At 35.3% G+C, this 250,531-nt stretch overlaps 25 protein-coding genes, 5 long non-coding RNA genes and 2 pseudogenes across 54 annotated transcripts; 17 read left to right on the top strand and 15 right to left on the bottom strand.

Moving 5' to 3' along the window:
- Positions 1–14,431: 14,431 nt before the first annotated feature.
- LOC110823434 (uncharacterized) lies at positions 14,432–17,398 on the top strand. Its single transcript, XM_022053812.2, has 2 exons — positions 14,432–16,183; positions 17,217–17,398. Exon 1 carries the CDS (start codon positions 15,289–15,291, stop codon positions 16,084–16,086), a length of 798 nt encoding a protein of 265 aa, XP_021909504.1. The 5' UTR covers positions 14,432–15,288; the 3' UTR covers positions 16,087–16,183; positions 17,217–17,398.
- Positions 17,399–18,302: 904 nt separating this feature from the next.
- On the bottom strand, positions 18,303–21,236 carry LOC110823558 (uncharacterized). 4 transcript variants are annotated; one of them, XR_015816309.1, is made up of 5 exons: positions 20,288–21,236; positions 19,928–20,005; positions 19,718–19,852; positions 19,448–19,494; positions 18,303–19,012 (listed from the first exon to the last, which is right to left on the bottom strand). XR_015816309.1 is itself a non-coding variant. In XM_022053958.2 (3 exons), exons 1-2 carry the CDS (start codon positions 20,879–20,881, stop codon positions 19,931–19,933), a joined length of 669 nt encoding a protein of 222 aa, XP_021909650.1. In that variant the 5' UTR covers positions 20,882–21,236; the 3' UTR covers positions 19,445–19,852; positions 19,928–19,930. The 4 variants fall into 4 exon arrangements, 1 of the variants encoding a protein (XP_021909650.1); XR_002541433.2 differs by lacking the exons at positions 18,303–19,012; positions 19,448–19,494 and adding an exon at positions 19,333–19,447; XR_002541432.2 differs by lacking the exon at positions 18,303–19,012 and having other exon boundaries at positions 19,445–19,494.
- Positions 21,237–22,955: 1,719 nt separating this feature from the next.
- BTS (zinc finger protein-like protein) lies at positions 22,956–32,194 on the bottom strand. Its single transcript, XM_088211113.1, has 14 exons — positions 31,687–32,194; positions 30,469–30,678; positions 29,448–29,642; positions 28,991–29,358; positions 28,081–28,309; positions 27,642–27,810; positions 26,325–27,545; positions 25,924–26,095; positions 25,630–25,851; positions 25,416–25,553; positions 24,477–24,711; positions 24,298–24,357; positions 24,023–24,094; positions 22,956–23,496 (listed from the first exon to the last, which is right to left on the bottom strand). The coding sequence occupies exons 1-14, from the start codon at positions 31,993–31,995 to the stop codon at positions 23,353–23,355; spliced, it is 3,744 nt and encodes a 1,247-aa protein (XP_088067239.1). The 5' UTR covers positions 31,996–32,194; the 3' UTR covers positions 22,956–23,352.
- A 12,901-nt stretch (positions 32,195–45,095) lies between these two features.
- On the top strand, positions 45,096–48,492 carry DELTA-ADR (delta-adaptin). The gene has a single exon (XM_022053541.2). The coding sequence runs from the start codon at positions 45,362–45,364 to the stop codon at positions 48,269–48,271; it is 2,910 nt and encodes a 969-aa protein (XP_021909233.1). The 5' UTR covers positions 45,096–45,361; the 3' UTR covers positions 48,272–48,492.
- Positions 48,493–49,904: 1,412 nt separating this feature from the next.
- LOC110823403 (glycosyltransferase BC10-like) lies at positions 49,905–51,903 on the top strand. Its single transcript, XM_022053778.2, has 2 exons — positions 49,905–50,646; positions 51,176–51,903. The coding sequence occupies exons 1-2, from the start codon at positions 50,095–50,097 to the stop codon at positions 51,806–51,808; spliced, it is 1,185 nt and encodes a 394-aa protein (XP_021909470.2). The 5' UTR covers positions 49,905–50,094; the 3' UTR covers positions 51,809–51,903.
- Positions 51,904–52,575: 672 nt separating this feature from the next.
- LOC110823429 (glycosyltransferase BC10-like) lies at positions 52,576–55,255 on the top strand. The gene is made up of 2 exons (XM_022053808.2): positions 52,576–53,283; positions 54,463–55,255. Exons 1-2 carry the CDS (start codon positions 52,744–52,746, stop codon positions 55,102–55,104), a joined length of 1,182 nt encoding a protein of 393 aa, XP_021909500.1. The 5' UTR covers positions 52,576–52,743; the 3' UTR covers positions 55,105–55,255.
- A 1,171-nt stretch (positions 55,256–56,426) lies between these two features.
- On the top strand, positions 56,427–60,406 carry SARD1 (Calmodulin binding protein-like protein). The gene is made up of 7 exons (XM_022053735.2): positions 56,427–56,592; positions 56,743–56,818; positions 57,384–57,927; positions 59,105–59,265; positions 59,371–59,568; positions 59,705–59,801; positions 60,015–60,406. The coding sequence occupies exons 1-7, from the start codon at positions 56,504–56,506 to the stop codon at positions 60,092–60,094; spliced, it is 1,245 nt and encodes a 414-aa protein (XP_021909427.1). The 5' UTR covers positions 56,427–56,503; the 3' UTR covers positions 60,095–60,406.
- A 7,353-nt stretch (positions 60,407–67,759) lies between these two features.
- LOC110823437 (uncharacterized) lies at positions 67,760–73,549 on the top strand. The gene is made up of 6 exons (XR_015816371.1): positions 67,760–68,170; positions 68,802–68,846; positions 69,036–69,430; positions 71,536–71,612; positions 71,899–72,023; positions 72,358–73,549. It is a non-coding gene; the product is annotated as an uncharacterized LOC110823437 (long non-coding RNA).
- On the bottom strand, positions 70,098–71,522 carry LOC148239742 (LEAF RUST 10 DISEASE-RESISTANCE LOCUS RECEPTOR-LIKE PROTEIN KINASE-like 1.2; annotated as a pseudogene).
- A 1,115-nt stretch (positions 73,550–74,664) lies between the features above and the next one.
- LOC110823435 (uncharacterized) lies at positions 74,665–75,766 on the top strand. The gene is made up of 3 exons (XR_015816372.1): positions 74,665–74,814; positions 74,909–75,159; positions 75,310–75,766. It is a non-coding gene; the product is annotated as an uncharacterized LOC110823435 (long non-coding RNA).
- Positions 75,767–77,181: 1,415 nt separating this feature from the next.
- LOC110823089 (ubiquitin-like protein 5 pseudogene) lies at positions 77,182–78,743 on the bottom strand (annotated as a pseudogene).
- A 615-nt stretch (positions 78,744–79,358) lies between these two features.
- LOC110823088 (LEAF RUST 10 DISEASE-RESISTANCE LOCUS RECEPTOR-LIKE PROTEIN KINASE-like 1.2) lies at positions 79,359–91,337 on the bottom strand. 6 transcript variants are annotated; one of them, XM_022053378.2, is made up of 5 exons: positions 86,915–87,177; positions 83,193–83,943; positions 80,986–81,021; positions 80,611–80,871; positions 79,359–80,488 (listed from the first exon to the last, which is right to left on the bottom strand). In XM_022053378.2, exons 1-5 carry the CDS (start codon positions 87,035–87,037, stop codon positions 79,560–79,562), a joined length of 2,100 nt encoding a protein of 699 aa, XP_021909070.1. In that variant the 5' UTR covers positions 87,038–87,177; the 3' UTR covers positions 79,359–79,559. The 6 variants fall into 6 exon arrangements, with proteins under 6 accessions (XP_021909070.1, XP_088066835.1, XP_021909074.1 ...); XM_088210709.1 differs by lacking the exon at positions 86,915–87,177 and adding an exon at positions 84,805–84,944; XM_022053382.1 differs by lacking the exons at positions 83,193–83,943; positions 86,915–87,177 and adding an exon at positions 90,543–91,337.
- A 3,759-nt stretch (positions 91,338–95,096) lies between these two features.
- Positions 95,097–100,175, top strand: LOC110823142 (uncharacterized). The gene is made up of 6 exons (XM_088210627.1): positions 95,097–95,949; positions 96,411–96,622; positions 97,439–97,730; positions 97,821–97,906; positions 97,984–98,075; positions 99,302–100,175. The coding sequence occupies exons 1-6, from the start codon at positions 95,620–95,622 to the stop codon at positions 99,547–99,549; spliced, it is 1,260 nt and encodes a 419-aa protein (XP_088066753.1). The 5' UTR covers positions 95,097–95,619; the 3' UTR covers positions 99,550–100,175.
- Positions 99,785–106,513, top strand: HIK (ATP binding microtubule motor family protein). Of its 8 annotated transcripts, none has more exons than XM_022053457.2 (15): positions 99,785–99,924; positions 101,917–102,315; positions 102,456–102,545; positions 102,630–102,730; positions 102,845–102,961; positions 103,063–103,144; positions 103,236–103,303; positions 103,387–103,446; positions 103,539–103,663; positions 103,797–103,995; positions 104,099–104,209; positions 104,301–104,393; positions 104,491–105,444; positions 105,552–105,874; positions 105,977–106,513. In XM_022053457.2, exons 2-15 carry the CDS (start codon positions 102,078–102,080, stop codon positions 106,302–106,304), a joined length of 2,889 nt encoding a protein of 962 aa, XP_021909149.1. In that variant the 5' UTR covers positions 99,785–99,924; positions 101,917–102,077; the 3' UTR covers positions 106,305–106,513. The 8 variants fall into 8 exon arrangements, with proteins under 8 accessions (XP_021909149.1, XP_021909153.1, XP_021909147.1 ...); XM_022053461.2 differs by having other exon boundaries at positions 99,796–99,924; positions 101,908–102,315; XM_022053455.2 differs by lacking the exon at positions 99,785–99,924 and adding an exon at positions 101,108–101,329.
- An 848-nt stretch (positions 106,514–107,361) lies between these two features.
- LOC110823340 (non-specific lipid-transfer protein 2-like) lies at positions 107,362–108,016 on the bottom strand. The gene has a single exon (XM_022053702.2). The coding sequence runs from the start codon at positions 107,932–107,934 to the stop codon at positions 107,656–107,658; it is 279 nt and encodes a 92-aa protein (XP_021909394.1). The 5' UTR covers positions 107,935–108,016; the 3' UTR covers positions 107,362–107,655.
- Positions 108,017–110,672: 2,656 nt separating this feature from the next.
- On the bottom strand, positions 110,673–114,181 carry CYP77A5P (cytochrome P450, family 77, subfamily A, polypeptide 5). 3 transcript variants are annotated; one of them, XM_022053944.2, is made up of 7 exons: positions 113,507–114,181; positions 112,719–112,829; positions 112,400–112,616; positions 111,894–112,227; positions 111,722–111,783; positions 111,516–111,588; positions 110,673–111,129 (listed from the first exon to the last, which is right to left on the bottom strand). In XM_022053944.2, coding segments are annotated over exons 1-7 (1,272 nt in total). In that variant the 5' UTR covers positions 113,981–114,181; the 3' UTR covers positions 110,673–111,128. The 3 variants fall into 3 exon arrangements, with proteins under 3 accessions (XP_021909636.1, XP_021909635.1, XP_021909634.1); XM_022053943.2 differs by lacking the exon at positions 110,673–111,129 and adding an exon at positions 111,192–111,403; XM_022053942.2 differs by lacking the exon at positions 110,673–111,129 and having other exon boundaries at positions 111,192–111,588.
- Positions 114,182–116,902: 2,721 nt separating this feature from the next.
- LOC110823451 (Reticulon family protein) lies at positions 116,903–118,747 on the bottom strand. Of its 2 annotated transcripts, none has more exons than XM_088211830.1 (5): positions 118,574–118,747; positions 117,752–117,932; positions 117,519–117,660; positions 117,377–117,446; positions 116,903–117,297 (listed from the first exon to the last, which is right to left on the bottom strand). In XM_088211830.1, exons 1-5 carry the CDS (start codon positions 118,683–118,685, stop codon positions 117,101–117,103), a joined length of 702 nt encoding a protein of 233 aa, XP_088067956.1. In that variant the 5' UTR covers positions 118,686–118,747; the 3' UTR covers positions 116,903–117,100. The 2 variants fall into 2 exon arrangements, with proteins under 2 accessions (XP_088067956.1, XP_021909526.1); XM_022053834.2 differs by having other exon boundaries at positions 116,903–117,270; positions 118,574–118,745.
- Positions 118,748–120,586: 1,839 nt separating this feature from the next.
- Positions 120,587–121,311, bottom strand: LOC110823516 (coiled-coil protein). Its single transcript, XM_022053911.2, has 2 exons — positions 121,100–121,311; positions 120,587–120,990 (listed from the first exon to the last, which is right to left on the bottom strand). Exons 1-2 carry the CDS (start codon positions 121,299–121,301, stop codon positions 120,749–120,751), a joined length of 444 nt encoding a protein of 147 aa, XP_021909603.1. The 5' UTR covers positions 121,302–121,311; the 3' UTR covers positions 120,587–120,748.
- A 365-nt stretch (positions 121,312–121,676) lies between these two features.
- On the top strand, positions 121,677–122,313 carry LOC110823515 (18.2 kDa class I heat shock protein). The gene has a single exon (XM_022053910.2). The coding sequence runs from the start codon at positions 121,685–121,687 to the stop codon at positions 122,147–122,149; it is 465 nt and encodes a 154-aa protein (XP_021909602.1). The 5' UTR covers positions 121,677–121,684; the 3' UTR covers positions 122,150–122,313.
- Positions 122,314–137,579: 15,266 nt separating this feature from the next.
- LOC110823521 (RING/U-box superfamily protein) lies at positions 137,580–141,080 on the top strand. Its single transcript, XM_022053916.2, has 5 exons — positions 137,580–138,330; positions 139,993–140,145; positions 140,378–140,476; positions 140,563–140,718; positions 140,835–141,080. Exons 1-5 carry the CDS (start codon positions 137,719–137,721, stop codon positions 140,967–140,969), a joined length of 1,155 nt encoding a protein of 384 aa, XP_021909608.1. The 5' UTR covers positions 137,580–137,718; the 3' UTR covers positions 140,970–141,080.
- A 998-nt stretch (positions 141,081–142,078) lies between these two features.
- Positions 142,079–146,932, bottom strand: LOC110823495 (alpha/beta hydrolase family protein). 2 transcript variants are annotated; one of them, XM_088211616.1, is made up of 9 exons: positions 146,425–146,932; positions 146,231–146,308; positions 145,526–145,825; positions 145,328–145,430; positions 143,737–143,832; positions 143,170–143,340; positions 142,764–142,934; positions 142,565–142,665; positions 142,079–142,437 (listed from the first exon to the last, which is right to left on the bottom strand). In XM_088211616.1, the coding sequence occupies exons 1-9, from the start codon at positions 146,698–146,700 to the stop codon at positions 142,378–142,380; spliced, it is 1,356 nt and encodes a 451-aa protein (XP_088067742.1). In that variant the 5' UTR covers positions 146,701–146,932; the 3' UTR covers positions 142,079–142,377. The 2 variants fall into 2 exon arrangements, with proteins under 2 accessions (XP_088067742.1, XP_088067741.1); XM_088211615.1 differs by having other exon boundaries at positions 143,737–143,841; positions 146,425–146,931.
- A 698-nt stretch (positions 146,933–147,630) lies between these two features.
- LOC110823333 (UDP-Glycosyltransferase superfamily protein) lies at positions 147,631–150,518 on the bottom strand. The gene is made up of 4 exons (XM_022053692.2): positions 149,272–150,518; positions 148,974–149,082; positions 148,218–148,353; positions 147,631–147,976 (listed from the first exon to the last, which is right to left on the bottom strand). The coding sequence occupies exons 1-4, from the start codon at positions 150,267–150,269 to the stop codon at positions 147,855–147,857; spliced, it is 1,365 nt and encodes a 454-aa protein (XP_021909384.1). The 5' UTR covers positions 150,270–150,518; the 3' UTR covers positions 147,631–147,854.
- On the top strand, positions 150,155–152,663 carry LOC148239741 (uncharacterized). Its single transcript, XR_015816233.1, has 2 exons — positions 150,155–150,295; positions 151,710–152,663. It is a non-coding gene; the product is annotated as an uncharacterized LOC148239741 (long non-coding RNA).
- Positions 151,266–153,963, bottom strand: LOC110823332 (Octicosapeptide/Phox/Bem1p family protein). Its single transcript, XM_022053691.2, has 2 exons — positions 152,811–153,963; positions 151,266–152,557 (listed from the first exon to the last, which is right to left on the bottom strand). The coding sequence occupies exons 1-2, from the start codon at positions 153,926–153,928 to the stop codon at positions 151,663–151,665; spliced, it is 2,013 nt and encodes a 670-aa protein (XP_021909383.1). The 5' UTR covers positions 153,929–153,963; the 3' UTR covers positions 151,266–151,662.
- Positions 153,964–156,118: 2,155 nt separating this feature from the next.
- On the top strand, positions 156,119–158,537 carry LOC110823401 (lipid phosphate phosphatase 2-like). Its single transcript, XM_022053774.2, has 8 exons — positions 156,119–156,457; positions 156,730–156,954; positions 157,053–157,140; positions 157,241–157,350; positions 157,455–157,548; positions 157,818–158,006; positions 158,093–158,152; positions 158,256–158,537. The coding sequence occupies exons 2-8, from the start codon at positions 156,739–156,741 to the stop codon at positions 158,405–158,407; spliced, it is 909 nt and encodes a 302-aa protein (XP_021909466.1). The 5' UTR covers positions 156,119–156,457; positions 156,730–156,738; the 3' UTR covers positions 158,408–158,537.
- A 1,214-nt stretch (positions 158,538–159,751) lies between these two features.
- LOC148239740 (uncharacterized) lies at positions 159,752–161,928 on the top strand. The gene is made up of 3 exons (XR_015816275.1): positions 159,752–159,896; positions 160,521–160,634; positions 161,303–161,928. It is a non-coding gene; the product is annotated as an uncharacterized LOC148239740 (long non-coding RNA).
- Positions 161,929–164,964: 3,036 nt separating this feature from the next.
- LOC148239739 (uncharacterized) lies at positions 164,965–168,463 on the top strand. The gene is made up of 2 exons (XR_015816378.1): positions 164,965–166,455; positions 166,663–168,463. It is a non-coding gene; the product is annotated as an uncharacterized LOC148239739 (long non-coding RNA).
- Positions 168,464–168,835: 372 nt separating this feature from the next.
- Positions 168,836–171,543, bottom strand: LOC110823298 (transmembrane protein, putative (Protein of unknown function, DUF599)). Of its 2 annotated transcripts, none has more exons than XM_022053663.2 (2): positions 171,290–171,543; positions 168,836–169,562 (listed from the first exon to the last, which is right to left on the bottom strand). In XM_022053663.2, exons 1-2 carry the CDS (start codon positions 171,449–171,451, stop codon positions 169,017–169,019), a joined length of 708 nt encoding a protein of 235 aa, XP_021909355.1. In that variant the 5' UTR covers positions 171,452–171,543; the 3' UTR covers positions 168,836–169,016. The 2 variants fall into 2 exon arrangements, with proteins under 2 accessions (XP_021909355.1, XP_088067671.1); XM_088211545.1 differs by having other exon boundaries at positions 171,294–171,428.
- A 6,184-nt stretch (positions 171,544–177,727) lies between these two features.
- On the bottom strand, positions 177,728–187,815 carry PAPS1 (poly(A) polymerase 1). Its single transcript, XM_022053438.2, has 13 exons — positions 187,639–187,815; positions 186,881–187,537; positions 186,720–186,797; positions 186,462–186,569; positions 185,910–185,972; positions 185,636–185,797; positions 182,180–182,293; positions 182,012–182,074; positions 181,589–181,918; positions 180,794–180,958; positions 179,689–180,663; positions 178,412–178,485; positions 177,728–178,112 (listed from the first exon to the last, which is right to left on the bottom strand). Exons 2-13 carry the CDS (start codon positions 186,983–186,985, stop codon positions 178,067–178,069), a joined length of 2,283 nt encoding a protein of 760 aa, XP_021909130.1. The 5' UTR covers positions 186,986–187,537; positions 187,639–187,815; the 3' UTR covers positions 177,728–178,066.
- Positions 187,816–199,284: 11,469 nt separating this feature from the next.
- LOC110823115 (2-oxoglutarate (2OG) and Fe(II)-dependent oxygenase superfamily protein) lies at positions 199,285–217,972 on the bottom strand. Its single transcript, XM_022053421.2, has 9 exons — positions 217,375–217,972; positions 215,077–215,124; positions 210,629–210,805; positions 210,343–210,493; positions 209,813–209,899; positions 201,774–201,898; positions 200,569–200,687; positions 200,280–200,391; positions 199,285–199,639 (listed from the first exon to the last, which is right to left on the bottom strand). Exons 1-9 carry the CDS (start codon positions 217,696–217,698, stop codon positions 199,604–199,606), a joined length of 1,179 nt encoding a protein of 392 aa, XP_021909113.2. The 5' UTR covers positions 217,699–217,972; the 3' UTR covers positions 199,285–199,603.
- Positions 217,973–229,861: 11,889 nt separating this feature from the next.
- LOC110823400 (Protein phosphatase 2C family protein) lies at positions 229,862–238,559 on the top strand. Of its 5 annotated transcripts, XM_088211270.1 has the most exons (11): positions 230,654–230,788; positions 230,879–230,969; positions 231,398–231,506; positions 232,797–232,833; positions 232,933–232,977; positions 234,343–234,395; positions 235,064–235,225; positions 236,412–236,495; positions 237,398–237,487; positions 237,575–237,622; positions 238,111–238,559. In XM_088211270.1, exons 2-11 carry the CDS (start codon positions 230,956–230,958, stop codon positions 238,219–238,221), a joined length of 753 nt encoding a protein of 250 aa, XP_088067396.1. In that variant the 5' UTR covers positions 230,654–230,788; positions 230,879–230,955; the 3' UTR covers positions 238,222–238,559. The 5 variants fall into 5 exon arrangements, 3 of the variants coding, with proteins under 3 accessions (XP_088067395.1, XP_088067394.1, XP_088067396.1); XR_015816281.1 differs by lacking the exon at positions 230,879–230,969 and having other exon boundaries at positions 229,862–230,788; positions 236,412–236,502; positions 238,114–238,206; XR_015816280.1 differs by lacking the exon at positions 230,879–230,969 and having other exon boundaries at positions 229,863–230,788; positions 236,412–236,502; positions 238,111–238,203.
- Positions 238,560–246,476: 7,917 nt separating this feature from the next.
- UMAMIT4 (nodulin MtN21 /EamA-like transporter family protein) lies at positions 246,477–249,571 on the top strand. Its single transcript, XM_022041868.2, has 7 exons — positions 246,477–247,421; positions 247,533–247,595; positions 247,980–248,096; positions 248,204–248,447; positions 248,548–248,706; positions 248,814–248,965; positions 249,061–249,571. The coding sequence occupies exons 1-7, from the start codon at positions 247,225–247,227 to the stop codon at positions 249,197–249,199; spliced, it is 1,071 nt and encodes a 356-aa protein (XP_021897560.1). The 5' UTR covers positions 246,477–247,224; the 3' UTR covers positions 249,200–249,571.
- The last annotated feature ends 960 nt before the right edge of the window (positions 249,572–250,531 follow it).

Here is a 250,531-nt window from a genome sequence, read left to right as displayed (position 1 = left end):
CCTTTAATTTTTTAATTCAACTGCTAAAAATAATAAACTCAGAAAAAAAAAGATAACGAAAATAATTAATGTACTTATATTATCACTGTTTTCTTTCTACAGTATTCGTATGTTTATTATTATTTATAAATAAAAATTACAAATTTTTTATAATTTATAAAAGATTGTATCCTTATCCTATTCCATTTAATATTTTATTATTTATAAATATAAATCATATCTCAATTATTATCTAGATGATGACAATTAAGCTTTCTTAATCAATGATAATGTCTTTTTTCTTTCTTTTTTAACTAGTGAAATGTTAAAATAATTATTGGGTTTGTACAGCACTTGTCATGTACTTCTGATTTTGTATTTGTCTCATAAGATATGATATATAAATTATTATAAATAGTAAGACAATACTTTTCAAATATAATTATCCCTGAAATATTGATTAATTTGTTTGTTTGTTTTTTTTTTTGGTTTGTTTGTTCAAAAACTTATTGTGAATTCAAATTCCGATAATTAAATATTTCTGAGATTAAAATCTCTTATTATGTCTCATCAAAACATATACCTTGTTACGTTTTAGGTAGAGTCAAAAGTCTACCATATAAAACAATCAGAAACATCACACATCCTCAACAAGAAGCAGAAACAGTAGAAGGAATCTGCAGTACTGGTCTGCAATACTGCTTCTTGAATTACATTATTCCTGTAACACCAGGACTTAGAAATTTGGTATGTGATAATTTAATATTAATAAAAATATATATTTAAAATAATTTATTTTTAATTTTTTATAAAATATTTATGAAAATTAAATTTTGAATGCATTTTAAAATATTTTCAAAAATTAAAATTACAATAAAAATAAAAGATGACTTATTTGAAAAGATATATAGAAAACTAAGGTAAAAATATAATTTTCAAAAGTCTGGCCACGTGGACATGTGTCCACGTGAGAGACAACGCGGATAATTTACGTGCCAGTGAATCCAACAGTTCATATCGCATCCCGTACGCACAGATGATGCAAATGCGTTTCCTCGAACAGACGACCCAAATTTAATGAAACAGAGTATTTAAACTTCTCTTCGTAGTGAACCAAAACTCTAGCCATCAGAAGGGTGATCGAAGAAGAATAAGAAGCGCGGCCGGAAAGTGAAACAGACACTGGAAAAGGAGACTAGCCATCATCACCGTCGCATTGGAGCCACCGCCAACGCCAAAAAGGTAAGATTTTTCTCCCTTCTGCTCGGAATTGAATTCCGAACCTCCTAAAGCCTATATCAGAGCCGAAAGGCCAACGGGTGAGCTGAAAAATGCGAGTGGAGCTCGACTGAGCTGCCACGGCCGAAATGCGAAACCTTCTTCGATGAACCCCTTCCCGTCTCCTGTTTCTCTCGATTTTTTTACCATTGTGTTCCTCGTCTCTTTCTGGTGTAGGCTAATCGAAGAAAAACCCTAACTGTAAAAGAGTAACGGTAGAGCTGCCGCATCGGGAGACCCCTATGTGAGTAGGGTCTCAGTTTTGTCCTTTTTTGGCTGAAGAGGCTCCCTAACCTTGTTTTTCGTAGGTTTCTATGCAAAATTGATCAAAATCGGCCAAAATTGACCGAAAACGGCTAGATCGAGAGGAACCTCCATCAAAGCATGGTGGCGTCGCCGTGCTGAAGTCCTAAACCAAACGGAAAAGTTTAAAAATACTTATTTTGACATTTTTGAGGTATTTTTAACTACATGACGCGTATTTTTTATTTCTACATGAAAAACCTAGGAAATTCGAGAATTGTCAGGAGGCACAGTAAAAAAAATAGTATTTCAAACACCGATCCGGGTTAAGAATTCTTCATCATTTTTCCGTTATGGTAAATTAAAGTTTAATAATTAATAACGGTGTATTTTGTAAAAATTAGAAAATTTTACAATTAATTACAGGTCACTAGTGGAGCCAGTAACTGGTCAATACAAAATTACCTATTTTGTCTATACTGTTTATCTATTGCTAGAATATATATGTTGGCTTGTTGCGTGTACTTTTATTTGGCCTCTCGTTATTGATTGCTTAACTGTTTCTTTCATTTGTTGATTGATTGATTGAAATAAATATCCTAATCACGTTTTCTTGATTTATGTATTATCTATTTGCATGACTTACTGTTGATTGGTAAAAATGAGATGTTGGCATGTGATTGGTGATTGATTAATAACGTGGAACATATAAAAGGTTATTAGGTACCTTGGAGAAGGGTGTACAGACCCGTGCATAGGTAAAACCCTACTGTAGACATTACCTTAATCGAACAGAGCTGAAAAGTCACATACCGGAAGGGGTTGGGAGGTATACTTTACCCTTATACCGGACGGGGTATTAAGGCAGTAATATATTTAGCACTCATTATCAGACGGAGTATAGAAACGGCCGGTTAATCGATAAATTAGATATTGAGTCTACGTATAGCCCCACAGAGGTACTGGTAAGCAAGTAAGAAGGTAAGTTTGTTGTTATTGCTCATTTAAATATGTAATCAAAATGTTATTCGATTTATTATTTTCATAGATTGGTTTTGGAAGCTTATAAGAGTAAATATGAAATAATATTTTTTAAGTTAAACGAATTTATTTAAAAATAAATAAGGGCTCCATTGGTTGTTTGACGATTTTTACTAACATTTGATTTTCCGTATCAGTATTAAGTGTGATATTCTTACTAGCTTAGTATAGTCCATCCCCCTTATTTAACTATTTCAAATCAAGAAAACAAATATCCATATCCCAAACAACAAAAAGGTTGTGAATAGAAGTTGTCTCCTGCATCCTATCAGAATTGCTCAGTGGAGGTTAATTCTATAGGAATTTTAGTTATGTTTTTTTTTTTATTTTGTTAGTTAAACTTTTTTAAATGGACATTTTCGTATCCTTATTAAACATCATAATTTTACCATATAAGAAATGAAAATCTTAAACTCTAAAATTGCTTCTGTTTATAATTACTTAATTTAATATTTCCATATTTAATAAATTTTGGGCCTCTACCATTCCCATCAATACATGTATATATACATATATATATATAAACTGTAGTTTATTTGAAAAAAAAGTAATAATATTTTTTTGGAATTTCTTTTATACTAGACCATATCACTAATGTTAGAAATTAAATCAAACTATGTAGAGATCTGGAACTTAAAGAGAAATAAATTCATAAATTAAATGCGGAAGCGATTAATAGAGTTAGAATTTACATTCCTTACACAATAATTTTGAATGTTTAATAGAGGTATGACAATGTCACTTCTAAAAGACAAACAAAAATTAAAAAAATAAAATGAAAAGCGAATAACTAAATATCTTAGGACAACCTTCAGTAGCACTTGAAGGGAGTCCGGATTATGAACCACTCACAACCCTCTTGCTGATTGGGATTTGGATCTCAATCCTCTTGATCTGAAATAGTTAATGAAAAGGCTCACTACACTAATCTAATAATAATATCACACTAATAACAGATACAAAAAACTAAAGATTTGTAAAAAAATCAAAAAAATAACTAATAAAGCCCTTACTTTATTTAAATACATTTAAAAATTAAAGATATTTGTTTATTACTTATCACAATGAGTTTTTCAAAGACAATCTATGAAGACTCATATCCATATCACTTTTCACTTTCATACATAAGAGAATGAGAAATAATAACTTTTCTTGCTTACCTGCTTACTGGCACCCCTAGGGATCCATAGGGATGTCTCTCATACTCGTGAATCCAATATCAAATTTTATAATTGACCGGCCGTTCCTATACCTCGTCTGGTAATGGGTACCAAACATTCTATCGCCTCGATATCTTGACTGGTATGAGGGTGAACCATATCTCCCAAACATTTCCGGTAAGAGACTTTTCATCCCCATTTAACTGAGGTAACATTTACGGTAGGATTTCCTATGTACTGGGTCCATCCGCCCTTTCCCTAGGTAATCAGCAAGTTTTTCACATATAGATTTTCATTAACAAACAACCAACAAACTCGTACCAATATCTCATATCACATTCATAGATCAATTAAACTACATTCATGCTGATGGTATATAACCAAAATAACTAAATAAGTTGATAAGACTATTGAACTATAAATTAAGAATATATGTTATATGAAAATCAAGCAAATAGGACAGTACAGAAAAATAAACAAGAAATCAGGATAATTATGAACTAACCGGTTCTATAACTTGTAATTATTTTTAGGGTCTTCTAATTTTTCATAAAAATATGAAATTATACATCGTTAAGCCTAAATTTACCATAACGGAAAATAGGGTGAGGGATCCTTATCCGAATCGATGTGTCAAGATGTCGAGCTATCTACTACACATCGTAACGGATACTGAGTTCTCTGAAATTTTTCTGTAGAATTCAAAATACTCGTCACATACCTAAAAATACCCCAAAAAATTCAAAATCGATGTCCAAAACTCATTCCGGCAAATTTTGGAGTTTTGGTACGGCGGCGGTTTATCTCGGCCTAGCCAGTTTTGGCCGTATCCCTGTAGAAAAATACGTTAGGGGCCTCAATTGGCTGGAAAATCATAAAAAAAAAACTGAACCTACTGACAGGGAGGACCTCCGGGTGCAGCGGCTCTACCGGTTCTCTTTGGTGACTGAGGTTTTTTCTTCAGCTACCCTACACAGAAAAGGACGGTGAACACAATAATCAAAAAATCACGTGAAACGAAAATCAGAAAAGGGCTCATCAGAGAAATTTTAGGGTTTTAGATACGGTGGCTCCGTCGGGCTTTGTTCGCAGTTTCTAGCTCATCTGTCATCTTTCTTGCTCCGATTTTGCCATAGAGATACTCATAATCGAATTCCGAGTGGGTAGAGAAAGTTTTTACCTTCTTTTGCGGTCAGCAGTGGCTCCGGTGCGGCGGCGGTTGGCGGTCGGCGGTCGACGGCCTTCTCAAGCATCTAGTTCTTCTTCTCCAGCGGGGGCTGGCGGATAGGATTCAGGTTCTTGTATGATGTGAAGTATTTATAACCATCTTAGGTTGATCTAGACCGTCCATCACGATTGAATTCGTTGCGCCTAAGGAGAAAAATAATCTGAACCATTCATTGCGATTTTTCTCGATCGTCCGATCGTGTCTAATGGGGGAAACGAATCTGGGTCGTCCACACGTACGGGATCGATCTTGGGTCGTTTAATCGCGAAGCACGCGGATCGCCAGTGTGGCCTCCTGCATAGTACTGACGTCAGCGCGTCTTATCATGCGACGCGCTCCAATTCATTGAAACTGCTGACTAAGCGGTCCTAAGTGGCCGAACTTTCTCTATCTGCACTTTGACCCCCTATTTCTAATTTTTATTTCAAAAACATTTGAGAACCCAAAACTTCACCATTTTTTTTCAAAACTGTTTTCGATCTCGTTCCTAATTCATTTTTTGTCAAAATTTTACTTAAATAAGAATAAAATAAATTAATCAATTATTTTAAATTAATAATTAAAGAATAAAAAATTTACCTCGGATCGTTTTTGGGGACTGGGTATTACAAACTATATCTAAAAATAATAAACAAACTTATACTGAATCAAAGAGAATAAACACGAAAGTATATTTGAATCCATAAGTAAAGAGATTTTCGCATCATGTGGTCAATCTTCCAAATCAACATGTGACTGTAAAGTACTAATTTTCATTGCTGACTGTATAACAGGAAATAAACAAAATATACGTGTGATTTGAAAAGCATAACCACCTTTTATATTGTCGACTTTTGTTATTTTTTATTTTCTCATCATAAAATAAGAAATTATAAATATGATATCTGTACATATTACAAGTCCATACTTAAACCCGATACATTAAGGTCCATAACCATTTAACCATAATTTATCACTTTTAGATGAACTCAATAAACTAATAGGTTGTTATACACACCAAATCTCATATTAAACTTATTTGTTGATAAAAAATACAATAACTGATTGTTAAATCCTATGATAAATGACCAAATTTTCAAGTTTTGTTTAATTAAATATTTTACTTTCTTAACTATGCAATTGAATACTAATATTTTAGATAGTAGTTAATTATGTAATAGTTTAAATTATTCAATCGATATGTAAATTTGACTAAATCCAATTATGTATTCCATATATTTTCAGTATAATATTGTAATGTCATTTATAATATTATTACGAGTATGTACTTGTCAATTAATTATTAAAATATATTTTAAAAAATAATTAAATCCTCTTAATTATCCATTAAGTTGTTTAGAAACAAAGAAATAATTTTTTTTTTATATAGTACAAGAATTAATTATCAAATTACAATATCTCCAATACAATACCCATATAGATATTGTAACACTCAATTATTTTTATTAGTTTTATTTTATTTTATTTTTATTATTTCTATAAAAAGGGTGAAAAAAATAATAGATGATTTAATTGAAAACAATTTTAAGGAAAAGGGGTGAAAATTTGAATTTTAGGGGTATTTTTTTAAAAAAATTAGAAAATGGGGGCCAAAACGTAATTTAAAAAAGTTACGCAATGTCAACTGCCCAGTCAGCAGACCCGACTAACCAGGAAGTGCCAGGTGACAGAGACGCTTACGCGGGAGGCCAACGGGGGAGAGCCACATCGGCGATCTGCGTGCGCGCGATCGAACGGCTGAGATCCATTCCCGCGCGCACGGATGACCCAGATAAAAAATGCGCACGGACGGTCCAGATTGCATCGCGCACGGACGATCCAGATTGAATCGCGATGAACGGTCCAGATTCACTCCCTATTTAATCGTGATCGGACGGTCCAGATTAAAAGCGATGGACGGCCCAGATCAAAAGCGGATGGGTATAAATAACCCCATCCGCACCCAAACCCTAGCCGTCAGAGCCCCTTGCCGGAGAAAAAGGCCCAGCCGTCGGGGAGCCGACCGCCGCCACCCGCCGCCGCACCAGAGCAATTTCTGATCGCAAAACGAGGTAAAAATTTTATTCTTTGCTCAGAATTTGATTTCAAACCCACCCATGGCAAAATCGGAGTAAAAGAACCGGCCAATTGGCCGAAAAATGCCACCGAAGCTCAGCGGCGCCGCCACGGGGTGTTTCGATTTCTGCCTCCAATGAGGCCCTTCCCGATTCCCGTTCGATGCGAAAAAATAGGAACCGATGCAAGTTTGGCTGAATTCGGTCGAAAACAGCCAATTGAGGCGGATCGCCACCGCGGGCGATGGTGCCGTCGCTAAAGCATGGCGGAGCCGCCGTGCCGGATTTTCAAAATTGGTCGACTAGGCCCTGGGACTGATTATGGGTTATTTGGGACATTTGTAGGTACCATAAATGCGTTTTAGTTCCTGAAGAAAAATTCAGGGAACCCAATGACCACCCATAGGTGCAGTAACCATTTAGTTTTTCGGTGTCAAATCAAGTAAGGACCCTTCATCCTATTTTCTATTATGAAATTGAAGTTTGAATAAATATTAATACTATATTTTATACAAATTAAATAGATATGCATAATTAATTAAGGTTACTAATGGAGCCCGAACCACACATTATATATATTCTATGGTTTTAAATGCATGTATTACTGTCTTACTTGACCACTGTGTGATTTTGGAATTTAAGATATGATTGTATTACCAGGTGCATATTTATTTTTTATGTGATTATGTTTAACTTGGTAACGGAGACTAAAGAAAAACATATAAGGTGACAGCCTCACTAGATATCCTGGGAGATGGTGGATGGACCGGGTTCATAGGGAACCCTACCGTGAACGTTGTCTCATACCGGACGGGGTATGGAGACTTGGTCATTTGGCGCTCATACCGGATGGGGTATGGGGACGGCTCGCTTCACCCCTCATACCAGACGGGGTATTGAGGTTTAATGTCTTGACGCTCATACCGTACGGGGTATGGGGACAGTCCTGGAATTAAGATTATTAAGGGGAATGGTTCACGTGTAGTGGGGACACCCCTATAGAACCCTATGGATACTAGTAGGCTGGTGAAAATGAAAAACGGTGATAATCAGTTATTGTTAATGAATACGGATTTATGATATATTTTATGTTACTAATTATGCATAAAATTGTGATATGCATGATATTACTGCTCCTGTAATTTGTTTCCATCAATTCCCCGATGGTAAGAAAAATGATAAATGGTTTTATTTTAAATAAATGTATTGGTTTAAATTTACTACTCCATTGGTTGTTTTGATTTTCTACTAACATTTGCTTCTGTGACGGTGATATAGTGTGATATCCTTATTGGGCTAGTGTAACTCATTCCAATTTAACTATTTCAGATCAGGAGGACCTGGTTCCCGATCCCGATCCAGAAGAAGACTGCGAGTAGATGTTAGATGCTTTATAGTTTCCTTAATTTTTCTCATTTTTCGTATTTTTTTTATAGAACTTATTCTGTGATGTTGTTTAGTACTTTTAAGTTATTGTGTAAGGGATGTTAACCTTAATCTTTTATTTTGCTTCCGCACTCAGATTATTATATGTATTTCTTTTTGAATTTCCGGGGCCGTTACAGTTGGTATCAGAGTCGCGTTCCTCGGACCCATCCCTTACACAATAATACTTAGAGAAACACCAAACCAATGAATCATTACTCAACCCTTTTTTGTGAAATACAAGTACAGAGATATGAGAAGAAGAAGACCCTCACTAAACCGAGCAGTCAGGGATGATTCGTTTCGGGAAGACGTTGACAATATATTTAATATGTTAGAGAGACTCATTGCTGCAAAGCAGGGTTGAGAAGAGAAGAGGGAGCTACCTGATCCTCTCCCGCTGCCACAGGTTGAGCCACCACTGCAGCGAGAGGATCTCGAGCCACCCCGATACGACCCTGCTCCTCCACAGTACCACCCGACACCACCGCAGTATAATACAGTGCCCCAGCCACAATATTGCCCGGCACTGCCACAGTATAATCTAGTGCCCCCACTGTATCAGCAAGTACCACCACAGGGCCCCCTAGTCTATCATCAGCCTGGCCTAGTCCCTCTTCCACGGGACCCATTTCCTCTCACGATTGACCCAGATTATCCCGCCCTAATAGCCCTAAAAAATGATGCAGAACAAGGGGTTAGCTCAAAATTCTGAGTCTCTGCCGATGGGTTACTTCGATTCCAGGACAGGGTGTGTTCTAGGAGACAGTGAGTTAAAGAGAGACATCATGACAGAGGCTCATAACTCAAAGTTTGCCATGCATCCCAGAAGTACTAAAAATTACCAAATTATGCGACTCCGATTTTGGTAGAATGGGATGAAAAGAGATATAGCTGACTTTGTGTCTAAGTGCTTGGTATGTCAGCAGATCAAGGCAGCGCATCAGCGCCCACGCAGGTTACTTCAGCCATTACCAATCCCAAAATAGAAGTGGGAACATATCACAATAGACTTCGTGACAGGGTTACCTAAGGCACGCTCGGGACATGACGCTATTTGGGTAATTATTGACCCGCTTACCAAGTCTTCCCACTTCTTAGCCATCAGGATGACCGATCCCTTGGACAAGTTGGCAAGAATGTATATCCATAAAATAGTCAGATTACATGGAGTCCCAGTGATAGTGGTATCCGACAGGGACCCCAGGTTCACTTCTCGATTTTGGAGTAGCTTTTAGCAAGCCATGGGAATGAAGTTGTCCCTCAGTACTGCCTTCCACCCTCAGACTGATGGACAGTCATAAAGGACAATCCGTACATTTGAGGATATGCTCCGAGCTTGTGTCCTTGACTTTGGGGACTATTGGGACGACCATCTAGCCCTGATAGAGTTTACCTATAACAACAGCTACCAAGCGAGTATTGGCATGGCTCCGTATGAGGTGTTATATGGGCGCCCATGCAGATCGTCGATTTGTTAGGAAGAAGTGGGCGATAAAAAATTGTTCGGCCCAGAGCTGGTAGAGGAGACTACATCCAAAATAGTTAAGATCAGGAAGAACATTCAGACGGCTCAGAGCAGGCAGAAGAGTTATGCGGACACCCGAAGGAGAGATTTAGCGTTTGAGAAAGGCGACCGGGTGTTCCTTAAGGTCACTCCTTTCAAGGGAATTAGTAGGTTCGGCAAGAGGGGGAAAATGAACTCCCGATTTATTGGACCATTTGAAGTCTTAAACAGGATTGGTACCGCCGCCTACAGACTAGCACTGCCTCCAAGACTTTCCAAGGTCCACAATGTATTTCATATGTCCATGCTACGCAAGTACAACCCGGACCCCTCTCATGTCTTGGCCCACAAACCTCTCCCACTCCATGAGGACTTATCCTACGAAGAAGTACCAATCGGCATTACGGATATAAAGAGTAGATTACTCTGCAACCGAAAAATATCCTTTGTAAAGGTCGTATGGTAGAACCACACACCAAGGGAGGCTACGTGAGAGCTAGAATAAGACTTTAGAACCCAGTACCCCCAGTTGTTCGATCGAGAGTAAGAGGCAAATTTGAGGTACCAAATTTCTTTTTAAGGGGGGAGAGTTGTAACACCTAATTATTTTTATTATATTTTATTTTTATTATTTCTATATAAATATAAATATGTATTGATTGAATTTTATTTATTTTAATTTAATTAAATGAAAATAATAGTAATAATAATAATAAAAAGGGTGAAAAAAATAATTGATGATTTAATTGAAAACAATTTTGAGGAAAAGGGGTGAAACTTTAGGTTCTGGGGGTATTTTTGAAAGAAAAATTAAAAAACAGGGGGGTCAAAAAGTAATTTTAAAAAATTACACCACGTCAGCTGGTCAGTAGCATTGACCAACCAGGATGTGCCAGGTGGCAGAGACGCTGACGCGAGAGGCTACATGGGTGATCCGCGTCCGCTCGATCGAACGGCTGAGATTTGTTCTCGTGCGCACGGACGACCCCGATAAAAAAAGCACACGGACGGCCTAAATTGCATTACGCAAGGACGGTTCAGATTGAATCGCGATGAATGGCCCAGATTCACTCTCTATTTAATCGCGATCGGACGGTTCAGATTAAAAATGATGGACGGCCTAGATCAAAAGCGAATGGGTATAAATAACCCCATTCACACCAAAACCATAACCTTAGCCGCCAGAGCCCCTCGTCGAAAAAGACAGCCCAGCCGCCGGGGAGCCGACCGCCGCCACCTGCCGCCGCACCAGAGTAATTTTCGACCGCCAAACGAGGTAAAAATTCTACCATTTACTCAGAATTTGATTTCAAACCCACCCATGGCCAAATCGAAGTGAAAGAACCGGCCAATTGGCCGAAAAACACCGTTGAAGCTCAGTGGCATCGCCGCGGGGTGTTTCCGATGAGACCCTTCTCGATTCCAGTTCGATATGATTTTTTCACCTTTTTTATCACCGTTTCCTCCTCTACAGGTTGACCGGAGCAAGACACGCAACCGCAACGTGAGCCGGAGGAGCCGCCATACCAGAGAGTCCCATCGCCGGTGAGTTTCGATTTTCTACGTTTTTTCGGCCCAGCGAGGGCCCTAAGTGTGTTTTCTCACAGGAACCGATGCAAGTTTGGCTGAATTCGGCCGAAAACTGCCGAAAACAGCTAACCCGAGGCGGATTGCTGCCGCAGGCGGCGACGACGTCGCCAGAGCACGGCGTAGCCGCCGTGCCAGATTTCTGAAATTGGTTGACTAGGCCCTGGGACTAATTTTGGGTTATTTGGGACATTTGTAAGTACCGTAAGTGCGTTTCAGTTCCCAAAGAAAAATTTAGGAAACCTAGGAACCGCCCATAGGTGCAGTAACCATTTAGCTTTTCGGTGTCAAATCAAGTAAGGGCCCCTCACTCTATTTTCTATCATGGAATTGAAGTTTGAATAAATGATAATACTATATTTTGTACAAATTAAATAGATATGCATAATTAATTAAGGTTGCTAATGGAGCCCGAACCAGACATAATTCTCTATCGATTCCTGCTTGATTTATTTTACAGTTTAAATGCATTATGGTATCTGCTTTATCTATTCTATAATTTTAAATGTATGTATTACTGTCTTACTTGACCACTGTATGATTTTAGAATTTAAGATATGATTGTATTACCAGGTGCATGTTTATTATTTATGTAATTATGTTTAACTTGGTAACGGAGACTAAGAAAAAACAGATAAGGTGACAGCCTCACTAGATATCATGAGAGATGGTGGACGGACCGGCTTCATAGGGAACCCTACTGTGAACGTTGTCTCATACCGGACGGGGTATGGAGACTTGGTCATTTAGCGCTCATACCGACCGGGGTATGAGGACGGCCCTGGAATTAAGATTGTTAAGGAAAATGGTTCACGTGTAGCGAGAACACCCCTATGGATCCCCATGGATACTAATAGGATAGTGAAAACGAAAAACGGTGATAATCAGTTATTGTTAATGAATACAGATTTATGATATATTTTATGTTACTGATTATGCATGAAATTGTGATCTGTATGATATTATTGCTTATGTAATTTGTTTCCATCAATTCTCCGATGGTAAGAAAAATGGTAAATGGTTTTATTTTAAATAAATGTATTGGTTTAAATCTACTACTCCGTTGGTTATTTTGATTTTCTACTAACATTTACTTCTGTGACGGTGATATAGTATGTTGTCTTTATTGGGCTAGTGTAGCTCATTCCTTATTTAACCATTTCAGATCAGGAAGACCTGGTTCTCGAGCCCGATCCACAAAAAAACTGTGAGTAGATGCTAGATGCTTTATAATTTCCTTAATTTTTCTCATTTCTCGTATTTATTTTAGAGAACTTATTCCGTGATATTGTTTAGTACTTTTAAGTTATTGTGTAAGAAATGTTAAGTTTAATTTTTTATTTCGTTTCCGTACTCAGATTATTATATGTATTTTTTTTTAAATTTTCGAAGTCGTTACAAATATAATATATATATATGTATAGTTTGTCATCATAAATATTTTAAGCGGAGATGGATAGCATGTCTTGAGAAGAAAAAAAAAACATGGAAGAAAACTAATGGAGCAAGTTGCCAATAGTTTTCCTCAACTAATCCCAATATTTTGTATGCAGCAATTAATTAATTGATTATCTTGTACACCCATTACCAAATATCTGTATGTATACACATCAGATTGCACAAGCATTTTTTTTTTATAAAAAAAAAAAAAGAATCACAAAGTCTTGCTACATTTATATGTATGTGTCACACACACATATATATATATATATATTATGAGAAGGGTGTGGATGTTATTTAAAGGGTGAGTTTTATCATTCAATTTTACTAATTTACAAGTAAAATTTACAAGTTTAATTTGTAAACTGTTAAAAATGAATAGATAGGTTGAATTTAATGTCATTGTTAGGTGGGTTGTTTATTTCAAATGATGCAACATTATGTACTTCAATCAATCATTGAATGCTTTCATCACAATGTTGGACTTTTGATAGTAATTTAATTTATTGTTTTATTTTATTTTAATCCAGTGATTATGATAATTAATCAAATCCAATGGGCCATTAAATATTTTGTTCAAAACTACTACATTGATATTCTACCAACACTATTTTTATTCATAAATTTTGATTGATTAGACTCTTCCAAAACTTTTTTAAGAAATAATATATATACTTGACTATGTCTAAAAAATAACTAAAGATATCATCAATTCATAAATATATATATATATATTCAACAATTATATACTTCATAGGAATATATGTTTGTGTCTATATGTAAAATCAAAACTGATTATTTGATATTTCTTTTATCCTGAAATTAATGTCCAAGACTAATTTATAAAAAATTTCAAGATTAAAATAATGTAATGAAAACTTATTCTTTTTAAGTATTTTAATTGGATATGCATGACAGGCCGAGCACTAATTATGGTTTCAATTTTATATCATACTTGATTTTTTATAGTTGTAATTTTTAAGTTTTATATATATTTTTTATTTAATTAAATATTGGTTTATACATATCTTCTCAATCTAAGCTTCTACAGATAATATATATATATATATATACATATAACTAGTACCTAAATCTAAATACATATTGAAGTGAACCAAAATTTGTGCTACTGAATTTTGTAGGTAGCCCGTGGTACCATCAAACATTTAATGGGCTTGTTTTCGTGTCTTTTACTCCTTCAAATTGGATTGATTTTATTTTTTATTTTTCCCAGTTACTTGTTTCTGTAAATATTAATTGTTAATTATTAATTAAATATTAATTATTAAATTAACATAAGATAACCCGAAAATTATAAAAATTACTCGGACTAATTCCTAGTCCTAAAAAAATATTATCTTATAAAGTATTTTTAAGATTATCACCCAAAAACAAAGACACTAATAGAATTTTCTATTTGTATAAAGGAGGAAGCCGACTTTACAGAAAGGGGAAATGAAAAGGTAAAACTGCTGCTTTGGTAGTTGAGATTGCTTTGCCAAAAAAAGTCAAAACGACCTTGGGTTGATATATAATATTCTCGAAGTTACGTAAAAATGTAAAACGATGTCGGATTGGCAGTGACATGCCAACTCTGTATATGACAATTTCCTGGCATGGCGAGTCTTCATTATTAAACCTCCCCACCACTTTCTCCTTTATTTGTCCGCCAGTTTCTCTATTACTCTGGTTTTTTCTCAACTTCTCTTCTTCACTTTTTCTCTTTCTACCCTTATTTTCTCTGATAAAATTACCTTTTTTCTCTTTAAAAAATATATATATATATATATAGAATTTCCTGAGAAAAAAAATTAGCAATCCAAAGTTTATTTGAATGCTTTTTGTTTCCCCTTTGCCTCTGAAACAAGGTAAGCCTTTAAGATTTCTGAACAGAGTAGCTCTGTTTTCTCTGTCTTCTTCTTTTTTCTTTTTTTATTTTATCACAAGACCGGACAACTTTGTCTCTGTATCATCTGCGGACCAAGAACATTCTTCCTTCTCATTATAATATACACACATATATATATATATGTATGTATGTATGTGGAGAGCTATAGATCTTCAAAAAAGCTGCTAATCTTTTTGTCGTCTACACTCGAAACCATATGCTTCTTATGCATCATTAGTACCCATCATATTTGACTTCCTGGTCCAATCCAACATTGTCAAAAACTTGAAATTCAAGCCTCTAATGTTCTTCAGATAAGATTTATTAGCCTGACATAATTGAATCTTTCTCCTATCTTTCTCTCTTTCCACTCCCAGCTTCTTCATGTGATCAGCTTCTACTTCTCCCCTGTTTTCTTCTTGTTTAATTTCTCAGGAAGATTTCTGTTGTGGGTGACAATGATGTGCTCAGAAATAGGTCCCCGGATCTCATTTTCTGGAGAACTCGGCAAAGAAGAGGAAGTTGGAATAGCCAGTGAGTCAATAAGGGATTCTTCGTTTATTGACTCGAGCTCTGAGTTTGAGTTCAGCATTTGTAGCAGCTTTGGACAAGAATCTTGTTCAGCAGACGAGCTTTTCGCTAATGGCATGATCCTCCCTATTCAATTTCATGAGTCGGTTCCAGTTTTTTCTGCAGTTAAACTCCGTAACCGTGACAGCCCACCTCTGGTTTCTCTTCCTCCTCTTCCTGCAACTCCTGACTCGGTGGAGAAATCAAGAAAACAGAGTAAAACAGAGACCATGGCTCTGAGTTCTGATAATTCGGAGGACAAGACTCAGACCCAGAGTCAGAGCAAATCATTTTGGAGTTTCAAGAGAAGTAGTAGTCTAAATTGTGATATCAAGAAGAGCTTGATTTGTTCTTTGCCAATTTTGTCTCGAAGCAATTCTACTGGTTCTGTTCCTCCAAATCCAAAAAGGACGACAATGTTAAAGGATGTTCAGAAACAGAGTTCAAACAGCAAGCAGACATTAACACCAAAGCCTCCTTCTTCTTCATCTTGCCGCAATGGTTATGGGGTACCACAAAAACCACCTCTGAGAAAAAATAATGGAGGAAGCTATAACAATGGAGTTCGAATCAGTCCAGTCCTAAATGTCCCACCTCCTTACATTTCTAAAGGGACTGCGAACCTGTTCGGGTTTGGTTCTTTGTTGCGCAACGGATCAAAAGATAAGAAGAACAAGAAGAAGTGATTCTTTCACTGAGTTTTAACGTGGAAGAGATGAAGATTCACCGGTGTTTTCTTAACTGGGTCGTGTTGATAGAAAGAATTTCACTGTTGAGATCAAGGTAAAACTGTATGTTTTCAAGAATATTTTTTTCTATATGAATTTATGAGAAGAAGAAGAAGAAGGAAGATAGAAAAAGAGGGTTGTTTGGATATTAATTCATGCATTAGCTAAAGGTGTCACTGGCTTAGGGGACACAGAAACAGGCTTCCTTTTTCCATGCCTTGTCTCATTTATTAGTTTCTATTTTATAAGATGGTTTTCTTTTTTTTTTCTTTTGGAATACATTTTTTATCTATTTAAAATAATTTTTCTTCTTAATTTGATTAAATTACATTTTGTTTTCTGCATATTCTGATACTAAAGTTCAATTAAATCAACCTACAAGTGAGAGCTGAAAGAAACTATAATTTAGATATGATAAAAAATTTGAAAGCAATTTTGGGATATTGTTGATAAGAAATTGTTAAAGTAAGAAACTTTTGAATTATGTGTTTCCTTTTTTTTTTTTTTGTTTTAAAGAAAAAAATGAGAGATATGTATGTATTGTTTAGGTGGGTTTATCATTTGGGTGATGAAGACAAAAAGGAAAAATTTCATGCCCTGGATTTTTGAGAAGACAAAATCTAATTTATTCATTTTCTGATATGTTGTTTGTATTAGGTTCAGCCGCCTAGGCTAGTCTAATGCTGCTGGGGGCCATTGCCTTAGCCTTTTCTATGTCCCCTCTGTATAGAATTTGACCCAAGTGACCTTGACCCTGGTGGAGAGTCCTATAACATATTTTAATAAGTTCTTTATATATATATATATATATATATATATAATTTTTATTGATTTTAATAGGTAACAAATTAAGAAAAAGGATTTTTTTTTAAAAGCAAAATTTTGACTAGACAATTTCCAAAATTGTTCCTTTAAGGATTAGCAAAGCAAGTATGTTGACGAAACATTGATTTCCCAACTTAATGCAATTCATATTTCTTAATCAATTTCCTAACTTTACTTTATACACCTTAGAAAAGGGTAATGCATATGATGGAAGAATTTCAAAAGAGATGTGCTTTTCATGGTGTACTTTCCTTAATTTGCAGGTCAAAAATTCCAAACTTCAACAGGGGAGGCAAGCATATATGCCTTCTTCTCTTAGCAGCATGGTTATAGCCCAGCCTGCCTTTTTGCTAATCAAAACATTACACTCTATATATATATTTCGACCATGTGAGATCTGGTTACTTGTTGAAAATGGAAAAGATGAGTAAATATATCTGATCAATGCGTTCTTCGTTTAATCAGTATTCTAGATGTTAAAAGATATATTTTGTTCGGCAAAACTCAAAATTTCAAATAAAACATATTGTTTTCTTATAAAATTTTGAAGGGGCTAATCAAATAGTTCCAATCAATAAAATACTTCTCTCCTCTCTCTCTTTCTCTCACAAAAGGCATAATGAAACAATATAATCCGGTATATAAGGCAGCCTTGCTACTCGTAGAGACAACCTGCTAAGATCTCATCCTATCTAAATCCTATGATCACCCTGCTCTTGCCATCCCTCCATCTTGCATATACCCCAGCTTACCAATGATCAGCAATTCCTGCCAATTCATTAGAGCATACTGAAATGATCATTGTGCTCACTGTTCTTATCACAAGCGATAGGAAAGTCCAAACAGACCGCAAGGAAGGAGGAACTTAAAGACAAATACTAAGGCTTTGTTTAGTTGTAGAAAGCTGTTTTAATGTTTTCTTTTTTGAATTTCTATATACGTTGGAAGTCAAAACAGGATTTGTAAAATAATTGAGAAGTTTGAAATAACTTTTTTTTTTTCATGTCATACTTTAACTATTATCTTTTCCATTTTTTTTTTCACTTTCAGAAACTGTACAAACTTGTATAAGTATATTCTAATCCAGAAAATGAAAAAAGTTAGAGAGAAGTTTTCTACAACTAAGAAGGACCTAAGCGCATGTATACAGTAAGTATGATGCCCGTATACATGTATCGCTATTCTTGGTTTCCTAGTTAAATAAATATTGATCGATATTCTGGTATCAGCTATGCACTTTTTGCTGTAAACGATTTCTTCACAACTCGGGTAACAACAAGGTCTGAATCATTTACTTTTCAAGACAAGTGCTTCACATTCTTGAATTTGGATTTTCTAACACAATCAAATTCCTTGAAGCATCATTTCCTCTCAGAATTAAGAGCGAATTAAATACTCTGTGCTCCCTGAGAAAGAGAAATTACCACAGAACATCATTCCCACATTACAGAGTCTTTATATAGTACCAAATCTGTGCTTCCCAGTAGCTGTTACCTTTGTAGAAGAACTATGAGGGTACTTGGTAGATGCTCTTTCTAAGCATTGCAGCATAAAATGCCAAAGACACAATGATCGCCAATCTAGTTCTATACAAGAACCAAGATGGCAGCTTATTCCTCGAGAAAGTTTAGTTGACCACTGAAAAACTGCATGCTAAAACCACTCTTTGAGAATTCTAATCAGGCCTATCTGTTTATATTCTTTTCTCAGGCCTCAGCTCCAATCCGAGCCGTAAAAGCATGCCAACAATACATGGCAAGTGCTGACTTGCCCCATATTTATCACTTAAAGCAATTTCCATAAAGACCTTTCCTTTATCCCATTTGATTCAGAACAATTACAACTCTTCATAAAATGGCATTATACTGGAAAATATAGATCAATGAGCAAATAATAGAGACAGCTTTCTAAATTTCTATTGGATTATGTAATTACTTTCAAATGAGTTATAAGAGAATTACCCTTAATCTCAACTAGTTCATTGCCTGACACACTTGGCTCAATTGACATAATGCTTTTGGGAACTCAAAATCCCACTACCATCCCCTTGGTGTGTCCTCTTATAATCGGCAAGTTCCCCATAAAGGAAAAAGAAATTAGTCAATAGGACAAGATAGGTTAGAGCTAAATCTCTCTATATTCATTCTCTTGCTATATAAAGCATCAAGAAGATGATATTACAATTTGAATCACACGACCCTGAGCCAATTCCAGTCATACATATAAAGCAGAGAAGCAAAAGCAAAATGGGGACTGCAGATTGATGGCATGGCTCATTGTCTCAACTGCTGTAAGTGAAAATGAACATTAACACAGATATAGTCTACGCTACAAATGCATCTTCTTTCCTAGATTTCAAAATCAGGGTGCTACCAGAAAGAAAAGAAAAAACTTTCTGCCCACAGTTCAACTAAGAAAAGCAAGCAGCACCAATGGAATTTATTCTCCAAATAAAAGATCCACTAGTTAAGTTTCAAAGGAGACATCCATATACCTGAAAAAGTCCATCTTATATACATTACAACAGCACTTGTGAAAGTCCTACAGATATATCAAGAAAGAACTGTGACTTTCACATAAATATTAAAATACATGAGCATTTTCATTTTCATTCCGTAAAACTGAAATTATCTTTGATGAATTTCAGAATACGCAATAAAATTCAAAATAAGTAATTAGAGGATTATTGAAAAACAAATATATCGAACTCAAAGTCAATTGAGACTCACAGAATTAGTAGGGAAGCAAGTGTTAAGGAAATTACATTTTCACTGCTTCTCCAACTTATATCACTTTGTCTGCGTGCTAATTACCATTCCTTAGACCACAATGTACAATCAGTCATCAGACAGATAGCTTTGAAGCATCAAAGATACCAGCTTTGGTCTCATCTTCTACCCTGCAGAATCCCCACTGTTTATAAAGCAACTAAGGTCCGAGTTAAGCAAGTACAGAAAAGGGAATTCAGTATTACCTTTCATGATTCAGGAAGATCGGAAACTTTATATAAATCTTCAGTAATTTCAGTCAGCCACAATCCCGGGAAAACTGACTGCAAATTTTCATGACAAGACAATCAAGCATCCACTTAACAAGTCAACCCAGATATGATTTATAAGGGAAGTCAAAACAAGAACAAAGAATGAATCATCATTTAACCAAATTAGGATCAGTGAAGAAACCGTCTCTCTCTCTTTTCCTAGTCTCATAGAAACCCCAGAAAAAAGAATTTAAAGAAAAGAAAAAAACAAACTTTCCTTTCCCCGCATTTTCTCAGCAGACCAAACGTGAGCAATAGCTAAAGAAAATGAAAACTAGAAGCGGTATATCTTACAATCACTTGCTTCTGCACAACCCTAGCCCTCTTCTTAGGTCTCCTGGGCGGCCTTTTTCCGGTCATCGCCAGAAAGTCCTCCACAATTTCCTCTCTCAAAAGCGAAACGGCAAACTTCACTCTCTCCTTCTTCTCTCCGTCATCTTTAGCAACTACAGTGGCGCAATCGTCTCTCCCGGGAGAATCAAGCTTAGTTTCCTCTCTCGGCTCATTACACGCAGCTCTTCTCGTCCTCAAATTCCACGGTCTGAGTGGGATACTTTCATCTCTTCCTTCTTCTTCTCCTCCAAGAAACGAGTCTTTCACTTTCTTCTCCTCGAACCTTAGATCAAAACGAAGCTTTTTCCTCTCACCCATTTCAATATCCTTGCTGGTTTCTTTCCAAGCATCGAAATTGGGACTCGATTTCGAGCTCTGTGTGGCGTCGAGATTGACGGGTTTGGATTGGAACCCATTAGGAAGCGAGCGATCAGGCGACGAAGAAGAAGAAGGTTGGAGATTGACGCACCTGAGGTGTCTCTGGTGACCCCATTTCAAGCACGGCAAAGTGAAGTTGTGAAGTCGTTTTGATCTATCGGGTGGCGCCATTGTCATCAATCAGCTCCCCTCTTTCTATCTCCACTACGCTTTTCAATTATAAACTCTATCTCTGAAAAACTTTCTGTCCACAAAGTTTCTCTGCTTCGCTTTCTGTGTTGTTATGTGAAGTCCTTGAAGAGAAGGTTGCTCTGTAATTCTCTGTTTGCAATGAATTCAAAAAAGACGGAATGGGTTTGAATTAGCGAGTTATTTCAGAGAATCAGAAGCAGAGAACAGAAACCGGGATTTTATTCTTGGGTATGAAATCGCCGGGAAATTGTATAAATGATTGAGGAGAGAGAGAGAGAGAGAGAGAGAGAGAGAGAGAGAGAGAGAGAGAGAGAGAGACGTTGGTCTAACGTTCATTAGGTGGACTTTTGGTAGGTCTTTCCCAACTTGTATAGGAGGCAATTACGGGTCGGGTTAGAGTCGGGTTGATCTGTGGTCGAAAATCATTGATCAATGCAACCGGGTAGGTTTTTGTGCGTGAATGGTAAAAATCTATTATCCGGGTTAACATGAGGGTCGGATTCATATTATTTTAGGGTAAACTACATTTTATATTCTATGTTTTTGCAATTTATACAAAATTTATTATTTTTTATCAAATAAAAAGTTAACAAAAAAATATATCTAGCATGTCTAAATTGAATAAGAAATAAGACGAAATATGACCCCAAAAAAAAAGATATAATATGCTAATTATTTTTTATTTATGATCAATTATCTATTTTTAAAATTTTTATTTGATAGAAAATATGTTTGAAATATTAATTATATATGTCATAAAATGACAAAAAATAGTATAATTTTTGTTGAGACAAAACTATTATAGAACTTTCTATAAATCTAGTTTGTAAGATATAATATTTTATTCAATTTTATAAAAAAAAAAAGTAAATTCTGTATTTATAAAAACAAATTATAAAAAGAAAAAATATACTTGGTCTTATATTAAAAGATTATAATTAAATATTTTTTTAAAACTATAAAGAAGTATATTCTTCTAATTGAATTTGAACTCTTAAAAACTCCCATATTAAAGAATTTGATTTTTATTATGTAATAAAAATTGAATCATCATTTACGTTTAAGACCTTTCAACTCTGAATGAATGTGAATAATCAAATCTACACCTTGTTTTTCGAAAATAAATATTTTCTTTTTCTTGGAAAAAAAAAATCAATTCACATAATAAAACAAACAATTATTGTTTCACTCAGAAAAAATATCTTAAAGGTATAATATCTAGTTAAATTCACTAAACATGTATTTTATGCTTGAAACAAATGAATCATCTTTACAAAGTTTATTTAAAATTCGAACTTAATATAATAAAAAATTATAATTTAAAAAAAAAAAGTAAAAATTGACATTAAAAAAATTTTAAATAAAATTATAATGAAGTTTCAGATTTCATTGCATTGTAATGGTCATTTAAAATTCTTATGAAACCCCAAATAAAATTTTAATTATATTCTGACTAAATTATTTAGAGTTTATAAAAATTATTTACAAGTGAAATGGATAAAATCAATATCCACATTAGACTTGCAAATTTTTAACAATATCATGTTAATCGCTTTGCCTTTTTTTTTTTTTTTAATCCAATTATTCAAAGGGAAATGTTCTTTAGGGAAAACTGAGTTGGTTCAAGAACACAGTTTCAGTTACAAAGTCAGATAGCTACATTTCATTTTAATGTGTTCTAACCGTTTCTAAATTCTTAATATGTTGTTTGGATTGCTTTTCTTCAAATTTTCAACAAGAATGATGAAATAAAATATAGATTGACAATGTTGATGATCCCCTCTTTACTTAGCTTTCCTTTAAAAAAAAATAAAAAGATAATATTTTTTGACCAATCCCCATCCACCGTGTATGTACATAATAATAGATTATGCGATCTTGTAATGCATTTTTTAGTACACGATAATCAAGTTTTTCTGACAAGGCATGTCAACTTATCCACCCAATTGATCTAGTTTTGACAAATGATCTACGCCGGCGAAATTAAAAAATTTGCCATCTACCCCTCACATACTTTTTCAAAATTCAAATTCACATATTGGTTAAAAACTCACACCCATAATAACTTGAGCTATACCATTCTATTATTCACCTTTCCACTAAGTAAACAGTATCAAAACATATAAATACAAAATGAATTTCCCGAATTTTCTACATACAACACACCGGAAAGAAACGCCTATACCAAAAAGTCCCAAGCAAACTTGGTCTCTTCCACTGTCTAGGAGTGCAAGGATTTGTACTCTGATATTAGAGGCTCCTACGTAATTCTCTATACTCTTCAAATGAATCTAAGCAAGGACAATCTGATCCTTTACCAGGCTTCTATACAAGTCGTATTGATTGTGAATCTATTGCAATCGTAAGTTAAAACCAAAAAAGAAAAAAGACCCTTTTGGCTATACAATTATTTACAAATGATAAGCAGTGTACATTTTGTGGGTGAAAGGAAACATTCATCGGTTTGATGTAGGGCAGTAGGGAGCTGTTGTGTCACTCTTGATTACCCGGGTGTTATAAGACCCACAGGATCCGCATTTGTGATATAACCAGTGGAAACGCGCAGTGCCTTTCTGTTCACAGTCATTGCAGAGTATTTCCTGGATAGTAAATGAATATGTTAAGAGGATAAATTCCATCTTTTGCTGTTGAAACTGACAAATAATTTGACTTTGATTTTGAAGTTGTCATCTAGGGCGGCTGATTAGTCTGTTTGGAAGTTAGAAGGGGAAAGAAAGGAAAAAGAAAAATGGATTGAAAGAAAAGATAGAAAACGACAATATCCCTAGTTCAAGTGTTAAAAACACAGAAAATAATAATAATAACAACAATAGATAAATAATAATATGAATATATGGAGGAACTGAAATACAAAATTAAGACTAGCCCTCCACTTCTCTTCTTCACTCAACAAACTCTAAACACGAAAAAACAAAAATACTTTTCTTCTTTTCTTTCCAATCCCTTCCCCCTTGCCTCTCCTGTCCAAACCAACCCACTATCTCACTGCTAAGTTGAAAAGGTGTGGCCAGGTTTGAGTAGATTCATGCTAAGCAGATAAACTCCTTTTTGTATTGATTTTTCAAATTCAAACAACAGAGCAGAGGGAAACAGAGAGAAGTATACCTGACATCGATCCCTATATTCCTCTGGAAGCTCCTCAGTAGCCAACAAAGCATCAAGCATACCGAAGTAAACCTGAATATGTTCACAAAATTTGAACTTCATTGATGATTTGAAGGTATGAGGCAAAACAATGCACAAGAAATCAATACCGACTTTAGACAAAACTATCTTCTTATATTGAATCTATGCAACAAATTAGACTAAATTATGCATAACAAAGAATGCCACCAGTCATATGAATAAAGGTAACTTAAATGAGGGAAAGGTTCACTTACTGCCATATCTCCTAATGACTTGCAACAAATTGGACAGGTGTAGTGACTGCAAGTGTATGCCTGGCAGACCATTACAAGGTGAAGTTAGATTTGAACACTGCCAAGATACCCATAGAAGAAAGAAAAATATTAAAAGAAAAAATAGATTCATATCAAAAGATTCAGATTAAAAAAGAGACCTGAAAACAAGCTGAGTGCATATAATGACCACAAGGTAGGGCTCTGACTGCAGCACTTGATGTGAACAAGAAATCGCAACATATGGGGCAGTTTGTTTCTAAACTTTTCTCAAGGCATTTGTGGTTCGCTAACTTCATCCCCAGGCAACAGTTGCATGTCATGCAGTGAAAATAATCGATGCCCAGGCCCTTTCCGACACGGCATAAATTGCAATATGGACAATGATAAATAGCTCTAATGTAATAAGAAAAGAATGTCATGTTCTAAAGTTAAGGTAAGCATATATAAATTTGAAAGGACAAGACAACAAAAAATACCAAACAGATTTGAACACCATGCTTTCGGAACCAACCAACTCATTTTAACTGAGTCGATTATGTCCCCCAGCTCTTTACTAAGGGGATAAAGATTCAAACCTATGAATTCAATCAAAATTTATGAAGCCCATTGGATCCAGCGAAGAAAAAAAAAAGCTTTTTTCAAATGAAAGTATATCAGTCTGCTTTCTTATTCGAGTTAACTAATCGTAACAAGAAGCTTTTGAAGTAAGGAAGAAAATCATTAATTATTTCATATACTATCAGGACAGTGAGCCAATTTCCAAGTAGCATCCCTTGCATTATGTTCTCATTCAGTATTTTCCTGTTAGAGGAAAAGGAGAATCTCCTTCCCCAGATTGATGAGTGATCTAGCTATATCTAAAGTTCAGCACTTAACAGTTTCCAGATACTGATATACCAGATTGCTCAACAAAATACTAAATAAAAAGAGAAAAGAGAGTCACCAATATGAACGTTCAAATAGAAAAATATAATCACACTGAAAGTATTCAGCAAAATATCTTTCTATTTTCTCTTCAAGAATAAGAAGATACTGAAGATTTATGTTTATCTAAATTTATTTTCAACTTCATGAACCTGCAATAGAAGCTCACATACCTTTCATCATCAAATAATTTGCAGATGCTGCAATAATACTTCGCCATTGAAAGTCCATTGCATGAAGACGTTGTGCAGATTGGCCCAACCGCCTGAATCTTATGGCAGGACATGCACATCATTTCTGATGTTGCTTTTCTACAACATTTTTTTTTAATTAAAAACAATAAGATAAAAGCAGCCTGATTCTGTAAGGAAATGATAAAAAAGTTACCTATCCATTGAGTGATCGCTCACTTTGTCATGGCAAAATCTACAAGTAAAAAGCAAGCCACAGCAAGCAGCACGGAGTTTGCAGTTTCTTTTGTAATGCTCACAACCAAATACTTGTTTTTCAGCATCCCGAAAGGATGGGAAACAACCCGTAGCATCTTCATCATTTGAAGTATCACAAACTACAGCTTGAGGTAACTTCTGTTGAGCAGCTATCCATCGACTAAGGCATTCCATTAATAATTAATTATTCAGTATTATTAGCTTGTATACATCAAGAATAAACAGAACTAACCTGGTCATCAGATTTTGCACAAGATACGCTTTCCTCCTTGGATCAAGAGTTGAGTCCCGATAAACCTTTCGAATCTCAGATTCAAGCTCATTTTCATTCATACGAAATATATCCTTCCACCCAGGCTTAAACTTCTGATCATTCTGGTCTAAGCTTTCTTGAAAATCATTACCTGGAGCAGAATGGAGTTGAAATGAGCTTTTTTTTTTCTTTTTTAAATCTCAACAGAATATGATAACTCTGTATGAAATAGGGCGCATCTTGGGATTAAAAAAACAAAAAAATATATAAACAAAAAATAAAAAACTTCTTTGCCCATAAGATGTTTGGATAAGGCACCTATCCAAGTACAAAGAACTGCAGGGCATTTGCAGTACGGAACAGAAAAATCAAGTACATACCTTGCCTGGAAATACCAGGTTCCGATGTTTCTGTCTCCAAAGATGATTCTGGCCCTTTCCAGCATTCGTTGAGCCACTCATTGAACATTGTATTTTTGGTTGCATGCTTCCATGCATCCATCATTTTGTTTTGCTCGTCCTGCGTAAGGGCAGAAGTTACCCATGGTAACATAGACTGGAGCACCTCAGCACCAGTAGTCCCAATTATACGACCCACTATCTTTTCTTGCTCCCCAACCGAAAAATGTTTGTCAAACAATGGCCACAATACATGTTCTTCTCTGAAAATATGATCATCTAAAGTGACCTTCATAGATTTGCACATCCCTTGAACCTTTGTTGCTAGCTCATTATACTTCCTCTTACAATCACCATGGAGTACACTAAAAAATTCAGTGCTACTTTCCATTAAATCCTCTGTCACACAGGTCTTTTTCAAGCCTTCATGAAGAACAGAGAGCTCCGAAAGAACATAAGAAATATCCTCAAATAATTTTTCTTCCTGCTTATGGTCCAGCATGTACGAATGACTGACATTATGAAGTGCCTCTTTTGATTCCAATGCAGGAAAAACAATATCATCCTCAGCATTGCTGTGTGCCTTGTAGAAGCCCCAGAGAAGACGAAATCTTCCAATAAATTGCCTAAGGAACATCTCATCACAATAGTTGAGCTTTCCAGATTCAACATCAAGATACTCCAAATCTTTACTTATGGCCTTATGGAACTTAAAAATCGTATCAATTGGTCGTCCTGCATACCCTACGTTAGAAAAGCTATTATCTGTTTCCCAGATAAAAAGATTGGAGTCAAGTGATGGAGCAGAGAAGCTGAAGGATGAGGATCGTAGAGATTTAGTAACTGACAGAGAATTAAATCTTATACTATTTTTGCCAACTCCCAAACCTGGAACACAGCAAGATCTATTATGGGCATTTGTGATTTCTAAGGAGTCAGAGACATCTGTCTCCTTGCATGCAACTGAGATGTCTTGCTTAACAGGGCTTTCCACTTCATTCCCCTGAACTGCTCTTGCGTTGTCTTTTCCATATGATGTAGAATAGCACGCACCACAAGACCGGACAAAATTTTCCTCAATATCAGTAAATTTCCTAACAGGACAGCAACCAATTGCACTTGAAGACAAGCATATACCCTGATTACGACCTTTGCAAGCCCAGCCACAAAAAAGTGTTACAAGTGCAGTATCCGTTTCTGGAGCTGCAAACACAAGACAGTAGAAAGTGTCAGCATAAACAACTGCTATTTTGATGAGAAAACATCATTTACGAACAACTAACTGTATATGGATAGAACCTGCTAATTGCATGTTTACAAGAAAATTGCTGGCTTCATCTTCACTCAAGGATCCCACAAACCAAGGCAAGATGCGTTCAATCAATCTCAAGGGCATCAAACACAAGCTTTGATAAAGAAGTTCCCGCTGTCTTCTGAGGCTAAAGTGCTTTCGAGCAAGTGGAAGAACCTAGATATGTAAGGACAGCTCTTATAATCAACAGGGATGTTCAGCAGCACAAGTGTTTACCAATGCACTGTTTATTAAACCGTAGATTCAAAGAAAGGGAAAAGGGGATTTTTGTTTCCACAATGCAAGAACATACAAAGATCTAGTTCAGTTTCCCTACATCACCAGACTCCTCAACTTCCCAACTCATTTTGATTGGACAATACTAATTCAGTTTTACCAAAAAAAAAAAATCCTGCCTGCATTACTCCAAACCAGCTACAAACTCACCTGTGTTTCCTCATTGTGGAAGTGCCTTTGTATAGTTTCCATTATTTGATCAGCATGTGAGCATAACTTTGAATAAAATTCAGCAGCTGAGGTGGAAACCGCTCCTGCTCTCTGTATACTTTCAATCAAACATCTAAACTCATTAAATTGACTTTCTTCTTCGGCATGCTCCTGGGAAAAGGAGAAGTCTCCATCTACAGCAGGGAAAATAACCCTATCCTCTGCAACACTGTAAAGAAGAAGATATGTGCCTCAGATGAACACCGAAATAAAAAATCTAAAGATCCTACTATTGATGGGTACAATTTCCAATATATATAACTGACAAGTTTTGGAGACAGCAATGTGGGAAAAGCAGAAAAATGGAGAGAAGCTTACTTCCAAAGGGAAAAGCATAATATAGGTAAAATTGGGTAGCTTCAAAGAAGTCTCAGACTATGCTCATTATTTACCTTCTTTTCATCCCTTTCATTTTTAAATATATGGGATCATCGTAGGTTCTAAAGCAAAGGGACTGATTCTCCTTAAAGCTCATATGGTGGAGACTCATTGATGCTTTTATTATTATATTCCATAATAAGCTTCAATTATTTAAACCCACAGGAAAGAGAAAATCAATATCTGAAGTGAATTCTATGGGAAAAACAAATTAAAAAGAGGCTCTAGGGGTTCCCCTCCCTTGTGCTTGAGTGGCTAAAGAACTCTCTTTAGTTGCCCTGTAAAAAGGTTTGAGAGCATACTATATCAAAAAAGATAATTAAGAAAAAAGTTGTAAGGTCAATCAGAATGTTAACATTTTAGCTTTTGATCTAAGAGAATCCTGGAGACTAAACTAAAAACAAATAAGCAAGTTCCAAGTCGAAGAATTAGCACCCAATGACTTCATGGTAAAAGAGTGAAAACCAGATACCTGTGAAAGATGCATACTTCAGCAAGAAATTGCAAGCGTTCATCAAAGACTGATAAATTAGAAAATTCTCCAGAAACCTGAATTTTTCTGGCTTCCTCAGCTATCTCATTCAGTTCTTTTCTAATAGCATTGTGCCAAAGCAATATTTCATCAATAGGATGTGCCCCAGCAGTATCATAAACACCAGAAGCTGGCTCTAAATGTTTCCTTTTCCTAGTCTTGGTTGGCTCACAAGCACACTGTAGCGTGTTTGTTTGTTGGGTTGATGTACTAGCAGTGGAATATAGACAATGCTGGACATGAGGATCATTTACATACTTTGCAACCATATAAGCACCTTTTTGCCTTTCCATCCAGGTAAAGATAACCTTCAATAACCAAGTGCAGCAATCAGCTATGCAAATTTAGCTTAATTAAAATACAATTCAAAGGAATGAATAATAATTAAAAACCTTGCCTGCAGAAGAAGCTTCTCATCTGGAACTACCTTGCTTAGGCACATCCGCATCTCCTCATACTCATCAGGTGAGATAGAGGATGAAAGCCATGGAAGAAACTCTTCCATCATATTCACAGGAATGCTGCACAAAAATCGCCAGACAAGATATGCCTGCTCTTCAAATGAAAACTTCTCAACAAGCAAGGGAAATACCTGACATAATCAATGAGAAATTAATTGAAACTCAAAGAAGCTTTCAATAAGGTCCACCATATAAGATAAGATATCTTCAACAATATGAAGAAGATAAACTCCCCAGAATCAATTTTCCCATGTTAAAAGCAAAATCATGAAAAGGTGTTATCGGATTGATTAGCTAAATAAGTATTTAAGTTTTGGTTAAATATCCGCTTCGCAGTATAACAGTTTGAAGGAAGAATTTACAAACCACATTCTGGGTCCACCATCAGCTAAAAACCATAACTAAATCACATTTGCAAGATCCATATATCAAAAGCAGTATATTGGCAGGAACAGATCACAGTAACCGCGATCTGTCACAAGAACTTTGGTGATGAAAGAGATGGTAAGGACATAAAAGGCTCAGGGATAAAATAGGTATAAGCTCCAATAAGGATTATAAGAGAGGAACAAGTGCACACAGATTGTTCGTACATCTGCATGTATCTTTGTAAGTTATTAACATAAGAGACCTCTATGTAGCATAGACATATATAGACATATATAGACATATAAACAACTTATTCAAAGCCATAAAGGACATAGCAATACCCAAAGGTATTACAAAAATGGAAAGGAAAAGATGAAAACCATGAAAATGAGTAATTTGATTCGAAACATAAATATATCAGAATCTGTTGAAAGCTATTTAAGTATTCCACTATCAGAAGGAAATTTACCTTCTGCTCCTTAAATATATTTCTTTCTCTGATATTTACAGCATGAACCAACAATAGAATAGAGTAATAGTTACACTAAGAACCATACAAGAATTCGAACAACCAGATAAAAAGCACACCTGTTCCTCTTCTTTCGCCATATGCTGGCTAACTGATGTCTGAAGGGCCCCCGTACAAGATACTAACTCTCTCGGAAAATTTTCATCACTTTGCACAAAAGAATTTAGCAACTCAAAAAGATTATCAAAAAGATTGCCTTCGCCCTCATGTTCAAGAGAGTATGTCCGTGCAACATTCTTAACACGTATGTCAAGAGCCGGAAAGATAACCTACATCAAAGGTTAAGAATTTTGGATAAAGTAAGCATGAAGAATATGGAAACAAATTCATAAAATAAAACTCTGATGCATCTTATAGATTCTACTTGCTTTGCGCAGAGTATGATCATGTGAAGTCTTGAGAAGAGCTTTAGAAGGCCACTTTTCTCAAACATGCTATGTAGCATACAACAAGAGATGCGAGAAGCAGCCAAAACACTAGTCCTTTTACTTGCTGAAGCCAATGTAGGAGGGAGTAGTCAGCATAACTTGTTCTCCCCAGTGTAACCATAATTCATACCGTTGAGAAACTAGCTTTCCAAGGGACTAAACAAACTCCACTTTTGACCATGCACCTTCCTAGGGATTCCAACACTTAAACTTGCGGGACACGCACAAAAATACACAATAATGAGCAAATTTTCAAGTAATCGATGTCTAATTCTAATATCAACAGCTCTGGGAAAAAAAGAAAATCCTTCTTATTCTTCTTCCATTTTATACATTTTAGCAGAAGGAGTTTGCATCAAAGGAGATGCTGACGCAAACAATGCAGATAAAACTGAAACAGTGAAATTCTACTTTCTCCGTGTAAAAATTTTAAACCTCTAACAACCTCGTGTTTTGAGAACAAAAATCTGTATTCCGGTACAACAACTACACATTACTCGTTCAAACAATAAGTGAAGTCAACGGAAACAAGAACCAAGCCGGAAAGGTAGTAATCGATGCATCAATACTTCATAGCCGTCGAAAATTTGCGAAAAAGAAAGAAAAGGAAGATGATATTCCTGAAGTACAAGCAACAGTCCAGTTGTAAAATAATAAATCCTCAAAAGCTTCCTGCATTTCTATCTCCATAACCAAAAACCAAACCATCTCTCTCAAAAAGAAATCCCAGAGTCACCGCACCGCAGTTAAAAGCAGAAAAAGGAACATGGAAACAGAAAATGGAAACTTAAAGTTAGAACGACTTTTAAACATCTCAACAGGCAGAAACGAGATTAAGTTTGTTTTTACCTCGTCTTCAGCATTTGAGTGCTGCTTATATATCGATCTCAAGAAACGGCACCGTTCGAGCATAGACCGTAAATCCGCCCCCTGGCCTGTGGCGAAAGCCATGGCTAACCGGTGTAGCGCCTCGAGCTCATTGCGGACGGCTTTGTGGAAGAACAAGAAAATCAAAATAGGAGACTTCTCCTCGGACTTCTCGAAGAAGCCTCCAAACGACTTCGCACAGGAAGAATTCACCGAATTCGTTAAAACCGCCACAGCTCCACCTCCCCCCGTCCCCTCTCCACCTTGCAGTTCCGGCAGCGGCGTTGCCATTTCCAGAGCTTTCTCTCTCTAAAACTGTCCAGACCTATCCAGAAATTCCTCCTCCTCCTCGAACTTTCTCTGTCGCGCTCCCAACTCTCTCTCTCTCTCTCTCTCTCTCTCTCTCTCTCTCTCTCTCTAAACTTTGTTATCTCCTTCCATGTACGGTAATTTGTTTTCTTGTTCAACGCAGGAGAAACTAGGAAGAGGCAGGCGCATCCGGTTTGGTATTTATTTATTAAATAAATAAAACAGTTATTTTCTAATTTAAGGTTATTATTTTAATATATGGGTTTTGGACTCGAGTGGGGTTTATGTATGCATGGTGGCGCCACGTGGGATGCTGATGTAAGCAGCGGGAGAATGTGAGTTGGCACGTGACAAGGTGACGTGGCACATGAGGATTATAGAAATGAAAAGCGTTATGTCTTGTTAGTGTGAGACCACTGGGGATCCGACAAGAGAGAGCGCGTGATTGGCAGAGTCTCTCTTTTGTATTTTAGTTTGCTAAAAGGAGGAAATGATGGATAAGGGTGTAAAAGCCTAAAAAAGCATGATGAAGTATTACTTTACCCAAATAAAAAAGAAAAAAGAATAATAAAATAAAAAGATATAGCATAGGAAAAAATAATAATAAATAAATAGTGGAGCCCGGTGTAGGATTGGCAAAAATAAAATTAAGAGAGAAAATTCATCAAATTGTAATCGTAAAAACCATAATTACATTAGATGCTTGATTCACAATTATAAAATAAGTTTGTAAGTTTCAATTAAAAAAATATTTCAAGAAAAAGAGCCTTACCCATTAAGTTAATTAAAAAAATATATAAGAAAGAAATCTAAATGTATGTATTCATAATACATAACTTGTGGGGAATAATTAATCCTAAGATTATAATATATGGTTTTCATAAACAATACAAATACGTAATCATAAAATTATTAATTAAACGTTCAAATTAATAAATGTCTTGCAAATATTAACTTCTTAAGATGATTTTCAAATTAAGGGAATAAGAAAATTTGAAAAAGAAAAATAATTAATTCAAGAATTGACGTAGAAAATGAAATGTGATAACGTTAAATTAAAGTAGGTGGGATTATACGAAGCACGGGAGACACGTGCGTGGTGTGTGCCGCGGATTAGTTAGCTGAAGACAAACCCATGCCTTCACGAGTCCATAATTGCAAGCCACATTCCCTTAATGACCAATACACAATAAAATTGGCGTTTAAATTAAAAATAAATAAATATTATTATTATAAAAAAAATTGATTAGGACTTCCTAATTTTATTTATTTATAGAGAACATATTATTTATTTATTTAGCTATAAATATTTAGGTCGATTAAAATATTAATTTATGTCTTTATTAAAGTATTTAACTTATTTTAGGTATGCCTTCTATTACGATACCATTTTCCCTTTCTATCTTTTAGCTCTCAGCTTTTTTATTTTTCTTAAAAAGAAAAAGTGCTAGAATAAAGTGTTTGACCATATAAAAGATTATGAAAGAAAATACCCATGGCTCAATAATTTTTTTTTTTGTGTGTGTATATACACACACACACACACACACATACATCCATTTTCTAAAAAATCATTTTTGATATTCTTAATGTTTATTTGAATTTATTAAACATGTTTGACTAAATTTTTTAACTTAATTGAATACTTTCACGCAAAAATGAATAAAATGTTAGGATTATGGTAAAAAATTTCACTAAATTTGTAATGTCTGAACTCAAAAATCAACCCATGATGAATTTTGTATTCATAAAATAATTATAAAAATAATTGTTTTATTTTAATTTAAAAAAATAAATAAATTATGAACGAAATTAAAAATAATCTTGAAGAAAATAGGTGAATTTTGAATGCGAAAAGTATTTTTAAAAGAAATTTAAAAATAGGGGTTAAATCGCAAGAAAGAAAAGTTCAGCCACGTGGGATAGTTCGGTCAGCAGCCTCAGCAAACCAGAGCACGCTACGTGGAACCCTCGCTGACATCAATAACACGTGGGAAGCCACGCGAGCGATCCGCGTGTCCGACGGTCCAGATCTCATCTCACGCGCGTGAACAGCCCAGACGTATTCCCTCTTTAGGCGTGATCGAACGATCAGATTCAATCCGATCATGCGGTCCAAATTTATTTTCCAAATAAGATAGATCCAACTAACAAGAGAGAGTCACATATCCCCAAACGGACGACTCAGATTGACATGGGATGGGTATTTAAACATTGCATCCTAGGGACCCTAACCCTAGCCACATCTGCCATCGCCGGAGAAGAAGAATCATACGCCATAGAAGGAGACCGACCACCGGCCGCCGCACAATTGGAGCTACTTTCGATCGCCAAAAAAAGGTAAAATTTTTCCATTTCCTCTCGAAATTCAATTCCGAGCCTCTCTATGGCTATATCAGAGCAAAAAAGGTGGAAGGTGAGCCAAAAATCGCGAACAGAGCCGTTGCAGCAAAAATCCTAAACCCTTTTAATGACCCCCCTTCCCGTTTCCCATTTCACACGATTTTTTAGTCATTATGCTCACCGTTTTTCTGTGCTGGTTAGCCGAAGAAGAAACTTCAGCCGCGAAGGAGAACCGGTGGAGCCGCTGCACCTGAAGACTCCCCCACCGGTAGGTTCGGTTTTTTTATTTTTCTAGCCAACCGAGACTTTCTAACATATTTTTTTAAAGGGATATGTGTAAAACTGGCCAAAACCGATAAAAATAGGGCAAAATCAGTCAAGCCAAAGCGAACAACCGCCGTGAGCGGTAGAGCCGACGCCAGACCGTCGTGCTAGAACCATAAAATTAACCAGAAAGGGGTTTTCTACATCGATTTTGGATTTTTGTGATATTTTTTGGTACGAAACAAGTATTTTGATTTTCACAAAAAAAAATTAAGAAACTTAGGACCCATTAGGAGGCGTAATGGATAGTATAGCGTTTCAAAATATCGATCCGGATAATGATCTATCACTCTATTCTGTTACTGTAAATTGAGACTTAAAAATTAATAATTCCGTGTTTTGTAAAAATTAGAAGAACTCTAATAATAATTACAGGTCACTAGTGAAGCTGAAACTAGTCATTATATGATTTTTCTAGTTTACTCTCTATTTTCTCATGTATGTTTACTATTGAATTATGTGTATTAAATTTCTAGTTTGAACTGTGTCCTCGGTTATCTGGTTTATTTGGTTCCCCCTGGACTGTTTATTTGTTTATTTGGTTACTTGGTTATCATAAATTGTATTGATTACTTAGATGCCTTTTAGGTTAATCTGTAAATACGTAATGAGGTATTGATATGTGATTAGTGGTTGTTGGGATGATAAAGATCTTTATATATAAAAACTTACTAGGTACCTTGGAAAATGGTGGACGGATCCGGTACATAAGGAACCCTATTGTGGGCATTATCTCAACCGAATTGGGCTGAGAAGTCCCATAACAGATTTTGGGAGATATAATTTATTCTAATACTGGACGAGGTATCGAAACGATAGTATGTTTGGCGCCCATCATCGGACGGGGTATGGGAGAGTTAATTGTCAATTCAAATACTGGGTTCACGAATAAGAAGATATCCCTATAAACCCCTCCAAGGATCCTATCTAGTAGGTTAAAAGAAAAAGTTACGAATCTTATGTATGAAATTAAAATGTCATTTGGTTACTTTTCTTCATGTGTTGATTTTTGAAAATCCGTAACAGCAAGTATGAAATAAATATTTTAATGTTAAATGTATTTACTTAAATCAATATCTCTATTGGTTGTTTTGAGATTTTTACTAATATTTGGTTTTCTGTATCAGTGATTAGTGTGATATCCTTTTGCACTAGTGTAGCACACCATTTTATTAACTATTTCATATCAAGAAGATCAAGATCCAGATCTCGATCAGTAAGAAGGTTATAAGTAGTTCACCTCCCGGACTCCCTTCAAGTGCTAGGGGAGGTTAACCCCCCTATGATATCTATTTATTTATTTTTTAATTATCGTTTATTTTTTTATGAACCAACGTAGAAGGGACATTCTCATAGTCCTATTAAGCATTCTAATTTATTGGATAAAGAATGTAAATCCTAACTTTATTGTTTGTTTCCGCATTCAGATAATAAATTATTTTCATTTGGTTCGGGCTTTTACAGTTGGTATCAAAGCTACGTTTCTCAGAACCATTCCTTACACAAAGACTTAAAAACACAAAATACAAGTTGTCACCAACCCTTCATTGTGAAATGCAGGTACAATGATATGAAGATAGGAAGGCTTCCACTAAATCGAGTAGTCTGGGATGGTTCACTTTGAGAGGATGTTGATCGACTATTTGAGATGCTAGAGAGACTCATCTTTGCCTAGCAGGCCCAAAAGGAAAGGAGGGAGCTATCTGACCCTCTCCCGTTGCCACAGTTTGAGCCACCCTTGTAACGGGAAGATTCGAAGCCACCACAGTACAATCCTACTCCTCCATTGTATCATTCGGCACCACCACAATACAATTTAGTGGCCCTACTATACAACTATGTGCCACCACAAGGCCACTCGGTCCCTCCCCACCACAATCTAGTCCCTCTTCCACAAGACTCAGTTCCACCCATGATGGACCAAATTACATTAAAAGGTATAAAAGACTAAACTCATCTACCTTTGCAGAGATATCCTTTTTTGAAAAGACCGAGTATTGGTTAGTTGAGACAAAGAATGCCTTCGTAACTTTTGAAGTAGTTTTTAAACATAAGGTTATACTTGCCATCTACATGCTCGTGGGAGAGGCAGGTCATTGGTGGCAGCTCAAGCAGGCCACCCTGCCCATTTTAGTCACTTGGAAATAGTTTCTGATGGTCTTCAACATATAGTACCTCCTAGAGCACCTTTGGCATTTGAAAGAAATAGAGTTTATACACTTAATTCAGGGTGATATGATTGTATCAAAGTATGCCTAAAAGTTTCTAAAGTTAGGTTAGTATTCCCCCAAGAGTATGATGGATGAAGGTAGAAAGATAATAAAGTTTCGAATGGGGCCTCCATCTTGAGATCAGACAACATATGTACCTATTTGAGCTCAGCACCTACTCAGCCGTTCTGGCCAAGGCACAGCTAGTAGAGATGAACCTTCGTATCTTCCCTCTAGCAGTGAAAAATCTCAGACCCTCGATTTCACACCGCAGACCAGCACCCACTATACCGATTCAGCAGAACAAAAGGCTTAGGTTAGTGACTCAGACTCTTCCTCAGGCTCCGGCAATAGGACGCGATAGGACTTGCCAGCACTGTGGTAAAGATCATGGGGACTGACTCTGCTATCATCTCAATAATTCCTACCGCATATGTGAGAGTGTCTAACACTACGTGAGAGAGTACCCGCGAAAGTCATAACCTATGGGGTCCAGATAGTTGAATAGTCATGAGAATAATTACCCCACTCATGACTTAAAACTTGTCATTATTATCCACGCCTTAAAGACCTAGCGCCACTATTTATATGGGGAGAATTTTGATATTTATATAGACTATAAGAGTTTTAAACATATATTTACTCAGAAGAATCTCAACATGTAATAGAGGCATTGAATAGAACTCATCAAGGACTACGATTGCAAGATTTTATATCACCCAGGTAAAGGTAATATGGTAGCTGACGTGCTCAGTAGAAAAAGTGCAGGTATGTTGACTCACTTAATGGTTTCTGAATGCAGTATAATAGGGGTTACACAATAGATACAGCTACAAGATTTAAAGATGGTTATATGTTTGGCCCACCTAACTATTCAACTCGAATTGATATAGAGAATAAAAGAAGTTCAATTAACCGATTTTGCCCTAACAGCTCTTAAGAAGGATGCAGAACATGGAGTAAATCTAGAATTTCGAGTCTTTACCGATGAGTTGCTCATATTTCAGGAAAGGGTGTGTGTTTTAGATGACAGTGAACTAAAAAAGAACATCACGACAGAGGCTCATACCTCAAGGTTCGTCATACATCCCCAAAAATACTAAGATGTATCAAAGTATACAACTCTGATTTTAGTGGAACAGAATAAAAAGAGAGATAGCCAATTTTGTCTCCAAGTATCTAGTATATCAATAGGATAAGACAGAACATCAATGCCCAAGCGGGCTACTTCAGCCATTACCGATCCCGGAATGAAAATGGAAACACATTACAATGAACTTCGTGATAGGGTTATCTAAGGCATGCTCAGGACATGATGTTATCTGAAAAATTGTCGATCGGCTCACCAAGTCATCTCACTTCTTTCATGTTAATATGATCGACCCATTGAACAAACTAGTAAGAATTTATATCTAAGAGATAGTCAAGCGGTGACAGTGGTATCCGACAGAGACTCCAAGTTCACTTCTCAATTTCGGTTTAGTTTTCAGCAAGCCATGGGAACAAAATTGTCATTCAGCACCACATTCTATCCTCAAACCGATGGACAATAAGAGAGAATCATTCGCACACTAGAGGATATGCTATGAGTTTGTGTTCTAGACTTCGGGGGCCATTAGGATGATCACCTACCCTTGATAGAGTTCACCTACAATAACAGCTATTAAGAAAGTATTGGCATGACCACGTATGAGATATTGTATGGCCAACCCTGTAGGTCACTGATAGGTTGGGAAGAGATTAGTAATAAAAAATTGTTTCATCTGGATCTTGTAGATGAGACTACAGCCAAGATAGTTAAGATCATAAAGAACGTCCAGATAGCTCAGAGCAGCAGAAGAGTTATGCGGATACCTAGAGGAGGTATTTGAAATTTGAGAAAGGTGATCAAGTATTTTTTAAGATTATCCATTTCAAGAGAATCAGCAGATTTAGCAAGAAGGAAAAATTAAATCCCTGGTTCATTGGCCGTTTGAAATTCTAGACAGGATTGGTACGTCCACCTACAGACTAGCACTACATCCAGAGCTATCCAGAGTCCATAATGTATTTCATGTATCTATGCTACGCAAGTACAACCCAGACCCCTCACACATCCTGTCTCACGAGCTCCTTTCACTCCAGGATGATCTATCCTATGAGGAGATACCAGTAGACATTGTAGATCAGAAGAATAGAGTACTTCGCAAAAGAAAAATTCATTTCATCAAGGTCTTATAACAGAATTATACTCAGGAAGATGCCATTTAGGAAATAGAATTAGACTTCAAAGCTCAGAACCCCCAACTGTTAGACTAAGTGAGAGGGTAATAAATTTGAGGGACCAATTTTTTTCTTAAAAGGGAGAGAGTTGTAATGTTCGGACCCAAAAATCGATCCAAGATGAAATTTATATTCGTAAAACAATTATAAAAATAATTAATTTATTTTATTTTATTTTAATTTTATTAAATTTTTTTAGAAAAAATAGATTAGGAAAAAATTGAAAATAATTATAGAAAAAAGATGTGAAATTTTGAATTCTGTGGTTGTTTTTGAAAAAAAAATTAAAAACAGGAGGTTAAATTGCAAAAAAAAAAAAGTTCAGCCACGTGGGACAGTCCGGTCAGCAGCCCTAGCAAACCAGAGCATGCCACGTGACAACCTCATTACATTCGACACCACGCGAGAAGCCACGCGAGTGATCCGCGTGCCCGGCAATCTGACGGCTCAGATCTCATCCCGCATGCGTGAACGACCCAGATGTGTTCCCTTTTTAGGTCTAAATAAACGGTCATATTCAATTCAATCGTGTGGTCCATATTCATTTTTTGAATAAGATAGATCCAATGAACGAAAGAGGGTCACATATCATTAAATGGACGACCCAGATCGACATGGGATGAGTATTTAAATATCGCGTCCCAAAAAACCCTAACTCTAGTCGCACCTGCCCTCACTGAAGAAGAAGAATCAGACGCCAGAGAATGAGACCGACCACCAGCCTCCATCGTATTGAAGCCACCACCTGACTGCTAAAAAAAGTAAAATTTTATCCTCCCCACTCGGAATTTAATTCTCAGCCTTCCTGTGGTCATATCAGAGCAAAAAAAGTGACGAGTGAGCCGAAAACAACGGATAAAGTTCGTTGGAGTCACCGCAGTCAAAACCTTAAACCATCTCCGATGGCCCCCTTTCTGTTTTCTGTTTCACACGATTATTTGACTATTGTGTTCATCGTTCCTTTTTGTGCAAGTTAGTCGAAGAAAAAACCCCAATCGCGAAGGAGAATTGGTAGAACCGCTGCACCTGGAGACTCTTCGTCGGTAGGTTCAGTTTTTTTATTTTTCTGGCTAGCTGAGACTTCCTAACATATTTTTGCAGGGATACGTGTAAAACTGGCCTAAATTGGTCAGGTCGAGGCGAACCGCCACCGTGGGCGATAGAGCCGGCACCGGAGCGTGACGACACCCTAAAATTGGTCAGAAATGGATTTTTAACACTAATTTTGGATTTTTAAGGTATTTTTAGGTACGTGACTAGTATTTTGATTTTTACATGAAAATTTTAGAAAATCTGGGGCTCGTTAGGAGGCGTAATGGGTTGCATAGCATTTTGAAACATCGATTTGGATGAGGGTCTCTCACCCTACTCTCTTTTATGATAAATTGAGGCTCAAAAATTAATAATTTTATGTTTTGTAAAAATTAGAAAAATTCTAATAATAATTACAGGTCATCAGTAGAAGTAGAACTGGTTAGTGTATAATTGTCCTAGTTTATTATTCATTTTCTCTTATATTGCTTAAAATATTTACTATTGAATTATGTGTATTAAATTGCTAATTTGAACTGTATCCTCGGTTATCTGGTTTATTTGGTTCCCTCTGCACTGTTTATTTATTTATTTGGTTATTTAGTTACCCGGTTATTATAAACTGTATTGATTGCTTAGATACCTTTTAGGTTAATCTATAAATACGTAATGAGGCATTGGTATGTGATTAATGATTGTTGGGATGATGAGGATCTTTATATGTGAAAACTTAGTAGGTATCTTAGAAAATGGTGGACGGACCTGGTACATAAAAAACTCTACTGTGGATATTACCTCAGTTGGACGGGGATGAGAAGTCTCATATTGAAAAGTTTTGGAAGATATAGTTCACCCTCATATCCGACGGAGTATTGAGGTGGTATGTTTGGCGCCCATCACCGAACGGGGTATGGAGACGGTCGGGTTAATTGTCAATTCAGATCTTGGGTTCACGAGTAAGGTGGTATCCCTATGGACCCCTAGTAAATAGGTTAAAAAGAAGAATTACGGATCTTATGTATGAAATTAAAAGTCATTTGATTACTTGTTTTCGTAGGTTGACTTTGAAAAATTCGTAATGATAAGTATAGAATAAACATTTTAATGTTAAATGTATTTACTTAAATGAAGGGTTTCATTGGTTATTTTGTAATTTTTATCAACATTCGATTTTTCATATCAGTAATTAGTGTGATATCTTTATTAGATTAATGTAGCTCATCATTTTATTAATTATTTCATATTAAGAAGACCAAAATTCAAATTCCAATCAGTAAGAAGGTTGTGAGTAGTTCACATCCCGGACTCTCTTGAAGTGCTAGTGGAGGTTAATTCCCTATGATATTTATTTATTTTTTAATTATCACTTGTCTTTTTTTTATGAACCAATGCAGATGGGACATTCTTAAATTTCTATTAGGCATTCCAATTTACTGTGTAAGGAATGTAAATCATAACTTTATTGTTCGTTTCCATATTTAGATAATAAATTATTTTCTTTTAGTTTGGATTTTTATAAAATTATATTGTAATTCTATTAAAAATTGACCAAGAATTATCATTCAAAATTTCTTAATTTATTGACTTCTTATAATTATTTTGGTGATTACAAATAACATTTAATTAGAAAATATTATTTCACCATAAAAAATAGAAACCAAAATTTTAGGACTGAGTCCTCCTATACGTAAGCTCAAGAGCATATTGCTTATCAAACATAATACTTTCATCTAAAATTGGTGTTTCTAATCCTACCTAAAATTATTTAAGAAAAACTAGTAACATGTTATATAAATTTTTGATGATATTATACGGTAATTAATTATTAAACACTACTAAATAATAATAATAGTAATAATAATTGGTGTACAAATGTGTCATAAACTAATTCCTATTACATATATATTACAAATAAATTATTTATCATTCATCATAAATTCACGAGTATTTAATCTAAAAATGTATAGATTATTATTTAATTAAAATTTATAATCTATTAAAAGTGTGTTATTAAAAATATGTTAAAATGTAGTTTTGGATGTAATTAGACTAAATTATTATATTATTTAAATTTATTAAAATTTACATTAATTTTTTATAATATTAAATTATAAATTTGACGATCCACACATTTCAATACAAATTTATAATAAGAAGATTTAATATAGAAAATAAGTTAGAGTTAAATACTTTTATTCACTCTCGTATATATAATTTATTTTATTGATAGTCTATCATTTAACAATTGAGAGAAGAATAAGAAAGAATTAACTTTAACTATAATTTTTTTACGTTATTATTAAAAATATGCTATACTATTTTAGTTAACTATTTGTATTTTATACATACTATGTAATTATTTTATATTCTAAATTTATATATTAAATATCAAAGTTTAGATCTAAGTAATTGAAATCTCGTTTGAAAATTAAAAAAATAATAATAATAATCGTGCTGAGTACCCGTGCATTTAGAAAATAACAGCATTAGATTAATCAGGAAGTCAAGCAGTGGAAAGATAAACAAAAGCAAAAAAAAAGGACAAGTGGAAGAGGAGTTTCTCAGTTTTGGGCAATGCACGTCAAAAATTGCCAAGCAGATAGAGAAAAGCAAAAGCCACTAACGTGCGCCGGGTAAAGTTGGTGACACATTTTCAAACGGTGTCGTTGAATGAATCCCAAATCAACTTTTTCCTTTTATATTTGAATGTGACTAAGCAATTTTTGGAGACCATCATCCATCATGTACCCGTATAATATCCCATCCCAATTTATTTAACAATCATAATGTGTCTAAGCCAAAATTCCAAGCGCTCAATTGCGTGTGGAACAAAAATTAATAGTTATATAGAATTTGTTTACAATCCACACAAAATATAAGTTTTAACAAGTCTAAAACTCATTCTAATTTTACATAGAAATTCAAAGCTTTTACAATAAATTTACAACTCATTGTGATCAATAATGAACAACGTTGAAAAAACAAAAAAACAAAAAAAGAAAGAAGGAGAAGATGGAGATGAGACATTTTGCCTTGTATGTTGTTGGACGTGACCTCTTTTGGAGCTGCCTTTGAAGGCATATTAATTATGTGAAAATGCGATTTAACACCACTTGTAAAAATGACACATACCCAATTTCAATTTCCAAATTCATTTATTACCCACCTAGCATATGCTTTAAAAGGGTTTTAAGATATTGATGTCACGTGCGCATCCCAAAATTTATGGTTGTAATGTTTTTTTACGAATAGAAATTATATTACATAAACATATATGTATATATATATTTAAAATATTTATCCTCATTGGCGTATGAGACAGAGCTCCTAATCTACCCTCCTCCATACTTACTTTCGTTACTTCATTTTCATGTTTTATGAGATAATTATAATTTTGAGTCATTTCCATTAAATTTATTTATTTATGAAGAGCATCCAAAAAAACAAAAAAGAGAAAAGTCGAAACCAATTTCATTACCAATTAAAGATGGTGACGTACTTACTACACGACAAAATTGACATATGATGATGGTGCTGACTCATTCGTTTGAGAAATGTTATCAGAATTTGGACTCACAAGGGAGGAGTATGGTAGAATATTTATTAATAATTAATAATTTATTTTATTTTATTTTAATTATCAATTATTAATTACCAGTCTCATCAGTAATTTTCATCATAAATGCCTGCGATAATGCTCTTTAAAAAGCCACCTAAAATTATATGATAACTTTTATATATATTTTACAAAAACATTAAAAATTAGAGTTAAATTCCCCCCACTTTTTTTTTTTTTTTTTTTTTTTTCAAGAATTCCAAAGCATAAAAACACTAATATTTAATTTCCTCTTATAAAAAAACAACTATTATTTAAATCGTGAGTTAAAACTTAGTGTAACCGTCAAAAATCATATAAAACTTCATTATATATTAAAGTCAGAAAAGACATTTAATCATGACATAACTTGAACAAACTTTGTTCTACAAATTATATACTTTATCTTTAAATTATAGAGAAACATGACTCAAATATGGTTTGATGTAAAATGAAGACTGTATGGATAGAGCGTGAGTGGTAGTTGGGTAGTTCTATTGTGGATTACAGCGGCAATAGAAGATCGTGTTCAGTTCAAAAAAATTTAATTGAGTAGCGATACAATTATCTGACATATTAAATTGTGGTAGTTTTTAATTATTAATTTTTGTAATAAATTTTTATTTTTTATTCGTATATATTATTAAATAAATTCATTTAAATTGTGTAAAATATTAATTTTGAATTTTAATTTTAATATAATTAATTGACCAAACTATTATATTAAAAATAATTGAGAGATATAAAAACGTTAATCTTTTATCAATTAAATGATAATTTTTAACACTTGGACTTGTTTTGGATTATTAAGGAGCAACGTAATACTTTTACGTCTAATAAAAGTTTATTTAAGGTTATTTAATCTTGAGATAATGTCAACTTAAAACACATTTTTAAGTGTCCGCAAGAACAGTAAACGACGGCGTATTTACCACAAACAGTACCAGCAGCGCAGACGGACTTTTACTTTTATTATTCGTAGTGTAGAATGAATCGACGAGGAGCAAGCGGAAGTAACTTAATTTACATACATGTACAGAGACATGTATAAGATTTACCACTTAAATCGATGTGGGATAAATAACTTAAAGCCCAACGTATTCATGAGTCCCAGGTTCAGGAACTTAGCAATCAGGATTAAGATACCAAGTTAAAATTGAATTATTGCTTTTTCTTACAATGTTCAGCTTATAAGCCACATAAAAGAAACTAATTAAACACAAGTGTTAGTAAAAGCCCACATAGGAAAATTGTAGGCCCGGTTAAGCCCATTCCTGACACAGTTGAACAAAAGTGCAGGCTTCTGCATTAAACAACAAATCATTACAGAAGAGACACGAGAAATGAGGACGATCAAAAATTCAATGAATCAGCTAAAAAAAAATTTAAAGCTTCCTGCTAAACTTCCTCGATTTGTTTCATAGCTGAGACCCCATCTTCTGTATTGAATACAAATCTCATACTTCATCATTCATGTCATCTTTTCTCGAATAGAAAGACCCAGAAACCCCAAGCTTCAATGGCAATTTAGCTATTGGATAGAACAGAATTTCATCGTCCGCTCCAACTTCATTTTCCTCTAATGGCGTCAACTTCGCTCATGGAAACCCTCTTCCAGCGCACCATCGAGGACCTCATCAAGGGGCTCCGCCTGCAACTCGTCGGCGAATCCATCTTCATTTCCAAAGCCCTCGACGAAATCCGGCGCGAGATCAAGTCCACCGACCTGCCCACCAAAGCTACTGCTCTCCAAAAGCTCTCCTACCTCAGTTCCCTCTACGGCGTGGATATGTCGTGGGCAGCCTTTCACGCAGTGGAAGTCGTCTCTTCCCCGCGGTTTTCCCACAAGAAGATCGGGTACCATGCCATCTCACAGTCATTCAACGAGCACACCCCTGTAATCCTCCTTATCACCAATCAGCTCCGCAAGGATTTGACGAGTACCAACGAATTTGAGGTGAGTCTTGCTCTCGAATGTTTGTCGATGATTGCAACCGATGATCTTGCTAGGGATTTAACGCCTGAGGTTTTTACCTTGTTAAGCAGTAGTAAGGTTTTAATTAGGAAGAAAGCAATTGCTGTGGTTCTGACGGTTTTTGGGAAATGCCCAGATGCCGTCAGGGTTTGTTTCAAGCGTCTAGTGGATAATTTAGAAAATTCTGATCCGCAGACTGTGTCTGCGACTGTTGGGGTGTTTTGTGAACTTACTACGAAAGAACCCAGATCGTATCTTCCATTAGCGCCGGAATTTTATAAGATTTTAGTTGATTCCAGGCACAATTGGGTTCTGATTAAGGTGCTTAAGATCTTTGCAAAGTTGGCTCCGTTAGAACCAAGGTTAGCCAAGCGAATTGTTGAGCCAATTTGTGAGCATATGAAAAGGACTGGAGCTAAGTCTTTGTTGTTTGAGTGCATTAGGACTGTAGTAAGTAGCTTGAGTGAATATGAATCGGCTGTGAAATCTACGGTGCCAAGGATTAGGGAGTTTTTGGTGGATGATGACCCAAATCTTAAGTATCTTGGATTACACGCATTGGCAATCGTTGCCCCAAAGCATTTGTCTGCCGTGTTGGAGAATAAGGAGGTTGTAATTAAGTCCTTGAGTGATGAAGATCCTAATATCAAACTTGAGTCTTTAAGGCTAGTGATGTCAATGGTTTCTGAAGACAATGTGGCTGAAATTGCCAGAGTTTTGATCAATTATGCACTTAAATCTGATCCCCAGTTTTGTAATGAGATTCTTGGTTCCATTTTATTGACGTGTTCTGGAAATTTATATGAGATTATTGTCGACTTTGATTGGTATGTCTCTCTTCTTGGGGAAATTTCAAGAATCCCTCATTGCCAGAAAGGTGAAGAAATTGAGAATCAGCTAATTGATATTGGTCTGCGGGTAAAGGATGTTAGACCACAGCTTGTTCATGTTGGTCGGAGTTTGCTTATTGATCCTGCATTGCTTGGTAATCCATTCTTTCATAGAACGTTATCTGCTGCAGCTTGGGTGTCTGGGGAGTATGTCGAGTTCTTGAGGGATCCATTGGAACTCATGGAAGCACTATTGCAACCCCGTACCAGTCTCCTGCCTCCATCAATAAGAGCTGTATACATCCAGTCCATTTTTAAAGTTTTGATATTTTGTTTGAATTGTTACTTCTCTCAAGGAAATGGTGCTGCTTCCTCTTCAAATCATGATGCTTTGGGTCCAGAAGTCTCAGAACTGACCTCTAGGGAATGCGGGGAAAGTTGTGATTTAGGCAAGTCCGAGTTGGATGAAACATTCAACCCAAGGGTTCTTGACCAATCACTTGGAGGTCTTTCTGCAGAAAAGAGTTGTTTCGTGCCCAATTCTCATGTCCAGACATCCACATCAGCTTCTCTAGGGAAGCACAATTTCACACATGAATCTATTGTTAACTTACTAGATCTAGTTGAATTGTGTTTGGATCCGTTATCTGGAAGCCATGATGTGGAAATACAGGAGAGAGCAAGGAATGTACTTGGTTTTATTTATCTGATAAAGCAAGAAATACTTAAGTTCCAAAATGAAGGAGCTATAGAAAGGGGAGATTTGGAAGCTTCCAGAAGAGCAATTGAACTGGTGCATGATGCCTTCTCTGAGGATCTTGGGCCTGTCTCAGTAAGTGCTCAGGGAAGAGTTCCTTTGCCAGATGGCTTAATCCTCAAGGAGGATCTTGGTGACCTGGAAACAATCTGTGCTGATATCCCTCTGCCTTCGTCTAATTCATTTTATTTTGGAAGTGCTAACAATGGGGAAGATGCTGGTATTTCTCTCTCTAACCTTGACATCAAAGAAGAGTTGGAACCTTCAAATGAGTCAACGTCTCTGCTAGCAGAACACCGTAAGCGACATGGGTTGTATTATCTACCCTCAGAGAAGGGAGGAATTGCTTCAAATGATTATCCTCCTGCAAATGACCCAAAATTATCTGAAGGTCTTAATGATGCAAATGATCTAGTTAAGCTTGCAGAGCAGTCATTTGTTCCAAAGAAGAGATCAAATCATGTGAAGCCTAGGCCTGTGGTAGTGAAATTGGATGAAGGAGACGGAATGCCCATGGTGTCTAAGAAGCCAGAGCTTAAGGATGATCTACTATCTGGTGCTGTGCGCGATGTTCTTTTAGGCAATGAAGATGAATCCACATCATCACGAAATAATCCATTTGGTAAGCCACCCAGCAAGAAAAAAGGGAAGGAAAAACAAAACATGGATAATCATTTGGAAGCTAAAGAAAATTTGGGTGATACAGATAAAGCTAATAATGCAAATTCTAGTTCAAGAAGAAGCAAACACCATAATCAGGGTAAAGAGAGAAGACATAAAAAGAAGAATGCTGAGGAAAGAGAAGAAAATGATTCAAAAGAGAAGCAGAAGAGTAGTCACCGCCCCAATAAGCACAAATGTCGACAAAAGGCAGAAAAGTCATTGGATGTTGTTCCACAATCACCAGTAGTTCCTGATCTCCTGTTGTAGCATTAAATATTTTGCATTGCGTTCGCAAGCATATGCTAGAGAGAACTTTGGCGATTTACATGGTTAGTTCCGTTAAAAGATTTTGTTAATCATCTTTATTCTGTGTTTGGGGTTTATGGTTCTTTTTAACTGTGAGGTTGGTGTTACTTACATGGTATATATATATATATATACTGAATGCAATTTTTGTGCAGCAAATTCCAATTGATGTATTTTGTTCCCGAGTTGTTCTTGTGTTCTTTTTCTCTTCCTTCAATTTCTTTTTCACAACATTCAATATCGTTGTGGTTTGTTTTTGCTATGGTTCTTTGATTCCTTGGTTTAACAATCGCGTTGCCAGAGGTTCTGCATGGGATGCGACTTGCTCTAGGGACATTCTACTTCTAGCTGTTGTAGCATGTAGAAAATTGTTTATCCAATAGAATGATGATGATTTGTTGTCACCAGTCAGTAAATAATAAATTGTTACTATCTACAACCATTTGATATTAAGTACATGTTTTATCTGATTTCCCTGTTATGTTGTGTTGTATGCCCTGACTTGTCTGCAAATCAATTTAAGCAATGCTATTTTTGTGCCAGCAATATATGCCAGAGATGATGTTGATCATATATTAAAACCTGCTAGCATTAATCCTATCCCATTGATCAGATAGCAAGTAGTCTTGATCCTAAATTATCTTCTGTTGGTTTGACTAATTTGAGATTCTGTCAACTACACATTGATGAAAATAAGACTGCGTTAATAAAGAAACAAAATAACAAAAAACCAAATGCATTTCATAAAAAGCTTTTGCTGATCTGATGGGCTCAATGTGGATTCGTTGTCAGGCCTTTTTTTCTGCATGTGGTTGCTTGTAATCAAGTTGCAGGAGGCATATTTCAAGAGCTTAGATTAATTGGAGATTGTTTTGTCAATCATTCATTCTTCCTCTTGCTCCTCTAGATTAGATTGTCCGGCAATGATCGTGGTCATCCTTTTGCATGTTGCTAGACACTTTTCTTGTTCGGTTAGGATTACGTTTCTAAGAATTATTTCCGCTATCTTGGATACTGGAGGGAAAAGTTCATGTAATCATTCTCCTGTGTTATGATTAGCATATACCTGCATGTTGAATCTCTGTATGGAGAAGGTGTATGTTTTCAGCTTGATTAGCATATACCTGCATGTTGAATCTCTGTATGGAAAAGGTGTATGTTTTCAGCTTGCTTTCTTTCCTCTGTTGAACTTGAAACCCACCACATGGAATGTGCAAGTCTTAAAGCACAGAGCAGGAATACCAGCTCAAGGAGGCAACCTCAAGCTATCTTCAAGTCAAAATGAGAAAATAATACAAGTGCATTGGAAGTATCATCACATAATTCCACAAGCATTTTTAAAGCTCATTACCTTCATGTTTCAGCTGCTTTCTAGTGAAGGAAACCAGAAACTGATTTTAATGTTGTTGCCTAACCCACTAAATCCGGCTAGTTGATTGACTTTTCATCTTGTAACACCATAATTTTGCTTATGAACCTAACTATATATCATAATAATGTTAATATAATAATATATAAAATTCATCAGCACTAAATTCTTGAATGGTACAGTCAAAGCAGACTAGTTAAGTTCTTATGAGAGTAAGAGATTCAATAATATACTAAACCATGTTCATATTTAGGCACTTGCTCTTGTTAAATCACGTAAACATTTCTCAAGAAAAACTCCACCCAGCTCTCATTTTCTCAAGTATATATGAGCACCATGAGCCAAAAGTAAATTCTCTCTCTCTCTCTCTCTCTCTCTCTCTCTACATATATATATATTTATATATATAATAGAGATGAAAATGGGAAATGAAAAGCAACAATCCTTTTCCCCATTTGCCAAGCACTTCAATTCTTACTCCCACTTAAGCTATGCCCTTCAATCTGTCTTCTTTGTTCTTGGTCTCTCCCTTGGGATCATAATAAGCACATGCTTGAGAAGCTTATTCTCTAACTTAGAACCCACCCTTTTCTCTCTTTTACCACCTTCACCACCGCCGCCATCGGTAGATCAGCCGCCAGCTCCGCTGTCACCACCGCAATCATCGCTGTCTAGCTCTCCGCCAGTGCCGGTTGAGGCGAGGGGAGATCAGCTGCACAACATGGAAGATGAAGAGTTGTTTTGGAGAGCATCAATGGTGCCGCAGATTGGAGAATTCCCATATAAGCGTGTCCCTAAAGTTGCTTTCATGTTCTTGACAAAAGGACCTATGCCTTTAGGACCCTTGTGGGAAATTTTCTTTAAGGGCCATCAAGGCCTTTACTCCATATATCTTCATCCCCATCCTTCATACAATCATTCAGTCCCTCAGGACTCTGTTTTCTACGGAAGAAGGGTTCCAACCAAGGTAACTCTTTTTTTTTTTTTTTGGGTTATTTTTTTACATGCTGTAAGACCTGGTTAATTTAATTCTATTAGTTCAATCTGCAGTTTCAGTTTGAGTTTTTAATGTTGGTTTTTAGTTTTTGGTATTAAAAAATTGGTTTAATCGATATTCTGAGGACTTGTATGAAATATTTTAGAATTTGTCAGGCAAATGAATAAAATTTTGTAAAATATATAACTTCTTTTCAACGTTCAAAAAAATTAAATCTTCTTTTTTTTTTAAAAAAAAATAAAAAATTCCCTTGCGTTCTTTCTCCTCCACCCCGAGAGACACTTCTCTTTCTCATTTCTCTTCACCTTTACGCTATTTTTTCCTTTTATTTTTCTATTTAAAACTAAGGAATTTTTAATTTTAAAAATTATTTTTCGGATCTATATTTCCATGGGTCTTATAATATTGTTTTGTTTATTCAATTTCCAAGTTCAATATTAGGACATAATTATTTGAATGATAATTGTTATAGTGTGATTAAAAATTTTTATAATTGCAGGAAGTGAAATGGGGAACATCCTCAATGATAGATGCAGAGCGACGACTTTTAGCCAATGCCCTTCTCGACTTATCTAACGAAAGATTCATTCTTCTTTCAGAAACTTGCATTCCCTTATTCAACTTCACAACCATCTACAACTACCTCATTAATACCGATCAAACTCACGTAGCTTCTTATGATGATCCAAGAAAAGTTGGTCGTGGTCGATATAACCTTTTGATGTCTCCGGAAATATCTCTATCCCAATGGCGAAAAGGGTCTCAGTGGTTCGAAGTAAATCGTCGAATCGCTATTAAAATTATATCAGACAACAAGTATTACCCTATTTTCACACAATTTTGTCGTCCTCCATGTTATATGGACGAGCACTACATTCCTACGCTTATGAATGTTTTTGGAGTAGTTGAGAATTCTAACAGGACGATCACTTGGGTTGATTGGTCAAAGAGCGGACCCCATCCGGAAAGATTTATCAGGCAGGATGTGTCGGAAGAGTTCTTGGATAGGATCAGGTTTGGGAGCAATTGCAGCTACAATGGCAATGTTACTGATATGTGTTTCTTGTTTGCTAGGAAATTCGTCGCAAATACTCTGCAGCCTTTGTTAAGGATTAGAGGTTTAGTAACATAAGAGATTAACTTAATTTTTGGTTTGATTAATTAGGAACCCATTTTAATTGTCCTCCAATATTAAACAAAATGGGTATAATTTCTTTAGCATACATACATACATACATGTATTGTTGTTACACGTATAAAATATCATATACATAGTAGTTAATTCTAAAAATTATATATTAATTAATTTAATCGATGAAATATTATTCACATAAAATTCTAAATAAGTTTATTATTTTAAATGTACATTTATATGATATCGTAGAGTAATTTAAATTGAAATAAACATATTCTGACTGTACGAAAAATATTAACATAAACCAATTGGGTCAATATTATTGTAACCAAAACTTCTAAGAAAAAAGGCAGATTTTGATTATATATTTTTTAAATTATATTTAAATTTCAATTTATTATTTGATATTATCATTATTTTCTATAATTTAAATAATTTTCTTATTAGTTATTTATTTATAATTTTTGAAACCAAAATTCCACATTAAATAGACTAGTAATCCAAGTTTTTTCAGTTGAATCCGCGGCCCATACAATTCAGCATATATATACATATACACAGCGTCACACAGATCCACTCTCTTTTCCTTTTTTGGGTAAACCACTTTCCTTTTCTAATAAATTCTGAAAATTTAAGTCTTTTAGACTCTGTAATATTACCATATGCATGCACGTTATATATATATAAAAAAAAAACACTAAAATGTGAATTAATGTAAAGTTGGTCTACCCTTTTATTACTCGTGTATATACATATATATATATATATATTAATTTTCTGGATGTTTCATTACCAAATAACCACAAAAGGAATTGAAACCCAAGTTTCCATTACTTCATCTCACCAGCACCCCAAAACTACCGCGTTTAATCCTCCGTCACTCTCAACCAACCCACCTTCATAATCCGCCGTAGCCGCCACCTTAAACAACCATGAAACAATACCCACAACCCTCACCAGTCAAGTTCATCACTTACCAAAGCTTCTTCCTCAACCTCTTAGTCAGCTTCCTCCTCGTCGGCTTCGGTCTCGCCGTTGGTGTTTCCCTCAGTCTTTATCTCAGGGATATCTCCTTGTATTTCCAATCCTATTCCGTTCTCCAACCCTCTCCTCCTCCGCCTCCGCCGCCGCCGATACCGATGCCTCCTCCGCCGGCCGTCGTGGAAAGGGGACGAGAAGGGTTGCGCGAATATCTGAAACCGCCGAAAGCAATGCATGACATGAACGACGAAGAGCTGTTGTGGAGAGCTTCCATGGCGCCGAGGAGAGATACGGCGTCGTATCCGTTCAAACGGACGCCGAAGGTAGCGTTCATGTTCTTGACAAGAGGGCCATTGCCGTTTGCTCCTCTGTGGGAAAAATTCTTTAAAGGTCATCAAGGGTTTTACTCCATTTACGTTCATTCCAGTCCTAATTTCACTGATGACACGCCTCCAGATTCGGTTTTCCATGGAAGAAGAATTCCTAGTAAGGTTAGTCTAAATTTTCATTTTATTTTTTGCATTAATTTTTTTTTTTCGTGTTCTTAGTCATATCAAATAACCACGTCCTTAAATTATACGAAAAAGTAAATTTATTTAGAAAAATTATCTTCCAGTTCAGTTCTTAGTGTTATGAATTTTTAAAATTATCATATTTTTGAAGTAATTTTGATGAACTAAAGAAATTAGGCGAAGGTAATTAATTTTTTTTTTCATCTAATTAGAAAATTTTTGGAAGAGTAATAAATGGAATGTTAAAAAATAATAATTAAGTAATTAATCAGTGAGAATTTAAGGTAAATAAAACGGAGGATTATGAAGTGGCATATTAATAAACGGTAGGTTTAGTAGCTTCTTAACAGCATGATTTAATTTAATTACGTTATGGTAGATTAGTGAGTAATACAGAGTTGCTCTTAACAACTAGTGCTGTTTCTTTCTTTCAATTTTCTTATGAGATATTCCTATGAAACAAATTTCCTAATATATACATGAGGTATTTTATATGCACATATGTTAAATATATATTTTTATATGTGTATAATTATTTTGCAATTAGTACATCAAACAAATATTTTGACCGGCCGAAGTTTGTAGATTGTGATATAAAGATATGGTTTCCTTTACGTAATGTGGTTATATATGTACATGGGTATTTAAAAATTATAATCGGGAGACGTACCCATTGATGTAAATGTAAATGTAAATGTAAATGTAAATTATAATCAATTAGATTTTGAAAAATAATATAAAAGTGATTACTTAAGAATTATGGATGTAATTAGTAATACTCTTATCATCCCATTTCAATTAATTACTTGTTATACAATTTAATTGTATATATATATATATATTTAGAACAAATAAAATTAGCCATGTATGTATTTAACTATATATATATATATATTTTATTACTTTTTAATGCATTGCTTTGATTCTACTCTTTTTCCAACTAATGCCTTTTTTTTGTTTCTGTCTCTGTTACCTTTTCACATTCTAAGTTCCATCTTTTCTGCATTCCTTTCTTCAGTTTCCGTCCAAAAAGAGATCCATTCATATATACTTATTTTTCCCTAAAATAATAAATAATTAACTTAAAATATATTATTTAATTTATAAATATTTTGAATAAAACAATAACAAGGTTAATAGTATTAAATATTTTTGCAGGAGGTTGAATGGGGAGGAACCAACATGATCGAAGCAGAACGTCGGCTACTCGCCAACGCCCTCCTCGACATTTCCAATCAGCGATTCGTCCTCCTCTCAGAATCCGGAATCCCACTTTTCAACTTCACCACCACCTACTCCTACCTCGTCAATTCCTCCAAATCCTTCGTCGAAGTCTACGATCAGCTCGGCCCCGTCGGCCGCGGCCGCTACTCCCGCCGCATGCGGCCCATAATCAACCTCCATCAATGGCGCAAAGGCTCCCAGTGGTTCGAAATGGACCGTTCCCTCGCCCTCCGCGTCGTCTCCGACACCACCTACTTCCCCCTCTTCCAACATTACTGCAGGGGCAACTGCTACTCCGACGAGCATTACTTACCCACTTTCGTTAGCATCAAATTCTGGGAAATGAACTCTAATAGGACCTTGATGTGGACTGACTGGTCTCGGGGAGGGCCTCACCCGACCCGATATCAGCGATGGAGGGTGACGACGGAGCTTTTGCAGAGGCTGAGAAATAGCGGCGGCGATTGCGAGTATAATGGTGGGAAGACGAATATTTGCTTCTTGTTCGCTAGGAAGTTTGACCCGAATAGTTTGAACAGGCTTTTGGTGTTTGCTCCCAGGGTCATGCACTTTTAGTTTTCTACACAAAAATCCTTTCGTCATCTGTGTGTGCATTATTACAGAGTTCGCTCTTTTTTCTTTTTTTTTTTTGAAAATTAATTTATATAATTATATAATATAATATATAGATGAGATGTTGTTTGTTAATAAAAATTTGAAGAACAATGATATTCGATTGTGTAAACTTGAATATATTTGACACGATGTAATTCTTTTTTACGTTTATTTTTTTTTTTCCTTTCTTATATATCTCACGTGGCATGGTACGATTGCAATTTTCTTTTATCTCATATAAGAGTAGAAAAAAAATGAACAAACGTTTTAGATATGATATATATATATATATATATATATATGTGTGTGTGTGTGTGTGTGTGAGTGCGTGTAAGTATAGGACATGATTTTTTTTGGGCTCTCACGGGCCTGAAAGTTAGTAAGAGGCTTTTTTCCTGAGTTGAATTGGACCCATTGAAAGTGGGCCTTTATATAAACATGGGCCGGCAATTTTAAGTAAAATAGGCCCACCAAGAGGACTAACTAATTTAAGAGGTTCAAAATATGAAAATTTTGTATAATCAGAAATATAATATTTGAAAATATAATGATTATTATGTATTTTTTTTAAAGAATTATCTCAGTTGAATTTTAATTTTAATAATTAAATTTTAATTATTTTGCAAAATTATTATTTTTATTAACTAAATTTAACAAGTTAACAGCAAATTATTACCATAATGACTTGATTGATTTATATATAAAAAATTTATTGTTATTAAAAATAGATTTTAATTATATTTTCCAATACCCAATTTGTAGACTTAAAAATGATTATTATTAATTATTATTATTTTATTTAAAAGAAAAAGATAAAAGAGTTTGGTAATGTGTGGAACACAAGCGGGGACCCACATCAAACAGAGCCTTCCCAGAAATGAACTACTTGACCTTACATTCTATTACACATTAACACCTAAAATGGTGAAAGCTTTATTATCCCAAATTTTGATTTTTGATTTTTTATTTTTTTTATTTTTATAAAATATAATTATGGTATAAAAATTACAATAGTTTAATATTTTTGTTAAAAGTAATTGTAAAAGACAAAAGAATTTTCTTTTAAAAATAATTTTATATAAATAGAAATAGAAATAGAAAATAGGGGGTTTGACTTTAAAGTAAGTTGACGTCAAAGTCATATCGCCCTCGCAGTCCCACTTCTCATCTACTGTTCCATATTTACGCGGCTGCTTCCTTTGCTATTCGAAGAAGCTTCTTCTTTAAAATATAAAAATTAAACTCTTGAAATTTCCCTTTATATACAAACCAGCCATCAACAAGCATATCTCTAACCCTAACATTCTCTTCCCACTACTGCTTTCATTTGCAATTTACTCGTTTCTGAACACAGAAAAAAATGGCTGCCAAACGGTTCCTTGAGCAACCGGATTCCGACCCGGATCAACCAAACGACAAACGGATCCGAACTAGACCCTCTTTTGCTTCGTATGTGTTCCTCATCATCATCTTACTTTCTTTATGCTTTTCCTTTATCTTCTTTTACATATCTAGAATAGATCCTTATGTGCGTCTTTATATATATATATATATATATTAGCTTAACCCTTTCCTTCTTTGATTTGTATTCTCATGCAGTGTGATTGGCGAAGTGGTTATGATAAAGTCCTTGCAGAACTTGTGCTCAGCCCTGGAGCCTCTGCTCAGAAGAGTGGTGAGTCATATATAGCACATCCTTGTTGATCGTCATCCTTCTCGATTACAGTTTTCTATACATAATACTTATATGTATGTGTATATATATAGATTCGTATATACTTCTTATGCTGCTTTAAACACATACACGTTCAACAACGGTGATCATCATAGTCCAAGTTGATTATAAATGCACCCTTTTCTTATCAGACCAAGTCTTTGTTATACTTATCAGGATCCTTCTTTAGTTATATGCATGTGCTTGTGTATATATATTATATATGATACATATATAAGCAAGTAGCTAGTTATGTCTTTATATTTTATGAGAAAACCTCCGCAAGTAGCTATATATATATGTATATCTATATGTGTAATACAAGTTTATATGCAAGTAGTTATATAAATTAATTCATAATCTCTAGCACTAAACATCAATCATCCATCCTGAGGTTAATAACAAATTGATACAAACCATATGTAAACTTTATCATATGAGCATGATAAAACTACGTATATACATAGCTGGTTAACAATGTAATAGAAAGATCATATTGATCATCTTATAAATTTCTTATTTACAGGTAACTGAAGAGATAGACCGTGGACTAAGACAGAAGTTCAGGTGTTTAACAAGATCACCTTCACTTCTTCTTGATGCTCCGGCGCCTGAACCTTCAACTCTGCAACTCATGTTCAGCAAGAAGCTTTCAGTACCAATCTTTACCGGCAGCAAAATCGTCGACCAGGACAACAATCCCCTTCAAATTATTCTCGTCGACAAGCGAGGAGACTACATGATTCCCACGGCTCCCATCAAGGTAGAGATCGTTGTTCTCGACGGCGACTTCCCTCCCGCCGACCGGGAAAACTGGACAACCCAAGAATTCAATAACAATATCGTGAAAGAGAGAACCGGCAAGCGTCCGTTACTCACCGGAGACCTGAACATCACCGTCAGAGACGGGATTGCGGCCGTCGGAGATATTGAGTTCACTGATAACTCCAGCTGGATTCGGAGCAGGAAGTTCAGGATTGGAGTCAAGGTTGCTCATGGCAGCTTTGAGGGTGTTCGGATTCGGGAAGGCATGACGGAACCATTCGTCGTCAAAGATCACCGTGGAGAATGTAAGTATTTTCAGTTGTTACTTGGTTTTCAAGTTATATATATATATATATTTTAATTTTCTTCCCACAAGATATATTATTATATTTTATAAAATATACTAACAAAATTAAGTTGATAGAAATGGGTTCATTTAAAAAAAAATTGTGTTGCATACTTAGAGTAATTGCCTATAATTTGATTAATTAATTACAAATTAGCATACATAAATATTATATACACATTCCTTACAAGTTCGTACAAACCATATGCTATACTTGTTGTGCTTGAATTTAGACTATACATTTTTATAATAACAATGTTATACTCATTGTATTTCGTGTTGGGTTGGGAGAAAAATCCCAATCATATACTTTTATTAAAAAAATATTTTCATCTTTCTTTTCCTCAAGTTTTGAATTTTTGGATTTCTTAATTATTAATAGAAATACCAAAATGATATATAGTTACTATATAATGCATTAAACATATGTTTTTTTTTTAAAAAATTTATTAGAGTCGTGAGAATTAAATTATAATTACTTGGTATTTTTGATAACAAAAGTTCAACATTTCAAGATGTGATGGTCCACTTTCTTAATAATTTATAAGAATATTATTTGTCTTTGAACTAATTCAATATTACTTTCCAGTCAAAATTCAAACTGATTCATACATTACACGGTAGGTGGCTAAAAATTTGTCTATATATGTTTAAAGAGTATGCTAGTTTTGCAACATGTATAAAATTTTTGTTAACATTATTTTTAAAACGTATAAATTAGCGTTCGTCGCACTAAAGAAAATTTTAATTATGTAGATAAATCAGATTAATTATATATATATATATATAGTATTTTTATTTTATTTTATTTTATTTTTAATTTAATTATTAATATGTAGCCCTCTAGTATCTATATCTAAAGTCTTTTGGGTCAACGATTTATAATTTTTTTGTTTGTGGCGCAAGCTTTTTTCAAGCTATTTTATATGAACATACAAAATATACGCACCACTCATTTTAATGGGTTTTTTTTTTTTCTTAAATCAAGTCAAACCTATGATTTGGTTGGTGGGTTGGGTTAGATTTTTTGATTAAATATATTACTAAAATTGTAATAATAAAATAAAAATGGAAATTTAATATATAAATAATTGATAATTAATTTTTTCTTCTGGGTTTATCTAAATAACGTCAAGTGTACAAGAAACATCACCCACCGATGTTGGAAGATGAAGTATGGCGGCTAGAAAAGATCGGAAAAGATGGAGCTTTCCACAAGAAGTTGGCTTCTGAAGGCGTTAACACAGTGCAGGACTTCCTCAAACTATCCGTCATTGATCCTGGAAAACTCAGAGCAGTATGTGCCCAACACTTTTAATTTATGCCTCTCGGGTTTAATTATTTCATATCCAATCATATCTTTAATTAATCTAAATTTGTAGTTACTAATTAAATTAAACAGATTTTGGGAGCCGGAATGTCAGATAAAATGTGGGAGGTGACGATAAAGCATGGGAGAGAATGTTTGATGGGTAACAAATGTTACATTCTTCGTGGTCACAATTACACCGTCATGCTAAATCCTATTTGTCAATTGATTTCTGCTGTCATTAATGGACAAACCTACAACGGCAGCCGAGATATGTCTTCTGTTACCAGGGTATGTTGATCATTGATTTAGGGATTAATTAATTAATTAATTAAACACGAAGATTTATCTTAATTATAATTAGCAACATGTTAATTAATTAATCTTTGAGTTTTTTTTTTTTTTTTTCTCTTTCTGGAACATGCAGTCTTATATTGAGAACTTGGTTAGACAAGCGTACGCTCAATGGTGGTCTTTGGAAGTTGTTGATGGTGTTTATAATGACATTCCTCTCCTCACACAAGGTACTTCCGAATGTTTTAACCTAATTTCGTGCACATCTTTACTTTAGAAATTAATTTAATAATTTATATTAAATTATAAACTCATTGCAATCATATTCATTACTTGGAGAGTAAAGAGTACATTATCAAAATATATATATATATATGTCAATTTATAGAAATATTTCTATTGGGAAATTACAATATATAACTATTGTTAATTAAAATATGAAGGTGACATGGTGGATCAATACCCAAATCATCACCATCATCATCAAAGTAATGGCAATTCAGATCATCACGGGAGCTACTGAGCAACAATGCCCAGATAGTAGGAAGCAACGATAGTGAGGATTGGGAGATGAGGTCAAGTAGTGGACATTTCAACACATCCCAAGTTGAAGTTGGAACACTTAGCTTCACCATCACTCGGTCATCATCAAATGCTGAATTAACATATCCAGGATCCTTCATCAATGTAATTTGATGTATTAGCTTTTTCATCTTCCCTTTATTTTCATGTGTGTTTGTACAAATGTATATTGTCGAAACTTAAAAAGAGTAAAATAAGAATAAATTCGAGGAGAAAAGAAAAAAAATAAATACTAATATGAATTTTGAGTCAACTAGTCATGTCTACAAATATTCAAACAATGTTTAGATTTAAGTCAAATAAATGAAAATGGTAGTCCATGAAGTTGACATATAAACAAGATTTATATTTAGTATTTTCAAAAAAATATATAAGAAAATCTTATATAAGCAATGAATAATGTCCAAGACTACTACACTAAAGGCCAAATCCTTCATCTTAGTAGAATTCATAAGCAGCATTTGCAAACAAGGCTTGGTAATGTTTTGTAGAGAAAACTTTATGTTGCTTCAACTGGTGTTGATCATGCATCACCTCACCTACTCAAATTGTCTTCCAAATCAAAAAGTAAAACAACGCAACATTTTAAGTTATCGGTTAGTCTCCTGGTCAATAAAAAATTAAAATTAAAACATGAAACACATAAAACATTATGGAGAACAAATTGCTCGTGATATTTCATAGTTCTAACATGGAAAAATTTAACTTTATCGCTATCTAGTAAGACAATAGTAGAGGTAATATCTATTATATTACTTTTTCGTACATATGGTATAGACACAATGTGATATGAGGTACACTAGTATCAATAATCCAATGAGTCATTACTTGTTTTTTCAATTCTATTGAATGATCATAAAGACAAAGAGACATATCAGAGCCAAAAACATTGTGGTCTTAATAGAAAGTAGAGGATGATTATACCAAGTATTTAGAGGACGATTGTATCAAGTGTTTCAAGGAATGGTTATAGAAGATTTGAATGAGAATATATTAAGATTTGATGAAGAACGATTTGAATGAGAATATATTAAGATCTAAACAGATCGAGAAGGGAAAAGATAAAAAATCATAGAGAAGATAAGCGATGGTTTTGAGGAAACTCTTATCGAATTTTTTTTTTCTTTATTTTTATTGATGACGAGTGAAAAAAAAAGTATTTATATAAATATATAAGAGTTGAACATGCACACCACGTATCACGTACTATTTAGCCTTAATCTTGTACAAACACATATATATGTCCACATACACACACACAAAAATTCCACATGCATACACATAGGTGCAAGATTCTTATAGGGCTCCACAACTTACATTATTTGCCACAAAAATGAGTATTAGGACCATGTTATTGGAGTTATTTGAGGTGGATATGAACATAAAATTTTCCTTCAACTGCATAGTGTCTCCGCCATCTGTGTCGTGTATTCCTTGTTTGAGGACGTTTAATGGCAGTTAAGTTAAAAATAAAGGACTTAAGAGAAATGTAAAATGGGAATTGTATTAATCCCAAATAACTGGACAATTCACAATCTTTCTGTTTTTTTTTTTTTGTGTATTTCTGAAGAAGAATACATCAACAAGATTTATAGGAAGAGAAAGGGGTGAGCTGGTCAGCCATAATTGATAGGTAGGGAATATGTCAGCATATTCTGGTATTCTGGTATGAAAATGGGTTGGAAGCATGCCAGTAAATTCAATCGAATACCAGAATTTGTTACAAGAGAAAATTATCCTGCACTTTGTAGAGACAGGGTCTATGGACTGATTGCGAATTGCGGGCTGCGGGTTGCTTTGCATTACAACTTCATTCCTTTTATCCCCCCTCAAACTTGGCAGTGCTAGTGGTCGGTGCACAATGCCAAGTTTGCGGCAAAAGAACAACAACTGTGTTTGAGTTAAAGCTTTGGTGAGGCAATCGACTAATTGATCGTATGAAGGAACATATCAGACATCGAGCTCTTTTTTTGTTACCTTGTCTCGGATGAAGTGGACATTAACTTCTATGTGTTTGGTCCATGAGTGAAAAATAGGGTTACTGGCAAGTGCATTGGCACTGACATTATCACACTAGGCAGTTGACGTTTGTGGTAGGGGAAAACAAATTTCCTTCAACAGGGACTCTAGCCAACTGATTTCACAAAATAAATTGGCCAATGATCGAAACTCTGATTCAACACTGGAGCGGAACACAACACTTCGCTTTTTCGAACTCCATGATACCAAAGTATCTCCAAGAAATACACAATACCCAGCTGTAGATTTACGGTCTTCCCTTGCGCAAGCCCAATCAGCGTCTGAGAAGCCTGTAATTGTTAACTTTTCATATGGTTTGATATGTAATCCCACTTCTGATGTTCCCTTTAAATATCATAGTATACGTTTGATGGCCTTTAGATGTTGATTGGTGGGTGCTTGTATGAATTGACTCAATTTATTTACAATGAAAGCAACGTCAGGTCTAGTGTGCGTAAGATAATGAAGGGCCCCTATAATTTGTCTGTGGGGAGTTGGATTCAGCAAGGGCTTGCCAAAGATTCCAAACAACAAATTTTTAGTTGTGGCATGAGTAGGACAGGGCTTTGTAAGGAACATGTTATGCCTTTTTAGTAGCTCAATGATATAGCTTGTCTGAGTTAGGTATATGCCATTTTCATTACGTGTAGCCTCAATGCCGAGGAAAAGATGCAAACTTCCTAGATCTTTGAGAGCAAATATATTGTGAAGTTAATTAATGAACTCCTGTATTTGATCATCTCGATTTTTTGTTATTATAATGTCATCAATATATATGAGAATGAAAATGAGGTACTCATAAGTAGAAGACTAGCAGTAGTTATTAGCCTGATTTAACATTATGTGCTAATTTGTGTAATTTTAGATTTTTGTGTTTTAGTTATTTAATATAAAACGAAACCTCTGAAAATCTTAATGCTCACTCTCGACATTGCCTTAACAGAGAAGGGGGAGGCGCCACCTTACCCGGAAGTGAATCGATCCACAAAAAAAGTCAAGATAAGGCTAGAGGAGAATCACTCTCTGATACCTGATGAGAAATTATTGATGGAGGAAGTGATGGTGGAAGGAGATATAGAAACGGAGGAGGTGTCACTTTGCCTAGAAGCGAGCCGCTCAAGGAGGAATGGTGCGACCCAACCTAGTGCTTACTGCCTTGCGTTTGAGGCAGGCGAATAGGTTCTAGATTGAACACTACAGAAGGAGCTTCGAAAACAGGGGCGGTGGTGCCCTGTTCTGGTATGAGCCCATCTGTGACCTAAAGTGCGATCCGACTGAGCGCGATGCAAGGTATGGTTGCTGAGGATGAACATATGCTAGAGGCAATGCTGACTGAAGGTGATTTGAAAATAAAGGTAGGTTTGCCTTGCTCTAGTGCGACCCGATCGAAAACTCATGCCGCATTCTGACCTGGTGCTGAAAAATCGTCCTCTGAGGATGAATATATGTTTGATGCTGTGATTGGGGATGGGGTCTATGGAACGAGCGAGGAGGTAATGAGCTTTAGTCACATGATTGTTGAGCAACTGCAAACCCAACATCCAGTGAAACATCTTTTGCCGTAGGGGACACTGAATGTGAAAATCTCCTTTAAAGATAAACTCATCAATAGTCATCAGGCTGCTAACAATCAGGATGAAATCGAGATCAGGAATGAGAATATTAAGTTCGATATTGAGAATGGAATGCTGAGAACTAATTTTTCTGATAAGATGCACAATCTCCTAGCACAAACTATGAAACTTTCAGTAATTATTCAATTACTTGAAATGCTGATTGGTTATAAAATATTTTGGACAAAACTTCATAGCCTGTGGAAGCCTAATGATCGACTACATCTAATTGACCTTGATAATGACTACTATATGGTTAAATTCTAGTTGACAGAGGACTACCTGCACGTTTTTATGGATGACCCTTGGGTTATATATAGCCACTACCTCACTGTGAAGTCCTGGTCCCCTAGTTTCTCTTTGGAAATTCAGATGTTATAAATGCCATGGCATGGGTGCGATTTCCTAGTCTCTCCATCCACTATTACCCTAAGAGCGTGCTTAGAGCTATCCTCAAGGTAATAGGAAAGGTGTTTCGTATTGACTATAATACAGAATCCACTGAACGAGGCAAGTTTACCCAATTGACGGTTGATATTGATATGACCAAATCACTCATCTCTAAATTCATGCTTGATGGGCGCCTACAGATGGGGGGAAGATGAGGGCTTACCAACCATATGCTTTGATTGTGGAGTATATGGGCACCTTAAAGATCAGTGCAAGAAGAATGCTGAGGTAGGAATTGATTCAGTCAAGAGTGGGAGCACAATTCCTAGTGAGTAGGATAAAGTAGTAGTGCTGGATGAGAATTACGGTCCCTATATGTAGGTCCAACGCTAGGGAAGGAAAACTCGAAAGAAAAGGCCCTAGTTTATTAGTCAAAGACGCAGATAGTCCAATAGAGAATAATAACGATAGATCGAGGTTTAGTATGATTGCGGATATAGAGGGAGTTTTAAAATGATCAAATTGGCTGGTGGTGAAAAATCCTAAACAGGTGAAGGTATCAAATTAAAGGCAACCCCTAAGGAATAAAGGAAAAATGCCGATGGTGGAAGGTAATGGTCTAAATACGATGGATGTCTTCCCTAAAATTAGAGACTCTGCCATGCCAGTCAATACTAAACCCACCAATAGACGTATGATCCCCATGAATAGTATGGTCGGAGAAACTAGCGAGACAAAGGGATGCATCAACCCACGTGGCGGAGGGAGAACTCTCAATGAGAAGATTGTAATAAGTCAGGGTACTATTACGCTAGAACCTTCAAAGAATACAGTTATAATAATTGAATGTAGGGCGGACCAAAACCACGAACACAATCGGGTCTCCTGCCCTTGCCCCATGTCACCAACGATCTCTTTGAGGAATCTCTTTAAGTCGGTAGCCAAGCCGCCAAATAGACTTAGTATCAGTAAATACATAAAAGTCAATAAAACCTTTAAAAAACAAGTCAATGCCAAAAAGAAGGAACGAAACACCTACAATCACTTCATCCGTTACCATCAACCCCCTTATGTCCAAACTCCAAGAGTTTGTCAATGAGGATGTAAGTCTTGTTTCGTGCATAGTTGATGTCCTTCAGAAGGAGCAAACATAGTTTTCTTTCTGAGCTTTAGCTCCTCTCCTCCCTTATTATTATTTTATACATTGTTCATTTTTTATGTGGAATTGTTAGGGTACAACAAAAACTGGTCTTTGTTGTGTTCTTAAGTCTTTTGTGAATATCCACAATCCCGTATTGATGGCTTTGTTGGAGCTTAGGACGACGAGCGAGAAAGCAGATAAAGTGATTAAAAACTTGAGATTCGACTATTATAATGGTTACTAAGCCCAACCTCCTATGGTTTCAGGTCCTCACCTCCAAGTACAAATGGTCTGCCTTGTCGTGGAGCTACAAGCCAATTGGACTGACCTTTCATCTTTGGGAAGATTGCTGGTTAGGAAATCTAGAATTGCTTAAATTTTTGGCTTTTGCATCTATTGAGGAGTAGGATCTCTATAAATGTGTTAGGGACTACGTGGTACTGTCTGGCCAATGGAATTGGGAGATCCTACACCAAGTATTGTCGATAGGTATGCTGCTCCAGATGACATCGGTGCCGATTCCTAAAGAAGATAATATTCTGGTTTCTTGCTATTGAGGTATGACAAGCTCTGGATGCTTCTCGGTTAGCTCGACTTACGTCCTCCTGGAGAGCGATTATTGGAGCATAAAGGATAGAAACTGGAGAGATGTTTGGCACTGGTTAGGTGTCTAGCAAATGCGTACTTTCTTTTAACTGGCTGTTAAGAGAAAGCTTTTGATGAATTAGGAGTGGTACCGACGTCACATGACCTCTATTGTGTAATGCAGTAGCTATGATAGTCTTGTTGAAGACGTGGATCATGTCCTCCGTGAGTGTAGTGTTGCCAAACTGCTGTGGTTGAAAATCAGGTCCGCTGAAGCCCAATAAAATTTTTTACGTGTTATTGTGCATGATTGGTTAGTGTTGAACCTAAAAAATAGTTGTTCCTGGTGCAAGACATTCCAAGATTGGAGAGTGACTTTTGACCTTACTTGTTGGAATTTGTGGAATCATAGAAATAATTTTTTTTCCAGAGAAGTGATAACAGTATCAAAGAGCTAGTTAATGAAGTTTCTCTCATGACTAATTATATTTTTATGCCTAATAATATGAATCTTTTTTTTTTCTAGGTATGACACAGATTTGAAGAAATTATTGTTTGGCATAAACCACCCATGGGTTGCCTGAAGATGAATATTGGTGATACTTATTGTGCTACAGCTAATCTCTCTTGCTGTGGTGGACTTATTAGAAACGAGGATGGTGTTTGCCTAAGAAACTTCAGTAGAAACATTGGTAGTTGTTCTATACTACAGGCCGAACTTTGGGGAGCTTCGATAGTCTTCAACTCGCTTGCAATACTAGGTTTCGTAACATCATTCTGGAAATGGATAGCTCTCTGGCTGTGTAGTTATTCACTAAAGAAGATTACGGTACTAATACACATGCCACCCTCGTTCATGTGATCAAACACTTGCTACTGTAGGATTGATAGGTCCGAATCCAGCATATCTATCACGAAGAGAATAAATATCCTGACTAGTTAGCGGATGATGGATTCTCTCTACAAATAGGTTTCCATCCACATGCTTAAGTACTGGATGATCTCCAATAACTTCTCACTGATGATATCATGGGAGTATCTTGACCCAAAATGTGCATGACGAATTCTTAATTTTTTTAACTTTTACTTTTTCTAATAATAAAAAAATATAAAAAAACTCTCTCTATATATTTATATATGTATTTATTAGTTATTACAATTCGAAATGGACATTTTGTGATGTAGAATATGTTTATCCGAAAGAGAATTGCTTGCTTGTGGGCCATGTAATGAATCAAACGGCAACGATGACAAATTTTAAAATTAAAATAATCATAAATTACAAATTTTATTTATCAAATTAAAAAATAAGATACTAATCATCTTATCAAACTCTAGAATTCACACTTAATTTCTCAGTTGCAAGTGCCGGTGGATTCTCCAAAAATATGTTATATTGATTCTGCACGTTTAAACTTTTATTATAAGAATTAATATTTATTTATTTTAGATTAAGAAATCCCATATTTAGGATTATTATTACACAAATAATGGCTATTAATTTAGTTAAATTGTAATAAAATATCTCTAAAAATATTTAAATTAAAATTAAAAAAAAATAAAGAAAGTATTTTATTATTAAGATAATCCAAATATATACACTTCAAATTTTTGTTTTAATTGTTCCATTTATGTGAGAGTCTGATTATAATTTTTTATTTGGAGTCAGTTTTTATATATTAGAAATTAAATTTAAAAAATGGAGTATTTTACATTGATGAAAATTAATTAAAATACTATTTCTTTTTATGGTCAAATAGAAGTTCATTATTAATTAATAAGTAAAGCTGATTAAATAATGAATCTAATTAATTATATAATTATCTTCTTCTTCTTCTTCTTCATCTTACATAAACACTCTGCTTCCCTCCTCATATTTCCGCCTCTACTCTCTCTCATTTTCTCTCAAATGGGAACCCCTCTCTCTCAATCATCCATTCTCCAATCTCTCATCTCTATAACCCTCTCTCCCTGCCACTCTCAAGAAAACGATCAGTTTTTGAACTGCACTCAACCTCTCGACTGCGGAACAAAACAGGGAAATGTCGCGTCCCCTTTATGGGGAAACACTACATCTTGGGATCACGCTAGCTCTGGTTTCCCTTCTGATATTACCAATCTCACTTTGTCCTACGGCTGCCACGAAGACGATTCGGATTCTTGGCCCTGTGAGTCCGAAGCTGGTGCAAAGAGTAGCCCTCCAAACATGGGATCCTTCTACATGGAAAGTACAGACCCAGTCCATGACAACCACATGAGTGTCCAGCCGGTACGTATTCTCATCATCTTCTTTCTTCCTTGGATTGATCTATTAGCAAAGTTGTCTCTGTTTTTTCTACTATCCATCTCGCCTCATATTTGCTAGAGAATTTCACGTTAAGACATATTGTTTCGTGAACACTATGGTGGTATGCTAATCCAGTGAACTTGGAATTCTTTATTTTTTTCTAAAATTGTTAAGCTGTCCTTTTTTTGATTAAGCCTGTCAGTAGATTCGGTTAAAACAACTATTTTTTCACACGCTTAATTGCTTTGTAGCAAGTGTTGGTGGATTCTCCAATGACATATTCTATTGATTCTCTACATCTAAGATTTTATCACAAGAATTTTAATTCATAAACCCCAAAGTATTTATTTATTTAGTTTGGATTGAGAAAAAATTTCACTTGTAACACGAACAATAGATCGTAATAAAATATTGATTTAATGACATTGGTGTGGAATATAAAATGAAATTAGTTTATTCACAGTTTCTTAGTATTCGGGCCGATACAATTGTGCAGTGAGTCAGTTTGGTTCCTGCATTAATTTTCATGCTTATGTTTGTGTTCTATTAGAATATTTCTTGTTTATGATTCTCATTGTGGCTTTTATGATTAAATACAATTTCTTTTTTCCAGTTAGCAGCGTGCAATTAAACATGAAGATCATTATATCGGTAATTGGTATGATTCTTAACACCAGTTTTACTGCTTTAGTTTACTTTGTTTTTTTTCTTCTTTTTGCCAATCAATCTATATATATATATAACATTGATTGTAGTTAGTATTTTTTATTTTGGAGGAGAGTTTCTTTTTCTTTTAATATGAATTTACTGTTGTAAAATATATTCATTTGTCGTTTTTATGTAACAGTTGGTTTATATGGAATCGGAGTAACATGGTTGGTTTATGTAGAATGGGAGTAACATGATTCACCCGTGTAACTTTGTTTTATAAAAGAAAGAATTCAACACTCACATTAGGCTGTGTGAAGCAGACAAAGAATGATGGATATGTGCAAGCTCCTTCCTTAAAGAGGTATTCATTTTCCGATGTAGAGAAAATGACATCCTCTTTCAATGATGAAAAAGGTCAAGGAGGCTATGGCACTGTTTACAAGGGTAAGCTTCTCGACAATCACCTTGTAGCAGTGAAACTTCTCAACACATCTGAAAGCAGTGAACAAGAACTTATTAATGAAGTTGTCAGCATTAGTACAATATCTCATTTTAATATTGTATTGCTACTTGTCTTCAGTAGCGATTCAGGTAAAAAAACTTTAATTTATGAGTTTATATCTAATAGATCGTTTGAAAATTTCATAAATAAAAGTACTAAACTGAAAATTAAGAGAAATTTGAGTTGTGATAAATTGTATAATATTGCTTTTGGTGTTGCTCGAGGACTTCAATGTTTGCATAATGGGTGCATTACGTAGAACCTATACTTGGATGTCAAGCCTGATACATTCTCCTTGACGAAAGATTTTTTTCAACGATTTCTAATTGTGGATTGACAAAATTTGACTTTATAAAAGAAAGTACTGTAGCGAATTTGGAAAGTACAGGGACAATTGGGTATATGGCACTGGAGCTATTTTGTAGGAATATTGGACCAGTTTCTTGCAAGTGTGATATATACAGCTATGGAATGATGATTTTGGAAATGATTGGAGGAAGAAAAAACACAGATATTAGGGAAAGTCATACAAGTGGAACATATTTTCCTCATTGCATCTACTAGCAAGTAACTAGTGGAGATGAATTTGTGTTATATGGTGTAAGACACATAGAGGAAGCTCAAATTATGAGGAAGATGACAATAGTAGGATTGTGGTGCATACAAGTCAACCCTTTAAATAGGCCTTACATAAATGAAATTATTGAGATGTTGGAAGGACACGCAAATGCTTTGCATATTCCACCACGGCCTTTCTATTCTTCTCCTGAACGACCACCATCACCAACAAATGATTCTATCATATGAGTTATGATCTCAACGTAGTTGTTAATTTCACATTTGACTGTCAAAAACTCAGCTCTTGTGACTTTTGTTTTCTTTGTCTCTATTTTTCTTTTGGTATTGGATAATCTCTTGAGTTTTACTTTTTTATTTATTTATCAAGATTAACTTCTACTTATCAACTACTTGGAATGTAAATTGATATTTTTAATTACCAATCTCTTGCTTCTCTCAAAAACCAAAAAGTTGGATGATATAAAACTTAGTTACTTGTATTAGATGTTGAAAATCTGCTAACCAAATTTAAAGTTCCAGATTTAGGAGAAAGTTGTAGAGGACCACTCTTCAACAACACAACATCAGCTGCTGGAATATCCAATTTACTCTGCTTTTCCTGCATTATATCCCTGATTCTGTGTGCGGATTAGAGATTCCAACACCTCCAGCATTGAAGGTCTCATGTCCTTTTCACTCTGGTAGGCACCGAAATGCCACCTCTTCTACAGCAGTTATCATTTCCCTGATCGTGGAGTCTGATTCAAATCCTAGTGATGAGTCTACAAGCTCGTGCAGCGCATGGTATTGGATCTTGTTGATTGCCAAGTTAGACAGGTTGATCTCATGCCGATGCCTGGTGATGTCAACAGCTGGCAAGGAGGATATTAGCTCAATCAAGACCACGCCATAGCTAAACACATCTCTCTGAGCTGGTAGCATTGGTGGTAATAGGGATCAACATACCCAGGTGTCCCTTGTGAAGGTGTGGAAACGTGAGTGACATCTGTTGGAAAGAGATGCGAAAGTCCAAAATCTGCAACTTTGACGGAAAAATTATTTTATAGGAGGATGTTGTTGGTTTTTACATCACGGTGGATGATTTCAGTGGCATGAAGATATGCCAATGCACTTGCAGTCTCAATTGCAATCTTCAGTCGGATAGGCCATGGAAGTGCACCAGGCTTAGCACGTTCACCATGAAGATGATGTTGATGCTGACTATTACAGTGGACTCCAGTAGTGATGGAAACAGCAGTGGTGAACCTGAAAAATGCTTAAAATTTACTAAGAAGCATCGTAGCCCGCATCATAAAGGAAATGAGGTTTCTTTTGGAATGAGTTGTTTGTCTGTAAGTGATGAAAACAGTACCGTATAAGAAAGCATTTCCAGTGATGCTGGAGGTTCTCCAGGTCAATTGTTGTTTGAGTTTCTTGAGCGTAATACCCCTTATAGCCGCGATCCTTTAGCTGACAAGCTAGTTATTGCCATCACATATTCTATTTTATTAAGTTTTCGGCTTGACTACTGTATTACTGCCTTATTCATCTGTTGCATGGTAAGGATATTGCGATCTCTATGGTACAACCGTTTATTTCTTACAAACATGCTTTTTCTTTCATGAAAATTTTGCAGAATACCAACTGGCCCAACATTAAAAGATTTGGATGCTTGCCTTCTAACTTATCATTGCCTTTCCACTCCTATGAAAGGTAACCCTGGCTTACGATTATTTTGATATATTGGGCCATTGGCTATGCATGAACACATCCAAAATGCTCAAATGCTTATTCGAATGCGATTTTGTCATGTGCCTCTTTTTATTTTACTTTTAAAATCATATACTCAACCTTGGCATGTAAGATGGACGATTACTTTGGACCTGTGCATGCTGCTAGAAAAAAAATATATTGAGAAATAACTAAATAGTAACAATAAGATAACAATTAAAAATAGATAATTAATTATTTTTTTGGGTTTATGTAAAATAATGTGAAGCTTACCAGAAACGACACCCACCGAGGTTGGAAGACCAAGTGTGGCGGCTAGGAAAGATGGAGGTTTCCACAAGAAGTTGGCTTGAAGGCATTAACACAGTGCACGATCCTGGAAAACTCAGAGCAGTATGTACCCAAAACTTAATTTATGCCTCTTGGATTTAATTATTTAATATGCAATTATATGGTTAATTAATTAAAATTATAGTAATTAATCAAATTAAATTGAATTGAACAGATTTTAGAGGCGAGAATGTCAGATAAAATGTGGGAAATGACAATAAAACATGCGAGAGAATGTTTAGATTTCTGTATTTAAGTTATTTAATATAAAAAATATGTCTAAATGTATATACCTATTAAATAAAATAAGAAACCATTCTTGTCGGCTACTTAAAACTTGAGTTGGATAAAGCAGCCAAATTAATATCCATCGCCCTCTCCCTGTGCCACTGTCAAGAAAACGAGCAGTTCTTGAACTGCAGTCAACCTTTCGAATGCGGAACAAGACAGGACAATGTCGGGTGTCCTTTCTGGGAAAACAACAAGCCAAAGTTCTGCGGGCTCGAGGGGTACGAGGTCAAGTGCCTGTTAAACCAGCGGACTGTCATGGATGCGGAGGATCAAAGGTTTTGAGTTCTTAACGTTGATCGTTCTCTTCAAGTATTAAGCATTTCAAGAATGGACCTCGCAGATGATGTTTGTAACCCAGAAATATTGCTCAACACTACTTCAGCTTTGAATCACACTCGCTTTCGTTTCCCTTCTGATATTCACAATCTCAGTTGTCCTACGGCTGCGATGAAGACCATCCGAATTCTCGGCTCTGTACGTCCGGAACTGGTGTAAGGAGAAGACATTTTTTATCTGTAACGAGCAATTCCCAGACGATTCACCTCCAAACATGGGATCCTGCAACCCGCAAATCATAGTCCCAGTCCCTTCCTCGGGCCTTAAAGATCTTTTTGAGAATAGAATTGGACTGCAAGAGGCAATTAGAAGAGGGTTTAATGTAGAATATGTTTATCCGAAAGAGACCTGCTCTGCTTGCGAGTGATCCAATGGATTCTGCGGCAGCAACGACGACCAAAACTTCGTCTGTTTCTGTCCCGGTGGACCTCAACCAGATAGGTGTCCAGGCGGTACGTACACTCACCATCTTCTTTCTAATTCTTCTTGGATTACTCCATGAGAAAAACTGTCTCCATTTCTTCTTTGCGAAAGAATTTCATGGTTAAGCTATGTTATACATAGTTCATAGTTGCAGAACCAGAAAGCTTAATACATATGACGTTTTGCTTCAAGTATCCAGAATCTGATGCACGCCATTCTCAGGATTTTGGTAGAAATCGAAGTTTAGACAATTCCCAATCAGGGCAGAACACATTAACATCCCAGATCAAATAATAGCGCAGATTTTAGGGGTTAGGAATTTTACTTCATACTCAGAAAACCTTACTACAAATCATTGCATGAATCGGAGTTTCCAGATTTTTGGAATCAGGAAATCGATGATTTCAGTAGTTACCAATTTCTCTTCGTCTTCTGTTGATATTTTAGCTTCGTTGATGGGTCAAGGTACATTTTATGATTAAGGCAATTTTGGAATATGAATGATTTATTATTTGCTTTATAATTGGATTTATCTAAAATGTGCCCGTCAAATCTGAAAATTAAAAAAATATAATATTCTGACTACCCGTAAAAAAATTTCTTTTTCTTTTATTTAAATTTCTTATAATAAAATATATTCATCTATTGTTTTAATGTAACAATTAGTTTATGTGAAATTAGAATAACATTGTTTACCTGTATAATTTTTTGTTATAAAAGAGAGAACTTATCAATCACATCATGTTGTGTGAAGCAAAACACAAATGATGAACATATGAAATATTTTATTAGAACTCATGGAGTTCTTTTCTTAAAAAAGTATCCATTTTCAGATGTAAAGAAAATGACATCTTTTTTCAAAGATAAATTAGGTCAAAGAGATTATGGTAGTGTTTATAAAGGTAAGCTACCAGACAGTCGCCTTGTAGCTGTGAAACTTCTCAAACACATCCGAAGGTAACAGACAAGAATTCATTAATGAAGTTGCCAGCATCAACAGAACATCTCATGTTAATATTGTATCACTACTTGGCTTCTGTTGCGATCGAGGTAAAAGAGCTCTAATTTATGAGTTTTTATCTAATGGATCTCTTGAGAAATTCATACATAATAATACTGAATTAAAAGTTATGAGAAATTTAGATTGTGATAAATTATACAAAATTGTTATTGGAATTGCTCGAGGACTCAGATACTTACATAACAGGTGCCTCACGAGGATTCTACACTTGGATATTAAGTCTCACAGTATTCTTCTTAACCAAGTTATATAATCGATAATATCATTTGCACAGAAATTCAATAACACAATGAATTTTTCTCGGGGGTTCAGGATCCTCCCCCCCCACATTGGTGACCAATGGAAAAAAAAAATATTGCATTTAGTTGTATAAATTAGAAAAATAATTAAAATTTAAAATTTTCTAATTTATTTTATCATTATTTGAACATTTTAAATTGGAACAAAATTATACAGAAACCATTTGTGGGCCTCGCTTTTGAATGGACCTTTGTTTGTGGGCTTTTATGGCCCAAAGTACACTGCAAATTTCTCTTTGTTAAACTAGAAGCATTATATGACTTCAATTCCTTAAACCCACAGTTTCATATTTTCCAAATCTCATCCTTCTCACCGCCTTAATTTCCTCGATAATGGAAATCCATCTCTCTCAATCATCAATTCTCCGATCTTTCATCTCCATCTTCCTCATCTCTATCACCCTCTCGTCGTGCCATGTCGAGTGCATGTTAAACCAGCGGACTGTCAAGGATGCGAAAGATCAAAGGTTTCGAGTTCTTAAAGGTATTATGTGTGTAAATTAGTATGTATTATATATGTAAATTTACATATACACGTCTATATACATATCGTTCTCTTCAAGCACTGGATCTTGCAGATGATATTATCGATTCGGATTGTTGGCCCTGTGAGTCCGAAACTGGTGCAAGGAGTAGTCATGTTTATTACGATAACGAGCAAATTCCCAGGCGATTCATCTCCAGAAATCGGATCCTGCTATCTGCAAGAGGCAATGCGCCGAAGGTTTTGTACTAAGGAATACGTTTATCCGAAAGAAAACTGCCCTGCTTGTGAGCCATGCAATGGATCCAGTGGTAGCGATGACAAACCAAAATTTCGTTCCCGGTGGTACGAACGCTCATCTTCTTTATTCTTCGTTGAATTTCTCTATTAGCAAAGATGTCTCTGTTTCTTCTGTTAAGGCAAGAAATTTCATGGTTAACACTCATCTCGCTTCATATTTGCTAGAGAATTTCACGTTAAGGCATTTTGTTTCAGGAACACTATGATGGTCTGCAAATCCAGTGAGCTGGGAATTCTTCATTTTTATAGAACTGTTGAAGTTATGATGAGCTGTGAGCTTATGAGTTACAGATAAATAATGATCAGAAAAGAGAGTACAGATGAAGAAGTAATAAACCCAAGAAAATAGTCAGTGCCCGAAACCTTCTAAAGAAAACTTTGTTAAACTACGTGTTGATCGAAAGCGAAAATAAGCTTCAAGGGAAGCTCTGTGATTGAACAAACCTAGAGAGAGAAGGTTGAAGAGAGAGAGGGCAGCAAAACATAGCAAGCTTATGTAGCTGCCTCTGTTTTACTGTTCTGCAGAGACATGTTTTTGCTGGAGAGAAGAAGTGTTTTTTTCTTTTTTATTTCAGCATATATATATAAGCAATACAAATTTAAACTGATTACATCAACCAACCGATCAAATCAAATCATCATAAAATCATGCATGCACATCGCATGAAATTTACGTATCCTACTGTGATTCAACTTCACGGTGGATTTCATTTTTTGAATTTAAACTTTAATAGAAAAAATCATTAATTTTAACACTACGTGTAAAAATTTTTTTCTTCAGCTACTAAATTATCAAGTTGTGCATGCACAGGGAATAGAACATGATGGGAAAATAGCTAGGTCCATTATGATGTTATTTGCGTTAAAACTATGTCTATCCATTAGATTTATGGATTCTTTTTTTAACGAAGAGCTTTATTGACGACACCAAAGACATCCATAAAGAAAAGAAGAATTAACTAATCGGATAAAGAATCACTAGCAAACATGAAGATCATTGTATACGTTAATCTGCATGCTCATGTTTGTTTTTTATTAATCTGTTTCTTGTTTACAGTTCTCAATTTGACATCCATGATTAAATATTATATATTTTAGCAGTTACCAGCAGGTGGTTGAACATGAAGATCATTATGTCTTTAATTGGTACGCTTCTCAACACAAGTTTACTAGCAAAACTCCCGCTGCCTTAGTTTACTTTGCCAAACAATCTATATATATGGATAGACTTGATTGTAGTTTTAATCTAAAAAGAGAGTTTTCTTTTCTATAACATATATCTATCTATTGCTTTTATATAACAGTTAGTTTCTGTGGACTCGGAATAACATAGTTCACCTGTATAATTTTGCCTTATAAAAGAAAGAACTATGTAGAGTGGAGCAAAAATGATGAATATGTAGAATGTCCCATCTGAATTTACAAAACTTTTTCCTTAAAAAAGTATCCCTTTTCGGATGTAAAGAAAATGACATCCTCTTTCGATGATAAATTAGGTTAAGGTAGCTATGGTTGTGCTTATAAAAGTAAGTTACCCAAGGATCACCTTGTGATGAACAAGAATTCATTGATGAAGTCATCAATATTAGTATGACATCTTATGTTAATATTATATCACTATTTAGTTTCCGCTGTGATCGAAATAAAAGAACTTTAATTTATGAGTTTATGCCCAACGAATCTCTTGAAAAATTCATATATAACAATATTGAACTGAAGACTTTGGAAAATTTAAATTGTGATAAATTATATAAGATTGCTCTTGGGATTGCTCGCAGACTAGAACACTTACATAATGAGTGCATTTCGAGGATTCTACACTTGGATATTAAGCCGGATAACATTTTCCTTTATCAAGATTTTGTTCCTAGGATTTCTAATTCCGGACTAGCAAAAGTTCACTCTAGAAGAGAAAATATTATATAAAGTTTGGAAGCTAGATGGACAATTGGATATATAGCACCAGAACTATTTTGTAGGAATTTTGGACCAATTTCTTGCATGATATATACAACTTTAGAATGATGGTCTTGGACATGGTTGCAGGAAGAAAAAACATAGGTGTCAGGGTAAGCTATACAAGTTAAATATATTTTCCTCACTAGATTTACAAGCATGTAGAGATTGGAAATGAGTTTGTGTTGTATGGTGTATCAAATAAACAAGAAGCAGAAATTATGAGGAAGATGAAAATAGTTAAGTTGTGGGTGCACACAAACCATCCGCAGAATTATGTCCTCACAGTAATTGAGATGTTATAACTTTTATAATTAAACCATCTGCGGATTTATGCACCACAACCCCACTATTATCATCTTCTCATAATTTCAGCTTCACGTTTATTTGATACACAACACAAACTCATTCCCAACCCCACATGCTTGTAAATCTAGTGAGAAATATATATTTTACTTGTATCACTTATCCCAACATTTATGTTTTTTCTTCCAAGAATGAGCAGTCATCATTCAATAGCTGTATAAATCATACATCCAAGAAATTGGTCCAAAATTCCAACAAAATAGTTCTACTGCCATATATTGTCCATCTAGCTTCCAAACTTTATATAATATTTTCTCTTCTAAATTAAAGTTTTGTCCGTCCGAAATCAGAAATCTTTAAAAAAAAAATATCTTGGCCAATGAGAATGTTGTCAAGTTTTATATCAAAGTGTAGAATCTTTGTAATGCACCCATTATATAAGTATTCGAGTCCTCAAGCAATCTTATATAATTATCACTAACTTAAATTTATCATAATCTTCAATTCATCGTTATTAGAGTTTTCAAGAGATTCATTGTCTCTTTTGGTTAATCGCAGCGAAACCAAGGAATGATACAATATTAACATGTAATGTAATGCTAATGCTAATGCTTGGTGACTTCGTTAATGAATTCTTGTCGGTAGCTTACCTTTATAAATACTACCATGGTCTCCTTGATCAAGTTTATCCTTGAAAGAGGATTTCATTTTCTTTACATCCGAAAATGGGTACCTTTAAGAAAAAAGCTCCATGAGTTCTAATGAAAATGGGTACCTTGAAAGAGGATTTCATTTTCTTTACATCCGAAAATCAGATACTAGCAAACAACCACAGTGATCAAGCCAAAGACAGATTGCAAAAATAATCGTTAGTAATTGATAAAAAAAAAAAAAAAAAAAAGAGGGGGAAAGAAACAAAAAGGACAAATGAACAACGACCGATCAGTGAACAAACTAACGCGTAACAAGAGGATTTAGTTGCAACAGAGCTCGAGGCCCATTTCATTGTTGATCTCATAATCCTTGAGGGTGATATGGTTTTCGTAAATGGTGTACCATTTCTGAAGCCGGATCTTTTCGGGTCGGGTTCCTGTCTGTGCAGCAACCAACTTCTTGAGGTCACCGACGATGTCGTCCTCGTTGCATTTCACTCGGACATTCTTCCCCAGTCTACGGTTCAATATCATCTCTATCATCTTTCCTTCTCCCTCTCGATTCTTGCTTCACGTCTTCAGTAGCCGATGATGTTTAGAATCGAACCCGACTCTAACCCTAACCCTAACCCTAACACTGAAATTCTGCTTCTTCTTTTTCTTCCTAGTTATCAGAGATTTATGGTTGGAGAGTTGACAGGGGAGATTCGAATCAGATAAAATAGTCTCAGAGATTTGATACTTGATTAAGGTAGAGAACGATAGTACCACTTTTGATCCGTGAGGTTGGTCATTCAAAAAAAAAAAAAAAATGTCATGCATGATAATTGATAATTAGCTCTTAATATAATTGATAAGTTTATTTCAATGTACATTTTAGAATTTAATTGCTCAATTAAAATACGAAATGTTCAAATTATTATAATATTAAGATTCTTATTTTTAATTTTGCAGCCTCATTGTGATCTCCATTGATGATGGACAAATCGATTTATCTGTCAATGGCCTTGAGTTTATTGTTGAGTTAAAAGCATATTTACCTAACAAGATTATAGAAACTCTGATGATTCCAAACCTGAGCTCTACATTTCTCTTCTTTCAGTCGGAGAAATTTAAATCAAAATTCTTGGGCATTAACAAATGAGTTTCATTATGTTTTTTTTCCTCATTTCATCGGCGGAGATGTGAGTCACCCAAAACCTATTTAATATATCGTGCTTCTAATGTTCAAACTGAAGTTTGTAACTTTTGTATTTACATCAACAATTTATTTAGATTAGTTAGCAAATAAAATATATATATATATATATATATATGAATTACCAAAAAGAAAAAACCTCCCTACCTCATTACAACTATTACATGTACACCCCAACGAGTATCAGTATCAAAATCTAGTGGATTAAAAACGAAAAAAAGAACCAAAAAAAAAAAAATGACAGCAATCAGCCATTTCTCTGATTATGGGATCTCTTTAATTACCAATTTCTTGCTTCTCTCAGAAAAGCAAAAAGCTGGGTGACATGAAGCTTAACTACTTGTATTAGATGTTGTAGACCTGCTAACCAAATTTACAGTTTCAGATTCAGGAGAAAGTTGCAGAGGACCACTCTTCAACAACACAACATCAGCTGCTGGAATATCCATTTCCTCTGCTTTTCCTGAATTATATCCCTGACTCTGTATGCGGATTAGAGATTCCAACACTTCCAGCATTGAAGGTCTCATGTCCTTTTCACTCTGTAGGCACTGAAACGCCACCTCTGCTACAGCAGTTATCATTTCTCTGATCGTCGAGTCTGATTCAAACCCGAGTGATGTGTCTACAAGCTCGTGCAGTGCATGATTTTGGATCTTATTGATTGCCAAGGTAGACAGGTTGATCTCTTGCCGATGCCTGGTGATGTCAACAGCTGGCAAGGAGGATATTAGTTCAATCAAGACCACGCCATAGCTAAACACATCACTCTTCTCAGTGAGCTGGTAGCATTGGTGGTATTCTGGATCAACATACCCAGGTGTCCCTTGTGGAGCTGTGGAAACATGAGTTACATCTGTTGGAAATAGACGCGAAAGTCCGAAATCTGCAACTTTGACGGAAAAATTATTGTCTAGGAGGATGTTGTTGGTTTTAACATCACGGTGGATGATGTCGGTGGCGTGAAGATATGTCAATGCACCTGCAGTCTCAATTGCAATCTTCAATCGGATAGGCCATGGAAGTGCACCAGGCTTAGCACGCTCACCATGAAGATGATCAGCAACTGTGCCATTAGGGACAAACTCATATACTAGCAGGAGTTCACGGCTGTGTCTTGAGGTGCAGCCAAAAAGAGACACTAGATGGTGGTGGCGTAAACGGGTTAAGATCTCAACTTCATTCATAAACTGCTCAACTCTTTTGTAGTTATTCTCATACAAGCGCTTGACAGCAACGGCACGCCCATCTTGAAGTTTCCCTGCAGACAATGAAGCGATGATCAATATTGTTGCAAAATCTAAGTAGTGAACTGTTTAGAAACATTGAATTTGAAAAAGTTAAACTACAGAAAAAAAATCATATTTGCTTTTTGGATTGTACCATAGTATACAGTTCCAAAGCCACCATCACCAAGTTCCTTGGCAGAGTCAAAGTAGCTAGTGGCTTCTTCAAGCTCAGCATATGTGAAGAGGTGAATTCCAAACAAGTTCCTTCCCTTCTCAACATCCACTGAAGAATCATCTGCTGAGATGCTCCGAGATAACAAGGTCGAACGAACAATCCTTAGTTTCTTCTTCCGGCGTTGATATAAGTAGCAGCCAGTGCATGCTAGTACCACACCTACGAAAGTTGCAATAACACCTGCCATATAGCAGACAAGAGTTAGGCGCGGTTCTTGTTTTGTTGACAACGGAGAAATGAATTGAAGCACAAATAAGCAAAAGGGAGAAGAGATGAGGTCAGGGATTTTATTACCTATAATAACTTTTGTCTTCATATTAACTCTATTCTCTGTAGCACATGCAAGGAGAGTTACAAAAAGTTAGATATGTGAAAGGTAGAAAAGATACAGAATATTTGATTTCATAAAGCAGAACTCGAAGAAATTTCCACCAAGAGATTTAGCTCATTAGCCATGTTAGATTTCAATAAAAACCATATGGTTATAGAAATAAAAACCATATGATTATAGAGAAAGTTCTCCAACATACATGTGTTTTACATTTAGTCACAAACAAATCTCAGTTATATTTGCAGAAGAATATGTTTTTTATGGTCATATAATGAACTAACACAAGACTAACACTGTTCAAAATACTGAAAAGAGATTGAATAATCCAGTTGGAAGAGAAAGAATTTCCTGTAGCCATAGGGTTACCATTACTGGTACAGAATTTGAGAGAATAGTTCCATCAGGGCAAAAGAACACAAACTCATTGTCATGAAACCCGCAGCCCCCCCCACTTCCCTCTCCCGACTGCTGCAACTATGTGTAGTATAATTCAAGAAGAAACCCATTTTCAAAATATCAGCACCCTCATTTCAGCTAAATCATCCACATTCTTACTCATGCATACAGCGGTATTAACCAGCCCCCCGAAGCTTCCTTCTGAAAACTAGCAAAAAGTGTAATATGTAGCATTGCTAGCACAACCCGATGGGTAAGTGAAGAATTCTGGAGTTCTGTCGTACAGTTTTATAAGAAGGAAAACTCAACATTAAGGGAGTTGAAAGCAAAAGGACTATGATCAAGGCTGATACTATGCAGAGGAGTCGGACATGAGTCCCCATAGGCTGCAGAGTTTGTCACAAGGTATGATTGTTTCTTGTAAAAGATGTGTTCAATGATGCAATCAGTATCAGAGATGGTGCGCACAGGGTGTTTGCCATTACAGGTTAATTCAAAATTGGGACACCTGCAAAAAGGTTCTCGTTCACCAGCTATCCAAAAAGGATAACTTATTTTATTGCCATCTCCACAGGACATAGGCTCACAGGCAGCATATTTTGCATGGAGACCCCTGGGTTGACAAAGATGGTGAAGAAGATGATAATGGTGGATACGCGAAAGGATGTTTTGAATGAAAACAAGGTTTTCTGATCCATTTTGGATAAAATAAAAATGAAGAGATGGTAGAAAAAATATTGGATTTGGAATGCCTCATTGGGTTGAAAATTCAAGCGCTTGGTGCGAGTTGGCTCCGAGTACTCTGGGTTTACGGGTTTTCTACCTATGATTCTTGAGTGTGACTTGAGTTTTCAAAACGAAGATAACACAGCAATCAGAGTTTAGTAGCAAAGCTGTCCAAGAGACAAACAAGTTCAGGCATGCAATAAATATCATGATTATTACATCTACCAAACCTGTAAAAAGGGGAAAAGGGAACAAATAATATACGTACATAAAATACATATGCCTACACGTATATATTTATGTACATATAATATAACAAACAAGATTAGGAAGGAGAAAATCTTGGATGCAAAAGGTTGAATGTGAGTGGGAGAAGACTAATGCACCGAATATCATGACTTAGATTTGTTTGGTTGAACTAAAGTGTGAAAATGAAAAAATAACACTTTAGTGCCTCTTTTGAAATCTTCTATATTTTTAAATTCTGAGTGGAGTTTTGGTTGGTCATCTTTGAATTCCAATTTTAATCTATAAACCGATGGTCCAAGAAGATTTATAAACCGACACGGTACTTATCAATTGAAAAAAAAATAATAATAATATCCTCTCAAAGTACTAGAAATTCCAATAACTCAAGTCAAAGTCAATGGACTTATTGAGTTCAATGAAGACGGCTTTCCATGTTGTTTCTGGGACCTGTATGATGACTTCAAGCACAAGAGGAATGACAAACAAAACGTCTAATGATCATTGTAGCTCCTATGAAATTGATCTGGAACTGCAATCTAACTCTGTATGCAGCACTATAGAATTATGCACCATTCTTGCAGGAGAGCTTTTATGGAGCCAACCATGAACACCAAGCTGCTTATAGCACTGGTTTGATATGTAAAAATTGGGGCAAGAGTTGAGTTAACGAGTGAATCTTTTATGTCAAAATCTTACTAAGGAACTCACTGACCGGAATCCTAAATTGATTAGCATGCACCAGTTGCTGCAAATGGAATAACTAGAAGAGCATAGAATTAAGACTCCAGGTCAAGCATACCATGTCTGTGGTGTTTCCAGCAGGCTATTTGGTAAGGTCTGTCAGGACAAAAACAGACAAATTCTTGCGGTGAAGTGAGGCTTGATCCACATTTGCCACCAGAAGTCTTACACTCATTGCAGAACTTATCATAGGCAAGATATTGAACTTCAAAACCTTGGTGTATAATCTCATTCACAGCTATACTTCGATTCCCATTAAGTTGATCCATCACGTTGGTTAAAACCGGAACTTTCACTTCTTTGCATTGCTTCAAAATTTCCATGTTACCCTCCGAAGACTCATCTTCAGCATAGAGACCATTGACTTCTTTCCCGTCGCTTATGCATCGAAATGTAGTACTAAGAGGGTACCTAACATTGCGGGTATTGCAGCTGTAAAACAGACTGATGTTGGTGTTGGCGCTGGTATAGATGAAGAGCCTGGTATCCAAGATGGGTGTCTCGGGACAAGTTTCTTCTTCCATATCTACTGGGGCAATAGTTATTCGAGAAGGACGTTGGTTTAGGTGGATTAAATGGAATCTTTGCTGATAAATTTGTAAAACAGGATGCTTATTTTCTACACAAGTGAGATTGTAACCTTCGAAACCACAGTACTGTGGTCGATCACCTCCCCAAAAAGGATAAGAAAGATTAGCAAAGATTCCACATTTGAATGAGCTACTGCATACTCTGAACTGCTCGTTGTCGGAGGAGGAAAACGCCGGGATTAAGAGTAAAACTAGAAAGGTTGAGATGAAGGACATTGACTGCAGAGGAAATAGGAAGAACAGATAAGCACACATTCGTGACAGTTCATCGAGAAAAAATTGCATCAGTTGTTAAGCTACAGGTTTGTTTAGTGATGTTATTATGGTACTCCAGGCTATATACTTTTCATGGAAAATTATCAAGACTACTTTTGATGAAGAAAGGTAAGCCGCTTAGAAATTTCTTCAGAGAGAGAGCGAAATCGAAATTGACCTTGACTTTGATGTGGGCATGGCGCACAAGATTAGGATCGATATTAATGAAGCAGAAAGCAGTGGCGGTGATGAGAAAATAAGACAAAGCAGCACGAAAGTTTGATTACATAAGCACCGCAAAGTTTCCTTTTAAATAGGGACCATTTGAGGTGCCAAGAAAACGTAAGCACGTCTCTTATATATATCTATATATCTATATATATACATATATAGGGTCATAAAAGCTAAACCACTAGAAAACAGCATCTTTTAGTGCCTGTAACCCAAATTATCTCAGGCACAGGGAAGATGAAACTTGTCAGTCAACAGTCAAATACGCGTTCTTTCAATCCTAAAACCTTCAAGCTTCGTTGATTTAGGAAATTAGTGATAAAGACCAAATTGTCTCTGTTGTTAGGCATCTTGATTCCACCTCCCAACAATTTTCAAAGACGTGAAATAAAATCTGGGGAAGCTTCAGAGCCAAGTTAAAGAAACTACTAACACCAGCTTAAACGCTGCCAAGAAGACCACATAGCTTTTAGCTATGGAGAAGAACATTCACGAGTTCAAAGGAACGCGTGGAAGATTTGAGGCAACTATTAACAAGAATTTCAAGAAGAATTTAATGAGAAAACTTAAAGAGGAAATTAAGGATGTGCATACCATGATTTGTACAAACTAGAGGACGAGGCTGATCACGGCAAAAGCAGGTGAATGCATCTGCATTAGTGATGTCTGATCCACATTTTCCTCTCGAAGCCTCGCAGTTGAAGCAGGAATCATTGGAAGCATCATATTTTACATCAAATCCTTCTTTTAAAGCAGAAAACAAACTCAACTTTCCACTCTCAAGTTCAACAAGAGACGTCTCTTTCACCTGAACTTGGACCTTCCTACACGCATGGAGGTTCACCCCATTGTTTCTCACAAACGAATCATTCATATAGAAAATTCCTATATCTCCAGGTTCATTGTTCTTGCAGGGACGAATGTTATTTTTTGGTACGGAGATACCGGGGGAACAATTATAAAACAGAGTGAGATTCACCACAGTCTGAGCAAGTTTTAGGAGACTGTTCCCAAAATCAAAAGCATAGGATATAGTTTCAGGACAAGAGTCCTGAAGAAACTCAGCTGGTGCCAGAGTCAAGATCTGATTAGAATGGTCTATTCTCATCACATGAAACTCTTGCTCCCAAATGGTCATCTTGGTGGCAAAACTGCCATGGCAGGTGAGCTCAAACTCTTTCCTCCCACAGAAATTGGGTCGTCTACCGCCCCAGAAAGGATACGAAACATTTGCCAAGAGTCCACAGTTGTAGAAAATACCACAGTCATGAAAGTGATTATCTTCATCACAGTAGGATGGTAGAAGGAAAGTTAATAGTAGGATGAAGATGGTGAAAATGGAGTTTATGGGGATTGGAAGATACAGATTGCCTGCAAGATTCATCTCTGCAACAGAGCCGGGAAGAGATGAGTTTGAGGTAGATTTCTGAGATGGGAAGTACCCAGTTGGATCAAACTGAAATAGATTGCTTTCTTGCTACTATGTAAAGAAGAAGAAGGAGGAGTCTACCAAAAGGACAAAAAGGAGTATGATGATGAGAAAGAGTGGTAAGTAAGTGGAAATGAAACGGCAGGTAATCATAGACAAATTGTATTGCTTTCACATTTGGTACATCACCATCATAACTGAAAGCCAGAATATATTTATTCATCTCAACCTACTTTATCTACTACACAATTTTAATTCTATAAATATACACTAGCCATCAACTTTTAACAAAAACATGGAATGATTTACACAATATGCGTATAAATATACATTAGCCATCAACTTTTAACATAAACATGAAATGACTTGCACAATATGCCATTAATTACTTTTTTTTACTTATTTACTCCATAATCTTCTAAGACCCTATTAATTTTTTTGCTTTGTTTTTCTTTTATTTAGAGGTTTATATCGTATATATATATATAGCATATATTAATTGTGGAGTTAAAGGAAAGTCATGTCCCCCTCCTGACACCCTTCTAGTTGCTCCACTCAAAGGAGAAATCAAGTCATAATAATAACTATATAATTTTTTTAATATTCAAATTTGATCAACACAATTTTAATATAAACAAATCATAAATCATTCATATCCAAAATTTTCCTCTCTATAAAAGTCCACTAACTTCTTTTCCATTTTAGAAAAAAAAAAAAAATGTCTGAGACTCGTTCAAATATAGACAAAAAGACTACCTTAACATACCAAACAAGCCCCTAGACTATACGTTGACCGGTCAACGAGAACGACTCTTTTTACCCCTCGGTGGTCAATGAAATTATCATCTTGATGAATAGGGTTAAACATCCATGGAAGACGAAGAGAAATTGGTAACTACTAAATCATCAATTTTCTGATCCCAAAAATCTGCAAACTCCAATTCATGCAGTGGTTTGTAATAGGGTTTTATGAGCACGAAGTAAAATTCCTAACCCCTAAAATCTGCGTTATTATTTACTCTGTGATGTTAATGTGTTTTGCCTGATTGGCAATTGCCTAAACTTCGATTTCTAACAAAATCCTGAGAATTGCGCGCATCAGATTCTGGATACTCGAAGCAAAACCCCATATGTACTAAGCTTTCTGGTTCTGCTACGATGAACTATGTATAATATAGCTTAATAAAGAAATTTTTAGCAAAGAAGAAACAGAGACAGTTTTTCTAATGGATCAATCCAAGGATTAATTAGAGAGATGATGATGAGTGTACGTACCGCCTGGGCACTTATCTGGTTGCGGTCCACCGGAACAGAAGCAGACAAATTTTTGATCGTCGTCGCTGCCGCAGAATCCACCGGATCGCTCACAAGCAGAGCAGTTCTCGTTCGGAGAAACATATTCTACATTAAACCCTCGGCTCATTGCCTCTCGCAATCCAATCGTACCCTCAAAAAGATCTCTAAGGTGCGAGGAAGGGATTGGGACAATGATTTGCAGGTTGCAGGATCCCATGTTTGGAGGTGAATCATCTGGGAATTGCTCGTTACTGTAATAAACATGTTTACTTCTAGCAGGTTCGGACTCACAGGGCAAAGAATTTGAACCGCCTTCATCGCAGCCGTAGAACAAACTGAGGTTACGAATATCAGAAGGGAAACGAAAGCGAGTGTGATTCAAAGCTGAAGTAGTGTTGAGCAATATTTCTGGGTTACAAACATCATCGGCGAGATCCATCCTTGAAATGCTTACTACTTGAAGAGAACGATCAACGTTAAGAACTCGAAAGCTTTGATCTTCAACATCCATGACAATCTGCTGGTTTAACAGGCACTGGACCTCGAACCCCTCCAGCCCGCAGAACATTGGCCTGTTGTTTCCCCAGAAAGGATACCCGACATTGCCCTGTCTTGTTCCGCATTCGAAAGGTTGACTGCAGTCTAAGAACTGCTCGTTTTCTTGACACTGGCATGGGGAGAGAGTGATGGAGATGAGGAAGATGGAGATGAGAGATTGGAGAATGGATGATTGAGAGAGATGGCTTTCCATTAAAGAGCAAATTAAGCCCCGAGAAGGGTGAGATTTGGGAAATATGAAGGTGTAGGTTGAGTATCAGCTTCATGAAAAGGAAGAAGATAAGACGTATAATGCTTCTTATTTTGACAATGACAAAATCAGCTGAGATTTCGGTGGCTGCAGACATTCATTTTTGACTTCAACGCTTTTGGTGAGTTTCACGAGCAAAGGTAGGCGAATAGACACGAACCCGAAATTACACCAAGTTGCATTTATACATAAAAGTTACAGAGGGTCTGCTCGCAATTTTCTTTTTAAAATTTCAACATGAATTTTCTGCTTTTAATACAAGCAGAAACCGAAATAACTTTGGTGGGAAGCAAATACAACACGCTTTCTTGCTGCTAAATCTCAAATATTTACAGGGAAAAAAAAAAAAAAGATTGGTGTAATTTTCTCTGTTTGAATTTCAAGATAAAACACCAATGGCTGACTATTTCAACATCTCTCTACAGCTGCAAATTAACCCAGCTCTTCCAATATTCTTTGTTTTGTAAATCTTCAGTAAAGTTGATGCAATTTACTTTTCCTGCACTTTGGACTTTTCTTTTTTTCTGCGTAAGCTGTAAACTCTCTCTCTAAATTTTATCAAATACACTATTAAAAACTTCTACCATAAATTTAGGTTGAAAATCATCCTGCTGTGTTTTTCTATATGGGGAGACATAGAAGAGAAATGGGTTTTGGAATTTTTATGCAGATAGGTAATAGTTTGGCTGCTAAGGCGGCTGCCTTATTCAACTCCAAGTCATTGATTAATCATGATATCCTTCTGAGACTTGTCAAGCGGCATGGAATTAATACAGTAATTCATGTATAGTTCTCACTATAAATTAATCTCACATACAAATCAACAAATAGGAATCTAATCTAATCCAATCCAATCCAAAGCTAAGAAAATTAAGATAACATAACTATGTATCGGTTTTAATAGCCAAAACTGATTATTTTCCAAATTCAAAAGAGTTCACGCGATGCGTAAGTCCTCGAAGACTTGTCCTAGCATAAATTTGGTTTCAATAAACAGAGTCTGAGAATGTTTATAATCAAGTTAAACTCACATTTCCCATATGAATCTATCTATACCATAAATTTTTGGATGACTGATAAAATAGAGAATAGAGAATTCCATTTATGTTTTCAGAGCTAATCAAATGGCACAACCATGCATGGAAAAGTATGTATGGAGGAGGAGAGGTCAAATTAAGAAGAACAGAAAAGGGAATATTGTGAAGATGATGAGAGTCATGAACGGAAGATGAAGAATATCAGGATAAACTTATATAGAAAGAAAGTTTACAAAGAGATTAATAAAATCTTTACTGTATAAATTGATTTATAAAATGTTTAAGCAGTAATAATAACATCTTACTTACGTAAATATCTCTCAAGTTAATTACTAAGAAATATTGTAGACACACAGAAAAGATTAGATATCATACCTACACTGTTGTTAATGGTGAATCCTTTGGTACCTACAGATTGATTTATTTTCTAGAAACCAATGCATATATATATATATATTATGAGGAAATCATCAACCCAAGCAGTATCATAATTTTTTAAGTTCCCTTTGACCTTGATACAGCACATATTGCATGTGGATCCAGAATGACAAGCTAAGTTTTTTTTTTAATCTCAAAAAAGATTTATTAGTTTTAGTAGCTGGTTGAATGGCTTCTTATTTAATTTAATGGGTTTTTCAGCCAAATGTTTTACTTTGAAGTTTGAAACTTCAAGAGAGTTGATTTGGGTGATAACTAATATATGTTAATATATATATATATATATATATATATATATATATTCATAGGGGTTTTTTATATTAAATAATTCAAACACAAAAATCTAAAATTATGCAGGAGAGGTTGATCAACACATAATGAAATATCGGGCTAATAACTACTGCTAGTCTTCCACTAATGAATTATTTATATAATTAGTATAATTTGAAATTTTTATTATTTAATTACTAAATTTATAAAATTATTTTGAAACATAATTTTTTTTTACTAATTTTGGTTATAAAATTAAATAATAATTTTTTTACTAACTTTGTAGTAAACTTAAAAATTAAAAAAAAAAATCAAAAGCAATTTTACTACTAAGATTTTGAAATAATTCTATAACTTCAATGACTAATTTATAATGAGAAAAAAAAAAAAAAAAGAAAGTGATATCCAACTGTATTACTTATAATTCATAATTTAAAACTAAAATAATAAGTTATTCAATAACATTTAGGACTTCATGCAATATGTGTGTGTATATATAATTACACCATTATTAACTACATGGAATTCTTTGGTCAATGCAATTCGCATATAGTTTATTTAGAAAATAAAATAAAATGTTACTTAATTAGGTGATGAATATGAACACTATCTTTATAAATTGTTAAATTTTCTCTTTTGTCAACTAAGGCATCTAAAGTTATCAAGTGGGCAATTGACTATGAACTTAAAAAATATCCTTTAAAAAATTGGAAATCATATATATATATATAGGATTGAGGGCCCATTAAAGAAATTAACAAGGAGACTTTTTCAATCTAATTTGGGCTTTAAAAGCCCACAAACAAGTCCATTAAAAAACATGAGGCCCATAATGAAGAAAAAGAAATTGGGCCTTCCAAATGGTTTATGTATAATTTTACAATTATAATAAATTAGAAATTTAAATTTTTAATTACTTTTATAATTTCTACTAGTAAATGCAATATTTTGTTTCCATTGGCCAGAAACTAACAATAATTTAATAATAATTAAAGCAAAAAAAAAAAAAGAAATTAAAGGAGATGATGAAGAAGAGAAAAATAATAAATACCACCTGTACACATCTGACTCTGAATGCTACCATCTCCGCAGAAACACAGAAACTTATTCACCGTCTGATTAAACCCACAAAACCCCTTCGTCGCCTCACAAGCACCGCACTCCTTCGCCGTTCTCCAATCAAGCTCGAACCCTCCATTCATGGCGATCTCAAACCCACCATTGCTGAGCTGTCCTTTCACCGACGCCGTCCTCTTCACCGTCACCACCACCTTCTCCTCGCAACCCTTAAACCCATCAATCTCCTCTCCTTCCTCGATTACATAAGACGACCGACTGCCACCAAAAGTCCCCAGGCAAGAAATAGGCGACACAGACGGCGGAGACGCCGTGCAGTTGAAGTAAAAGCTGATGTTTACGTCCACCTCGGAGAACTCCAATGGCAGAGTCCCGATACTTATGTTGTGGCGAGCCCTAGGGCATTGTTGGTTCACCACGTCGGTGTCTACGAGTGTGAGGGTGTTGTCGGCGTAGTTTATGTCTCTTACGAAGAAGTTGTCGTTGGGGAGTTTGAGGATTGGCTCGCCGGAGTCGGAGCAGTTGAGGCCAAAGGCCGGGTAGCCGCAGAAGTGGTCGGAAGTATCGGTTTGGTTGTCAAGGACCCAGAAAGGGTATCTGATTGCGAGCCCGTTGCCGCAGTCGTGAGAAGGGCATATAGAGGTTGATGATGAAGCAGAGGTCTGGCCATGGGAGTTTGTGAAGATCAGGGAGCTCAGAACAAGGAGGAAGGAGAAGAGCAAAGAAGATCGTGACATGGTGAAATAGTATTGCTTAAAATGAAAGGTGGTGACATTGGACAAGCCATGACTATACTTGTATATATATATATATATACATATTTATTCATCCATAAAGAATCAGTTTTGATGATTAAAGAATTCGCAAGTTTTCTTCGGGTCATCATATTTTTTTGACTTGAACACCTGTAGCTCGTTGCAAGTTACGCGCCTCCATCTCCATATATAAACACACACACACAGATACACACAACCCACATGTGTAATATATATATACATACACACATGATACAGCAATTTTGATAGTGCTTGTTTCCATGCAGTCCCAGTACGGGTGAATGTCATTTGGACTGGAAAAAAAAGTCTTGGTCTTTACGTGTGTGAATTTTTGTAGAGAAGCTACGTCATATATATATATATATATATATATAGACACACCTAATATTTTACATATAATACATAAATATAATATATGTGCGAACCAAGGACTTTGATAAACCACGTCCATTTGTACTTACTTTATTTATTTTGAAGTTATAAATTTAAGTTATTTATTTATTTTTAAGGCTTTGTACTTCAGAAATGTTATGCAGAAAAATGTTACTTAATCCCATTTGTGAATGAAGATTGAGAGACGCGTGACCACCACGTTCCTCTCATTATTCTAAGTACATTAAATTATCTGTTTTTGAACTTAATTTGAGAATAATTTAATTTCAATATACAAAAATTAATCCAGATTATAAATTAATCTTGTTTATTTATCCAATAATACATAATTAACTAATTTAAATTTCCACGTACCCATGCATGTTCTTTTGTTCTTACTTTTAAGAATCCACAGAAAGCCCAAGATGGCTACTGAAACCGCCTGAATTAGATATACCTAATTGTTGCAATATCAATTAATATAATATAATATAATATATACATATATTTTGACCCACCAAAAAAACACACACACAAATTATTCTAAAATTATACATGAAGCACAAGAAGGGGATGTTAATTAATTATATGTTACTAGTTATTAATTTTTTAAGAGACATAATAATTTATTCAAATGATGATTTCATTAATTACCCATTATTCTCCAATGTAATGATTAATTAAATACATTCTGCTGTCACAGATGGAGGGACCAAGTTAAGTTTAATGGATCAAGTCAGGCTCACTTATGGGCTACATTTTAATTATTTTTTTTAATTCTATATTATGTTTGTCATTAATTTCACTAATTTTTTCTAATTAATAAGTTTGATATAAATTTAAAAATAATTCAGGTTTGGACTTATATATTCCAAGTACCTAGTAGAGTTTAGCACAGTAATGTCCATCGATTTTTATTGACTAAGTCAAACATAATATATCATATCATATCATAAACATTTTATATATATAAACGTGACAACTCAACCACTTATAGGATGGCAAGTAATATACGTTTTTAAATATTTGATGTTATGGGTGGTAGTAAGTTGTTAATTAAAAAGAAATTAGAAAATTGCTTATTAATTTCTGTTAATTCAAGTAGTGACATGTAAGTATCATTTATATATATAATCTAGACTAATATGGTTTTAAAGACTCTAATCACTCAAATTAATCACATGATATTAAAATTTCAAAATTTTTAAATATATATTTATATATTGCGTATACAACAATTTGAACTCTCACCGTACACCCACAATTGATACGTAAACTCCTCTAATTTGTGTGTATATATATATATATATATTTTTTTAATTTTTAGTGATAAAAGTATTCTTTGGATGTATTAAATTAACTTTTTTTTTTTTCCAAAAATCTAAATAAATGTATTATACACCATATTAATTCAATTATTTACAATTTTAAATTTTAGTTGTTCTAATATTAGAAAAAAAAAATGTATATGTTACAGTTAGGGTATACTTTCATTGAATATATATATATATATCTTCTTTTTCTTGGTCTCTTATTCTTTATTCGAGCTTTGATGGGATCTGGTGGTTGTTTCCCATTTAATTTGGGTGATGTTTATTATGAAATGGACACCCATAAAAACACGTCCTTTTTCAACCAAAGAAGCGAAGTATATATACAGAATATATGTATAATATATGATTCTGCAAATAATTGTACCCAAAGTTTAACCTAATGGAATATATACATCAGTCCACACTCACTTATTTTGATAATACACTACTTATAAAGTATATTATGTGTATTGTTTATCGATTTATAATATTTAATTTAATAATATTAAAAATTTATTTATTAATATATTTTTAAAATTTTAATAATTAAAATCATCATAATTATTAGGTTGATAATCTTATATACACATTTAATTCATCAAATTATAAATAAAAAAAAATTAACACACTAATCATCTTATCGAACTCCATAATTATTTCGGTTGAGTTCCACTTATGGTGGTAGTAACTGTAATTTTTTTTAATGTGTGACAAGTGAAAAATGACATATTATTAGTCCCGTAATATATATATATAGTAATAAATCATAATTAATATATAATAAATAATAAATTATAACTTAATAATGACAAAATTTAATAAATCCATCTTCCTCTAGATTAGATAGAATAAGAAATAAGGTGTCTCAGTGACTTTATTTATTTATTTATTTATTTTTTAATTTGGTAGAGATACAATATTAATATTAACCAACACCTATAAGTGGTGCAAATTATCTTTCTAATACCGAACTAATTGACACTTAGTTAATTATGGGGGGCTTTAAGTTTTAATCTTTTCAATTCCATTATGTTTGTGGGGCCCCGTCAATGGATTAGATTAACTTAATCCATCCCATAAACGATATTATTATTATTATTATTATTATTATAATTTTGTTATATTATGATATTGTAACAACTAATCCAATTAAATAAAAATTTTGGTAAAATCAAATAATGCAAAAAGCGTGTGGGGATCTCTTCATTTACTAACGAATCCACAAATTCACTCTCAACAGATTTCGTCATGGAAACTAAATGCCAAACTAACCTAATTAACTCTGTCATCACTTACGTCACGCTTATTTGACAATTAAAACCCATACTATGGATTAATGGTGATATTAATTATTGAAAATAATTTTACCAAGAAGAGTGAAGTTTTTTGTTTAAAATGTGGCCTCCTAAACTACTTCTTTGCACGTGTCTTACCTACTCCTATAACTCGCACGTGTCTTCCTTCCTCTCAAAATCTCCATTCACCAAATTATTTTCTTCTCGTTTGTGTTAATTTTATATTATATTAGTATATGTTACAAAATATATTTCCCATTCACAACATATGTATAGTGTGTGTGTGTACATATATATAGTTGATATTTGATACTATAGGTGTTAGACATATATATATGTGTGTGTGTGTGTATATTTAAATATTTTAATATTTTAAAGGGATTATATTTATTTAAATAAGTAATTTACTTGACGTATTTTATTAATTAAACAAATTTAAAGAATTAAGTTGGTTCAATTTATCTAGAAACATTTTTTTCTTTTTTATTTAAATAGTGTGATATCATAATAACACAAAGTTATTTAAATTTTAATATTATGTTTAAATAAAGTACATTTACATAAATATATATAAATTTTATATATTAATTTAAGAAAATTCGCTATATTAAATTGTGTAAAGAAAATTATTTATCGATTAATTTTGGTTCAGGAAATTATTGATGAAATTTATTATGATAGCAAAATAGTAGTTTATTATTAATTAGTAAGTAATGTGGATTAAATAATGAATCTAATTAATTATATATATGTGCGTGTGTGTATATATATTATCTTCGTCTTCACCTTACACAAACACTCTGCCTCACTCTTCACGTTCCTCTCTTGGACGCAAATCTCATTTTCTTTTTACTTCTCAAAAATCACAGCTTCTTCCTTCGGTGAATTCACACGACATGTTTTATTTCTATCTGATCTAATTAGCTAATATTGTTTCCTCCATTTAGTTTAATTCTCTACAGAAGCAGAATTAGGTTTATCTTCCCTGTTTGGTTTCCGAGAAACTGCGAAAGAACGCCAAAGAATAAAAAACCTTCTTGTTACAATAAATATTATGTTTTCGTCAAATCGTTTATTTTTTCACTGATTGGATTGTTGTTAAAATCAAAGCCACATTTGGCTACACCGGTTTTCTTTATTCCTCCTCCTCCATTTGCCAATTTTTTTTTTTTTTTTTTTTTTTTTTAAAAGAGTCGGAGGACGAGAAACTTTTGGAGTTTCCTCGTATCTTCTTTCGTTTTCTTCCGATTTCTCTGCAACCAAACCGGGGAAGTCGGAAGTTAAGTGATTGTGAGAGAATGTTGGGGACAGCGTCGCAGTTCGGCCAAGTTCGTGGAGAAGATCGGTTTTATATTCCGGTAAAAGCAAGAAGAAACCAAAATCACAGACAACGGCAACAACAACAGAAACAAGAACAACAGCCGAACAAAACTAATAAGAGCGAAGATAAAGGGAACTCTCCATCATCAAAGATCAAGGTTTTTGGTACTGATAATAGGAACAATACTAAGGAAAATTCAAGTATAACGTCGGTGCCGGCTTCAGAACCACCTTTGCTTTCACATAGCAACCTTGACAGGTTCTTGGAATCCACCACACCTTCAGTTCCAGCTCAGTACTTGTCTAAGGTTGACTTCTGTTGTCTCTTTTAGTTGCTATCTTATGTTTGTTACTCTGGGGACGTGAAAAAAGAACAATAAGATTCAATATTTTCAATAAGGGTTTTGTCTATACCTTATGCTTGGTAGCCGAAGAAGTTTAGGACTGAACAGTTGTGAACTTTTCTCGACTAAGCATAACTCTACAGTTTCACATGGTGGAAGCTTGTTTTTCATGGAAATATTGATAAAATTTGGGGAAGTTATTTGTGAATTAATACACTGAACATAAGTTTGTTATATTTCATTGTTATTTGGGACTGATGACCCTGATACTTTTACTCATGTAAGTAACAACTGGCTGATGTTTTTCCTTCTGACAAAGGAGAACATAAGGCTTAAGAGTACTGATTTCTAAATTCAGGAATTGGCAATTTACTACCTACATAATTTGTTTTCTTAATAGCATTGAAATTTTTGTACTGGTCTAGACAACCATGAGGGGTTGGAGGACTTGTGATGTTGAATTTCAACCTTACTTCACGCTTGGTGATTTGTGGGAGTCTTTGACGGAATGGAGTGCTTATGGAGCAGGAGTTCCTTTGATACTTGAAGGGGGCGATTGTGTTGTTCAGTATTATGTTCCATACTTGTCAGGCATCCAGTTATATGGTGAATCTACACAAGCAACTGTGAAGTCAAGGTATTGGTTGTTGCCTAAGCCTTTGGTCTTTTTAAAAGAAGAATAAAGTTTACCTCGTTTCCTGTATGCGGTATTTGATTTATTCTCTAAATGATTTCTAGACTAGTTTATGTGTTAGGTGGAGGTAGAATGACTTTGAAATAATTTTTTTTTTTGTGTTGCATATTTGTTGATTTATACTCATAATTCTGGTGCAAATGACTGAAAGCGCTACATTGATGAATCTTTTGATGTTGCAGATAACACACAGTTTCTTTTGAACATGGTAATCTGCTTCACGTGCTGACATAAATATTTGTTTGTGTTAGTTTTGCTGCAGCCTTCTAGTAAACTTTGTACATCGAATTATTCTTGTCCACGAAAAAGTTGTTTATTTGTAACATGAAACATTGAGTAGATTTACCACCAAGGAATTATGTGCTTTGTTATGACTGTCCAAGGCAAATGTTGGATGTCTTTGATATGCATAACTAGACAGCCAAGTATCTTTTTTGTGACTTGTTAATCAAAAGATTGTTAAAATGATTCTGTTTTGAATTTTCAGCGCCACACTATGATATATTGTGGACTCTTATAGATCGGTTTTCTTGCACCTTTCTACTCTCACTCTAGTTTCTGCTCTTTTTTCTTGCACTATCACATATCTCTTTCTTTTGCTAACATTTCTTCTCACCTGTCAGACAAGTTCCAGCTCTGATTCTGCAATTTACATCTGGTTTCTTTTTGCTGTTTATTCTTCATATAGTAACTTTGTTATATCGTGTATGATATGATCTATTAGCACACAAAAAAAGTTTGACAATCTCATGTTGCTAGGCAAGCTGGGGAGGACAGTGATGTTGACTATTACAGAGACTCAAGTAGTGATGGAAACAGCGATTGTGAAACTGAAAAATGTTTAAAATTTTCTAAGAAGTATCGTAGCCGCCATCATAAAGGAAATGAGGTTTCTTGTGCAATGAGCTGCTTGTCTGTAAGTGATGAAAATAGTACAGTAGAAGAAAGCATTTCTAGTGATGATAGTGATGCTGGAGGTTCCCGAGGTCAATTGTTGTTTGAGTTTCTTGAGCGTAATACCCCTTATAGCCGCGAGCCTTTAGCTGACAAGGCTAGTTACTGTCACATATTCCACTCTGTGAAGTTTTTTATTTGACTGCTGCATTACCTGCCTTATTTATCTGCTGCATTTTCATGACAGATATCTGATCTTGCTTGTCGGTATCCTGGATTAAAGACATTAAGAAGTTGTGATCTACTGCCTGTCAGCTGGGTATCTGTTGCATGGTAAGGATATTGCAATCTTTATGGTCCAACTGTTTATATCATACAAACATATTTTTTATTTCATGAAAATTTTGCAGGTATCCTATATACAGAATACCAACTGGTCGAACATTAAAAGATTTGGATGCTTGCTTTCTAACTTATCATTGCCTTTCCAACCCCATGAAAGGTAATCATGACTTATGATTATTTCAGTAGATTAGGACACTGGCTATGCATAAATACATCCACAACACTCAAATGCATATTCAAATGCAATTTTGTCAATGTGGCCCTTTTTATTTTACTTTCAAAATCATATACTCAACCTTGGCATGTAAGATGGATAATCAATACTGGGTTTTTGCATGCTGCTTATTGACAGTCTCCTTGGTTTTACCTATTTTGAGGGCACTTATCCTTTCTAGCCTGTTCTCGAACAAAATCTTGGTTGTTATCATGGTTTCCTTAGCATCTAGATTCTAGAGTCATGAATTACTTATTGGGTTGGTATTTAGTTCTCACAAAAAAAAAAAAAAATCCAGAGGCTTTTATGCACTTAAGGTTTAGTTGTCAAAAAGATTTATATGCATGGTGTTTGCCTTAATTAGGGAGCCAGCACTTAATTTAGGGCATATTTCTATTTCTGTTTCATTTCCTCACAGTGTCTTTTACACACGCACATATACATATACGCTGAAATAAATTTGCATGACTTATTTAGATTTGAAACCTCTATTATAAATGCTGACATGCCATGTATACTTGAAGGAGTGTGCTTTGTGATTATGTATGGTGTACAGTTTCTTTTTGAAACATTTCTAAGAACAACTCTAAAAGAATAAAACAAGTACTAGAAGGATGCTTTAAGGAGGAAAAGAGGAGCTTGTTCTGGAAACAGTTGCCAAAATTTTATTAGTGAAATACTGATGAAACACATTTGAAACGTCAAATAAGCAATGAATTTTCCTAAGACAAAATATAAAGAAAAGGTCAAGTGGCACTTGGTTTGCAATATCATGTAAAGAGGAAGGTTCTTTCCTGGTAGAAACTTCTGCCTACTGTTTAGCTAGTTTGTGCTGATTCTTTACGGGCATTTTTATCTGTCTAAAATGTTTGTCATTGATTTCTTTCCTTTTCATGGAAGGATAGGATTCCCTCTCCTCTTTTTTCTCTATGATTTTTTTTTTCAAAGAAAATAAATTTTTAGTTAAAGTGGTAAACAGAACAATATGCATGATCATGGACTTTTATACTCGTCTAGAGTAATATATTTTTGGGTTCCTATAGAATTCAAGGTTTATAGGCAATCATTCTCCTACACGAAAATTCTTGATATTTTAGAATGATTTGTCTTCGTTTTTTTATGTATCAGGTTATATGGTTTATATGCTGAGATATAGTGAATTGGTGCAGGTACTGGAGGTAGCCAAGCTCCAATAGTAGTCTATCCCAGCGAGATGGATGGCGTCCCAAGATTTTCCTTACCTACTTTTGGAATGGCTTCTTATAAATTCAAAGGATTGCTGTGGACAGATAATAAGGCAAGTGAGTATGAACAGGCCAATTCCCTCATGCAGGCTGCAGACAGGTGGCTAAGACTGCTTAGAGTCGATCACCCAGATTTCCAGTTCTTTGCATCACATGGGACGTATCCCAGGTGAAATTCAGAGATGTACTACTGCCAAGAATGTGTCATTTCTTCACACCAAAAAATAATGCCGATAAGCAAAACGTCCTGGCCAAAAAAGTAATGCTCATAAGCAAAACATCCTGGCAAAATCCATGGTCGAACAAAAGTTAAATATCTTCATTAAGTTCTATGACAGCATGCTACTGAGAAGATATTATTTGTATTTCTGCAACTGATGAAAATAACCGCTGGGGGTGGGGGTGGGGGGACATTTCGGGTTTCAAATGACGAAGAAGATGGTAGAGAGCGAAGTTTACAACACAGAGGAAGCAACAGATGCAAAGATATATTCTAAATGAAGTGTGAGAAGGCAGCTAACAAATAGGAAGACGAAACAAAGCTGCTGGTAAGAATAACCATATTTTGCCTGTTAAGATAGAGAAGATACTAGGGATATATTTTCGTGATGCCATATAGAGAACATAATAGGAGTATATCCAGTTACCTCTCTAACTTCCTTTGCTGGAAGATAATAGGTATATCCATAGTTTTGTCAAGACTTGGATGTTGGAACTTGTTGATCTGTAAGTGCAACAAGGCTTGGCGAGGAACTTCCCTCTGATAGGGAGACTATAAAAAATGCATTGATTTTACTTATTTGGTGTTTCTAAATTAAATTATCTATATATATATATGTTTGTCTTTTTTTTTTTTTGGAAGAAAATATGTTCTTGTGTTGCATGCATATTATTAAATGTGTATTTGATGCAATATCATCAGTGGGAAAATTGATGCCTACTGAATCCGGTATTATCATTGCTTGGGGAGTGTAAGGCTGCAGTGCAGTGAAAGATGAATGTGACATTACTGTAAGCTGCAATATATCTGGCGGCTTTCTACCACAGCCTAAATGTTTTCGTGTTAACGAGTTTTGGAGCCTCATTAGCTTGATTTCGTTCGGACTGGGAATTGATTGATGCTTGGTGGAAAACTTGTCTGCTTTCTACTTGACCAAGTTCTACCATAATGGGAATGCCATCACATAGATCAGCTGCTGGTTGTATTTTACATGGGTCAAATGAATAAAGTGAATTTAGATTCGAAGCAAAACAATGATGTGAAATAATATTCTCCCAACCATAAGGAGAACACATAAATACAACAAAAATGTAGTCTTACATTTGGTTTCAAAAGTAAATAATGAAAGAGGACATTCCAAAGCTCCGAGCTGAGTTGGGATCTTGATGTGGTGTTTATAAATAACCCAAACTCCAAGGGTACCTTTTAAAATTCAAAAATTTAATGGGAAACTAATGGGATAAGCCAAAATTTTGAAGGAGGAAGGGACCCTTCGGCAAATTCGCTCTTTTCCTTTTTGTCTTGTCGGAAATAATTATTAATTGTGATTAATTAAATTAAAACCGTTAAAAGACTTGATACTCGGTCCCCCTTTTCCTCGGCGATTAAAACACTGGCGTCGAAACAATCGGCGATAAATCAATTAAAAAAAACAGACCCCTCGAGGAAAAGAGAAACTAGCCGTTGTGCTTCTCAAATTCAAAATCTCTCTCTTCACGTATAGGCCACAGCTTTTCATTTTCATCAAACCTCTCTCTCTCTCTCTCTCTCTCTCTCTCTCTCTTCTCTGTATACTTCACCTTCCACCACGCTCCCCTCTTTCTTCTCTCTCTCTCTCTCTCTCTCTCTCTCTGTAGAAATCTCTCTTGCTTTCCATTTCTTCTGCTTGGCTGTCAACGAGAGCTGGCTGGTTGTATCTGAGGAATTTCTTTCGCTTCGGCCTCCAGATTTCTGTGCGTATGTGATTTCACTTCCTTAAATTTCTGTTTTATGTTTCTCTTGTTAGTCTCAGGTGAGATGTTGATGCTTAAAATGATTAGTTAATGAAAGAAGTGGAACTTGCCTTCTTCGACGCTTGATTTGGTTACGTAGAACTCCGTGTAAAAAAAAAGAAATGGAAGCCTTTAAGTGATTTTCTGATCATTTGCAGTCTACTGGCAATAGTTATGCCTAATGATCATAAATCTTCGAATTATGTCGGCTTTTTGGTCTAATCAAGTCCAAAACTTGATGATATTATCCTCTGTGCTTTCTCTGTTTTTGGTAACTAAAGACGGAGAAATTTCCCCTTAAAAATTGGAAGAAATTAAACTCAGTACGATTTTATTTCCTTCTGTGAATCAATGAGATCATTTCGGATTAGTTTGATTTCCTCATTGTCATGGATGGAAACTTTTTTAGGTTTCCCCTTTTAGATTCAGTTTACGATCTCCAGTGAGTTCTTCTCAAATGCAGCATTCACTTATCGATCTCACGTACTTATCCATTTTCTCTTTCAGGTCTTTGTCCTCCATAACTGACCCCTTATTAGTTCTGACAGGTGCCTTATTGGATATCCAGAGCTGCCATAGATATATATTCAAGCCACTGTTGCACTTCAGAAATAGCAACTTCTTAGCCTCTTTTTGAAGAGGCCTCGGCCCTACTACTTGATCTTCTGAGTTCAATTACAGAGTGAGAAAGTAGATCTTGCTGGAAAAGATGACAGTCAGAACTCCTGGAACAACACCATCCAAGACTGATCGGATGCCAGTATCCACTCCTGGAGGGCCAAAAGCGAAGGAGGAGAAGATCGTGGTTACTGTACGGTTAAGGCCTCTAAACAAGAAGGAGCAGTCTGCTAAAGATCAAGTAGCATGGGAATGCGTTGATGATCATACAATTGTGTATAAACCACAACCTCAAGAACGTTTAACTCAGTCAGCCGCTTTTACATTTGGTAACTTCAGTGAATTTTCCTTTTCGCTTTTTTTTTTTTTTTTTTCTTTCCTTTTATTACAGTTTGACATGTTGAATTTTAAGGCTTTGTTGCACATTTCAGAAGCACCATTAAAATGTTGGGATTTTGTCTGCTTTCAGATAAAGTCTTTGGTCCTGGAAGTTTAACTGAAGCTGTATATGAGGAAGGAGTAAAGAAAGTTGCTTTGTCTGCCTTGATGGGCATAAATGGTACTTCAATATGATTTATATCTTTCTCATTTAGAAAGATTTTGTATCTCAATGAGCTGAATTTTCATATATCTCGGACTGCAGCCACGATATTTGCTTATGGACAAACTAGTAGTGGGAAGACGTACACGATGAGAGGAATAACTGAGAAAGCTGTTAATGACATTTACGAGCATATAATAAATGTAAGCTTGATAGATTTATTTCTGGTGTGGCTCGTTATTTGCTTACAAACTTGGAACAGAAATGGAATCTCGTAATTTGCTAAGATAATCTTTTGTTTCCTTGATAATTACCAGACTCCAGAGAGAGATTTCACAATCAAGATATCTGGACTAGAAATTTATAACGAGAATGTCAGGGACCTGTTAAATTCAGAATCTGGTCGTAGCCTCAAGCTTCTTGACGATCCAGAGGTATTTTCACTGTTTCCTAGTATTTTCAAATTTTAAGATATCTGATTATACGTGGCTCAACTAACTTCATTTAATGGATTTCTCTCAACTGATGCTTCCAGAAAGGTACTGTAGTTGAGAAGTTGGTGGAGGAAAAAGCAAACAATGATCAGCACTTAAGACATCTGATTAGTATTTGTGAAGGTAATTTGAAGCGCTCATTGGATTGAATTATGAATTTGCTTCTTTTCCTTCAAGTTAGGTGATAGAAAACTGATCCTTTGTTCTATTGTAGCCCAAAGGCAAGTTGGGGAAACTGCCCTAAATGATACCAGCTCGCGCTCACACCAAATAATAAGACTGGTGAGTGTCAAAGATCTTAATGCCTCAAGTAGATTTATTTATTGAAACATCCAACACTCAACTAATCTCTGGATGACTTGTAGACTATAGAAAGTACTCTCAGAGAAACTTCAGATTGCGTGAGATCTTTTGTTGCAAGCCTGGTAACAAACCGTGAAGTCTTGCCTTTTTATTTTTCCTTTCAACCTACTTGTATGAATCATAACTTTGACGTATGTTGGAAAATGAATTGCAGAACTTTGTAGATTTAGCTGGAAGTGAAAGAGCCTCACAGACTAATGCAGACGGTGCTAGGCTAAGGGAAGGATGCCATATAAACCTTAGTCTAATGACTCTGACTACCGTAATCAGAAAACTCAGGTGAGAATTTGTCAGAGAAGCCTAAAATTTCTCTTATTTCTCTTTGCAACCGTTTGACCATTCAACCTGACAGAACGGTGTTATTTAGAAAAACAATTCACTTGGCTATTTTGTCTTGTCGAACTCTTTGTAGTGTTGGAAAAAGGAGCGGTCATATACCTTATCGAGATTCAAAGCTTACTCGCATATTACAACACTCACTTGGTGGGAATGCACGTACTGCCATAATATGTACCTTAAGTCCAGCAACGAGCCATGTTGAACAATCACGGAATACTCTCCACTTTGCAACTCGGGCAAAGGAAGTCACAAATAATGCTCAAGTCAACATGGTACTGATTAATTCTTTTCTCCTTTCTTTTTTTGTTGGTACATTTTACTGCTATCTGAACATGAATTTGATTCCTGAGATCTTTACACCAAAAATTCTATTAGGTCGTTTCAGATAAGCAGCTAGTAAAGCACCTGCAGAAAGAAGTAGCCAGGCTAGAAGCAGAGCTGCGCACTCCTGATCCATCCAGGGAAAAAGATTTGAAAATTCAAGAGGTTCCTATTAGCATTAGAATTTTGAATTGGTTGTAAGCTAATATGAAAATTGAATGAATTAATGCATATGTTTTTCATTATCTTATTCTAGATGGAGATGGAAATTGAAGAACTGAGACGCCAAAGAGATCTTGCACAATCTCAGGTAGACGAGTTGCGCAGAAAACTTGAGGAGGACCAGCAGGTTTTCATCTCTCTCTCTCTCTCTCTCTTGTCCACTGCTTGTCCCTTTCTCGCCATTTTGATTTTCAACTTATTCTCTTAAGTTATATATGATTCAGAGCTCAAACCCATTTGAGTCTCCCCTCCAGTCAGTTAAGAAGTGTCTCTCTTATTCTGGAGTCTTGTCACCAAAAATCGATGGAAAGGAGGTAGTTCACAGTGATAGAACAAGAAAAACAATGTCAAGGCAGTCAATGAGGCAGTCATCAACTGCTCCTTTCATGCTTATGCATGAAATCCGCAAACTTGAACACCTTCAGGAGCAGCTTGGAGAAGAAGCAAATAGAGCTCTAGAAGTGCTGCAGAAAGAGGTGGCCTGCCATAGACTAGGTAACCAAGATGCAGCTGAGACAATAGCAAAGTTGCAGGCAGAAATAGGGGAAATGCGTACTGTAAGACCAGTGAAGAAAGAAGTCGAGGTTGGAAGTATGATAGCTCCAAACAAGAGTGTGAGTTCTAACCTCAAGGATGAGATAACAAGACTTCATTCACAGGGCAGCACTATTGCAGACCTAGAGGAGCAACTGGAAAATGTTCAAAAGTCTATAGACATGCTAGTAATGTCTCTTCCTAGCTGCAATACACAATCCAACGGTGAAGCAACCCCCGGGTCTAAGAATCAATCTAAGAGGAAAAAGTTACTTCCTTTAGCCTCAAGTAATGTTGTAAACCGACAAAATTTTATAAAATCTCCTTGTTCACCTCTTTCAACTTCCCGACAAGTTTTGGATTCAGATATTGAAAATAGAGCTCCAGAAGTCGATGATACTATCTCCAGAGAGATACCCGAATCTGACAAAGAGACTCCCACAATGAGTGAAGAAGGTGGCGATATCTCATCAAAGGAAGATACTCCAGTTTACCGGCGCCAAAGTTCAGTTAACATGAAGAAAATGCAGAAAATGTTCCAGAATGCAGCTGAAGAGAATGTGAGGAGCATAAGAGCATATGTAACAGAACTGAAAGAACGTGTTGCCAAACTACAATACCAGAAGCAGCTGCTTGTTTGCCAGGTATACAGGAATGATTTTATGCCTCCTATGTCATTGCCTTTCAATTTGGTATCCCGTTTCCTTTGAAAGTTTATATCTTGACTTTGTTACTTATCGTATGCCTCCAGGTGCTTGAGCTGGAAGCAAATGAAGCAGCTGGATACAATTTAGAGGATGATGAGAACACAATTGAGTCACAGGAACCTCAGGTGGCATGGCATATAACTTTTAAAGAGCAAAGGCAGCAAATAATTGAGTTATGGCATGTATGCCATGTCTCCATCATTCATAGGACGCAATTCTATTTGTTATTCAAGGGGGATCGAGCTGATCAAATCTACATGGAAGTGGAGCTCAGGCGTTTGACTTGGTTAGAACAGCATTTGGCTGAACTTGGTAATGCAAGCCCTGCTCGAGTAGGGGACGAGCCTGCTATCTCTCTAGCCTCAAGGTTCTCTTCTCTCTTTCTCATGGTTGATTTGGCACCGAAAGATTCCCTTGAGAAGGATTTATACAATTAAAAACATAAATTTATGCTTGTCTCTATGTGCAGCATCAGAGCATTGAGGCGTGAAAGGGAGTTCCTTGCAAAACGGGTTACCTCACGTTTGACTCCAGAGGAGAGAGATGCATTGTACATTAAATGGGATGTACCACTTGATGGAAAGCAGAGGAAACAACAGTTTGTAAACAAGCTTTGGATTGATCCTCATGATCCTAGACACATAGATGAGAGTGCTGCAATAGTGGCAAAGCTAGTTGGTTTCTGCGAAGGCGGAAATATCTCGAAGGAGATGTTTGAGCTCAATTTTGTGCTACCATCGGACAAGAGGCCCTGGATTATGGGCTGGAATCCAATTTCCAACCTTCTTCATTTGTGAGAACATACAATTTGATTGTAAGTACTTCCCATTCTGTACATGTAAATGAATTTTGGAGTTCTTTCTCCAATCTTCTGAAGTATTGGTTAGGGTGTGACTGTTTGAGCACACTTGGGAGGATGGTTTGGGTTGTTTGTTATCGTTCTTCTTTGTCCAATTTTTGTAATCTTCATGTTCAAATAAAGCATTATTGATTCATTCATTTTTCATTTGATTTAATCTTTTCGAGCAGAAGTTCTGGCCGGTGTGTACGCAATATCTTTGAACTACAGAAAGTTCCTGAAACCTCTTTACAAAGAGGAACAGTATTTGAATCTGAAAGAAACCAATTTACTGGGAGAAATTGTTGGGTAGTCCTATAGCATGACTGAATGACTTAAATTTTAGCGGACAGAGACTTGGTTTTGGAAAAGAAAGGAAGAAATACACAGTAATTTCCATAGTCTTTCACAGTTAAATCAGTCGGGTTGATCACTTTCACCTAAACAGATAATTCTTTGTTTGCTCGTTAATTTATCACACTGCGTGATCCGAGTCTGAAACCCAAGGCATATATATCTTTGTTCCTTACTCATTTCTGCAAGAAAATGATTGGTGATTCATGGTTCTATCATCATAATGAGTTTAGCTCTCTATGTTTCTTTTTCTTATTCTATGACTGACTAAAACTTCAGGTTCTTGGGATTTATAGTTATTCCTTTACATTCAGTTCAAACTGAGGGGCACCTGAAAGCTCTGGAATGCATCTGATTGAACTTTTCAATACTAGTCTATCCAAATACATGATTGATTGAATTCTTCCAGGTACCATCTTGATTTTTTTACCAGTGGTCTATTGTCCAGTGAAACTGATTTTGTTATTAACCGGAAGAAAAAATCATGTCGTCATTTGCAGCCATCTGTTCCTTTTGTCCATTCTTACTCTTAAGCTTCTTAAAGAAACTAGCAGCTACCCAGAACTCAATACTCCGAGAAGCTTTACAGAGAAAACGGATATGCACTTCACTTGCTGATTAACTGTTAAAAAGATTTAATGAAATAGCAAGTGGAGAAGGCATTATGCTAATATCCAACATTGATTTCCATTACAGTACTGAGCTTGCAACAATTAGAACATGATGAAAATCACACCAGAGAAGACCGGAACAGGAAAGACACTTCAGACCCATTACAGAAACTACCATAACATGGCATCAATCTCACACCAGACAGAGCTCTATATATATGTATAATATAAATTAACAACTATGTAATCTCCCACCCAACAGAGTATATGTAAGAAACACATGTAAATGTAGAGAAACAGACGTGAAAATAGCTTACATATATAAATATATAAGTGATTTAAGTCTTAGCAGGTGGGGAAGGGTGTGCCACAAGTTTTGGCAACTCGTTTGGCATTTGGTGTGTTAATGAATTTCCTGAGAGTTTGATTCTTCATGTACTGGCAAAGACAAGGCCTCTGTTCTCTGATCTTGGTGCAGCAGAGCTTGGTTGGTGGAGAAGAAGATGTGATTGCACTGACACAAGAGCTTAGCTGGGTGGGTGTGCAGGTGACCGCCATTGAAACCTCTGCTTCCGCCAGAAGAAGTACCAGAAGGGTGAAGACTGAAATGTGTTTTGCCTTCATTTGGTATTTACTTTAAGAAGATTTTTGCTTTCTTGGGTGTGAGAAAGAGAGGTAGTGGTGAGTTTCTGGTGGGATGCCTCACATTTCAATTTATAGAGTTGGAAAGCCAGAGATCAGTCAAATATTGATATTAGTATTAAGATCAAACTGATGTTTGTTAAATTTGATTATGTTTTTAATTAAAATACAAAAATCACATCAAGGAGAGATCCAAAGCAAATTAAAGCAAGAGTGAAAGGCAGCTTCATGTCATTAACCTCTAGTGTGGGTTAATTACTGATTGTTTATTGACTAATTTACCAAAGCAACTGTGAAAATTAACTTCTTCTTTTGGTCCCACACTCCTCTAAATCCATTAACTTTATATCTAAACATAAGTTAAGAAATTGCTTTAAAAATTAAATAAAAAGAATATATACATACGTTACACATTATAAAATTTAATATATAAGATAATAGATTATAAAATTTTATTAGATAAATTTTATCAACTAAAAATATAATTAATACTCTTTAAATTTTGTTTTTATATAATTTTTTTACAAAGTCTTACAAAAATATAATTAGTGCACTTTATTACATAAAGTAAAATTTGGTGTTATTTTTTATATAATGATAAAAAATTATTCTATAATTATATCATGTACTGAGAATTTAGTCACGATAATATATATAGTAGTAATATTATATTTATATATTTATAGAGTATGGAGGTCAAGTGTGATTGACCCTACATAGTACATATACTACCCATATAGGAAGCTACCTTTGATGCACACTCACACACTTGTCATCATACTATACACTAATTGGCTCAATCATTCTTAATTTCATATAATATTAATCGAAAATAGTACTTGTACCATATTATATGTATCTTTGTGTACATATATATATATATATATTCTAGCTTGTAATAGCCATTAGATCACGTCGGAATCTACTCATTATATTGTGTGTGTGTGTGTGTGTATATATAATTGGAGGAAAGTATAAGGGTTGTATTGGCAATGATTAGCATGATACGGCTGCGTGCATCCACCGAATTAAATTGTACAAGAGAGATCACATCAGATGTACTCCCACATCGATTAGCTTTTTTTGTTTTTGGTTTTCAAACTTGGCTACCAATCAAATCATCGACTGCCTTTCGGTGCTCTTTTCAGTTTTTATTTTCTCTATTTTTTTTAAGAAGAGAAAATAAAACTCGAAACCCACATGAGTTTTTCTAAATATGAACAACATATATAACACAAGCAAGATTTAGTTAGTTAATAATGGTAAAATTATGAAAGAATTTTTTAAAATTATAAGACCCAATTACAATATTTATATACTTAAAAACTTTATGTAGATTGTATATATATATATATATGGATAAACCTTATTATAATTGGAATGTGAGATCATTCAGGAGCATGCTTGTACATAAAAGAGGAATATAATGATTGGATTTCAATGGCTAATCGCTGTTTCCATCTTAATTATTGTTACTACTAATGTCTGATGTAACTACAATTATATTCACTCACCTTTTCACCAAGTGAAATATATACATAATTACTTGTATGTAGTTACATTAATTTAATGAGTTTTAGACATTTCAATTTTATTTCATTTATAAACTTGACAAAGAACCCTCAATGGGATCGAAGGGGTTTAAAGAGAGCACGAGTTGACTTTCATCACATACATGTACACACACACACATATATATATATATATATTATACCCATTATGCATATACAAAATTTTTGTTGATATAGACAGATTATACACATAGGTGGTGAAGGATGATATGAAAGGGTGAATTTAAAGTGGAAATTAGAGTGGTTGAAATGGATGATTATGGTGGTGGGGGCCTAAAATCAATCATTCCCCTCTCAACTTTCCATCTTCACGCTTACTTCTCTTCTGTAAATTTACTTCTTTAATTAATTATAACCATTCCATAGTGCTGCTATAATCATTGCTTTATTCCACTTAAAAAGTTTTCCCCTTCTATTTTTAAACTACAATTATTAATATATATATATATATATATTCAATTCTATAACCACAAAGATTAACAAGTAAAATTACTAAAAATATTTACTTTAAATTTAGATGGCTATCTTCATCTAAATCTCCATTTCATTTGATATTTTAGCTAAATTTTTTATTAAAAAAAAATGAATCAATTTTACTAAGTATAAAAACTATGTTGGATGTAAAATTAAATTAATATATAAAATTACATATTTGTAAACGGAAGATGGTGAGGATTATTAGGCATGCAAATGCAACAATTTACTTTTGCATAGTGTTGGAGGAGATGAGAGAATAAAGATCAGAAGCTCCCTTTTGATCATTTAGGAAATCTACTACTTTCCTATTTAGTATTTACTGTGATTCTATACAAGTCTGTAATGGCAAATAGAGTTAATGTCAAACCACTATTTCAACTCAAAACCCTCAGCTTTTTGAATCCATCATCTTATTTAGAACTTAAAATGCATTATTTCAATTCCACAGAGTAATTGTTCTTGTCATTATAATACAATTTTGCAGTTTTTCTCTTTTAATTGACTTTTTTTTTTATATATATAAAAGAATTCTTGGTTTATTGCAAATATCATTCTAATGCACTTCACCGTTCAGAATTGTGAATCTGTGATGGGAGTAAAATGATACACATATACATACTAATAATACGTGCATATATGTACGTATGCTACATGCATATTGCCAAAATGATATCAGCCATCAAAAAGATATTACAGGACAAAAACAATTGTCATCAAGGGTTCTTGCCAGAGTCGCTGCAGGATTCAGGATGAGAGGGTAAAGCTAGAAGAATGCGTGGCATATGCAGAGACATCATTAAAACAATTACATCAGATTTCACCACAACAAGGACATAGAACAAGTGATGATTCTATCTCTAGAAGCTAAGTTCAGATACCTAAAATTATACAGTTCTGACACTCATGGCCAAAACCGACTTTCAGTAAAGAGATTTTCCTAAAGCAACATACACTGCACTACTCTCTGTGAATTTCTTTAACCCGCACGCCGACACTCTTTATCCCTGCTTATATACTTGCCAGCGACCCCTAAAAATAAAAAAAAAATCTTCTGCTTCTATTGAAGTTTACAGTAAGCTCCTTGATCACACAGTTGGACAAGAGTAACAAGCATTTATTATGGTTGGCTCTGCAGGTGATAGATAAGATTGCTTGGATGTAGAAGAAGCATAAGAAGAACTTACCTTTGAATTTTGGATAAAAACTTGTCAAGAAGATAGATTAATTTATAACGCAGAAACCAAGGGCGAATATGGAGCCAGTTTCACAAATGTAAGATTCATGCAGAAAAAAAAAAAACGTCTTGAACGGGGTAAAAGAGGCAACTTAGTGGTAAGTGATCCTTTCATTTTGCCACTTCACCTTCTTTTTCAACGGTTTACCAAACATGCCTGGTGTTATTTCTGACCAGTAAGTAGCAATGAAGCAGCCTCTATTACAACAATGGTAAAGCAGAAGCACAACTAATATTAAACATATCTGAAAAGCAAAATTGACAGAGAGTCAAAGATTTACCATTCGGCACTATCCCAGTGTAAAAAACCACCATGACCTCTAGCATTTGTAAACTTGTAAACAGCACCAAACACTGCCCAGAAATTAACCACGAATTTTCAAATAGCCAAAATGTTGCAAAATTAAAACATAGGCATGCCAGGTTATTTTCTGAGTAAAAATCAAATTCCATGCGTTCTAAAGTTAAATATGTAGGCAGAAAGTACCTTCATAACCCTCAAGAACTGGATCTTCAGATAGAAGTAGCGGTGTGTCTAGGTCAATGTGTCTGCACAGTATCCTCCCAAATCAAAACTTGAACAATAAATATTCAAAGCAGAAACAAGTGTTTATTGTTTCTTTTTTTTTTTTAGTTCCCAAGAATGAACAAATACGTACTTGAAACACCCAAGGCCAGCAGCAAGATGACCAGCAAAGCCCATAGCTAATCTAGTTTCAACCATACCACCAATCATCAGATTTAGTTCTGATGCTCTAGCCACTTCAATAATTTCAAGGGCCCCAAGGACCCCAACTTTAGCAAGTTTAATGTTAACCACATCTGCAAGATCTGCTTCTACTATTTTCTTAAGGTCAGCTAAACTACGACAGCTTTCATCAGCAGCAACGGAGACGCCATATTTATTTTTTGCAACATGAGTAACATAACCAAGACCTTCCCAATCGTCTCTATGAACAGGTTGCTCAAAAAGAGCAGGAATAACACCCATTTCTGCATGAAACAAAGAACCTGAGCTTCAGGAATAAAGAACGCTAGATACTAATAAACATGCATAGACAATAGAGGGACATTCATGCACAAGCCAGAAGTTCAATGTTTTGCTCTCAGTTTACCTTGAAGATGCTACGCAGAATGAGAATTTACACAGAGTAGAATAATTTACCATGTAACTTTTCAAGAACTTCAACAGCCTCCCTTGGTTTGTAGCCTTCATTAGCATCCAAAACAAATGAACAATTAGGATGAGCTTCACGTATAGCCTGTAAAACTTCCATGTCTGCCTTCAAGTTCTTTCCCACCTTCAGCTTCAGAGTTGTGAATCCTTGTTTGCGATACTTTGAAGCCAACTCGGCAGCTTCAGCAGGGGAAACAATTGGAATCTGCATATTAAAAAGTCAGTGAATGCTATAGTTTTGTTGTATTGAACATAAAAGTATATATTCTTGGTAATGAGACAATCATCAATAAGATAGGAACTGAACTGTTATATCGGTGGTTATAGCATTTGAAACTCCGCCAAATAGTCTCCACAGAGGTATGCCAATACTATTGGCAGCTGCATCAATCAATGCCATCTCGACACCTGCCCTAACCTTCAAAAGAATCAGTATAATGAGAACTACAGAACCTCTCACTTTCAAAGGTTATAGATGTCAAAGCAAATACATAAGAAAGTTTAGGTTCAGTTTATATTAACTATGCACGGAACAAATAAATTCACATATCCATCAGAATGATGGAATTGCTGCATTTGTTTACCAAAGTTGTCCAAATAAAAATAAATACAATTCTGGGAGAAGTACAATTACATATTCAATTCCTATTTAGCATTTGCCTGTATTAACAACCATGAAAGCGAGTCCTATGATGCTACTTTGTGGAAACAATTTATAATTTACTTTGCCAATACTTCTAAAGGGAATGCATACAGAGAATCCCTTAAAGTATTTCATACGTTACACTTACTTATATTGTGCGAAGACATAATTATTGAAAGCTTCAGCCTAATTGGAGCCACTCATTTTAACACAGAATCTTTGCCTATGAATTAGTAAAGCAAATATCTTTCTGTTTGAAAGAACACAAGAAACTAGCATGAATCACTTAGACACATCCAATTTCTGAGAAAACCATGAAAAGATTGCTATTCCTTCCTTTAGTTACAGCTTACAAGAAAATTAAAAACAATGAAGATCACGGTAATATGTGAGTATGACCATGAACGCTACACATAAAAACAGAGAGCACTAGTGACAGTATGATTACTCACAGAAGCAACCTCATGGCCATGAAGAACTTCACCAACTTCCCCCAGAACAGCAGCGAGGGTCATCGGCGGACTACTTCTGAGCAACTGACAGACCTCTCTGGCTTTAGCCATGGCTATCAGCTGATCCTCAGCAGTTACAAAAGGCAAAATCGGAGCCTCACCCCACCCAACACACCCATTATCCAACTCTATCCTAATTGCCACATTCTCAACTCGGTCAAGCCTAGAAGAAGCAATAGTAAAAGGAGCAATAAGCGGCACATTCAGCGGCCTGCTCTGTGCTCTCCGAACATTTACAGTCAGAGTTTCCATAAGATTCTTGAAGCCAAAGGTCGCCTCCGTTTCCGCCACTGCCTTCGTTGCAAAGATCCTGCAAATGGGTTGCCAGGTTGGTTTTGAATAATATGAAGATCCTGGGTGTTTGGGGACTGACCCAAGAAAGGGACGGAGAGAGTCAATTGAGGGACAGGCCATCTGGGTATATGGGGAATTAGGGATTTTGGTGATTTTTGATTGGATTTTGAGGGAGATATGTGAAGAGCTTCCATTGTTTTTCTTTCTTCATTTTTTTGTTGCTGATTGGAGGAGAAGGAGAAGTAAAAGGGCGGTCGGGTTTTCAGTTTTTTAAAAGTCGGTGATCCTGACGTTCTGTTTTTGAGTTTTCTCATTGTCCTCTGGTAGCTCACGGGTATACATAAATATTATAAGAGCAGAAATTCAACAAGTTGTGTTTATAAAATATATTTATGGTTAAGATATGTTTAAACTAAATTAGATTTTTTATTTTCAGAATTATAATTTATCTACATTGATTGTATAACCCTTGGATTTTCAATCGTTTATCATGGTTACCGTTGGATTCTTTTTTTTTGTTGTTCATTACAAGTGAAGATACCATTTTTGCTTGTGATATAAGCTTACTAAGTTTAATTAAAAATTAATTTTCTCTAAACTAATAGCTCTAACAACTTTATGGTGGATTTCTCAAATGCAAAAAGAACTCACTCATCTGTACTCTAACTTTAATTAAGATACTGGTACGATTTTTTTTGTAAAGATTTCAAAAAAATTTATAATTTTTCTACCATATCTCAGTTTCAAAATTGTGAGAAAAAGTTAATGCTAATGCTTCTGCAATTTCTCACCTCCTATTTGAAGAAAGGTAGAGAGGTCATGGAATGCTTAGATACCTACTGCAAATGTTGGGTGGAAGAGCCACTGTTATCAGATCAGTCATTAATGCACTTTCTATTTGTTGGCCTAGTACCCGACTCTATTTTGTACTGCTCTTGTGGCTTAATTTTTCTTTAATGCAAAGTTTACTTCATCCGAACAAAAAAGAATGTATACACACACATGTATATCATTAAGTTTAAGATAAGAAAAAAAAACTATATACGTATTATCTATTGTAATAAATAATACATGTTTGAATATATCATTCCATTAAAGTCAAGACCATTCTACAAAATTGAAAGATTTATTAGAAAAAAAAAAAAAAAAAATTCATCCAAGAAGTCAACCTTACCCATCTTGGCTACTCTTTTTCTTTTGAGATTTATCTTTTATTTTCTAATGATAATTTTTTCTGACTTTACACTTGGAAGTTTTGTAAGATCATAAAAGTGGGTTTTAAGAGATACACACACACAGACATATAGAGAGAGATAAAGTAGTACTAGAGACATGTCAAAACAAATGCTCTCTCTTAAAAGCATTAAGAGAAGTAAGCAAGCAGTACGTACACACATATGTAGTCTAAAGGGAAACGAAACTACATTAATGGAAGTTAATTAGCTTCTTTTTTTTCTGGGTATTCTTGTGATATGTTATAATGAGGAAAATTAAGCTGTTGAACAAGAAGGAGAAGAATTAAAGTCATGCACCACAGGCTGCACCACAACCAGCAGCACATCCAGCACTATAGATTGTCGAATCATCAGCCGAACAAGTTTTCTCTTTCGAAACTCCATCCGCACATGACAAAATCGAACTAGCCATCATGCATAGACTCATCAAACCTAACCAGATCAAGAAGATCGTTAAGTAACTACGACCACCACCACCGTCGATCACACCAATATTTTCAGACCCATCAACGGCTAGAATTCCTCCCCATTGTCTCACCATCTACTCTCTTTTGGCTTCTCACCGCCTTGAGAAAATCTCCTCGTACTTACTTGGGAGGTGTTGGGTGAGAAGAGATGAGACCCATAAGAGGCCTTCTTATATAAATTTGCTCAAGAGGTCAAATTGGGGTGATATTATATTTCTATATTCTTGTTTAAAAAATTTGCACTAGAGTTGGCAGGCAAAAACATTAGAACTTTGACACGGAGGGGATAGTGGGTCAACTCATCCACCATAGCTAACACTAGAAATAGTAATTGGTATTTACATATACTCCCACTGTTTCTTGTCAGAGGAAAATTAAATAATGATTCAAAAAAATTCAATACATTCATTAACAAGTTTTCAATTGTAAATCGGTTTATTTAGATTCATTAAGAGATATTTAATTTCGGAGACTAATAGAAAAGTGACAAATTTTTCAATAATTAATGGGGAAAAAAAAAAAGAAAAAAAAAAGAACCGACATGACAATCAATTATAAGCTATTTTGGTCACAGTGCGCACATGTGATGAATGTGAGTGGTAAGCACTTACAAAACGCATTTAAACTTAAGTTAGTAATTACAACCCACTTTTTCATTTATTCCGAGACTTAATTACTTTAATTAATTAGTTAATTAATTAACTATCAAGCATGTTAAACTGGGGAATGTAGAAACTAGTCCGTAGTCATTCGTAAATTACCGAAAAGGGGATTATAAGGATTAATTAATGCAATTATTTGGTTAATTAGTGGAGGAGTAGAGTAGTCTATGGAAAAGTCTCAGCTTTATATATAAGCCCTTTTAAGGGTTCCATTTATTAATGCTTTGTGGAGGCCAATTAGGGATTGTTTTTGCTTATATCATTGAAAAACTCCAAAACAGGATTTGGATTTTACTTACACACACACACACACATATATATATATATACGTACATATTTATTGGGTGTTCTTCTTTCTGTGTGAATAATAATTGTACACATGTTTTGTGATTGTGGACTCATTTTGTTTGCTCCCATTAAGCATAAACATAAAGGAAGCTGCAGATATTAAATAATGAAATTCTGAATTGGAACACTAGTACCCCACTACTTCATTTTAATTAAATTGGGTATTTCTAGTAAAGTCATATATCTCCATTTTTAGTGGTTTCAAGTTTCATAATTTATCTGACTACCTCATTTTTTGTTGTAAAGCAAAACTACTTTTATTTGTTAAATAAGATAAAATATTGATATGTTTCGTGAATTATTTAAATCCTATATAGACACATGTTGAAATAACGAATAAAATATTTTATTTTATTGAAGCCATGAGTTTAAATTTTATTAAAAATATAAAATTTACTACTTTATAGATATATTATGAGTCAATAATATTCGATTCAATGTTAAAAATTAAATTCATTAACAGGGATGATGCGATTTAATTAATTTAACTGTAGAAATTATTTACCCCCCCCTGTGTAATTAAATTAATTACTCGTGTTTCTTTTCCTTTGCTGTTCCTCTTGGTATCTTGTCAAGAACATTTGAGTCAAGCCTCCTGTAAAATTTCTTCAGTTTCCTCATCATTTTTGCAGCAAGAATATCAACCTCATCCTCATATCGATCATATAGATACGGAATTAATAGCATCCCGACGAAACCTAATTGATTTTTTCCCCGGTAACCAACTTAATTAGCACAATTTAAAAACATTATCATGAAAATGTAGTATATATATATAGAAGAATATGGTAGCTAGATTCTTACTCAAGGCAAGTAGATTTACAAAGCTAAAATATGTTCCAATCACCGATAATATATAGAGAAACAGAATCATCTGAAAAAGAAAATTTCAGAAAGTTAAAATTCAAAAATTATAAAATAATTCTTAATTAAACGTAGTAATTACCAGAAAGAAGAGTGCTGGATCTTTTCCATTTGCAATGTCAAAGAACTTTGACAGGACCATATTGAATCTGATATGGAAGGTTGAAGCAGCTTCTCTGAAGGTAGATTCGTGAAGTAACAGTTCTGGTATCTTTGGTTTCTTCCTGATCAGATTTAATCAAGAATGTTATACGTCCGTTCATGAAATAGTTAAATGATTACATATACGTGCATGGGAATAATATATATATATACCATTGGAAGAATTCAGCAGCGTTGCACCAGATGAAGGCAATGAGCATTAAGGTGATGGAAAGATGACAGAGGAGGGTGACTAAATTGTATTCAGCAACCTCAAAAAGAAACCATATGGTTGTCACTCCTATTAATAATGTAGCTGATACCTTCTTGTCCTTCCATAACAATAAATCAGCAACTGCAAAAACTCAACACTTCTCAATTTTATTAGTCAATACAGCCACCAATATGTATTAATTCACCAACCAAATTTATACATACATATATATATATATAGATATAGAGAGAGAGAGAGGGAGAAGGGCCTTTTAGTTTTCATTTCTTTGTAATATTATATTAACTATGTAATATAAGTTGTTCACAAAATATTATTTAACTGAATAGTTGCTATGCTTGTTTTTTTGTTAGAAATCATAAATTCAAATTTCACTTGTAATTCTGTATATGTTTTTAGTTTGATATCATATTTATTGTGTTATTATTAGTATATAATGCAATAAAGTATGAATTTATTTAAAAAAACTCTCCTAATAAATAAATTTTCACTCACATTAGTTTATAATATTATTTTAACGTAATGAATTTCGTACACTACATATGACAGAATAACTCAATAAAACTCAAAATATAAAATATATGTGATGTCGACATATCAAGAGTATTAAAAACACAATATATAAATACCCAGTTAAGAATTAGATGGATGCAATTTGGGGTGATGTGAATTACAGCATAAACAGTAATGAAAATGTTTTATGTTTACCTGATTTAAGTCAAAGACAAGAACAAATGACATGTATTCATACAAAACGAAAATACCTTTTCCTCCTCCAAGAACAGAGCGGATAGGCCTTTGACGACCAAACAATCTACATGGTAAACCTCTCATCCTCTCATCATCAGAATCAGATGAAGATGTATGAATGCTCATGTTGATTTGTTGAATCCTAAATATGTTGATGATCAGTGATACTTATGATTAAATGAGCACCAAATCTCTATATATAATATATGTATATATGTATGAATTTGGAAGGGTGCTAAGCTTGGGGGAAAAGTAGAAACATAAACAAGAAAAGAATGGCTTGCTTTACATGGTGAACTCGGGAGAAAGGTAGAAACATATTAACAAGAAAGGAATGGCTTAGGCTTTTTCCAAGGTTGCTTTGCATGGTCACCACTACCAGAGGAGAAATAAAAATGAAGTACGTATTATGTTGTATATATTTTACGTATAATTTTCCTTTCTTCCAGATTTTATACTACCAGAATCAAAATAACTTTTTGAGTGGTGATGCATGTGTGTGTATATATTATACATATACTCATAGCTTTTTGGTCAATTCAAGTTGTTTCTTTTTCTTTTTAGTACTTAAATTTTCTTTAGTTATTTTCAGTCAAATTGTAAGTATATATAATCATACTTTAAAGTTCATGTAAGCGTATTTTGATATTTGATACAATAATCTAGTGTTGAAACCGATTTAGTACTTAAAAATTAGATTATTAAACTTTAGAAAATTGGATAAGAACCACTCTAATTATTGAAGTAGGAATTAAACCAAAATCGTTTAAAAGATAGAGATTGGATCGTCATACCCTCCACCTGTCTAAAAATACAATTTAGTATAAACAAACAAACAAGAAAAAGAAACTGAATAAAATAGTATATAACATGTATATTAATTTACTCTATATTTTTCAACTCTAAATTAAATATAAGAGAGAAGGAAGAGCTTTCAATCAACAACAAATCCCTGTTTTAAATTAAATATACAGTAGAAGAACTTCGATCACATATTTCTCACCGTTCAATCCAAACAAAATCAAACCCTCTCAGCAAATTATCAGAAATACTCTCTTAATTTCTGACCCAGAAAAATACTTTTTACAGACGAATAAACCTCTACCATAACATGGACAAAAATTCAAAACCCATTTGAGAAACTGGAGATGAATAATCAGGGCTGAAATTCAAACTCCAATACTACTCGAAACGCCGGAATTTGTATAGAATGTACGCCGCTTAGATGGCAGACTATCTGGTTCAATATCAGAAAAGGAAGAATAATCAGCAGCAAAAATTCTTTTCTCTGATCCACAACAACAATCCCAATTCTTCTTGGCACGAATCGTAGCCCTCCACGCGATCTTGCAAGGCATCTTGATGCAGCACCAGGCTACGGAGAGCGGGCAAGAAAGGCACAACAAACAAGCACTACAAGCAAATTCTGTAGCGGTGTTGTAGCATTTTGAATCTTTTACCTTTGAAGATGAACAAGAAAATGAAGTGATGTCAGCCATCGGGTCGGGTGATACCCTGAAGAAAGAACTTTCTCTGCAATTCAATTCAATTCAATTCTTTCGGCTTCTTTTTGTACCCTTGTTCTTTTTTCCACTTTTTATCACTTGGGGTACTCATGGGTCGAGTGCTTTTCCATGTCAGTCTCAGATTCTCATCAACTTGGCCTACTTTCCCAAATGTTACTAGATACGTCGTCGTTTCTTACTTGATTTTTCCACGTCGTCTACTCGAAACTTGATGCTTATCTTTTAGGCACCTAAAAACGATCAAACAGCCTGTATATAAAATGCCACCTGGATTAACCCCTTTTTTTTTTTTTTTTTTTTTTTTTTCCTTTTTTTGTGTCCCCTTTGAGAAACGTTTTTTCTTAATTTAGGTAATAATATTCTCGATAACAGTTTTTCTTTAAAAAAAAATAATAATATTTTTAAAAGAATTCCAAAATATTATCGATAACATGATTTGATATTTGACACTGTTAACGTAAATTATTTAAATTAATTTTCTTTAACGCGACTTAAGGAAAGTAAAACCAAAACATAATTTCACTCCGTTTTTTAAATACTAACGGAGTTAATATTATCGCACTATAACATTTTCTTCATAAGAAAATAATTACACATTTTCTTCTTTCCAATAAATAAACAAAAACCATACGAACAAAATAAGCTTTTAGCCTGAGATCTAAATTAATTGTCCTCTTCTTCGTCACTGAAACTATCAACATCTTCATCGCTCTGATCCCCGAACTCACGCGGATCCTCCATGAAATCAGTAACAGGTTTCTCCCGAAGCTCGTCCATCAGCTCGTTGTCGCTCTCCTCGTGCTTTCCTGATAGCTTCCTCTTCAAGATTGTCTCAAAAATGGATGAGATCGCCTCCTCATTTCCCTCCTCTGACTGCAAAAAGTTCTCGATTTGCTCTTTCAGCTCTGAAACCAAACAAATTCATGTATTAGACAATCCTTAATTTCAGTTTTTCAAACAAGCTGCAAATCAAGGAGCAAATAATTCGAGGAGTAAGGAACAATATTTGTTTACCTACTTTACTGGTGTCGTCAACTTCAACGGGGCTAGTCGTGTTCGAGGTTTGCGTGAACTTAGATCTGCTGAACCGATCAGACACAGAGGGGAAGAATATGAGTTTGGATTGAGACGATGCTACGAACGGTGGTACTAGGGAAGGAGAAGGGCTTGATTTGAGAGCGGGAGGAGAGAATAGGAAATTGAAAGTTCGCCTCATTGTAATTTTTAGGGTTTTACATAAAATGATCTTTGGGGTTTTAACGGATTGATTTTCTAATTAAAAAAAAAAAAACTATTTTATCGAAATTAATCTATTGGGTCAGAAGGCCCATTTACAAACTCGTACATTAATGGGCCAGGAAGCCCATACAAGGGAACCGCCTTGAGTTACCTGGAACGTTCTTCATCCTTCTAATTGGGTTAATCGTTAACTTGGCGCCATGGATACGGTTGAAGAAGCATCTGGAATTGGAATTTCTCTCTCTAGAATTCTCATCTCCGTCCTATAAATTCACGAACCCACCCTCTTTGTCACCATCGAATAATTTACTCGAGAAAAAATTAGCAGCAAAACAAACAAAAAGCAGAGATTTCTTAACCATGTCGATCATTCCAAGCATCTTTGGCAGCCGACGAAGCAACGTCTTCGACCCCTTCTCGCTCGACGTTTGGGATCCATTCAAGGATTTCCCCTTCTCTTCCTCGTCAATGTCGCGGGATAATTCTGCATTCGTTAACACACGGGTGGACTGGAAGGAGACCCCAGAGGCGCACGTCTTCAAGGCGGATCTCCCTGGGATGAAGAAAGAGGAGGTGAAAGTGGAGATAGAGGACGACAGGGTTTTGCAGATCAGCGGCGAGAGGCACGTGGAGAAGGAGGACAAGAATGATACTTGGCACCGCGTGGAGCGCAGCAGCGGGAAGTTTTCGAGGAGGTTCAGGCTGCCAGAGAACGTGAAGATGGACCAAGTGATGGCGTCGATGGAGAATGGGGTGCTGACCGTGACTGTGCCGAAAGCGGAGGTGAAGAAACCTGATGTTAAGGCCATTGAAATCTCTGGTTGAGAGCTTGGAAGCCATGGCTGTCAGAAATCCTTGGCGTTGTGTTATAGTATGTGAACTATTTGATAAAATGCCGATGTAATCTGACTGTATCTGAGTTTGTAATTGTAATGGATAATGTACATTCGACATTATAATAAAATAATAATATAAATAAAATAATTTTACTTGTTCTCGCCCTTAAAATAGAAAGCGACGTCGTATAGATTGAAATTTCTTTTTATTTGACGTTAAAAGGATTAAATTGGAATTAACGTAAATGTTATAATGAGTAATTAATAATAACAATAATTTAAGTTGAGACAGAAGCCTCGTGATAAGTGCTTTTGAAAGAAAATGGGAAATTGAAAGAAAGGGAATGGATGATGATGAGTAGAAGCAAAGCAAAAGAGAAGTCAACAAAAGTGGTTTATCAGCTTTTGCATAATAATAATAAAAGCACTTATCAGCTTATTTTTCTTCCTAATTTACACGCAACCCCATGAGAACTCGTGCTTTTCCATTCCCATAGATTATGAAAACATTAATCATGCTGCTTAACGAATAATTTTTTTATAAAAAAAAAACTAAACTAAACTTTGATTAAATTTATAATTTATATTTAATAAAATATTTAAAATATTAAATTTTTATTTTTATTCAGGATAAAATTTATCATCTGTTTTTTCTTCTATTGAAGAGAATTTAGAGGGGCCTCTGTTAAAGCTTCTTTCCAATTAGTATAATCGAACTTAATAAAATATTAATTAGGTTGATTAATCAGCATAATTTTGTAATTTAGCTCCAGTTATATGCGGTGTGTGCATATAATAATAACACTAAACACTTAATATAATTTTAAATCATTAATGATATTTCTATAAAAATTTGTGCAAGACGTGATTATTTAGTTTTTTTAATACCATGTGATCCCGAATTGTAGTGATTAAGTCGTGTTTGTGAAGGTGGTACGGGTCCTCAATTTGTATAATCTGATTTAAATTATATTATAAATTTTTTAAGTATGATTAATTAATTAATTTCTTCTTTATTATCCAATAATCTTATATTTATATAAATAGATATTTTTTAAAAAAATTTAATAAATTTTATTTTCTTATCATTAACAAAAAGTAGGACAAAGTATATATATATATATATATAATGTAATATCCTAAATTTATTTAATTTTAATGTAACTAAAATTATATATAAATATAAATTTTTTTATTTATTTCTCAATTTTTATTTAATATAAAAATAAAAAAAAATTAAAGAGATGATGAAATTGAAAACAATTTTTGGAAAAAATGGAGTAAAAAATTAGATTATGATAATATTTTTGAAAAAAAAAAATCAGAAATTGAGGTCAAAACGTAATTTTAAAAAATTATATTATGTAGTACGCTCAGTCAACAGTCCCGACGAACCGGAGCACGTCGCGTGGCAAGGGACGCTGACGCAGTGCCACGCAGGAGGCCACACTGGCGATCCACGTGCCTGCGATTGGACAGTCCGGATCCATTTTCCGCACGGACGGTCCGAATCTATTCCCTCCTCAGATACGATCGGACAATCACGATTAAACACGATGAACGGTCCAGATTTACTTCCTATTTAAACGCGATCGAACGGTGCAGATCAAACGCGATTAACGACTCAGATCAAATCACGACGGATATAAATAATCTTCTTCACACCAAACCCTAACCCTAGCCGCCAGACCCCCTCATCGGAGAAGAAGATCTAGTCGCCAAGAAGGGAGCCGACTGTCGCCCGCTGCCGCGTCGGAGCCACTTCCGATTGCCAAAAGAGGTAAAAAAATTTCTTTACTCGAAATTCTATTTTAAACACCTCAATGGCCAAATCCGAGCAAAATGACAAGCAGATTGATCAAAAACTGCGGGTAAAATCCAGCGCTGCCATCGCCAAAAAAAAAAATCGCATCCGATAAGGCCCTTCTTGATTCCTGTTTCGTGTAATTTTTCCACCATTGTAATCACCATTACTTTCTCTACAGGTTGACCGAAGCAAAACACTTAACCGTGAAGGTGAGCTGGTGGAGCCGCCGCACCGGAGAACCCCACTGCTGGTAAACTTCGATTTTTCAATTTTTTGGACCAACCAAGACTCCTTAACATATTTTCTTACAGAGATATGTATAAAACCGGCTGAAAACTACCAACCCGAGGCAAACAGCCGCCACGGGTGGCGGTGTCGTCGCCGGAGCACAGTGAAGCCGCCGAGCCAAAATTTTAGAATTGGCCAAAAAGGGTTTTAACACTAATTTTGGGTTTTTTAGAGTATTTCTAGGTACTCGAAACGTGTGTTAATCTTCGAAGAAAAATTCAGGGAACCAGAGGACCACCGGTAGGCGCAGTCAAAAGTTTAGCATTTCGAACATCAATTTGAGTAAGAATCCCTCACCTTATTCCCTGTTATAGAATTGAAGTTTAATTTTAAATAACATGGTATTTTATGAAACTGAGAAAATATTCATAATTAATTACAGGTTACTAATAGTGCTGAAACCAGTTAATTATACTGTTTGCTATGTTTAACTGATTGTCTGATCTTACAGTTTTCGAATGCATGATAATATATTGAAATTGGTATGATGATGCGATTGAATTTCTTTGATGCATGTATTGCTTGTTATATATGATTACAGATGAACTGGAAAACTAAAAATTAAAGATAAATAGAAAATTGTTTGATTAAGTAGATGGATGAACGACAGCCTTACTGAATATCTTGGGAGATGGTAGACGGACCGGGTATATAGGAAACTGTACCGTGAACGTTACCTCGTACCATACGAGGTATCGACAATTGGTAATTTGACGCTCATACCAGACGTGGTGTGGGGACGGCCTATTTTATTCTCATATCGGACGGGGTATTGAAGGATGGTATCTCTTGGCACTCATACCAGATGGGGTATGAGGATGGCTCGTTAATTGAAAATGCTAAAAAAGTGTTCACGCGTAGTAGAGATATCCTTATGGACCCCAATGGATACTAGTAAGTTGATAAAAGAGAAAATTGTTGTTCCGACTGATTGCATATGAAATTATGATATGTATTATGTTATTGACTCTATAGGTTATTTTTAGAAATCTCGCTATGATAAGTATGCGGTAAATGATTTTATTTATGACCAACGAATTTACTTAAATTAAGAGCTCCATTAGTTGTTTTATTATTTATACCAACTTTCATTTTTGTGTCGATGAGTAGCATGATATTCTTATTAGGCTAGTATAACTCATTCTTTTATTAACCATTTCAGATCAAGAATACCAGGATCCAGAGCTCGATCCACAAGAGAGTTGCGAGTAGGACGTTCAGTTTGTTTATTTTTTATTTATTTCTTTGGTTATTAGTTGTTCTTTTAAAAAGGTTATTTCCGTAAGCTCTGTTTTGTACTTTAAGTTATTGTGTAAGGGATGTAAATCCTAACTATTTATTTTGCTTCCGCGTTAAATTTATAATTTATCTCATTTAGAGTTTCTGGGGTCGTTACAGTTTGTATCAGAGTCTCGTTCCTCATAACCATTCATTACACAAAATTCTTAGAAAACACCAAAAATAATAAATTATCACTCAACCGTTCCTTGTGAAATGTAGGTACAGATAGATAATGAGAGAAGACCCTCACTAAACTGAACAACCCAGGAGGGTTCGCATAGAGAGGATGTTGACCGATTATTTAAAATGTTGGAGATACTCATTACTGCCAAGTAGGCCCGGGAGGAAAGGAGGGAGCTACCTGACCCTCCCCTGCTGCCACAGGTTGAGCCACCCCGGTACGACCCTTCTCCTTTACAGTACTACCCGGCACCACTACAGTATGATCTGGTCCCCTATCCACAGTACCACCTAGCACTACCACAATATAGCCCGGTGCAACAACCGCATCACTCGACACTACCACAGTACAATCCGATGCCTCCACTGTATCATCCAATACCACCACAGGGCCATCTAAGTCATTCTCAGCACAGTTCAGTCCCTCTTCCACGGGACTTAATTCCAACAATGATGGACCTATACTATATTGAGAGGTATAAAAGACTAAACTCATCTACTTTTGCAAGGGGATCCTCTTTTGAAAAGGCTGAATACTGGTTAGCTAACACAGATAAAGCATTCATGACTCTTGGTGTAATTCCCGAACAGAGAGTCATATTTACTACTTACATATTGGTAGGAGAGGCAGGCTGCTGGTGGCAACTCAAACAAGCCACCATGCCCGTTCCAGTTACTTGAGAACAATTCTTGATGGCTTTTCATGTAAAGTACCTTCCAGAGCATCCCCGACATCTGAAGAAAATGTAGTTTACACACCTGGTTCAGGATGATATGACTGTATTAGAATATGCTCAAGAGTTTCTAGAGTTGGGCCGATATTGCCCTGAGAGCATGATGGATGAAGGCAGGAAGGCAAGAAAGTTCGAGTGGGATCTTTGTCCTGAGATCAGATAACAGTTGTATGTGTTCGAGTTTAGTACTTATTCGGTTTTTCTTGCCAAGGCACAGTTAGTGGAGATGAACTTTCACATTTTCCTTATAGCAGTGGGGAACCTCAGGCCATCGGTTTCACACCGCAGACCAGCACCTACTGCACATGTTCAACAGAACAAGAGACTTGGGCTGATAATTAGACTCCCCATCAGATTCCAATAACAGGACGCGGTAGGACTTGCCAGCACTATGGCAAGGATCACAGGAATCGACCATACTACCGTCTCAACAACACTTGTCGCATATGTGGAAGCGCCCAGCATTATGCAAGGGAGTGCTCAAAAAACCAGAACTAGGCCAAACCTCCTATTCAGGGCAAAGCTTACAACCTCACTTATCAGGATATAGAAGTCAACCCAGACATGGTACAGGGTAGGTACATTATTTGTAACTATCTTGCACATGTTTTGATTGATACTGGTGCCTCAAATTCATTTGTTTTACATATTTTTGCATCAAAATTAAATGTATTACCTAAAAGACTTGATTCTGTGTTGTTTGTGTATACTCTGGGAAGTAGGATACTACTGGGAGAGGTTATATACAGAGCTTGTATCATTAATATACTAGATATGAAATTGAGTGTGGAACTAATAGAAATTGACACGGGAGACTTTGATGTAATTTTAGGAATAAACTGGCTATCATGCCACTGTAGATTGTTTTCATATGAAACTTGTATTCAACCCTCCTAATGAGGTGTCATTTACAAATTAATAAAATTCTTTAACATTTGTTCCCTCATAGTAAATTTTTCTATTATCAAGTACTTTAACCCGACTATTTTTTTTAAATAGGCAAACCCAAGAAAGAAATTTATATTTAAGAGATTTCGGTAGTTCGAGACTTTTCAAATGTGTTTTCGGATGAATTATCTAGACTACTAGTGGACAGAGAAGTCGAATTCACCATAAACTTTCAGCCAGACACCCAGCCTATTTCGGTTGCCCCTTACCGCATGAGTCGTGTTGAGATGGAGGAGCTGAGAAAACATATTAATGAATTGCAGGATAATGAATTCATCCGACATAGTGTGTCTTCTTAGTGTGCTGGAGTCACATTCGCAAGAAAGAGAGATGGGACATTGAGGTTATGTATTGACTACAGAAGTCTGAACATGGTCACAATCAAGAACAAGTACCCCTTTCCCAGAATCGATGACCTTATTGATCAATTACAGGGTGTCCAGGTCTTCTCCAAGATAGACCTGCATTCATATTACCATTAGGTAAAGATTAGGGCAGAAGACATTCCCAAAACAGCTTTTTAACCAGGTACGGATACTATGAGTTCCTGGTCATGCCATTTGAACTAACTAATGCACCAGACATCTTCATAGATTTGATGAACAGAATTTTCAGAAAATTTCTTGATCAGTTTGTCATTGTATTCATCAATGATATCTTGGTTTATTTAAAAAGTAGAGAGGAACATGTTCACCATCTGACTCACCTTCCTAGGGCACATCATATCAAATGATGGAGTGTCAGTGAACTCTAAAAAAGTTATGGCAGTGATCAGCTGAGAAAAATTGAACTCAGTCAAGAAAATTCGAAGCTTTCTAGAGATGGAAGGTTATTACTGCAGGTTTGTGAAAGTGTTTTCTAACCTAACTGCTCCTCTGATTCGACTCACAAAGAAAAATGTCAAGTTTGAGTGGAACGATGATTGTGAAAAGAGTTTTTCAAAACTAAAGAAAAAGTTGACTACTGCACCTGTGTTGGCCTTGCCGAGCGGATCGGGTGGATATACAGTTTATAATGATGCCTCCTACTTAGGGTTGAGTTGTGTTATGATGTAGTATGGGAAGGTCATAGCCTATGGGTTCAAACAGTTGAAGAGTCATGAGAAAAATTACCCCACCTATGAATTAGAACTTGTTGCAATTATCCACGCCTTTAAGACTTGGTGTCATTATTTGTATTGAGAGATCTTTCAGATCTATACCGACCATAAGAACTTGAAACACATATTCACTCAAAAGGATCTCAATATGCATCAGAGAAGATGGATAGAACTCCTCAAAGACTATGATTGCAACATCTTATATCACCCGGGTAAGAGCAACGTGGTAGCCGATGCACTCAGCAGAAAAAGTGTAGGTATATCAGCTCACTTGATAGTTTCAGAATGCAGGATAATAAGGCCCACTTAATTATTCAACTTGAGTTGATTTAGAGAATAAAGAAAGCTCAATCCGCTGATTTGACCCTAACAACCCTCAAGAAAGATGCAGAACAAGGAGTTAATTCAAAATTTCAAGTCTTTGCCGATGAGTTGCTTAGATTTCAGGATAGGGTGTATGTTCCAGCTGATATTGAGTTGAAAAGGAACATCATGATAGAGGCCCATAGCTCAAAGTTTGTCATGCATTCTGAAACCACTAAGATGTATCAAAGTATGCAACCCCAATTTTAGTGGAACGGGATGAAAAGAGATGCATCCGACTTTTTTTCCAAATGTTTGGTATGTCAGCAGGTCAAGGCAGAGCATCAACGCCCAGACGGGCTACTTCTGTCATTACCAATTCTGAAGTATAAGTGGGAACATATCACAATTAATTTCGTAATAGGATTGCCTAGGATATGCTCATGACATGATGTCATCTAGGTAATTGTTGACCGGCTTACCAAGTCTTTTCACTTCTTAGCCATCAGAATGACCGACCCATTGGACAAGTTAGCAAGAATATATATCCGAAAGATAATCAGATTACATGGAGTCTCACTGACAGTAGTGTCCGACAGGAACCTCAGGATCACTTATCGGTTCTGCTCTAGTTTTCAGCAGGCCATTAAAACGAAACTATCCCTTAATACTGCATTCCACTCTCAAACCGATGGATAATCAGAAAGGACAATCTGTACATTAGAGGATATGCTCCGAGCTTGTGTTCTTGACTTCGGGGGCTGTTGAGATGATCATTTACTCCTGATAGAGTTCGCTAACAATAACAGGTACAAAGGAAGTATTGGCATAACTCTGTACGAGACGTTGTATGGCCGCCCATGCAGATCGTCGATCTGTTGGGAAGAAGTGGGTGATAAAAGATTATTTGGTTCAGATCTTGTAGAGAAAACTACAGCTAAAATAGTTAAGATCAGGAAAAACATTCAGACAACTCAGAGCTGACATAAGAGTTATGCGGATACCTAGAGGAGGGATTTGGAATTTGAAAAATGTGATTAGGTATTCCTTAAGGTCACTCATTTCAAGGGAACAGTAGGTTTGGCAAGTGGAAAAAACTAAAGCTCCAATTTGTTGGCCAATTTGAAATCTTCGACAGAATTGGCACCGCCGCCTACAGATTGACACTGTCTCTAGAACTTTTAATGGTTCATAATGTGTTTTACGTGTCTATGCTATGCAAGTACACCTTAGACCCCTCTCACATCTTGGCCCACAAGCCTCTTTCGCTACAGGAGGATCTGTCCTACGAAGAAGTACCGATCGGTATTATTGACTAAAAGAGCAGAGTACTCTGCAACCAGAAAAATTTTTTTGTTAAGATTCTATGGCAGAATCATACACCGGGAGAGACTAATTGAGAGCTAGAATCAGACTTCAGAACTGAATATCCTTGATTGTTTGATTGAGTGAGAGAAAGACAAATTTGAGGAATCAAATTTCTTTTAAGGGGGGAGAGTTGTAATACCCTTAATTTATTTAATTTTAAAATTAATATATAAATATATATATTTTTATTTTTTAATTTTTATTTAATGTAAAAATGAAGAAAATTAAAGGGATGGTGAAATTGAAAATAATTTTGGAAAAAATTTGTGAAAATTTGGGTTCTAGGAATATGTTTGAAAGAAAAATCAGAAACTGGAGGTCAAAACATAATTTAGAAAAATTGTACCTCGTATGATGCCAAGTCAGCTGCCCCGATGAAGCGGAGCACACCGCGTGGCAAGGAACGCTGACGCAGTACCACACAGGAAGCCATGTTGGCGATCGATGTGACTGCGATCGGACGGTCCAGATTCGTTCCCGCACGCACGGACAGTCCGGATCTGTTCACTCCACATACATGATCGGACAGTCACAATTAAACTCAATGAACGGTCTAGATCTACTTTTTATTTAAACGTGATCGAACGATACAGATCAAATCGCGATGAACGACACAGATTCATTTCCTATTTAAATACGATCGGACGGTACAGATCAAACCCGATAGATAGTCCATATCAAAATTGGGACTTATATAAATAATATTATTTACACCAAACCCTAACCCTAGCCGTCAGACCCCCCGTTGGAGAAGAAGACCTAGTCACCGTGAAGGGAGCCGACCGCCGACCGCTGCCCGCCGATGCACCGAAGCCACTTCTGACTGTCAAAAGAGATAAAAAAAAAATTTACTCGAAATTCGATTTTAAATACCCTCATGACCAAGTTGGAGCAAAAGGATTGACAGATTGGTAGGAAACCGTGGGTAACGCCCGCCGCCGCCATCGCGAGAAAAAGTAAAAACTACCTCCGATAAGACCCTTCTCGATTCCCATTTCATGTAACTTTTCTACAATTGTAATCACCATTCCTTTTTCTATAGGTTGACCAAAGTAAAATACCCAACTGTGAAGGTGAACCAGCGGAACCGCCGCATTGGAGAACCTCACCGCTGGTAAGCTTCAATTTTTAATTTTTTTAAGCAAATCGATGCCCATTAACATGTTTTCTTGCATGTTTTCTTGCATGCATGGAGCCGCTGTGCCAGAATTCTGAAAATGGCCAACAAGGGTTTCTAACACTGATTTTAGATTTTTTGGGGGTATTTCTAGGTACTTGAAGCACGTGTTAATCCCGAAGGAAAATTCAGAAAATTTAGGAACCGCTAGTAGGCGCAGTCAAAAGTTTAGCATTTCGGACATCAATTTGAGTAAGAATCTGTCACCTTATTACCTGATGATTGGTAATTTGGCGTTCATAGCAGACGGAGTATTGAGGGATTGTATCTCTTGGTACTCATACCGGACAGGGTATGGGGACCGCCCGTTAATTGAAAATGCTAAAAAAAAATACATGCGTAGTGGGGACATCCTTATGTACCCCCATGAATAGTAGTATGCTAATAAAAGAGAAAATTGTTATTACGACTTATTGCATATGAAATTATGATGTGTTATATTATTGACTCTATAGGTTGGTTTTAGAAATCTCGCTACAGTAAGTATACGGTAAATAATTCTATTTATGACAAACGAATTTACTTAAATTAAGAGCTCAATTAGTTGTTTTTATTATTTTTACCAATCTTCATAAGAGAAGATGGATAGAACTCCTCAAAGACTATGATTGCAATATCTTATATCACCCGAGTAAGAGCAACGTGGTAGCCGATGCACTCAGCAGAAAAAGTACAAGTATATTAGCTCACTTGATGGTTTCAGAATGCAGGATAATAAGGGCTACATAATAGGTATGACTTCAGGATCTGAAGAGAGTCACATGTTTGACCCACTTAATTGTTCAACCAGAGTTGATTTAGAGAATAAAGAAAGCTCAATCCGCTGATTTGACCCTAACAACCCTCAAGAAAGATGCAGAACAGGGAGTTAATTCAAAATTTCGAGTCTTTGCCAATGAGTTGCTTAGATTTCAGGATAGGGTGTATGTTCCAGCTGATATTGAGTTGAAAAGGAACATCATGATAGAGGCCCAAAGCTCAAAGTTTGTCATGCATTCTGAAACTACTAAGATGTATCAATGTATGCAACCCCAATTTTAGTGGAACGGGATGAAAAAAGATGCGTCCGACTTTGTTTCCAAATGTTTGGTATGTCAGCAGGTCAAGGCAGAGTATCAACGCCTAGACGGGCTACTTCTGCCATTACCAATTCTGAAGTAGAAGTGGGAACATATCACAATTAATTTCGTAATAGGATTGCCTAGGATATGCTCATGACATGATGTCATCTAGGTAATTGTTGACCGGCTTACCAAGTCTTTTCAGTTCTTAGCCATCAAAATGACTGACCCATTGGACAAGTTAGCAAAAATATATATCCGGAAGATAATCAGATTACATGGAGTCTCACTGACAGTAGTATCTGACAGGAACCTCAAGATCACTTATCGGTTCTGCTCTAGTTTTCAGCAGGCCATGGGAACGAAACTATCCCTTAATACTGTATTCCACTCTCAAACCGATGGATAATCAGAAAGGACAATCTGCACATTAGAGGATATGCTCCAAGCTTGTGTTCTTGACTTCGAGGGCTGTTGAGATGATCATTTACTCTTGATAGAGTTCGCTAACAATAACAGGTACCAAGGAAGTATTGACATAACACTGTACGAGACCCAGATAAGCGATTTGGAATTTGAAAAAGGTGATTGGGTGTTCCTTAAAGTCACTCCTTTTAAGGGAACAGTAGGTTTGGCAAGTGAAAAAAACTAAATCTCCAATTTGTTGGCCAATTTGAAATCTTAGACAGAATTGGCACCGCCGCCTACAGACTGACACTGCCTCTAGAACTTTTAATGGTTCATAATGTGTTTCACGTGTCCATGCTAATCAAGTACACCTTAGACCCCTCTCACGTCTTGGCCCACAAGCCTCTTTCGCTCTAGGAGGATCTGTCCTACGAAGAAGTACCGATCGGTATTATTGACTAAAAGAGCAGAGTACTCTGCAACCAGAAAATTTTCTTTGTTAAGATCCTATGGCAGAATCATACACCGGGAGAGACCAATTGAGAGCTAGAATCAGACTTCAGAACTCAATATCCCTGACTGTTTGATTGAGTGAGAGAAAGATAAATTTGAGAAATCAAATTTCTTTTAAGGGGGGAGAGTTGTAATACCCTTAATTTATTTAATTTTAAAATTAATATATAAATATAATTTTTTTATTTTTTTATTTTTATTTAATGTAAAAATGAAGAAAATTAAAGGGAGGATGAAATTGAAAACAATTTTGGAAAAAATTGGTGAAAATTTGGGTTCTATGAGTATTTTTGAAAGAAAAATCAGAAACTGGAGGTCAAAACGCAATTTAGAAAAATTGTACCACGTAGGATGCCCAGTCAGCTGCCCCGACGAAGCAGAGCACACCGCGTGGCAAGGAACGCTGACGCAGTACCACACAAGAAGCCACGCTAACGATCCATGTGCCCACGATCGGACGGTCCAGATTCGTTCCTGGACGCATGGACGGTCCGAATCTGTTCACTTCATAGACGTGATCAGACGATCACAATTAAACTCAATGAACAGTCCAGATCTACTTTTTATTTAAACGCAATCGAATGATACAGATCAAATCGCGATGAACGGCACATATTCACTTCCTATTTAAACACGATCGGACGATCCAGATCAAACCCGATGGATGGTCCAGATCAAAATTGTGACTTATATAAATAATATTCTTTACACCAAACCCTAACCCTAGCCGTCAGACCCCCCGTCGGAGAAGAAGACCTAGTCACCGTGAAGGGAGCCGACCACTGACCGCTGCCCGCCGATGCACCGAAGCCATTTCTGACTATCAAAAGAGATAAAAAAAAAATTTTTACTCGAAATTCGATTTTAAATACCCTCATGACCAAATTGGAGCAAAAGGATTGACAGATTGGTAGGAAACCGTGTGCAACACCCGATGCCGCCATCGCGAGAAAAATCAAAAACTACCTCCGATAAGGCCCTTCTCGATTCCCATTTCATGTAACTTTTCTACAATTGTAATCACCATTCCTTTTTCTATAGGTTGACCAAAGCAAAATACCCAACTGCGAAGGTGAACCGGCGGAACCGCCGCACTGGATAACCCCACCGCCGGTAAGCTTCAATTTTCAATTTTTTTAAGCAAATCGATGCCCCTTAACATGTTTTCTTGCATAGATAGGTACAAAATTGGTCGAAAATGACCAAAAATTGCCAACCAGAGGCAAACCGCCGCCATGGCGGCGGTGCCGTTATCGGAGCATGGCGGAGCCGCTGTGCCAGAATTCTGAAAATGGCCAAAAAGGGTTTCTAACACTGATTTTAGATTTTTTGGGGGTATTTCTAGGTATTTGAAGCGCGTGTTAATCCCTGAAGGAAAATTCAAAAAATCCAGGGACCGCTAGTAGGCGTAGTCAAAAGTTTACCATTTCAGACATCAATTTGAGTAAGAATCTATCACCTTATTACCCGATGATTGGTAATTTGGCACTCATATCATACGGGATATTGGGACAACCCGTTTCACCCTCATACCGGATGAGGTATTGAGGGATTGTATCTCTTGGTGCTCATACCGGGCGGGGTATGGGGACTGCCCGTTAATTGAAAATACTAAAAAAAAAATTCATGCGTAGTGGGGATATCCCTATGTACCCCCATGAATACCAGTATGCTGATAAAAGAGAAAATTGTTGTTACGACTTATTGTATATGAAATTATGATGTGTTATATTGTTAACTCTATATGTTGTTTTTAGAAATCTCGTTAGGGTAAATATGCGGTAAATAATTTTATTTATGACAAACGAATTTACTTAAATTAAGAGCTCAATTAGTTGTTTTTATTATTTCTACTAACCTTCATTTTTGTGTCGGTAAGTAGTGTGATATTCTTACTGAACTAGTGTAGCTCATTATTTTATTAACCATTTCAGATCAAGAGGACCAGGATCTAGAGACCGATCCATAAGAGGATTGCGAGTATAACGTTCAATTTGTTTACTTTTTATTTATTTCTTTGATTATTAGTTATTTTTTTAGAATGGTTATTCCTGTAAATCCTATTTTATATGTTAAGTTACTGTGCAATTAATGTAAATCCTAATTATTTATTGCGCTTTCGTACTAAATTTATAATTTATTTTTTTTAAAGTTTATGGGGGTCATTACATAAGATGTTAACATTCAAAAGAAATATGTGAATATGTTAGAGTAAAATAATAATATAAAAAAAATATATATAAAATTACATAAACTAAATAATAAGTTATTGACATTTATATATACATCCGTCGTTATAATACAAATAATTTTTAAATAAAAATATATAATAAAATATAATATAGCTTAAATTCATATTTTTTTATAAATAAATAAACGTACTAATTATTAAATTAAATTATGATAAATAATATAATCTCAAATTAATTAAAAAAACAATGATCAAAATTTGTTTTTCATAGCAGCCTTAACTAATAATAGTTCATATTTTGTATGCATCTAATGATTAATGAATAAACCATTAATCAATAGAGTTATAGTTCTATAAGCATAAGATAATTTAATTAGATATTAAGTTATATATAATTTAATATATACATATTGTCACTACCTAAATATTTAAATATATAATTTCGTTATAATTACACATCATTAAGTTTCCAACATGAAATTATTTAATTAAATGCTGTCGCTTTCTAATTTTCAGTCTACATAATAGTTCTTAAAAAATAAAATCATGCTTCTTCTTTTTTTATTTTTTATTTATTTTTCCTTTATTAATTTAAAAAGTCTATATCTATACATAGATATGTATAGTTGGATTAGCCACAGAAAAAAATAATATTCTATTTGATAAATGTTAACCATACCTCAAATCTTTTAAATTAAATGTATTAAATTTTAGAAGAAAATAGATGTTTATGAGGCCTTACATACATGTTATAATTTTAGAAATTAATTATATAATATATATTAATTAAAAATTAAAAATTGTTTTTATATTTAAATAAATAAATAATGTATATTATTAAAATTTAAAATGTATGATTTACAATCAATTAAGAATTAAATTTTATTTTTATATATAAGAAATTAAATAGGTAATTATAATTTACTTGGAAAAGTAAAAAAAAAAAATTAAGTTGGGCAGTAAAAAAAAAAAAAGTGAGAAGGGCGGGATTATCAAAAGACTTTTTTGATTTTTGTCTTTTAATTTTTGTTCCTTCTGGATTTAGCCCAAACCCCAAGTCACTGATACATTATTTACTACAAAACTTAACTCACAAGCTTTCAAACAGTAAATTATTTGTTATTCAAAATTTACTGTAAATTCAGATAGTAATTATTATATCTGTGATAAGGACCGGAACCTCTTAATGATTTTGTCTTTCTTTTTGGCAAAATTTCAAGTTTGGTTTTATTGAGAAATTTTTCCCTTTTATTTATTTATTTATTTATTTTCAAAATAATTATTATTCCAATTAAAGCAAAAAGGATTAACTGATTTTTAAACTTAGCTTTCCTAATTTTCTTTTAATTTTATAAATTAATATATATATATATATATATAGAGAGACAAGAAAATGACCCAGCATCATGAGAAGCCAACATGGGGTACTTTTAACAGTTTCACTTTTCACATGACAGTGAGCTTATTATTTATTTTGATTTTTGTCTTTACATACAGAAATTTGATTAATTTGTTTGTAATCCCAATGTTCTGTTTGATTTTTGACCTTGTGATTTTCCACTGGGGCTGGGCCCCTTTTAATTGTCATCCACTCCAACCCCTCAAATCTGATTTTTCTTTTTCCTCCCCACCCCCCCTCCTCCTCTCCAAATAATAATAATAATTAATACTGTACAGATGCTGCTGAACATACAAGTTATTATAATATTAATTTTAATAAATATCTTGAGTTAAATAATAAATAAAAAAAAGAAATTGTAAAGAAGCTTTTTATTTGTATATTAAGCAAGCATCAGATTATTTAAGCTTGAAAAAAAAGGCAAAAGTAAAGAAAAGCAAAAGCTGGTATTCAACAGATTCCAGAGTCTGTGTTCAGTGTGTGCCTGTTTTGATTAGCCAATTCCCACAAATTCCAACTCCAACAACAAGACAAACCAGAGTCCCCACCCCCAACCAAACTCACACAAAATATTAAATTTTTATATCAATTAAAACTTACCCACAAAACGAATTTTGTTCTTCATAACTTATAATCAAATTTTCATTTCTCTCCCTCCACTACCCTGAATTTTCTCCCCGTCTTCTTCTTCTTCTTCTTCTCCTATTCTCTCTTCTGTTTTCAACTTGTTTATCATTTGTTTCTAAATTCAAGTTTTCAACCCCTTTCTTCTCAAATCTATCTTCTTTCTAGATAACGGCCATGCCAGTAGTTTTAGAGAGTTCATCCTCATCATCTCCCTCAACTATGTCAGAGCATATCAAAATGAGAAGACCCAAAAACCAAATCACTGCTGAACCAGATCCAAACCCACAAATCCCATCAATTATCCAATCCACTCGTACCAAATCCACCATATCCTCTCTCTTCCTCTCCACTTTCTCCTCCTACGAAACCACACCCACAACCTCTAACGCCAAGAAGAAGACCAACAATTTCACTCAGACCACGTTCAGGGGACTTGGGTGCGCCGCGGCTGCGTCGCAGCAGGTGTCTGTGCCTGCTGTGATTCGCACATCTGCGGATTGGGATTCGAAGAAGGTGAAGAAGAAGAAGAAGAAGCACCAGCAGCTGAAGAAGAATGGGAACAATCAGAGTACCATTAGCAATGGTACGATGAAGACTAGTGGGGAAAATAAGGGAATTGATGGTGGTTGTGTGGTGATACAAGATGTTTGGTGTGCTCCGGGGATTGGGTTCTCGACTGATGCGGTGGTTGACGGGTCGGTGGATTGCGTTGTGTCGGCACCAAGAAGGAATGTGTCTGGTAGAGGGAAGATTGACGGAGAGAAAATCAATAATAACCACAGAGAGGTAAGGATATTATATATATATATATATAATCTTATCTTGTTATATGCATTTTCCTTGTATAATCTAAATTGCCATCTTCGTATTTCCTTTGTGGTTGACTGGTTTTGAGCCTTTTGGTTTAATGGTATAAGCTTTGAAGAACTCATCCATGGCGGGTTCTTATATGATTGAGTTGAAACATGGGTTTTTAGCATTTTCGTTGATTGGTTTGATGTTGTCATTAAAATTGGGAAATCGATGCTTGTAATTTATATTCCTTTTCCCGAGAAAAAGGAATATAAATTCTTCATGGAAAATGGGAATTATTTGGCTTTGGGCGTTGGATGGTGGGGTTTGATCTTGGATTTAGCTGAAGCGTCTTCTAGATCTTAGTTACATTAATGGCCAACTTGGTTTGAAATTTATTCTTTCTTTCTTCTTTTGGTTATTTCATCTGATTATTGATGAATTTCCATAGTTTTCTTCTTATTTTCTTGAGCTTTCAGTTCATAAATTTTTGAATATCTGTTTGGTCTTTCCAGTTTCCTTTAAGAAAAAATTAATTGGGAATTTCCACCTTCCGGTTAATTCAGATTCAGATCTATCTACCCTAGTTATGAAAAGATGGAAAAAAGAAAATAATTCATGTCTGCTGGAGTGCTGGTAGGTATAATCGCATTCCAACAGTTCCAAGTTTTTTTTTTTTTTTTTTTCAATCAGTCGAAGAAAAAGTCGTTTTGGAAAAATAATATTAATCGCCGCTTCCCATTTATAATTTTAATAAAAATATATTTTTATGGGTGAAAAAAGAATATTAAATAAATTGTAAGCACCAGCCTCCGGATCTTCAAACGTTTTCAACGTTTCCTGATTAAAAAAAATGAATAGTTATTTTTTTAATAAATAAAATATATATTTACTACAAATATTTTATAATTTATATTATTATATATTATTTATTCCAAGTGAATATAAAAAAAGAAATATTTAAGTAAATTATTAGATAAAAGAATTAGAAACTCCTTATTTGAACTATATGCAATCTTTGTATTCTTGTTTTTGACCAGGCAGATGTATTGTCATAATGGGTAAATTGTCCTTAAAAAGATTCGTGTCTTCATTATATTCTCCAGTTTTATATAATCTATTTTCAAGCTTTATTGTTGTATTCATATATAAATAAGTCATGTATGTAGAGTAAATTGTACTTTGGACCCACCATTCTGGCTCTGAAAGGAATTTAATACTGAGTTTTGGCTACTATTTCAAGCGTTCTTGGTGACAAAGTTAAAGTTTTATCTCAAAGCAGGTCTAGTTCATTCAGGAATTGAACACAAAAAGATTTTTGTCTGTTTTCCTTTTTTTAAAAAATCTTCGGGGAAAATTGTCTAATGCCAGACCCCTCAAAATTGGGTGTTGCCCATCTACATGGATATCTTAATAAGGACTGTGTTTGATTTACAATAGGACTGAACTTCTCTTTTCTATATGAGAACGTATCTTTTTATGTGATTCTATTACGAGTTGTATGTGTAAAAATCAAGTACTGGTTTATATTCTCTTCTTTTTGTTTCCAGTATGAAGTTCTTTTCGTTTATCTCATCTACGTTGTCTTACTTTGCTTTGCAAATCTTGGATTTATGTTGGCTATGTTGTCTCATTTTCCTTCTCACATTCTGGCAGCAACCTTTCTTTCCGCGGAGAACAGTCACACCCGAAGCTTTCTCATTCCTGGATTCTGATTCCGTCTTTGTGTCTACACATTCTGAACCAGATGTATTTGGTGCTAGGTATAACCGCCATGTTCGACATCCTTCTCCTGATGGTCTCGCCGAGGTCTGTCCTTCGTTTAAATCTTGCCACCTTCTTTGATTGAATTTGACTGAAAATAGTAACGGTGGCTGTATCGGTGGTAATTTTAGAATTTTCCTTCCCATAAAATTATTTCTGAAGCCAACCTCTTTCAGTGGATATAGTTTCTCCTATGGGAGAGTAAGGATAACTTTTCAGATTATAACTCGAGTTTTAAATTCATTGTGCATCAATCGGCCATACTCGGTTGCTGCAGATAATGATGCTCCAAAATAGTCTACTTATGGGAGGAAGATTCGAATCACATGACAGGTTCCGTGACTGGAGACTTGATGTGGATAACATGACATACGAGGTGCATTGAAATATCACTTTTGTTTTAGTCTATCATTATATGTTCCTTGTTTTGTTTTTCATTTTTTTTTTTGGACTTTTAAACAGCAACTGCTCGAGCTTGGTGATCAAATTGGTCATGTGAGTACCGGATTGAAAGAAGACGATATAAGCCACTGCCTCCGGAAAACGAAGAACTCAATTCTTAACAGCCTGCAGACAAATTCGTGCGCACATATTGATAAGAAGTGCATAATCTGTCAAGTGAGTTATGAACAGCAGTTTCTTTCTCTCTCTAATTTTCCTTCAAGAGTTCTTATTTTACTATCCAGCTTTCTTTCACAAGAACCATTATTGGGCAATATTTTCGTGAATGATAGGAGGAATATGAAGCAGATGATGAGATGGGAAAGCTGAATTGTGGACACAGCTTTCACATTCAGTGTATAAAACAATGGCTTTCACAGAAGAACAGTTGCCCTGTCTGCAAGGCTGCTGCCATGGCTCGGCCCTAGTGCTGCCGGATTCTGGTTCAGCAAAAGATGGTTTTTGACCCAACTGGGTGTTTATCCCTCTACTGGGGTGTATAGATATGATTTTGAATACCATAAGCAAGAATTCGTTCATTGGTTTGAAGCCTTCAAATTCAGTATTTGGTTTTCACATGATGGGCTATTTTTGTAGTATGACAGAATCACGTTGAGTGAATTGATGATTCTGGAATTGGATGGAAAATCATGCCGTGTCTTGAGTTTTCTCCAAAATGATATTCTTATATTATTGGTCTTTTTTCTGCAAGTCACTTGAGTTTGCAGCATATGCTTTTCTCCTTGTTTGGTTTGTTAAACTCATGAGTAATCCACAAAGAATAAATATATCAACAGGCAAGTCCACCTCTCTCTGTCTCTCTCTTTTTTCTTTCTTTATACAGTATATACGTACGTATATTTTTCTGTAGACACACACACGCACACATATATCCATACATCAGGTTTATTTATATTAGCTTTCTGTGGTGGGTATTAAATAATTGGTAATTGAATTTCACCATCGATATATAATTTCAAGTAGTCTCGGCAACGAGCATGGAATGCAAAATTTTAGTTTCAGTAATTTGCTTACTCTGGTATACTTCTTATTTTGATTACTCTTGGTCGGAAAGTAATGTTTTGTAGTATAGATATGGATAGAATTATCTATATTAAAATATATTTTTTTTTTTACTATTTAATGCATTATTTGTCTTTAATTAATATATATATATATATATATATATATAAACTCAAATTTGTTAATAAGTTAATTATATGGTCATTAGTGATTAATAAAATAAAACTAACACTGCTAGAACTCTCAAAATTCATGATCACAATTTCACCCCCCCCAAAAGGAAAAGTTTTTTCTCCAAATTAATCCCAAAAAGATTTATAAGTTTTAGAATGGAAGACCCATTTGATTTAATATGGTGTTATGTTTAAATATATTTTTAATTAGACTTCAAACAATAAAGCAGATACTTATAATCAAAATTTAAAATGTATAATTTATAACGCTAATACCGTGCTTAGTAAGTTAATTTCTTTCACAATAACATTAAATCACGTGCTTGAATATACTTTTGCAATTACACAGCTAACATATTTATAATTTCACAATTATTTATCATATTAAAATTACATCATTATAAGCCACTAAGTTCAGAAGTATAATATTTACGTAGTACTTTGTCGTATAGTACTGTTTCTTTATAATAACAATTTTTATAAAGTATACATATAGTTTCTTTAAGTTATGTACGAAGTTATTTGTAAAGCCAGAATATCTCCTGTCTGATTTTCTTGATTCTCCCAAACTCCTCTCTTTGCAAAGAAGAAGAAGAAAGTGAAGCAGCACCTCATGCAAATGGAAAAGTTGATGTGAAAATCAAATTTGATCATGACAATTGAGGAACTCAACAATGCGGGGATATACTTCATTTACAGCCTGTAGCGAAAGAACAAAAGAAGAGGAAGAAGAAACTGTTACTTCACAGTCAAGTCAGTTTTGCAGGAATACGAGAACTGTAAATATATCATCATTATATATAATGAGATATAAGATTAGCTCTTACCAGTCGGCCTGCCACTAGATCATAGTGACCGTAATGTGGACCACCAGGTTCTCCAAGAACTTTGTAGGTGACAAGTCGTTCGGGAATAAGCTTCACAGTTTCTGCTCCAATCATATTGTCATGGAATAATGGAGTTAATTGACAAGTGTATTGAATTAATGGCGGTAGTCGATAAATAAATATGAAATTGTGCCTATACCATATACGGCTTCAGGCGGACAGATTAGATCTTTGTCTCCTGCAAGTGCTAGGATTGGCACATTGCTTTTGCCAATATGATCCTTGTAAAAGAAAGTTCCACTTCTGTCGCACAATCCGCCTTCCTGAAAAGCTGTTGTCAGCTGCAAGAGAAGCTTAGCGGGTACAGTGCCTGCAATTGTGGTTATATCTTCATTCATATACAGCAAAATACTAAATTTGAAGAAAATAGTAGTAGTAAAAACTCTAATATATGATTATCTGTAGCATCTTTTCTTTTCATCTTTTCTTTTAGGTTTTCTGTCGTTAGCAATTCATCACTAAAAATTTTCAGCGTTTGAGATAATACGGAAAATATGTATTCTCAATGTCTTAAGAGGAAAGGAAGAAGATTCTTGTCTACTTACAGAAGTTGTATAAAACAAGTTTTTCAAACAACTCTGGAGGCATCATATCCGGAGCAGAGATTTGAGGGGTTAACCAAGACAAGATATAGGGAGGATAAGACGCAAAGGGATGAGCTGCAGCAATCAATCCTCCAACGGGAATTATTGGAACATTTAAGGCCTGTGCTGGCTCTGCCTGTACACCATTTTGAATTAAAAATAAGTTTTGCATCATATTTTGTTTAACAATGATGCAACATGAAGGTGAAACATTGAAAATTATTTAGAATAATTAGGCTCCTTTTGGTAAATAAAAACAATTATCTAGTTTTGATTTCCTAAAACTATATATGTTTATGCATACAACTATGTGGTAATTTAAAATGAATACGATGTTCACGAAATGATTATGCAAATATAGTTTTGATACAGATAAAATAAAAACTTATTTTCGGTGATTTGTATAGAACGGTATCTACCCTCAAATGCATCAAGTACGTACAACACAATACATGACTTTATGCATAAACATATATAAATTTAGGTTTGCTTTCATTTACCAAATGGAGCCTTTGTTTCTTGTAACACTTGCCAGAGGTATGAGAAACTTGAGGGATGATCTAGAAGAAGAGTAGTCAAGTGTTGATGCCAGTGTGGTGACTGAAGCCAATCCAGAATCCCTACCTTCAAAGTCTTAAAAGATAAAAGATAGTTCTAGCACTCAGCCAAGTCATTGTTCAAAAATCTATATATCATTATCACCCATCATCCTGCAAGCCACCTGGCTCATGATTATAACACCATATAGAAGCAGGATCTTATTGTAATTTGATAAGAAGACTTCGAAATTTCACGAGTGATACCATTAACACATCTATTACAGCATAAATTCAGAGCTATATTTTTCTATGATCAGTTTCAACTATTTTGGACAAAATATATCAGCAAAATAAGTATAAAAAAGAATGAATGCATAAAATAAGATGACCTGAACAACCAAAAAAATGCATAAAAATAAAGTTATAAGAAAAGAGAAGATAGCCTGGGCATTTCAGACAAGAGGAGCTAAAAATATATTCTCCATCAGCACATCTCACTGACCTACCTTTCCATTTAAAATTCCTAAGTTAAATGAAGAAGTCCATGGGATTTATATGTGATGTTGAAAAGAAAGAACTTGAGCATAGAACTTACAGAAAAATTATTAGGAAGCAAGAGTACAATCAAATAAACAACTTAACTTTTGAATAATAATCATATAAATAATTTTCTTAGTCACTATGCTAAGCTATCATATTTATAAGCACACCAGAATATAATTAGAATGAAAATTTTGTCTATGTTGGAAATCTACTAAATAAAAAATAGCTAATAAATTAAATGTTATTATAGAATTAAACACTATCAGAAAATGAAGTTACATCTTCTTATTCCTTTTATTGGTTCTAGATCAATAACTTTAGCCTAGCTTCATCAAGCCAAACTAGGACTTTCTCTTACTAGCTTGGATGCAATTTAGCTGCTGAATCTGGTACTCAGATGTTTATATCTGGATTCTTTGAATTTGATAAGCAATTTGAGCATCCAAAACAATATTAACTTCGAGCTTTCTTTACTTGTATTACTGATAATGAGTAATGAACCACAAGTTTTTAGAAGTTCCTTATTTTTTGTCATAGTCTCGGTGAATATCATCAGCAAATATAGTAGCAAAAAGTTCAACGGGAAAATCTCTCCATAATTTTGTTACTACAACATCAAGACATATAATTGAACTGACCAGAAGCCTTCAATTAATATCTTCTTTTTTTCAAATCATACTTTGAAACCTCATGACTTACGGAATTGTTTGAGAGGAGAAGCAATCTAAGCTATTTAACAAGGTGATCATATCTCAGTCAACTTTAAGCAACTTAGAGGATATCGGATACCCTCATCCGTTAACCCCTTCCATTTTCAAACACCACAGCAGTGGTTTTTAGGAAGCACAAATCCATTTGCATATGTAAGCATGGTTAATTCAAATAAAACAGAACAGTAACAATAAGCAGGAAGACAGAACAACAGATGGTACATGTTTTGCTGAAATCAAACTCATGTTAAAACAAAAAATAACAACACAAAGAAGATAGCATGCCTCACAGGACAGGAGTAGGAACAGGATGGAATTGAAACTTACAACATTTTGATAACATTGCGTATAGCAAGATACCGCCCATGGAGTGACCAATTGCATGCAACTTGCCATCCTTTGGCTTGCTTTGAGTTCTTATGTATTCCATCTAAGATCAAACTCATTCAATAAGGTACAACACAGACAATGGTTTATAATGTGAAAAAAAAAATAGCCATATTATATCAAAGAATATCACCTTACCGTAGCAGGGACATCCTCCAGCAGATAGTGATCAAAGTCCCAATCGTACTTCACAATCCCATCAAGTTGCTTCTGGAAATCTTCTAGTGCTGCAGCCAGAAACTCTTGCCACTCAGAAAGAGGAGGCATAACTGATTGCTGATCTCCTTTAATGATGGTTGAATCTGTCTGTTTACTCAAAATATTGGTAGGCAGCTCAGTTTCTCCAAATTCCACCCCTTGTGCACTCAACCCAGCTCCTCGAAGTTCAACAATCCATGTATCAAATCCTTGGTTAGACATGAAGCGTGCAAATGAGGACTAGAAACATTAATAAAATTCATGGTCAATATTCTTAGAAGTAGCAATAGTTGCATACAACAAATTACAAAATGGAAAAGTTAAAAGTCAGATTTTTTTTTAAGAGAAAGAATTTAATACATAACTAAACAACAATTCAAACCCTAATCTTTACCAAATTTGGCTACCTAGATGAATTCATTTCTGCTGATCATGGGTAAAAATTTCCTAAACCCAAATATCTTTTCGTCATTTCAAATTCAATCAATAAGAGTTAGCATGAATAGCATATACTCTAAAAATCAATTTAAAAGATGACTAATTTAATTAACATATACAAAAAGGAGAGACAGGGAATAGAAAAGAAAAAACCAAGATGATAATTAGGATAGAATAAGCAAAGCAAAGCAATGGACAATCAATCACCTCAGGAGATAGATCATATCCAATAGCATTCGTGGCAACCCCAGACAATAGTAACAATGGATGATTCCTTACTGGCGCCTGTTAATCAGAAACAGAAGTAGATAAATCACACAAGAATACTCTACATATACGTATATGTATGTCTCTGAACATGCATATATATGTGCAATGTATGGATATGCATAGGTGAATACTTTAGAAGAAGGCAGGTAACGCCAGAGAGCGAGGCGCCAGTCAGAATTATGAACCGAAACGTAGTGAAGCTCATCGGCCGTACATATCTTCCTCCTCGAATTTCTAATTACTGCAACTCTGTTTCCCACCTTCCCATGCTTCGCCTCCGGCGATCCGAACCGTGCCCACGCCCGAAGGGAGGGAATTGGTCCGATCCGTTTGAGGAAACGTGACGCGGCATCGATTCTCGTCCCCGAGCAAATGTCCAATTGCGGAGTCGTCTTTGCCATTTCCATGACTTGCGAGTTTGCTTGGAAGGAGAGGGATTCGGACCTTCTCCGTTTTGAGGCATATAGTTGAGAGTGATTGTTTTGTTCTGTAAGCGGTACGTGGCATGCCTAAAATGTCGTTAAGCGAGAAATGTGTTAGAATTAAGAAGCCATTTACGTTTCTTCTTCTTCTTCTTCTCTGTAAATATCTCTGTCCATTTAATGGCGGAAGTGAAGTGAGCGAGTGAGTGGTGGTGAAGATTCTAATGGAGGATTAGACCAGACTTATATTAAACGTGCAAGATTTACTGTTCTTAATTTTAAAATTTTCTGAATTATGATTTTTATCTTTTACCAGCATTTTAGTTTTTCAATTATGTTAAATTGATATTTTTCTTTTCAAAAATAAAATATTCAAATATTTAAGTAACACAAATCTATAAACTGTATTAGTATATTTATATATTTGATTAATATATACCTTTTATTCTCTTAAATTAAGAAAAAACTATTATTATTTTAGTAAAAATAAATCTAAATTAAATAAACTAACTAAAATAAGTAAAATATTTATTTTTAAGTCAAATGTTATTTTGTTGTTTTATATTAATTTTCAATTTATTTAACTTCACTTAACTGTTTATTAAACACGCAAATAATAATTTGAAAAATATTTATTCATATAAAAAGTTAAAAACATATACTATTATTAAGATAAAATAATAAATTATTCAATAATCATTAACTCTGTCAATTGTATGAACATGCATTTTCCTGTCTCCACTGAAAAATTAGATTAAACCAAACTGTTCATCCAAATTACACTAAACCCAACGTCATTTGATCCAATCCCTGGTTTACATATTAAGGAATTGAAACAATGAATGGATTTCAGTTTGGTTTTAGCCTGAATCAAACTGAAATGAACATTTAAAAACAAACATGGATCTCACTCACTTGAACACCAAGAAAAGAATTATCAGTACAAATGAAGGAAGAGTAACAACAGCCTTTAGCTGTTTGAGGAATTTGCAGAAGAATTATCGGTACAAAATGAATGTATAGTACAGAAGAAGAAGAATCCCTTCGAGAAAAATATCATTTGTCATCGGCAAACCACATTTTATATACAAGAAGAAAATTTTTTGTAAGAGTCTTTTCTTAATTGATTGATGTTTCTCCTAAGAAGCTCTTAATAATACTTCAATCATGGAAATAATGTGATTTGCGATGGTGGCAGCAGCCTCACATTTTGCAGCTTTTAAAGCTCTCTCGCTCATCTCCGCCATCAAATTCTCATCCCCTGAAATATCAACAAGGTGATGCGAGTGGTACTACAATGCATTCGAAGTTCAAGTATGATTTACCAGTTATTTTTGGTTGGATGATTAGTACTGTTCTCCCATTATAAAAGATTAAGAGTTATAGATTTTCATGTATTTTTATTAGAAAGTTGTCAATTAAGAAATAAAATACGAATTTCAAAGAGTTGAAATATAATTTCGTAATCATTTGAAGAAAACAATAAAAAATTCCATATATACCTAAAATCTCCTCAATGGCACTATTGAGGGTGATTGAATCAAGTTCATCTTCAGTTATAAGCTTAGACCCTGCAACATCTGCCAGTAAAGAAGCATTTTTGAATTGATGCCCTTCTGCAACATTCGGGGATGGTATCTACAAACACAAAAACATAAATATTTTGTTGTCAAACACTCAATTATTCAATGGGACGATAAGAAGTTACAACTTCATCAGAAAAATGAAGGCATGGATTTACAAAGCCAAGTAGCATTTCTTGTACTCTAACACTGCATCAAACTTCATTAGGAAAAATCTATTGATTTTACACTCTACTCCCAAAAATAAAGAAAGAACAATGAAGGTACATGACAAAAAAACTGGATCAGTTCCATAACTAGCCTACGCGAAAGGAAACTCTTTCCCCATCAGATCTACGAAATCTCTGTAAAAGTTTCTACCATGGTTAACACTAGAATGAGTAGCAAATGCGTGAAGTCAGCTTTTAAGTAAGTTACTCTTAACAATCTATCAAGATCTTATACCTGGATAGTACAAATCAAACAATCCCCTCCCCGTCTTACATTTACCAAAATCCAGCTGAACTATCACCTTCTTGTTGAGATTGCTCTACTAAGTATATCAAATTGGTATTGCAAATTTATCAATTCAAGAAGTTGAATAATACCAGCAGCAAGTTAGCTTATCCTTCAATCAGAATATAGATATATACATAGATATATTAGCTGGTTTTTGGTTGATCAGCTTCAACCTACCAGAATAGAAGGTTTCCCAGCTGATAATATCTCATAGCAAGTTAATGCTCCGGCCCTGGAAACTATAAGGTCGGCAGCCGCATATGCCAAATCCATGTTGTGCAAGAACCTTCATAAAAACCCATGTCAGGATTTAAGAATATACCTACTCAAATTGCATAAGAATATACATATATATATATACAGTAAAAACTCTCAGTGCATAAGACTCCAATAATCAGAAAGTGACTTGTTTGAAGGCATTTATACAAACACATGGCGAAATTCGAGTTATCAACATGAACAAAAAGAGACTTACGGAGTCAAAAGCACACGTTTATGATTTCTAACAAGACTATCCATCTCATCAAACGAATGAACCCCAGTTTGCCAAATGATGAACCAGTTTTTGTGCTCTGCAAGCATCTGAGAGTAGAGATTGAGCAGAGCAATGTTGATTGCATTGGCACCCAATGAGCCACCAAGGACTAATATTACTCTGGCCTCTGAATCGCCGGCGAGCTTCCCTGACCTAGGGAAGAAATGGGTCCTCGCCACCGCCTTCGACACATACCCTTTCAGTGACTGCCTCACCGGGTTTCCCACCACCATGCACTTACTTTTTCTCGGGAAACAATCAACCGTTGAGTTGAACGCAACAAATATCACATCCGCGAACAAGGAGAGCACCCAGTTCGCTATACCCGGAACTGAGTTCTGTTCTTGAATCACGACCTTGATCCCTGACAATACAGCGGCTAAGCAGGCCGAGAAGGAAGCATACCCACCAGTACCCACCACGATGTGAGGCTTGAAATCGCGCAAGACTTGACAGCATTGTCTCGTGGCTTTGATCAAGTGGAAAGGGAGGAGGAGGTTAACCGGAGAGATGAAAGGGCGAGCTAATCGGACGGCGGGGATGGCGGTGAAATCGTAGCCGGCGGATGGGATCGCAGCGCTTTCCATGCTGTTGGGTAAACCGACGAAGAGGATTTTAGAGGTGGAGTTGCTGGATTTAAGCTCGTCGGCGACGGCCACCGCCGGGTAGATGTGGCCGCCGGTGCCACCTGCCGCGAAGATAACACGGATGCCATCAAGGCTGTCGTTTTGAATGGTTGCGGAGTTATCATTCGTCTGTTTTATGGATAGGCAGCAGGTGATCTTGGGTGCTCTGAAATGAAAAGCGGAAACCGGTTTCACCCTATAAATATACCCATATCTATAAGCAGAAAAGGGGAGTAGAGAGGAGGAAGAAGAGGGGTCGGATGGTAAATTCGTAGGGTTTGGAGGGAGAGAGAAGATAAAGGTGGCGGCCATTACAGCTGGAGGTGAGAGAACAGTAGGTAAGTGAAATTCATCTGTTGTGCCTTTTTTCAGCTCTAATTAGTATCAATGGCAGATTGAATTTGCTGTACGTCCATGATTACATCTGCTCATCTGCAGTGTTTATTTATGGGTTAAAAAACCTTGTTGAATATATTCAATTTATACTGTGAACGAAACTCGTGGGCGGCTCCTATGGAGTTTAATAATTTTTAAAGCATCCGACTTTTACACATTTCTACTGTACAATTTAAAAAAGAGCAATTTATTCGGCTGCTAAAGTTTAGTTTTCTCATCTGGAGCTTTTATATGTGAATTCATTGACAAAAACAGACTCAAGAACATTACTAAAGCTTCTACTTTTCACAATGGATTTCTACTGGTGACCCAGATTCAATTTTTGTTTTCTGTCTCTGTATGATTCAATTTTTGTTTTCTATCTCTGTATGTAACATATATATATAGGTATATATGGGTGCATACGAGAGAAAAAAACTTTGATTTTAGTTAGATCTGTAAGAGAGGACAACATGAAAGCTCTAAATTTTCTTGCTTGTTATTGATTGTTTGATAGTTTTTCTTGGTTTTCTATTTAACTTTTTTATCAGTAAAAAATTGAAGTCTTGAATTGTGTTAGATTTGGCAGATTTAGTTTAGGTAAGAACATTGAAAAATAGTTTATCACCAGTCTGCAAAACACCCACTCTGTTCATGTTACTGCGTATCAGGAATCCATGTGTTACTGCATTATTCACATGTGCTGGTGGATGAGAATAGTTAATGCTCTTTATATAAGTTTCTTTAATGCACCAAAAGTTATGAGATCAGTGATTTTAATAAAGTATTTGGAGATTAATACTGAAACACTAAAACATAGAGCTAATCAGTTGACTAGATCTGAACAGCTTCTTCTGATGTTGCATTTCGATAGCTTCCCTTTGATGAAAAAATGCAGATGGAACATCGGAGGACTTGGGTCTACTCTCTATATGACTGAACTATGATTTCTTTCCCGATCAAAATTTATAAAAAATCTATGACTACATAATAACTTCTTTAAGATAATGGTCCAGCTGCTCTCAATTTTCTTCAACTTTAGCATAGGGGAACAATTATCATGTATCAATCTAGTGTTCACTTTCATAAATGAGAATTTAATAGAAAGAAATGCTTGAACAGGACTAGTTAGTTATCCAAATTCTCATGGTTACATGTCATACCACTTTTTATTCTCACTGGCAAAAGAAAATAACAAGAAAGACAAGAGAACATTAAACAAGTCCATTATCTTGTACATATATATATATGGCAACATAAGATCTTCCTATATGCATGAATATCGGAGGATATGAAGAGCAATTTGTTTATTCAATTTGCTATTGTCACTTTATAATGGCTGTGAGCTTATTATCTGCTGTTTGATACCATCTACAGGCAGCTGTTTTGAAGCATTTGCTAATGCGGCCACAGCTGCAGCTGGTGTCATAGTCTGATATTGGGAAGGCAATGGAGCAACTTGGTGTTGATTGTAGTAAAGTTGGTCTTGTGCAGCACTGGGAAATTCATAACCGAAATTGGCACCAGAAGCGGCAGGAGCAACTGCAATGGACTGTGATGGGTGAAATCCCACATACTGTGAGTGAAATTGGCTGGAGGGGACTTGCACCATTTGAGGAGCTGTTGTCAAGGTTGTCTTATAAACACTTGAAGGTATTTCAGGTTTAGGGGTTGTAGCTGGTTTCGCCGGGTAAATTGGTGGAATGCCATCTCTGTAAGCTGCAGAGCTTGCAACTATGTTATGATTTGGAGGTGTTAGTGGCCGACTTGAACCCACAACAGAAGTCTCAGCAATGTTAGATTGGATTGCTGTGTATGTTTGGGCCTGGGCAACCGGCATGACATATACCGGGTAGTTCTGATCAGCCGGGTGATGATGAAACTGTTGCTGCTGTTGCACTGAGGGTGCATAGACTGGATAGTAAGATGCCATTGGCACTTGAGCTGAGGCAGGATCTAGAATGTAGTGCACGCTGGGATGTACAAACTGCTGTGGAGGTTGCTGCTGCTGCTGGTTTTGTTGTTGTGGATTGAGTTGTGGAGGCGGCAATATGTATCCAGAATCTTGAACTTGCTGAATCTGGATTGCAGAGTTTGGGACTGAATGCTCAGGGTTTATGTTAGTGGTTGCTCTGGCTGTTTCTCTCAGTGCAACATGATTAGCTTGTTGATCTTGATAGTAAACAGGCTTTGAGAAAGAATTTGTAGATGCAATACTACTGTCACTGCACAGTGAAATCATGCTCAACATATTATCATACCACATTGTACATTTCTATAGAACAATAAACAATATTTTCTGGGTTAATTCTAAATGGCTATTTTCAGTTATGATAGGATTTTGTTTGATTGAAGAACAACTGCAAATGGATCTCTTCCCTCCCTTTTGTTAACTGAATATTTCCATTTTCGGCGCTTGATGTAGATTTAAAGCAAAAGAAAATGAAGCTTAAAGAATCAAGCTGATTTGAAAAGTACCTGGCAACTGAATCAGGGGAAGGCAAATTATAACTGGTACAAGAAGCTTTTGGCTGCAATGGCAGAGGAGGTCTCCGGAACCCACCAGGCTCACCTTGATCTGATATTTCATCTGCGGACAATACCCTGTTAATTCCTGGATGGTTAATAGATGCATCAGCCATTGGAGGTGGAGCAGTAGATACAAGGCCATAACCATCTTCTTGCTTCTGCATATTGGCAGGGAAACTCAGTTGCGCAAACTGCTCCTCTATTCCGACCTTTTGCTCCTCAGCACGTACTCGAATAGGCGGTAAGTTCGACATGGAAGGCGACGAAGAAGAAGACCCAAAAGAGGAGCTTTTCTCCACCATAGGAGAGTCAGGCATAGTCTGCTGCACCTCTTCATTACGAATCTTAGCCTGTTGCTTGCTCTCTTCCTCTACTTGTGCTTCCAAATCACTGTCATCAAGATTCAGCAAGCAGTTCCGAGTAGCAGAATCAGAGTGTCCTCTAGGTAACAAACCAGTACCGTTAAGCGCATCAACAAACCAAGTCTCCGACTTGGCGTCGTCGAGCAGAGACCCCATGGTTGCTGCAGTTTCAAGTTTGCTAACGAAAAGAAATAACCGGATGCGGGAAGATGACAGAGAGGAAGTTGAACTTTCTGACAGGCGATCATACTCTTCCACCATATTTTCAAAATCCTCATCGGTCGTGATTGAAACAAGCGAGTCTAGATCCTCATTGGGAAGCTGGTACTTCAAGGTAAAAGGACGGCCGTTGAGGAGAGTTCGAGAGAGACGAGAACAAAAGGAGGAGAAGGAGGAATGTTGATCAATGACGACCAGTCTTGTCTCGCCACCAACGTAAACTAGCGATTTGTCGTGCGGACGAGGCATGATATGTCCTCCAAAGCTGCACATTAGACGGAGCTTGGCGCCGGGGACTGGTGGAAGTATCTCACGTTCAAGATGATGATCGTTTGAATCTCCTGGGCGGGAGCGAGGGGATGATTCCATGGAATCCGCATAGTTAATTTGGACAGCAGTGGCCGGTGTGGCAAGTGAGTTGGCCGTCATATTGGGGGAGATAGGAGGAGTGAGCCCGGAAAGGACATGGAGTGGCGGTGGATCCATTGGAATGGCAAAAGAAAGTTTTAAGTTTCTGCAACTTGAGTGTCCCCTCTTGTGTTGTACTTAAAAAGGGTCTTCTCCTACATATATATTATTGTGTAAAGTATAGTTTTTATGACATGGGTATGAGTATGTGTATCTTTCAAGAGGCATGGGTTTTGGTACATTCTTGAAACCCTCCTCCTATTACGTGACAAGTTAGTAGATGACAGGTAGTAAAATTGAAGTTGTGCAAAAGAAAAAAAGAGAGGTAAAAGATTTGGTGTAGCTTATTGGGAGGGCAAAGATGGTTGGGCACAAAAAAAGTGTTATTATATGACAAGTAGGCCATTTACTTAGCACTAATCACATGTATTTTCATGGGATATTGTGCACGGCTAACATTAAGCAGAAAATTCATGGTGGCTTTTTGAAGTTTGTGTTTTCTTCCTTCAGATACGAGGAGGCTGCAAAAGAAAAACGAAACCCAAGAGAGCAACTATTGGGGTATAAATTCCTTCTATTTAATTACACATACATTGGTCACACTTTTTATTTTCAGGCTGGGGTTGTCCCAGTGGATTGAACCAGGTGCCAATTGAGGCACATGAAATTCTTATAAAATTCACTTGGATTTCATTGAAGTTATAACTGACTACAAAAGACTGAGCTAAAAAATTGCTAATGAACTGAGTTGGATCTGGTCAGCGTTTCTTAGTAATTAGTTTTGTTTTCTGCTTTCTGCATTTTACCATCTACATTACTACTTTTTAAGGTAAAAACAATATTTTAATTATTAATAATATTAAAACTGATGTTAAATTTAACCGTACCTGATATTTTTTAATTCATCGCTATACAAATTTAACATAATACAAAAAAAAATTTAATATGAACGGATTTTCGTACAGATCTATTCAAAAAAAAAAAAAAAAAAAAAAACCTCCAACCCTAAAATTTCCCTTCTCTCTTAATAAAAAGAAAACTATGCATTAAGTCGGAGATCCAGCCTGACGGAGCAAGATGTGAAGGTTGCAGGCATGGCGCATGGTGTAATCAAAACTGATCAAAGGTGGTAATCCGATATCATGTATCATTTAACGTGATTTTACTTGTACAACAATAAATTAAAAATGTATTGTTAGATTTGATACGTGACATCAAACTTAATAATATTAATATTGGATTAAAAGGATCGATTAATTTAAAATTTTTAAAAATATATATGAATTAATTTGTTCAAATTTAATTTAAATAAAAAGTATTTGGTACATAGATCAAATCATTATTTTTGTCCAACTTCAGAGTTGTATATCAATTAATCATGATATGATATTAAAAGTTTAAACTTATGTCATCCCAAAATTAAAAAAGTTGTATACATCTTTTATATTTTTTTAATGTTCTCAAGTTCATTCTTGTATAGAAAAATTAAGATTTTACTCGATATATAAAAATTATTTTATTTTTAAATTCATATATATTTATAAATTAAAGTAATTAAGAGTTACATGTTTATCAAATACTCATAACACAAACAATTTACTAATAAAGCACATATAAATCTCTTTAAAATAAATTAAAAAAGTATTTTTTTATGACAAATACAGCCTGATTTCTTTGTGATGATGGTCTTGAAAATGTATTTTCTAATATTACACATTTCTTCATCAACTAATCTAACCCTTAATAGTGCATTGGAAGCCTTAATATCCAAGAAAATAGTAATACTTAATTATGATTAAAGCTTCGTTAAAAACTAACAAATAAATATAATTTGATTAAAATAATCACATTTTGAATTTATCTGATTATCCCAATTAAATGAAGCATCAAAATTCAAATTAATGGACAAATATATCCAAATTATATGACGTTCCTTAATAAAATTTGATTATTGAAATTAAGGGCTCATAAGCTAAATTTTAAATGACAATTAATCTTTGGATTGTTAGTTACTTGATGTTGAATATATCATCAAACATAATTTAAAAACAGCTAGTTAATTAAAACTGATTCTTACATCTTAAAATAAGAAAATTTACGTACGTGTTCTGTCGAACAAATTAACGTTATACATCCAACCTAAATAATGCAAAAACGTAGAAACAAGAACCCGATCCAAACTAAGTGGTAATGACGTTATATATAATATATATATACACGTATAACCGATTGTGAGATTCAAGAGAGAGCAACAGAAAATAAAATTATGTATAGCCAACCAATGGGTGCCCTAATAGTGCAATTGTTCTTGGCTTCAAATTTTATATATTTTTAGTTCTAAAATATATAATATATTTTTAGAAATTACAAAAGATATTAATGTTGAATTTTGAAATCCTCTCAACATTTTCTTGTAGTTTTTATTTCCCACAATTCATTTTTCTTTTCTTTTGAGAGCTAATTAATTAAATTAATTAGCTCTCGTTTCACCAACGTTTCCCCTCCCTGCAAATTCAAATTCTTCTTCAACCAACAATTAGGTTCTCCTCTCTATCTCTTGTACAATCGCCATTTCTGTGATTCATCGTACGGCATTTCACCTTTAAGGTACGATCACTTTTATTACATATGTATATATATGTTTATACGCATGACATTTTTATTTAGAGATGCGATTCTTGTAATTGAATTAGTTTATAATCGTTTATCAATTTCTCGAACAGGTTCTCTGCATTAAGAAACCCTAGATTTAGAAATAAAGACTTAATTGATTTTCTTGAATCATTCATAAACAATGTTGCTTATTGAATTTACGATCATATATATATATATATATTGAAGTTTTTAAGGTTATGGCTGATAAAACTAAATCTGTATAGTTGAAGGAAATGCCAGAAATTTTGTTGGGAGCTTACACGTTAAAATCTCATGGAACAAAGCTTGCAAGAATACACTTGCATGACTGGTTGATTCTTATACTTCTCATCGTGATAGAAATTATATTAAATGTTATCGAACCTTTTCATCGGTACATCGGACCACACATGTTGACGGATATTATGTTTCCGTTTCATGAAGATACAATTCCTTTCTGGGCTGTTCCGGTATGCATATAATTCTACTGTGCAACATCATATATGATCTACTCGTTAATTCTTCCAGTTAATCGGTACCATTTAACTTTGGTTCGACGAATTAACAGTTTCCCACGATAGTGTTGCCGATCATAGTCTTTGCCGTGTACTATTATCACCGGAAGGATGTATACGACCTGCACCATGCCATACTTGGTAAAATTTTGTATATTTTATGTTTGTAATAAAATTTTGTAAAGCTCTTATGGTTAATTCTTCTTGTCTAAATAAATTTCACAATATAATGCAAACCCAGGCCTTGCCTACGCTGTTCTTGTAACCGGAGTTATAACGGATTCAATCAAAGATGCTGTTGGCCGGCCTCGACCCAATTTTTTCTGGCGTTGCTTTCCTGATGGAAAGGCGGTATGTGCCTGTATCTATCTTATCTATATATGTACACAGAACAATTTACTTGGATTTATTTGTTGATAATTCACTTGGATTGGTCTTTTTCATTATTATTCCAGGTGTTTGATAATTTTGCCAGGGATGTTATTTGTCATGGGGATCCAAGAATCATAAAGGAAGGTTATAAAAGTTTCCCCAGTGGACATACTTCATGTAAGTCTCACTTGTATCTTCAAGAACAAGAATTTTTATTAAAAGTGGAATTAAACTTATGGATCCGAAATAATTTGATTGATAAAAGAACACAAATAGTTTCCCCAATAGTCCAAAGTGCATGTATCAAAACATGTTGCAAACAGTCAAAGCCTACATGCCCTAACCCGGGTTGGTTCAGGTTCGATTTAAAGACAAAAAAAGAGCCTATATCATTGTATTTTCTTATTAAAAAACACGACTTATTTCGATAGATTTTATGTGTGCAGGGTCATTTGCAGGTTTAACATACCTATCGTGGTACTTATCGGGGAAAATTAGAGTATTTGATCGTAGAGGTCATGTCGCAAAACTTTGTATCATGTTTTTTCCTGTTCTTACTGCTGCTCTCGTGGGTATTTCTCGTGTCGATGACTACTGGCATCACTGGACCGATGTCTTCGCCGGAGCTCTTATAGGTTAATTAGTTCTATCAATGCACTAATTAATGGTTCTGTTAAATTAATTAATACTGATTTGCAGTTATTAACTATTTAATAAACAGGATCAACAGTTGCAGCATTCTGTTACCTGCAATTTTTTCCTTACCCATACGACAATGATGGTTCGCCACATTACTTTCTCCTTCAGTGTCTTAAAATTTAATTAATTATATTAATTAACGGTCGTTAATTAAAATTAAAAATATTAATAAGAGATTACTGCAGGTTGGGCACCGCATGCATATATTCAAATGGTGATAGCGGAGAGGAGTGGGAGAGCAAATTCCTCCACGGTAAGGACTGAGCCACCAGCTACCAATCAAGCAGATGTTGAAGTTGGATCTTATGATAATAATAGCATGCGCAGTATAGATTAATTAATTAGGATTAAGTACTTGTAATAATATTCTGTAAATTTCTCTGGCTGCTAATATTGGAGAATTTAATTGAGAGACAGATATTTTATTTGTATCTAAATTAATTATAATAGTATTGGACTTTACTTTAGATTTGTATTTTTTTCACACACACACACACACAAAATACAGTTTTTAAAATAATTTTTAATATTTTAACAAAATTCTTAATTACATAATTAATTAAATTTTAATTTCAGTGGTGTTCTCAATTGTTCATTGAGCTGATCACGTTCTGCCCAAGCCCATGTTCAGGTTCTGAATTGGCCCAGATTGATTTTCTTTTTTAAAAAATGTATTATATAGATAAATGCATATTTATTAATAATTAAAATTGTATTCTTTCTTTAAAAAATTTGCAATTATTAATATATAAAAATAACTTTATATCTATACATATTTAATTAAAATTTAATTGGATAGGTTGGTAGGTAATATATAAATAAATCAAGTATAAACTAAGTTTCTTCGCTAATTAAGAATTATTAGATATGAACATATATATATATATATATGTTGCATTTAGGAATAATGCATGACTTGCTGTGGATTATTTATGTATTTTGAGAAATATATGTATACGTACATTCATATTTTATAAGAAACATGTGATTCAAAGTCAATGTTTGCTGGTATTGTCAATTGGGCAAAGAATCCTAAAATATTTTCAGCAAGCCTCTCATTCATATATATATATATACACACACACACATATATATATATATATATATATGAACAATTAGGGTGAAACCCATTGACCAACACATATTTATTTGGCTGATTATGGAGATTCGACCGATTTGTTCTGTTTATTTTCATTAGAAAAATGGACGTTGAGTTTGAACATTTCTTTGTTCTTATGAAAAACATTGAGTTGGAATGTTTGACTATTTTTAAATTGTATTCATGGTGGAATGTTGACTGGTTTTAATCGTTTACATCAACCTATTTTATTTTTTAAATTAAATAACTACGAGTATTTGAACATTGTGTATAGTTCCATTTTAAAAAAATTAGAGTATTTATCATATTTTGATAATTTAATAAATTGTTGTGAATGAAATGTTATGAGTTTTGATATATGTGTATATACATAAATATATATTATATACAGAGTGAAGAGAGGGATGGGTTTTCATATAATAAGATTGACGAAGACTCCTGGAAGCTGCCAAGGAAATTTAATGAAACAATTAAGATTAAACAATTATAATGGCAACAAGAATAAGAAAACAAAGTAAAATAGCGTGAAAACCCAGCGAGAGTTGACTATTAATTATAGGACCAACTGTATATATATATATACACACACACAGACATACACAAACATATACATACATTAATCAAATGGGTCTTTCACTATGTTCCTTTCGTTCTCTTCTTATTATCATCATTCTCATCCCTGCCGCCATCTTAACCTTGCACACATATGGGGTTTGTGCAGATTTAGGTACGTTTAACTTAATTCAATTTTCTTCTTCTTTTTTGATCTCTGGTATAATTATTGCTTCTTATGTATATATATATATATATGTATGTGTATATATATGTTTTAGATTTTGTTGTCTCACATGAGTCCAAGTTCAGATTTGATTGATCTGGTGAAGAATAAGATGATCATATTGACTATCATGAAATATTAGACAGCAAAAGTAAAAGTGGATTTTTTGAAAGAAAAATTTGACAAGAAACAATTTGCACAATTAATGATGTGATCACTAACTGGTCTTATTTGCATAATTTGGATCCTATGCTGTCCCCAAATGTCTTTTAGTTGGTTCCCACCTATGTAGATATATATTTCAGTGTATATATATATATATATATATATATATACACACACATAGAGTAATAACCCATTATTAAAAAGGTTCCAATTTTGACAAATTTACGTAAACTAAGTTGATATTATCCACGTAGAAATCGGCAATACATAGGAAAATGACAATATGCTCATACACCCAGATAATCAAATTATATTAAAAGCAATTGGTATTTGGAATAAATTGCTGGTAAATATATGTATATATATGTATGCATGTATGTATGTATGTATAATAATGGGGAATTGCAGGCGTGGAGCAAGGAAAAGTAGTGGTTTTGCGGCGACCAATGCTCAGCCCACCACCTCCTCCATCCACCAACCGGAAAAAGCATCATATCCCACCTGAGAGACCTCCTATTTTAAGTAGTCCTCCACCAACTCAAGATTAAACACCCATTTATTATATATCTTATATTATATGTCTTAATTCACGACTATATATATGTTCAAGTCACACGTACTTATATTTTCAAAATTCTAGCATAACTTACTTTAAATTTTATTATTTAAATTAAATTTATGTTAAATTGTTATGCATCTTAAACTTCAGTGGATTTTTTTTATTTATTTAATTCATATTTTATATTTGAATAATGAAAATTGAAAATTCATTCTTCCTTTTGGTCAACTCAAATGGAAAATCAAGCTTTAAAAATTAGTCATATTGTTAAATTACAAAAATGCCCCCATTGACCCGACTTCTAATAAAATGGGCCTTGGCCCACTAAACCTAGGCGTCGGATGTAGAGTAGCCTGTGAATCACATTTTCTTTAATTATTTTATTAATACTCTTAGAACATATTATTATCTTACTTAAATTATGTTAAAAAATAAATGAAGGATAAAGCTCAAATTCAAATAGTTAATTTTGTAATAATAATAATATGGTATTATTTAAATTAAATAATATTAATATTAAGAAGAAAATTAATGAACTTTAGAAAAGAAAAAAATTAAGTAGATATATTTATATGTGTGTTATGGTTAACGTATGATGATACAAAATGCATGCATGGTGAATTGGGTGCAGGCCTGAAGGAAGGAAAAGCAGCTATGCGCACACCAACTCGCAGCCCACCGCCTGCCCCATACATCAACCCGGGGAAGCGTCCCAATCCACCCAACGACTGAGGACCTCAATACTAAACGTTAATTTGGATTTATATTTTTACTATTTTTTTTTTAAAAAAAATAAATTTTATTGTTTATCTTAAATTTTTTATCGAAATATAAATCGATATAAATATTGTGAAATTCTTAATATATATATATATATATAAATAATTGGATAAATTAAATTAAGAGTATACTACTCGTACCCTCTTTTAAATTTTAATTAGTGCAATGAAAATACTATTTCTCACTTTTGAATAAAATAATATCCCAATTGAAAATGGGAAATTGTAAATATTATTCCTTTTTGGTTGGCTAAGTGGAAAATCAATTATTTTCAATGTTGCATATATAGGTGTGTGTGTATATATATATATAGATATGTATATTGGGTCATCAAGTTGACAATTCCAAACTTGAGCACGTAATTAGTTTGAAATAATCAAAAGGTGATGATTAATGTCTGAAAAGCAATCTGAATGAGCTAAGGGACATTAAGTAATTTTGGTGGCTTAATGTAAGTAGAATGAGAATATAAATTTTAATTCTAATATTTCCTAATTATGTGTGTGTGTGTGTGTGTATATATATATATATATATATATATATATAATATTTCCTAATTTTATGTGAGGAAGATTCGTCCAACAATGTATGATCATCAATGATGTCATGTTCACTAACTCCATCGTTTCAAGAATTTTGCCCCAATTATAAAGCTTCAATATTTGATGACTCTATGCCAGCAAATTGATAGAGATTGATTGGTTGACACGTTTTATGTCTTCCAATTAGGATGGCATATATATACACACACACACCCACCCACATATCTATATATATATATATATATATGTTAAAATAGTGTTTCTATCGTTATTATAGTATAACATTGACAATATGAAATATTATACATCAATCTCAACCTTAATTTTCATTTTCTAAAAAAATTAACTCATGTCAAATTTTAAAATTTAATTAAAAAATATTTTATTTCGTTATATTAATTTATATAAGTAATATTAATAAATGATAATTTAATCTAATAATAAAAAGAGGTTTAAATGATTGAGGCGTGAGCATAACGCAAAGAACAAGGCCAAGTGAAGAAGGTTCATGAAATATATACTTATAGTCTATAGATAAATATATTCTCCGTATAAATTAAAACAGTCCCGGCCTCATGACAGATATATATATATGTATATATACACATACATATATGTATGTATACATTTATATGTGTTTGATTTCTTTTCTCTTTTTCTCGACATATCCATTCCGCTCCACAACTCCAAAAAGGGTAAGGCACAAATTTCGAGAGTATATATTCATTCCCCAAAATGGCATGACTTTAGCATTGGACCCACCAAATTTTTTTTAATATAATATCTTATTCTATTTCATATTAATTAATTAATTAATGATATCTGATTAAAAAATTAATATTAAGACACATAATAATAAAAGATCAATTATAGAGATAGATTATGGGATAATAAAGATTAATTAAAAAGAGAGAAGTGAAAGATTTGCAAATGTATAATTATTGAAAGATATTGAAGTGGGTGGGAAGATAGAAGAAGGAATGGGGAAATGACACGTGTTGAAGTGTCTCATTCATGTTTCGGAACAAGTAGAAGTATAGAATTAGTATATGTATGTATATATTTGTATAAGCTTGCCAATTTGGGTGAGCTTTGGTGTTTAGTGCCTATACGGATAAGAAATGTGTGTTGGGGGAGGGAGATTATTATCTGACCTTTGTTCTTCCATTTTCTCTCCTCCCATGCTTCTTGGCAAGTTGCAAATATCCGATAATAGTCCTTCCCACCTTGCAACATAATGTGTATATAATATATATATATATATATCCCAATATTGGCTTTATTTTTCTTCTATTTTTTCTATTTATATATTTATTTAACTTTTCTTGTTTGGACTTTATTGTCATGAAGCAAAATATAATATAAAATATTCCCTTTACAACTTAGTGTATCAATGTCATATTATCATTATAATTTAGTTTTGAACACTATTAAAAATGTATTAAAAAAATAAACTTTTCTTAAAACTCAGTTTAGAAGAAAAAAATTACTTCATTTCTCAAATAACTCATCATAAAGACTGTTACTTCTCAAATGATTAAATTTTACTATGACGAGACTAATGTTCGGAGAAGAAAATGGGGAACATACTTGTTAAGATTTTGTGAAAAGTAGATCACACAATTCTGTGTTACTGTAAAAGACAACAATAGATCAGTGCAATGTGTCGTAACTTTGAATTCAATAACTTATTTTTTTTTATCAAATATGTAATTTGCATTTAATTTTTTGTCAAGTTCAAACCCAAACTATAACCATGGATGAGTCACAAAAACTTGAAAGGACCAAAAATGAAGCACCCATAAAGGAAAAAAAAAAGACATATAAAAAGTATAAGACTTGCAAGAAAATTGAAGGGGGAAAAAAAAGAAAGAAAGAGAGAAATGTTTTCATCCTTTACCAATTCCAACCAACCACATTCTCTAGACCTCAATCTCACCATTTGTTACCTCCGTTAAAACACGAGTTTTTCGTGATTGCAAATTGTTTTATCGAAATTCGTAAGCATACGGGTGTTTCAATTTAATATACTCTGGTATTTGTTATGTTTTGTTGCCGTGTTTGGGGTACTTTTATTGAATTGATCATCTTTGATCTATTATAATCATATAACTAAATTTTATATTTATAATACTTATATAATGATGTATAAGATCCTCTTTATTTTTAATTTTGCAAGAAGAAAATTTTAAGCTCCACTACCTAAAACCTAAAAAAGTCATTCACCTTCACTAAAATAAAAAAAAGACACTTAAAATAATTTTGTTTAATTAAGAGAATCCCTAATTTTACACGTTACGTTAATTTGATCTATAATCAATTAAAAGGTTTAAGATCTAAAATCAAAGAGTACTGTACATACATTGTCATCTTCTTTTTTTTTTTTAAAAAAAAAAGAAAGAAAGAAAAAAGAGAAGAAAAGAAAAGATATTCTTAAAATCAGTGAACTGATCAACTTCCACTCTGAGACTCTCACAGTGATTCTGACTGTGCACCCTAAAGCAATATGTACAGATATGTCCATCCACCTGCTTCTTCCATGTGGTAGGTCTTCTTATAACTGAATATATATATATATATATATACGTGCACATATACATATACGTGAAGGTGCCTGTTTAATTCGGTGGATGAACACTCCAAGCCTATATTTTTTTCACTAAATGATATAAAAAAATATTAATTAATTACCGTCATTGTTCAGTAAAACAGAAATATATATGCCGTAATAAATGAATATGGTTTGATTTAAAATATGTATTAAATATCATACTTAATCTCACATTTACACACTAATCACTCATTCAAATACTGATTAGTAGTGTCATATTTTAATCTAAATAAAGAGGTTATATTTACATACAAATAATCCAACTGGGTAAATAATTAAGACTAGTTTTTCCTGATATGAAATACAAACACACATGTATTTGTTGTAATCATGTCAAGTAGTATTGTAGCTGAAATATTCAACTGCATATTCATACATATCTTGGCTTATACTTGCAAATATTTTGTGTGAAATACTATTGCATCACAAAATTGTTGTGCGTTTCACGCGGGACTGATTAAAAGTCAAACATGATATGTATAAATCATAACAACTTAACTGCACGATCTTAATTCCCCTTCAAAAAATGCATGATCTAGATTTTATATACATATATATATATATATATAACATGCAAAGTGATATTGACTTGCGGAAAATATCTGATAAGATCAGAGAAATCCCAGTGCACATGGCATATCAGGAAAAAGCTGCTGCTTTGTTGATTCTTGGAGCCGAAATTTGTGTGATTATTAGTGATAGATATCACAGTACACTGCCATATCTGAACCATTCAACCAATAATTTTGTACCCCTCACAGCAAAATCCTTCTATTAATGTATATATACACACACACACACAGATATATATATGTAGACAAAGCATAAAAGAGGAATAAACTTCTCAATTAAATAAGTAATGGGACTAATATGGATTGGGAGATTCATGCATTTGTAATGTTATTTTGGCCACGTAGTTAGACTTTGAATGAATACATATATATGTGTAATGTGTGGTATGATGGGACACTGATAGAATGGCATCTTCAAAATTCCTTCAAGCAATATCCAATCAAATTAATATACCTTCCATTAACCATTTATATGTGCGTATACATAATACCAATATAGAGATAGAGAGAGAGATTCGCAGTAATCTAAGTACTGTTATACCGTATGCATGGAGTCCTAATTGCAGGGTACTAAGTAGGTTATATAGTCGTTAAGGAAGTAATAAAAGAATATATGTATATATTAATTAATAAATTAACAAAAAGATAAGGATAAACTAAATGTTAATCTCATGATGATAATCAAGAATGGCGGTTTACCAAGTAAAATATATACATATATATATATATAAAAGAAGTACAGATGGGACAGGGAGAGAGACAGAGAGCATAGTAGTACTACTCCTAAAGCAATGCCATAATAGGGTAATATACCCTACCAAGAAAGTGGGTACTGCCCTTTTCCTATAAATAGAGGTGTATGGGAGTCTCATATAGGTCATCCTCCCCTCAACCTAATTCTCTCTATTCATCTTTCAATCTCCCTCTTCCTATTTAATATTTTTTCCTTTTAAAGTAACTTTACTTTTGTAACATAATTATTATAATAATAAGAATAGTAGTCTTATGGGGTAGGGAATGGGGAGAAAGAGGAGGCACTGGTGATGTTGTTGACAGAAGATAGAGAGCACAGATGATGATATGCAATTCATTAATGGATCAGATCAACTCTCTGCATCTCACTCCTTTGTGCTCTCTATGCTTCTGTCATCATCTTCAGCCCCTCTAACTCTTGATCATTTACCCATCTCCACTTTCTCCATTTTTGAGTTTTTAAGGTTTTCGTTTTTAAAAATTTTGTTGCAGAAATATAGATATCTATCTTGTATAATTCTTGGAGGTATTTGTTTGATCTTTTCTTATATGTTTTCCTTAATCTTTTGCCTTTTAAGAAATTAAGAAATTTCAAGGCTTTCTAATGTTATATTGATTGAAACATATATATATATATATGTATATGGTTGTATAAATATATATGCATTTATGTGTGTGCGCGCGCGCGCGTGTGTATGTGACTGTGTGTGTGCGTGTGTATTATTGTTTGCAGGAAGTAGAGGAAGAAGCATGTAGATCAGAGGATCAAGGGCTTGGTTCTTCATGGGATGGTTTATATCTTAAGATGATAGGCAGGCTTTTTCCTCTGCAGAACCAAATTGAGGAGAAGATCTTAATTGCCTGGTGATGATGGAGTCTCTTCTAAATTTCAAATTTTACAACTATAAGTACTTTTACTTTCTTGATTATAACTATATCTCAGATGATATTTCTCAAGTTTGATAAGAAATTTAGAGTTACTAAATCTGCTCTACTCTTCTTGATCCTTGGTTACAAATACTTATATATATGTGTGTATATATATATATATAATTACTCTACAGGCATAGTGAGACATTTTACCATTAAAATGATTCTCGAAAGAAGATATTATATATCTAGCTAGCCAGTTGCTTTGTGGATAGAATGCAAAGAAGAAAAGGGCCATTTGGGGTATCCATTATTGCGGAAAAGAACTGAAATCTTTGCCCAAAGTAGGCCAATATGTATACTATTTCCTCAGAGGTTCTTTGTTATATATCTGTGTGTGTGGTTGGGTGGGTGGGTGGATATATACAGACTATTTATAATAGTCATGACCAGCTAATTCAACAGTGTAGAAGTTTTGAGTTGAGGCAATATGTATGTAAAGCACTATTAGTTCATACCCTCCATTTACAATGTCAATAGTTATATTATATATATAATCCAATTTGATAGATCATGATGTAGTAGTTGGAACAGAAGTTGGTCTGGATAAAATGTTTTATTGGGTGTTTTGAAGGAATCCCATATTGTTGTTTGTTTGCTCGTTGTTTTTCTTCCTTGTTTATATACTTTGGTTATTTGATTATATGTGTGTGTGTGTATATATACATAATGAGGGAAGATGATGAGATGAGTTTGGCATCCAAAGAGAGACCCCTGAGAATGTACAAAAACTAAAAATCAATTAGGAGATGAATGGGTCCATGGAGGTCAGACATTTCTTAGCGTTGTCAACCATTTGTGGAGCATGAAAAAGAAATCACTTCACTCTTAATTAGTTCTTCTTTTCGTCTCTGCTTTTTCTCATAGCCAAAATTTCTTAAATCTTTTCTTCCAAATCCACCAATGGTGGCTCGGACTTGACTCTTTTATTTCGTAAAAAATTGACTGATATACTAATTATTTAGTTAAGTAATTAATAAAAAAATTAATGCATTAACCTCATATTAAGGTTTAATTTAGTAAATAATTTATGTTATTATGAATGTGATAAGTTAATATGTATGTGTGTGTGTGTGTATATATATATATATATATATATGTTGTGGACCATTGGTGTAAATTGATATGGTGGTTTCAGAAGGAGGAGGACCACTGATCTGCTAAACCTAGCCACAAATTACAAGTCTGTGGTGTAGAGTGAGAGGTCGTTGTATGATTTTTGTATGGTTGCTTTTGGGATCTTTCAATTTCAATTTGTAGAAAGATAGCCGCCCTAATTCATCCATTATATGTCAAATCATTCCAGTTGATTGTACTTACAAAAATATCTTCAACTCTATCTCCTATATATACATAAAACTTATACGTTCAATTATAACCTTATTTTTTCCTAATTTGAGTAGGAATTTTTTGCAAGGTTAGAGAGAGGGGTTTGCAGGAAAGTATACGTACGTATAGATACATAGGAGTTGATGGGTGGGTAATAATTAGAAAACGTAAAAAATATGGTCTTCCCATTTTATATCACCTCTTGAAAGTCTTATCAACAATCATGAAAAGAAGATAACCCACAAGGCCGTGTAGTTTGGAGGACCCAGCTTTTTTAATACTACTGGAACTTTGAGTGGATTGAAATTGACTGTTGCTGAATATATGTTCTTCCAGATATATCTATACTTCAACATAAGTTTTTTTTTTTACTTGTATTTTATTATTATTTTAATAATAATTTTTCATTATATTAATAATTATGATAATATTGAATAATAAGTATGATGAGTAATTTACCTACGTTTTGTGGTGTTGAGAGTCCCATATTTTGTAGTTTGATTTTCTATTATTTTATATAATATAAAATACTTACCTGCTTATTAGACCAAGTCCAGCCTATTGGGCCTGATGGACCGGGCCCCTGGATTGGGTCCAACGAGGTTCAGCCCATTTGCAATGGTGCCCTATAATACAATTCCCTAATATACTCCCCTTAACTTCATGACTTTGTTCTTATTATAATAGCATTGCCATAAGCTCAAGCTTATAAAATTTATTTAGTTACAATCATGTGACCTAATGGCTAAAAGATTTGATCTTTACAATTAATACTATGGACTTCTTGAGCTTATGTAACATTATTCTCCTTGATATATACACGTATTTTTAAGGAATGGCAGACTCCGCATGGTCCTCTCTAAACGAGCGGAGATGAAGTTGCCGGGTGAAACTAGAAGTCGTATCCAAAAAGTAAAGAACAAATGACATTATGCAACAACAAACGAGCATAGGAATCGGTCCAAAGATCCAAAGGAACATAGGGAATGACACGTAGAAAGCTCTCAATCCAAGTGACCAAAAGTAACTTCCCCTATTCAAACTTCTCGCCACATACTCCATAGATTCTTTCTTACCTGCTGAGGAAGGCACAGTAGCTAAGAAACTGCAATGTGCATAGTATCTGATAGACTGCACGTTGCAGAGAAAGGCAACAAGGAAGCACAACAAGATGGTGAAGTACTTGATTGAATAAACAAGGGGACTTTTGTTGCCGTAAACAAGCTGAGAAGCCGTGTTTGTGGAGTCCGATGTGCTGCTAACAAAAACACTGATCAGCGAGCACAGAGTAATTGCTGTTGTTGCTAAAAGCGTAGATGCCATTATGTTATTACGGATTGTTTGAACTGCCAAAACCCCATTCTTCAGGGGATCCTGAAATCATTAAAATGTTGCTGCCAAAGTTAATGCAGACAATTACAACCGCTGATCATTCAAACTATGTAAGTGCTAATGCATATGAGATTTCTAGCTTCTCAAAAGGTTAAAACAAATGAGCTTAACTAAAACTATTAACTTTGATTAATACAAGGGGATTTTTACTTCTGGGCATAACATTTACACTTGGAAGAAATAAAAGACTTGTTTTCTTTAATAAGATAACAGCACATAATTGATAAATAGCAACTGAGGCAATAAAAGGCCAAATTTAAAGCAACTTTCATGACCCACTTAAGGCATGTCTTCCAGAGACAGGTCAAAAAGAGTTCAGAGCATCAATCAAGGGGGCATTTTGTGATGGAGTGCATACAAGCGCATGTTGTCCACTGATGAATGGATAGATATATAGATGAATACCAATGCATGTGCATAACGTGAGCAATCCAGTATCAGAAACATTCAAGATAATAAATTTTGTTCTCATAATAAAACTATTGTTAATGGTCTGACTGCCCAAACTCACTATGTTAAAATTCGAAGCGACCGCTATTTTGAAGTCAAACAAGAATCACGATAAGTGTTCCTTCCAATAATGTAAGGAAATCATGTTGAAGCTAAACAAGAATCAAGAAAAAAGTGTCATTCTAATAACGTAAGGAAATTATAGTGAAAAAAAAAAAAAGTTTTAATGGGAGACCAATGTAGAAGCATAAGATTCCCAAGATTTTTTTAAAAGCTGTGTGATGAACAGGAGATTTAAGAAACCAGGGCCACCATGTGCCTCCCTCCACCACCATTGCTTTTTACCATTAATCTAATTCAACTTAACATTTTCCTCCACTTAATAATCCTTGATTTAGAAAAGAAAAAAAAAAAAAGGAAAAAGAGATTAGTCAACTATTTCTTGCTAATTAACCAATATGCCAACAATGTCTCATTTGAAGTTTTCTCCATATCAAGTTAATTAACTAAGAAATCACAACCTTGGTATTCAAAACTAAACATGTGCTCAAAACATTAAAAAAAAATATATATCTTAGAAAAAGACATAATTGTCATTAATTTCGGGATTCAGCCACTTGTTCTTGGGGCTGGTTAAGTTGAATAAGTTTACTATAACTCAATCTTCTACAATCAAGACTGAAGATACAATTTGCAAGTTTATTTCTTTTCAGTAACTTCAGCGTTAAGATCTTCTCTTGCACTTAAGCAAACTCAACCCACAAATATCACAAAAGAACTGCCAAAAACAATTGAAACCATCTTTAAATAGAAGAAAATAAATCTCATGTTATGCCAATCTAAAAATATACATTAAATGGTGGTAGAGAATCTAAAATCACAATTAATCCGAAAATCCAGAAAAATTATACCGGTTATCTTCCCCTCTTTCCTTTCAATTAAATACAAAAACATCATCTTCTAAAATGAATATCAATCATCTTGGCAGATATGATCCTAACAACAACTCCAACTCCTACTAAAATTAGAACGCTAGCCTTCCAAGGGCTTCTTCATGTTATATGGAAATCCCAATCAATTAACCTCTAAATTCCTTATGAATTGTGTAAAAGCCATAATGACGATCAGCAAGAGCAATCGTCATTCAGATTTTTTTTAAAAAAAAAAAAATCGATACCGAAAATCAGATTCCAGATATAATTGGCATAATCCAAAACAAAAACAGAGAAGATGAGAGAGAGAAAAAAAAGGGGACTAACAGACATCATGGAGAAAATCCACTGACGGCGAGACTCCGCATTGAGGCCGATGACAGTTCTGGTGGGGTGACGGAGGATAGTGAAAAGAAGCCAAGCATGGTATAAAACCAGTACGAACAGACCCAGTGGAACCAGTATGTAATCCAAGCTCTCTTGCTCCATTTTAAGGAATTTTAACTCTGCGTCTAGACACGCAAACTTCGCGAGAGAGAAAAGCAGCAAACCCAGTCTCCTATATAAATAAATACGTAAAATAACACAGCTATTTTTTGACGAAAAAGGTGGCCGACGCCAGTTTTTTTCTTTTTTTATTTGAGAATTTATTTTTATTTTTATAATTCTTTGAATGGTATTATGAAATTATGAATTTGAGTGGGAGAAAATATTAAGTTAAAATATATGTTTGTGTGTTTATCAAAAAATTATACTAATGTATGACTAATTAATATTATATATTATGTAGTATCTAGAATTAATTTTAAAAATTTAAAATTAATATATAAAATATAATTTATAAATTTATAAATTTTTATTTAATGTAAAAATTAGAAAAAAAATAGGTGGGTGACGAAATTGAAAATAATTTTGAGAAAAATGGGTGAAAATTTAGGTTCTGATGGTGTTTTTGAAAGAACAATAAAAAATTAGGGGTCAAAACATAATTTAAAAAAAGTGTCACGTAGGACTGTTCAATCAGCAACCTCGACGAACCGGAGCGCGTCACGTGGCAAGGCACGATGATGTGGTGTCATGCGAGAGGCTGCGCTGGCAATCTGCGTGCCCGCGATCGGACGGTCCATATTTGTTCTCGCGCGCTTGGACGGTTCGGATTCGTTCCCTCTTTAAACGCGATTATACGGTCCAAATCAAATCACGATAAATGATCTAAATTCATTTTTTCTTTAAACGCGATTGGACAGTCGAGATCAAACACGATGAACGACTCAGATTAAAGGAACATGTATATAAATATTTCACTTCACACCGAACCCTAACCCTAGCCGTCAGCCCCTCGCTGGAGAAAAAGAACCAGTCGCCAGAGAAGGGAGTCAATCACCGCCCCTCGCCGCGCCAGAGCCACATCCGACCACCAAAAAAGGTAAAAAAAAATTTATTCGCTCGAAAATTGATTTTAAACACCCCCATGGCCAAATCGGAGCAAAAAGATCGGCGGACGAGCTAGAAACCGCTGGTAAAGCCTTGCAGCGCCGCCGCAAGAAAAATAAAAAATCACCTCCGATGAGCCCCTTCCCGATTCCAGTTTTGTACGATTTTTCTACCATTGCAATCACCATTCTATTTTCTACAGGTTGACCGAAGAAAAACGTTCAACTGCGAAGGTGAGCCGGCGGAGCCGCTACACCTAAAAATTTCATCGCTTGTGAGTTTTTGTTTTTTGACCTTTTTCGGCCAACCAAGACTCCTTAACGTGTTTTCTCACATGGATGAGTATAAAACCAGCCAAAAATGGTCAGTCTGAGGCAAATTACCGCTGTGAGCGACAGTGCCGTCACCGGAGCACGGCACAGTTGCCGTGCTGGAATTTTAAAATTTACCAAAAAAGGTTTTTAACACAGTTTTTGGATTTTTTGGGGTATTTTTAGGTACTTGAAGTGTGTTTTAACCTCCAAAGAAAAATTTAAAAAACTCAGAAACCACTAGTAGGCGTAGCTGAAAGTTTACTGTTTTGGATATCGATTCGAGTAAGAATCTCTTGCCTTATTCCCTGTTATAGAATTAAAATTTAATTATAAATAATACAGTATTTTGTGTAATTTAGAAAATTTCGATAATTAATTACAGGTTACTGATGGAGTCGGAATTGGTTATTTATTACTATTTATCATGTTTTAACTGATTGTTTGATTTTACAGTTTTAAATAAATAATAATACACTAGATTTGATAAGATAATTCAGTTATGTTTCTTTGATGCATGTATTGCTTATTTTGCATGATTTACAGTTAAATTATGAAACTAAAAATTAAATATAAACAGAAAATTGCTTGATTAAGTGAATGAATGAATAGTAGCCTTACTAGATATCTTGGGATATGGTAGACGGACTGGGTACATAGGAAACCCTAATGTGAACGTTGCATCATACCAAATAGGGTATCGAGAATTGGTATTTTGGCACTCATACCGGATGGGGTATGGGGACGGCCCATTTCACCCCCATACCGGCGGGGTATTGAGGGATGGTATGTTTGGTGCTCATACCGGACGGGGTATTGAGGGATGATATTTTTTGCACTCATACCGGACGAGGTATGGAGACGGCTGGTTAGTTGAAAATATTGAATAAGGGTTCACGCGTAATGAGGACATCTCTATGGACCCCCACGGATACTAGTAGGCAAATAAAAAGTAAAAGTTATTATTCTGACTAATTAAAAATGAGATTATGATATTGTTTGTGTTATTGCCTCTATAGATCAATTTTGAAAATCTCGCTACGGTAAATATGTAATAAATGATTTTATTTATGCTAAATAAATTTATTTAAATTAAGAGCTCTATTAGTTATTTTTATGATTTTTACCAACCTTCATTATTATACCGATGAGTAGATGATATTCTTACTAGACTAGTGTAACTTATTCTTTCATTAACCATTTCAAATCAAGAGGACCAAGATTCTGATTCTGATCCACAAGAGGATTGCGAATAGGATGCTCAATTGTTTACTTTCCATTTATTTCTTTAATTTTTCGTTTATTCTTTTAGAATGATCATTCTTGTAGCCCTATTGGGTATTCTGAATTATTGTGTAAGGAATGTAAAGTCTAACTTTATTATTTCGCTTCTGCATTTAATTTATAATTTATTTTCTTTTATGTTCTGAGCCGTTACAGTTGGTATCAGAATCGCGTTCTTCGAAACCATTCCTTACACAAAAAGCCTATGAAATATTAAAAAAATGAATTATCACTTAATATTCCTTGTGAAATGCAAGTACAGATAGATGATGAGAGGAAGACCCCCACTAAACCGAGCAGCCCGGGAGGGTTTGCTTTGAGAGGATGTTGACCAATTATTTGAAATGCTGGAGAGACTCATCGCTGCACAGCAAGCCTAGGAGGAAAGGATGGTGAAATTTTGGGTTTTGAATGTATTTTTGAAAAAAAAAATTGAAAAATTAAGAGTCAAAATGCAATTTAAGAAAAATGTGCCCAGTCAGCAGCGCCGACAAACAGTAGTGCGCCGCGTGACAAGGCACGCTGACGTTGTACCACGCGGAAGACCGCGCTGGTAATCTGCGTGCCTCGAACGATCCAAATTTGTTCCCACGCGCGTGGACGGTTCAGATTCGTTTCCTCTTTAACATGATCGTACGGTCCAGATCAAATTGCGATAAAAGGTTCAAATTCATTTTCTCTTTAAATGCGATCGAACAATCAAGATCAAATGCGATGGACGGTTCAGATTAAAGGGATACGAATATAAATACCTGACTTCACACCGAACTCTAACCCTAGTCGCCAGCCTCCCGCCAGAGAAGAAAAACCAATTGTTAGAGAATGGAGTCGACCGCCACCCGCCGCCGCGCTGGAGCCACTCCTACTGCCAAAAAAGGTAAAAATTTTCTCATTCGCTCGAAAATTTATTTTGAACACCCCTATGGCCAAATTGGAGAAAAAGAACCGGCGGATAAGTCAAAAATCGTAGGTAAAACCTAGCAGCAGCATCGCAGAAAAAACTAAAAATCGCCTCCGATGAGCCCTTTCTCTATTCCCATTTCGTGCGATTTTTTCACCATTGTAATCACCATTTTATTTTCTACAGGTTGATCGAAGAAAAACACCAAACTCCGAAGGTGAGCCAGTAAAGCCGCCGCACCAAAAAATTCTGTTGCCGGTGGGTTTTTGTTTTTCGATTTTTTTCGACCAACCGAGACTCATTAATGTGTTTTTTTGCATGAATGAATATAAAACCAGCCAAAAACTGCCAGTTCGAGGCAAATCGCCGCCACAAGCTACGATGTCGTCGCTGTTGCACGGCGGCACCGCTGCCGCTGGAATTACAAAATTGGCTATAAAAGATTTTTAACACCGATTTTAGATTTTTTTGGGGTATTTTTAAGTACTTGAAGTGTGTTTTAACCTCCGAAGAAAAATCTAAGAAACCCGGGGACCGCCAATAGGTATAGCTGAAAGCTTAGTGTTTCGGATATCGATTCGAGTAAAAATCTCTCACCTTATTTTCTGTTATGGAATTGAAGTTTAATTATAACTAATACGGTATTTTGTGTAATTTAGAAAACTTCGATAATTATTACAAGTTACTGATGGAGGCAGAACTAGTTGTTTATTACTGTGTGTCATGTTTTAACTAATTATTTGATCTTACAGTTTTAAATGAATAATAATACACTAGAATTGGTAAGATGATTCAATTGTATTTTTTTTTTATACATTTATTGCTTGTTTTGCGTGATTTATAATTAAATTGTGAAATTAGAAATTAAATGTAAAGGAAAAATTACTTGGTTAAGTGAATAGATGAATGGTAGCCTTACTGAATATCTTAAGAAACCCTACCGTGAATGTTGCCTAATACCGGAGGGGGTATCGAGGATTGGTATTTTGGCGCTCATACCAGACAAGGTATGGGGATGACTCGTTTCACCTTCATATCAGACGGAGTATTGAGGGATGGTATTTTTGGCGCTCATACCGGACGGAGTATTGAGGGATGATATTTTTTGTGTTCATACCGAACGAGGTATAGGAACGGCTGGTTAATTAAAAATGTTGAATAAAGGTTTACGTGTAGTGGGGACATCTCTATGAACCCCCATGGATACCAGTAGTCAAATAAAAAGAAAAAGTTATTATTCTGGCTAATTAAAAATGATATTATTATGTTGTTTGTGTTATTGCCTCTATAGAATAGTTTTTGAAATCTCGTTACGGTAAATATGTAATAAATGATTTTATTTATGAAAATAAAATTACTTAAATTAAGAGCTCCATTAGTTGTTTTTATAATTTTTACCAACTTTCATTTTCTGTACCGGTGAGTAACGTGATATTCTTACTAGATTAGTGTACCTCGCTCTTTCATTAACCATTTTAGATTAGAATAACCAAGATTCAGATCCCAATCCACAAGAGGGTTGCGAATAGGATGTCTAGTTGTTTACTTTCCATTTATTTCTTTAATTTTTCGTTTGTTATTTTAGAATGGTTATTCTCGTAACCCTATTGAGTATTCTGAATTATTGTGTAAGGAATGTAAATCTTAAATTTATTAATTCGTTTCTGCATTTAATTTATAATTTACTTCCTTTTATGTTCCGGACCGTTACATATTATATAAACGATAGTTGATTTTGAAGGGAGAATAGCATAATCATAAGTGCACAATTAAAATATTTTCATGAATTTAAGTGGTCCAATTGATATTATCATGACAACCTTAATTTAATTATTAAAAGTAGTTGATGATATCAGAAAGCAATATAATTAAATATTGCTAAACGTAGTTTTAGACTTTTAATTTTCATATGGTTATGTGTATGTGGACATGTAAATAAACAATTCCCTCGTGATAAAATATAACAATTTGAATTTTTTTTTTTTTTTAAAAAAGAAAAATTAGAATGAATTTCGTACGTAAATAAAACTGGGAATTAAATCCCAGAACCAGTGAATATAAACGACTAATTGAATAAATTGAATAAAATAAGTTTTTAAGTACTTACATTTTTAATTATGTTAATATCCATATTTTTCATACCTTAATATATAAAAGAAAATATCGTTACCATGCATTAAGACACAGCAATTGCATGGCACGTCAAATTCCATATTTTATTTTAATTAATTATTATTCTATTAAATGAGGATTAATTTATGAATTAATGTAACATCAGTCAAGTATTAAATCTACAAGTCTCAATTAGTCAACGTACAATATATATTTAAATCCTTGCATGTGAAAATTGGACCAAAAACAAAATCAAATAACTAGTGGCAAGTATTTATTTATGAAACCTTAGTTGTTACCAATTAAATTAAATTTATTTAGATGTTGCCAAAACAAGTTGTGTGTTGCGTGTTACATTGTTCGGTCTAAACCCACAGAAAATATTATTATTATTGTAAAGTTGTGTAAAATATATAACAATCTATCGTGTACTTTAAATAAATATTATATTTTTAAAAAAAAAATATATTAAATTGAATATTAATTTAATTAAAAAATATTTTTTTAATTAATAATTATAATTTTTTTAATAAATTAATATTTTAAATTTTAAATTTATTAAATTAAATATTATAAATCGACTACTGTCAACTCATAATGCACTTATAAATCAATAAATTCTATATACTATATACTTAAACAAAATTCAGCTTAAAAGTACAGAGTGCAAGATTAAGGAAAAGGAGAAATGATCTAAGCTTCTGATGACTACAGATGCCAAAATATCATAATATAAGCTTCTAACATTTTATAATAATTCATCCAAAAACTTTTACATAATTTACTAGAGAATATTAAAGATTACCATAGACTCGGTCACGCTTCTGATATATGATAGATTTTCTCAAAGAATATATTTTTCTCAAGCTAAACAGCTTTTCGGATTTCTCATCTCCATGCACATGGAATAAGGAAAACATGGCTTTGTTAAAGATTTATTAATATTACAAAAGAAGAAACAAACTCGACTTCTTCTTAATTTACATGTCAGATTGAACCCCACAAGACCCATCCATCCAACAGGAGCTTCAATCTGGTAGGCACACTCTAGAAAGGTCCCTCTTAAGAGCTTTTCCCGGTAGCCTTGCCTAAGGAAGTGAAATTCAATCTGCAGAATGAGAAAAAATGACAGTTTCCAAGTTATCATTACCACTACTGCTCCCAAGAAACACCAACAAATTATAATAACGAAATCTGGTTCATTTCCGTATGCTGTATAGAAAAAATGGCAGTGTGGAACGCAAGACAAATTTCTTGGGGGTCATACCCAAATGTATAGCACCTTTAGATGAATTCTCATTCTATTCCTAATCAATTCTCTAAGTAAAAAAAATTGTCTGGAAATGGAATGACAATTATACCAAACGAAGCCTTAATTTTTTTTCCAGTATATGAATCACTACTTACCGGATTAGTGGTTTCCGCTGTGGTATGGAGGCAGAAGGTATCCCAATCGGAAGTGGTGCTGCAAGTTCAGAAGGCTTCATGGAAGAAAACAAGAAAAACAAATAACTGTCAGACTTGCTCCACATAACCCCTAGGTGTACTGAAATATGTCTGTGCAAATCGACATGATCAAAACAGGATTGATATAAAATTGTCAGACAAGAAAATCAAGTGCACTACTACAGCAGCCAAGTTTCAATAAGTGGCACTACAGATTTTCGGAACTTAATTAATGACTCCAGAAGACACTCCTAGTGAAATTATTCTACTCCATCACAACCAAGCAAAAGCTGTTGCTTTTCTTCTCATGACATTCAAATATGCCTGATTGCAGACGATAACATTTCCACATGATGTCCAGAAGATGAAGTAAACACAATATGGTCCACTTAAGAAAATACTTTTCAGATCAGATGCATGGTTTCTGCAATTCGTATAGTACTAACCAAATTATCAAAGTTCTAAGTTCCTAGAGACAAAAACCATCAAATATAACAATTACTGAAAAATGAAAATAAAAGGCAAAAAACATGCAGGCTAAGCAATCTTTTGTTAACATTTAGGGGCAAGCAATTCAAATACCTCTAAGAAACAACAATTTCAATAAGAATAAAAATAAAGGATGCACCAGTTCAAAATTATCCATATATTTCTTAATTAATACAATACTACTTTACAAATATTCAATTACGTCTTGACTTGTGACAATTGATTGCAATTTACTTGTATCTAGATTGTTATAAAACCAAGCATTATTTTCTGATAGAAAAAAAAAACAAATGTCAAAGAATTTCAAACTTTATCTAAAAATTTTAATTTTTTCAGGTTACTAGAACGTCAGTTGCATTACTCAATTCAATAGTTTCATTATCCACTTCATTCAACATTTTTTGCTCTACTGGTTGAGGGAGGACAAAATTTACAACTAAGTTTGTTATTGTACAACTTCACCTAGAACTTGGTACATTCACCACAATAAATGTAATGCTTTTTGCCAAATCACACATAACATAATTCTTATTTTCCAAGTTGCATATAACTCATGATCACACTTCTGCTTTATATCAAACCATTATCAACACCAAAATCTATTTGATTACAGTAAAGGAGAACCTTTTTTTGCACCATAAGCCACTCAAATAACAGCCATCATTCTTTCTTAGTATCTTCAAACAGATGATAGTAAGAAATGCAACTGCTATAAAAAAATAACAAGTCCAAGGGATAGTAGAAAAGACCTCAAGCTCCTCTAGGACCCCATTAGAATATGAACCAGTTGAAGGACCAGCTTTATTACTAGAAGTTACTGGTGCTGCTACTGTAACATTGGCTGTTGAGGACTCCATGGGGCTGCCTTTTGTGCTTTCCACATCTTTGACTCGATCTCCGAAATCAAAATCATCTTCAAGCTCATCAAGTTCCTGTGGAGAAGCTTGATGTGCAACATATGGACCACACATCATCTTTTCTATTGCTAACTTCTCTGCCTCTTTAGAGCTTGATGTAACAACACTGTCAATGAAAGCTGCACTAGGTGGATTGCATCTTACTGATCCATCACCCTCACCGTTCCTAGAAGATACCTCTGTGTTCCTTATGCTTAATGTACCTATTGCGTTATTCTCTGGGTTTTCCATCCTTGATTCCCCCGACACATTTCCCTCCACTTGGTCACTCTTTACAGAACATGAACTCACTGTGCTGACAGGTGGACTACCCTCACGAACTTCCCCACTATGTACAGGTACAACAGGGATACCTTTAGCTTTGCTGTCTTGAGTTTCTATGTTATCATCCACCCGCTTTCTCTTCCTTCCATCATCTGCTCCATCTGAAACTAGTTTTCCTTCACATGATCTGTCTGAACCAGCATGACCAGAAACCTTAGATCCTGAACCCCGTCTGCTCTCTGATACTATTTTAACGGGACGTGAAGGCCGAACTCCACCTGGAAATACAAAAGCAGGTATGTTCCTGCGCTTTACATGGGTGACATAGATCTCCATTCCAGGCTTCCATAGCATGTAGATGTTGACAGACTGCTTAAACTCCTCAACAGTTAGCCTTATATCAAATTGCCCACCTTCATTTGCTGGACCTCCTTGCTTTCGTTGCAAGCCCATGAAGTAACAGCAATGGAAAGGTCGAGATTTGTCTTGAAAATCACCAGGGTGAGGGTGACATAGTAGCATATTATATGTATGCCTCTCAATCTACGTTTATGCAGAAACAGCCGCATCAAGGTCAAAATAGCTTAAAAATAGCAAAGAAAAGAAAGATAAGGAGGAAGTGGAAAGAAACAGAAAATGATAACAATCATATAGATTAATCCTGGTATTTCACCTTCAATGTAAGCTGACGGAGGCGAGACTCAACCCAGCCTTTCCACTTTCTTAAATCATCAGCATTTTCTGCAGAGATTTCAATCTGTAGATAATTTTTGTAAGCTTCAAAGAAAGGATAAGGCTCAAAGAGGGCATCCCATTCTGCCTTGTTTGCCTCCATAGACTACAAGAAAGTTTGAAACAACAAACAATTCAGAAATATAGATGCTAACACAAAGAAGTTTCATCAAAGAACTTGACACTCATCTAGTCTGTCCCTGTTGCCATTACAGAGAATTACACTCATAAGTTTCGGATAATTTGTTATTATAATATATTCATATTGTTCTATTTATTCTAGCTGTTGCCACTTTCATTATAAAAGATAAATGCCTGATTATCCTGGATACCAGGCTGAGAAAATTTTTTTAAAACTAAAGCCTCCAAAAGAAATATTAAACATAAGATGAGTTTTAAAAAAAAAAATTAGAAAAAAAAATAATGTGAGTTGTCTCTCTCTCTTGATAAAGTAAAAGAAAAGCTTACATCTAGGACGCGAATACACAAGTATAATACAGTTTCCCCTTTTTTGAAGAAGAAAAATTTTAGTACAAGTATTTTTTTCACTTGCAAAAGATAATACAAGTTCTGACATAGCCCAGAAAATACAAATTTGCAATTATGTGAAACAAATAAACTCTGATATCAATTGGCAAAAAAGATACTAATGAATTTTTTATCTCCTAATTATCTGCCTGATTACATTTGCAGAGCGGAAGAGTGCAATCTGCAACGAAGTACAGCTAGTACTTACCTCGCATAGTTCATGACCCCTCTGAAACTCATCAGTCATGATCCGCAAAGTACTTGCTGAAACATTGTAGCTAGAATTCATACATGGATAAGCAGGAGTAATTATAGGCATCAAATGGAATCTATCCTTCGGATTTCTTCTAGGATCCCAAACTTGAAGCCCAAGAGATCCCTCTTCAATCGCACAAAGCATGACAGGATTTGGCCAACGCCATTGATTATAAACTCTAAAGAATCGAGATACTAACATATTTGGCAGGGCATTAGGATATAACTGGCAAATGCGAGCAACAAGCAATGCCCAGTTTATACCACCAAGAAAACCGGCAACCTGCCATCACAAAGATGAGAAGGCTTTTACCGATTAGAAAGAAAATAAGTAGAAATAAAAGTGCAACCTTCCATACGTAAAAACTTTCCATACATTTGAATAAACACCACGACGCTTTGCCCAAAAGCGCATGCATCTCAAAGTAGTGCGGAAATTCTGCTCCCAAAAAAATAGATGCAGAGTCAGAACCAGGAATGTTGGAAAAGAAGAGTATTACAACAAATCCAGAAACATGCCTTATCTATATAGTAATGAACCAACCTGAATATTTGGGACCAAACGCAGAATCTGGTCAGTAACTCTGCAACCATTAAGACTTCTAACTGTCTGCTCATCTGCATTTTGTAAAATTGAGTCCTGAGAAATATCTAAATCCTGCACCAGTACCAAGATGTTAAAAAGAAAACAAATCAAAAGGGAAAAAAGGGAAGGTGTCAATGCACAAAAAAATAAGGAGCTGATTACAAATATGATATGCACATACTATAAATATATATATATAGCTTTTCAAAGAGTTTCATGATGGAAATATCTGTACATATTAAGCTTTGAAGCAAAGGGGGCCGTGGAAGGAAATCCGATTCTTCATATGTTTTCCCCCTTCCCCTGGGGTTTGAAGTTGAAGTTTCATTCTCTCTACCATAAATCCTTCTCAAAAGAAAGATTTCCTAGAGGAGATCATACCCAATTAAGCTTGCAGCATAATTGAGAAGAGAAGCATATCTTTTCTCACTAGACTGGAGTACTTGTGGATGCAATTTAAGTAGTCTCCTCAGTTTGGTATTTGAACCTGAAGTATATTGGATATCTATTCTTATTCTTTCATCACCTAGAAGTACACCAGGTGCTCTTGAAAGTATGTCCTCTCTCTAGTCAAATCCTCTATAGATTGATAGGTAAATATTTCAATAGGATAAATGGCAAATGCCTTTTTCCACCAGTTTGAAGACATAGGAACTCTTGCTGCCATAGTCATGCCTCAGCTTGATACTTTTGAGGATGTTAGAAAGGAGATTGCTTTCTCAGATACTGAAGAACCGGGTGCAGTTGGAAGCAGCAGGGGATTTGTTGTCAGTATGCACACTTTCTTCCTTTGGCACATTGCTAAACAACCACTTTCAACCTGCAGAGACTCCCAAAATCTATTGTCACTGAGGTGTCACTTTCAACAAGTGCTTTGCAAGGAACTCTTTCACCTATCCAAACTAAGCAAGTTTCTAGCTCTGCCTACCGCCTGCAATCAGATACGCAAACAGAGGTATCATCAAAATGTATATAAGATGTTTTTCTAGTGAAAATGAAGTCCATGGGTAAAATGGATACCTTGGTCTGAACATTGTTCTAACACCAGTTACCACTCTTCTTTAAGTACTACCCATTTGAGGTGGTTTATGGTTGTCCTACCCCAAACTATTATCCTATTGTCTTGGTATGCTAAAATCCAAGAGTGAACACAGACTCCATACTCGAGACCAAATTCTGAAGGACCTCTGTGATCGTGTCCTACAAGCACAGGCTAACATAAAATCTTTTTATGATGCTCATCATTGTGACATTCACTCCCAAGTGAGCAACAATGTGCTGTTGTGTCTCCACCCCTACCACCAATTTTTCTTGGCAAGAAGTCTGTGCCAAAAAATAGTTCCAAAGGTTTATGGACCCTTTCATATTTTGGAACGAATTGGCTCCATCACCTATCGCTTACCAATTCCTAAGATCTTTTCCTTCATCAAGTTTTCCATGTCTCTTGCATAAAAAAATTTCATGGAGATGAAGAGATGAAACCATCTATTTCACTCAAGGATAATTAACTCCACAGCCTAGGGATATTTTGAATTAGCAATTTCGTGAAGGACAGCGAGAACTACTTGTCCATTCCAAGGGCCAGAATAGTTGATGCTTCATGGGAGATCGCTGATGAAATCTTGGCCAAACTTCTCACAATGTTGCTTGCCGACAAGCTTCAATTCAACGAAAGAGAAATTTATATCGCATACATAGGAGGTCCTGCTACCCTTTTTACAATATGACTGGAAGAAGCAGCAAATGAAGGAGTCCGGCCAAAACGAGCCTATAGTTGGTAGGAAGCCGATTCCTTTAAGGAATCAGGAAGAGAGAAAATTTTTGAGGACTTTCCATTAAGTGCTTAGATATGGATTATGAAATTGGAATAAAACTGGGACTATAGTTCCTGGAGCTGACATAGGGATCTAAATCAAAGTTTCCTATAAATATCTATTATTACGAACAAGCTATCAAGCACTAATCCAAACTTTCTCTCTACAGGACAAACATCACCATAGGCTAGCAAGAACATAAACTGGGAAGCAAGCAGCCAGCTTGCTTCAGGAGCTCATGTTAGAAGGCCCTGTGACCAGATCCCAAGTCCAAGAACGTGATAGAGATCAACTTGGCTACTCCATTAAAGACCACCTTAAATCTAACATACCAATCAAAGCTAAACTGACCATGAACTAGTTATGGATTAATCTTTGGAACCATATAATTATCCTCCCTCAAGCATCATTTGTCAGCTTCATATAAAGATACTTTGATGCTCAAATAAAAGAGGGACGAACAACGACAAGGAAAACTCCAATACCAAATATATTATTCATTTCAAATATTAAAATGTTGAGGAAGTAACATGAGATATTGTTATATTACTTCCTGTACTATGTTGAGGAATTAAGCTGGAATTTATGCAGAAAAGGTTCCTTTTCTGTTTAGTCTCTGCACAGGTTTTTGGCGGACAGCAATGTTTCTACATCTGTCTTCCCCCATAAAATTATTTGGACCTCTCTTGCCCCACCCAGAATTTCTGTGTTTGCTTGGGAAGCAGCTATGGGTGCTATTCTTACTCTTGACAACCTCGTGAAAAGAGGTTTTGTTCTGGCTAACTGGTGCATTATGTGCAAACAGGATGCTGAATCATGTAACCATCTTCTCCTTTGGTGCCCTTTCACCTATGAGCTTGGGACTATGATTTACAAACTGTTTGGCATTTCCTGGGTTCTCTGGTTCTGTCAAAAGTGAGCTGCTCGCTTGGGAAGGCATCAAATTGAACAACAGATGGCTTAGAGTTATTCCCCTTACAATTCTCTGGATTATTTAGAAGGAAAGAAACTATGGGATTTTTGAAAGTAGATAAACTAATCTTACTTCTATCAAGGATAAGTGGCTGCATTTTTTTGGCTCCATTGTTCTTGGCCATAATTTTGTTTCTTTTGACGATCTTGATTCTATTGTAAATATTCTCACAGATCTGTAAATCTTTTTTTGTAAATGGATATGCCCCCTTGGCGTCTCTTTAATATTACTGCTTATTTTTATCTCAAAGAAAATTATTACTTCCTGTCCTCAACGAGAAAATGCTTGTCTTCATAAGGAATTACATGATTAAAGGAATAACAGTAACGCGAATCATAGTTTTTTAAAAAAATATTCTGGGCAGTGAAGCAATTTTGGATAGATGAGATGACATTTGGGAGCAATGACAATTAAACTGAAAATATTAAAAGAATCCCATCTCATCAGATACATCATCTTTCGAGGAACCATTAGACACATAAATGAGAACAACTTCTTATTATTTTCCCATAATTGCACTAAAAAATAGTAATGCACAAAACTGAATATAATAAACTGGGGAGAAGAGGATTATTCACATCAAAAGCACCCTGGACAACATACTGCCAAGAAAAATCAAGCACTTACTTCAGGAATAACCCAAAGCGAAAGTTTTGCATAAAGAAGATCAATAGAAACTCCATTCAATTTGAACTTCATCACTGGGACATGAGCATCGGGCACAGGATGCAATTCTGTAACTTCAGGCATCTCTGCTAGCATTTTATGTAGCTCGCCAAAGAAGTCCTCCTAGAGGTGGCAATATATTGAAGCATAATATGTTTATTGATCAACAACATTTAATTCAATAATAATAACACAATAATAGTAATAATAATGAGTAGGCAAGAGCTTATCGCACTTCTCTTGTTGCGTGCCTAGGTCCAACACAAAGCGTGTCTATATCCGCACCAGGGCCGTGGACCTGTTTTGCAAGCGAAAAAAAAAAAGAAAATTGAAACACGGAAGTCCGGCGCACATCATCTTATTTAACAGTGCAGTAAAAGAACTAAATCATGGGCATTGACAAGGCCAGTATTGCCAAATCAATTGTCTACCAAATGTAAAAGCACAATCCATAAAGAGGACATTATCTGCAGAGATTTGTCACAAGGTAAAATGATAAGGAGTCTTTCTAATAACAAGGTAAAATGACAAGCAAACATAAACTCCAGCTTTGTCAATCCATACTTCCTGAACAATGCATCTTCCACACGAAAGCAAACACCCATCACGAGATATCCTTGGAAGTTATGCATGATGGCCTATATGGCTTACCTCGCATAAATTTCACATCTATCACCAATGACTTCTACGAAGAGCAACTGATTTTTCTTCTATAATAATAATATGCAAGGGGTTGCAATATAGGGATGAGAGACTGAAAAGCTAGAAAGATAGTGTCACATCGTACCCCTAGACGATAAGAACCAAAAGTGAATATCTTAGCATTTGCTTCTTGCACCAGCTGCTCATTCAACCCTTTTGAACGGCTAATAGCTTTAACCCAAGTCTTCACCACCTGTATCAATCATGTAAAATAATATCTAATATTTCTGTTAGGAAACAAAGAATCATCATGTGATACAAATAACCCTAGAATCAACAATCTGGAACTTCATGTTCCTCTTACAAACTTGTTAAAAGTTAGAGCTGGGAAAGAAACTTCAACCTGGTCTAATCTCCCAAGCACTTCCTCCCTACTCACAGCCTCCTCCCTGCTCTCATACAGGCCCGCATTTTGCAAGAACTGAATACACCCACGTAGTCCGATTCAGTATAATTTCAGCTAAAACATTCAAAATTTAAACAATGTGAATAGTAACTAGTAACCTTCTCAAGCTCACGAGTCTTCGTCACATCAAACTCCGTTGGTCCACCCAACGAAATTGGTTCTGTAATGCCCAGTCGATGCCCATTATTTTGGCCACTAGCCATTGAGCTTATCGTTATAGTTTTTTTTTTTTTTTCTTTTCTTTTGTTTTCTTTTCTTTTTTCTTTTTTGGTTTGCTGTCAAACAAATAGATTAAGCATAAATTTTATCCATAATATTCTTGACATACTTCTCTCCTAATAAACATCAAATCATAAAAAAGTAAATAGAAGAGTAACGATGAAGCAATTGTTAATTGTACAGTAATGGGTGGATACAACCAATTGTGTTACCACCAAAGCTACGAAGATGATGAAACAAATTGGAAAAAAAAAAAGAGTAACCCTTGATCCAATTTCTCGATAACAAGACTACGGATAACAGAACAATTACAATACCAACAATTTGGACCTTTTCTGAAGAAAACCCTAACCCTAATCGAAGAACACAGATACAGAAATAGGGTAAAGCAACCAATCGATTAATTAATGAAAAACTTTATAAAAGCCTTCGCCTTTTAGCACAGCTGCTGCTGGTGATGCAGTTCGGATGGACGTTCTCCTGCCATAGCGATCGAAAGAGACTCGACTCTCTGGGGAGAAGAGAAATGAAAATCCCTAAGAAAAAAAAAAATTAAAAGCGAGAAAATTTATCAGGATATAAAGTTAATACACCGAGTGAGAAACGAAAGGGGAGAAAAGAAAAAACAAGAGATTACAAGAGATATGATGATTATTTAGCAAAACAGTGTTTCTCTGGATTTGTTGGTTTCGGTTTGTCTGGGCGTTTCTTTTGTTTTCTTTTTTGATTTTCTTTTCTTCCAAACAGGAGGTAATAGGCAAAAAGAGCGTTTGGCGGTGGTGGATATAAAGAAGACACGAAAAAAGGGGAAGAAGGAATTGGAGAATTTAAAAATAAAAAATAATAAAAATAAGCATGAAAAAAGGTAATTACTTATTTAGATTATGTGGGTAGTGGGTGTGGTTCATATTATACGTCTAATCCGTAATTTAATATAATAGTAAACATCCAGCACTTATGTGAATTTCTGTTTTGGGTAAATGCCAATCAATTCTTCCAACCTAACAATAAAATTATAAATTCAAATTGTATTAAAAATATAAACTTTATTATTATTTTAAAAATATATTATAAAATAATTAATTCATCAATTCTATAACTTAATCCATTAATGAGTTTATAAATTTATTATAAATAAATTGAATTTCATCTCGATAAACTATTATGATTTTAACAAAAAAAATATTTTGCCAAAGTTAAATTTCTTCAATTACATAATTGCAATAAATTAAAACTCAATCTAAGTTATAAAAAAAAAAATATGATAATTCAGTCTTTTATTATATTTAATCGATAATTTAATATATTTAATTTAGTTTAACCAACATTCTTAATTAATTAGACATTAAGCATCATTGACATTAAGTTTACGTAATATTCTGAATTATTAAAAAATTATCAAGTCAATGTGACACGTATATATCTCATTTTAATCTTACTTTAATTATCATGCAACACTAAAAGATAAAATTACATTTGCTTAGGGAAATGATAATGTGCATAACTTAGATATTTTATCAACATTTTTTTAGTAAGAGATTTTATAAATACATATTTTTTTGAAAATTTCATATGTGTTATCAAATTAGGAGAAGAAGTGAGCTTGACTCCAAGGTTGCTATTGAATCTTTGTCACTGAGCAATTGTACCATCATACATTTGTTTCTAATACATGTTTTCTCCTATATTTATAAAAGAACTAGTTGAAGCTCTTATTTATGAAAGAAAATTTTTTCTCTATAGTTTCAGGAATTTTCTTTGGCCATAGAGCTTATTCTCAAGTTGTTTATATACATTGTAAATATCTTTTGTCTCATATAAATTTTCATATCTTTCATCAAGTGTACCTTGGCTTATAGTTGAATGGAGCTTATTTAAAGTCTTCATTCCTAAAGTATCTTGCCTGCAACACATTATATAATAAAGAGAGGGGATTTGAAACTAACCTCCATGTAATGGTTCCGGAAATATTAAAATGAAATGAGTATTTAAATATATCGAATGCGGAAGCGAGATCAAAATTTCAGTTAACATCCCTTACACGAAAAACCAAACAAACGTACTTAAAATATAAAAGGTTAAACTAACTAAGAAAGAAAACTCGAAAATAAACTATGCGTATGACTACAGAGTCTCTAGGCATCCCCTTCGTCGTCCTCCTGCGGAACGGGCTCGGGAACCATGTCTTCCTGATCTGAAATGGTTAATTAAGGAGTGAGCTACACTAGCCCAGTAAGAACATCACGATATCTCACCGTCACGGAGATAAAGGTGGGTAGAAAACCACAAAAAGACCAATGGAGCATAATTTACAACAAAACCTTTTATCAATAATAAAACTTTTACCATCCACTTACCTTGGTGGAATTTATGAAAACAATATGAGAAAAACAATAACATTATCATAATCATTGAATAATCTAAGCTGTAAAACATAATACTTATCACGCCTCTTGTAATTCAATCATTGTACAACATATCTTTTTTTTTTCATTTACCAGCCTACTAGTATCCGTGGGGGTCCATAGGGGTTCCGCTACCCGTTAACCTTTAACATTCATAATCAGTTTCCAGGGCTGTCCCCATACCCCGTCCGGTATGGGCGCCAAAACCATGAACCTCAATACCCCGTCCGGTATGAGGGTGAAACGGGCCGTCCCCATACCCCGTCCGGTATGGGCGCCAAAACCATAAACCTCAATACCTCGTCCGGTATGAGGGTGAAACGGGCCGTCCCCATACCCCGTCCGGTATGGGCGCCAAAACCATAAGATCTCCATACCCCGTCCGGCATGTGAGACCACAATCCCGGTAGGGTTCCCTACGGACCCGGTCCGTCCACCATCTCCCAGGATATCTAGTCAGGCTGACCCCCATAATACAATTATCAGTCTACACAATCTTTCATTATCCTTTTCCTCAATCAGCATCATCAATTCACATTTAAACAAGCAAATCGTAATTCATACCAAACAGACAACATACAGTATCAGTTTTTCAGTCATTCAACCCATAATTAATAAAAACGTAGTACATGCACACAAATCTGTAAAATGAACACATCAAACCTCATTTTGCATTTAAAGCTGTAAACAGGCCAAATAACAGTAAATCATCAATCACACTAGACTCGGGCTCCATTAGCAACCTTAAGCAATTTCACACATGCGTTAATTCAAGAAATACCGTTATATCATTTTGAACTTTAATACCGTGATAGGAAATAGGGTGAGGGGTCCTTACTTGTTTTCGGGATCCGAATATGATTCACAGTGCGCCTGCAGGCTGTCCCTAATTTTCCCTGAATTTTTCCCGGGGAACTGAAACACACTAACAGTACCTGCACGTGTTCCAAAAAAATCCAAATTAGGCCCAGGGCCTCTTTCGGCCCAAATCGCAACTCCGGCACGGCGGCTCCGCCGTGCTCCGGCGACGGCGCCGCCGCTGGCGGCGGCGAGTCGCCTCGGGTTGACTGTTTTCGGCCGTTTTCGGCCGAATTCGGCCACTCTCGCATTGGTCCTTGTCAGAAAACAACCCTAGGGCCCTCGGGGGGCCAAAAAATCACGGAAAAACGGAGCTTACCGGCGGCGGCGCTCTCGGGTGCAGCGGCTCTCCGGCGAAGTTCGTGTTTTGATGATTCGGCTCCGGTCAACCTGTAGAGAAAAGAATGGTGATCACGGTGATATAAAAATTGCATCGAACGGAGGCCGGGAAGGGCCTCGTCGGAGGTAAAAACCGAGAGGGGGCGCGGCGGCGCCGCTGGGCTTCGGCCGCGTATTCCGGCCGTTTGGCCGGGATTTCGGCCTCGATTTGGCCATAGGAGGAATCAACGGAGAAAAACGAGTCGGGGGTATGAAATTTACCTCGATCGGCGGTCGGAAATTTCCCCGGTGCGGCGGCGAGTGGCGGCGGGTGGCGGCGGTCGACCTCTGGTTCGTCTTCTCCGGCGAGCGGCTGGCGGCTAGGGTTTTTGGTCTGGTGTGGAGGTTCTATTTATAACCCCTTGCCTTTTGATCACAGCCGTTCATTTCGTTTTAATCTGGGCCGTTCGTTTTTGATTGAATCTGGGCCGTCCGTGCGTTTGAATCTGGGCCGTCCGATCGCGTGATTGATCTGGGCCGTCGGATCGCACCCACGCGGATCGCCAACGTGGCTCCTTTCGGAGTGACGCGATCTTGCCACGTGGCAGGCCCTGGTTGGCCGGGACTGCTGACCGGGCCTGCTGACGTGGCACCCCTTTTTTTTTTTTTTTTTTCCTCCTCCTTTCCGGGTGCTACAACTCTCCCCCCCATAAAGAAATTTGGTCCCCAAATTTGCCTCATCACTCTTGATCAAACAGATGAGGATATTGGGCCCTAAATTCTGATTCCAGCTCCCAAGTCGCCTCCCTAGGCGTGTGGTTCTGCCACAAGACTTTTACAAATGATATTTTCCGGTTACGGAGTATTCTGCTTTCTCGGTCCGTGATACTGACCGGTACTTCTTCATAAGACAAGTCCTCTCGGAGTGAAAGCGGTTCATGAGCCACGACATGAGAAGGGTCCGGATTGTACTTGCGCAGCATAGATACATGAAACACATTGTGAACCCGGGAGAGCTCAGGGGGCAGTGCAAGTCTGTAGGCAGTGGTACCAATCTTGTTTAAGATTTCAAAGGGTCCAATGTATCTGGGGTTTAATTTTCCCCTTCTGCCGAACCTACTGATTCCCTTGAAAGGGGGTGACTTTAAGAAACACACGGTCACCTTTCTCAAAGGCCAGGTCTCTCCTCCGGGTATCAGCATAGCTCTTTTGCCTACTCTGAGCTGTCTGGATGTTCTTCTTGATCTTAACTATCTTGGACGTGGTTTCTTCCACTAAATCCGGGCCAAACAATCTTCTATCGCCCACTTCCTCCCAACAAATCGGTGACCTGCACGGACGCCCGTATAGCGCCTCGTATGGGGCCATGCCGATGCTTGCTTGGTAACTGTTATTGTAGGCAAACTCTATCAGGGGTAGATGGTCGTCCCAATGGCCTCCGGAGTCAAGGACACAAGCTCGGAGCATATCCTCCAGCGTACGGATTGTCCTCTCTGATTGTCCATCGGTTTGGGGGTGGAAGGCAGTACTGAGGGACAGCTTTGTTCCCATAGCTTGCTGGAAACTATTCCAAAACCGAGAAGTGAATCTGGGATCCCTGTCGGATACCACTGTTACTGGGACCCCATGCAGTCTGACTATTTCCCGGACATACATTCTTGCCAACTTGTCCAACGAATCAGTCATTCTGATGGCCAGGAAGTGGGAAGACTTAGTGAGTCGATCAACAATTACCCATATGGCATCGTGTCCCGATCGTGCCTTGGGTAGTCCCGATACGAAGTCCATGGTGATGTGTTCCCACTTCCATTCTGGAATCGGTAAAGGCTGAAGCAACCCCCCTGGGCGTTGATGTTCTGCTTTGACCTGCTGACATACCAAGCACTTAGATACAAAGTCGGCTATATCTCTCTTCATCCCATTCCACCAGAATCGGAGTCGCATAGTTTGGTACATTTTTGTACTTCCTGGATGCATGGCGAACCTTGAACTATGGGACTCTGTCATGATGTCTCTTTTTAATTCATTGTCGTCTGGGACACACATTCTGTCCTTGAAACGAATCAATCCGTCGGCAGAGATCTGAAATTCTGAGTTCACTCCCTGTTCTGCATCCTTCTTGCGGTTTACTAGGGCGGGGTCGATTGACTGGGCTTCCTTTATTCTTTGGATTAACTCGGGTTGGACTGCTAGGTGGCTCAAACATGTGGCCCTCTTCAGATCTTGCAGTCGAACCTGCTGCGTAGCCCCAATGGACCTGCATTCCGAAACCATCAGATGGGCTAGGGTGCCTGCACTCTTCCTACTGAGGGCATCGGCTACTACGTTGCCCTTACCTGGATGGTATAGGATGTCACAATCATAGTCCTTGAGGAGTTCCATCCACCTTCTCTGACGCATGTTGAGATCCTTCTGAGTGAAGATGTGCTTCAAACTCTTATGATCGGTGTAGATCTGAAAGGTCTCTCCATACAAATAATGGCGCCAGATTTTTAAGGCGTGTATGATTGCGGCAAGCTCCAAGTCATGGATTAGGAGGGTATACAGTTTATAGTGATGCCTCCTATCTGGGCCTGGCTCTGATACCAACTGTAACGGCCCCGGAAATATTAAAATGAAATGAGTATTTAAATATATCGAATGCGGAAGCGAGATCAAAATTTCAGTTAACATCCCTTACACGAAAAACCAAACAAACGTACTTAAAATATAAAAGGTTAAACTAACTAAGAAAGAAAACTCGAAAATAAACTATGCGTATGACTACAGAGTCTCTAGGCATCCCCTTCGTCGTCCTCCTGCGGAACGGGCTCGGGAACCATGTCTTCCTGATCTGAAATGGTTAATTAAGGAGTGAGCTACACTAGCCCAGTAAGAACATCACGATATCTCACCGTCACGGAGATAAAGGTGGGTAGAAAACCACAAAAAGACCAATGGAGCATAATTTACAACAAAACCTTTTATCAATAATAAAACTTTTACCATCCACTTACCTTAGTGGAATTTATGAAAACAATATGAGAAAAACAATAACATTATCATAATCATTGAATAATCTAAGCTGTAAAACATAACACTTATCACGCCTCTTGTAATTCAATCATTGTACAACATATCTTTTTTTTTTCATTTACCAGCCTACTAGTATCCGTGGGGGTCCATAGGGGTCCGCTACCCGTTAACCTTTAACATTCATAATCAGTTTCCAGGGCCGTCCCCATACCCCGTCCGGTATGGGCGCCAAAACCATGAACCTCAATACCCCGTCCGGTATGAGGGTGAAACGGGCCGTCCCCATACCCCGTCCGGTATGGGCGCCAAAACCATAAACCTCAATACCCCGTCCGGTATGAGGGTGAAACGGGCCGTCCCCATACCCCGTCCGGTATGGGCGCCAAAACCATAAGATCTCCATACCCCGTCCGGCATGTGAGACCACAATCCCGGTAGGGTTCCCTACGGACCCGGTCCGTCCACCATCTCCCAGGATATCTAGTCAGGCTGACCCCCATAATACAATTATCAGTCTACACAATCTTTCATTATCCTTTTCCTCAATCAGCATCATCAATTCACATTTAAACAAGCAAATCGTAATTCATACCAAACAGACAACATACAGTATCAGTTTTTCAGTCATTCAACCCATAATTAATAAAAACGTAGTACATGCACACAAATCTGTAAAATGAACACATCAAACCTCATTTTGCATTTAAAGCTGTAAACAGGCCAAATAACAGTAAATCATCAATCACACTAGACTCGGGCTCCATTAGCAACCTTAAGCAATTTCACACATGCGTTAATTCAAGAAATACCGTTTTATCATTTTGAACTTTAATACCGTGATAGGAAATAGGGTGAGGGGTCCTTACTTGTTTTCGGGATCCGAATACGATTCACAGTGCGCCTGCAGGCTGTCCCTAATTTTCCCTGAATTTTTCCCGGGGAACTGAAACACACTAACAGTACCTGCACGTGTTCCAAAAAAATCCAAATTAGGCCCAGGGCCTCTTTCGGCCCAAATCGCAACTCCGGCACGGCGGCTCCGCCGTGCTCCGGCGACGGCGCCGCCGCTGGCGGCGGCGAGTCGCCTCGGGTTGACTGTTTTCGGCCGTTTTCGGCCGAATTCGGCCACTCTCGCATTGGTCCTTGTCAGAAAACAACCCTAGGGCCCTCGGGGGGCCAAAAAATCACGGAAAAACGGAGCTTACCGGCGGCGGCGCTCTCGGGTGCAGCGGCTCTCCGGCGAGGTTCGTGTTTTGGTGATTCGGCTCCGGTCAACCTGTAGAGAAAAGAATGGTGATCACGGTGATATAAAAATTGCATCGAACGGAGGCCGGGAAGGGCCTCGTCGGAGGCAAAAACCGAGAGGGGGCGCGGCGGCGCCGCTGGGCTTCGGCCGCGTATTCCGGCCGTTTGGCCGGGATTTCGGCCTCGATTTGGCCATAGGAGGAATCAACGGAGAAAAGCGAGTCGGGGTATGAAATTTACCTCGATCGGCGGTCGGAAATTTCCCCGGTGCGGCGGCGAGTGGCGGCGGGTGGCGGCGGTCGACCTCTGGTTCGTCTTCTCCGGCGAGCGGCTGGCGGCTAGGGTTTTTGGTCTGGTGTGGAGGTTCTATTTATAACCCCTTGCCTTTTGATCACAGCCGTTCATTTCGTTTTAATCTGGGCCGTTCGTTTTTGATTGAATCTGGGCCGTCCGTGCGTTTGAATCTGGGCCGTCCGATCGCGTGATTGATCTGGGCCGTCGGATCGCACCCACGCGGATCGCCAACGTGGCTCCTTTCGGAGTGACGCGATCTTGCCACGTGGCAGGCCCTGGTTGGCCGGGACTGCTGACCGGGCCTGCTGACGTGGCACCCCTTTTTTTTTTTTTTTTTTTTTTTTCCTCCTCCTTTCCAGGTGCTACACTCCAAGCTTAAAATTCGAGCCCACCGCGCATTTTACTGTAGCACAATTTTGCCAGCCATAGGCAATGTGAGGCCTGATCATCTTCATTTTTCTCCCCCAAAACTTATATAAGTTTTCTTAGTTTAGTATATATCACCTTAAAGATGAAAAGTATACTTATCACATGGTCACAAATCACTTGTGTCACTACTTTCATTAAGGCCTTTTGTCATACTTATGATAATTTATAAGACCTTCAACTTTGTAATCATTTTGTTAATCTATCCACCAAGATATTAAATTATAAGGAAATAGATTTACCAAAAATTGTAGGAAGACCCAAATACAATTGTCATCGTATCCCACATCCTGAACTCCTACTAAGTTTAATAGTTGATGTCATCTTAAGAAATTCGGTTCTTTGGATAATTTTATTGTAGACTTCTGTAAATTTATTACTTGTCTAGAGATAGTTGTATAGGTGGAAAGTAGGTGTTGAATTTCTCATAGTTCTTCAGTGTTGCCCTCCTAAAAATAATATTATCATCCACAAAAAGGATATGAGAGAGTAGAGGTGTTGTTTTACGTATCTTGACCCCATATATGGGCCCTTCAGCTTCAATTATACTCAACTTTGTATAAAAACCCTTTGAACATAAGATAAATAGTTAAGGAGAAAGGGGATTTTCTTGACAAAGTCTCATCCTCCAGCAAATAAACCAAGAAGGTTTCTTATTTATTAGGATCTAATACGAAACTGTGGTAACACATTTCATAATAAGAGCGAAATATGTAAATAAAAGCTTAATGCTCAAGCATTCTCTCCAAAAAAATCTCAATCCACATGATCATAAGTCTTATTAATATTAAGTTTTAAAGCAAAGTGTTCATCCCTTCGTTCGATTAGGCTCTTAAAAAATGAAAAGATTCAAAAGTAAGATATGTATTGTTTGTGATATGCCACCCAGGAATTACAGCCAATTGTGTTTTGTTGGTAATATCATTCAAAAAGTTCTTAAGTATATTAGGATGCATTTTATGATTAATTTCTTAATAATATTTCATAGACTAATAAGCATGTAATCAAAAGGGAATTGTGAATTTTTAATTTTTAGGATCAAAATAATAAATATATGGTTCTTTTTTTTTCAACCCCATTATTAAACACCCCCAAACCAAAATGCACTACATCATGCTTTATAATATGCCTAAACTTTTGATATAAACTATGAGATATACCATTTGGTCATATCACCTTTGCGGGATGCATCTATTAAAAAGTAATAATAACTCTTATTCTGTATATGATGCAGAGAGTAATATAATCTAATATATATCCACACAATCCAACACTATGAAAATAAGAACCTTCACAACTGGCATGACTTTAAGGGCCACACAATCCAACATTATATCCATTGTATTCCTAGAGCTAAGCTGAAGACTGTTGAGATATGCCTTAGAAAACTTCACATATGCAGGGTCATTTATCCATTCCCATGTGGGTAATCTAAGCTTGCATATAGTATTCTTTCTTTTTCTCTCAGAGGCTCTATTATGAAAGAACTTTGTGTCTTTTTGTCCACAGGCTAACCAGTTAACTCTTGATCTATATGTCTGCAGTAATTCTTCTTTGTGGCATAATTCATCAAGCTCATTCTCTTGAGTTCATATTTAACTAATCACCTCTTCTGTGTTGCATCGTGATTGTGATTTACCTAGTTCAACTTTCTTTATTTTATATTATCCACCATATTTTTCTCCCACAGTTTCAGTTGCCCCGTACAATTTAGTAATTAGTCATTGTAGTTCCTCTCATATCTATGTCATACATTTGCCACCATAGTTTGACATTTTTTTTTGCTCAAATCTACATAAGATGTATTCTCCTTTGTTTTATTTCTTGTGTAAGTTTGAGGCATAGTCATAGTCATGCTTAACAAGATATCGAACACTATAATAGGGAAACAAATATTTTCATGATGGGGAAACCGTATACCTATTAAGGCATTCTTGAATATTTTTTTTCCCTTTGTGACCATTATTCTAAATGAACTGGTATCCAGTAAATCCAAGATCATATACATCATAATCCAATCAAAATTCTTGAAAAGAAACCATATGACCTAAAGAGAGCAAGATATTACTGAAGTCTCCACCAATCACCTATGATAATCATTAATATAATTCGATGCATGCAATAAGATCCAAGTACATGATTTTAGATGAGATTTCCATCACTCATAGATACCCATAAATTAATCAACAACTATTATCATGATTAGTGACAACAATATCAATATGATGGAGAGACAAAGATAAAACATTCACTGGCCAATTATTATTCTATAATAAGGCTAAGCCACCTGTTACAATCTACTATTTTCATTATAAAATACCATAAATACATTTTTGTGATTTATTTTTTGCTTCATTGCCTACATCTCATACTCATTTGTCTTTGTCTCAATCAAAAAAATATAGGAAGTTAGCAAGGATTCTAGGCTTGGGACCCTCTATTGATTTTGCTTAATGACTTTACTTCCCCTAATTTTCCCTGTAATGGTTTCTTCCCCCTTCACATCCATTGGAGTTGCCCATTGACACCCACTATCTGTTGTTGCATTTTTGTCATAAGTATTATTAGCCCATCCCGTCATGGTTGCTCTTCTAATCCCATATTTTATTCACGCCATACACAAGACATCTCAGTTCATCTAAATATTATGTCTTCCCTGCCTGCCGACATTCATCTTCCTTCTTCTCACCATAGAATCTCATGTTATGGCACAGTCTTCCACATATAAAACAAAAGGGAGATTGTTCATATTTGAAGGAGACCTACTCCTTTCAGCCATTGAAGAGTATAATCGTCCCTTAAGGTAAAAGTTGGTGTACATCAACCGAGACCCTAACCTTAAGGAAAGAGACCTTTCCTCCAAGAGTAGATCAACCACCACTAGTTCGCTCATCTTCGCACAACTCCATACAACCTCCTTATTTATGTACTTATGGGGCAAAAATTGTACACACGACTCTGTATTTCAATATGGAAACGTTGGACCTCATTAAGATGTTCTCCCCCTCCACTATTTCGAGCATAGTACTGCTTTTTCAAATTGTCAAATGGCACCCTGACAAATTCTCTATAGATACTTCTTTCTCTCAAACTAAAATAGGAACAAATTTTGTGACCAAATTCGTGCCTCCATTCAACCCCCAACTTCCACATACTCTTCATCATATCTAAAAGTATATCTCCACTATAGTTAACAAGTAATTGAATAAGTTAAAAAGAATTGGAAACAGCATACCAAATAATTATTGCCTAAAATATATAATTTACAGTTGTAGCTCTACAAAAGTGTGTCCATTTGAGTGTGAATAATTAAGCTAATGAAGTTTTCATTTAAATTTTTTTTTTCTTTAATGGAGAAAATTAAATGGAAAAAGGAAAAAAAAAAGCACTCTTTGACCCATAAAATTAACCCAAAACGAATCAAACACGTTAAATTTATCCTATAATTTCCTTTCCTATTGGTACTCTTCAATTTACTAGGGTTAAACGCAGAAATGTAAAGTTTCAAGTCAAAATGAATGAACAAATGATTAAAAAAAAATAGAAATAATTAAATTAATTGACTAAAAAACTGCAAAATTCTGAACTGCTAAAAAAATATACTATATTTGAATTTTCCAAACCATTAAGGTTAAAACTATAGTTTAAACTACACTATGAACTGGCTATGAATAAGAACAAAGATCCTGCCTTGAGAGATTGGCATCCTCTAGCATTTCAGCTGAAAAAATAAATAAATTTTATAGTCAATCATTGGAAAGGAGCGGGGATATTACAAAACTCAATTCAATTGGCTATTTAATGGCTTCTGAAATACAACCACTGAAATGGTTCAAGACCATGATCTAAAAATTTACAGAACTTTCCGAAATGTTTGCTACAATGGAAGCCATCCCATCTACTACTACTACTACACAAAGATTGTACATACACCCACCTTTCCTGTTAAGATGAAGCAGAAAAGTCAATACGCAATTGGCATCTGAATTATGATTACAGCTACATAATTTTACAGAGACATCTCGATTATAAATACTCGACTCAGGTTGCAGATTCACCATCCCTCCGAAGCAATTCCTGCAGAAAATCAACCCATCTAAAATCCAGTTTGAAATTTTGATAAAACATTAGTTAGAATCAAGAGAAATACTAAATATGAGAACGGAAGCTTCCCATAAAAGAGGAAGAGGAGGCACAGTAATGACAAGCAATCCTAAAAGCCTGGTTACATTACGTTCAATTCAAGCTTATTCTAGTCTTATTCAATTCCTATATCTTAATTATATAGTTTACAGAAGTTACTCATAGTTTATTAGTTGATGCAGAATTTAATAAACTCCATTCATATCTTCAAATCTACCATGATAAATTTGTACTCGTACTTCTAAAAAAAACTTATTTTGAATTGGACGTAAAATTGACTTGATATTAAAATATTATTTTCACTCAAGTTTCCTATTCTATTTGTATTACATTCCCATTATTATATTACATAATTAAAATTTAAATCCGAACTCAACCTGAGAGTCCTAGTAATTCGGCTTCACATAGCTCCCTACTTGAAGTATGCTGTTATCAGTCTCCTTCAGACTTTATACAAGCAGAAAAGAGTTTTGGTGCAATCATTCAACTCCCTATATCTTGACAATGCAAGGTATTTAGGTTGCCTATTACCATGTCAATGTGTGCATATACATGTAATAGTAAAGTCACATACCACTTTGGTGGCTGCAATTGACAACCGCTGCCTTTCTCTTTTTTCACGATGGCATTCTCCACACCAGCTGGAACAATCCTTCTGGTACTTCTTCATCTCTCTGAATACTGAACTGCGAGGGACAAGATGAATGGGATTTTAGACAAAAAAAAACAGATGGAATAAACAACATTTGTGGAAAAGCTAGAAAGTGGGAGGAACAGCTAATGAAATGCCACAAGGTTTCAATCTTACCAAGAGGTATTTGATAGAAGAAATTCATCAAGGATATACTAGCAAAATCTAATACCTTCTGCACCAAAGAAGTAGATTAATCCGGTGGCCAGAGGTTGTCGCTCTAGCACCATGTCGATGACGACCACGATGTAGCACAGCTCTTCCAGGAAAATGAGAATAATCAAAGACTTCCTGACATTACAAATAATGTTCCGTCAAAGTTTGGGTAATCATTTAAATGTCTTTCAAACAAGAAAGCTACCAACCTAATATGATTATTAGAACTACATAATTATTTTGACACTAGATATCCCAAAACACAAGAAAGCTACTAGCAAAATAAGATTACTAAAATTACATAACTCTTCTGACAATATTCCACAGTATTAGAATATTAATAATAATGTCATTTTGTTTGGATGCTCCAATCCCAAGTCCATTAAAGAGGGGGTAAGCACACGATAATCTAAATTACATCAAAGTTAAGAAGAAAATTAGTAATTTTTCTTTTAAAAAAATAAAGGAATTTAGTAAATAGTAGAAGACAAAATTTGTCATGACTTCATACAAGATTCTAGTTTACCCAAATTCTTTTTCAAAAAGTATACAACTGATCCTTATCGTGCTAAGTCAGCATAACTAAATTGTAATGGCATTTTTACCTAGCAACCAAAATGCAAACAAGAATTGGATATAAATTCCATAAAAATTGGAATGAGAATACACTACAAATTAGATAAGAATTTAAATTAAAAAATGTATAACTATAAATTAATTCCACATTCAATTCAACTATTTTTTTAATTCTTTCTTAACAGGTGAAAACACAAATATATCATTGTGAAATAGAAGATATTAGTAAGGTTAGTTAAATTATCTATTAAACATGTAAATTAGCACTAATATCTACATATTAAGTAACTAATAGCTAGAAATTAAATGAAAATTAAAAAGATTAAATGCAATCACAACATATGCAAAATATTTTTACTTTTAACTCGAGAATTGGGTGGTCAAACCAATCAATTGTGTGACAGCAATATACAATAAAGAGAAAGCAACTCTTTCACGTTGCAATTCCATGATTTTTTAAAAGAGATATGATTTACAACACCTTATATCTTAAGAGACAAGACAAAAGGCAAAGAAAAGAAAAAGCGTGCCTTAATGACAGCACCCATAGGTTTTATTTTGAAATATATTATCCACATATTTAATAGCAAGATCTGCTTTGCTACCATCAACTTCAATAAACTTCCACCTTAAAGACAAGCTTACCTCTGCATGGCTTCCCGTATTTACATGTTTATCACACCGTGTGCCACGAAAAAACAACTCTCCACCAGAAAATTGCTTACCCAAGCACACATTTAGTGTTACTTCTGAGTCATCAACATGAAAGCCTATAAGTGTGAAATTGCTTAAATTTAGAGTCCACTGGTTTTGATAGAAACAAGAAAAGGTAAATAAAGTAGCTCATCAGTGCTATTAAATAAGTGACTCATATTCGAACTTCTTTTACAAGGATGATTGACCAAGAAAAATAATTAGTGCTTATGCCTTTTCTTTTTCTTCTAACATACATATATATGCTATGAAACTAGTTATTTTTGTTGTTTCTTCTGAGAGTCATATTCACAAACTACTATCTTACTACAAAATAAAAGAATTGATGCAAGAACAAGAAGATTTTAAATTGGACATGCTTCAATAATTAGAGACATTTATGTAATCGTAATGTTTATGCATTCCTATGATTTAGGAATTATTAACTATAGACTTATTATTAGGATGAGTTTATTATTTCCTACTTAGTTTGGACATTATTCAGTTATTCTCTAGGTCATTGATGCAAACATCAGTGGCAAGATAACCCCTTTTGATAAGGTGTGCCAAAGAAGGAAAAAGAAATGATGTAATCTGCAGGTGTTGTTTTATATGACTGTTTTTATGTGGTTGTTTTGCCTTGTTGTAATTGTGGGTGTGTAATAGTGGAAAAAAAAACGATAATTGGCATTGTTTAAGAGTTATATTGTGTTAATGGGTGAAAATTAGGGAGAAAAATAGGGGGCAGTTGGCTGACTCTGGAAGTAACTGCCAGAATTAACTGCTCTTCCTTTGTTTGTAAAACCTATGGTTTTCTGCTTCACAACTTATGTTGGAAAAATTTTATTCAAGTTCTCAGTACTATCTTATTCAAGAGATTGTAGGATTCTCTCTTAACGAGTCCTTAAATATTAAAGACAGATAAAGGAAGGAAAACTAGAAAATACCAAGAAGATCCTACTGATTTTTATGGGCATAGGCCCATAACTCAATCTGTCAGCAAGGAACATAATAGTTATTCAATAAAGTAGCTATTTTCTATTTAGTGAAATTCTCACAGACAGATTTCTTATTTTGGTAGAATTTGGTGTCTATAAATAGAATACCTAATTAGATATTAGGTAACTTATTCATATGATTATTATTCAAATTTTCAATTATCGATTTAATTATTAAAATCCAAGATCTCTAGTCTTGGTATTCAATAAATTTTCTCTAAGTCTTATACTCAAGTTCTCTTTGTTCTACACAATAATTGATGTCAGAGCCAAAGTTCCATTCATCATGCTACCTTAATTTACTTAGCGGCTTCCTTTCTGAAAAACACCTCTGCTTTTGGTTTAAACACACTGTTCCTCCTGCAGGCACGCACCAACCTCTCTCTACCACCACTGTTTCCCCAAAGCTCTCTTGCTAAATAAATTCACTCATCTTCCCTCAGGTAACACCAAGAACGCTCTCAACATATTCTAAAGAGAATTTCCTCTCCTCTGGTCTCTCCTCCGGAAAAGCTAAAGAAAAAAACGAAAATAAAAAAGAAAATTAAACACAAAATTTGATTGGCACATTTGCCATCCATCAACGAGGGGTGGTCGATACCTCCCTCGCAATTGATAGAAGAGGCTACTAACCAGCCTACCCACTAAATGTTAGCGTCTCTCATTGCTAGAATCCTCCTCACAAACCAGAAATCCACTGGAACATTGCTGTAACTGATAGATCTCCCCTTCCCAACCTTGATGAGACACCAACACCAAATTCAGAACCAAGGTTTCTAGTTGAATCCCTCATTAGAAAATCAGCATGAAAGACCACCAGAAGCCAGCTCGTGACTCCCATACGTTCGAAATTCCAAAGCCTTCATTGACTAGAACAAAGCACTCCAACCCAGTCCGACTTGTCAGACTCAGCCAACTCCAGACCGGTTATTGTCATTTCTAGACTGGTTCTTAAGTTTTCTGGTTTACTCTTACACCTTTTGAGATTAGTTTTGTTGAATTTACATTTTACCACTCACATATTAGGCATTTTGATAATATGGATAATGAATTAACATTTATTCATGCATACCAAATCTATTTTATTAAAAATGTATGTTAATATTACAAACTGGTCATGAACACTGGAAAATGAGCAGGAAAGTGAGAAATCATGATGGGTGCACAAAGAAAACAGTGAAATAGGCTGCAGGGGATAAAGAAAAAACATGGATAGAACCGTCCGCAGGGAAGCAAAACCCAAAGGGTTTTTAAGTGTCGGTCGTGCATTAACTCCCACCCAAAATTAATTGACACATCTGCAAAGATCTGGAGGGACGTGTGTCACGATCATGGAGGAGGTATTTAAAACCCCAAAAACCAGGTTTTGCTGAACTGCTTCTTCTTCATTCGGTGACTGGACCAACTCTTCTTTCAACTGTTTCTTCTTCACGCAGCCAACTCTTCATCTTCTTCCTCCATTCGACGCAGCTGACCGGAAAAACTCCTCTGAGACGTCAGCACTCTTCACCTTTCCAACATCAACAGTGATGATTGATAGGGATTTTCATGTACCATTTTATGTATATAAATAAAGGATTGTAAAACAAAAAGAGCATGTAATTTTTAGAAATGAATCTCAAATAATCTATTTTCTCTTTATCTCTGTATGTTCTTCAGACACACACACACTCTCTCTCTCTTTTCTCGGCTATCTCTCAGCCACATCTCTCTCTAAACTATTACTCTCTCTCTCTTCTCAGTTATCTTCTTTCTATCTAACAGTCTATCTCTCTCTCTATCTAACAGTCTATCTCTCTCTCATAGTCTCTATCTCTCTCTACAATCTCAATCTCTCTATTTCTCTCTCTCTTTCTCTTTGTCTCTTCGTCTCTCAGTCCTCACCAATTTTCTCTCTCTCTATTAGTTTCTTCTTTCCAGATATCTCTCATCTCTTCCAAATTAATTTAGTTTTTATTGATTTCTGGTTCCAGTGAAGTACATACCAAGGTCAGGCTGTAACAACTTGGCATCAGAGCAGATTAATTTTGAAGGAACTCTTGCAAGTTTCGTGACTATAGTGAAAAATAAGAATGAAGTCACAGCATCAAATCCTCAAACGAAAGCCACTTTAGAGAAAAATATGCGCGAGAGATGGATCAAAAGCTCTCGAACATTAGGTACGAAATATATGAATCACAGCAGCAAACCAGAACCATTATGGACCAAAGACTGGCTATGCTCGACCAACAATTGGAAAGGCTCACTGCATTCTTGCAAGGCAGTGCATGGATTGGTGAAACAGCTGCTTGGGAAAGTCCATCTGCCTCTGTTTTAAATATTGATAGTGAAATTTTACCAAACCCTTGAACCAAATAAATAGGAGTTGGCAATTCAAACAAGAGGGGCAACTAAGCATGAAACCCTACCCTGAAAATTGAAATTCTTACCTTTGAAGGGAACAATCCTAGAATATGGCCTAGAAGATGCAACAAGAATTTTCATGTTTTCAACATTTTAGAAGATAGTACAGTGGAAACAATTTCAATATATTTGGAAGACAAGTCGGATATTTGGTTCCATAGGTTAGTAAATGACTAACATATTTGAATGGGAAACATTTGAGATAGAATTATGTAGAAGGTTAGGAAAATTAACTGAAGTAGATATTGTGGAGGAATTCAACAAATTGATCCAAGAAGATACCGTTCTCCAATATCAAGAAAATTTTGAAGAAATGAGGTTCTATAACTAATAGAAAACTCCAAACTTTTTGAAAGATATTTTATTTTCATCTTTACAAGTGATCTGAACAAGGAACTCAGAACGACAGTGAGGATGCAAAGGTCATGCACCCTGACTCAAGTAGTTGAGTTTGCCCTTTGACAAGAACAAGAAGTAGATGTCGTCAACCTTCATAATAAACCAAAATACTCTTTAACTATTTCCAACCCGCTCAAACTCAAAGTAAGTGTTCCCATCACTAAAAATATTTCCAAAATTCAAAATTTCCAAAAAGCAACACTCTTGAGGTGTCCAAATCATTCAGAAATGAAGAGGCTATAGATGCGGAAAAAATACTCTCCGGAGCATCAGTGCAAAGAAAAAATAGCCATGACAATGGAGACTTGTGAAGAAGAGGAAGGAGAATGTGAAGAGGATCAACCTCTGAAGGAAGAGCAATAGGAAAATGCAAATAAACTTAAAACATAGTAGAGAGTTCTTCTGTAGCATAGTAAAAAAAATTATATATAATAATAATATCATTTGACATTAAATGTTTGGAAGCTGAAGCTCAATCTTGGACAAGGTTGATGCTCAAGGAGAGTATATTGTTAAAACCTGGTTATAAGCATCGGAAAATAAGTAGAAAAGCAAGAAATCGCAAAAGGTGCACGAAGAAAACAGTGAAATCACCTGCAGAGAACAAACAAAACCGTGAGCAGAAAGAGGAAGATAGAATGGCCCATAAGAAAGCAAAACCCAAAGGGTTTTTCAAGTGTAAGTCGTGCATTAACTTTCCGCCCAAAATTAATTGATATGTGGCAGCATCCACAGAGATCTAGAGGGATGTGTGTCATGATCGTGGAAGCAATATTAAAACCCCAAAAACTGGGTCGCACTGAACCGCTTCTTCTCTATTCAGTGAACCGACTGACTCTTCTCTCAATCTTTTCTTCTTCACGCAGTCGACTCTTCATCTTCTTCCTCCATTCAATGCAGCCAACTGGAAAACTCCTTTGAAACATTGGCTCTCTTCACCTTTCTGGCATCACTGGCAACGATTGATATGGATTTCATGTCTATTTTGTGTATATACATAAGGGATTGTAAAATGAAAGAAACATGTAATTTCTGGAAATAATTCTCAAACAATCTATCTTCTTTTTATCTCTTTGTGTTCTTCAAACACTCTTTCTCTCTTCTCGGCTATCTTACCTCTCTCTAACAGTCTCTCTCTCTTTAACAATCTATCTCTCTAACAGTCTCTATCTCTCTCTACAATCTCAATCTTATTCTCTCTCTATTTCTCTCTCTTACTCTCTTTCTCTCAGTCACTTTCTCTCTCTCTTACTCTCTCCCTCTGTCTCTCACTAATTATCTCTCTCTCTATTATTTTCTTCTTTCCAGGTATCTCTCATTTGTTCCAAATTAATTTACTTTTTACTGATTTCCAGTTCTGGTTAAGTACATGTCAATGTTGGGTTCTAATAGTTAAGTCTTCCAATTAGATTGATGAAATGGAAAATGAATGTCGCTAGTAGTGTTATGGCATCATACAATAAAGGGCTTGAGCAATGATTATGGACATCAATTATATGCTTACTAACCCTTCTCATTTAATTAAAGACTTTTTCGTTTTCTAGACCAAACTTTGACCGAAAAGGACTCATTAGTAGTGAGACACCATACAGGATCGTTGTTGCTTTCGTCCAGGGACATGAGATATAAGGTGCTTGGCAATTTTTCATAACCATAGATCTCCCAGTTGTTGATAATTCTCAGTACAATAAAATGTCATCCTTCCCTATAACAGTCACTAATCATAAAGTCTTTTTGTTGTGCCATGACAAAAATATGAGGATATTGATCTCTAAGGGCTCCGTCTTCCAACCACGAGTCCTGTCACAATCTAACTTTGTCACCCTTTCCAACTTTCCACCTGATAGACACTTGGAACTTGTCCCGGCTGGTTCTAATTTTTTTCCACAAACCTTTCCCATGTGGTCTTGACAAAGCTCTTGTAAACCACCCTCTCCCATTTGTTCCGAATTCCGCTTTTATCATCCTTCTCCAAAGCACACCATCTTCTTTCATCAAACTCCGCAACAACTTACCCTGTAAGGCCACATGCATCTCAACCAAGGATCGTAACCCCAAACCTCCTTAGGATATTGGCTTCTTGATTATGTCTCATGCAACCAAATGGTGTCTTCTTCTTCCTTTCGAATCAGCCCATAAGAATCTACTTTGAATAGCTTCCAATTGTTTAGCCAGCTCACTGGGATAGTCAAGAGGGACATATAATAAATCAGTAAATTACCCAGTGTCTTTTTTATAAGTGCAAATCTCCCCCTTTTAGAATAAGAGCTCTCTTTCATCCTGCTAACTTCTACTCAAACCTAGCCACCACATGATCTCATATCCTCACATCTTCAAAATTGGCCTCCAATGGTAGTCCCAAATACTTAATCAACAATTTAACTGCCTTACAGCCCATGACCCTCGCCAAATTGTCAAAATCACTCTCATCCCCCAATCTAACCATCTCAGATTTGGTAAAATTGATGATGACTCCCTAAATCGCTTGGAAACCCATCTACAAACATAAGATTGAGCATAAACCTTTTATCTGGCTCACATAATAAAATAGTATCATCTGCAAAAAGTAGGTAGGGCACCTCCTCAGCATGTTTCCCCATTTCTGGCCTCTGAATAATTCTAACTTTGACTCTTATCAATATTTAATTCAGAACTTCCATGACCACAGTGAAAAGTACGGGAGATTAATGGATCAACCTATTTGAGGCCTCTAGAAGCCTTGAAGAAGGCTGACAGACCTCCATTGACCATTACCCACTTCGCGCCGTTTCAGTTTTTTAAAATAGTTCGGATCTAGGTCAAGACGGGTTGGTTAGTAATTTGTGTTGTACCAAGAAGGTCGATTCATTTGAAACCAACCCACCTCTATATAATATTTTAAATGATATTTTTTAAAATCTTTTTTTATTAAAAAATACAAAATTACGTCGAATTATTTGTATTTTAATTAAGTTATGTCCAATTATTGAATTTGTTGTTAACTTAATTAATTAGTTAATTAACTAATTATAATCTTAATTAAATCTATTTCAATTAATTCGCACATAACATGTAGACTAGGTTCAAATTCTTCGCAAAAACCAAGACAGGCCAAAAATTATGCCAAAAGTAATGAACTTGTCTGGGATTCAAGGTAAGTTCATGTTCTCATATGGTTGCGGATCGGATAAGGACTTCAAAGACCCGCCCCAAAACAGACACATTGTCATCTCTAATTGTGAAAGATGTTGTTATTTATATTATATGAAGTGAGCCACCTAATGATAGATCTCTCGACTTAGCTAGAAGCAATGATGTATTGAGATTGAAAACGATGACATTCCCATTGATTTCAAGAAGAAAGAGACCTCAAGAGAAAATACTGCCCCAAAATTTATTTGGCTCTTAACAACAATGAGAAGGTTGGTTACTCTTCAGTTTACTATGTCTGTGAAATCCATTATTTTGGAAGCCTTCCTTTTTTTTAAATAACAATTTCAAGTTTCATAAGCTTCGATTGTTAGAAGACAAGTCCCAATTTTGAGATTCTTTCTACTTCAAAATTTCAGAACTTGGGGTCAAGTTTTCACCAAGAAAGACAGAATGATGCAGAGCAAGAAGATATTAAATTGAACATATTTCAATGACGAAGATCTTTGTATAATATTTCAAAAAACAAAGATATTTATGTAAATGTAATATTTATTTATTATTAAGGTCCTTAGCTTATTTAGTAATTGCTAACTATAAACTTATTATTAATATGACTTTACTATTTCCTATTTAGGTAGGATGCTATTTAGTTATTTCTATTTTAGTCATTCAACTACTTAGCTATTTCCTATTAGTGGAATTCCTACAAAGATTTCTTATTTTGATTGTATTTTTGTACCTAAAAATTGAGTATCCTAATTTAGTTATTAGGTAGATTATTCATATGATCATTATGAAAACATTGAATTACTGATTTAATTATTGAGATCCAAGATCTCTAGACTTGATTCCTAAATAATTTTCTTTAAGTCTTACATTCAAATTCTCTTTGTCGTACATCAAGAATGTTTATGATTAATACTGGTATTGCATTCCTTGCTGAACTAAATTTAAAAGTCAGTTAAAGCATATCATATAAAAGATACTCAAAGCTGTAGCTTGATTATATAAATCTGCAGAAAATCAATCTTAAAACAAAGCAAGAAGGGAAACACCTACCCAAGTCAACATCCCTATCGGTTCCATATTCAACTACAAAACCATGGTGAGAGTCAAGAGTTGATCCACCAACTTCCGGAAAGAAAACTGTGCATGAAGAATAAAGCACTAGATTTAATTAAAAGTATATTTAATTTATTTTATAACAAGTAGACTTTTATGAAAAACTGTCAACATCAGCATGGTTGTGTTTGGGTAAAGTCTCATTCGATTCATAATCATTTTCAAGTTTTAGCTACTATTCACAATATGCATAAACTGAACATAATTTATGTTTAAGTTTCCACCATGTCATACTTAATTTCTTAGTAGTGACAATATATTCCTAACTCTGAAGCTAGGAATTGAATTATCAACATCAAGTAATTCAAGGTGAGGCTAGTAATAATTAAATGAACAAATTATATTCTAATTATATTTTCAAAACTATTATAAGAATTAGAAGTAGAATTGACTGGAAATGGAATAAGAAATGAACCAAACATAATATAGGAGCAAAAGCATATTCACTAGGAGCAATCATGAACAACCTTTTGATATAGGACGAATAAAGCCCTCCATAAGCTTGTCAAGCATGGTTTCTAGGCCAAAATCATCAAGAACAGCACCATACTTATTCATTGTGTTTGGCCTCATGATTCGGAATTTCTTTTCACTAACCCACTTCTCAAAGTTCTCAACCTAGGCAGTGTAAGAGAATAAATGCAATGAACAAATGAAAAGCTAGATAGTACTTATATATAAGAAACTTCTAAATGCTAGGCAATATACATATACGTAGATATGTGTGCGGAAAAGCAGAAAGATGGAAGTCACCTCAGTCAACAATAGTTCACAAAAGTGAGGGTGAAGCATTTCAAATATAAACACCCCTGGAGACGGTTCAGACATAATTCTTCTGAAGCTGTCCTCTGTACTATCATTTATTGCTCTGAGAAATTCAGGAACAAAAAAAGCTGCAGGGTGCAGATTATATAACTCCCTATGTAATGGCTGCCAAAAGAAAAGAAAAAAAAGAGAGAACAGAACACGTATAGTCAAATCTAAAGGCAGAAAACAAGAAGATATCCATTTGCACATAAATAAGCAGGGCATTCCGAAGCACGAACCATCATGTCATATATATCATGCACTGATATTTCATCGAGATAAATCTTTATAAGCACATGCAGCTGGGAAGGGAAGAGAATAACTGGAAACATCCAGGCATAAGAACACAACCTTATCAAAACAAGGCACTCCAAACGCCACAACTTACAGCACAATGATTCATGCAGTAGGGAAAAAGAAGCTCGTAGAGAAAACACATTCTCATGAGGAAGCTCCTCATTGTGTTTCAAGTCAATTCATTCAGTGGATGCCCAAGTCCTGGAAAAAAAGGTCCACCACCTTGTTATAGAGAAGTTCTATGACCATTTTCCTTTTTCCTCTGGTAAGTGTGTTGTTACAACCTAATATTCCCATATTAACCTTCTCAGAATATCTCAAATAGAAAACTCCATATGAATTTCTAAAACCTAAACCAAAGTGTTAATAGTATTTTGCCATTTGACAAAGCCTACCAGAGGAGGAAGAAAAAGAACTGAGGTTAAGGCTGTCAACTACTAAAAGTTTACTTTTGTTATGTTTTGTTTTATTATATTATGTAAATTAGTATTAGTTGCAAGGAATAAAGAGGCTAACTAGAAAAGTAATAACATAAAAGTTTTCTTCATCTTTCAAACTTTTTGAGATCCTTGGATTATCTCTTAATAGTAACACGATTCTAAAGGTCAATCACATCAAATTTTCTTGAATGGTATCAGGAGGATTGAGCAAATGAACATCCTGGGCGGGACCAAGACAGGATAACTTTTGCTGGCCAAAAGAAGTGTTGATGAATCGGCTGGAAGGATTATCCAAGGAACAGTTGGCGGATCATAGAAAAGGCAGAGGAGATGTAGTGAAGAAAAAGGTGGGATAGATGCAGACAACGGGTTGACACCCAAGAATGGAAACTTAACAAATCCAAAATGGAGAGAGACAAGAAAAGGGATTGTGGGTTACTAATTGTGACTAAATTTTGTTCCAGCTCATGGTTGTAAAAATTGTTTTGCCCGAGTAGAATATCAAATTTCACATTCCTAAACTAAACATATTGGCACAAAGATCTCGAAATCTTCATCCATTCAACTTCAGGTGCCTTCCTGCCAAATGGTACAGGTATCTGTTATTCAAGCTCCTAGTTTCAGAGATACTAAAAGAGCAAATTTGATTATCTTGCTCTTCTTACTGGAAGAGAGGTGACCACTGAAAAGTGCAGTCTATCTCTTAACAAGTTAAAGTTGAAAGTCTTTGTATTTCAGTTTTTATTTCAAAAACAAGTTAGAGTTGAAATGCTTGGCATTACAAAGAATTGATAACACCAGAGTGCTCCACAAGAAGGGGAAAAAGAAAATGATCAAAGTTTGTCAACAACTTCCCTTGCTTTTGGGTTTGCTTGACTTAATGTTGCTGCCACTTGCAGTTCTAAGTCTCTCTATTACACGGGATTTTCCATGCTTCCTGGAAGTGGGCAGCAATTGACATCACACGGTACAAGAGAATCTAAGTGGGGTTGACCAAGAGACTTATCTACCGCAGCACAACGGTGGATGTGGATAGAGAAGAAACACAGCATCTCTTGGCTCTGTTTTTAGTAATCTTTATGAACCCAAGTGTTTGCCTCCAACCAGTGGAGTTTGAGCTTATATTGCCTTTGCTACCTCGACGCTTCATTCCTAGTCTTACACCACAAACCTTCCCCATTCAAGAATCAGAGATAGTTAGATTAAAGTTCATACGTTTTTCTTTTTGATAAAAGAAGAAGAAATTATTGAGATGGTAGAGAAAAAGTGCATCTAAGAAGGAAGAGACATCCTCTCATCAAAGATAAAAAGAGAATAACAAAAAACCCCATAAAAGCTAGAAAGGAAAAGAAAATCCATACCCAACATACAGAAAAAAGAGCAGAAAAAGGAAACAGAAAAAAACATTCAGCAGAGAAGCTACATATCTTGTATCAAAATATCCCAGCAGTGATAGCAGTCAGTAACAGAAATGTCTGAAAAATGATCATGCACTTTAGCCCAAACAATGGCAGAAAAAATTGCCCCTCCCCACAATGCATAACATAAGGGATTCCTGTTATTAAAAATGATCGAATTACGCTCCAGCCAAATGCTCCAAAGGCCTGCAAAGACGATCCCATACCAAAGAGGTTTGGCTACCTTCCTCACCCCATCACCTTTAATAAACGTGCTCAAGAAGTAATCAACAGTTGGAGGCAGTACCCAAGAACCCCCAAACATCTTTAACACAACAGTCCACAACCTCAAAAGCCATAGTGCAATAAAGGAACAAATCTGCATGCATTTCCCTGCCTCTCTAACATATCACACACGTATTAGGAGAAAGGGCACGATTATGACGGCAGACTTGTAGTAAATTGTTCGTGTTAAACCTTTGATGAATTGCTCTCCAAGCAAATGGGTTTTACCTTATAAGGAACAGGAACTTTTCAAAATCCCTTAGCAACATTAATTGATGTTGAGCTGAGCATGAAGTTCAGACTTACTAGGAAGGTCTTTTTCCAGCTGAAGCTTCAAGAAAATAAGCTGGGCATATGGCCCACTACTACTGTAAGCTTACGCTGGAGGGAGGGCGTGATGCTATGTGCCATAGTATTGTGGCATTGACGAAGTCTACCAGTGGAGGATGAAGAAGACTTAAGGCTGGAGCTGTTAATAAATGTTTATTTTGCTATGTTTATTTCATTGATATTATGTCTATCTAGCATCAGTGTCAGTTAGGATAGAAAGTTTGGACAGACAGTTCACAGTGTTTGAACTTGTCTTGGTGTTCCTGATCTCAAGAGAAAAGTTAATATCCAGTCTGTATGTACGTCTGCAAGAAATAACGAGGCTAAGCAGAAAATAATTTTAGAAGAGTTTTCTTGAGTCTTTCAAACTCTTGGAGATCCTCAGATTCTCTCTTAATAAGCCATGCCAAATGATCTCATAACAAGATCCTAAAGTAGGGACCATAACACAGAGCCAGCAATTCTGCTTCATAAGCATATCATTCCACCAGGCCTTGAGACAGCACCATACTACTATGATGATTTCTATACCACCTCAGTTCCCCATCATTCTAAAGTTCCAGAAGGTATGCATAGAATTTAACTGTATGCAACAAGAAGTAGTAACTTTCCAAACACATTAGATCTTAAAACTGGCTGCATAAAAGGAGTAGCACCCTCAAATATAGGACATGGAAATACTTAAGAACTTCTACATGCATACACATATTTTCCTCCTGAGAAATTCCATGCCTCAATTCAATTGTGTCTTCTCTGCAATATTCATATAAATTTTTATCTTCAAAAGATTACTCTTACTCCTGCAGTTACACATATTTTAGACAATTCAGGTGTCTAATGCCAACTGAGCTACATAAAGACCTAGCTTCTTCTAGCAACCAGTGTCCTGATTGGGGATGCTCATGTGTGCTTTAGGAACTCCATGCTCTGTCAGGAACTCTACAAAAAAACACCTAGTAAAGTGACTAATATACAAACACCAGTGAATTGCAATAACTGCTTACTGTCAACCAGTTTCCATTAGATACTGCTATAGCAATAACCCATATCAAGAGAAGCCATTCTGATCATGATAGATGAAGCAACTTTGTAGACTTATGATATATACCTATTGAATGTTATATTAGCAGAAGCCTTAAACCAATTAACTAGGTCTTAGTCCTCACCAGCAATTTGTTTGTTTCAGCTACAAGAACTTCCAACACCTGATTTTTTCTATCCTTATTCTTAATGGTGCAGCTGTGCAGGTTGTCTGTCAGAGACAGCAGTCTCCAAATGCCACGAGATCTATCAGATGTTATTGAAACAATATATGATATCTTTTGTTTTACCATTTGAAAATCAAGAAAAAGAAAATGGAAGAAAATTTTAAAAAGATAATAATTAGGGATTCAGGAATAAAGCATCTAAAAACCTGAGATAAAACTCTGACTTCAGTAGTCACACACTTTTTACTAAAGGGGATGTTTAGAAGAAGTAGCAAGGACAAATTTATGAAAGATGACTATGAGTGGGTAATAATTAAGCAATCTGAGTTCTTTCGGGCAGCTGGCTATCAACATCTTTAAATCCAATGAATAAGAAATAAATATTTGCTGAAGTAATGAAACAGGAAAAACTAGCAAAGAGATGCCATGCTTCCCACCTGGTAACTTGATATAATCTTCTGCCTGTATTCTCTGTGTCTCTGAACCTGTTAAATAACATGGCATGAGCGTCATAAAAAATTTGGAGGACCACAACCTCTCTTCATTCACATAAAAAGATAGGGGGAAAAAATGCTGAAGCAACATAAATTTATAATGGCCAACAACATCCCAAAGAATAAGTCAAGCATGACTTGCTTGCCAGGGGCAAAAGTACTTGCATCAATAAAATAATAACAACCCCTGGCGCCAATTTAAGCTTAGACCCCTTAGCAATCAAAGCAAGTTATTCTTCTATAACAAAATCACCTTTTTCCTCCAAAATTGCATCTATAGGAACCACTAAAAAGTCCATGTTTAAGTTTACACCTCAGCTGTAGGAAAGAAAGGAAAAGAAAAAAAAATCATAAAGAACCTTCAATTTGAAAAAAAATTATATGCATTTTGATAATAGCTTAGATAATATGCTTAGAGCCAAATTAAACAATAAGAATTAATATCGAAGTTGAACATTGTTTTTCAGATTGGTCCAATATACTACAGATCTGTGTTATCCTCATTGAGGCACCTGTTGTTTGTAGACATCACTTTCGAATTTTCCATGGATGGATTGAGTGTGATAGAAAGCTCATGACTTTAGTTTCCCATTTTACTTTTTAACCAAAACTATATCTTGCCTTCCTTTGTATTACTAATTTCAAAAAATCATGAGCTATTATTATACACTGAACAACTTGCATAGCTGTCTAAAATGTACCAGCTATAATTTTTTTTTACAGAAAAAAGCTATAATATAAAATGAAGACGGAAATGAAACCCATAGGAGGATAAGCTATCATCAGACAGACAAATAAGAGAAGACATACAAAAATCAAAGAGAGACATAAACAGCAAGTTAAATTTTAGCGAACAGATATTCAGTAACTAAAAGCTAGATATCCTGCTATCGATCGTACAAAGATCGGAGAAGTTGGGATTCAATTATAGAATCTGTTGAGAATAAGCTTGTTGGTTGGAAAAGAAACTTTCTTTCCAAGGGAGGAAGATTAACACTCATTAAAAGCACTCTATCGAATCTTCCGATTTATTTTCTTTCAGTATTGTGCATCCCAAAAAATACTGTAAAAAAATTGGAAGCTATCAAAATCGCTTCCTTTGGGATGATGAGATCAACAAAAGGAAAATCCACCTTGTCAGATGGGAGTATCTCAAGAAACCTACTGTTTCCGGAGGATTGGGAATCAAATCTGTTATCACATTTAATCAAACTTTACTTAGTAAATGGACTTGGAGATTTTTGAACAAAGAAAATAGTTTTTAGAGAAAACTGATTGTTCACAAATGGTATGGGGAAGATTTACATAATTCCAATTTACTGGATCACAGCATACATGGTTACAGTTTATGGAAGAGAATCAATGTTACATACATCCTGCTATCGATGTTACATTTGTTTGAAAGATTAACTTTTAGAGCAAAGTAGGCAAAGAATGGTAGAGTTTAATAATAAACCTATTCGTTGGTTTCTAATACAGCTAATGGGTAAAGCAAGGGATCATTAAACTGATCCTTTACTCTCTTCACCCTCGGGTACCCAACCCCAAATTGGGAATTGGGACTTGTGAGGTTTCATAATTAGTTTAACATTATATGTTTCTGATAAAAATTCTTAATTATTTATTTTTGTAATAAATTATAACGTATCTTTCGATATGGAAGCATATTTTTGTCGTATTAAGCAAATCTCTAGCTTACCTTCCTCACTTGAACCAAATAACATTGGATCAAAAGCTAACTTCCTTGTTATAATTAACAAACTAACTAACTAACTTCCTTACTCTGTTTGCTCTCTTTTGCTTCAAAAACTACTAATTTATTTTCTTCCTTGAGCTCCTAAACAAAGTGTTAAAGAGGTAGGTAACAGACCTAGCTAAGACAACAGAGTCGGGAAGTATATTTCCACAATGTTAGCACTTAGCTAAAGAAGTACAGAGCAAGGGCATATCAGTAATTCCACATTTAAACGACACTCCCACATACTTTTTATTGACGACTATGCCTGTTAGGCAAGAAAACAGCCACATTTTCTCAAACACAACAAAACCCTTAACTCAAGAAAAAGGACTCATAGGCCACATGGTCACAATAATTCGCCAAGGGTATACAAATTTAGAAAATAAAGATTAACATTTAATATGGATATAAAACAAATAACTTTTTGCTGTTCACATTCTTGGATAATTTAAACAGAAAACAAGAAGAATAATCAAACCATGAAATTCAATGGAGAGACATACTCTGGTGCGTTCTCCGTGCGGCAAGTACTTCAACAGAATCTCCCTCATGAACTTCACTTTATCGTCCCGACCCAGAGTGAGCATGCTCGGTGGCAAGTACCTCTCCAACGAACTGAAAATAGAGGGACTGAAGTCTAGATGTAGATCGTCATAGCTCTCGGGCTTGTGGTCCTTGCTAGGGTTCAGCCGCAGCCTCTGGCTCGACATCAGTGCCGCTGGTGCCGGATTCATAGCCGGAGGAGGAGCTCGGCTCAAGCCCCTTGCAAGGACGCCGTTCCCTTCGCTTCCGGTCGCCGTATGAACCTCCCGGCGATCACCGGACATGATGGTGAAGGTCGAAATGGGGAATTACTATGAAAAACCGGGATTCTGTCTATAGCATTGGGAGTAAAACCGGAAATTCTCAAAGCGAGTTAGGGTTTTCGATACAGATTAATCTAAGCGAGATTTCTCGGAGTAGAAAAAATGGGAGAAGAGGTTGGGCTTCTGTGACAGTTAGGGTTTGGCAAAGCCGGTAGTTTCAAATAGCCGGTGTTTATTTTACTATTATTTTCTTATGGTCCCTTGCAAATTACATCATATTGTGAAATTTGCCACTTTATTTCTCTCTTATCTACTTAAATTTTGAAATTTAACGTGTGTAATAATGCATGTAATGTAGCCCGTTTAAAATATGCGGCTTCATCTTTTTTATCTATCAAAATTTTAACATTCAGTGCATGCAATATATGCGTTATTTAAAACATGTAAAATATGTTAATTTAATTATCCATAGTTTCAAATTATATATATAATATATATAAAATCTGAATATATAAATTTATTTATCTTTTATTAATTTAAATCTTAAAATGCATATGAGTGTAAACATGTCATAGACAAAAACAACACAAGCCTCCTAATTCCTCACATTCAATTCAAACTTTACGAGTAATGTTCGATGAAGTACGATATTAAAATAATATTTACAAATATGCTATATTTATTTTTATCTTATAAACCCACCAAATTAGGATTGAATACATTAATTGAAGATGTGTATTGTTCTTGTTCCACGACATGCTCGTATTCATATAAATTTCAAATTTTAGGTCAATTAAGGATAAATAAATTTGTATAAAGGTAAACAAATTTAAGTGCAATATACAAAAACTACAATAGTATAGTAATATTTACAATCATGCGACATTTATTTTTATCTAATAATACATAATTTGTATAGTTTTTAGCATTAAGATTAGATATTGATTTGGTATGAAGAAGAAGTATGTAGAATCTTATTATTAAAGGGAATGCCTAAAATGTATCCTATTAACTCTCTTATAAACATCAACATTATAAAGAATTTGTGATGTTACTTGATATTCTTGATAAATCCAATATATTTTTACATCTTTCCATATGAACTAAATTCTTATATTTTATAATCAAGTAACTAATATATTGATTGTAAAGAAAATGCAAGTTATTAACAAATTATAGCTTTTCAACAAATCTCACTTTATCTTTTTCGTACTTCCGCAATATAATTGTTGATTACCTTTTTAAATGAATTAATATTTTTTCAAAGGAAAAAAACAAGAAAACAAAGAGAAAATTATTTATTTTGATAATTTTTTAGTTGTTTTAATATGTGTAATTGCTATGATTATCTCAATAATAAATTTTATAATTTGGAAATTTTTATTTTTTTTCATATTTATTGCACATGTTTCTTTTTAATTTATATACTACAAGTAAAAAATATAAGTACTTATTTTTACTCCATAATTTCCTAACATTTAATCAAATATAGTGACTTAAATTTTAAAATTTGAGCTTATTATATTTGTATTTGAGTTTTAAAGTTTAAGTTATCTAATATAAGATATCTCATTATAATTTATATACTTAAATTTTGAATATCAAATTAAAGTTCCAACTCATGAGTTAGTATGCAATATAGGTCAATAACTTTCAACCATTTAATCAATCGCAATGAGTGTAACAACTGAGAGTTAAATTTATCTATATATATATATACATAAATGTAAAATATAAAATACAAGAGAGGGAAAAGTGAGAGGGAAGAATGAGCAGGACGGTGTAGATTAGGGAAAAGGAAATAGACGGTTGGGATGAGTCACAGGGGTGAGTATAAATAGGTTGAGGAGATAGAAAAAAAAAAGGAAAAGAAAAAGAAAAAGAAGAAGAGGGAAAGAGAAGTGTCGATCGAGGAAGGATAGGGAGAGAGAGGGTCGAAGAGGGAGGAGCTGATTCAAGTGAATTGGAAGAAAACTATGGCTGAGCTGAGAACGATGGAAGCAAGAGGTACTACAAATCCAAACTTCTAAACATTATAACGGTATTTAGCATTTTAATTCTTACAATGGAGTAAGGGTCGACGTGGAGAGTTGGAAGAAGAGATAGGAGGTTGGGAATGAGAGACTACAGTTATAGGAAGATTCGATTGAAAGTGTGAGTGAAAAAAAGTGGAGAATCCGTGAAGGGAGGAGGAGACGGGTGCGAGAAAGGTTCCAAGAGGGGGAGAGCAACCAATTATGTAAATAGGTGCAGGAAAGTGAATCTTAAACGATTTACGAATGGGTATATAAATGGGTAAAGGTTATGGTAGGTTAGAGCATAGTGTGGTGTAGGTGTGTAGTGCGGTCGAATGATTTTTGGGTAAAGATGAGTGTAGTGGTGGTTGTAGTAAACGTACGAATATGGGGTGTGAATGTGAGGTAGTAAGGAGACTAATAAAAGTAGGGGCTAAAAAATAGGGATATTGATGTAGGCAATTTACAAGATTCCATGCTTTGTTCTATGTTTGAATTTACTTTATTGCATTTGTGTGTGCTCATTTTCTCTTATTTACAGATGATATAGGACAGGAAGCTGGATTGGGACTTCATTCCTCTAAGATTAGCACATAGAGAAGATGGCTTGGGGAGTCTAAATATTGGATTTTGGAACTATTGTGTAATTAACTAGAAGTAGATTGTATAGGGAGGAAATTTTGATGTATGTGGCTTGTAGTGTGGGTAGTTATATGATTGAAAAAGTTTAATATTGAATGAATGAATGAGTTAAAATACTATTTATGTGTAAGTGCATATTGATTTGATAGGCATAGATTGTATAATGGTGTATGACCTTTAATGCATATAAGGGCGGGATCATCGTAACACCTCCGGAATAAATTAGGGGTGTTTCAGTTGATATCAAAGCAACACTGACACTGGCTGTTGTCCTACAGGTAGGCTAAGGGAAATGATGAAGAGGGGTCGAGGTCGTACCTGCCGGGAGCCCACTCCGGTTCCACAAGATCCAACAATGGCTTCGTAACAGGCACCGTCATTCCATCAGGTGCCCCTTTCTGCTTTTCAAAGGGCGCCCCCGTACCAAACAGTGCCCCCCCCCCCCCTCCCAACAACAAAGACCCATGGGGCTTTATTAGCAACACAGGCGGGACACTAGTGGCCCATCAGGAGGACTTTAACCCGTTGTGTAGAGTGGTTGAGAGATTAGCAACGATGATATGAGAGAGAGACTACCGTCAGACTCACCCTTCTTTTCACAACAGGGGGTAAATCAACGTAGGGTAGCAGAGGATTGGATAAAAATAATAGAAAAATTATTTGATGTAATAGTAATAACAACTGAACAGAGGGTACAACTGGCCACATTTATGTTAGGAGGGCTAGCAGAGTGTTGGTGGAACTTGAAGAAGGGAACTTTGATTTCCCCCATCACTTGGGAGGTATTCCTTGAAGTCTTCAATGCAGAATATTTTTTAGATTTTCTCAGACAGTGAAAAGAGGTTAAATTTACAGAACTTTAGACAAGTGAGATTGTCAGTAGCCAAATATGCAGATAAATATATAAAGTTGGGCCAGTTTGCTCCCGAAATTCTGATGAATGAATCGAAGAAAGTTAAGAGGTTTGAGACAAGGTTGAGGCCCGAGCTGTATCACCAGGTAGCAGTGTTTGGATTACCCACATATCAAATGGTATTAGAAAATTTAAGTTGGTAGAAACACTTCATAGGGAACACACTGAGTATAACAGAGAATTTTTCAGTTATAGATGACCACCACCGCCTGGCTAAACAGAAAAGAGACAGAGAACTATACATGATCTAACTCCAAGCCATCAGATACCTTCAAAAAATATAAATTATGCATGATACAGTAAGAACCATGAAGATTGTCCGTGCTTGAGTGACAGTCTGGGCTATTACCGATGTGGTAGTATTCAGCACTTTGTATGTGACTGCCCCTTGCCTAGGGAGCCTAGTAGACCGATGGTTCAGGGACATGTATTCACCATGACTGCTCAAGAGGCGGTCGTGACTCCAGAAGTAATACAAGGTATATTTTATATTTCAGGTTTTTCCACTAGAGTTTTAATTGACCTTGGAGCCACGCATTCATTCATTTCACCCATGTTTGCATCTAAGTTAAAGGTAAAACCAACATTTTAAATCGTATATTTGTAGTATCTACGCCAACTAGTGGCGCGTTGTGTACCAATGAATGCTTGAGTCATGTGGGGTAGAAATAGCGGGAAGGAAATTAAAAGTAAATTTAATTTTACTATAGATTGAAAATTTCATTATAATAATGGGTATGGATTGGCTCGTTGCACATCATATCCACGTAGATTATTTCAGTAAAAGAGTGGTATTTAAGATCCCTCACAATGAGTCTTTTACTATGTAGTAATAATAATAATAATAATCATAATAATAATAATAATGGGTTCGAGATATTGTATCGAATAGTCTTGAATTGATAATTGTATAGGATTAATACCTTACGCGTGCCTTTAATAGGGAATGGGAGTAGGAGACTCACGCTCTAGGAGATAACGGTGGTAAGAGATTTTTTAGATGTATTTCAAGACGACCTTACGGGCTTACCACTAGACCGAGAGGTTGAGTTCACTATAAAGTTGCAGCCCGACATACAACCTATTTCTAAGGCCCCATACCGGATGGTGAGATCGGAATTGCTAGAGCTGAGCAAACAATTATAAGAGTTATTAGACAACAAATTCATCAAGCCGAGTGTGTCACCATGGGGGGCTCCGGTGTTGTTTGTCAATAAGAAGGACGGAACTATAAAAATGTGTATTGACTATAGAGATTTGAATCAAGTGACGATAAAGAATAAATATCCCCTCTCGAGGATAGACGATATATTTGACCAGTTGTAGGGAGAGCATGTATTCTCAAAAATAGATTTACGGTCCAGATACCATCAGTTGAAGATTAGAGCAAAAGAAATTGTAAAGACGGCATTCCGTACCAGGTATGACCACTATGAATTTCTTATTATGCCGTTTAGACTAACGAATGCACTTACAGTGTTCATGAACATGATGAATCAAGTGTTCAGACCCCTTTTAGACCGTTATGTGATTGTCTTCATAAACAACATACTGATATATTCTAGAGATGCAGTGGAACATGTTAAACATCTAATGGTGGTATTAAGAATCCTTCAGAAAGCCAAGTTGTATGCAAAATTCAGTAGTGTGAATTATGTCTTGAGCAAATATCATTTTTAGATCACATTGTGTCAAGAGATGAAGTATCTGTAGACCCAGCAAAGGTAGAGGCAGTGGTAAAATTGGAAAGATCAAATATTGTATCAAATATCAGAATTTTGTTGGGACTAGCCGAGTATTATTGTCGGTTTGTCAAAGAATTTTTTAGTATTGCAACACCACTCACTAGATTAACCAAGAAGAATGTAAAATTTTAGTGGATGGTGATTGTGAAAACATTTTTCAATAGCTTAAATGGAGACTTACTACTACCTCGATATTGGTCATTTCGTCTGGTGAAAGAGGTTATGCAGTTGATAGTGATACATCTCGTATAGGGTTGGGTTGTGTATTAATGCAATATAGGAGAGTGATTGCTTATGGGCCAAGACAATTAAAGATACATTAAAACAATTATTCAACACATGATATGGAATTAGCTGCAATGGTCTATGCCTTAAAATTGTGGTAACACTATTTGTATGGGGAGACCTTTGAAATTTATACGAATCATAAAAATTTGCAAGATCTATTCATCTAACAATAATTTAAAATGCGACAGAGAAGATAGATGGATTTGCTGAAAGATTTTGACTGTAGGATCCAGTATTATCCCAGAAAGGAAAATGTGGTAGTAGATGCCCTTAGCCGTAAGGGTATAGGAGTATTGTCACACTTGATGGTATCTGAGTGGGATTTACGTAGGGCAATACAATAGTTACATATTCGAGAAGAAGACAGAGGAAAATATGTGGCTAATTTGAGAGCTTAGCCTACTTTGGTCTAGAGAATCAAGAAAAGATAGAAGGTAGACACTGAGATACAGTCGATTAAGAGAAAAGTGGAGCAAGGGACAGTGACCGAGTTCAGTATGCATTGTGATGGGTTGCTCAGGTTTCGAACTAGGATGTGTATTCCCGATGAGAAAGAGATATGGAAGGAAATATTTAGCAAAGCTCACAATACAAAATTAACCATACACCTGGAGAGTATAAAGATGTATAAGAATTTGCAGAAAAGCTTCTGGTGGAGGGGTATGAAGAAGGACATTGCTGAATACGTGTCAAGATACTTGACGTGCCAACGAGTAAAAATTGAACATCAGAGACCTGGGGGTTTGTTGCAACCCCCATTAATACTAGAGTGGAAATGAGAGCATATTTTTATGGATTTCATGACCGAATTACTAAGGAACCGCAATAAGCATAATAGTATCTAAGTGGTGGTTGATTGTTTAACTAAATTATCTCATTTTCTGGCAATGAGAGTGTCGAACTCAATAAATCAGTTGGTTAACTTGTATATCAAGGAGGTGATCAAATTACATGGTATTCCGGTATCGATTATTTCATATAGGAATCTCATGTTCACTTCTAAATTTTAGAGGAGTTTACAACAGTCATTGAGCACAAAATTAAGTTTTAGGACAACCTTTCACCTATAGACGGATGGACAAACAGAAAGGACTATACAGGTATTAGATGACATGTTACAGGCATATGTTCTTGACTTCAAGGATGATTAAGAAGATATGCTACCTCTGATGGAGTTCGCCTCTAATAATAGTTATCATTATAGTATTTGAATGATCCTTTATGAGGCACTCTATGGTAAGCCCTGCAGGTCACCAATTTGTTGGGATGAAGTTGGGGAAGGGCAGTTGATCAGGCCAGAGTTAGTGAAAGAAACTACAATAAAGGTGTCAGTGATACGAAAAAATTTACAAGCTGCACAAAGTAGACAGAAGGGATATGTAGACAATCGCATGAGGGATTTGAACTTTGAAGTAGGGGATCATGTGTTTTTGAAGATGTTTCTAATGAAGAGTTTCTTAAGATTTGGGAAGAAGGGGAAGTTGAGTTCTTGTTTCATAGAGCCTTTTGAGATTCTTGACAAGCAAGGTATGGTTGCATACAGGATAACACTCCCTCTGCAATACGATGGGGTTCACAATATATTTTATATCTCTATGCTACGAAAATATCAACCTGATCTGGAGCACATTATACAGTATGAGTCATTGCCACTGGAGAAATATTTAACTTATGAAGAAGAACCGATTCGTGTCCTTGAACAATAGGAAAGGAAATTGAGAAGTAGTGTAACGACCCCGGAAATTTAAAATGAAATATGTGTATTAAAAAGGTCAAATGCGGAAGCGTAATAAAAATTTTGATTAAACATCCCTTACACTAAAACCAAAAACGTGCTCAAAGTATAAAAGAACAAACTAACTAAAAGAGAAACTCGAAAATAAAAGTTATAAATATGACTACGGAGTCTTCAGGCGTCCCCTTCGCCGTCTTCTTGCGGAACGAGGCCGGGAACAATGTCTTCCTGATCTAAAATGATTAAATAAGGAATGAGCTACACCAGCCCAGTAAAGACATCATACTATCTCACCGTCACAGAGGTAAAGGTGGGTAGAAAACACAAAAAGACCAATGGAGCATAGTTTACACCAAATTCTTTTATCAATAATAAAGTCATTTACTATCCACTTACCTCGGTGAAATTCATAAAACAATATACGAAAGCAATAGCATTATCATCATCATGAAATCATAGGAACTGTATAACATAATACTTATCACGCCTTTTGCATCTTAATCATTACACAACATATTTTTTCTTATTTACCAGCCTACTAGTATCCATGGGGATCCATAGAGGTCCCACTACCCGTGAACCTTTAACACTTGTAATCAGATTCCAGGGCCGTCCCCATACCCCATCCGGTATGGGCGCCAAAACTATAAACCTCAATACCCCGTCCGGTATGAGGGTGAAACGGGCCGTCCCCATACCCCGTCCGGTATGGGCGCCAAAACACATAAGGTCTCCATACCCCGTCCGGTATAAGAGACCACAATCCCAGTAGGGTTCCCTACGGACCTGGTCCGTCCACCATCTCCTAAGATATCTAGTCAGGCTGACCACATTATACAATTATCAATTTACATAACCTTTCATTTCCCTTTTCCTCAATCAGCATCATCAAATCACACACAAACAAGCAACCAGTAATTCATGCCAAACCAAACAACATACAATATCGGGTTCTCAGTCATTCAACTCATAATCAATAAAACAGTGATATATGCACACAAAACTATGAAATAAAAATATCAGACCTCATACTGCATTTAAAACTGTAAAATATGTCAAACAACAGCTGACCGACAAACACACCAGACTCGGACTCCATTAACGACCTTAAACAATTTTACACATCTATTGATTCATGAAATACCGTTTTATCATTTATTGAATTTTAATACCGTGATAGAAAATAGGGTGAGGGGTCCTTACTTGTTTCGGGGTCCGAATACGGCTCTACAGTGCGCCTGCAGGCTGTCCTTAATTTTTCCTGAATTTTTTCCGGGGAACTGAAACGCACTACTGGTACCTGCACGTGTCCCAAAAAATCCCAAATTAGACCCAGGGCCCCTTTTGGCCAATATCGAAATTCCGGCACGGCGGCGCCGCTTGCGGCGGCGATTCGCCCCGGGTTGGCCGTTTTCGACCGTTTCCAATTGAATTCGGCCACACTTGCATCGGTCCCTGCGATAAAACAATCCTAGGGCCCTCAGGGGGCCAAAAAATTACGAAAAACCGAAGCTTACCGGCGGCGGTACTCTCGGGTGCTGCGGCTCTCCGGCGAGGTTCGTGTTTTGGTGATTCGGCTCCGATCAACCTGTAGAGAAAAGAATGGTGATCACGGTGATATAAAAATTGTATCAAACAGAGGCCGGGAAGGGCCTCATCAGAGGCAAAAATCGAGGAGGGACGCGGCGGCACCGCTGGGTTTCGGCCGTTTGGCCGGGATTTTAGCTCCGATTTGGCCACAGGGGAACTCAGCATGGAAAAACGAGCCGTGGGTATGAAATTCACCTCGATCGGCAGTCGGAAAACTCCCCGGTGCGACGGTGGCCGGCTCCTCCGGCGTCTGGTTCGTCTTCTCCGGCGAGGGCATGCGGCTAGGGTTTTTGTGGTCAGGTGTGGGGGTTTTATTTATACCTTTTTGCCTTTTGATCACTGCCGTCCATTTTTATTAAATCTGGACCGTCCGTTCTTGATTGAATCTGGGCCGCCCGTGCGCGCGCTTGATCTGGGCCGTCCGTGCGCGCGGGGACGCATCTGGGCCGTCCGATCGTGCGCACGCGGATCGCCCACGTGGCCCGTTCCCGGGTCGACGTGGTCTCGCCACGTGGCAGGTCCTGGTTGGCCAGGACTACTGACTGGGCCGCTGACGTGGCTGCTGACGTGGCTGATGACGTGTCATAATTTTTCTAAATTGCGTTTTGATCCCCGGTTTCCGATTTTCTTTTCAAAAATACCCCCAAGATCCTAATTTTCACTCATTTTTCTCAAAATCAATTTCAATTAAATCCAAATAATATTTTTACCCAATTTTACAATTATTATTATTTTAAATTATAAATTAAACTAAATAAATAAAATAAATAAAAATTAAAATTAATAAAAAAAAATAATAGTAAAAATGCTAAAATTATTGGGCGTTACAAGTAGGATAATACATATGATAAAGGTACGGTGGTGACATCACACTAATGGGGAAACAACCTAGGAAAGGAGGACGAGATGAGGAACAACTACCCACAGCTCTTCGAGGTAATATAGCGAAAATTAAAGGACCGTTTTTTTTTAAATAAGGGGATAATGTAATAACTGAGAATAAATATATATATATACATAAATGTAAAATATAAAATAAAATAGAGGGAAGGGTGAGAGGGACAGTTTAGATTAGGGGAAAGGAAATAGACAGTTGGGATGAGTCACAAGGGTGAGTATAAATAAGTTAAGGAGATAGAGAAAAAAAAAAGAAAAAAAAAAAAAAGAGAGAAAGAGAGGCGTCGATCGAGGAAGGATATGGAAAGAGAGGGCTGAAGAGGGAGGAGCTGATTCAAGTGAGTTGGAAGAGAACTGTGGTTGAGTTGATAACGATGGAGGCAAGAGATATTGTAAATCCAAACTTCCAAACATTGTAACAGTATCTAGCATTTGACTTCTTACGGTGGTGTAGAGCCGACGTAGAGAGTTGGAGGAAAAGATATGAGGTTGGGAATGAGAGACTATGGTTACAGGAAGATTCGATTGGAAGTGTTAGTGAAGAAGAAATGGAGAATCCGTGAAGGGATGAGGAGACGGGTGCGAGAAAGGTTATCGAGAGGGGGAGAGCGAGCGATTATGTAAATAAGCGCAGGAAAGTGAATCTTAGACGATTTACGGATGGGTATATAAATGCATAAAGGTTACAGTAGGTTGGAGCGTAGCGTGATGTAGGTGTATAGTGAGGTCGGGTGATTTTTGGGTAAAGATGAGTGTGGTGGTGGCTGTATTAAACGTGCGAAGGTTGGGTGTGAATGTGAGGTAGTAAGGAGACTAATAAAAGTAGAGGCTAAAAAATGGAGATATTGATGTAGGCATTTAACTAGATTCCATGCTTTGTTCCATGTTTAAATTTACTTTACTGAACTTGTGTGTGCTTATTATCTCTTATTTACAGATGATGTAGGACAAGAAGCTGAGCTGAGATTTCTTTCCTCTGAGATTAACACTTAGAGAAGACGGATTGGGGAGTGTAAATGTTGGATTTTGGAACTATTGTGTAATTGACTAGAAGTAGATTGTCTAGGGAGGAAATTTTGGTATATGTGGCATGTAGTGTGGATAGTTGTATGATTGAGAAAGTTTAATATTGAATGAATGAGTTATAATACTACTTATGTGTAGTTGTATATTGATTTGATGGACTTGAATTGTATAATGGTGTATGACCTTTAATACATATAAAGGCGAGATCGTTGTAACGCCTCTGGATTAAATTAGAGATTAAATTAGGGACGTTTCAATGTGTATAGTAATTGTGGCTTTGGGTTATTAGATTTTTATTTAATTTTAAAATTTTAATACTTTAATATGTAATATTTGATTATAACTTAATGAAAATAAAATTATATATTTACTATAACTTTTGCTGAAAAATATAGACTTTTACCTAAAAAACAATTTATCAAAAATATTATCTCAACCTATTTGTAAATCCCAATATTTTAAAAAACTAAATACAATAAATTACCATAAAAAGTCTATGTAAGTCTTAAAGAGAACATATATGTAAAATTTAAGAGAATTCTCCTTAAATTTTGGATAAATAACAACATTATGTATTTATTTAAACTAATAAATATAATTGATTTTTTTTAATAAAGAAAAACATATCAACTTAGATTATAAAAATATAGTCATACATAAGAAAAGTAAAAAAAAATGATTACGGAACAATTGTAGATATGTATATATATTTTCAATTACAATTACATGTAAGATACAATAATAAATAAGTTTTCATAAGAACAAATATTGTCAAAACAAACAAAAACTATAGTAAAAAAATATTTTTGGAAAAAGAGGATGATAAATTATCTAAAAACCCTAATAGATTTAGTGTCTGGACACGGTAAATTACTATTTTCATGTTCGTAGGATATGTAATATTCTTGTACAAATGGTATTCTATTATCTCAAAGTCTATAAATCACTTCAAGACTCCTTACATGTCCAAAATAATCTTTATTATTTACCTAAAAAATAATTAATCATAATATTTTAAAATAATTTTGTAAATTAAAATAAAAAATTTGGATATAAAGTACCATATAATGAACAATTTAAGAATTAAATTTACGACCGTAACATATAAGAAATAAATAGACTTAACTAATTCAAACTAAACTAAGTAAGGAGACCAATTGGAATAAATTGATTAACGGGTTAGAAAACCAAATAATTGATTTTTTGGATATTATATGGTATCCAATAACAAGCCGATAATTTTTTAATATTTTTGATATACTGTATATTATAATAAATTAAAAAGATAGCCTAAAATCTTTAATCTAACCAGCTCCTTGTCACTCGTGTCTTTACCTCTCGTAGTAGTTGAATACGTGCTTGGGAAAAGAAATCACGAACAGGGAAAGAGTTGGAAAGTAGGGAGGAAAAGAAGAAAGCTTTTTAGGGTTTTAGGGATTGATAGAGCAAAGACAATTCGAATAAATAAATTGAAGTTATTCGATCGGTTTAATTTCAATTAGTTTGATCGAACTTCACTTAATGGTTCACTCGATTTTTTTAGCTCTTAAAAATTTGAAGCAAAACAATCCAATCGACAAATTGTTAACCTATAATTAATAATATGTTGTGAATAATGATGCAATATATATCTGGAAGAAATTGCATATCCCGAACCGGATAAAGCGAATCCTTGCCCTAATCTTTCCCGGGCTTCTGGACGTTCTTGCCCCGAGCACGGCCATTTCCTTTGTTCGTCTTCACATTTTCTTGGCAAAAACCCAGGGAAGGAATTACACCACCTGCTCGAAGCGCAGAACTGTGGCTCAACTCAGTATTCACTGTAATATTACCAAAAATCAAAGGGAGTGAGAATGAGTGAAATAACCACCACGGCATCTGCTGAAACGGAGAGCTCAAAACCTGAGCGAAATCACAAGCGCGAGGCCGATTTCGAGAGAATTGATTCGGCTGCAAAGAAGTCAAAGACATTCCAAGAGTGTGGCGCAGGGAACAGGGAGGAGGAGAGTGAGAAGAAGAAGTTGACTGGTTCGGATGCCACGGGCGGCACGAAGGAGGGGAAGTCGGAAATTTCGGTCAAAGCGAACGGCAGGAATGGTGATGATGCCGGCCGTAAGGTAGTCACTGGAAGCAGTGGAAATGAAGGTAAGGGCCTCGTCATCGAAGCCGATGCCGCAGAAGATAAGGGTTCCAGGCATACCATGGAGGATGCTTGGGTTCTTTTGCAGGATGGCGACATGGATTGTCCTGGAAAACTCAGGTGTGTGTCATCCTTATGTTCATATCTGCATATTCAGATTCATGTGTATGCCTTCGTAGTAGTAAACTTAGGTGCTGCTTTGTTTTGAAGGTTCTGGGTTTTTTTCGTAGAAACAGTGTATTCGTGGCTGCCGAAGCTTTGCTTTCTGTATTCTTCAACATGTCGTAATGGTTGTAGTAAGGTGAATTTTAACCGCAGACTTATAGAAAATCCTCGTGTCTGGTGCATTATCAGTTTCACCTCTGTATAAATTCGTATAAATCTAACATCCTTTAGTAATCTTAGCGGTTTGGTGTTTCTGCAAAATCTTAATAAAAATATGGGTTTAATCCTGTGTGTCTTATAATAGTTTACAATCACGTATTTTATGTGGTTTTTTTATTATTATTATTTTAACGATTTAGTTATTTAATGCTCTGTGATCTTCAACATCGCAATACTTTTAGCAGTCAAGTTACTGGTTCAATAATAACTAGACTTGCTTGCTCTTTGAAATGCTTGTTTCAGAGCTTTTCATAGTTGTCGAGTATCATTTCAATTTGTCTGCTTCTAATGAACTTTTGGATGGAAGTTCTAAGATTACTTTTATGTGGCCCTTTTTCTGTGTAGATGTGCACATTTCGCAATATATGATGGACATGGAGGTCGTTTAGCTGCAGAATATGCTAAGAAGCATTTGCACTCTAATGTTCTTTCAGCTGGCTTACCACGTGAGTTGGTGTGTTTTGCTTGGTCTAATTTCATTTGCTTGTTTTATCAGGGCACTATTGTGTAGTAAACTGACAGATTCTCGAGTTTAATTTTTATGTTTAATTATAGGCTGCAGGTGCAATCTAGTAAGATAAAAAGGGAGGACTGGAGTTTTGGAGCATTCTTTGTGATTTTTTGTCTAAACATGCATTTCAGTTTATAGTTCATTTATTCCTTTAATTGAACTTGGTAAAGCTACTGATAATTTCTGGGTCTTAAATCAATGAGTCTGATTTTTCTTTTTCTGATCCAAACAGTTGTCTGTTTTTCTTTTGTCTTCTTTTCTTTTTTCCATTATCACCTATCAACTGCCGCTGGAAGCTTTACTCAATCAAAGGCTTCAGGTTCAAGGTGCAGCTCATCTTCTAGTCCAAGGATTTCAATCTCCTTTCTACCTTTTCCCCTGGGAATCTTTCCCTGTTTCTTATGGGATTTTGAATTCCTCCTGTAGAAAATGTGGATGTCTTTCTTATTCAAAAGCTTCGAGCAAAGGCAGCTCGCGGACTGGTCTCTAAACATCTAAATCTATTTTCTGTGTTTCTTTGTTTGTTTTTCAAAAGAAATGTGTCCATGCTTATCACAAAAATCTTGGAATCTCTAATAGAAAACTCATAATAGTATCTCTAATTTTGTTTATCTTTCTATAAATTGTCATGTTAGTTACCAAATGTTAGTCACATTTGGTTTATTTATTGCCTCACTGCCTTTTCATTCTTTTAAATTTTAGCTATTCTTGAAGGAGTTGGTGTAAATGCGAATTTGTTATTTGTTTGTGGGTGATTGCTTATTTAACATGGATATCATATTTTATTTTTCTCATATTTCAAAAAAATCACATTTTATTTTTTTCATATAGAAAGAACAAACATGATACATTACCTAACTGTCTTTATGCTTAGGTGTCACTTATTCTTGAAACTTGAAAAGCTTGTAGGCAGACAAACGTTCATTTATATATACAACTCTTCTATTTGTTTAATGTTTATACTTATATAGAAGTATGATTTAAGTTATTTACTATTTTTGTAAGTTATTATCTTATGTTCTGATCCTTTTTTATTTTACATTACCTATCATGCTTTCTTTTGTACTTGACTATATACTTTTATTCTCCAGTAGTCTGTACGTGTGTACAATGTCCTTTTTCATCATTTTCCCATGAATTTGATGGTGCTTTCTTTCCTGACTCGTTGAAACTATGTTTGATTTGTTTAGACTTTTCCTTGATTTATGTCTGATTTTTTTCTGTGCTTTTCAGTTGGATGTGAAAGCTGCTAAAAGAGCCATACTTGATGGTATGAATTTAATTTATGTGCTTCTTTCTGGTTTTGTTCCTTAATTATTTCACTTAAAAATTGTGTTATAATTTTTTTTCTGTCTTGTATTTTCTTGAGGTTTTCGGAAAACAGATGAGTCTATTATTCAAGAAAGTACTTCAGGTAATGTTAATGAATTTTCAGTATACAGTTTCTACTTTATCTTCTGAAAAAGTATTTGAACTTCATGTTTTATGCAAGCAGAGTTCAAAACTTGGAGGATAATTATATATCAGATTATGAGATTGATAATCTGTGAATACTATGACAAATATTATGCTTTATATGTAGGAACCAATAGATCATAGTTCAAAGGGTTTGAAATTTTAGTTCATTGACACTTCTAGATGGAAGAGAGGTGGTTTCAGTTTTTGTTGAAGATGCAAAATTGTTGATGTAGTCAGTTGTGAGAATGACTCAGATGGTTGTTAGGTTTTTAATTGAGTGCTTATAAGCAGTTTTGAACACCCATGCTACAATTTTCGCTTTTGATAATATAAAAACCCAGATGCTGATTAGATTCTTAAGAGTGACTTTGAAAAGGTAGAAAATAAGTACCCTAATCCTAATCTTTGTAGGTTTTATTTTTTAAACTAACTAATTAACTTAATCACTTTCTCTATTTTCCTTAGAATTAGCAATATATATAAAATAATATAAGTAGTAAAATATGTATAATAGATATATTTATTTTTATTCATTTTTTAAATAATTATTTATTTTTTGCAATCAGCACTTTATTTAAATGTGTAATCGTTTATTTTTTAAATAAGAATTACCTGCTTTAAGTGGCTTTAAGCATCCAACTGTTTAAGCATATTTTTTCAGGAATTCCAAACACCTTCTTGATAGTAAAATAAGATTTGTGTTATAGACATATGCTGATTTTTAAGAAGATATTGTTTATGGAAATAACACCTTCATATTGTTCCATCTCTCTTCTTTACTTCATTTATCTATGATTCTGTGGCACTTGATTTTGTGATGAAAAGGAACACTTGTATTTTACTTCTCTACTTGAGTTTGTTTACTGGACAGACTATTGTTTTGCTTCTTAAAAAAAAGAAAGAAAAAAAAAAGAAGATAATTTTTTCTTTTGCATTTTGTCCATAAACTTTTTGATGAGAGAATACTTTTATTCGAAAGATCTCCTGGTGGTGCTGCCTATATGAAACGGTTAATATCATTAGAAATAAAATGTTCCATCTGAAATTATTTTCATCTTCAGATTCAAAAAAAGTGCAATGTGTATGAGACCACTTATGTTTGATCTGAGTGAATATGGCAGTCAACTCCATCATAAGCTTGTCTATTTCTTTCTGACTGCACATATATGTATGTGTATGAAACTTTTTTTTAATTTTGTAGTATCTTGTTCCCTCCATTTTCAGCCATTTTTAAATGTTAAAGAACAGGTGGAAATGCTGGGAATTTTCTCAAACTTTAGTTAGGATTTCTTTTACCTGCTGATTTTTGCATTTTTATCAGGAGGATGGCAGGATGGTGCTACTGCAGTCTGTGTTTGGATATTAGGTCAAACAGTAAGTTCGCTGCTGTTGAATTTTCAGATTACTTTAGTTAATACTTAAAATAAGGTGAAAGAATCAGTGTTTATGATTATCTAATATTGCTGAGCTAAGAAGGGCATTAATGTAAGTGGGCAGAAGATGTTGAACAAGTTGCTGTTCCCTATTTAAGAATCAGTGCTTATGATTATCTAATATTGCTGAGCTAAGAAGGGCATTAATGTAACTGGGGTCTGCTTGTTATTTTGTTTTTGGGAAATGTGCTACCTGCTTCTTTTTGCTGGTCAATTTGTCAAAGTTATGCTGTTCATTTTTAATTTCTTTTGTTTTTTCTTTCTGTTGCTTCCGTTCATTGTTAAGTATTTTGAGGTAGAAATATATTTTTTTAAAAAAGTATTTTGAGGTAGAATATAAACTTCAAGCAATTGCTGTTTTGCCCTCATGACTTTTTGGAGGCATTTGGTTCTGGAAACATAGATTAATTTGAATGGGTTTTTGTCGATAGATATGCTTGAAAATTTCTATTTAGTTATTGAAAGAGGAAGTTGAAGTACAAGCTGGTTTTAGTGTTACGGTTATTGTCCGAGGGAGGGAGAATGCATAAACTGAAGAGAGACATGCACGGATTGCGTGCATTGTATTGTTTGGTTGAAATTATTGAGTTGTTGCCATATGTTTTCCAGGTGTTTGTTGCTAATGTAGGGGATGCAAAAGCAGTGGTTGCCCGATCACCTGTTGTTGATGGATCAAAAAATAAGCCTGATGAAACCAGTCCATTGAAAGCCATTGTTTTGACAAGGGAGCACAAAGCCATCTATCCGCAGGAACGAACTCGTATTCAGAAGGTAAGCTCTATATATACAAGGAAAGCATGCAGAGTGTATTTTGTGCTGAATTGTTCTTTTTTTTTTTCTTTTTTTAATGCATCATTTCAATGATGATGGATTAAGTCTAGTAATTTTGTGGACATGATATATGTTTATTTTGGATAGTTCGGTGTTTAAAGGGCCTTTTACTCTCCCTTTTGTCCAAGCAAGGATAAAATTTTATTTGGAAAGTGATCAGTATTAAATATCAACATTTATAAATGGTACTATTACCTACAAAATTTATAAAGGTGCCATTAGCACATCCATATAAAGGATGGTGAGCGAAAAATAGCATCTAAATTGAAATTAGAGAGGTTTATAGGATTCCTTAAGGAAATGTGCTTAAAACAGTAGGATGTTTTAAATTAGTTAAAACAGATAAAAATTCTTATTTAAAAAAATAAGCAATTATATGTTTGGAGAAAGCATTGATTGCAAGATAAAGCGGTAAAAACACCCTCTATAATTGATTGTTATATAGAACTATTATGGTGACAAAGTGCTTGTGAAGTACTAAATTGTTAGGTGCAGGCTTCTTCAGCCTCATTTTTTTTTCCTGATAAACTGTGGAACTTTTTTAATTTGTGTAGTCAAGATTTGCTTCTTTGATGGCATGCAAGGTTAGACTTGTGAATGATTCTAGTTTGTCTCCTGAAGGTGGGTTCTAAGAGGTGTATTTTTCCCTTCACAATCTCTGTGAATGAACAATTACCAATAATTTTTTAAACTTCTTTTTGGATGAGGGTGGGCTAGGTTTCAGACCAGGTAGGTTTATTTTTTTGAATGCCTTATTACTAGCAGTTGCTGCATGAGTTAGAACTAAAATTTTACGATATATACCTTTTTATTATAGATTATATCAAAGGGTCCTACCACTTTTGGTGCTACTTAACCATTTTTTGTTATTATCTGAGTGAAGATCGATTATGTATAAATAATTTAGAAGTAAACTGCCAAGAACGGACGAGAAAGGCAGAAGGGATGGGCATGCAAGGGAAAATGGACAGAAGAACATTAGAGTGATACAGTTGGGAGACAATGTGTTGATGACTGTTGAATACTACATTATAAAAGTTGACCTACTTGTTAGTACTGGAGTGAATCAACTTTGACCCCTATGATTATTCTATTCATGTTAACTGTTATATTTGCCTCTTCTTAGGCTGGTGGTACTGTGAGTTCAGATGGACGGTTGCAGGGGCGTCTTGAAGTTTCGAGGGCTTTTGGGGACCGTCAGTTCAAGAAGGTTTTTGGTGATATCCTTTTCTAAATTCTATCCTGTGGCTTTGTTTTTGTGTATGTATTTGACCTGAAAGATTTGCTTGAAGCAACTTTTTGACAAACTAGCAATGTGTCTTGCTCATAAAACACTAAAAAAAAGAGAGGTGCTTTTTTTTTTTTTGAAATATAGAGGCAGGTGTTTTCTAATTACTTTTGTTCTCTTCCCTGCTTTTTTGAGAAGAAAAGATAAAAAATTTACAGTGGCACGAATAAGTGTCACTCATGTACATCCAGAACAATGCAAAACTTACGAAATAATATCAGCCAAATATCTATGAGGTCACCAAGATCTTCTACATTTAGGATAGGATCACCTTTAAACAAGATACATGATGTCTCAAACTAAAGGTCTCTAAGCCTAGAAAAATTTGATACAAATAAGCTAAATGAAATGTCTCAAAAACCTTTCCAGCTCTTGCCCTTAGATGGTCTGAAAAATGAAATGAGGAATAAGGGCAAGTAGTTTCTTCTTTCTGTTGACTGCACAGTTGCCATTGCAAGCAAGTAACTTGGCCTAGATAGACCAATGTCACCTCCCATTCGATGCCAATAAGCTAAATGCTGAATCCTGTAGCCTTCTCCTCTCAGGGCACTATAAAAGAAGATGGTTATGGAACTAATTGTTAAAAGGGCCAAGTGGGCAACCTTTGATAATGATGCAGCCTCTCGAGTTTTTTGTTTCCCCTGCTTGCTAACAGACCACAGAATGATCTAATGCTGCTGCTCTTCTGTTTCTAATTAACATATAGTCTAAATTCTTTTTTTTTTTTTTTTGATATTATGCTTTTTGTTGAAATAAGTTGATTTTCATTTATCAACATAGAATATTTGTTAAGTTTGCATCTTAAAGAACTTTTCAAACTACAGGTGGGTGTAACCGCAACCCCAGATATCTCTTCTTTTGACCTCACAGAGAGAGATCACTTCATAATTCTTGGTTGTGATGGCCTATGGGGGGTATATCTTCTGTTTCTAGCTTTTGTGCCTAAATGTAATATGAATTTTGTTTTGTAATATAAAGCTTGAATCTGGGTTTTGTTTCAGGTATTTGGACCAGGTGATGCTGTTGAATTTGTTCAGAGATTATTGAAGGTATGAGCAAAATTTTCACTTCTTTTCTTGGAAAGTATATTTTACTTTTTGTTGAATTTGATTAAGTCCATTGTGATTTTCATTTCTCCCTGTGCATGAAAACTTTCTGTCTTTAACTGCAATATGACATGCTAATTTGAAGATGTTTATTCCTTGAAGTTTTAGTCTTCTTTCCCAATTGCCAAATCATTTCAATCTGCAGCTTTTGTTTAATAGATAGCTAAATTTTCTGTATTGTTTAATCCAACTTGTATAGAAATTTGTGCATTGTAGTAATTGATTCATATACACCAAACAATGTGTGCTTCCCATAAATGCTTTCCCACCCAAAAGAAAAATGAAGATAGATGTAAAAAAAATCTCTTACTTCAGCTTGGATGGGCAGGGAACAGTATCCTTTATGGGCTGATAGAACTCAGTGCTAACATCTGGTTATTACTATCTTTGTCAAATGATTGCTTGCTTAGAGTGTTGAAAATTCTTGGCAGGAGGGCTTAACTGCTACAACCATAAGCCGCCGTCTCATAAGAGAAGCTGTTCGTGAGCGACGCTGCAAGGATAACTGCACGGCAATCATTATTGTCTTCAGGCACAAGTGATCCAAATGACAGGTTCCTGTTTATTCTAGAAATTTATCCTCTAATGTCGTGTATTATTAACATAAGATCCGTCAGGTTAAACATGCACAAGAGTGTCAGTTTTATGAACTTGATGGGCAACTATAAGATTCTTGTAGCAAAATGTCTATAGTGGGAGATAGACTTTTTCTCATTTTCCTCTTGGTCTGTGTCTGTGATATGTGTTCTAATTTGACCTGCATGAATTGGATGTAGTTGTCTAGTTGAGTAGATGTTTTTGAATTTTAAGGGGCAAAAGGGGGTCACAAGATGCTCTGTAGTTCGCTTTAGTGATATTTTAGTCAGTTTGATATTTTCCATTTTCCTTGAAGTGCATACCACACCAGAAGTTAGGCTGTGTCTCATTGCATGATCTTTTTTATTTTCTCAATTTGCAATAAATTTATTCATGTTTTTGCACCAAAACATGTAAGGTAATTATAAATAAAAAGAAAAATTATAAAATAATAGTGAAAATGATAATGAAATTAGTTTTTTTTGAACAAATCACTCTATATATGTTACAAGTAAGTATATGTATAAATATATATTTTAAAAAATTGAAACTAAAAGATAAAAATTTTTGTTTGGTATATCTTTTCTTTTTATTTTTTACTTTGAAAGTTTTTATGTTTATATATGTATTATTTTGTGTAATTTTAAATATCAATTTTTTCTTATTTTTAAATTTTGTTATTATTTTTCTTATTTTTTATATATTAATTACTACATATTTTTATATATATATAAATATATAAATTTTGAAAATAAAAATTTTCTTTTTCTAATAACATATCTTTTTATTTTTCTTTTAAGATAAAAAGAGAAAAAATGTTATTATGCATAAAAATATCAAGGTGGTATTACTTGAGAGCACAAAATTATAAGTCTATTAGGTGATTTATGACAGCTCTAATATTTTTCCAATTTAATATATTATGATCTAATAAAATAGAATTAAAAGTATGAAATTATTTATTGTTAATATTTATAATATCTATTTCAATACCCTAAAAAATCCTATCATTCATCTCCCTCCAAACAACTCACAGGATAAAAATCGGAATAAGAAATAATTCTCTTTTTTTTTTTTTTACATAAATCAACCCACACTCACAATTCCTCACTAATTTAATATATTATGATCTAATAAAATAGAATTAAAAGTATAAAATTATTTATTATTAATATTTATAATATCTATTTCAATACTCTAAAAAATCCTATCGTTCATCTCCCTCCAAACAACTCACCGGATAAAAATCGGAATAAGAAATAATTCTTTTTTTTACATAAATCAACCCACGCTCACAATTCCTCACTAACCCTACCCGCCATGACCCAATTCATCTCCATAATTTCATACACATACGCCCAAATTCTGTACACCATTGAACGCTGAAGTGACAAATGGTTGCAAGATTCTTCATTGGCCGTGCACATGTAACATCTATTAACCATCATAATCCCTCTTCTTCTCAACATGTCAATGGTCAATATTTTTTCTTCAACAGCTTCCCAAATGAAAAAAGCCATTCTAGGTGGAGCTTTTGACCTCTTCAACGGTCCTGCCTTGACGTTATCATCACCATTTTTTACAATAAAATTGTAGTGGAACTTCACAGAAAAGCCTCTTTTCTTGTCCAATTTCCATATTCTTTTGTCCTTCAGATTTCCCACCTTAAAATCAGCAAGACTACGAAGCAGATTACAGTATTCATCATCTTCTTCATCCTTCAAATTTCTCCTAACCTGAATACACCACCCACCCCCCCTTTTTTCCTTCCCGTACACTTTATCTTCTCCATAAGGATATCCCTCTCACTAGCAATCTCAAAAATCCTAGGGAACTTGTCTTTCAATTTGAAGTCACCAGCCCACTCATATTTCCAGAAATTAATTTCAGTTCTATTGCCCAGCTGCCAGCAGATGCAATCATAAAAACTCTTGCTGTCATTGCTAATTTTCTTCCACAAACAATAACCATGTCATTTATATTTTCCTCTTCTACCCCCATCCCTTTCCCAATCACCCCATCTAGTCTTCAACATCTTTCTCCACATTTTCCCACTCTCATTCGCTAACCTCCAAAGCCATTTGCCATGTAAAGCAGAATTCAACTTCGAAATAGATCTCAACCCCAAACCTCCCTTATAGAACAGTTTCTTCACTTCCTCCCACTTTACTACGTGAAATTTTCAATGCCCCTCTTCATCACCCCAAAAAAATCTGCATTGTAACCTCTCTAATTTAGTAGTAACGCTGGCCAAAATAGTTAAGATAGAAAGGTAGTAGATTGGTAAATTTGTTAGTGTTTTTGATCAATGTGAGTATCTCCCCTTAGAAAGAAAGTTCATCTTCCACTCCGCAAGCCTCTTTTCAAACATATCCACAATGGGATCTCAAGTTTTGGTATCTTTAAACTTCGCCCCTAGGGAGTCCAAGATATTTAATAGGCAGCTCGGTAATATTGCAACCCAACACACTAGCCAATTCCCTTTCATCCCTCCAATCTCCAATTCTAACCATTTCAGTTTTACTCAAGTTTATCCTCAAACCCGACATCATTTGGAAACAAATAAGTGAACACCTCAAGTGAAGTAAAGAGTAAAGATCCAGCTCACAAAAAATTAAAGTGTCATCGACAAAAAATAAATGGAATACTTTCACCGCGGACTCCCCCACCCCAACCGACAAACTCTCCATGAGTCTACTAAAAGCTTCCATCACCATAAGGAAAAGTAAGGGCGATAAATGGTCCCCTTGGCGAAAACCTCTAGAGGCCTTAAAGAAAGAAGAAGGTTCACCGTTGATTATTACGGCAAGAAGTAGTTGACATACAAATCTTCATCCATTTTCTCCATCTATTCCCGAACCCCATCCACTCCATCATGTAGAGTACAAAATCCCAACACACTCTATCATAAGCTTTTTCCATATTAATTTTGCAAATAATACCCTCTTTTTTCTGTCCCACCAAGTCATCAACCACTTCATTAACAACCATGACCGCATCAAGAATTTGTCTCCCCTCAACAAAAGCATTTTGATTCTCCCCTATAACCTCTCCCATAACATTGGACATTCTTTTAGCCAAAACCTTTGAGATCAATTTGTACAGGCTCCCCACAAGGTTTATAGGCCTAAAATCTTTGATATTCTTGGTCCAGCAACCTTAGGTGTGATAACTAAGAAAATAGATTTTATGGAATGCACAAAAGCGCCAGTTCTGTGAAATTCATTAAAAACAGCCATAATATCATCCTTTATGACATTCCAAAATTCTTGATAGAACTTTATGTTGAAACCATCGGGATCTGGAGCTTTATCCCCATTGCACTCATCCAAACAGCCCCACACCTCCTCCATAGAAGGGGCCTCCAAATTCACCCTACTGTCAGCAGAGAGCTGTTTGAAAGGCAACTCATCCAACTTCAGTCTTCTCCCCTCCTCTTCTGTATAAAGATGATGGAAGTACAAGAGCGCTTTCTCCCTTAAATTAGCATTCCCTTTCACCAACTCCCCATCAAAAACCATCTCCTTCACATAATTATTTTTTCTTCTAAAATTAGCCAAACTATGGAAATACTTGGTATTTCTATCACCCTCATTTAACCATTTTTCTCTAGCCTTTTACCTTCAAGAGATAGCTTCTAAATTCATATTGGCAGCAATTTCTTTTTTCAAGACAACCCTTCTCCCCCTATCCCCCTCCCCCAATTGACCCTCCATCTCTCTACTGTCCTCTCGGCTCAGATTGTTATCAATCATCCTCTCAGCCCTGCCCTCCTCCTCCCTAGCCCACTTTTTAATTTCAAACTTTAGTGCCTTTAATTTTGATGCAAGCACAAAGCTGGTCGTGCCCCTAACAGAGTCCGAACACCACTCCTTTTCAACCAGTTGCCTGAAACCCGTCACCCTCAACCATTTATTATCCAACCGGAAGGGACCCGGACCCCAAATGATGCCATTCGAGTCAATACAAATGGGAAAATGGTCTGAAATGGGCTTATGCAAAACTTTTTGGCTTAAACCTGCAAGATGCATGAGCATTATGTTAGAAATTAAAAACTGGTTGATTCTCGACCTTGCCGGATTGTCTCTCACATTTGACCATGTCCAATTTCCTTCCATAAGGGGAATGTTCACCAAATCCAGTCTACCCACCCAGTTCCTAAACTCCTCTATCTCCCCAGCACTGATCTGCCCACCCGATCTCTCCCTCCTGTTGAGTACCATATTAAAATTCTCCTCAACCACCCACTTCTTCCCCCCACTTAGCTTTACATAACTGTAGTTTAGTCCATAAACAATCCTCCTCCCTAGACCCCCTGCAATAAACGCCAGTAAACGTCCACCGAACATCCCCCCGCCCCCCTCACACGGTTCAAATAGGCAAGAAACTGATTCCCTCCTTATCTCCGTCTCGTAACATTTGATATTTTCCTTGTCCCACATCAACCGAATGCCCCCTACCACTCCACTAGCCGGAAGATGAACCCATTCAACCCTTCTATCCTTCCACATACTGTTAACCACAATCTGACTCATCATTTCCATTTTAGTTTCTTGCAAGCACATAATATCAGGTCTCCATGTTTTACTACAACCTTTAATAACACCCCTTTTTTTTGGTATCATTCACACCCCTCACATTCCATGAAATAGCTTTTCCGATTATGGAAACAATTCAACTACCAAAACCCCCTCTCCCTTCCTGCTACTCTTTTTTCGGCCATAGTTCACTGACCATTGCAGCCTTTTTAACTCCCGACTTTCCCCGTCCCTTTGCCTTCTTTTAACCTTTTTTTCTCTCTTTTTTTCATTCCATTCCACTTGATAACGAGACTCAATCTCCTCAAGCAGATTTAGAATTCTAGATTCCATCCCAAGAAAAGAAACACCAAACATCTTACTAACCTTTAAAAAATACTTCTGGACCTAGTCAGAATAGAACTTCTCTCTGCCTGACTCCTCTGTTAGAAGCGTTGGTCCATGAAGAAAGAGATCATCGCGTTGGATAGGAAATACGTCCAATGCGTCTGCACCCTCCTCCACCATCACCATAATCTCATACAACTTCGAATTTTCCTCAATGGAACCCGCCACTCTAATCATATCTCTCTCATCTCCTTTTCCTCTCCATCTTCCCCTTTTGTAGAGATGCCCAAAGAAGGAGCCTCATCTTTCTCACCTTCATCTTCTGCTATGGCTTCAATCTCCTCTTCGAAGACTTCCGTCTCGATTCTTTCTCCCTCATCTTTCTCACCGACCTCTATTCTCATATTTTTTGGGTAATTGATCCACTGCCACGTTGACCCCTATATGGTTGGTCATTTAATTCTGAAGAACTGCGCAAAATCCGTTTGGGCCTCTACTTTCACCTGTTTACGACCCGAAACTCTACTAGGTCCAAGTTGATCAACCCACTTCCCTTCCTTAGCCCAAGTTAGTTTTCTTCCTCTAAACCTTCCGGGCCTCATGTCTCCTTGGCCCATACCGTCGAAACGCATTTTTTGTTTCCTGCTCTGCGCCCCCTCACGTGACCACCATCAGAGGCGATTTCAAAAATTTGAAATAACCTGACCCGTCACCTTCCATCCCTGATTTCATTAGGGTTTCAGCAAAAGAACAACCTTTCCTCATAACGGATCGAAATCGTAACTCTCCTTTACACCCCGGACATTTTACGAAAAAAGTAGTCAGTTCACCCTATTCAATCATCTTGCTTTTCTTCGACACCCAGTCTGGAGGTATCAACTTTACTCTCATCACCTCATGGAGCGCCTCCATTATCTTCCACCATCCCTCTGCTTTCTCACCCTCCGGGAGGAATAATCTGTTGATTCTACCTCTTGGCCCGCCCTTCTTCTCCGAAAACACGAGAAATTTATCATTTATGTTACCACTCAATGCTATCCGCAAGGTTCTCCAACTGCTGCGTCGGCATCTGCCCCAAGCGAACTCCCCTTTCTCCCATCTAAATTCCTTAAAGCATTGTAACAGCCAATCGATATCCTCCTCCTGAAAAAATTATCGATTTACGGAGGCCCTTCCCATTTTCGTAGACCCGTACTCCCTTCTCCTCCACTACCACGTCGAAAGATTTTTGTCCAATAACCAGAAATTTTCTCAAGCCCGTGAACATGGCCAACGGGCCTTTCTCTCCCTAGACTCTCACTAGAAAATGGGAACGTCCCACAAGATAACAAATCTTTTTGTTAAATAAAAAGTTGAATAATAGTGTTGTGTATGAAGTAGAACTTTTTGACGATTCCATAAAATAAATGGAAAAAGATGAGGATAGAACGTTAATGTTTCATGATTTAATGTTAATTTTAACTATTTTAGATAAAAAGACGAGAAATCCTCCTTTAAAAAAATTGAATGATGATGGTACCATTAGTACTCATCAAGAGATCCTCTTCTAAATAGATTAGGAAGGATTACCTACAGTAATGGTGCTTTCAAGTCAACATGCTATCTTTTAAATAATTGAAGTGGATGTAATAATTCAGTTTTATATAATACAAGTTTTATATAATACAAATTGAACAATATAAATCTATTCTGCCATGGTTGAGCACACTCTGATTGCTGAAACACCCATTAAAATAAGATGGTGTTAAAGGACTCGTATGGACAACATTTGTAGTATTTATTTATTTATTTTTTTTCTAAGAATGTTTGATTGGTTATAATTTGGAGAAATCTCTCTTAATTAGAATCTTGTCAGAGGAAAATTTAATAATAGGAGAATTGAGACAACAGCACGTTACCCTAACGATTATCTGTAACAATAAAAAAGATGGTTTGTGTCTTTGTTCTTGATTGGCAAGGCAGACAGATTCTCAGCACACTGCCAAATTGCAGCTTTGTTAAAACCCTTGAGTTGACTTCACAGCAGGGTTCATGAATGAGAGGCTTCTGTCATGCATTTTTCCTACAATGCAATCTCTGATTTTGATTATTTATCTTGCTTCTTGAGAGAGATTTTGCCTAATTTCTAACCCCTGATTTTTTGTCCCTGAATATGTTGTACCTCTCGATCTTTCTGTGTAAGCAGATTATAATCCTTCAAGATATCTGATGATTCTGTTAGTGCTAAAGGATTCTCACAGTTTATCTGCTATGGTTATACTTAAATCATTGATTTGGTCGGATCAGTTCTAGCTGTATTGCGAAATAAGTAGAGCTATCATCTTCTATTTTTTATTTTAAATTTCTTTTTCATAATTTTGATTTGTTATTCTTTAGCTTCCACATTTTCATGTTTAGAAGAAGCACAAGTGTGTACAAAATGTACCCTAAAAGGCTAAAAGTTTTATGTAAAACAATAAAAAAATTAATTAGACTCGTCAAAAAGGACCCAAAGGACTTATAATAAAGTTAAATATTTACATAAATTGAAAATGTTCTTTGTTCAAAAACAATTCAGAAACTAGAGAGAGAGAGAGAGATGATGATGGATAAAGAAGAGTGTTCTCAGACTGGAGAAAATATACAATGATGATGAACAAGCTGGAAGTCAATCTGGACTCAAATTCTTCTGGTTTTGGTATAAACAAAATGGGAATTTTGGTAATTCAAAGAACATAAACAAACTCAACCGTTAATATATACGAGCATATTCTTGCATGTGGCCTACTAGTTCTGCTAAGAAATGAATTAATCATTTGTTAAAGATGACTCTGATTCATTTTCCACTCCATGAGCTTGAAGGACAATACCCAAAAGACAAGCTCGAAATGTTGAGTTTTATTTTTTATTTTTAGATAAATTATTTTTCTTTGAGAAGACAAACTTTGTTCTCTACATCAAATACCAGAGATGCCCAATTCATATGATATGAAGGCACCACATGCTATCATTAATTCTTCTCTAATTAGACTAACTGACAATCACCACAGTTTTGAAAAATAAAATTATCAATACCCAGAGAGAAATAATAATTTATCATGCCACTTACTTGTCAAATAGCAGACACTGCTTCTCTCCTCATGGTGCATAATTGATTGACAAATTTATAGCCATGAATTTTATATTTAGAGAAGTCATGTAATTACTACTATATTTTATGGTTTCTTAGGGATTCATAATTCATGTAACAATGATATGAACATAATTTAGCATTTTTTAATTGCATTTGGTCCACTGATGATTATTATTCCTTGAATAATGAAGATAAAAAATAAAATTAGTTTAATTTATTATCCTATAATTTATCGTATGTATTTCACATAATAATGAGATTTTTAAACTTACATGTAGACCAAAATGTAAAACAAGAATGGAAGTTCAGAAAGAATTTCAAAATATGAACTAAATGTATATCGACAAACTTATATTCGAGAAACTTAAAACCTTTGATTTTAATATCACAAGAAATAAAATGATTGAACCAACTTTTTTTGAAAATCTAAACGAATAAAAGATAGCCTAACATATACTATTTATGCAAAGATACAACGATATTATAATGAAAAATGAAAGGGTGGTTTCATAATACCTATTTAAAAAAAAAAGGAAACAAACCCCACAAAAATATATATATATATAGATATCAAGTTGGTCATTTAAATACCTGGCCAACATGCTATCTTCCAATATTGTCTCCTCAACAAATTTCAAAACTCTAGTATAATAAGAATTAGACCATAACTGAAGAGGTGACCTGCAAATCAGATAGTACCAACTACCAAGAGATGAAAAATAACTGCTAATAATAAGTATATGTATGATTATTGTATTTATATGCATATATATATATATATATTGTAGTAAATTATTATAAACTCCCAGTCTAAAAAGAAAATTATAAGCATCATATTTGAATATAATTATGGGCGGTTTGGTACACCTATTCTCCAAACAATAAACAATTACCAATTACCTATGTATATATATTCCTCCATCTCCATGTTTGTTTGTATAAGCACCTTTCTTCTGTGAATCAAGAGCAAAAGTTAAAGGAGAAGAGAAAGTATGGGGAGAGAAAACATAGTTGTCTCTGAGAAGACAAAGCTTCTTCTAGCTTTAGTTGCTCTGCAATTCTGCTTTGCAGGTTTCCACATCGTATCCAGGGTTGCACTCAACATTGGGGTCAGCAAAGTTGTGTACCCAGTTTACAGAAACATCATTGCCTTGCTTCTCATTGCACCCTTTGCTTACTTCTTGGAAAAGTAAATCTCCAAGTTTCATTTCTAGTTCCATTTTAAGTGAGACAATATTTTCCTTTCAGTAATGAGAAATTTTAGTTTCACTTCTTGTTAATTTTTGTTTTTTTTTTTCAGGAAGGAGAGACCACCTCTAACCTTTTCTTTGTTGGTTCAGTTCTTCCTTCTAGCATTAATAGGGTATGAAGAACATGAGCTTTACAGATTTACTCTTTATCACTTACCTAGTTTATAAAATTGCATTTGATTCAAATCATAGTCGCTCCCACTTTGAATTCTTTAATAGTGAAAATGTAATTCATTTCTAGTTATGAGTTCAAAGAAGTTAAAAGTGAAAAGGATTTATTAATTGAATTTTCACAAAAAAATCAAAGTGGAGGTGTTGATAACTAAAACACAAGAAATTATATGCTGATGCACATACTAAAGACCAATATATGAGAATTTAAATTAGGAATTAACTAGGAACTAAATGAAAATGAAGCAAACATTTTAATGAAGTAAACAAATATTTTTACTACTTTTAAATTTCTGATACATACATATTTTTCCTTTGGTGATCAGAATAACTGCAAACCAAGGGTTTTATCTGTTGGGATTGTACTATGCATCTCCTACCTTTGCTTCCGCAATACAAAACTTGGTTCCTGCAATCACTTTTATCATGGCTGCCGTTTTAAGGTATCGAGTCCCTATACCGAAATCCTTATTGGTTTCTATGGAAGTATTTCGAGAATAGTTAAGTGATCATCCTTTCTCTTCATTTTTGTTTTTATCTCCTTTTTCAGGCTTGAAGAAGTTAACTTTGGAAGAAAAGATGGATTAGCAAAAATTTTGGGGACTGTTGCAAGTATAGGAGGTGCCACCATTATTACCCTCTACCAAGGACCCCCTCTTCTGCACCAGATTCTAAATATGCCAGAAAAGAACTTAGTAGAAGAAATATCTGAAAGAAAAGCACAGAACTGGACATGGGGATGTATATACTTGCTCGGTCATTGCTTGTCCTGGGCAGGTTGGATGGTATTCCAGGTTAGCTTGTCATTATTCAACCAAGTGGATGAACAAAGTGTTCTCTTTCTCTTAATGGTCTAGTAAAGAATACTTAGCTAACTAGAATTTCGAAATTCAGGCTCCGGTGCTGAAGAAATATCCAGCTAAACTCACACTCACTTCGTATATGTGCTTCTTCGGATTGATCCAATTTTTAGTCATAGCAGCATTTTTGGAAACTGATTTCAATAACTGGATAATCCAGTCAGGAGAAGAGCTTTTCACAATCCTTTATGCTGTAATGACTTCAATACTTCATTTTATCTTGAATTTTATATAGGACATAAATGGTTGACATTTTAAACAGTGATTTCATATCAGTATGTTCTTTTTTGTCTTTCTCAGGGAATTGTCGCATCTGGGATTGTTGTCTATCTCCAAACATGGTGTATTCACAAGAGTGGTCCGGTTTTTGTTGCCGTCTTCCAGCCGATGCAGACTCTTTTAGTAGCTATCATGGCATTCTTAATTCTTGGTGACCAGTTGTACTTAGGAAGGTAAGATAGATTTCACAAACTACTTCAATCCTGAACTTCTCCAATTTGCCCTAATCTGATATATCCTTTTTTCCCCCTCTCTATTTTGGTTTTAGGATCGTCGGAGCAGTTTTCATCATGCTTGGGCTCTACTCAGTTTTATGGGGTAAAAATGAAGAAAATAAACTGGAAAACCAAGAAGATACCTTGAAAAAATCACTTCTTGATGGTTCTACAGTATCAGACATACCATGAGATGGTCCTGTATATATCTGTGATGAGAATAGTTCAAATTTAGATTTAACCGGGATTTCATCCTTCTGGTCTTACGATTGTAAGCACAAAAGTATATAAAATCTAGGAGGGTCTGTGCTTCTCAATAGTCAATAGTAGTTTTAAATTGTCTTGCCGATGCGGCCAAGCTGGCTTTTGGCACAAGTGCATATGCAATTTCAGAGCCAACTTCAATTACATGTACATTGTAATTTGCTCCCGACTCTCTGATTTGGTCGGTTGAAGTGGGATCAGGTAAAATCTCTTTAGCTTGTTGTGGGTTTAGTTATTGAGAATGAAGCTTCCTAAAACTGTGCACTTCAACTGGGTACTTATTTAAATATTATTTAGAACAAGTTTTCCCATCTTGTTCCTATTGCACCATGATGCATGTTCAACTATAATAAACATGATGACTAATGCCTATTTTTTACTTCGTTAAAAAAATCAGCCTTTGAAAATACTAGAGATTTGGCCCAACTAACCTGTGTGGCTGGTTAGATTGTATGCTCAATTTTCCTCATATTTATGCATAAATTTTTCTAGAGATCGAAAAAGAGACTCAATCAAAAACTTTTGTAGAATTCGTTTAGAAATTCATAATATGTATAATTACAAGAAAGTAAAACTCCTATCTAAAATAATAAGCTAGAGCTAAGAAATTTCAAGTGAATTAAAACAATATATTCCAAATTTTATCAATTCCAATACAAGTTACATCACATTATTTCAATTCCACTTGAAACTTCCTATGAGGATCACCACTTCAAGTTTCATATCAGGTTAATTTTTTATTATTTTCCCTTAAAAAGTGCATTAGCTCCTACTTAAACTAAAATGTGATTTCCAAGTCCAAATGTATCCAAGAGTCAAGAAAGCTAGAGTTAGCAATAGCAACTCAGAGCATCTGTTCAATAAGAAACGTAAAAAAATGTGCTAGCAATTGGAGGTCAATATCAAGCATTATTTATAACTTACAAAATAAAATTGCTTCGGTGTGAAAGGTGTAGCTATCAAGCTAGTTTGCCAGTTAACCACATCCGAGCAGAGGCAAACTAGATTATTGCAAAAGGAAAGCCAGTTAATCTAGATTATTGCAAAAGCAACAAGCAGCAGCACACTCCATATAGACAAAGCACTTCGGTAAAATCAACAATCACATCAAAACATAGCTTTCTTTGCACAAGTACATAATTACAATACGACCTATAATTATAGTCATATTGGACTTTCTAAGTAAATGACAATTGCAATCTAACAGAAGATGCCAGTCAACCAGGGCAGGAAAACAGGCAACTGGCAAACTAGTAATAA

Source organism: Carica papaya, chromosome 9 (genome assembly GCF_054855325.1).
Source record: "Carica papaya isolate Zhongbai chromosome 9, ASM5485532v1, whole genome shotgun sequence".
NCBI lineage: Eukaryota > Viridiplantae > Streptophyta > Magnoliopsida > Brassicales > Caricaceae > Carica > Carica papaya.
The sequence above is the reverse complement of the archived record's forward strand: the minus strand, read 5'-3'. Positions and strand labels throughout refer to the sequence as shown.

Bases quoted from the DNA above. Each gene is read 5' to 3' on its own strand.
- LOC110823434 (XM_022053812.2), top strand. From the start codon at position 15,289: ATGATGTGCTCAGAAATAGGTCCCCGGATCTCATTTTCTGGAGAACTC.
- LOC110823558 (XM_022053958.2), bottom strand. From the start codon at position 20,881: ATGACAATGGCGCCACCCGATAGATCAAAACGACTTCACAACTTCACT. The intron at 20,006-20,287 runs GTAAGATATACC...GAAAATTTGCAG, and splicing joins TTGTGCAGAAGCAAGTGATT to TCAGTTTTCCCGGGATTGTG.
- BTS (XM_088211113.1), bottom strand. From the start codon at position 31,995: ATGGCAACGCCGCTGCCGGAACTGCAAGGTGGAGAGGGGACGGGGGGA. The intron at 29,643-30,468 runs GTGTGCTTTTTA...TGATTATGTCAG, and splicing joins TGGCGAAAGAAGAGGAACAG to GTATTTCCCTTGCTTGTTGA. The intron at 28,310-28,990 runs GTATCTGGTTTT...TCTTCTTTACAG, and splicing joins GAAGTATGCATCTTTCACAG to TGTTGCAGAGGATAGGGTTA.
- DELTA-ADR (XM_022053541.2), top strand. From the start codon at position 45,362: ATGGCGTCAACTTCGCTCATGGAAACCCTCTTCCAGCGCACCATCGAG.
- LOC110823403 (XM_022053778.2), top strand. From the start codon at position 50,095: ATGAAAATGGGAAATGAAAAGCAACAATCCTTTTCCCCATTTGCCAAG. The intron at 50,647-51,175 runs GTAACTCTTTTT...TTATAATTGCAG, and splicing joins GAAGAAGGGTTCCAACCAAG to GAAGTGAAATGGGGAACATC.
- LOC110823429 (XM_022053808.2), top strand. From the start codon at position 52,744: ATGAAACAATACCCACAACCCTCACCAGTCAAGTTCATCACTTACCAA. The intron at 53,284-54,462 runs GTTAGTCTAAAT...ATATTTTTGCAG, and splicing joins GAAGAAGAATTCCTAGTAAG to GAGGTTGAATGGGGAGGAAC.
- SARD1 (XM_022053735.2), top strand. From the start codon at position 56,504: ATGGCTGCCAAACGGTTCCTTGAGCAACCGGATTCCGACCCGGATCAA. The intron at 56,593-56,742 runs GTATGTGTTCCT...ATTCTCATGCAG, and splicing joins ACTAGACCCTCTTTTGCTTC to TGTGATTGGCGAAGTGGTTA. The intron at 59,569-59,704 runs GTATGTTGATCA...TGGAACATGCAG, and splicing joins ATATGTCTTCTGTTACCAGG to TCTTATATTGAGAACTTGGT.
- LOC110823088 (XM_022053378.2), bottom strand. From the start codon at position 87,037: ATGTTTCTCCGAACGAGAACTGCTCTGCTTGTGAGCGATCCGGTGGAT. The intron at 81,022-83,192 runs GTATGCTTGACC...CATGTGCTACAG, and splicing joins CTGGAAACACCACAGACATG to AGAATAGAGTTAATATGAAG. The intron at 80,872-80,985 runs GTAATAAAATCC...GCTATATGGCAG, and splicing joins GAAGACAAAAGTTATTATAG to GTGTTATTGCAACTTTCGTA.
- LOC110823142 (XM_088210627.1), top strand. From the start codon at position 95,620: ATGTTGGGGACAGCGTCGCAGTTCGGCCAAGTTCGTGGAGAAGATCGG. The intron at 95,950-96,410 runs GTTGACTTCTGT...GTACTGGTCTAG, and splicing joins CAGCTCAGTACTTGTCTAAG to ACAACCATGAGGGGTTGGAG. The intron at 98,076-99,301 runs GTAATCATGACT...GAATTGGTGCAG, and splicing joins CCTTTCCAACCCCATGAAAG to GTACTGGAGGTAGCCAAGCT.
- HIK (XM_022053457.2), top strand. From the start codon at position 102,078: ATGACAGTCAGAACTCCTGGAACAACACCATCCAAGACTGATCGGATG. The intron at 102,546-102,629 runs GTACTTCAATAT...CTCGGACTGCAG, and splicing joins TGCCTTGATGGGCATAAATG to CCACGATATTTGCTTATGGA. The intron at 103,996-104,098 runs GTACTGATTAAT...AAATTCTATTAG, and splicing joins ATAATGCTCAAGTCAACATG to GTCGTTTCAGATAAGCAGCT.
- LOC110823340 (XM_022053702.2), bottom strand. From the start codon at position 107,934: ATGAAGGCAAAACACATTTCAGTCTTCACCCTTCTGGTACTTCTTCTG.
- CYP77A5P (XM_022053942.2), bottom strand. From the start codon at position 113,980: ATGGCCTGTCCCTCAATTGACTCTCTCCGTCCCTTTCTTGGGTCAGTC. The intron at 111,784-111,893 runs GTACGTATTTGT...GATACTGTGCAG, and splicing joins GCTGGCCTTGGGTGTTTCAA to ACACATTGACCTAGACACAC. The intron at 111,589-111,721 runs GTACTTTCTGCC...ATTTCTGGGCAG, and splicing joins AGTTCTTGAGGGTTATGAAG to TGTTTGGTGCTGTTTACAAG.
- LOC110823451 (XM_088211830.1), bottom strand. From the start codon at position 118,685: ATGAGCATTCATACATCTTCATCTGATTCTGATGATGAGAGGATGAGA. The intron at 117,661-117,751 runs GTATATATATAT...AAATCTGATCAG, and splicing joins GCTGCTGAATTCTTCCAATG to GAAGAAACCAAAGATACCAG. The intron at 117,447-117,518 runs GTAATTACTACG...TTTCTTTTTCAG, and splicing joins ATCCAGCACTCTTCTTTCTG to ATGATTCTGTTTCTCTATAT.
- LOC110823516 (XM_022053911.2), bottom strand. From the start codon at position 121,301: ATGAGGCGAACTTTCAATTTCCTATTCTCTCCTCCCGCTCTCAAATCA. The intron at 120,991-121,099 runs GTAAACAAATAT...GTTTGGTTTCAG, and splicing joins TGACGACACCAGTAAAGTAG to AGCTGAAAGAGCAAATCGAG.
- LOC110823515 (XM_022053910.2), top strand. From the start codon at position 121,685: ATGTCGATCATTCCAAGCATCTTTGGCAGCCGACGAAGCAACGTCTTC.
- LOC110823521 (XM_022053916.2), top strand. From the start codon at position 137,719: ATGCCAGTAGTTTTAGAGAGTTCATCCTCATCATCTCCCTCAACTATG. The intron at 140,146-140,377 runs GTCTGTCCTTCG...CGGTTGCTGCAG, and splicing joins CTCCTGATGGTCTCGCCGAG to ATAATGATGCTCCAAAATAG. The intron at 140,477-140,562 runs GTGCATTGAAAT...ACTTTTAAACAG, and splicing joins TGGATAACATGACATACGAG to CAACTGCTCGAGCTTGGTGA.
- LOC110823495 (XM_088211615.1), bottom strand. From the start codon at position 146,700: ATGGAAATGGCAAAGACGACTCCGCAATTGGACATTTGCTCGGGGACG. The intron at 146,309-146,424 runs GTATTCACCTAT...TCTGATTAACAG, and splicing joins GTTACCTGCCTTCTTCTAAA to GCGCCAGTAAGGAATCATCC. The intron at 142,935-143,169 runs GTAAGTAGACAA...CCACAATTGCAG, and splicing joins ACTTGTTTTATACAACTTCT to GCACTGTACCCGCTAAGCTT.
- LOC110823333 (XM_022053692.2), bottom strand. From the start codon at position 150,269: ATGGCCGCCACCTTTATCTTCTCTCTCCCTCCAAACCCTACGAATTTA. The intron at 149,083-149,271 runs GTAAGTCTCTTT...GTTTTTATGAAG, and splicing joins AAACGTGTGCTTTTGACTCC to GTTCTTGCACAACATGGATT. The intron at 148,354-148,973 runs GTAGGTTGAAGC...TTGTGTTTGTAG, and splicing joins CTGGGAAACCTTCTATTCTG to ATACCATCCCCGAATGTTGC.
- LOC110823332 (XM_022053691.2), bottom strand. From the start codon at position 153,928: ATGGATCCACCGCCACTCCATGTCCTTTCCGGGCTCACTCCTCCTATC. The intron at 152,558-152,810 runs GTACTTTTCAAA...TTCACTGTGCAG, and splicing joins TCCCCTGATTCAGTTGCCAG to TGACAGTAGTATTGCATCTA.
- LOC110823401 (XM_022053774.2), top strand. From the start codon at position 156,739: ATGCCAGAAATTTTGTTGGGAGCTTACACGTTAAAATCTCATGGAACA. The intron at 157,549-157,817 runs GTAAGTCTCACT...TTATGTGTGCAG, and splicing joins CCCCAGTGGACATACTTCAT to GGTCATTTGCAGGTTTAACA. The intron at 158,007-158,092 runs GTTAATTAGTTC...TTTAATAAACAG, and splicing joins CTTCGCCGGAGCTCTTATAG to GATCAACAGTTGCAGCATTC.
- LOC110823298 (XM_022053663.2), bottom strand. From the start codon at position 171,451: ATGGAGCAAGAGAGCTTGGATTACATACTGGTTCCACTGGGTCTGTTC. The intron at 169,563-171,289 runs GTTAGTCCCCTT...TAATGATTTCAG, and splicing joins GGATTTTCTCCATGATGTCT to GATCCCCTGAAGAATGGGGT.
- PAPS1 (XM_022053438.2), bottom strand. From the start codon at position 186,985: ATGGCTAGTGGCCAAAATAATGGGCATCGACTGGGCATTACAGAACCA. The intron at 186,798-186,880 runs GTTACTAGTTAC...GGGTGTATTCAG, and splicing joins AGACTCGTGAGCTTGAGAAG to TTCTTGCAAAATGCGGGCCT. The intron at 180,664-180,793 runs GTGAAATACCAG...GCATAAACGTAG, and splicing joins TCCGTCAGCTTACATTGAAG to ATTGAGAGGCATACATATAA.
- LOC110823115 (XM_022053421.2), bottom strand. From the start codon at position 217,698: ATGTCCGGTGATCGCCGGGAGGTTCATACGGCGACCGGAAGCGAAGGG. The intron at 210,494-210,628 runs GTGACTTCCATC...TACACTGCCTAG, and splicing joins GTGAACTATTGTTGACTGAG to GTTGAGAACTTTGAGAAGTG. The intron at 200,688-201,773 runs GTAAGCTTGTCT...TTGTAATGTCAG, and splicing joins ATACGGGAAGCCATGCAGAG to GAAGTCTTTGATTATTCTCA.
- LOC110823400 (XM_088211268.1), top strand. From the start codon at position 230,382: ATGAGTGAAATAACCACCACGGCATCTGCTGAAACGGAGAGCTCAAAA. The intron at 232,978-234,342 runs GTAATGTTAATG...CATTTTTATCAG, and splicing joins TATTCAAGAAAGTACTTCAG to GAGGATGGCAGGATGGTGCT. The intron at 237,488-237,574 runs GTATATCTTCTG...GTTTTGTTTCAG, and splicing joins GTTGTGATGGCCTATGGGGG to GTATTTGGACCAGGTGATGC.
- UMAMIT4 (XM_022041868.2), top strand. From the start codon at position 247,225: ATGGGGAGAGAAAACATAGTTGTCTCTGAGAAGACAAAGCTTCTTCTA. The intron at 248,097-248,203 runs GTATCGAGTCCC...CTCCTTTTTCAG, and splicing joins ATCATGGCTGCCGTTTTAAG to GCTTGAAGAAGTTAACTTTG. The intron at 248,448-248,547 runs GTTAGCTTGTCA...TTCGAAATTCAG, and splicing joins CAGGTTGGATGGTATTCCAG to GCTCCGGTGCTGAAGAAATA.